At 36.2% G+C, this 288,358-nt stretch overlaps 1 pseudogene; it reads left to right on the top strand.

The window, feature by feature from the left end:
* The first annotated feature begins 276,470 nt into the window (after positions 1-276,470).
* LOC102127342 (neugrin-like) lies at positions 276,471-278,437 on the top strand (annotated as a pseudogene).
* The last annotated feature ends 9,921 nt before the right edge of the window (positions 278,438-288,358 follow it).

Here is a 288,358-nt window from a genome sequence, read left to right as displayed (position 1 = left end):
TTTAAGTGATAACTTCTAATATATAAAAATAATAGGAAAAAAGTTATGGGTTAAAACAGTTTGAACTAAGAATTCAGATATTGAAAATGACAAATTTAAATGATGCTGAGCTTCATCGTTTTTATTTTCCTCCACAAATACATACTGCTTAGAATGTTATAGGAGCAGAGAATATAGACAGGTAGAATAATCCAGAAGAGATACTTGCATGGTACACTGGAATGTGAGGGATGTAGTTTTGATTAGCTGATTTGGCAGACTATGTAATTTAAATGTGATCATGAAGAAACTAACAATTAGAAGCAGGAATATTGACCAGAACAATAGAGATGAGTTAAATGACTGAAGTGCCAATTAGATCAAAATGTGTCAGTTAGTGAGAGAACACTGTGAGCAAACTGTTGTTAAGAGACTTGAATTTTGGAGATTATGGAAAATAAGTTTCATTAGTTTAATCATAGTTCGGTTTCATGGAAGCAATAGATATGATACTTAATTCGGTTTAATGTTAGAAACAGGATTTGATCTAAGTTAATGGAAAATTAGTAAATTCCATATCACCTATTAATCAGAAGAATATAATATCAGTCACCATCTACGTTTTGAGAAATGTTGGGTGAAGTATGAATAAATTCTACATAAATGACAAAAATGATAATAAATGCATGATAATACTAAGATAAAATTAGATGCCCAAATGATAGCATATTAAAAATCAGTTTCAGATATATGCAAAACTTAAACGTGAAGAAGGTGAATTATTTACAGTAAAAAATATAAAAAATTAAAGATCATCAGCTAGAGAAGAATGTTTATATAATAGCCAAATATGCAAAACATGGGAAAAATGATTGGCAAAGTTCACTGTATCAAAATTGTCTTTCTTAATGAAAATGTCATTGAAGTTAAAAGCCACTTTTTAGAGTACATATGGCTAACAAAGGTTATTTGGGGCAGATAAAGTACCCTAATATACTTATACTGTTCAGCAATTCAAGTCCTAGCGCATGTCTTAAGACTGTTCCTCTTGAGATCCTTTTATTTATTTATTTATTTTTTGCCCAGCCTGGCATGATCTTGGGCTCACTGCAACCTCCACCTCCCGGGTTCAAGCAATTCTCTGCCTCAGCCTCCCGAATAGCTGGGATTACAAGTGCCCGCAACCACACCCGGCTAATTTTTTGTATTTTTTTAGTAGAGTTAGGGTTTCGCCATCTTGGCCAAGCTGGTCTGGAATTCCTGACCTCCTGATTTACCTGCCTTGGCCTCCTAGAGTGCTGAGATTACAAGCGTGAGCCACCGCGCCCGGCTGAGATTGCTTTTAAGTTTCCATGAGTAGTGGTATTGTTTTGAATGCCATGGCAGATGAGAGAATAGAGCTTTTCCAACTTTAAGAATGTATAACAACTATCTCCAGAACTTGTTTAAAATGTCAGTTACCAATCAAAGAGATTCTATTTTATGAATTCTGAATTGTGCTTAAAAAATTTACATTTGAGAATCAAGTGAATATCAGTGTTTGAAAATAGAATATAACCGTGATATCTAAATTCATTTTCATTATCAAAGGCAGTCAGGAAGCCTTGTATCTATCAACAACTTTTAAAAGTCATGAATACATATTCCAGATATACTAAAAATCAGTATACATATTGTGTTTGTATATATACTATACACATACACACATATAAGTGTATGTGTGTGTATGTTTATATATATATACATATATACACATATACATATATACATATATACACATATATATGCACACACATATATACACACACATACATATATATATATATGTGTATATATATATTTTTCCCCACAGGGCGTCTGTTTCATAAACATTCAGCGCAGTGGTTGCCTCTGGAGACAGGTGGGGCAAATGTGTAGGGGCACATAGAGAACACTTCATTCCCTAGAAAGTATTTTTTTAATTTTATTTGCTATTTTAAAAAAGTAATATTTTTATGCTTTTGTACATAACTAAATTAAAGGAAAACCTAACTGAATATATACACTGATCTGTATGTTTTCAAGACAGTAGTAGTCACAAGACATAGCTATCAAGACATCAAGATTAAAAAGCAACCCATCAAAATTTTTTTGGTTTAAAATCAACTGAATCCCATTTTTGCTAGTTAAAATTGTATACAGTTTTATTAAGGAATACTGGGCAACTTTCGTAATTTCTGATGGGTCATAGCACCAAGTTGTGCATCCAGGAACCACCTTCCAAATCATAATACAGCTGCCAAGCCCCAAATAGCTTGAATGGCCAACAGGATCATCCCTTATCACTGTGCCTCATCACTCCAGAAATTTGCCTTCCTGTAGTTGTTGCCAGAGGCAGATGTTAGCCATCTCACTTGTTTCATCAACTTTTAACTTAAGGAGTGGGTGGATTATTTTATTGGTGCTATTATTTCATTTTATGTACGCCGCAAAACCATGTACCAATTGCAAAAAAAAAAAAAAAAAAGTAATAATCAACATTTTTAAGCTTCAATAATTGGAAGCTATCTCTCTGAGAATCATAATGTAAGGATTTTCTCAAAAACAGAAAAGGTGTTCATTTTCTAGGCAACCAGAAAGAATAACAAATCTTTACTATAAGCTGTATTCATGACACAGACACCATCTAGATTTTCAAAAAGAAACTGTCACAGAACGTTTTTTCTTTCCACGTGCGTGTTTATAAACCTGAGTTTGTCAGTCTCAGCAATATCGATATTTTGCACCAGATAATTCGTTATTGTGAGCACTGTCTTGTTCATTTTAGAATGCTGAGAAGCATCTCTGGCCAGTAACAGTTCCCTGTCCCTCTCAGATGAGACAGCCAAAAATGTTTCTATTTATTGACAAATGTCGTTTGGGAGGCCTAAATTGTCTCAGTTAAGAACTGATGCTATAAAGTATTGTTCACCAGCTCAGCTTCACCATAACAGACATTATGGAGGATATAACATGTAATCCCAGTCCACAGTACATACATGTAAACCTATTTTAATGCTCACATCGGTTGTATAGTTTTTAACCCAATCCAATTATGTTCAAGTAGAATTTAAACTTCATCAGTTAAGGGCATCCATCATTTTATGACATGGTCATGAAATAAGTGCAAGCCAATAAATTAATAAATGTAACATCCTTCTTAAGGGTTTAGAATTATACTGCACGAGCACAAACACTGTTTCTTATTTATTATCTCTGTGACAGGGCACAGATTACTGTACCTCAATTTTTTTCTTGGTAAAATGGAGATTTAAAAAGTAAATATATCAAACACTTAGTGTGAGAATTAACTTACGTAATCTACACATGAACTAAATATATTTTTTTACTTCAGTGACAGCCGGAAAATCTTTGTCTCCAAAACCGATGCCTTTTCTGAACTGCAGAGTCATATAGCCACCTCTTTACATAATGTATCCTCAAATTTGACTTTGCCAAAAGAGAACATCTGATATTTTCCCTCCGCACTTGCTCCCTTCCAAGTTGCTCCTATCTTAAAACAGATACTGCTATACTGAGTTGCTCAAGCCAAGAATCTGAATTATCCTTGAGTCGTTTTTTGCTTTACTTCTCACCTATAATCATCACTACTTTCTATGAACTGTGATTCCAAAATATGACCTGTAGAAACCCATGTCTCTTCTTTTCTTACCACTAACTTTGCCTAAAATATCCCTTATAAACTGATGCAAATTTCTTTACCTGGCTCTGTGCTTCCATTCCTATTTCTTTATAATCCATTTTCCAGAATCAAACCAGAGTAATTTTTGAAAATGTAAATACGAATTTGTAATTTTCTTTTTTTTTTTTTTTAATTTATTTATTATTATTATACTTTAAGTTGTAGGGTACATGTGCATAACGTGCAGGTTTGTTACATATGTATACTTGTGCCATGTTGCTGTGCTGCACCCATCAACTCGTCATTTACATCAGGTATAACTCCCAATGCAATCCCTCCCCCCTCCCCCCTCCCCATGATAGGCCCCGGTGTGTGATGTTCCCCTTCCTGAGTCCGAGTGATCTCATTGTTCAGTTCCCACCTATGAGTGAGAACATGCGGTGTTTGGTTTTCTGTTCTTGTGATAGTTTGCTAAGAATGATGGATTCCAGCTGCATCCAAGTCCCTACAAAGGACTCAAACTCATCCTTTTTTATGGCTGCATAGTATTCCATGGTGTATATGTGCCACATTTTCTTAATCCAATCTGTCACTGATGGACATTTGGGTTGATTCCAAGTCTTTGCTATTGTGAATAGTGCTGCAATAAACATACGTGTGCATGTGTCTTTATAGCAGCATAATTTATAATCCTTTGGGTATATACCCAGTAATGGGATGGCTGGGTCATATGGTACATCTAGTTCTAGATCCTTGAGGAATCGCCATACTGTTTTCCATAATGGTTGAACTAGTTTACAATCCCACCAACAGTGTAAAAGTGTTCCTATTTCTCCACATCCTCTCCAGCACCTGTTGTTTCCTGACTTTTTAATGATTGCCATTCTAACTGGTGTGAGATGGTATCTCATTGTGGTTTTGATTTGCATTTCTCTGATGGCCAGTGATGATGAGCATTTTTTCATGTGTCTGTTGGCTGTATGAATGTCTTCTTTTGAGAAATGTCTGTTCATATCCTTTGCCCACTTTTTGATGGGGTTGTTTGTTTTTTTCTTGTAAATTTGTTTGAGTTCTTTGTAGGTTCTGGATATTAGCCCTTTGTCAGATGAGTAGATTGCAAAAATTTTCTCCCATTCTGTAGGTTGCCTGTTCACTCTGATGGTAGTTTCTTTTGCTGTGCAGAAGCTCTTTAATTTAATGAGATCCCATTTGTCAATTTTGGCTTTTGCTGCCGTTGCTTTTGGTGTTTTAGACATGAAGTCTTTGCCCATGCCTGTGTCCTGAATGGTACTACCTAGGTTTTCCTCTAGGATTTTTATGGTATTAGGTCTAACATTTAAGTCTCTAATCCATCTTGAATTAATTTTCGTATAAGGAGTAAGGAAAGGATCCAGTTTCAGCTTTCTACTTATGGCTAGCCAATTTTCCCAGCACCATTTATTAAATAGGGAATCCTTTCCCCATTTCTTGTTTCTGTCAGGTTTGTCAAAGATCAAATGGCTGTAGATGTGTGGTATTATTTCTGAGGACTCTGTTCTGTTCCATTGGTCTATATCTCTGTTTTGGTACCAGTACCATGCTGTTTTGGTTACTGTAGCCTTGTAGTATAGTTTGAAGTCAGGTAGCGTGATGCCTCCAGCTTTGTTCTTTTGACTTAGGATTGTCTTGGAGATGCGGGCTCTTTTTTGGTTCCATATGAACTTTAAAGCAGTTTTTTCCAATTCTGTGAAGAAACTCATTGGTAGCTTGATGGGGATGGCATTGAATCTATAAATAACCTTGGGCAGTATGGCCATTTTCACAATATTGATTCTTCCTATCCATGAGCATGGTATGTTCTTCCATTTGTTTGTGTCCTCTTTGATTTCACTGAGCAGTGGTTTGTAGTTCTCCTTGAAGAGGTCCTTTACATCCCTTGTAAGTTGGATTCCTAGGTATTTTATTCTCTTTGAAGCAATTGTGAATGGGAGTTCATTCCTGATTTGGCTCTCTGTTTGTCTGTTACTGGTGTATAAGAATGCTTGTGATTTTTGCACATTAATTTTGTATCCTGAGACTTTGCTGAAGTTGCTTATCAGCTTAAGGAGATTTTGGGCTGAGACAATGGGGTTTTCTAAAAATACAATCATGTCATCTGCAAACAGGGACAATTTGACTTCTTCTTTTCCTAACTGAATACCCTTGATTTCTTTCTCTTGCCTGATTGCCCTAGCCAGAACTTCCAACACTATGTTGAATAGGAGTGGTGAGAGAGGGCATCCCTGTCTTGTGCCAGTTTTCAAAGGGAATTTTTCCAGTTTTTGCCCATTCAGTATGATATTGGCTGTGGGTTTGTCATAAATAGCTCTTATTATTTTGAGGTACGTTCCATCAATACCGAATTTATTGAGCGTTTTTAGCATGAAGGGCTGTTGAATTTTGTCAAAAGCCTTTTCTGCATCAATTGAGATAATCATGTGGTTGTTGTCTTTGGTTCTGTTTATATGCTGGATTATGTTTATTGATTTGCGAATGTTGAACCAGCCTTGCATCCCAGGGATGAAGCCCACTTGATCATGGTGGATAAGCTTTTTGATGTGTTGCTGAATCCGGTTTGCCAGTATTTTATTGAGGATTTTTGCATCGATGTTCATCAGGGATATTGGTCTAAAATTCTCTTTTTTGGTTGTGTCTCTGCCAGGCTTTGGTATCAGGATGATGTTGGCCTCATAAAATGAGTTAGGGAGGATTCCCTCTTTTTCTATTGATTGGAATAGTTTCAGAAGGAATGGTACCAACTCCTCTTTGTACCTCTGGTAGAATTCAGCTGTGAATCCATCTGGTCCTGGACTTTTTTTGGTTGGTAGGCTATTAATTGTTGCCTCAATTTCAGAGCCTGCTATTGGTCTATTCAGGGATTCAACTTCTTCCTGGTTTAGTCTTGGAAGAGTGTAAGTGTCCAGGAAATTATCCATTTCTTCTAGATTTTCCAGTTTATTTGCGTAGAGGTGTTTATAGTATTCTCTGATGGTAGTTTGTATTTCTGTGGGGTCGGTGGTGATATCCCCTTGATCATTTTTAATTGCGTCGATTTGATTCTTCTCTCTTTTCTTCTTTATTAGTCTGGCTAGTGGTCTGTCAATTTTGTTGATCTTTTCAAAAAACCAACTCCTGGATTCATTGATTTTTTGGAGGGTTTTTTGTGTTTCTATCTCCTTCAGTTCTGCTCTGATCTTAGTTATTTCTTGCCTTCTGCTAGCTTTCGAATGTGTTTGCTCTTGCTTCTCTAGTTCTTTTAATTGCGATGTTAGAGTGTCAATTTTACATCTTTCCTGCTTTCTCTTGTGGGCATTTAGTGCTATAAATTTCCCTCTACACACTGCTTTAAATGTGTCCCAGAGATTCTGGTATGTTGTATCTTTGTTCTCATTGGTTTCAAAGAACATCTTTATTTCTGCCTTCATTTCGTTATGTACCCAGTAGTCATTCAGGAGCAGGTTGTTCAGTTTCCATGTAGTTGAGCGGTTTTGATTGAGTTTCTTAGTCCTGAGTTCTAGTTTGATTGCACTGTGGTCTGAGAGACAGTTTGTTATAATTTCTGTTCTTGTACATTTGCTGAGGAGTGCTTTACTTCCAATTACGTGGTCAATTTTGGAGTAAGTATGATGTGGTGCTGAGAAGAATGTATATTCTGTTGATTTGGGGTGGAGAGTTCTATAGATGTCTATTAGGTCTGCTTGCTGCAGAGATGAGTTCAATTCCTGGATATCCTTGTTAACTTTCTGTCTCGTTGATCTGTCTAATGTTGACAGTGGAGTGTTGAAGTCTCCCATTATTATTGTATGGGAGTCTAAGTCTCTTTGTAAGTCTCTAAGGACTTGCTTTATGAATCTGGGTGCTCCTGTATTGGGTGCATATATATTTAGGATAGTTAGCTCTTCCTGTTGAATTGATCCCTTTACCATTATGTAATGGCCTTCTTTGTCTCTTTTGATCTTTGATGGTTTAAAGTCTGTTTTATCAGAGACTAGTATTGCAACCCCTGCTTTTTTTTTTCTCCATTTGCTTGGTAAATCTTCCTCCATCCCTTTATTTTGAGCCTATGTATGTCTCTGCGTGTGAGATGGGTCTCCTGAATACAGCAGACTGATGGGTCTTGACTCTTTATCCAGTTTGCCAGTCTGTGTCTTTTAATTGGAGCATTTAGTCCATTTACATTTAAGGTTAATATTGTTATGTGTGAACTTGATCCTGCCATTATATTAACTGGTTATTTTGCTCATTAGTTGATGCAGTTTCTTCCTAGCCTCAATGGTCTTTACATTTTGGCATGTTTTTGCAATGGCTGGTACCGGTTGTTCCTTTCCATGTTTAGTGCTTCCTTCAGGATCTCTTGTAAGGCAGGCCTAGTGGTGACAAAATCTCTAAGCATTTGCTTATCTGTAAAGAATTTTATTTCTCCTTCACTTATGAAACTTAGTTTGGCTGGATATGAAATTCTGGGTTTAAAATTCTTTTCTTTAAGAATGTTGAATATTGGCCCCCACTCTCTTCTGGCTTGTAGAGTTTCTGCTGAGAGATCTGCTGTTAGTCTGATGGGCTTCCCTTTGTGGGTAACCCGACCTTTCTCTCTGGCTGCCCTTCAGATTTTTTCCTTCATTTCAACTTTGGTGAATCTGGCAATTATGTGTCTTGGAGTTGCTCTTCTTGAGGAGTATCTTTGTGGCGTTCTCTGTATTTCCTGGATTTGAATGTTGGCCTGCCCTACTAGGTTGGGGAAGTTCTCCTGGATGATATCCTGAAGAGTGTTTTCCAACTTGGTTCCATTTTCCCCCTCACTTTCAGGCACCCCAATCAGACGTAGATTTGGTCTTTTTACATAATCCCATACTTCTTGCAGGCTTTGTTCGTTTCTTTTTCTTCTTTTTTCTTTTGGTTTCTCGTCTCGCTTCATTTCATTCATTTGATCCTCAATCGCTGATACTCTTTCTTCCAGTTGATCGAGTCGGTTACTGAAGCTTGTGCATTTGTCACGTATTTCTCGTGTCATGGTTTTCATCTCTTTCATTTCGTTTAGGACCTTCTCTGCATTAATTACTCTAGCCATCAATTCTTCCACTTTTTTTTCAAGATTTTTAGTTTCTTTGCGCTGGGTACGTAATTCCTCCTTTAGCTCTGAGAAATTTGATGGACTGAAGCCTTCTTCTCTCATCTCGTCAAAGTCATTCTCCGTCCAGCTTTGATCCGTTGCTGGCGATGAGCTGCGCTCCTTTGCCGGGGGAGATGCGCTCTTATTTTTTGAATTTCCAGCTTTTCTGCCCTGCTTTTTCCCCATCTTTGTGGTTTTATCTGCCTCTGGTCTTTGATGATGGTGATGTACTGATGGGGTTTTGGTGTAGGTGTCCTTCCTGTTTGATAGTTTTCCTTCTAACAGTCAGGACCCTCAGCTGTAGGTCTGTTGGAGATTGCTTGAGGTCCACTCCAGACCCTGTTTGCCTGGGTATCAGCAGCAGAGGCTGCAGAAGATAGAATATTTCTGAACAGCGAGTGTACCTGTCTGATTCTTGCTTTGGAAGCTTCCTCTCAGGGGTGTACTCTTCCCTGTGAGGTGTGGGGTGTCAGACTGCCCCTAGTGGGGGATGTCTCCCAGTTAGGCTACTCAGGGGTCAGGGACCCGCTTGAGCAGGGAGTCTGTCCCTTCTCAGATCTCAACCTCCGTGTTGGGAGATCCACTGCTCTCTTCAAAGCTGTCAGACAGAGTCGTTTGCGTCTGTGCAGAGGTGTCTGTGTGTCTTAGTTTACTGTGCCCTGTCCCCAGAGGTGGAGTCTACAGAGACAGGCAGGTTTCCTTGAGCTGCTGTGAGCTCCACCCAGTTCGAGCTTCCCAGCAGCTTTGTTTACCTACTTAAGCCTCAGCAATGGCGGGCGCCCCTCCCCCAGCCTCGCTGCTGCCTTGCCGGTAGATCACAGACTGCTGTGCTAGCAACGAGGGAGGCTCCGTGGGTGTGGGACCCTCCCGGCCAGGTGTGGGATATGATCTCCTGGTGTGCCTGTTTCCTAAAGCGCAGTATTGGGGTGGGAGTTACCCGATTTTCCAGGTGTTGTGTGTCTCAGTTCCCCTGGCTAGGAAAAGGGACTCCCTTCCCCCTTGCGCTTCCCAGGTGAGGCAATGCCTCGCCCTGCTTCAGCTCTCGCTGGTCGGGCTGCAGCAGCTGACCAGCTCCGATCGTCCGGCACTCCCCAGTGAGATGAACCCAGTACCTCAGTTGAAAATGCAGAAATCACCGGTCTTCTGTGTCGCTGGCGCTGGGAGTTGGAGACTGGAGCTGCTCCTATTCGGCCATCTTGCTCCGCCCCCCGAATTTGTAATTTTCCTACCTAAAACATTTCAGTGTTTCTTTGTAGTATTTAAAATAAAGCTAAGCTTATCCCTTTGCTAATAAATGTGTTCACATATTTGCTATCTCTCTGGCCATTACCTACTTCTTTTTCTTAGTCTTGATCAATGTATTTCAGCAAATCATCCTTTCTGTTTACGAACAGTCCTGCTGCACTGCACAACTCCAGGGGGCATCAGTCATCCTACTTAAAATGCACCTTTGAGTCTTTTTGACAGCTGCTCTTGCATCTTCTTAAAAGAGGTTTTTGTTAAAGCTGGCTTATCCCTGTCAATCAGATCTGAGCTAAATTGTTACTATATCAGACTTTTCATGATCATCCAAATATAAATACCTTCACAGTGACAATAACATAATTGTACAGAATTTTAATTTTATGCATATACTGTATGTTTTATGTATATGTGTATATAAATGATTAAATTATTTGCTTGTCTGCATCTCTGAAGAAGAATTCAAGCTCCACTAACAAAAGAAATTTGTCTGGCTGTTTTTATATATGTCATAGGTAAGTAGCATAGTGGCTGGTATACAGTGAAACTTAATATTTGTTGAAGAAATGAACAAAGATTAAAGTCTTTTGAGGAATGGAGGAGATTTTTCATAATTATAAAATTCTATGATATATCCTATCCAAAGAAGAATTTTACCTAGAGGGCAACCAAGTAGTAATCAAGCCTTCTGATTTTTACAGACCAAGAGAATAAAAGATAGTAATAAACCTATAGTTTCCGGTATTTAATTTGCAGAATAAAGACATAAAAACAAACAAAATAAGTTCCATTTATTATTTGTTATTACCAAAAATGTAGGAAGGACATAATCTCCAACACAGGACAGTCTTTTAACTTGAATTAAATGCCATAGAAACAATTATTCACATTGTGTGTGTTTTTTCACAATGTTTTCTCTGTAAACTAGTGAAAGCTTATTTACAAACCAATGGTCCAAGTTTGGGAAGTATTGGTTGAAAGCAGAGAATATAATTCCTTAATTTATGCTGAGATTTGTCAATTCCATGTGCCTTTTACAGAGCTGGCACAGGTAGTTTTGCCATCTCTGACTCAGAGAACTGGAGTCTTTGTAAAGTCTTATATTTTCTGTCTTTGAACTTTGCCTCTCTTACTTTGAATACCTCTGGTTTATGAAGTATTCCATGTCTTGCCTGATCCAATTATGTCCTATACAAACTGCCTTTCCCAACCTGTTTTACATAATTTCAACAACCACTAGAAATACTAGCTACTGATACCTGTTTGACAGTAGTCTGGATCCAGCAATGAAAGTAGAGATGCTCTTTGATAAAAGTGACCGCGAGCCTAGCTCTTGAAGGTAATTGAGAAATAATCTGATTTTAGGAAAGAGGTAGATAGCTATATTCAGCGAGGAGACAGAAGGTAATGGTATGTGCAAGACATAGAGGTGGAACTTAATGAATCATGTATAGGAAATGATACAGAGATTTACTTGCCAGGGGAGAAAAAGACTTCAGATGACATTTCAATCTTTTCTTTTTCTTACTTATTTTCTTTGTCTTGATTTTTTTTAAGAAGATTGAGCTGGAGAAGAAATATATGGGCCTACAGTTCTGATTTGTTTTGAGACACAATACTCCAAAATCCATCTCTACATGCAGAAGCTTCTTCATGTCCTCACAAAGGAAACAGTTTTATACAATCTATATTTTATACATCACTCAAATACGGGACAATCATTTTGGTTTTTTTCTAAGCTTGCTACAGCAGGTTTCTGTATTCTTATTAAAGCAAAGAGGATTTGAATGATTCATCTCTCACCATTTAGATGGCATACACACACAGATGTGGCAGCTAGGCTCCTGCTCTCCAGGCTGAAGGTGAAATGTTGTATTTGGTTTATGATGGATATCACTTATAACTGTTGCTGCTGTAGATGTCACTGTCTCCTTAGCCTCTTATATACTCAGGAAAATGTTTTCCTGGATTGTTTATCTGAATATGATTTATAAAAGACCCAGTAAGCAAATCAAATAGTACTTTCTGATTTTTTTAATTCCAGCAATATTCTTTCAGGAAAGAATGTATCTTTTCTATAATGGTATACTTTCATTTAAACATTGAAAAAAGATAAAATAACTTTCCAGTAATTTCTCTTCCCCCAATATGCTCAGTCATGAGTTAGTTCATGAGTTAGGACTGACTTAAAATATTGTCATGATTGCCCTTTGGTTTTCTACATCATTTTAAAGTCCAAGTTTCTTGCATGTAACAGCTTTTGATTAAAACTGACATATTTGGCCAGGCGCGGTAGCTCATGCCTGTAATCCCAACACTTTGGGAGGCCGAGGCAGTTGGATCATCTGAGGTTAGGAGCTCAAGAGCAGTCTGGCCAAGATGGTAAAACCACATCTATACTAAAAATACAAAAATTAGCTGAGTGTGGTGTTAGGCGCCTGTAATCCCAGCTACTTGAGAGGCTGAGGCAGGGAATTGCTTGAACCTAGGAGGCGGAAGTTGCAGTGAGTTGAGATTGCACCACTGCACTCCAGCCTGAATGACAGAGCAAGGTTCCATCTAAAAAAAAAAAAAAAAAAAAAAAAAAAAAAAAAAAAAAAAAAAACCTGACATATTTTTTGACTTCTTTAGTAAAAATCTCTTATAAGCACAATGAGGAACATTTTTGTCAATCCCATCAATTTACTTTGTCCAGATAACACACAAATATTCTTTTTTTCATGGTTGCACTGAATTCTCTATTTTACAAAGGAGTTTGCTGTATTCATATAAATTGAATTTTACCCTTTAGGTAAATATGTTGTCATTGAAGCTAATCCTGCTTCCCACATGATTTACTCTCTTGTGCTCTTGTTATTTACTTTTGTGGCTGGCACATTTTTTCTTTATACTAATACCAAAACAAAAGTGGCAGCATATACATGTAAAAATAAAATTAAAAGAAATAAAACATAAGTAACTAGAAATGAAATTAACATCATGTCTGATGTCGTTCTTCTAACTAATGAATATTTCATGCATTCTCCCATCTCTGTCACCCACATCTGATATTATAAGCTTTACATTCTCTAAGCTTTCTTAATGTCATTTTACCTACTATATCTTTCCAATGCCTATCCAGGTTGGAGACTTCAACATCCACTTTGATTAATTTTATATAGATTAACCTCTTAGTTGTTTCATTCTTCTGAACTCATTCATTTCATTCTTCTGAACTCTGAACTTATTTCAGCAGGATGACAACCAATGTTACATAGTCCATGTTTTAAACTTCAGTCTCATTAGAAATAGACATCATCAGTATCAAATTATAATCTCTCTTAGATAACAAGTTGCTGTTTTCTACCCTTATGTCCTATACTCACTTCCTTCTCCCCTAAGCCCTAGAGTCAATCAAATGAAAAGTCCTGTCATACCCGTCTTCTAAAATCCCTCAAACAGCCTCTCTTTACAATACTCCCTGGAATTTTGATTATTCACTTCCATTCCCAGAACAGTCACATCTTGATTATAGTCTTTTCTTCTCCAAATCTTTCACCGCTTTGAGTTCAGTCATCTGTAAAATGCTAAGCTAATAGTGGCAGCTCTCTGATTAAAACCCTTGGATAGCTATCCATTATCTTTGTCTAAATTATTTTTAAATATCTTAAATAACTGTCATTTTTTAATTTTAATTTCCTTTATCAAAACATAAGATTTCCTTATTGTTTCATGATTAATATGAACTTAGCTTTCCTGTGTGAGCTTAGATGGAAAATTATATGAGAACATACTCTAGCTTACTAACGCTAGAATAAATGACACTCAGATGTTCTTATAAACCTATGTGTCTTATTTTATTATAGAAACTATAAATAATTTTTACACTAAGGTACTCTATTTTCGGTAGTTATATTTTTCTTTTAATCTTCATTTATTCACATATTAAAATATAGTTTCATTTTACTTAATGCATTATTTAGCTCTCCAGTTTAAAAACACATTTTAGAAGCCTTCTCTAATCTCCTCGGACTATACCAGATTCATTTTGTAAATACTTTTATAGATATCAGAATTTATTCTCAAAATACAATTTATGATTATGTATTAATATAAATGTGTGATTAATGTTTGCCTCCTTGATTAAACACTTAAGTTCATCAGGGTAGGAACTGAATCAGTTTTGCCAATTATTGCATACTCAATATGTAACATTGAGTCTTACAATAATAATAGGTATGTATTAACTATTTTGTTATAAATGCATACATCATTTTATTGGATTTCAAATTTAAGTATTGATGAACTGCTTAATTCACTAAAAATATGTAAAAAATCCTTTTGTGTGATGATTCTGCTTATAAATAAGATACAATAGGTCATGGCTAGCTCAAGCTCCTATGACAATTTGTTTTTGACCCTAAAAATGGCAGTTTCATATGGTTCATCTGTAAAAAAAAAAAAAAAAAAAAAAAAAAAAAAAAAAAAATTATAAAATTCTCTTTTAATGATATCAGAGAGCTGTGAATGCTATGAGGATTAGATAAGTAAATGTTCCAGACAACAGAACTTTTTCATATCAGTTATAAAATTCTATTTTAATGATATCAGAGAGCTGTGTATGCTATGAGGGTTAGATGAGTAAATGCTCCAGACAATAGAACTTTTCTAAAAGAAGTTAATGTACTTCTCTGGGTGTTCATTAATTCTCAGCATAGGCTAAACATTGGAATTTTTCAGACAGGAAATATGTGTTAGGAGAAGAAGAGATGAACCATTAACACAGAACTTAATGGTCATGTGAGCCTGATGGGAACAACTGGAAACTAGAAAGAAAGGAACTAACTCATCATAGTCAGTTTTTTCCATTGAACATTTGTTGAGCTCTGATGTTCAGGAGACTGGGGAACTAGATTGAAAGTTTGTAAAAGTACAGTAGATCTCTCACATCTTAATAGGGCTCAGGAAAGTAAGACTTGTTTTGGAGAGTATTTGTCTCAAGCACAACAATTTTCTTTCCCTTGAGATATATGCTAGATTTTGAACTTCTTGGAACAGAAGGAGATCTTGGTTTGTAACCTCTGAAGGACAGAGCTATATCTGTCATGATATTTTAGGGATAGGGAGATAGTGACTCATTTCGCTGGGAGAGTAATGCCTTAACAATAAGGGTAAAATTGAGATGGGCTGACTTTCACTAAAAGTGCAATACAGCCTAATCCAACACAGTTTCTGATTGCTTTAGATAATAAGATGAAAAAGACACTATGTCTGGTGAAAGATTAGATCTTCTGGAATTTTTTTTCACTATTTTCAACATAGAATAATTTTTAAATGATATGGCATATGAAAAAAGAAAAACAATACCTAACAACCAAAAGCAAAAGCAGAGAGTGATTGTAGAACATACAGATAGTCCAGTTACTGAAATCAGTAAATAATATATTTGAAGTAACTATGATAAATGTATTAAAGAAAGTAGAGGAAAAATTTAGGACAAAAGTAGACACCAGGATATAGACTTACAAAAGACAATAGAAATTATTTTAAAAATAAGAAAATGAACATTTCAGACAGAAAAAATGTAAAATTAAGAACTCAGTGGATTGATTTAACAACAAATGTAAGATTAGTAAGGTCTAAAACAGGACAATAAAAAAATAAAACACAAAAGTATTTTAATAAATGAAAAGAATAGACTGTAAGAGATATGTGGGTTACACCAAATGATTTAACTTGTGTTTGATTTGGAATAAGACAAGAGAAATGATTTGCCAAAAACAATATTTGAAGAGATAATGGTTGAGAATTTTTAAAACGGATGAAATGTATCAACACTCAGATTCAAGAAATTAGCAAAACCCAAACTCAACAAAAGTCACACCTAGGCACATAATAGTCAACCTGTTAGCAATCTAGGGAAAAAGTTCAAAAGATGCTGGAACAAAAAGACATACGAAGAGCCAAAAATATGATAGGTCACTGATTACTAAACAGAAACACTGGAAGCGAGGAGGCAACAGAAGTCATCTTTACAGCAGTGATAGGAAGTCTGCACAAACTTCTAATTTCCTAGTCAGTAAAAACATCTTTTAAAAGTGAAAATGAATAAAAAAAATTAGACTCAGAGGATACATTTACAGGTTCGTTATATGTGTATATTGTGTGATGTTGAGGTTTGGGTTTCTAAGGACCCCATCACCCAAGTAGCCAGATTGGTAGTTTTTCAAGCCTTTTCCCCCACTCTCTATCCCCCTTTTGGAATTGCTAGTGTTTATTTTTCCCACTTTTGTTTCTGTAGTTGTCTGTAATACAGAATGTTTAGCTATCATTTTTTAATGAGAACATACGGCATTTAGTTTTCCATTTCTGTGTCAATTCAGCTTCCAACTTGCATCCATGTAGCTACAAAGGACATAATTTCTTTTTGTTTTGTTTTATTTTATTTTAATTTATTTTAATTGAGATGGAGTTTTTTTTTTTAAATTTATTTATTATCATTATACTTTAAGTTGTAGGGTACATGTGCATGACGTGCAGGTTTGTTACATATGTATACTTGTGCCTTGTTGGTGTGCTGCACCCATCAACTCGTCATTTACATCAGGTATAACTCCCAGTGCAAGCCCTCCCCCCTCCCCCCTCCCCATGATAGGCCCCGGTGTGTGATGTTCCCCTTCCTGAGTCCAAGTGATCTCATTGTTCAGTTCCCACCTATGAATGAGAACATGCGGTGTTTGGTTTTCTGTTCTTGTGATAGTTTGCTAAGAATGATGGTTTCCAGCTGCATCCATGTCCCTACAAAGGACACAAACTCATCCTTTTTTATGGCTGCATAGTATTCCATGGTGTATATGTGCCACATTTTCTTAATCCAATCTGTTACTGATGGACATTTGGGTTGATTCCAAGTCTTTGCTATTGTGAATAGTGCCACAATAAACATACGTGTGCATGTGTCTTTATAGCAGCATAATTTATAATCCTTTGGGTATATACCCAGTAATGGGATGGCTGGGTCATATGGTACATCTAGTTCTAGATCCTTGAGGAATCGCCATACTGTTTTCCATAATGGTTGAACTAGTTTACAATCCCACCAACAGTGTAAAAGTGTTCCTATTTCTCCACATCCTCTCCAGCACCTGTTGTTTCCTGACTTTTTAATGATCGCCATTCTAACTGGTGTGAGATGGTATCTCATTGTGGTTTTGATTTGCATTTCTCTGATGGCCAGTGATGATGAGCATTTTTTCATGTGTCTGTTGGCTGTATGAATGTCTTCTTTTGAGAAATGTCTGTTCATATCCTTTGCCCACTTTTTGATGGGGTAGCTTGTTTTTTTCTTGTAAATTTGTTTGAGTTCTTTGTAGGTTCTGGATATTAGCCCTTTGTCAGAGGAGTAGATTGCAAAAATTTTCTCCCATTCTGTAGGTTGCCTGTTCACTCTGATGGTAGTTTCTTTTGCTGTGCAAAAGCTCTTTAGTTTAATGAGGTCCCATTTGTCAATTTTGGCTTTTGCTGCTGTTGCTTTTGGTGTTTTAGACATGAAGTCCTTGCCCATGCCTATGTCCTGAATGGTACTACCTAGGTTTTCCTCTAGGATTTTTATGGTATTAGGTCTAACATTTAAGTCTCTAATCCATCTTGAATTAATTTTCGTATAAGGAGTAAGGAAAGGATCCAGTTTCAGCTTTCTACTTATGGCTAGCCAATTTTCCCAGCACCATTTATTAAATAGGGAATCCTTTCCCCATTTCTTGTTTTTGTCAGGTTTGTCAAAGATCAGATGGCTGTAGATGTGTGGTATTATTTCTGAGGACTCTGTTCTGTTCCATTGGTCTATATCTCTGTTTTGGTACCAGTACCATGCTGTTGTGGTTACTGTAGCCTTGTAGTATAGTTTGAAGTCAGGTAGCGTGATGCCTCCAGCTTTGTTCTTTTGACTTAGGATTGTCTTGGAGATGCGGGCTCTTTTTTGGTTCCATATGAACTTTAAAGCAGTTTTTTCCAATTCTGTGAAGAAACTCGTTGGTAGCTTGATGGGGATGGCATTGAATCTATAAATAACCTTGGGCAGTATGGCCATTTTCACGATATTGATTCTTCCTATCCATGAGCATGGTATGTTCTTCCATTTGTTTGTGTCCTCTTTTATTTCACTGAGCAGTGGTTTGTAGTTCTCCTTGAAGAGGTCCTTTACATCCCTTGTAAGTTGGATTCCTAGGTATTTTATTCTCTTTGAAGCAATTGTGAATGGAAGTTCATTCCTGATTTGGCTCTCTGTTTGTCTGTTACTGGTGTATAAGAATGCTTGTGATTTTTGCACATTGATTTTGTATCCTGAGACTTTGCTGAAGTTGCTTATCAGCTTAAGGAGATCTTGGGCTGAGACAATGGGGTTTTCTAAATATACAATCATGTCATCTACAAACAGGGACAATTTGACTTCTTCTTTTCCTAACTGAATACCCTTGATTTCTTTCTCTTGCCTGATTGCCCTAGCCAGAACTTCCAACACTATGTTGAATAGGAGTGGTGAGAGAGGGCATCCCTGTGTTGTGCCAGTTTTCAAAGGGAATTTTTCCAGTTTTTGCCCATTCAGTATGATATTGGCTGTGGGTTTGTCATAAATAGCTCTTATTGTTTTGAGGTACGTTCCATCAATACCGAATTTATTGAGCATTTTTAGCATGAAGGGCTGTAGAATTTTGTCAAAAGCCTTTTCTGCATCTATTGAGATAATCATGTGGTTCTTGTCTTTGGTTCTGTTTATATGCTGGATTATGTTTATTGATTTGCGAATGTTGAACCAGCCTTGCATCCCAGGGATGAAGCCCACTTGATCATGGTGGATAAGCTTTTTGATGTGCTGCTGGATTTGGTTTGCCAGTATTTTATTTAGGATTTTTGCATCGATGTTCATCAGGGATATTGGTCTAAAATTCTCTTTTTTTGTTGTGTCTCTGCCAGGCTTTGGTATTAGGATGATGTTGGCCTCATAAAATGAGTTAAGGAAGATTCCCTCTTTTTCTATTGATTGGAATAGTTTCAGAAGGAATGGTACCAGCTCCTCCTTGTACCTCTGGTAGAATTCAGCTGTGAATCCATCTGGTCCTGGACTTTTTTTGGTTGGTAGGCTATTAATTATTGCCTCAATTTCAGAGCCTGCTATTGGTCTATTCAGGGATTCAACTTCTTCCTGGTTTAGTCTTGGAAGAGTGTAAGTGTCCAGGAAATTATCCATTTCTTCTAGATTTTCCAGTTTATTTGCGTAGAGGTGTTTATAGTATTCTCTGATGGTAGTTTCTATTTCTGTGGGGTCGGTGGTGATATCCCCTTTATCATTTTTAATTGCATCGATTTTATTCTTCTCTCTTTTCTTCTTTATTAGTCTTGTTAGTGGTCTGTCAATTTTGTTGATCTTTTCAAAAAACCAACTCCTGGATTCATTGATTTTTTGGAGGGTTTTTTGTGTCTCTATCTCCTTCAGTTCTGCTCTGATCTTAGTTATTTCTAGCCTTCTGCTAGCTTTCGAATGTGTTTGCTCTTGCTTCTCTAGTTCTTTTAATTGTGATGTTAGCGTGTCAATTTTAGATCTTTCCTGCTTTCTCTTGTGGGCATTTAGTGCTATAAATTTCCCTCTACACACTGCTTTAAATGTGTCCCAGAGATTCTGGTATGTTGTATCTTTGTTCTCATTGGTTTCAAAGAACATCTTTATTTCTGCCTTCATTTCGTTATGTACCCAGTAGTCATTCAGGAGCAGGTTTTTCAGTTTCCATGTAGTTGAGCGGTTTTGATTGAGTTTCTTAGTCCTGAGTTCTAGTTTGATTGCACTGTGGTCTGAGAGACAGTTTGTTATAATTTCTGTTCTTGTACATTTGCTGAGGAATGATTTACTTCCAATTACGTGGTCAATTTTGGAGTAAGTACGATGTGGTGCTGAGAAGAATGTATATTCTGTTGACTTGGTGTGGAGAGTTCTATAGATGTCTATTAGGTCTGCTTGCTGCAGAGATGAGTTCAATTCCTGGATATCCTGTTAACTTTCTGTCTCGTTGATCTGTCTAATGTTGACAGTGGAGTGTTGAAGTCTCCCATTATTATTGTATGGGAGTCTAAGTCTCTTTGTAAGTCTCTAAGGACTTGCTTGATGAATCTGGGTGCTCCTGTATTGGGTGCATATATATTTAGGATAGTTAGCTCTTCCTGTTGAATTGATCCTTTTACCATTATGTAATGGCCTTCTTTGTCTCTTTTGATCTTTGATGGTTTAAAGTCTGTTTTATCAGAGACTAGTATTGCAACCCCTACTTTTTTTTGTTCTCCATTTGCTTGGTAAATCTTCCTCCATCCCTTTATTTTGAGCCTATGTATGTCTCTGCGTGTGAGATGGGTCTCCTGAATACAGCAGACTGATGGGTCTTGACTCTATCCAGTTTGCCAGTCTGTGTCTTTTAATTGGAGCATTTAGTTCATTTACATTTAAGGTTAAGATTGTTATGTGTGAACTGGATCCTGCCATTATGATATTAACTGGTTATTTTGCTCGTTACTTGATGCAGTTTCTTCCTTGCCTCGATGGTCTTTACATTTTGGCATGTTTTTGCAATGGCTGGTACCGGTTGTTCCTTTCCATGTTTAGTGCTTCCTTCAGGGTCTCTTGTAAGGCAGCCCTAGTGGTGACAAAATCTCTAAGCATTTGCTTATCTGTAAAGGATTTTATTTCTCCTTCACTTATGAAACTTAGTTTGGCTGGATATGAAATTCTGGGTTTAAAATTCTTTTGTTTAAGAATGTTGAATATTGGCCCCCACTCTCTTCTGGCTTGTAGAGTTTCTGCCGAGAGATCTGCTGTTAGTCTGATGGGCTTCCCTTTGTGGGTAACCCAACCTTTCTCTCTGTCTGCCCTTAAGATTTTTTCCTTCATTTCAACTTTGGTGAATCTGTCAATTATGTGTCTTGGAGTTGCTCTTCTCGAGGAGTATCTTTGTGGCGTTCTCTGTATTTCCTGGATTTGAATGTTGGCCTGCCCTACTAGGTTGGGGAAGTTCTCCTGGATGATATCCTGAAGAGTGTTTTCCAACTTGGTTCCATTTTCCCCCTCACTTTCAGGCACCCCAATCAGACGTAGATTTGGTCTTTTTACATAATCCCATACTTCTTGCAGGCTTTGTTCATTTCTTTGTCTTCTTTTTTCTTTTGGTTTCTCTTCTCGCTTCATTTCATTCATTTGATCCTCAATCGCTGATACTCTTTCTTCCAGTTGATCGAGTCGGTTACTGAAGCTTGTGCATTTGTCACGTATTTCTCGTGTCATGGTTTTCATCTCTTTCATTTCGTTTATGACCTTCTCTGCATTAATTACTCTAGCCATCAATTCTTCCACTTTTTTTTTCAAGATTTTTAGTTTCTTTGCGCTGGGTACGTAATTCCTCCTTTAGCTCTGAGAAATTTGATGGACTGAAGCCTTCTTCTCTCATCTCGTCAAAGTCATTCTCCGTCCAGCTTTGATCCGTTGCTGGCGATGAGCTGCGCTCCTTTGCCGGGGGAGATGCGCTCTTATTTTTGGAATTTCCAGCTTTTCTGCCCTGCTTTTTCCCCATCTTTGTGGTTTTATCTGCCTCTGGTCTTTGATGATGGTGATGTACTGATGGGGTTTTGGTGTAGGTGTCCTTCCTGTTTGATAGTTTTCCTTCTAACAGTCAGGACCCTCAGCTGTAGGTCTGTTGGAGATTGCTTGAGGTCCACTCCAGACCCTGTTTGCCTGGGTATCAGCAGCAGAGGCTGCAGAAGATAGAATATTTCTGAACAGCGAGTGTACCTGTCTGATTCTTGCTTTGGAAGCTTCCTCTCAGGGGTGTACTCCACCCTGTGAGGTGTGGGGTGTCAGACTGTCCCTATTGGGGGATGTCTCCCAGTTAGGCTGCTCAGGGGTCAGGGACCCACTTGAGCAAGGAGTCTGTCCCTTCTCAGATCTCAGCCTCCGTGTTGGGAGATCCACTGCTCTCTTCAAAGCTGTCAGACAGAGTCGTTTGCGTCTGCAGAGTTTTCTACTGCGTTTGTTATTGTTTACTGTGCCCTGTCCCCAGAGGTGGAGTCTACAGAGACAGGCAGGTTTCCTTGAGCTGCTGTGAGCTCCACCCAGTTCGAGCTTCCCAGTGGCTTTGTTTACCTACTTAAGCCTCAGCAATGGTGGGCGCCCCTCCCCCAGCCTTGCTGCTGCCTTGCCGGTAGATCACAGACTGCTGTGCTAGCAATGAGGGAGGCTCCATGGGTATGATCTCCTGGTGTGCCTGTTTGCTTAAAGAGCAGTATTGGGGTGGGAGTTACCCGATTTTCCAGGTGTTGTGTGTCTCAGTTCCCCTGGCTAGGAAAAAGGATTCCCTTCCCCCTTGCGCTTCCCAGGTGAGGCAATGCCTCACCCTGCTTCAGCTCTCGCTGGTCGGGCTGCAGCAGCTGACCAGCACCGATCGTCTGGCACTCCCCAGAGAGATGAACCCAGTACCTCAGTTGAAAATGCAGAAATCACCGGTCTTCTGTTTCGCTCGCGCTGGGAGTTAGAGACTGGAGCTGTTCCTATTCGGCCATCTTGCTCCCGGCTGAGACGGAGTTTTGCTCTTGTTGCCCGGGCTGGAGCGCAGTGGTGCAATCTTGGCTCACTGCAACCTCCATCTCCCAGGTTCAAGTTATTATCTCGCCTCAGTCTCCTGAGTAGCTGGGATTACAGGCCTCCACCACTATGCCCAGCTAATTTGTGTATTTTTATTAGAGACAAGGTTTCACCATGTTGGCCAGGTTGGTCTTGAACTCCTGACCTCAGGTGATCCACCCACCTTGGCCTCCCAAAGTGCTGGGATTACAGGCGTGAGCCACTGCACCTGGTCAATTTCATTCTTTTTTATGGCTGTGTAGTATTCCATACTGTATATTCACCACACTTTTTTTTTTCTTTATCCCATCCACTGCTGATGGGCACCTGGGTTGATTCCATCTCTTTGCTATTGTGAACAGTGCTGTGATAAGCATATGAGTGCTTATGTCTTTTTTGAATGATTTATTTTCCTTTGGGTATATACACAGTAATAGGATTGTTGGGTCAAATGATAGTTTTGTTTTTGGTTCTTTGAGAAATCTTCCAGCTATTTTCCACAGTGACAGAACTAATTTACATATATATGCCTATGTATGTATTATAATACAACGCAAAATACCCGTTAATCCTTAACATATCTTATGGCACAATAGCACTGCTACATTGCCCAGATATTTATTTTCCGGTGTTACTCCAATATTTTAAAACCAGATGTGTAGGATAATGGGGAATCTGTATCATTATACTAAAACAAGAATGGAAAGGATGCAAAATATATGAGATTTTAAATATACAATAATTTATAGAACTACTTAACATCTTAGTATATCTTAGTATAACAGATCTATTTTTGACACTTATTTTTGTTGAAATTGAATTTTAACAGGACTGTACTTTTACAATTGTGGATACTGGTCATTGTAATTTTTAAAATAATCTCTGAAAAAAGTTATTATCCTTGAAAATTGATCTATAACTATGTTTCATAACCTCTTCGAGTCTCCTATTAGTTTGCAAATCTCATATACCAACAAAATACACTGAGCATACCACATCATGTTCTCTGAGCCCCTGCAATTTGTCTATTAGATCAAAGAACCCTATGAATTAAACTAGCCATATCATACTTAATAATTACTTGATTTTGGACTTAATTTTGCTTAATGATTCTTATTCATATAGTTAGCCATAATTAATGTCCCCTGATATGTTAAATTATTATTTAACTCATCTTTTACTTCTTTCACTAAATTTCAGTGTTATCCATGTTTTCTGCTTCTCTATCATCTATCTGCTTCTCCTTTTAAAATGATCAATTCCCTTTTGGCCTCAAAATTTCATTAGGCTACCATTCCACTGTGACTGGAACATTGGCTGACTTAATGATTCATAAAATGAATCTACTGGTTAATCGCTGGTAATGGCAATCTATATCAGAAAATATTTAGCAGACTCAAATTGTGTAAAAAATTACATTTTTGCCTTAAAGATAATTTACTAGAAGTTTTAGCAATATTGTTTTCTCTGTAAAAACAAGGCTTATATTACCTAGAAAGCATCTTTATCTTGAAATGTTCTCTTATCTTTCAATTTTGAGATGAAATTTATTTGACAAGTAATTGTTTGCCAAATATTATAGGACAATCATGTATGATAGGACAACAATGAACAGCAAAATAAAGGTTTTCCACTCATAAACCTAATAATCCAGTTGAATGTGACAGACTTTGCTGTTTTTACCTAGTTACTAGGATTCTTACTTAAGTAATGAGTAAGAATTTGTGCATTTGTATTTCAGATTAAATTGTTTACCTCCTTTCAAAATAAATCATTCCCCTTTAAAGTCTTTAATTCCATGTAATAGTCTTTTCTCCCCTTTATTAGGATTTTATACCATTTATGTCTGTTGATACAACTAATAATTTGCTTTCTAGATATTGTGATCTTTCAATGTATGTTAAAATCTGTTTTAGGGTTGAGGTCCCAGCAGACCAGATCAAACCGAAATTGTGTCACTCGTACTAAATGTGACATAATCAAACTAAGACTTTAAGGAAACATAGATCCTAAAACAGACCAGATTTTGTTTTTTTCTCCTATAAACAAGACATTCCAGTATAAGGAGGGACACTTTACTGTAACCCTTAAAATAATAATAATAAAAATAACTTAAAGTCCTTATTCCCAATTTGCAAAATGCAGTGTTCTATTGTTTGCCAATGGGTGTCAAGACCAAATAAGTACTTATGATGGTGATATGGACATCAATGACTAAAGTTTTTGTCACTCTCTCAAAATTGACAAGATGATCAAAAGTGGGGAATTTTTAAATCAAGTTTAGCTTGAAGCTGCCTTCTTAAATGTTTTAAGTTCATCCTAAAAGTTTTTTATACATCCTGAACTGTAACAAGTGGAGGTCTAAACAGACTGTAAACTATACTTGTGCCAGTCACCGAGTTTTGGCTAATCAAATGTAGCAAATGGTTTGCATACAAATAAGGCAAACATTTATCTGTAACCAATCCAGCTGTTTCTTTACCTGACTTCTGTTTTCTGTATGTCACTTTCCTTTTTCTGTCCATAAATCTTCTTCCACGACGTGACTGCCCTGGAGTCTCAGAGTCTATTCTGGCTCAGGAGGCTGCCCGATTCACAATTCATTCATTGCTCAATTCAACTTCTTTAAATTTAGTTCATCTGAAGTTTTTCTCTTTTTTTGAGATGGAGTCTCACTCTTGTCACCCAGGCTGGAGTGCAGTGGAGCTATCTCTGCTCACTGTAACCTCCACCTCACGGGTTCTAGCGATTCTCCTGCCTCAGCCTCCTGAGTGGCTGGGATTACAGGCATCTGCCACCATGCCTAGATAATTTTGTATTTTTAGTAGGTTTCACTATGTTAGCCAGGCTGGTCTTGAATTCCTGACCTCAGGTGATCTGCCAGCTTCAGCCTCCCAAAGTGCTGGGATTACAGGTGTGAGTCACCACCGTGCCTGGCCTAAAGTTTTTCTTTTATCAAATACATCCCATTCTAAAAATAAAAATAAAAATAAAAAAATAAAAAAAGCTTTACAAATTGCTTATATTTTCCCACCACTTTTTCTCAGATTATTAATGTGACATTTGTAGAGATTCCTTCTTTGTAACATAAAATATGAATATTTATTATTATAACTTCAGTTACCCCTTCCTGACAGATATTTTGTATCTTTAAAAAATAATTTTTGCAATTTAGTTTTCATCAACTCACTAAGAGCTCCATCTGCTTTCCTGGTTACATTGTGCCTATTTCAAAAAAATTATATTCTATTTGAAAATACATTTTAAAATACATTCCCTATACACTACTTTTGGTGTTGGATTGTTCAAAACGACACACAGAAACACTGGCCCTAATTATATATAGATATGACTATATGCCAATGTTATTTTAAAGGACATGCATGGTGGTTAGAGTAACATTTGTGGAAACATTTTATTGTTTTTAAGATTATAATGTGAATATGTTATTTGTCCAGTATTGTGCTAAGTATGAAGAAATATCAGATATTTCTTTCCAAAGAAATTAGATATTGTGAAACATAAGAAATATTTGGCAATATATAGACAAGGTTTATTTTTTAAAAGTTCCATAGTGGGCTTTATTTTTCTGGGTAACATGGATTCATTTACAAATCTTACAAGCATCATGGACATCTGGCATTTTGAAATGTCTTTCAGATTGATTTTTTTTAATTACCAGTATGGCTACTATTGTCTAGAACATATGAATTTTAAAGCCTATTCTATTAGTTCTCTCAAGTTCTATTATTTTCTAACTCACTGAAAAGAAATCTGTCCCCAAATATACATTCATTATGCTCTAATATTTTTGAAATAAATATTGCACCAAATATACACAAAACCCTCTGGTTTTCCTATCTATTGTTATTTAGTGCTACCGTACCACCCTACTCTCTCTATTGTCTCTGTAACATTTTTCTTCTGTTGTATCTAATTCTTAATTTTTATTCTAATTGTACTCATTATTATACTTATCTACAGTGATCATTTCTGTCTTGTCAACTAACCTCAAATGCCTACACTATTTATGAGTTCTTGCTTCTTTTTCACTATTTTACGATATATTTATGTTTCAAGGCTGAGAACACATTCTATGACAAATCATTAAAATATTAAAAGAACATATTTGACTAACGATTCAAGATAATAGAAAATACATCAACAGAAGCACACAATAACTGCCAACTCAGTAATTTCTAAATGATTCAGGACAGGGAGAGGTTACTTTCCACCTCCCCGGCCCCCCCAAAAAAGAAGGTGTCATTTTTTACAATCATGGGTGATACAGTCCTTGATTTAGCACTTCTTGGCCCAATGGGCATTTTTTTTGGGGGGGGGGCTAGTTAATCATAAGTGGGAATGAACATATGTCACTTAGTGAAGGCTTCAAGACTTTGTTCTGCTTAGGTATTTCTGTAATAAACTACCCCAAAATGTATCAGCTTAAAAGCTTTTATTATAATTCCCAATTTGCAGGTCAAGAATTCAAACAGAGATCGGGTGGGAAATCCTTCAGTAGCTTTTAGCTGGCAATAGGTATGGTTGGAGGGTGCAACATGGCTTCGTTTACATATCTGGCTACTTGGCAGAGATGGTTGAAGGGCTCAAATGTAATACATGGCAAAGCTGTTACTCAAAGCTCCTATAGATGACCTTTACAGCATAGCATTATCACAACAGCTGGAATTCTTATATGGTGTATCAGAGGTTCCTGAGGGATGGTTCTAAGACATCAAGCTTTAGGACATCTTCTAATCTGGACTTGGAACTCATACATGTTCAGTTTTGCAATATTCTGTTTATCAGGTAAGTGACTAAAGCCAACCCAAATTCAAAGAAGGGGAGCTAAACTCCATCTTTTAATTAAAGTAATAAGAAAAAGATTTCAACTATCTTTAATCTGCCACAGAGTGATTGCATGAATCATCATATTTCATTTATTCAGCTCTTGCAATAATGAAAGCACATGCTAAGAGTAAGCTTTCATTTGCCTAGGTTCCTGAGTGTCTACGTTGAGAAGATAGCTGTAGCGACTGAGATTGGAAATGTACTATGAATGAGAAACTTCCATGTTGTTAAGTCACAAATTTGAGAGGTAATTGGCAACTGCAGTATAGTTAGGTCATCGTAAATGCTTGTGAGTACTGTTAATGGATCTGGACAGCTAGACAGTAAAAAAAAACGTCAGGCTTTGAAGTCACTCAGAGCTGGGCTTAGTCACATCTTTACTGAATGACCTTTGGTGAGTGAGCACTGGAAGAAAATAATAGAGGGTGTCTTTAGGAGGAAACAGGATATTAAGTAAACCATTGACAGGAATAGAAGCTTCTGAAAGTTGATAATTAGTGATAAATATCTGGAATGCAAAATGAGGTCAGTTTTTTTTTTCAATTTGAAAACATCAAACTTTAGCTCCAAACAATAAATAATTCATTAGTCTATTCATTATAGGAATGTAAGAGGACTTGAAGTAATGTTCTAGTTGACCATCAGCTAAGTAACTTACAGGGTGAAGACTAAAGACAAGTAACTCAGTCATTTGAGTGGCAATTACACGTGCAATAGAAAATGCCTCCTTTCTCTCCTTTTGATAACCAATAAACACATAGAGAATTATTTATCATTTAATGCATGTTTGTTTCTACTCACAGTTTTGTCTTCTGTGCATATTTATATATACTTTAAAAATGTGCATTGCCTTGGACTTCTTTTTATTCTCCACAGATCTAACACAAGGTAGGCGCATACTAGGTCACCTAGAAAAACAATTTGAATAGCATAAATTACAGAATGTTATATTATTTTATCTGGAATAGATAAAATTATCTATCAAAATAGATGGTGACTAATATCTAGGATCTGTTAGAATCACTTCTCTGGAAAATCGTGAATAAACTTTTGTTCTCTTTTAAGAACAGAAATGCATGAGATATTAAAACATGAAGTTTTAGGCTAAAACAGAAAAACGTTTAGACTTTTTTTAGAAAAGAAAATACAGTATTTTAGTTTTGTTTAAATGGACTTTCAGAATATGCAGAGACATACAAAGAGAACTTAAGAATTGAGGCAATTTTGTGGTTTGAGGCTTGAATTATCTGGATAATTGCTTCAATTTTCCACCTCACTACACATGGGAACACACACTGAACACACACATCCTCACACACTGGAAAAAAATAGTTTTTCTTTTTCATTCATGGGGGAAAAATAAACTAAATGGTAAAATCTTATTATTAGCATTATGAATACAATTTAATCTGCATGTTTTATTGATAAGTTTTAGGCAGATGTTCTAAAGCTATTCAAATTCAGAATTTTGAATTCAAGGCAATATTTGCTCTTAAAAAAAACAAATGGTTTTAAGCCCTGCAATCTTCATCTCTGAATTGAAATGGAAATGGAGCACTGCAATCTGCAGGGAGGTGAAGAAATGCTCATAGTTCATTAAATAATGTGAGTAGTAATGAGGTTTACACAAATCAAACAGTGTGTTAGGTAATTGTAATGTTGCTTTGTGGTGAACCACCTGTCAGGAAGTACTTCCAGCCGAAGGCTCAATCTGCTCTTATGCCTCCAGACGATTTCTAATTAGTGTAAACTTCATCTGTGGCAGGCTACTAGAAAATAGAGAAAACGTTATTTGTACACCTCTTTCTTTCTCTGGGATGAAGGAAAATAATTGCTTTATTTCAAGTGTGTACTTTAATTTTTTAAGAAGGCATTTCATATGCAGGCTCTACAAAAGAAAATGTATGCATATACTCAGTCACTAGAAACACAGACACTCACTTAAAAAAAAAAAAGAATGTTTCAGAATCGATTGGCACCACCGAATCCTTTCTTTACTTTGACCCAGAGGGAAAAAGAAGAAGTTTTAAATCAGAGAGATAGAAGTAAAGGAGGTGGTGGAGTAGGGGGAAGGGAGAGAAGGAGAGAGGGAGGAACAGAGGAAGGTATGGGGATGGGAGAAGGAAGAAAAGGGGGAGGGAAGGAGACTAGTAAGAATAAGAATGAAGATGAGATTTCAATCTATATCTCTATTATTTCTAATATTTTGAATATCCTCAATATCAAATAGATGTATTTGATATTAATCAAATAGAAATACTTGATATTAATCAAATAGAAAAGTTCATGTAAAGCTTCCGTAAATTGACTTACATATATATATACACACACACATATATATATGTATGTGTAGAAAAAAGTGTAAATGAGGGAGTATATTCCCAAGAAACAACAAACAAAATACCCACAGTTAGAATTTACAAAATTTATATTAAATGATTTATATTACGTAAAAGAATCACCAAATTTTATATTGTATTTCCAAACTAGATACTCTTAGAAAAACCAACATCTTTTCCACCAAAAACCTTTAGGACAATAAATAGGATTAGACACTTAGGCTGATTATTCTACAGTTACTGCAGTCACATAGATCTCATAATTTGAACCTTAAAGGAAAAGAAGCTTAGTGATTAAATGCTTGGCCTTTGCTATTAAGGCTTGATTTCACATCAGAGCCCTGAAATTTATCAGTTATGGTCCTTTAGGTAAGGTCATGGAACTTTCTCAGGATAGACTTTCTAATTTGAATAGTAAGAATGATAATCACTAATTCATAGATTGTGTGGATTAAAAGAGGTTGAATAAAATGCATTATTCCATTTTTCCACCCTCAAGATGATCTTACTTTTAGTTAATCAGCATCCTCAAGTTTCCAAGGTCCTTGTTTTTAGGTTTATATATTTTATTCCACTCCATCAATATTAAAACACATTGGAATTTTCAGACTTACTTTTCTAATCAATTCAAGTTTCTTGTCTAGCTTTGTCAACAGATGTGGGACTTCAGTATGTGGTTTTTCTACACTGAAAGTAGCAGCCATTGCCCCTAGACACCCTTTCTTATATTTTCTGTTTTTCCTCTCTTCTAATTTGTCATCACCTTGTAGGCCCCAACTTACATGATTTGCCTCCTCCTTTCTCTCTCCATCATGGTTTATCATGCAAATTTGGGGTTAAGTCTATCACTAAGTGTATAATGATTATTCCATAGCACCATATGGAGTATCATTTGGACTTAGTAAGAACAGAAAGAAGATTTCAATAACTCTATAAATCTAGCCTTAGAATAAAGCATCTAGTAATTCCTTTGATCATTTTGCACTGATATTAGCCTCTTAATACAATTTCATTCAGTGAGTTAAGATGAAACACCAGTTATATTTCTTTGGAATTGGTAGGTCCTAGTATTGAGCATAAATGAATGAAATTTTTCTTAGCTGTATATGTAAGTCAATCAACTGCATGCCAACTCATATATATTCAAAATATGCTGATGTTGATGCAGAAGAGGAAGAAGTATAGGAGCAAGAGTAGGATCAGGAGGAGGAGGAGCAGGAGGAGGAAGAATATGTATGGAGAGGAGAAAATTTTTTCTCTGTAAGACACTGATGACCCTCAATTCTTTTCAACTATGAAGAGAAAAATATCTAGTAATGAGAACATAGTTTTGAGGAACACTATGATTTTCCTATTATTTGAACATAGTGATGCTCCACTTACACTTGAAAAGAGGAAGATTTGTGCAGATGAACCTTCACTTTATGCCAGACACTTTCCGCTGTTTCTCCCAACAATCACATGAAATTCCAGGTTATCAATGCTATTTGCAACCTATGGGACCCGTCCAACAGGAGCTCCCTTCCCCATGGTGATTCCACAAGATTGGCCTATAGTCATTTTTGAGTTAAGAGACTGCTTTTATACTATTCCCCTTGCAGTACAGGACAGAGAAAAGTTTGCCTTCACAATACCAGCTATCAATAATGAAAGGTCAGCTCACCAATTTCATTAGAAAGTACTTCCTCAAGGAATGCTGAACTGTTCTACCATGTGTCAGTCTCATGTAAATCAGGCTTTGCTCCCCAGTAGAAAAGAATTTCCTAATTGCAAGATTATTCATTTTATGGATGATATTTTACTAGCAACCCCAACGGAGCCAGTACTTTTAAGTTTATATGCCTCTATCATAAAGAATACACAGTTAAGAGGTTTAACCATAGTACCTGAAAAAGTACAATTGTCCTCTCTTTGTAAATATCTTGGATACATTCTAACTTCCTGGTCAGTGAGACCTCAAAAGTTTTAATTAAGTACTAGCAACTTATACACCTTAAATGATTATCATGATTATCAAAAATTACTGGGTGATATTAATTGGCTTTGCTCCATCCTTGGCATAACTACTGATAGGTTGCAAAACCAGTTTTCTATCCTAACGTGCAATACAACCCTAGACTCTCCCAGGTGTTTAACTCCTGCAGCAAAAAAAAAAAAAAAAAAAAAAAAAAAAAAAGGAAATTGAGAAAATAGAGCATGCTGTGTCTCAGAGGCAACTAAATGGCACAGACCCACAATATTCAGCACAATTATTTGTTTTTCCTACTAAACATTCCCCAACAGGATTAATAGGACAGATGGCCCCAGGGATGTGCTTTCTAGAATGGGTATTTTTCTCACACACCAGGACTAAAACACTATCTCCTTATATTCAGCTAGTTAGTAAAGTCATCTGCAGACGAAGTAATCAGTCTGCAGATGATGCAATCAGTTGCTGGGTTATGACCCTGAGGTCTTAAGAATTCCTTTGAGTAAAAAGCAATTTGAAGCAGTACTGCCCCTATCTCTAGACTTTCAGAAAACACTCTCTGATTATGCAGGCCATATAGAGCATGCCCATCCTGCTGACAAAGTACTTCAGTTCTTATCTCATATTGGTGTAGTTGTGCCTACAAAACTAGTTCACTCTCCCATACCTAATGCTTTAATGCTTTTTGCTGAGAGCTCTGGTAAAAATGGAAAAGAGGCTATTTGGTAGAGAATGCATAATTCCCTCACTCATTCTGGATTTACTAGCACTCAGAGAGCTTAATATTGGAGCCTTAATATTGGAGCCTTAATATTGGCCCTGGAGACCTTTCCCACTCAACCTATCAATATTGTTACTGACTATGCTTACTCTGTTTATTTATTGCAGAACCTTGAAACAGCCCTCATTAAATCTACTCTCGAGTCCACCCTGTGTGCGCTTTTTCTTCAACTTCAGCAATTTCTGGGTCAATGTACACATTCTATTTTTATCACACATATTCAAGCCCACAGTTCATTGCCTGTCCCATTGGCTTATGGCAATCATCAAGCAGACCTGCAAGTTATGATGTCACTGCTTTACCAAGCAACCTAACTGCATCAATTTTTCCACCAAAATTGGAGAAACTTAACAATTTAAACTAACCCAAAGACTAGCTAAACAAATTATCTGCAATGTCCAGATTGCCAGCTCACAGACACGTCCCCTCCTTCAACAGCTGTTAAACCCTAGAGGACTAGAACCTAATCAGTTATGGCAAACAGATGTTACACATGTCTGTGAATTTGGAAAACTGAGATATGTACCTGTATCCATTGATGCCAATTCTCACCTAATTAGCACACACGTTCTTTCTGGAGAGTCCAACTGGTATGTTATTAAACATCTTCTCTTTTGCGTTTATGGCGCGGCCCACAAAAATTAAAACTGATAATGATCTGGCTTATGCCAGCTCACAATTTCAACAATTTTGTCACATGTGGAACATCCAACATTCCACAGGCATCCCGGATAACCCCCAAGGACAGGCCATTGTAGAACATGTCTGTTCCTCTCTTAAAAATATGCTCAGAAACCAAAAAGGGGGGAATATGAGTAAGGACCCTGCAATATTACTAGCACAAGCCTTATTTACTATTAATTTCTTAAATTTAAATAATAAATTTCAATCAGTTATAGGAAAAGCACTTTGCTAAAATCTTTCAAGACATAAAACCCACAGTTTTATGAAAAGATGTAAATAATAATGTATGGTGAAGTCCGAATGAATTGCTAACATGGGGAAGAGGATATGTTTGTGTTCATACCACCTTAGGTCTTCTCTGGATTCCAGCATGATGCATCAAACCATACCATGGCATGACTAGGATCCAACCCGGTACCAGAAATGTAGGAAATTACCCTGGAGAACCCACAGCCCTGAACGATGCCTCTTCCTCGGACAACACAAGCCCTGCATGTTACCTGGGGGATGCTGAAGAAGACAACTCAGGAGACTGAGAGCATTCTGCTCCAGACACAGACACCATTCACTCCAGATAATTTGTTCCTTGCTATGCTCTCTGTTGTACATTGCAACTCACATAGGGTATTGATCCTTTTGATGCTGTGGTTTTGCCTGCAACACATACCTGCTACACTCTATTGGGCTCATCTGTTAGATCTGCCCTTCTTTTGCCCTGTTACTTGAGCAGACATCCCCTTCCCAGCCTATAATAACGTAACTGCTTGGTTAGGAAGGATTGACTTACCCCCAGTGGGGTCCCTCATTAATGGCACACATTCGACTAAGGTGTCAGTTAACATTATATGTCATTCCACTAATCTCCTACTGTGTATAAGTTATAAAAGTTCTAACACTTATGTGTACCTGCCTAAACAAAACTGTGGCTACATCATTAAAAAGGAAATCCCTTAACATTCTTGATTGTAGGTAGCCTCAAACCAGTCAACACAACCAACACCACTTTCCCCAACATTCCTTCCTCTGCTAAAGAGTGTAGCAGGGAAAGTAATGGATTCCACTTTGGCTGGGAGGTCTGTCATGAGGGACAAGCTCATAGCCTCCAGTTAGGCAATTATAATATCTTAGACTGGAGACCCCACTGCCATTTACAGGGCAACCATACTCATGTCTGCATCCATTGTGACATCAATCACAGTTTCATAGCCACGCCCCATTCCCTATAATTTGGGCTGATGGGGGAATGGGAATGGGATATCCCAGACCCCAAGTAGAGTCCATGCTACCCCGAGACACTTTATGGTACCTGGGACATCTTAGCACCTCCCTCAGCACCTGGCATGGGACATATCATAATTCCAGCCAGTGACAACTATACTATGACCGTTATTCATAATCACATAGTTCAGTGCCTGATTTGCACTACCCATCCATATATTTTCCTTATGGGAACCAATATTTCCAATTACACCCCACAACTCCACATTTGTGACCCGAGTGCAAGGACCAGCTTGGTTCGCCTCATGTATCCCTAGTTACAATATATCTAAGTATTGCTAGTGTCATGGTATTAAGGAGACAATCTGAGGCATTCCTATCAGTCAATTTGACATGCGATTGGCAAGGCTCCTCTGCTCTTGCACCTTAGAACATGCCCTGTTCCAGGTCAGACACAAAAGATTCATAGGCATACTAATAGCCTTAATAGTCTCAGTCATAGTCATCATAGCAACTGCTAGTGTTGCTGGGCCTCTACTACTGAATCAGTACAAACAGCTACCTTTGTAGATAACTTGGTAGAGAGGTGTCTAGTGAACTTCTCTTATAGCAGGGTATAGATAAAAAATTATTGCATGCCTACAAGTCCTTGAGGCTGCCTTAGGATATGTAGGGGAGCAGCAAGGTGCACTGGCATTCCATCAGCAATTAAACTGTGACCAGGAACATAAGCATATCTGTGTCACCTCTCTACCTTGGAATCAATCAATACGTAGTTGGGATGAGGTGAAACAACACCTTTAGGGAACCTTAATCACAGACATAAAGCAACTTAAAATTTTAAAATCCCTAAATAGATCTAATGGCCAACGAACAACCATATGGAAGAATGTGGAAGGATATCTCTCCTGGATAGACCCCTACTCCTGGGGGTCATTCCTTGATTGAAAAAGAATGTTACTGGTTATACTCATGTTTGTCTTATGTTATTTAGTAATTCTAGGATGCAAAGCCAGAACATGAGTTGTAACCGCAGTGGCTGACAAACCTGTTGCTGCACACATCTGTACTCTTCAATCAATAAGACCTGATGCAAAAAACAGAAAAGGGGGAGATTAGGAGATTGGTTAGGGTGGTGGGAAAAGTTATAAGAAAAAGTTATAGGGAAAGAGGCAAATCTTATTGGGAGGCCAGGAGGTTTGGCAAAAGCTTCGGGAGAGAATCGTGGCTGAAGGCAGCCAAATTCTCTTATCTGGAGGCTGAGGGCAAAGGTCAGATAACAAGGGAATGTAAAGGAACTTATCTAGATAAATGTGTTTACTCCTGTCTCCAGAAACCAACTTTGATCATTCCTGTGCTCTCTCTATTTGGGGGGTCGACAATGTTTATTACCCACAAGTTGTGTTTACTTCAAGCCTTTGTCATTGAATCTGTACTAAATAAATGCTAGTGGGACTCGGTTATGGGGGTGGCACTCTTGTTGGCAGTGCAAAGCCATTGTGGGACCCTAACCACGCTGTCAGGCAAAATACCTGTGTCAGCATAGTTCTTTCATACATCGCTTGGCCGAGTCTGTGGGACAGACTCAGCAGACACTTAGGTTGATTCCATAGCATGGCTATTGTGAATATTGCAACAATAAACACGGGAGTGCAAACATTCCATTGGTACACTGATTTCTTTTCTTTGAGTATATACTCAGCACTGGAATTGCTACACAACATCATAGTTCTATTTTTAGTTTTTGGGGGGAACTTTTATACTGTTTTCTGAAGTGGCTGTACTAGTTTACATTTCTATTGATAGTATACAAGAGTTCTGTTTTCTCCCCATCCTCTCCAGCATCTATTATGGTTTTTTTCTTTTTCTTTTTTTTTTTTTTGATGCTGTTGTTGTTTTGTTTGTTTGTTTGGTAATAGCCATTCTAACTGAGGTGAGGTGATATTCACCGTAGGTTTTATTTCTATTTCCCTGATGTTACTGATGGACATTTTTTTCTTCCATGCTCTGGTCATTTTTATGTCTTCTTTTGAGAAATGCCTAGATATTTTGCCCATTTTAATTGAATTTTTTTTTTTTTTGCTATATGTTGTTGGAGATTTTTATATACTCTGGTTATTAATCTTTCATTTGATGAATAGTCTGTAAGTATGTGCACTCATTATGTAGGATGACTCTACATTTTGCAGTTTTTTGTTTGTTTGTTTGTTTGGCTATGCAGACACTTTTTAACTTAATCCTATTTGTCTATTTTTACATTTGTTGCATGTAATTTACCCAAAAAATATTCACCCACCCAAGTGTCCTGAAGTATTTTCCCAGTATTTTCTTATAGTAGTTTCATATTTGCAGGTCCAATATTTAAGTCTGTAATCCATTTTGATTTGATTTTTTGTGTAAAGTAAGAAATAGGGTCTAGCTTCATTCTTCTGAAAATTAATGTCTGGTTTCCTTGGCACCATTTATTGATGAAACTATCCTTTCAATCAGTATGTTTTTGATACTTTTGTTGAAAATGAGTTGAATATGTATATGTAGATTTATTTCTGGAGTTTCCATTTTGTTCCATTGATCTATTTGTCCATTTTTATGCAAGTGCCATGCTGTTTTGGTTAGTATGGCTTTGTAACATATTTTGAAGTCACGTAATGCAATACCTCAAGCTTTGTTCTTTTTGCACATTATTCCCTTGGCCATTTGGATTCCTTTAAGGTTCCATAGAAATTTTTGGATTGTTTTTTTCTATTTCTATAAAAAATGTCACTGGTATTTTGAGAGAGATTTCATTGACTCTGTAGATTTCTTTGGACAGAATAGACTTTAATAGTATTAACTTTCCAATTCATTAGCATGGGCTATCTTTTGTGTGTGAGTGTGTGTGTTTCAATTAATCTTATCAGTGTTTTAGAGTTTCCTTGTACAAATATATTGCTTATTTGTTTAAATTTATTCATAGATCATATTTTTTTAGACATTGTAAATATGATTGTGTTTTAAATTTTTTTCAGATTATTCACAGATAGCATATACAAATGTTACTATCTTTTGTATTTTGATTTTGTATTGTAAAATTTACAAAATTCATTTATCAGTTCTAAGAGATTTTTGGTGGAGTCTAGGTTTTTCCAAATATAGTATGGTGTTATGAGTAAACAGAAATAATCTTAATTTTATCTTTATAATTTGAATGCCCTTTATTTCTTTCACTTGCCTCATTGTCCTGGCCAGGACTTCCAAGATTATGTTGAATTAAAGTGGTGAAAGTGGGAATTCATTTCATTTTTCTTTTTCTTTTTTAAGATATAGGAGGAAATGCTTTAATTTTTTTCTCCATTCAGTAAGATGGTAGCTGCAGGTATTTTGCGTTTATCATTTTGAGGTGTGTTCCTTGTATATTACAGCTCTTTTAATCATGAAGAAATGTTTAATTCTATTAAATGCTTTTACAGCATCTATTGAAATCATGTAGTTTGGTCCCTTAGTTCTATTAATGTGATGTATTACATTTATTGATTTGCATATGTTAAATCATCATTGCTTCCTTTGGGTGAATCTCAATCTTGTTAAATGGTCTTTTAATGTTTTTGAAGAGTTTGAGTAGAATTAGTATTAGTTCTTTTTAAATGTTTGATAGAATTGAGCATTGAAGCCATCAGGTTCTGTTTTATTCATGTTGTTAGGAAACTTTTATTACTGCTTCTATTTTGTAACTCATTGTTCTGTTTGACTTTTCTATTTCTCCATGGTTTTATCTTAGTATGTTTTATGTGTCTAAAACTTTATCCAGAGGGAGCAAGATGGCCGAATAGGAACAGCTCAGTCTCTAGCTCCATGCGCAAGCGACACAGAAGACAGGTGATTTCTGCATTTTCAACTGAAGTACTGTGTTCATCTCACTAGGGAGTGCTGGACAATCGGTGCTGGTCAGCTGCTGCAACCCAACCAGCGAGAGCTGAAGCAGGGCAAGGCATCGCCTCACATGGGAAGCACAAGGGGGAAGGGAATCCCTTTTCTTAGCCAGGGGAACTGAGACACACAACACCTGCAAAATCGGGTAACTCCCACCCCAATACTGTGCTTTACCAAGGGTCTTAGCAAATGGGCACACCAGGAGATTATATACCACACCTGCCTGGGAGGGTCCCACACCCACGGAGCCTCCCTCATTGCTAGCACAGCAGTCTGCAATCTAACTGCAAGGCAGCAGTGAGGCTGGGGGAGGGGCGCCCACCATTGCTGAGGCTTAAGTAGGTAAACAAAGCCACTGGGAAGCTTGAACTGGGTGGAGCTCACAGCAGCTCAAGGAGGACTGCCGGTCTCTGTAGACGCCACCTCTAAGGGCAGAGCAGAGCTAAACAACAACAACAACAACAACAAAGCAGCAGAAACCTCTGCAGACGCAAACGACTCTGACAGCTTTGAAGAGAGCAGTGGATCTCCCAACACGGAGGTTGAGATCTGAGAATGGAAAGACTGCCTGCTCAAGTGGGTCCCTGACGCCTGAGTAGCCTAACTGGGAGACATCCGCCAATAGGGGCAGACTGACACCAAACACCTCACAGGGTGGAGTACACCCCTGAGAGGAAGCTTCCAGAGCAAGAATCAAACAGGTACACTCGCTGTTCAGCAATATTCTATCTTCTGCAGCCTCTGCTGCTGATACCGAGGCAAACAGGGTCTGGAGTGGACCTCAAGCAATCTCCAACAGACCTAAAGCTGAGGTCCTGACTGTTAGAAGGAAAACTAACAAACAGGAAGGACACCCACACCAAAACCCCATCAGTATGTCACCATCATCAAAGACCAGAGGCAGATAAAACCACAAAGATGGGGAAAAAGCAGGGCAGAAAAGCTGGAAATTCAAAAAATAAGAGCACATTGCCCCCTGCAAAGGAACTCAGCTCATCGCCAGCAACGGATCAAAGCTGGATGGAGAATGACTTTGACGAGACTAGAGAAGAAGGCTTCAGTCCATCAAACTTCTCAGAGCTAAAGGAAAAATTACGTACCCAGCGCAAAGAAACTAAAAATCTAGAAAAAGGAGTGGAAGAATTGATAACTAGAATAACTAATGCAGAGAAGGCCATAAACGAACTGACAGAGATGAAAACCATGACACGAGAAATACGTGACAAATGCACAAGCTTCAGTAACCGACTCGATCAACTGGAAGAAAGAGTATCAGCGATTGAGGATCAAATGAATGAAATGAAGAGAGAAGAGAAATCTAAAGAAAAAAGAAGAAAAAGAAATGAACAAAGCCTGTAAGAAGTATGGGATTATGTAAAAAGACCAAATCTACGTCTGATTGGGGAGCCTGAAAGTAAGGGGGAAAATGGAACCAAGTTGGAAAACACTCTTCAGGATATCATCCAGGAGAACTTCCCCAACCTAGTAAGGCAGGCCAACATTCAAATTCAGGAAATACAGAGAACTTCACAAAGATACTCCTCGAGAAGAGCAACTGCAAGATATATAATTGCCAGATTCACTAAAGTTGAAATGAAGGAAAAAATCTTGAGGGCAGCCAGAGAGAAAGGTCGGGTTACCCACAAAGGGAAGCCCATCAGACTAACAGCAGATCTCTCAGTAGAAACTCTACAAGCCAGAAGAGAGTGGGGGCCAATATTCAACATTCTTAAACAAAAGAATTTTAAACCCAGAATTTCATATCCAGCCAAACTAAGTTTCATAAGTGAAGGAGAAATAAAATCCTTTACAGATAAGCAAATGCTTAGATATTTTGTTACCACCAGGCCTGCCTTACAAGAGTCCCTGAAGGAAGCACTAAACATGGAAAGGAACAACCAGTATCACCCATTGAAAAAACATGCCAAAATGTAAAGACCACCGAGTCTAGGAAGAAACTGCATCAATTAACGGGCAAAATAACCAGTTAATATCATAATGGCAGGATCAAGTTCACACATAACAATATTAACCTTCAATGTAAATGGACTAAATGGTCCAGTTAAAAGACACAGACTGGCAAACTGGATAAAGAGTCAAGATCCATCAGTCTGCTGTATTCAGGAGACCCATCTCACATGTAGAGACATACACAGGCTCAAAATAAAGGGATGGAGGAAGATCTACCAAGAAAATGGAGACCAAAAAAAAGCAGGGGTTGCAATGCTAGTCTCTGATAAAACAGACTTTAAAGCATCAAAGATCAAAAGAGACAAAGAAGGCCATTACATAATGGTAAAGGGATCAATTCAACAGGAAGAGCTAACTATCCTAAATATATATGCACCCAATACAGGAGCACCCAGATTCATAAAACAAGTCCTTAGAGACTTACAAAGAGACTTAGACTCCCATACAATAATAATGGGAGACTTCAACACCCCACTGTCAACATTAGAAAGATCAACGAGACAGAAAGTTAACAAGGATATCCAGGAATTGAACTCATCTCTGCAGCAAGCAGACCTAATAGACATCTACAGAACTCTCCACCCCAAATCAACAGAATATACATTCTTCTCAGCCCCACATCACACTTATTCCAAAATTGACCACATAATTGGAAGTAAAGCACTCCTCAGCAAATGTACAAGAACAGAAATTATAACAAACGGTCTCTCAGACCACAGTGCAATCAAACTAGAACTCAGGACTAAGAAACTCAATCAAAACAGCTCAACTACATGGAAACTGAATAACCTGCTCCTGAATGACTACTGGGTACATAACGAAATGAAGGCAGAAATAAAGATGTTCTTTGAAATCAATGAGAACAAAGATACAACATCCCAGAATCTCTGGGACACATTTAAAGCAGTGTGTAGAGGGAAATTTATAGCACTAAATGCCCACAAGAGAAAGCTGGAAAGATCTAAAATTGACACTCTAACATCACAATTAAAAGACTAGAGAAGCAAGAGCAAACACATTAAAAAACTAGCAGAAGGCAAGAAATAACTAAGATCAGAGCAGAGCTGAAGGAGATAGAGACACAAAAAACCCTCCAAAGAATCAATGAATCCAGGAGTTGGTTTTTTGAAAAGACCAACAAAATTGATAGACCGCTAGCAAGACTAATAAAGAAGAAAAGAGAAGAATCAAATAGACGCAATAAAAAATGACAAAGGGGATATCATCACCGACCCCACAGTAATACAAACTACCATCAGAGAATACTATAAACACCTCTACGCAAATAAACTGGAAAATCTAGAAGAAATGGATAATTTCCTGGACACTTACACTCTCCCAAGACTAAACCAGAAAGAAGCTGAATCCCTGAATAGACCAATAGCAGGTTCTGAAATTGAGGCAATAATTAATAGCCTACCAACCAAAAAAAATCCAGGACCAGATGGATTCAGAGCTGAATTCTACCAGATATTCAAGAAGGAGGTGGTACCATTCCTTCTGAAACTATTCCAATCAATAGAAAAAGAGGGAATCCTCCCTCACTCATTTTATGAGGCCAACATCATCCTGATACCAAAGCCTGGCAGAGACACAACAAAAAAAGAGAATTTTAGACCAATATCCCTGATGAACATTGATGCAAAAATTCTAAATAAAATACTGGCAAACCAGATCCAGCAGCACATCAAAAAGCTTATCCACCATGATCAAGTGGGCTTCATCCCTGGGATGCAAGGCTGGTTCAACATTCGCAAATCAATAAACATAATCCAGCATATAAACAGAACCAAAGACAAAAACCACATGATTATCTCAATAGATACAGAAAAGGCCTTTGACAAAATTCAACAGCCCTTCATGCTAAAAACGCTCAATAAATTCGGTATTGATGGAATATATCTCAAAACAATAAGAGCTATTGATGACAAACCCACAGCCAATATCATACTGAATGGGCAAGAACTGGAAAAATTCCCTTTGAAAACTGGCACAAGACAGGGATGCCCTCTCTCACTACTCTATTCAACATAGTGTTGGAAGTTCTGGCTAGGGCAATCAGGCAAGGTAAGGAAATCAAGAGTATTCAGTTAGGAGAAGAAGAAGTCAAATTGTCCCTATTTGCAGATGACATAATTGTATATTTAGAAAACCCCATTGTCTCAGCCCAAAATCTCCTTAAGATGATAAGAAACTGCAGCAAAATCTCAGGATACAAAATTAATGTGCAAAAATCACAAGCATTCTTATACACCAGTAACAGATAGACAGAGAGCCAAATCATGAATGAACTTCCATTCACAATTAATTCTAAGAGAATAAAATACCTAGGAATCCAACTTACAAGGGATGTAAAGGACCTCTTCAAGGAGAACTACAAACCACTGCTCAGTGAAATCAAAGAGGACACAAACAAATGGATCCATGCTCATGGATAGGAAGAATCAATATCGTGAAAATGGCCATACTGCCCAAGGGTATTTATAGATTCAATGCCATCCCCATCAAGCTACCAATAAGTTTCTTCACAGAATTGGAAAAAAAAAAAAAACCTGCTTTAAAGTTCATATGGAATCAAAAAAGAGCCCACATTGCCAAGACAATCCGAAGTCAAAAGAACAAAGCTGAAGGCATCACGCTACCTGACTTCAAACTATACTACAAGGCTACAGTAACCAAAATAGCATGGTACTGGTACCAAAACAGAGATATAGACCAATGGAACAGAACAGAGTCCTCAGAAATAATACCACATATCTACAGCCATCTGATGTTTGACAAACCTGAGAAAAACAAGAAATGGGGAAAGGATTCCCTATTTAATAAGTGGTGCTGGGAAAATTGGCTAGCCATAAGTAGAAAGCTGAAACTGGATCCTTTCCTTACTCCTTATAAGAAAATTAATTCAAGATGGATTAGAGACTTAAATGTTAGACCTAATACCATAGAATCCCTAGAAGAAAACCTAAGTAATACCATTCAGGACATAGGCATGGGCAAGGACTTCATGTCTAAAACACCAAAAGCAACGGCAACAAAAGCCAAAATTGACAATTGGGATCTAACTAAACTAAAGAGCTTCTGCACAGCAAAAGAAACTACCATCGGAGTGAACAGGCAACCTACAGAATGGGAGAAAATTTTTGCAATCTACTTATCTGACAAAGGGCTAATATCCAGAACCTACGAAGAACTCAAACAAATTTACAAGAAAAAAAGAAACAACCCCATCAAAAAGTGGGCAAAGGATATGAACAGACAGTTCTCAAAAGAAGACATTCATACAGCCAACAGACACATGAAAAAATGCTCATCACCACCAGCCATCAGAGAAATGCAAATCAAAACCACAATGAGATACCATCTCACACCAGTTAGAATGGCAATCATTAAAAAGTCAGGAAACAACAGTGCTGGAGAGGATGTGGAGAAATAGGAACACTTTTACACTGTTGGTGGGATTGTAAACTAGTTCAACCATTATGGAAAACAGTATGGCGATTCCTCAAGGATCTAGAACTAGAAGTACCATATGACCCAGCCATCCCATTACCGGGTATATACCCAAAGGATTATAAATCATTCTGCTATAAAGACACATGCACACATATGTTTATTGCTGCACTATTCACAATAGCAAAGACTTGGAATCAACCCAAATGTCCATCAGTGGCAGACTGGATTAAGAAAATATGGCACATATACAATGTGGAAGACTATGCAGCCATAAAAAAGGATGAGTTTGTGTCCTTTGTAGGGACATGGATGCAGCTGGAAACCATCATTCTCAGCAAACTCTCGCAAGAACAGAAAACCAAACACCGCATGTTCTCACTCATAGGTGGGAACTGAACAATTAGATCACTTGGATTCGGGAAGGGGAACATCACACACCAGGGCCTATCATGGCGAGGGGGGAGTGGGGAGGGATTGCCTTGGGAGTTATACCTGATGTAAATGACGAGTTGATGGGTGCTGACGAGTTGATGGGTGCAGCACACCAACATGGCATAAGTATACATATGTAACAAACCTGCATGTTATGCACATGTACCCTAGAACTTAAAGTATAATAAAAATAAATAAAAAATAAATAAATAAACTTTATCCATTTCTTCAAGATTTCACAATTTGTTGAATACATTTGTTCATAATAGTATCTGTGATTTTATTTTCTTTGTATTTCTGGGGTATCAGTTGCTATGTCTCTTTTTATCTTACTGATTTTATTAATTTGTGTCTTCTCTTTTATTCTTAGGTTTTTATTAATTTGTGTCTTTCTAATTTTGTGTCTTTTATTAAGTCTGATAATTTATTCTGATAATTAATTTGTGCTTTTACCTTTCTGATTTTATTAATTTTTGTCTTCTCTTTTATTCAAAGGTTTCTTCATTTTGTTTATCTTTCAAGCAATAAACTTTGTTTTAATGATCTTTTAATTTTTTAGTCTTGATATTATATATGTTTACTCTGATCTTTATTATTTCTTTCCTTCAATTAATTTTAGCATTATTTTGTTCTTGCTTTTATAGTTCCTTGAGGTGCACCATTAAGTTGTTTATTTGAAAGTTTTCTACTTTTATGATGGAGGCATTTATTGCTATAAATTTCCCTATTAGTACTCCTTTTGATCCCATACATTTTTGGTATGTTGTATTTCCATTTTTATTTTTTAAGACATTTTTAAGTTTCTCTCTTAATTTCTTAATTGACCCATTCATTATTCAGGTGCATGTTGTTTAATTTGCATGTGTTTGTGTAGTTTCTAAAGTTTCTCTTACTATTGATTGTTGATTTCATCCCATTGTTGTTAGATAAATTACTTCATATTACTTTGAGCTCTTTGAATTAATTGAAATTTGTTGTGTGATCTTATAGTCTATCCTGAAGGTGTTCCATGTGCTTATGAAAAGTATTTTGTATCTGTAGCAGTTTAATTAAATGTTCTATAAATCTTAGTTACATCCATTTGGTGTAGAGTGTGGTTTAACTACAATATTTGTTGCTGAATTTCTATCTAGATGAGCTTTCTATTACTGAAAGTGGGGTGTTGAAATTCCCTACTTTTATTTTATTGCAGTATATCTTTCCCTTTAGATCTATTAATGTTTGTTTTGAATATTTGAGTGTATTTGCATGTAATATCATTTTTTACCTCTTAAGTTTTAGTCTATGTGTATCTGTATAAGTGAAGTAAATTCATTACAGGCAAAATACAACTGTGTCATTGTTTTTTTTTTTTTTTTTTTTTTTTTAATGTCTCTCTCTTCTAATTGGAGAATTTAGGCCATTTCCATTTAATGTTATTATTGATATGTAAAAACTTACTACTCTCATTTTGTTGCTTGTTTTCTGGTTGTTTTGTAACTCATCTCTTTTATTTTTTTCTTATATTCCTTTGTGGTTAAGTGATTTTCTCTGTGGTATGTTTTAAGTTATTGCTTTTATTTTTTTGTGTGTATCTGTTATAATTTTTACCTTTGTTTCAACTATGAGTCTTACTAAAAGCACACATTTTGATGTTTTGTTGTCTTTTTTTTTTTAGATTTTTATATTGCCTATCTCTTAACAAGTTGATATATTTATTATTGTTTTTATTTGTCTTTTAGTCTTCATACTAGGTATGTTAGTGGATTGTATACCACATGTAATGTTATAGATTATTCTGAAGTTGTCTATGTCTTAACTTTTACTAGTACATTTTTTGTTTTTTGCATATTAGTTTTTGTTGTTGTTGTTGTTTTTCAGATTGAAGAAATCCCTTTAGCATTTCTTGTAAGATGAGTCAAGTCTACTGGTGATAAATTTCCTCAGAATTTTATTTTTTTCCGGGGTCTGGGAAAATTTTTGTTTATCATGTTTAAAGGATAGCTTTTTTTTTGTACTGTATTCTCATTTGGCAGTCACTTTTCTTTATCACTTTGAATATATTTAATTCATCCTGGCCTGTATTGTTTCTACTGAGAAGTCTGTTGCCAGAAGCATCAGCAGTCCTTTAACGTTGTTTTCCTCTTTTCTCTTGTTGACTTTAGGATCCTATTTTTGTCCTTGATCTTTGAGAGCTTGATTATTATACAACTGGGAGTAGCAGTCTTATGTGGATTGTATCTGCTTAGTGATCTCTGACCTTCCTTTTCTTGGATATTTCTATCTTTCTGTATTTTCAAAAAGCTTTTTGTTAGTATTTCTTTTAATAAACTTTGTACTTCTTACTCTTTTTCAACTCTCTCTTAAATGCCAATGACTCTTAGATTGACTTTTGTGAAGTTATTTTCTAGATTTCATAGGTGTTCCTCAACACTTTTTATTTATTTTATTTTATTTTATTTTCCTGGACTGTGTATTTTTAAAGAAACTGTTGTTGAGCTGATTATTGTTCTGCTTGATCCTTTCTGCTCTTGAGAGTATCTCATACATTTTGCAGTTTGGAAATGTATTTCTCAGTTCCAGAATTTTTTTTTTTTTTAATTTTATAACTTTAAAATAAAATGTTAAGAATTTAAAAATTCTTTTTAAAAATTATTTCCATCTCTTATACATTTTTTGATAAGCTTCTATATTTATTTCTGTGTTTTCTTGAACTTCAGTGAGTTTCCTCAGAACTGTTGTTTGCTATATTTTTCAAGTTTAAACATCTTCATCTCATTAGGGCCAGTCATTGGCTCCTTGCTTTGTCTGTTTGAGATTATGTTTCCCTGATTGCTGTTGTTTCTGGTGAGCATACATGTATGGTTTTGCATTTAAAGATTATTCCAGTCTTTGCTGATTGTCTTTGGTCTTTCCAGGGTATGTTTGCTTGGAGGTTCTTTGTAATGTGCCTGTTGAGTACACTTTATTCTAGATTGCTGCCTTCTTTCTGGTGTATTAAGATGGGATTTGTCTCAGCTTTTGCATAGGTTTAGAGCACTGCTTATATTTGATGTGACGGTCCCAAAGAGGATACCCAAACTGTGTGGCAATCATGTCTAAAAGTTTGTGTTCAAAAGATTCATGGAGTATGCCTTCTACAATGTGGTGCTAATAAATAGCTACTCAGATTTGGTATCTTCTTTGGCTGAGAAAAAGAGCAGAACTTTGCAGGCTGGGATTGCTAGCTCACCTGCTCTGTCTCTCACTCTGCCTCCCAGTAGTTTTTTCTCCTACAGGCAGTTGTGATGCTTCCCATGGGTTGTGGCAGGAATGATTTTCTGGCAAGAAAACACAACATGGTGGGAAAGCTGACTGTCTGGCTTTATGTTATTTTTTCCAGTGTGGACACCATGAGTCTGATGGAAGTTTTCCACATGTAGTGCCTGGTATATTGTTGGAGGAACTTTTTATGCATTAAAAAGTCTTACTTTCTTACTGTCTGCTCAGAGTTTTTTTTTTGTTTGTTTGTTTGTTTGTTTACTTCTCTTTGGCCATAGGGATTGTCTCAGCCTCAAATTTAACTTCTAGGATATTGCTGGTGTGTTAGCCAGGGTTTTCTAGAGGGACAGACCTAATTGAACATACACACACACACACATATATATATATGAAAAGAAGTTTATTAAATATTAACTCACATGATCACAAGGTCCCACAATAAGCCATCTGCAGGCTGAGGAGTAAGGAGAGCCAGTCTTAGTTCCAAAACTGAAGAACTTAGAGTCCAATGTTTGAAGGCAGGAAGCATCTGCATGGGAGGAGGATGTAGGCTGGGAGACTAGAACAGTCTCTCTTTTTACATTTTTCCTCCTGTTTATATTCAAGCTGTGCTGGCAGCTGATTAGATTATTCCCACCCAGATTAAGGGTGGGTCTGCCTTTCCCAGCCCACTGATTCATATGTTAATCTCCTTTGGCAACACCCTCACAGACACACCCAGGAACAATACTTTGTATCCTTCAATCTAATCAGTTTGACTCATTATTAACCATCACAGCTGATGATAATCTCAGTGCTGGATATTTGTTTCTGGTTTTCTATGGAGAGGAGTGAAATCACATTGCTTCTCCTCTGCCATTTTAGTGACATCATTTTTCTTTTGTTTAATTATTTATCAAGTGTTAGTTTATCAAATTAATACAGAGTAAAATGGTTTAAATAATTATTTTACAAAATAGTGTTACATGTGTTTATTTTCACCTAAGTGCCTAAGATTTCAAATGTCAAAAACAAAACCTCTGTTTTATTGTTTTGCAGCAAATTTAGCAGTGATTTCTCATCTCTTTTAGAAAATGACCTTTAATCAATTACTAAACAACAAATAATTGGCCTTTGAATATTATAACCATAGAAAATTGGGGGCTCAGTATTATTTTGAAAACATTGATCATATATTTGAGATAACGAGAATGTTCTTACAAAAAGACAAGAAATACTTTTACTTAAGAAAATTTTTACTGTTAGCCATTTTATTTAAAACCTATACAAAAAATAATGAATTATTAATATTACTAGAAAAAAGGTTATAATCAGATGATATAATGTATGACCCAACTGTCAAAGAAGTCACAGTGACTCATTCAGAAATGCATCCTAGATTCCAAGAATTTTTCCAATAAAAAATAAAAAATAAAGAACAACATGCTAGGTGTGGTGGCTGATGCCTGTAATCCTAGCACCTTGAGAGACCAAAGTCAGGGGGATCAGTTGAGCTCAGGAGTTCGAGACGAGCCTGAGAAACATGATGATTCCTCATCTCTACCAAAAATTTAAAAAACATTTAGCCTGGTGTGGTGATGTATGCCTGCTGTCTCAGCTACTTGGAAGGCTGAGGTAGGGGGATCACTTGAGCCTGGGAGGCTGAAGGATGCAATGAACCATATTCACACCACTGGAACACAGCCTGAGTGACAGAGACACTATCAAAAAAAAAAAAAAGCTAAAGTATTGTTTCTGAGAATTAAAATTAAATCACTAATATCTAGTGGTGAAATACTAATATGTAGTGGTGAAATAGAAATTCATAAAAGTCATCTTTTACTCTGCAGATATATTCTAATTCCTTTACTTCCTACTTATTGAATGACAAGAAAGTTTAGTTTGATGATTTGATGGTTGATTTGTCCCCAATGCATTTTTTATGTAGGTCACTTTTTAATTGGCTGAATGAAGTACTGTGTAGAGATCTTAATTGCAGAATATTTGGGAAGGCCCAGAGAGTTTTGCAAACCAAAACCTATGTTAAAATTACTTTATTCTCTGTCACCATTCTCACACCAGTGAGAGACACAGTTAAGAATTTATTGTAAGAAGAGACAAAAAGTAATGTTACCTTCTTTCTTTTTTGTGTGTGTGTGAGCAAATAGTGTCTAATGCCCACACCTCCTTTCATAGTACTAGAAGCACATGCAAAATAAGTTAATACCGCTTTCACAATGCTGTGAAGAAATATGCAACTAGATTTTAACTAAAGATTGTACTTGTAACATAGAATATGCCTTTTAGCTGGAAAGAGTTATGTAAAATATATTATTTTACTAGAACATATTTTTTCTTTCATTTTTGAAAATATGAGCTTTTGAATATGAATCAAGTAACATGCATACTGTGGATACATTTGAAATGTTCAATAGAACAGCACTGTCTTATTTTTTTTAACCAGCGAAGAATTTGAAGAATGGAACATTCCTATAGAAGTTATTAGTAGGGCAGGGAACGGTTGCTTACACCTGTAATCCTAGCACTTTGGGAAGCTGAGGTGGACAGATCACCTGAGGTTGGGAGTTCGAGACCAGCCTGACCAACATGGAGAAACCCTATCTTTACTAAAAAATACAAAATTAGCCACGTGTGATGGCACAGGCCTATAATTTCGCCTACTCGGGAGACTGAGGCAGGAGAATCACTTGAACCTGGGAGGCAGAGGTTGCCATAAGCAAAGATCATGCCATTGCACTCCATCCTGGGCAATAGGAGTGAAGCAAAACTTCATCTCAAAAAACAAAAGTTATTAGAAAGACACATATAGCAGAATAATTGAACATGAATGAATACCTAAGAAAAAAATATGGAATAAGATGGAATTGAATTTGTGATCCATTTCATAAATGTAAAGCTGACAGATTGAATCAAAGAAATATTGATAGTTCTGTGCAATATCTCCGATGTAAGTTAAAATACTAGTGGAGAAAATACCACAGCCAAATCTAAGTATATAGTTTAATACAAGTAGATAAGTCCATTCAAAAATATTTTAAAACATAGTTAGTGGTTCAGAAGAGACCATATTCTCCTGATACCATTTTCATATAGAGGAAATAAATTGCCTTTGATTTAGAAGAAGAAACATAGAGGTAGCCATTAATTCTTTCTGCTACAACACAAACAAGTTTTTCTGTAGTATTCCTAAAGTTTCATATAGTTATATCATATTTCTGATATGTCACTAGTAAGATATTTTCTCATCATAATAGAAATAAAAATAAATCTGTTTCAGAAATGTTAAGATAGCTTAATGTTTGGATGTAAACTACAATTAGTATAAATCAGCATTTTTCATTTCTCCTATGAATCTTAGCTTCTCTTCTGAAAAAATTCTAGATCAAACAAATTTTTATCTGGGATTGGTATCTTTGATATTCTTTGGATAGAGTGCATTTGCATAGACAAACCTATGGTTCAAATCTCTGTAACTTTCACCAGAACCATTATAATTCATCTCATAGTATGCCTTTTTACCTTTTGTATTTCTTTATTTTGATTAACCTTCAACAGTATTAACAGATTTTCTGAAAATAGCTCTATGTAAAATCCTTCATCAACTTAGAAAAAAGTTTTCACTATAAATCTTTTACAGTGTTACACAAGTTTTTGAAATTCATCTTTACAGACACTGTATCCCACTCAATATAGACTATACAATAATTTCTAAATATTACTGTGTATTTATTGTTCACTTTGTACCTTAAATGCAAACATCCTTTTCCTACCTCCAGCATTACATTTATTTGATTATTCTAGATGCACTTCTATTAAATGCTCCAATTCTTTCTCTCTTTGAAACTACATAACATAAACCTGTGTAATTTTTATGTATGTATTGATTAATTTAAAATTGTAGGTTTTGATATGTGCTAATGCATCTACTTTTTTATTTTAATTACACAGGATCAATACAAACAGTAGGTTCAATGATCAATAATTGAGATAAATATGTCTTTTATTTCTTCCTAAAATTGTATTTCTTACAAACCTTGCTTTCTGGTTTTAAATACATATGTCTGGGTACATATAACAACTAGTATTTTTGTTTTGTTTTAAGTATTTATATACTTTACACATAATTTAATGCATGCACATCGTCTTCTAAATCTCAGTACTTTATTTTCTAAGCTGTAATTTAATAGTTACATATGTACTAGACACTTACATAACATATTGGGCTTTAACATTTTCCAATGGGAGGACATTTCAATTATTTTTTTCCTGTTAATTATAAACAGAAATAAAGAATTGTATGTCTATTCTCAAATTTTAATTATTTATAAAATAAGAATTTCTAAGTCAGGTTTGATTAGGTTATGCTACAATAAGAAAGAAATTTGAAATTCCCTGGGTAAACCATAAGGATTACTTTGTAGCTCACACTCTTTTGTCAGCATGAAGCATTGCTTCTTATTCTCATAAATAACTTCAGTATTCCGTCAGGTATTGCAAAAGTCACCATCTGAGGCAATGATGGAAATTGATCTGAGAAACAAAGAATGTAATACATTATACCCAAGCTCTTGAAACTTCACTTATAAGTGAAATTTATTTGGTAATGTCTATCATTAAAAGGGGTGATGAAAATAAATTTTGCCATATGCCTTTAAAGGGGAGAAACAGATTATTTGTGAATAGTGAATAACAACATCAGATACACTGAAGTGGGAATTACTCAGTCAAAGTATGTGCCCATTTAAATAATGACCACCAGTTCTTCTGCAGCATATTAACAGTTAATATTATTATTTGTCATATTTTCTGCCTGTTGAGTAAAATAAATTCCCTATTGATAATTTTTATTTCAGTAGGCTACATTGAGAAGTCTGTAAGTGCATATTACAAGACTAGACTTCACTGGTTAGCACTTGTTTCTTTCTACTTGTTTTTTTATTTTTTCCAGTATTTTGAGTGGAGGAAAGGGAACAACACATTTTAGTCTACTTTTGTTAATTATCTTCACTTTGTTATTGGCATATCTCTGTACAAATACAGGTAAATTTATTTCATTTTTATCAAAAATAAAGCACATTGGCATAAAAAAGTCAAAGTATATATAAAATAAAAATAATCATCTTTGTGTCTTACCCTTTCTGCTAACCTCTCCTCATAACAAACATTCTCAAATTTCAGAAATGTTAGTATTTGTAAAATGACTTATATATTTAAGTACTGTGTAAGTTTTGGTTATGTACTGATGCTAGGTTCACCCAAACTTAGGTTTGAATAGCAACCATTGACTTGTTTTTTATAAATGTCTTGATTGAGGGTTTGGACGGGCCACATAGAAGACAGCTCTTCTCTGCTGTAGAATATCTGCTAGGGCTGAAAGTCCAATATGATGTCTTCAATCATATATATGGCACTTTAGCTAGGGTGACTCTACTTGCTGGGGGCTGGATAAGATGACTCAGTTAGGATCATATTTTGATTTTTAGTTCTCACTAGTGGTTGAATTACTCAGTTTTCTCCATATAGTATACAGATCTTTTTATTTCCAGGAAGTATCTTCACATAGTTTCTCTAACAGCTTAGCTGCTATGGTTTGAATGTGCCTCCCTGAATTTCATGTGTTAAAAACTTAATCACCAAATTCATATGCTGTTTGGATATGGCACCCTTAGGAGATAATTAGGATTGTCTATAATCATCAATGTGGAACCTTATGATGGGATTGTGGCTTTATAGGAAGAGAAAAAGGGATCTGATCTAGCACACTTGCTTTATCTTGCAATGTGATATCTCCTGCCATGTCATAATGCAGCAGGAACGCTCTAGTGCCATGCTCTTGGATTCCCTAGACTCCAGAACTGTGAGCTAAATAAACTTATTTTCTTTATAAATTGTCCAGCTTGTAGTATTCTGTTACAGCAATAGAAAATGGACCAATACAGTAGCCACATATTTTCCACAGAAGCTCAAGTTTCATAAGAAAGTTGAAATGTTTTATGCTATTACAAGCTAGACCTGAAATTGAAATATTTGATTTGTCAAAGGCAGAGTCCAGGCACACCAGATTAAAAAATGTGAATGAATAAACACCATGTCTAAATGAGTAAAATGACAATGCAATAATGACATTTTTAACTCAAACACATTCTAACCATTGGTCACAAAGTATTTTTATTTCTCTTACATGCAAAATATAATCACCCTTTCCAAAACTTCAAAGATCTCAGGATTTTATGACATGAAGCTCAAACTAAAATTCCTAGGTCTTGTTACATAAATTATGGTCAGATACAGATGAGGCTTCTCATTATTTGAAGACCTATGAATTAAAATACAAGTTATTTGGACATACTCTTCTCCTTGAATATATAATTTTTAGGCAAGGACTTGAAAATAAGTCCAATCATAAAGGGTGAAAATGAATGCACATTTCAGTCACTGGACTATTGAAGATCTAGAAATACAGTTTGAAATATATCTCCAGTTTCTGGATTAAGGCTTTCTCCTGCTTCCTAGAAATAATTCTAGGTGTTTCTTATGTTCATTCTTCTGGTATTTTGGCTACATCCTCTGAATAATCATTTCTTTCCCATTAGACATAATTTATTTTTTATGTTTGAGTAGCTTACTCAGATTTCTCAGAAACCAGGATTACTGCCCATTGGAAGTTGAGAGTTCAAAGGCCTCTTTTTTGTTTTATAAGTTACTGACATTTTTAGTCCATGCTAATGTAATTTCCTTAGAAATGTTATGGGTTCCTGTATATCAATTTACAGTTTTACATGAGAAAAAAAAATGCCACAGTCCAAATCTCTTCCAGACAGACCCTTCTTTATCTCTACTCATGAGTCAGGATGCTGTGGGACAAAATCTTTGAGACTGTAGAGGTCTCCTCTCTCTTAGAGGGTTTACAAGGCAAGACTTTAAGATTCTTAGAAGTACTGCTACTAGCTTAGAAAAATCTATGAAGCGTTCCCTTGAAAAAGGGTCTTTCATTTACACCACATATATAATCTTGACCATAAAGCTGTTTTGCTTGTATCACCTTGTAATGTGCCTTGCCCCAACTTTGTATTTCTTTTGATGATCTTTTGTTCTTTAGAAAAGTTTGCAATTACAGATATTTGTATTTCCCAACTTTGCAAATCCTGTGTTGAAAATGTTTCTTTTAGGTATGATTAAAAACTAAACAGTTCTTCTATACTTAATATCTTTCTATTTATATATTATCTTTCCTCTTATTATATTGAACTTTCAATATCCTGCTTGACAATGTCCTTGGCCAATTCCACAACTTTAGGGGTGTGTGTGTGTATGTATTATTTTCCACATTTCAGTCCCAAGTGTTGCCAAACATTATTTTACTGAATAACACATCTCATCTCTGCTCTACAGGTCTTAACTGATAGTTTTCTCAAGGAACCACTGGACATTTTCACTGAGCAATCCTAAAGCCAATGTTTATAGGCTTTTTAGTAGCAGCCACGTTGGGTACCAATTACTACCTAACAAACTCCTCCAAATTTGGTAGGTTAAAAAAATTATCTCTCATAATTCTATATGATAACTTCTCTCTCCGTTTGACATGGTATCTACTAAGGTTGGAATATCCAAGATGGTTTATTCATTCTTGTCTTTATCTTCTGATCTAGGATGGCTCTAATCAATGGAGACTAGCTGGAATGACTTAACTGGGATATATTTCTAGATTCTTAGTTTTCTTTGTTAACTAATGTATTTTCTTCTCTTTCATGTAGTCTCTGGACCTCTTCCTTTCTTCATGGCGTCTTTTTATAGTCTGTCAAGGAGGGTAGTCTAACCTCTTGTTTTACAACAATTAATCTTTGTCATACTTAGGCAACATCTGTGGTCTCCACAATATGAATAAAGAGGAATCTTGCACACTTAAACTATTCTGCTTCTATTTCCTATCTTACCATATGATTTCTTAGCTATATTATCATTTTGTATTTCAGTGGTTACAAGATTTGAATAACCAGCTCTTTTTTTATTTAGCAAATTTATACATGTTATCATTTATCATCTACCATGAAATATCAGAAAATTAGAACACATAACATTCCCACTACCTTCTTGACACCTTTGTCAACGGTATTGTTAATAACAAATTTAAGGCTGCAATGAGAGTATTGTGTAAGTCCTCTATGTTTTGATTATACAAGTATTTTTAAAGAACTAGGTTTTACTGCTTGTGCTTATGTAAATATTATTTGCTGTAGTACATTATGGAGTTACATTTAAAAACTATACTTAAACAACTCAAATTTGTTGTTAAAATAAAAATATTTCAAGTATTCAGTCTTGTAAACCCCCTTCTCATTTATTTCTGAATTTATTTTTTAAGTTAATTGTACTCTCTACTTTCCAATTTTGTCAGTAGAATATTATATCTTGAATTCTCCCCAAACCCATCTCTGTGATTATACCTAAGTGGGAAAACTTTTTGAGATTGCATACATCAAGATATCTGATATCTCTCTTTGTACTCATCCTTGAAATGTGATTGGGTCTAAAATCCTAAGGTGAATATGATTTATTTGTTCATTTATTTTATACTTTTAATGTAGAACTTGAAAAGTAGTGTTTTTTAGGATTAACAGGTAACTGAATGACGAAAGCATCCTTTTTTATTTGTTTATATGCAATGCTTTCTTCAACAGAGTAATTTTTCTTTTTTCCTTGTATATGAATATGTCAAAAGCTCTGAAAAATAATGTTGCCTTTTTATTCTTGAAACCTTTAATGCCACTTAAGCAAACAACAAAAACCCTCAGATTCTCTTACCTTAAAGCCATCTGCCCCTGTCATGACTAACTTCAATATACAGGATCAAAAAGTATATCTTGCAAATTGACAACACTCATTGTAAGTTGTGTAAGGTTGCATGCTTGACAGACATCTTCAGCGCATACATACTCCAAGGGTCCTGTAGAAAGTGTGTGTTTTGATGGGTAGCATTTCCTGCTCAGTCAGTGGATTAGAGGGGATGAGATTGGCAGGCTGGGAAATCAAGTGCTATAGCTGATGAGCATCCTATTTCTTTTTAAATTACATTTCTTTATTTTTCCTTTTTGGATCTTCCACCTACTTTTAGCTTTTATTTTTTAAAAATAGAGTTGTTTCTGTTTTCTCATGAAAGAAAATACTTATTTACTGTGTTTATCTAGAGTTGATAATTTCTTCCCCAATCACATCTATTTTCTATCTTCTGCAAACACTTGAAAATTAAATTTAAATTATACACTCTCCTTTCCACTTCCTTTAGTATTTCATTTATGGGTCACTTTTATGAGTATAGTGGATTGAGAATAAACAAACGTATGAATTCACTTGCCAGAGGGCAAATTCTTGAATTACACTTTCTTTATTCATATCTTATCTCAGCTGTTAACAACCAGTATAACACTGAACAAGTTACTTAACCTTTCTCTGCATGCCTGTTTATTCATACATTACTTCAGATAATGATAACTACTTCATAGAAAGTGTATGAAAATTGAATAAATTTATATTGACAAAGCTCTTAGATGACCACTTTTCATATATGATCAGTGAAATAAAAGTGACAAATCAAAAATTTTAAGAATAATTTAAAACGCAAAACTATATAAAGTTATTCTAACATTAGTAAGCTGTATATTTTAGTGTAAGTTAAATCATACCCTGCATAACTTTATACAGAAAGACAGCTGAGTATGGTGGCTCACACTTGTAATCCCAGCACTTTTGGAGGCAGGCAGGAGAATTGCTTAAGCCCAGGAGTTTGCGACCAACCTTGGCAATACAAGGAGACCCTGTCTCTACAAAAATCATTTCTTAAAAAAATGTTCAGACGTGGTGGCACGTGACTGTAGCTCAGCTACTCGGGAGGCAGACATGGGAGGATTGATTGAGCTAGGAGGTTGAGACTGCCATGAGCCAACAGGTTAAGACCTTTTCTCAAAAAAAAAAAAAAAAAAAAAAAAAAGAAAAGAAAAAGAAAAAGAAAGCACATTTTATTTTCTTCTAGCAATTAACCAGACTCTATTATAAGATGAAGTAAACCATTTGTATAATATATAGTGGTTTATATGAAGCCTCCACACACACGCACACTCAGACACACATACACACACACACACACAACTCTATTAATGATTTACATCAAATCAGGGTGTATGTTTGTTCACCAATATTAAACACATAACTTTGTATTCACAATTGTATATGGTCACACACACATTTAGAAATTACATGCTGGATTATAATTTGCTTTAAGAAGAACACATTGCATTCATCGTTAAGAGTATTGGAAACACACAGTAAACATTTCAAGAGCTTTTGCAGACTTATTGAGAACACTTAGACAAAGTGCTGATTCCAAAATGTCACACCCTGTAAAAACATTTCTAAAGGACTGTGAGCTTTATTTTAAACTGAAGCTCTTTAGTTTCATGCACCATTTCTATTATTCTGTCATTTTTTTCCTCTCATATAAAGTTATTATTTGGATTTGGCACAATTGGGGGAAAGATGGTTTTTACATGAAGGAGGATCCCTTATATAATATGGTTTATTGGAGATAGTTAATTAATCTTTAGGGTCCATTCAGTTGTTGCTTGTGTCAGAACAGTGAATCAAATAGTGATTTGACTGTTAATACCAAATTTACAAACATTAGATTTATTTGTTTCTCAAAGTTACATGACTGCCCCTCTGCTTTGTTAAAACTGAGCTATTCTATTCGTCTTTATTGACATTAACTTCTAATTTTTTTTTCGACTTTTATTTTGGTTTCAGAGGATAAATACGCATGTTTGTAACATTGATATATTGTGTAATGCGTAGATTTGGAGTATGGATAATCCTGTCACTCAGTTAATGAGAATACCACCCAATAGTTAGTTTCACAGTCCGTGCCTCCTTCTCTCTCACCCTCCTCCTTAGTGTCTATAGTTTCCATCTCTATATCCCTGTGCACTCAAGGTTTACCTCCCATTTGTAAGTGGGTACATGCAATATTTGTATTTCAACAGCATATAAGCATTCTTTTCTTTGTCAGCATCTGTTACTTTTGATTTTTTAACAATTCCCATTCTGACGTGAAATTGTATCTTATTCGGGTTTTCATTTGTGTTTCTCTGAAGATTAGTGATGATGAGTATTTTATCAAATATGTTTGTTGGCCACTGGTAGTTCTTTTAAGAAGTGTCTTTGCATGTTCTTTGCACACTTTTGAATAGAATTATTTTTTTTTTTACTTGTTGATTTGTTTAAGTTCCTTATTCATTTTAGATACTAGACCTTTGAAGGATGCACCGTTTGCAAATATTTTCTCCTGTCTGCTAATTGTCAGTTTACTCTGTTGATCATTTCTTTTGCTGTACAGAAGCTCTTTCATTTAATTAGGTCTCACTTCTACATTTTTGTTTTTGTTACAATTGCTTTTGGGGACTTAGCCATAAATTCTTTGCTAAAGTTAGTATCAAGAAGGGCATTTCCTAGGTTGTCTTCTAGGATTCTTATAGTTTGTGATCTTACATTTAAACTTTTAGTCCATCTGGAGTTAAGTTTTGTAGAAGACAAAAGGTAGGGTTCCAGTTTCATTCTTCTGCATATGGCTAGCTAGTCATCTCTACACTATTTATTAATTATGGTGTCCTTTCCCTGTTGTTTGTTTTTGTTGACTTTGTCAAGGATCATATCATGGTAGGTATGCAGGTTTCTTCTGCGCTCCCTATTATGTTCCATTAGCTTATATTTTTAATTTTTGTACCATGTTATTTAGTTACTGTAGCCTTATAATACAGTTTGAAGTTCAGTAATGTGATGCCTGAAGCTTGGTTTTTAGCTTATAATGCTTTGGTTATTCTGGCTATTTTTATGATTCCATATAAATTTTAGTATAGTTTTTTTTTTCCATATCTGTGAAAAATGACATTGGTATTTTTGATAGAAATAGCATTAAATCTGTAAATTGCTTTGGACAGTTATAGCAATTGTAACAATCCATGAACATCGACCGACTATTTTTTTTTTTTTTTTCATTTACATGTATTGTCTTTCAGCATGTTTTTTTTTTTTTTTTTTTTTTTTTTTTTTTTTTTTTGAGTTTTCCTTGTAGAGATCTTCCAAACCCTTGGTTAGATGTCTTATTAGATACTTCTGGGTTTTTTTTTGTGGGTATTGTAAATGGGCTTGTGTTCTTCATTTGGCTGTCACTGAGAACTTTATTGGTATATATAAATGTTACTGGGTTTTGTAGATTGATTTTGTATCCTGTAAATTTACTGAAATTATTTATCAGTTTGAGGAGCAGTTGGGCAAAGACTATGGGGCTTTCTAGGCCTATAATTATGTCAACAATTAAGAGAGATATTTTCTCTTCTTCTTTTCCTATTTAGATGCCTTTTTTTCCCACCTTTGATTGTTCTGGCTAGGACTTCTAGTACCATGTTGAATAGCAGTGGTGAGAGCAGGCATTCTTGTCCTTCTAGTTCTCAAGGGAAATGGTCTCAGCTTTTTCTTGTTTGGTATGATATTGACTGTGGATTTGTCATCGATGGCTCTTGTGATTTTGGAGGTATGTTCCTTATGGACCTAGTCTGTTGAGGGTTTCTCTTATAGGTGGACGATGAATTTTATGATTTTTTTCTGCATCTATCGTGATGATCATATGCTTTTTGGTTTTTATTCTATGTGATAAATCACATGTATTTATTTGAGTATATTAAAACCCAACTTACATTCCAGGAATAAATCTTACTTGTTTGTAGTAAATTGACTTTTTAATATGTAATTAGATTCAGCTTGCTAATATTTTCCTGAGGATTTTTACATCCATGTTCATCGAGGATACTGACTTGAAAGTTTCTTTTTTCATTGTGTCTCTGACAGATTTTTGTATCTGGATGATGCTGACTTTCAGAATGAGTTACGGAGGAGACTCTCATCATCAAGTTTTTTGAAACATTTTTCGTAGGATTGATATCAGTTCTTTTCACATCCAGTAGAATTCTGCCATGAATCCATCTGGTTCAGGGTTTTTTGTTTTTGTTTTTGTTGGTTGGTAGTTTTTTATTGCCTTTTGTTTTTCTTTGGTTTTTAATTACTGATTCGATTTTGGAACTTTTTATCAGTCTGTACAGGTTGTCACCTTCTTTCTTCTTCAATCTTGAGATGTTGTGTGTTTCCAGGAGTTTGTTTTTCTGATTTGTGTGCACAGAAGTGTTCATAAATCTGTGAGGATCTCTTACATTTCTGTGGTATCAGTTGAAATGTCACCTTTGTCATTTCTGATTGCATTTATTTGGATCTTATTGTTTATCCTTTGATAATCTAGCTGCAGTTCAATCAATCTTGTGTATTCTTTCAAATAACAAACCCTTTCCTTCATTAATATTTTGTTTGGATTTTTGTATGTAAATTTATTTCAGTTCTTCTCTGATTTTAGTTTCTTCCTCTTCTTTTCAATTCCTTCCTTCTTTCTTCCTTTCCTTTCTTTTCCTTTCCTTTCCCTTTCTTTCCTTCATTCCCCTTCCTTCCTTCCTTCCTTCCTTCCTTCCTTCCTTCCTTCCTTCCTTCCTTCCTTCTTTCCTTCCTTCCTTCTTTCCTTCCTTCCTTCCTTCCGTGCTTCCTTCCTTCCTTTTTTCCTGCTACCTTTGTAGTTAATTTGCTGTTTTAATCAAGTTCTTCCTGGTATTATGTTAAATTGTTAATCTGAGATCTTTGTAGCTTCTTGATAAAGGTGTTTAGCACTATAAGGTTTCCACTTAACACTGCTTTACCTGCATACCAAAGATTTTGAAAGTTATGTCTCTAATTTTATTAATTTCATTTTATTTTTTTCATTTCTCCCTTAATTTTGTTTTTCACCCAAGAATTATTCAGGAACAAGTTCTCTAACTTCCTCTTTTTTTTTTTTTTTTTTTTTTTTGCTAGATCTTCCTGATATCAGTTTCTATTTTTCTTGCACTTGCGCTGTGATCCAAATTGTGCTTGGTATAATTTTGATTTTTTTTTGAATTTATTGAGACTGGCTTTGTGGTTGAGCATGTGGTCAATCTTAGATTATGTTCCATATGTAGAGGAGAAGAATGTATATTCTATGATTATTGGGTGTTCTGTAGAACTTTATTAGGTCTAATTGATCAAGTGTTGAGTTTAAACACATATATATTCCCTAGTTTTAGCTTATCTATTTCATGTTGTTAGTGGAATTTTAACTTCCTTACTCCCATTACGTGGCAGTCTAAATACTGTCATAGGTTTAAAAGAACTTGTTTTATGAATCTGGATACTTCAATATTGGGTGCAATTATATTTAGGATATGTAAGTCTTCTTTTTGAATTGAACCCTTTATCATTATATAATTTCTTATTTGTTTTTTCCTGATTGTTATTGGTTTGAAGTCTGTTATATCTAGTATAAGAACAATGAATCCTGCTCTTTTGTTGTTTTTTTCTGTTTTCCATTTGCATAGTAGTTCTTTGTCCTTTTTTTTTTTTTTTTTTTTTTTTTTTTACTTTGAACCTTTGGATGTTACAAGTGAGATTCATCTCTTGAAGACAGCAGAAAGTTGTCTTTATCCTGCTGGCCTCTCTATGCCTTTTAAGTGTGGCATTAGAACATTTAAATTCAAGTTTAGTATTGATATGTAAAACTCTGATCCTTTCATCATGTTGGTAGCTGGTTGTTTTATAGACTTGATTGTGTAATTGTTTGATGTTATCTGTGGGCTATATGCTTACATGTATTTTTGTGGCAGTGTGTCTGGAATTGGTGGGTTCTTGGTCTCACTGACTTCAAGAATGAAGCTGCAAACACTTGCTGTGAATGTTATAGTTCTTAAAGATGGTGTGTCTGGAGTTTGTTCCTTCTGGTGTCGGGACATGTCCAGAGTTTCTTCCTTCTAGTGGGTTCATGGTCTTGCTAACTTCAGGAGTGAAGCTGTAGACCTTTGCACTGAGTGTTACAGCTCTTAAAGGTGACACATCTGGAGTTCTACTTTCCTTCTGTCCAGAGATGTTCGTACCTCCCGGTGGGTTCATGGTCTTGCTGGCTTCAGGAGTGAAGCTGCAGACCTTCGTGGTGAGTGTTACAGCTTATAAAGGTGGAGTGGACCCAAAGAATGAGCAGCAGCAAGATTTACTGCGAAGAGCAAAAGAACAAAGCTTCCACAGCATGGAAGGGGACCCAAGTGGGTTGCCGCTGCTGGCTCAAGCAGCCTGCTTTTATTCCCTTATCTGACCCCACCCACATCGTGCTCATTGGTCCATTTTACAGAGAGCTGATTAGCCCATTTTACAGAGAGCTGATTGGTCCATTTTGACCGCATGCTGATTGGCACATTTACAAACCTTGAGCTAAACACAGAGTGCTGATTGGTGCATTTACAATCCTTTAGCTAGACACAAAAGTTCTCCAAGTCCCCAGTAGATTAGCTAGACACAGAACACTGATTGGTACATTTACAAACCTTGAGCTAGACAGAGAGTGCTGACTGGTGCATTTACAAACCTTGAGCTACACACAGAGTGCTGATTTGTGCACTTACAATCCTTTAGCTAGATTTAAAAGTTCTCCAAGTCCCCACCCAACTCAGGAGCCCAGTTGGCTTCACCTAGTGGATCCCATGCCAGGGTCGTGGGTGGAGCTGTCCACCACTCCACGCCTTTGGGCAGTTGATGGGACCAGGCACCTCAGAGCAGGGGGTGGTGCCCATTGGGGAGGCTCAAGCCATGTGGGAGCCCACCCAGGGTGGGGGACTCAGGCTTGGCAGGCTGCAGCTCCCGAACCCTGCCCCGCAGGGAAGCAGCTGAAGCCCAGCGAGAATTTGATAATGGTGCGGGTGGGCCGACAGTACTGGGGGACTCAGCCCACCCTCTGCAGCTGCTGGCTCAGGTGCTAAGCCCCTCACTGCCCTGGGCCAGTGGTGCCAGTCGGCCACTCTGAGTGCAGGGCCCACCAAGCCTGTGACCACCCGGAACTCATGCTGGCCCATGAGCACCATGCACATCCTCTGTTTCTGCCCATGCCTCTCCCTCCACACCACCCCACAAGCAGAGGGAGCTAGCTCTGGCCTTGGCCAGCCCAGAGAGCAGCTCCCACAGTTCAAAGGTGGGCTGAAGGGCTCCTCAAGTGCAGCCAGAGTGGATGCTGAGGCTGAGGAGGCACAGAGAGTGAGCAAGAGCTGCTAACACATTGTTACCTCTCAAATCCCCCTCTAAACAGGACACCCCAACTGCTGTTGGGAATTTGGCCAATGACCACTCTAGCTACTTCCAGCTGGATAGGGGCAATGAAGGGGCCCTGCAGTTGTAGTGTCCTCCAGAGGGGAGCACTCTAGGCCAGTGAAAGTGCCAGCGGGTCGGTCCAGGGGACCTTGGTAGAAGTTGTTAGTTGAACTCATTTGAGGTTCCGTTTGTAAGACCATCTGTAGCTTGATGTCCTTGATTCTAGAGGAAACAAATTTAACAAGGAGGTTAAAAATACACAGTCCAAAGGCAAGTTAACTGTCACGGGACTTAGAAACGGGAGAAGCCATGTTACCCAACTCCAAAGGTTGGTATAAGAGTTTGAAAGATGTTGTTTGATTTCAGAAGCCTTTTCCTGTAAATGCCGTGCAGCATCTCCTACTATCCCTGACTAGTTAGTGTAAAAACAATACTCTTCCACTAAGGAGGTGCAGAGTCCTCCTTTCTCAGAAGTGAGGAGGTCTAGGCCTCAGCGGTTTTTGGGAGTCACTGCTGCCAAAGAGTCTATTTGGGATTGCAAAGTAAGAATAGATTTTGATATTTCTTGCAAATTGTCTGAGAAATCCTTTGAGAGTGTGTGGTAGTTGGATAATGCATGTTATCCAACTTTAGTTAAATTAGTAAACTTTACTAATTTAGTAAACTTTAACTTTAGTAAAATTTACTTTTGTTGAAAACCTTGTAAGTTTGGGATTTCAATTATTCTTTGCTATTAATAAGACCTTGTTTAGTCCTTATTAACTTAAAATTGGTATAGATGGCTCCTTCCTGAATCAGTAAGCACTTTAAGATTTGGCTGAGTGCAAACAACTCACACATTTGAGCAGACAAATTATTAGGCAATTTTCCTCACTCTGCGTCTATAAGAGTTTCATTATCACTTACCAAATACCTATTGTGTATTTTTCCTTAATCACCCAGGAGGAACCATCTATTGTCCTGTCCTGAAGGGAGTTCCTCCTAAGTCTGGTCAGACCTTTGCATGGTAATTGATTATGAATTAGATCTCCTGTTAGGAAACCTGCTGGGTTAAGGATTTTTGATAGGAAGGCTATGGGTTGTCAGTGACCTCAGTGCTTTTGGGCTACGATCTTGTTTACACTGACAACAAGGTGGTATGGGAGTGTAAGAGGCTCACTGGAGAACTTCAATTATCAATTAAAGGTTTTAAATTTACCCTGACTTCTAAAGGAATAGGGAACACTGTTTTTCTTTACTACTTCCATCTCTCTTTCTCTTTGACTTCTTTGTCTCTCTCTTTCTGACTCCTTCTTTGTCTCTTCCTCTCTCTGTCTCCTTCTCTTTATCTCTGTTTCTTCCTCTCTCTGACTTTTTGTCCGTTTCTCTCTTTCCTTTCTGCTGCCTCTGCCAACTGCTTATGCTGCTGTTCTCCCCTCTCCTTCCCCTTTTTGATGGCTTCAGCAGTGTAAGACTGCCACCTCTTTGGGTTTTTGCACTGGATGCAGTAACTCCATAATTTCCTTATGGTATTTAATGGGGGTTCCCCCAGAGGTTAGGAACTCCCTTTCTTTCCATATTGCAGCATGGGCATGTAGGATTAGATAAGCATACTTGATATCTGTATACACATTTATTCTTTTTCCTTTTCCCAGTTCTAAGGCTCAGGTAAGTGCCACTAGTTGTGCTAACTGGGTGCTGGTCCCTGGGGGAAGAGGCTTATTTTCAAGAATGGTTACATCACTAACTATGGCATAACCTGCCCTTTGTATCCCATTCTCCACACATGAACTTCCATCGATACATAGGTTACGGTAAGGATTAGCTAAGGGGACTTCTAAGTGATCATCTGAGGTGGTATAAGTCTGGACTATAAATTATTGGCAGTCATGCTTGAGTGGTTCCCCATCCTCTGGGAGAAAAGTGGCAGGGTTGAGGGTGACCCACATACATATTTGAAGCACCGGTCCCTCAAGGAGTAGTGCTTGGTGTCTTAGTAGGCAGTCGTCTGATAGCCATAAACTTCCTTTGGCACCTAGTATGCCATTTACATCATGAGTAGTCCAGACAGTGAGATCCTTTCTTTGTATTATCTTGATAGCCTATGACACCAAGACAGCCACCGCCACAACTACCCATAAACAATGAGGCCAGCCTTTTGCTATTACATCAGTTTCCTTAGTTAGGTATGCCACTGGCTGTGGGGTTGTCCCACGAATCTGAGTAAGGACTCCAAGAGCTATCCCTGCTCTCTCCGTGACATATAAAGAGAAGTTTTGTCCTGTCAGAAGGCTTAAAGCTGGAGCTTATCCTAGGGCCAGCTTTAAGGTTTGAAGGCTGTTTCTGCCTCTGGTTCCCATTCTACTAGAAAAGTATTTGCTCTCTGGGTCTCCTTGATTAGAGTATAGAGGTTCTTGGCTATCTTTCTGTATCCAGGGATCCCTAGTCGGCAAAAGACGGTGATTCCATGGAACACCTGCAACTGCTTTAATGTTTTATGGTGAGGATAAGCCAGTGTAGGCTGTATTTGTTCCTTGCTGAGGGCCCTGGTCCCTCCGGCTAAGATTAGGCTTAGATATTTGACCTGCTGTATGCAAAGCTGGGCCTTTGACCGAGATACCTTGTACCTTGATTAGTTAGAAAGTTCAAGAGATCTAGTTTAGCCTGCAGGCATGAGGCTTCTGAACTCGTAGCCAAAAGTAAATCATCCACATACTGAAGGACCAGTGTGTCTGGACTTGAGAAGTGGCCTACATCTTGGGCCAGTGCCTGACAAAACAGGTGAGGATTATCCCTAAACCCTTGGGGCAAGACCATCCATGTATGTTGGGATGTGTGGTCTGTGGGATCCTCAAAGGCAAAGAGAAACTGGGACTCAGAGTGCAGGGGAATACAGAAGAGGGTATCCTTGAGGTCCAGAAGTATGAACCATTCTGCTTCCTCTGGAATTTGAGAGAGCAGGGTATAGAGGTTGGGTACAACTGGATATAGAGGAATTACTACCTCATTGATGAGTCTAAGATCTTGCACTAGTCTCCACTGACAATTCGTTTTTGTACTTCTAGAATTGGAGTGTTTCAGGGACTGCTGCATTTCCTTACTAAGCCTTGAGCTTTTAAATGTTTAACGATATCCTGTAATGCTTTATGAGCTTCAGGCCTTAAGGAATGTTGCCTTTGATAAGGAAAAGTGGAGGGATCTTTTAGCCTGATTTGGACTGGGTGGGCATTTTTTGCCCTTCCAAATTGTTTTTCCAATGCCCAGACTTCACGGTTGATTCCCTCCTTGAGTAGGGGACAACAAATGGGTAACTTGTTTCCCATACTCCTGTAGATAATAGCTCCAGCTTTGGCTAATATATATCTCCCTAATAAGGGTTTGGGACTTTCAGGCATGACAAGAAAGGCATGTGAAAAGAGCAAAGTCTCCCAATTCCAACTGAGGACGTGGGAGAAATACCTGGTTATAGGTTTCCCGGGATTCCTTGGATGGTAATGGACCTTGAGGACAGTCGTTCAGGACAGTAGATTAATACTGAGAAGGCTGCGCCAGTGTCTAGGAGGAAGTCAATTTCCTGGCCCTCACTGGTTAAATGTACCCGGGGCTCAGTGAGGGTGATGACATGAGCTGGCGCTTGCCCCTGGCACCCTCAGTCCTGTTGTTGGGTCATCGGGTTGGGGGCTACTGACCCAGAAAATCTTTGTCCTCTGGGGCAGTACAACTTCCAGTGATTACCTTGGCACAATGGACATGGATGTGGATGCGGCTTGTTTCTCATTGGACAATTCTTTTTTAAAGTGTCCTAGTAAACTACACTGATAACAAGCCCTATTGGCTGATTGGCCTTTCTGTCCTCTCTGAACCACCAAAGTTTTTTTTGTTTTGTTTTGTTTTGTTTTTTGTCTGAGAGCCATGACTAAGGCTGTGGCTTTTCTCTAATCTCACTTTTCCTTTTGGGCCTGTTCCTCTTGGTCCCTATTATAGAACACTGAGGTTGCCATGTTTAGTAATGCCTCCAAATTTTGTTCAGGGCCCAGGACTGCTTTTGAAGCATTCTCCTGATATCTGCGACTGAATGGGTAATAAATTTATCTTTTTGAATCAATTGACCCTCGAGTGATTTGGATGACAGGGGAGTATATTCTCTTAAGGCCTCCCATAGCTGCTCAAGGAAGGCAGAAGGATTTTCTTTCTTTCCCTGAATTATGGTCGACATCATTGAATAATTCATGGACTTTTTCCTAATTCTTCTTACTCCTTCTAGAACACAGGTTAACAGATTTTTATGACTCCAGCCCCCATGATCTGAGTCTAGGTCCCACTGGAGATCCATACTGGGGATGGCTTAGTGACTGGTAGGGAATTTGTCCCTTTCTTTGGCTGTCATTCTATCATTTACTTGACTAAGATATCAGGTATCTCCAAACTCTTGGACTGCAGCCAAAGTTGCATTATTTTCCTTAAAGGCCAGGGTTTGATCTAACAATAGCATGACATCTCTCCAAGTGAGATCAAAGTTTTGCCCTAGACCCTGTAGGACATCTATGTACCTATCAGGATAATCTGAAAAATTCCCAAGGTCTTCCTTGATCTACTTTAAATCAGAGAGGGAAAAGGGGACACATACCCGGGTTGGGCCAAATTCCCCTCCCCCTACACTTTGAAGGGGACATAACCGATAGCCTGGGGGGTTTGTGGTCCTTTGGAGATTTCCTATTTCCTTCTGGGCAGGGAAGATTAGAGGAGGATTATCATTAATAGGAAGGGGAGCTATAGCGAGGCTAGGATATGGGTGTAAAGTGAGAGGTCCTCCTGTGGGATGTAAATTGCGAGCTTTGCTTAGTTGTGTATGGTCCTTCAGTGAAAAGAAAGCTTGGACACAAGGTATTTCACTCCATTTGCCTTCCCTCTTACAGAAATGGTCAAACTGCAGGATAGTATTGCAATTTATACTTCCCTCAGGTGGAAATTTTTCCTCATCAGAGGGAGAATATTAGGGTCAAGTCATAGTGCAGAAAAAAAGAGCCACCTCGTTTTCAGGGTTTGTGGGTCAAATTGGTCCCAATGGCTTAGGATGCATTTCAAGGGTAAGTCTCTTGATGCCTGTTTCCCACCTGAAAGACAAAACTGCCTGCAGTTTTGCTTTGTTTCTCCCCCTGCCCAAGACCCTGCAATAGTCCTTGGACCCTGCTGATCGGAATAGTTGCACTCACCGAAGCAGCAGCAGAAATGCTAGTTTTCCTCCCAGACCACAAGGAGGACCAAGTAAGTTCAGATTTAGTGGCCCCTACCAACGCATTCTTGAAAACCTACACCCTTGCCTGTCTTCCTAGACCACAAGGAGGACTGAGAAAAATCGGATTTAGTGGCCCTTACCGACACATTCTCAAAAACCTGTTAGAGTCCTGAGCATTCTCCTGTTAGTACTGGGACTTTACTCCTGCCCCATAAAGATGTTATGCCCCAAAAATGAAGTGGAGGGCCATACCCTGAGGGAGGTACGGGATCTCCAGGGTTGGATGAGTGACACCTTTTGTACTCACTTATATGAATAGGAAGGATACAATTTATGATGCCCCCCATATCCTAGCTTCAGGAATAGCTTTTGTTAGGCCTGCTTGTCTGAGGAGTGATCCTAAAATTCCAGAGAGTACCCCCTATGGGGCTTTGGGCCAAAAGTATGTGTTTCTGATTGGTTAGCCTGGGTGTCTAAAGAAGGTAACAGAGTCCTGAAGTTCATACTAGAAATCTTTCTTATAGGAGAAACTAGAAAAGCACAAGAGATAGAGAGTGGTTTTTAGAAGTGGGACTAGCCTCAGAGAAGACAGGCAAGAGGAAGTTTGTCTGACAGGCATTATAGGACATAGGATGCAAAGGTCAGGATAGATAGGATAGATGGGTGAGTCTTGCTTGGGTGACATGCCTTTGAGAGTTCCACTCAGGGCCGCAGGGTCAACCAACTTGTTTTGGGGACCCTGGAGCACAATGGCTTTCCTCTCTGTCGGCCCTCAGCTCAGCCCAGGAGTACAGGAAAAGAGGAAGCTGGTTCCAGGCAAACTAATGCTCCCAACTACGAAAGTTGGGGATTGTTAGCCATTTCCCAGAAAGCCTGACACCCGTGTCTTTAGTCCAGTGGCTACACTAGTCACTTTTAACTGGCAACAGGTGCCTGGTATTTAGCCCCAAAGTCGAAGGAAAACTAGGACAGAATAGCAAGTGGAAGGGGTCCGACGGTACTCACCACTTGGCGATAGGTGATAATCTCACTGCTTGGTGATAGGTGATGATCTCACTGCTTGGCGATAGTCTCTCCACTTGGTGATAGGCAATAGTCCCATCTGGGTCACCAAAATTTGTCCAGAATTTGTGGGTTCTTGGTCTCACTGACTTCAAGAATGAAGCCGTGGACCCTTGTGGTGAGTGTTACAGTTCTTAAAGATGATGTGTCTGGAGTCTGTTCCTTCTGATGTTCAGATGTGTCAGGAGTTTCTTCCTTCTGGTGGGCTCGTGGTCTCACTGACTTCAGGAGTGAAGCTGCAGACTTTTGTGCTGAGTGTTACAGCTCTTAAAGGCCACACGTCTGGAGTTCTTCCTTCCTCTAACCCAGAGTTGTTCGTCTCTCCCATTGGGTTCGTGGTCTTGCTGGCTTCAGGAGTGAAGCTGCAGACCTTCTCAGTGAGTGGTACAGCTCATAAAGGTGGCATGGACCCAAAGAGTGAGCAGCAGAGAGATTAATGGTGAAGAACAAAAGAATAACGCTTCCACAGTGTGGCAGCGGGCCCCAGCGGGTTGCTGCTGCTGGGTCTGGCAGCCTGCTTTTATTCCCTTATCTGACTCCACTCCCATCCTGCTGATTGGTCCATTTTACAGAAAGCTGATTGGTCCATTTTGACAGCGTGCTGATTGGTGCATTTACAAACCTTGAGCTAGACACAGAGTGCTGATTGGTGCATTTACAATCCTTTAGCTAGACATAAAAGTTCTCCAAGTCCCCACCTGACTCAGAAGCCCAGTTGGCTTCCCCAAGTGGATTCCATGCTGGGGCCAGGAGAGGAGCTGCCCGCCAGTCCCGTGCCACGCGCCGGCACTCCTCAGCCCATCGGGGGTCAATGGGACCCGTCGGCGCCTATAGGGGAGGTTTGGGTCATGCAGGAGCCCACCTGTGGCAGGAATGGGGACTCAGGCATGGAGGGGTGCAGGTCCCGAGCCCTGCCCTGTGGGGAGGCAGCTGAGGCCCTTTGAGTATTCAAGCCCTACACTCCGATCGGCCAGCCACTGCCACCAGCCCCAGGCAGTGAGGGGCGTAGTATCCAGGCCAGCAACTGCAGAAGGTGCGCTGAGTTCCCCAGCACTGCCGACTTGCCTGCCCCACATTCGAGTTCTCCTCAGGGCTCAGCCGCCTCCCCATGGGGCAACCCACTTGGGTCCCCTTCCATGCTGTGGAATTTTTTTCTTTCGCTCTTCACAATAAATCTTGCTGCTGCTCACTCTTTGGGTCTGCACTGCCTTTATGAGCTGCAACACTCACTGCCAAGTTCTGCAGCTTCACTCCTGAAGCCAGCGAGACCACTAACCCACCAGGACGGATGAACAACTCTAGATCGGAGGAAGGAAGAACTCCAGATGTGTCGCCTTTAAGAGCTGTAACACTCAGCAAGAAAGTCTGCAGCTTCACTCCTGAAATCAGCCAGACCACAAACCCATCAGAAGGAAGAAACTCCTGATATGTCCAAACTTCAGAAGGAATAAACTCCAGACACACCATCTTTAAGAACTGTAACACTCACTGTGAGGGTCTGCGGCTTCATTCTTGAAGTCAGTGAGACCAAGAACCCACCAATTCCAGACACATTAGTAGGTATTGACCTTTCATTTCCATGTTTAGCACTCTCTTGAGGATTTCTTGTAAATCTGGTCTGGTGGTAATAAATTCCCTTAGTTTCTGTGTGTGTTTGTTGGAGAAGGATTTTGTTTCTCCTTCACTTATTAAGCTTTGTTTGGCAAAATATAAAATTCTTGGTTAGAATTTCTTTTCTTTGAAAATGTTGAAAATAGGCCCTCAATTTCTTCTTGCTTGTAAGGTTTCTGCTGAGAGATCTACTGCTATTCTGATGAGATTTCCTTTAAAGTGACCCAACCTTTCTCTCTAGCTGTATTTAAGATTTTTTTTTTTCACACTGACCTTGATGAATCTGATGGCTATGCACCTTGGGTATGGTCATTTTGTACAGTATCTCAAGGAGATTATGTGTATTTCTTGAACTTGTATGTGAAGCCATCTAGTGAGATTGGGGAGGGGTTTTGTTGTGTGTGAACATCTTCCAATATGCTTTTCAAGTTGCTTGCTTCTCTCTCCTTTTCTCTAAGAAATGGCAATGAGTTATAGAATCAGTCTGCTTACATGATACCATATTTCTCAGGGTTCTTGTTTATTTTAAAAAATTATTTTTATTTTTTTTATTTTGGTCTGATTGATTTAATTTGAAGATATTAATCTATTTACTTTGAATCATTGAAATAATGAATTACCTAGAATTTACGATAAGTTATATTTGATGACTTTAGGTTAAAATTAGTTTTTAAAAATTAAATTAATATTAACTGACTTGAAGTGTATTCAACACTTTAATTATTCAATTACATGTATATTCAATTACATGTATATTCTGTTAGCTTTTCTGATTTCTGTATAGATTGCATATATATTACGTTTGCTACTTTGTCGTTGATATTTCCATTTTGTTTTCCCACAGCTTCTTTTGAAGTACTGTCAGCTGCTTTGGTGCAAATGAAGAAAAAAATCACATCATCTCTAAATTAACCACCACACTATCAAATTTTAGAAGTAAATTCTAGGTTTCCCTTATCATGGAAAAAGAGACATTGTTAAGATGTTTGCTTTTTTGCAATGACAAAGTATTTCATATATAACTATTTTATATCATACAAAATACTTGATATTAATTATTAATATTATATTTTAAATATTTTTGAAAGCTCCTTAAGAAAACATGTTTTTCTAATGGTACAAAAGGAAAACTGGATAGCAAAGTTCACAAAAATCGAAAAGGCTTATTGAGATGCTTAATCAGTACTGTTTAGATTAGTAAAACCCATAAACTACATATTATTTTTATAATATAATATTTTAAAGTGTACATCATACCTAAATCCAAGTAGAAGTCCTGGTGAAATGAACACATCTCTCCAGTATTTGCGTATAATCAGCATTTGTAGCTTTCAAATTGTATGCATTTAGTGGGCATTTAATACATTTTTTGTATCCTTTGTTGATGTGTAGAATCCATTCCTAAAACATGAAGAATCAAACTTTCCCTCGCTTAGATTGTATAATTATATATATCAAGCCAATCTGCTGGAAATAAATCCTTTGTCCTGTTTTCATGAACAAGTACAGGAAGGTTTTGTCAGAAAAGGATGCCAGACAAATTCTGTACTTCCCTGTGATTTTATCTTCCAATAAGTATAACAGAGTTCCTAATATCAGAAAATCTAAATCGGTTACTTATTTGTAATCACCCACTTGACAATCATGAGCACAAATGCAGAGTTGATTTCAAAAGTGCTGATTTTCATTGAAGTCTTTCTATAGTTATTTAATTTATTTATTTCATATAAGGAAAATGTTTCACCAATGCTCTTCACAGTTATGAACTTACTACTTTCTGTCTAAAGAAAATAAAGGATATGTAATAAATTTCTGTGATTTTTTAGTACAGCTTCAGAACTAAATAAACCTGATATCCAAACCCAGAATTATTTCTTCCATTTCTGTGACCTTAGGTATAATGAGCTATTCTCATATCACTGGTCCTCCACAGAGTTAGAATAATTGTGCCACCATTTATGGTTCTTAGGTGAAAGGATAATAAATGCAAAGCCTCTTCACTGTAAGCATTCAAATGGTAGGTATTATTTTGCTTTTGATTCAAGTACTTGCTTTCGTCTTTATCATTAGCATAAAATAAATTCATTATATAAATAATAACGTGAAAACATATCCCAAGAAATGATGAATTTAGCTTTCAAACTATTAAATCAATGTTTGAAATACAAATATTTTAAAATTATATTAATTAAAATGTGCCTCTTAAGAAAGATGTTATTTTCTGATTCTATGTTAGACCTAAGAAAACCCAAAATGAGAAACTTAAAAGACTGAGGGCAATAAAGTTATATTTAGCACTCCTAACTGATTGCACACTGATTGCAGGAACAACAAAAATAATTCCTGCAATTAAATGGGTTGCCTGACTTGATAAGTACCTGTACACATTTAGCTGGTTTCAAGGAGCTGGGATATATTTTAGAAACTTAATTGTATCAGAAAGGCTATAGATTGTGTATTTGCAATCAACATCTTTTCTAAATGATGAAGTGGAAATAAAATATATAATTTACTTTTTCCAGAATTCTAAAGCTTTATTCAATATGTTTTGCATTATTATATTTTCCACAAATTCATAGCAGGATGCAAGTTAAATCATATTTTCTTTGTGTGTTGAAAAACCAAGCAGAACTGTTTTTCCAAACAATCAATTTGCCACGCTCAGTGGCTCACACCTGTAATCCCAGCACTTTGGGAGGCTGAGGCGTGCGTATCACGAGGTCAGGAGATCAAAACTATCCTGGCTAACACGGTGAAACCTCGTCTCTACTAAAAATACAAAAAATTAGCCAGGCGTGGTGGCGGGCGCCTGTAGTCCCAGCTAATCGGGAGGTTGAGGCAGGAGAATTGTGTGAACCCCAGAGGCGGAGCTTGCAGTGAGCTGAGATTGCGCCACTGCACTCCAGCCTGGGCGACAGAGCAAGACTCCATCCCCACCCGCCACCTCCCTCAAAAAACAAACCAAATAATCAATTTTTTTATTAATACTTTCATGAAAAGTTAAAGTAAATCAAAGGACCAATTTTATTTTGTAGTCAGCAAGTGTGTGTGTGTGTCTGTATATATGTATGTATGTGTATATATATTTATATATACGTATGTATGTATGTATACACTTTTCTGAAAAATGTACCTTTTAACCAATTGCCTTGTTGGCCGTTTCTCTGTAGTAAATATGTTCTTGAAAACTGTGTGCAAATTATAATATAAATTGGTTGCATTCCTTTGTAAAGTAAATTAATTAGAGAGCTAAATAATGCTTTCAAAACTTGGCAAAGAAAAAGGCATTGCACAGAAGTACATCTCCCAGAGTACCTTTAGATGAAAAGTCTTTAGTGAATTTAGGCTTACACAGGATTTCTGAATCTACAATATTACTTAATTGTCAACACTTTTTGGTTTCTGGTTTTTCCCTAGATTTTGAAATTTATTGACTCCTTGTTAATTTCTTTGTTCATCTCTACATCTTTCATTGAACTATAATCTGATTATGGGTGCTGGGTGTTGAGGTTGTTTATCTTTCTCTTGTATATTTGTTCAAGTATTCCACAAGGAAGACGTTTCCATCTTCAGATATAATATAATAGAAAAGATGCAGCATTTCTGTGTTTTGGCACAACATCTTTTCTCCCATATCAAAAATCAAACTCTTCAAATTGGGATTCAGAATTAAAAATAAATTCTGAATATATCTCTGAAATATAAAGCCACAACATTCCTAAGTGTTAGGCAATTTATAAGCATTACTGTCTTTAGCAGCAAGCAATGGAAAGGCTGAGACAGATCCAGGCTTCTGTTTGTAGTTATTAGCCCAAATAGCACAAATGTAACCTCAGTAATTCAGGCTAGGACTGCTCGAACCCAGAAATATGTGTATTTAAGAACGTGAGGAAATACCAATGTTGTTAACAAAGATACCTCTGGAAGTAATTTTTTGACACAGAAACGTAGTCCAAAAGTTGAGGGACAGCTAGACAGAAATTAGGCAACGGCTGGACACGGCCTCATGACTATAACCCCAGCACTTTGAGAGGCCATGGGTTGATCACTTGAGTCGAGGAGTTCAAGACCAGCCTGGCCTACATGGTGAAACCCAGCCTCTACTAAAAATACAAAAAATAGTCAGGCCTGGTGGTGCATGCCTGTAATACCAGCTAGTTGGAAGGTTGAGGCATGAGAATCACTTTAACTTTGAAGGCAGAGGTTGTAGTGAGGCAAGACTGTGACACTCCAGTCCAGCCTAAGCAACAGAGGGAGACTCTGTCTTGAAAAAAAAAGAAAAAAAAAAAAAGCAATTAGGCAGATGATTGATAGATACATATAGAGACAAGAGAAGGGAGAATGAAAAGGGAAGAAGGCAAGAAGTTGGGAGGAAAGAAGAAAAGAGGAGGCTTGGTTTGTGAAGTGGGTTTCAAAGAACTTTAAACCAATGGTCACCTCTTTATTTTTGCCTCTTATTGAAAATACTTCTTCAAAATATTTTTCTCAATATTTTTGCCTCTTATTGAAATTGCTTACTTGTTCATTATCTTTTCTCCTTTAATTATGCCTATTGTGGCACTTGGCAGCAGCTTTCCTTTAGATTTCCTGCTATTGGCTATGCTGTCCTACTCACAACTTTATTCTCATGACCAAAAACTGAACATATCACAATTTTCTGAAGGCTTAAGACCTCAGCTTTATTTTTATTCACTTGCAAATATAATTATTCAAGCCAATGCCAGCCCTAACAATTTTTTTAATAATTTAAAATTTTTCTGTAATTTTTATAATTATATTTCCTATAATTTTATTAAAATGTCTGTATTTTGTACAATTCTATATTTTCTACAATTTTATATAATTTATAAATATAAATTTTCTAAATGTTTATTAATTTGAATTATAGAAATCTATTACATTTTTCTATTTCTTAAGTCTAATTTTTTTCTATAATTTTCTATAACTTTTTAATAATTTTCTCTAATGACTTCTTAGTAAAGTCAAAGTATTGACTCTGCTTTAAGAGAACATGATTATGATACACAGTACATTTTTGTTAACATACATTGTGAGAAACTAATTGAGATGCTGATTTATCCCTGTCTAATATTTTATTAAGCTCATTTAACCCTTAGTTTTAAATTGTTTGTTATTTGCTCAGAATTACACAATGGTGCAATGGAACAAAATAGAGAAAGAAAATAATTTTAAAAATCTACATATCAAAATTTGTATTAATATGACAAGGTGAAATTTCTATTTCATGAAAAAGATATAACTATTCTATAATTTGCTATACTTTTGCAATTGGCTTTAAACACTAGAATATTAATAAGCAGAAGAGTTGGTATTGGGGCTTAGGCAAGTTTGATTCTAAACTAAATGCTCTTTCCAATTTTACATACAGCCGCCTTAAGCAGAAAATTTAATGAATTTTTTTTCTCTTCTAAAATAATGTTTTGGGAAATGTATACAATTTCAAAAAATAAAATAATCTGCATATAGATATTAATATGCTGTGGTATTTCTTTCCAGTTCATTGCGTTTGTTTATACAGCTATGTGTGTGTGTGTATATCAGTACTCTTAAAATATATGTGTGTATATATATATATATATATATATTTTTTTTTTTAAGAAATAGGAATTGCAGCAGTCTTAGTTTAGGCTGATATAATGGAATACCATACACTGGGTGACTGAAACAAGAGAATTGTTTTTGCTCTTACAGTTAAGGAGACTGGGAAGTGAATGATCAATTTGTCAGCAGATTATATCTGGGCAGAGTACTCTTCCTGGTCTGCAGACGGCCCTCGCTTCCTATCCTTGCAGGGGAGTAGAGAGAAAAAACCATCCTCTTCTGTGTCTCTATAATGACACTAATAACATTCATGAGGGCTCTACCCTGGGGACCCAATCACTTCCCAAGCACTCACCAACAAATTCCATCATCTTGGGGATTTAGGATTCAACACAGAAATTTTGGAGGGACACAAACTTTCAGTACATATCAGTACCCTATGTATATGTAATTATTGCTATGTGTGTGTGTGTGTGTGTGTGTATGTGTGTATATATATGTGTGTGTATATATATGTGTGTGTGTGTGTGTGTGTGTGTGTGTGTGTGTATATGTGTGTGTGTATATATATGTGTGTGTGTGTGTGTGTGTGTATATATATATATATATATTTTTTTTTTTTTGATACGGAGTCTCTGTCACCCAGGCTGGAGTGCAGTGGCACAATCTCGGCTCATTGCAAGCTCTGCCTCCCGGGTTCACGTCATTCTCCTGCCTCAGCCTCCCGAGTAACTAGGACTACAGGCGCCGGCCACCACCTCCGGCTATTTTTTTGTATTTTTAGTAGAGACGGTTTCACCGTGTTAGCCAGGATGGTCTCAATCTTCTGACCTCGTGATCCGCACGCCTTGGCCTCCCAAATTGCTGGGATTACAGGCATGAGCTACCGCGCCTGGCCTATTGCTTTATATTTTTAACTCAACATTGTACTTTGGCCTTTTTTTTTTTTTTTTTTTTTTCCTAGAAGTGACTTTTTCTTAGTTCTTGCTTAACTTCAGCATCTGACGTAATTCATCAACCTCTTTTTCAGTATTATTATAAAACAATTATCTCTTGGTTTTTCCTGTACCATTTTGAATATCTGTTCTCATTTATCTTCCCATTCCCCTCCTCTATGCATTTCAGTACTGTAGTTCTTCAGGGTTTCACATTTGTTTTTCTGTTCTTACTCTGTAATCTTTTCTTGAGTAACTTTTTTCCAATATCATGTCTTCAATTGCATCCAACATATTACAGACTGCTCAAACTGTTTATTGAGTAGCTGTATATAGATTTTCTGTATACGGGTCTGTATTAGTCTGTTCTCATACTGTTATAAATAACTACCTGATACTGGGTAATTTACAAAGAACAGAGGTTTAATTGACTCACAGTTCCTCAGGCTTAACAGGAAGCATGACTGGGAGGCCTCAGGAAACTTACAATCATGGCAGAAAGTGAAGGGGAAGCAAGCATGTCTTTACCATGGCAGGGCAAGAGAGAGAGAATTTTTGGGGAAGTGCCACACTTTTAAACCATCAGATACCATAAGAATTCACTCACTATCATGGGGGAAATCCACCCCCATGATCCAATCACCTCCCACCAGGTCCCTCCTTCAACACGTGGAGATTACAATTTGACATGGGATTTGGGTGGGAACACGGAGCCAAACCATATCCGTGTCTAAAAGGGAATTCAGGTTGCCTAAAAAGTTACTGTCTTATTTCTCCTTAAAATTTTCCATTACCTTCTTGATGAAGTTCTAATGCTTTAGTATATCATACAAAATCCTTCAAGATCTTATTTCTGCCTGCTTTCCCAATGTTCATTCTTACCACTTTCATTCTTTTTCTATGTTTCAGGCATATTATTCTATTTTAAATAACCTTCATTTTCATACTTTTCTGTCTTTGAACATTCTTCTATCACGCCCCCAAAAATGCTCCACTTTAACAAGTTTTTGTCTGATTGGCTCATCAGTACTCTTAAAATAAGTTCTTAAATAACATGTCTCAAATCAGTAGACCCTGAACCACCTACGAAAATATTTCATAGCTGATATCCTTTGGCTCTGTGCCTCCAACCAAATCTCATCTTGAATTTTAATTTACCTGTGTTGAGGGAGGAACCTGGAAGGGAGCAGTTAAATCATGGGGGCAATTTTCTCCCTGCTGTTTTCATTATAGTGAGTGAGTTCTCATCAGAGTTGATGGTTTTAAAGTGTGACACTTCCTTATTCACTCTCTCTCTCCTGCTGCCTTGTGAGACCTGCCTTGCTTCCCCTTTACCTTCTGCTATAATTGTAAGTTTCCTGAGGTCTCCCTAGCCATGTGAAACTGTGGGTCAACTGTACATCCTTTCGTCGTATATTACCCAGTCTCAGGTATTTACAGTGCTGTGAGAATGGACTAATACAGATAATTGGTACCAACTGAGTGTGTTACTGCTATAAAGATAATTTGAAAATATGGAAGTAATTTTGGAACTGGGTAAATGGCAGAGGTTGGAACAGTTAGAAGGACTTAAAAGTAGACAAAAAAATGAGGAAAAGTTTGCAACTTCCTAGAGATTTATTGAATGGTTTTGACCAAAATGACAATAGTGATATGGACAGTGACATCAAGGCTGAGGTGGCTTCAGATGGAGATAAGGAACTTGTTGGAAAATCGAGTAAAGATCACTCACATTATGTTTTAGCAAAGAGACTAGTGATATTTTGGTCTTGTCCTAGAGATCTGGGGAATTTTGAACTTAAGAGACATGATTTAGTCCATCTGGCAGGAGAAATTTTTAAGGATTAAAGCATTCAAGAAGTGATCTGGATTTTTCTAAAAATGTATAGTTATATGTGTTCATAAAAAGATGACTTGAAATTGAAATTTGTATTTAAAAGGGAAGCAGAGCACAAAAATTTGACAAATTTGCAGCCTGACCATGTGGTAGAAAATAAAATCCCAGTTGCTGGGGAGGAATTTAAACCTGCTGCAGAAATTTGTATAAGTAATGAGGAACTAAATGTGAATAATAAAGAGAATGGGGAAAATGTCTCTAGGGCATGACAGAAACCTTTGGGGCAATCTCTCCCATCACAGGCCCAGAGACCCAGGATAAATCAATGATTTCATGGGCCAGGCCCAGGCCCCTGCAATTCTGTGTGGCCTCAGGACTTAGTGACTTGTGTCCAAGCCACTACAACTCCAGCTGTGTTTAAACCGGGCCAAGGTGCAGGTTAGGCCATGGCATCAGAGGGTGCAAGTCCCCAGCCTTGGTGACTTCCCTGAGGTGTTGGGCCTGTGGGTGTGAACAAGACAAGAGTTGAGCTTTGGAGCCTCCACCTAGATTTCAGAGTATGTATGAAAACACTTGATGTCTAGGCAGAAGTCTGCTACAGGAGTGGAACCCTCATGGAAAACCTCTACTAGGGCAATGCAGAGGGGGAAATGTGAGGTTGGAGCTCCCACACAGAATGCCAACTGTGGCACTGCCTACTGGAGCTGTGAGAAAAGCATCACCATCCTCCAAACTCCAGAATGGTAGATCCACTAACAGCTTGCACCATGCACCTGGAAAAGCTGCAGTCACTCAATGTCAGCCCGTGAAAGAAGTCGCAAGAGCTGTATCCAGCAGAGCCACAGGGAAGAGCTGCCCAAGGCCTTTTGAATCCAGCTCTTGCATCAGCATGCCATGAATGTGAGACATGGTGTCAGATGAGATAATTTTGGAGCATTCAGATTTAATGACTGTCCTGCTTGGTTTCAGGCTTGCATGGGACCTGTGGTCCCTTTGTTTTCACAAATTTATCCCAGAAGGAATGGGCACATTTACCCAATGCCTGTACCCCCATTGTATCTTGAAAGTAACAGGCTTTTTTATTTTATTTTATAGGCTTATAAGCAGAAGGGAGTTTCCTTGTCTCACATGAAAGTTTGAACTTGGATTTTTGAGTTAATGCTGGAATGAGTTAAGACTTCTGGGGACTGTTAGGAAGTAATGTGGTTTGTCTGTGTCCCCATTCAAATCTCATCTTGAATTCTGGTTCCCACAATCCCCATGTGTTGTGGGAGGAACCAGGTGGAGTTAATTGAATCATGGGGCAGTTTCTACCATGCTGTTCTCATGATAGTGAGTTTTCACAAAATCTGATGGTTTTACAAGGGGCTTCGCCTTTTATTTGGCTCTCATTGTTCTCTCTCCTGCCACCCTGTGAAGAAAGATGCTTGCTTCCCCTTTTGCCATGATTGTAAGTTTCCTGCCTCTCCAACCCTGTAGAAGAGTGAGTCAACTAAATCTCTTTCCTTTGTAAATTACCCAGTCTTGGATATGTTCTTATAACATCATGAAAAAGGACTAATACAGTAAATTGATACCAGGTAGTGAGGCACTGCTGTAAAGATACCCAAAAATGTGGAAGCAACTTTGGAACTGGTTATCAGGCATAGGTTGGAAGTTTGGAGGGATCAGAAGAAAACAGGAAGATGTGGGAAAGTATGGAACTTCCTAGAGACTTGTTGAATGGCTTTGATCAAAATGCTGATAGTGATATGAGCAATGAAGTCCAGACTGAAGTGGTCTCAGATGGGGAGAAGAAACCTGTTGGGAACTAGAATAAAGGTGACTCTTTCCAAGTTTCAGCATAGAGACTAGTGGCATTTTGCCCCTACATTAGAGATCTGTGAAACTTTGAACTTGAGAGAGATAATTTAGGTTGTCTCGCATAAGAAACTTCTAAACAGCAAAGCATTCAAGAGGGCACTTGAGTGCTGTTAAAAGCATTCAAGTTTATGTATTCACAAAGGTATGGTTGGGAATTGGAATTTATGTTTAAAAGGGAACCAGAGCATAAAAGTTTCAAAACTTTGAAGCCCAACAATGTGACATAAAATAAAAATGCATTTTCTAAGGAGAAATTCAAGTCAGCTGCAGAAATTTGCATGAGTAACGAGAAGCAAATGTTAGTCACCAAGACTGTGGGGATAATGTCTCCAGAGTACATCAGAGTTCTTCACAGCAGCCCCTCCCAACACAGGTCTGGGGGCCTAGAAGAAAAAAAGTGGTTTCATGGGCCAGGCCCAGGGCCTTGCTGTTTTTTTGCAGTCTTGGGAATTGGTGCCCTGCATCCCAGTCAGAGTTAAAAGGGGCCAATATACAGCTCAGGCAATGGTTCAGAGGTACAAGCCCCAAACTTTGGCAAGTTCCACGTGGTATTGAGCCTATGGGTACACACAAGTGAAGAACTGAGGTTTGGGAACCTCCACCTAGATTTCCAAAGGATGTGTGAAAACACCTGGGTATCCAGGCAGAAGTTAGCTGCAGGGGTGTAGCGCTCATGTAGCTCCTCTGGTAGTGCAATGTGGAAGTGAAATATAGGGTTGGAGCCCCCCTAGGATGCCCAGTGGGGCACTGCCTAGTGGAGACGTGAGAAGAGGGCCACTCCCCTCCAGACTCCAAAATGATAGACCCACTGATAGCTTGCACCATGAATCTGGAAAAACTGCAAACACTCAATGCCGGCCTGAGAACGCAGGTGGAAGGCGGCCTGTACCCTGAAAAGTCACAGGGTCAGTGCTGTGGGAACCCACCTCTTGCATCAGCATTACCTGGATTTGGGAACCCACCTTTTGCATTAGCATGGGTACCCACCTCTTGCATCAGCGTGACCTGGATGTGAGACATTGAGTCAGAGGAGATCTTTTCAGAGCTTTAATATTTGACTACCTCAGTGAATTTCAGACTTCCATGGGACCTGTAGCCCCTTCCTTTTTGGCCAATTTCTCCTATTTGGAGTGAGTGTATTTATCAAATACCTATACCCCCACTGTTTCTAGGACGTAACTAATTTGCATTTTTAACAGGCTCCTATGTAAAAGGGACTTGGACTCAGACTTTTGAGTTAATTCTGAGATGAATTAAGACTATGGGGGACTGTTGGAAGGACATGATTGTCTTTGAATTGTGAGAACATGACATTTTGCAAGGGCCAGGGTGGAATAATACAGTTTGACTGTGTCCCCACTCAAATGTTATCTTTAAATGTAAAATAGTTCCCCAAATCTTCACATGCCATGGGAGGGACAAAGTAGAGACAATTGAATTATAGGGCCAGTTTCTGCCATGCTGTTCACATGATAGTGAATGAGTTCTCACAAGATCTGATTGTTTTATAAGGGTCTTTCCCCTTCGCTCAGCATTCATTCTTTTCTCTCCTGCCACCTTCTGAAAAAGGATGGGTTTGCTTCCATTTCCACCATGATTGTAAATTTCCTGAGGCCGCCCAACCCTGTGGAATGTGAGTCAATTAAACTTCTTTCCTTTTTAAATTACTCAGTCTCAGGTATGTTCTTATAGCATTGTGAGATTGCAATAATACAGGATGACATGATTGGTTTTCAAATGTAAAAAGGACATGAGATTTGGCAGGGGCTGGGGCAGAATGATATGGTTTTGCTTTGCATTCCCACCCAAATCTCATAGTGAATTTTAATCCCTACATGTTGAGGAAGTGACATGGTGGGAGCTAGTTTTATTATGAAGGTGATCTCCTTCATGTGGTTGTCATGACAGTGAATGAGTTCTCACGAGACCCGATTGTTTTAAAGTGTGGCACTTTCTTTCCATTTTGCCACCGTGTTAATGTGCCTTGCTTCCCCTTTGCCTTCCACCATAATTGTAAATTTCCTGAGGCCTCACCAACCAAGTGGAACTGCCAATTAAACCTTCTTTCTTTATAAAAAACCTAGTGTCTGGTAGTATCTTTATAGCAGTGTGGGAATGGACTAATACAATGACCAAATTAAATTTTAATCCTTCTGCTTATGTAATAACCCTCCCATATCTTAGGGATTATAATACTTTGCTAATATCAGGTACTTATCCTATGTTATTTAATTTGGTGTTCTCATTATTTATAATTGTATTTGGCAAAGTATACAATGCTTTTTGTGGTTAAATACAGAGATCAACCAATATTGTCTTATTTTCACTAGCGAAGATAGTTTTAAACAGAAGTTAGCATAATTTTATTAAATTAGTGTCTGAAAGAAACTTTTGCTTCTTTGCCATGATGAATTACCTGTATTCATATTAAATAAATAATTCAATTGTATTTGAAATCTACTTAGCATAAATCTTCTCCTACTGTGTTGTCTTCTGACAGCATTGTTTTGCCCAGTGTTTACTCATCCTGACTATTAGAAACTTGAATTCTAGGAATATATTGCCACAGCAAATTTAAATTTTCCTTAAATCTATAAAATGAGAAATATATACTTTATTTAATCACAATGACAAATTAAGGATTATTATCTCACTTGGCAGAATAATAAAAATGCACATTATTGTTTAAAAACCTTGCTCTAAGTCAAGCAAGTGGTACAAAAATAAATCAGAATTTGAACTTGTGAAGCAAAACTGATAAATTCATTTTTCAACTTATAAAACAAAACTCAGTAATTTTCTGCTTTTTAAAATTCTGCAATTTCAATTTCTTCTAATGTTTTTCTGTCTTTATCTATTTTATTTTTATATGAATAATTTATTATTATTATCACTAACTATTGTCTCTATGAGTAATTACATGTAGTAGAACTTTCCTGTAGCTTTATGAGTAATAAAAATGTTTCTGGAAGCTACAAGATTTCTAATTATCTTATAAATTGCTCATGCTCATTACTAATCTCTGATCTATTTTTCATAAGTATATATCTTAAAAGGGCCGCAAAAGCCTTGGTGCAAACCCCATCTTTTTAAACTCCCAATACCGGAGTGTATGTCTATAAAAAGTCCTTCAATGTGCAAAACATGTTACAGGCATTTTTAGTGCACACATTTCTCCAAGGCTCTGAATAATGCTCATGGCAAAACAGTTGTTAGCTCCTGAGTCCTTTGCAGTCAACAAGTGTAACTTTTTAATTGTTCATCCAGTATACTTGAATAAAAAGCAAATTTTACTTTTCTACTGAAGAGATCAAGAATTTCCATTCATATCAGTATATTGCCTAAATTATAAAAGTCACCAAAGCAAGTGAGAAAGTTTCTCATAAACTTATGGAAGGTCTTGCCTTCTAAGTAGCCTGTTGCCTGCAAATCAATATATTACTCCCTGATATATTCTCTTCAAAAGAATATATTGGGGTCTTGTGTGTCCTGTATTTCTACTCTGTTGATTGCTCCAAATAAGAAGTAGAGTTCATTTTTTAGATGCCAGAGAACCAATGTTTCAGTTTGGGTCAGTTTGATTTAAATATGGTTCAGTTTGGTTTAAACACACACAAATATGTATGCCTTGGCCAGGCACGGTGGCTCATGCCTATTATCCAAGCACTTTGGGAGGCCGAGACAGGTGGATTACCTGAGTTCAGGAGTTCAAGACTAGCCTGGACAACATGGTGAAACCCCATCTCTACTAAAATTACAAAAAAAAAAAAAAAAAAAAGTTAGCGGGGCATGGTGACATGAGCCTATAATCCCGACTACCTAGGGATCTGAGGCAGAAGAATCACTGGAACCCAGGGGGCAGAGACTGCAGTGAGCCGAGATCACGCCACTGCACTCCAGCCTGGGTGACAGAGCAAGACTCCATCTCAAAATAAATAAATAATAATTATAATAATATGCTTTAATTAGGTAAATCTTGTACCTACAGAATCACCATATATTTGAGGTTTGCTTTTTTTATGTATTTTTAATAACTTTCTTTCTCAAAATTCAACCTGTGTTGTTGTTTTTTGTGGTGAGGAGGGGAGAAGCTACAGATAATATTTATAAAATCATATATATTGTAAAAGAAATGTATTGACAGAATATACAAATTTGTATAGATAAGATCTATAATTGCAATTGATTTAGATAATTAGCCAGATGGATATTAGCACATTTAAGTAGTGGCTTACATTATATATTTTAATATAATTACATGTATTCTAGGTAGGTCAAAAAATTCAAATAAATTAAAAAAAAAAAACTATTCAGATACTATGAAACACACGATATTTTTCCAAAGACATTTACTTTGATTGCTAGATTCCTTATTTATAAAGCTATGCCTCTAGAGAAAATAACTCTATTAAACAGCAATGTGATTTATTGAACTTATTTCTTTATTAACCATAGTTGACCATATTATTGACTATTTTAAGCTAACATGTATTCTATATCTGTAATACCTTATTAATGACTGAGAAGGTATTTAAAATTGAACCACAAATTATTGCCCTTACAAGTAAGCATACTTAGATTATCGCCCATAAACAAGGTGAACATGCATGATGTATGCATTTGGTGCAGTTGTTAGCAGACTTTCAAAATCAATATTTCTAATCTAATTTAATAGTATTTTAAGTAGTCTACCTCAAATCTTGAATAATAAATAAATCTGTGGTTTCCCATACACCACATTTTCTCTTTTGGAACACCAACAATATTGCTACACTGCTTAAAATCCTATATAGAATGTAAAGCAACAAAATACGGTAATCTCTAATTAAATAAACAAAGCCACCACATACATTTCAGAAAAACTTAGGGTTTGAATTTTACATAGATTATATTTCAAACTGCTGTTATATAATTGTGGATTCTTAAAACAACAAATATATAACATATATTTTGAGAATGAATTTTGAGTACTTTAATGACCATCAATTCCTTAGGAATTGTTGAAGATGTGCATAATTAATTATCATAATAATATTTTTTAATTATACTTTAAGTTCTGGGATACATGTGCAGAACATGCATGTTTGTTATGTAGGTATACAAGTGCCACAGTGGTTTGCTGCACCCATAAACCCGCCATCTACATTAGGTATTTCCCCTAATGCTATCCCTCCCCTTGTCCTCCACGCCCCCAACAGGACTCAGTGCATGATGTTTCTCTCCCTCTGCCCATATTGTCCTTATTGTTCAACTCCCACTTACGAGTGAGAACATGCAGTGTTTGGTTTTTTGTCCTTGCGATAGTTTACTGAGAATGATGCTTTCCAGCTTCATCCATATCCCTGCAAAGGACATGAACTCATCCTTTTTCAATGGCTGCATAGTATTCCATGGTATATATGTGCCATATTTTCTTTATCCAGTCTGTTATTGATGGACATTTGGGTTGGTTCCAAGTCATTGCTTTTCTGAATAGTGCTGCAATAAACATAGGAGTGCATATGTCTTTATAGTAGAATGATTTATAGTTTTTTAGGTATATACCCAGTAATGGAATTGCTGGGTCAAATGGTATTTCTGGTTCTAGATCCTTGAGGAATTGCCACATTTTCTTCCACAATGGTTGAAATAATTTACATTCCCACCAATAGTGTAAAAGTGTTTCTATTTCTCCACATCCTCTCCAGCATCTGTTGTTTCCTGACTTTTTAATGATAGCCATTCCAACTGGTGTGAGATGGTATCTCATTGTAGTTTTGATTTGCATTTCTCTAATGACCAATGATGATGAGCTTTTATTCATATGTTTGTTGGCTGCATAAATGTTTTCTTTTGAAAATTATCTGTTTATACCCTTCTCCCATTTTTTGAAGAGGTTGTTTGTTTTCTTCTTGTAAATTTGTTTGAGTTCTTTGTAGATTCTGGATATTAGCTCTTTGTCAGATGGATAGATTGCACAAATTTTCTCCCATTCTGTAGGTTGCCTGTTCACTCTGATGATAGTTTCTTTTGCTGTGCAGAAGTTCTTCAGTTTAATTAGATCCCATTTTGTGTTTTAGTTATGAAGTCTTTGCCCATGCCTATGTCCTGAATGGTATTGCCTAGGTTGCAAAATTAATTATTAAAATAATCTTTTAAGTTGAGAACTTTGTTTTGGTTGTAAATCACTTGGTAAGGATGTATTTTTTTCTGGAAATTCTTAAAGTTAGCACATTTTAAAAAATGTGATATTGCTGAGAATAATTTCAAAGATCTTGATAGTTTAAAAACACTGAACTTTTTTTAAAGAAAGGATATGCTAAAACTACATGAGTAAAATGAATTAATTATAAAAGTTAAATTGGAAAAATAAAGCATATTTTAATAAGTAAAAATAATGCTATCTATAAATGTGTAAGTGTTAAATGTTTATTTCAGAGTTTATTCCAGAGCAAAATAGGCTCTCTTATTTTCAGTAACATTTAAATCTTAAACCAGCAGCTCCAAGTTCTATCTGAGCTTTTATATCATTGGTCTCAATAAACATTATTCACTTTACTTGTGCCAATAGAATGTCTTACAACCCATAAAATGTATAGTTTTTAAAAGAATAGACTACATTATCTTCTTGTGGTTTCGTTTTCAAACTGCAGATAGCTGGGGGCACAGGAAACACAGGGATGACATTGGTTTGCTATATTTTACACAGTGTGAGGTTTATTTTTATTTTTGTTTTTATTTTTATTTTTATTTTTATTTTTTGAGACAGAGTTTCACTTGGTTGCCCAGGCTGGAGTGCAGTGGCGGGATCTCGGCTCACTGCAAGCTCCACCTCCCCGGTTCACGCCATTCTCCTGCCTCAGCCTCCCGACTAGCTGGGACTACAGGCTCCCGCCACCATGCCCGGCTAATTTTTTTGGATTTTTTTTTAAATAGAGACGGGGTTTCACCGTGTTAGCCAGGATGGTCTCAATCTCCTGACCTCGTGATCCACCCGCCTCAGCCTCCCAAAGTGCTGGGATTACAGGCGTGAGCCACTGCGCCCGGCCAAGATATTTTTTAAATGAGCAAATGTCAATGAAATTAAGAATGTTAAAAAAAAAGCCAGTAATAGTGACCAAATACATTATAATTAATTTTAAAATATGTATTTGAGTCAAAAATGTTTGTTTCATGGAATATAATAGAATAGAAATGTCTTTGCCTATAACATATTTATAATGTATCTCCCAGATCTCCAAATATGCATTATAAAAGAGATATTGAACTGTTTTATGCCTATGCTAAAACATGTTGAAATAATTACCTATTCTTATATTCTGAAAATTAAATCAACAATGGAGCAGCAAGCTTGGTACTATAAGAGTGAAGTGGCACTGGGAGTGAGGGCTGGCAATTTTTGGTGTACATTAGTACTTATGAGTCACTAAGGTAACATTTCCTGTGCTAGAAGAGGTCATTTACTAAATACACTGTGAACCAAGAGAGCAAATGCATATTCAGAAAGTAAGCTGTGAGTCCCTTATCACAATTAGGACCAAGCACAGTTTAAGCACATTTCAACTACTTGTAATTTACTTATAATGTTGCATTTTTTAAAAGAAGAGTCATCTTGATCATCTTAATATAACGTTTTTTATTTCAGAAAGGTATATAAAAAACAATCACATTTTGAGTTTAAGAATGCAATTGTTTTTATAGAGTATATATTTAGATAATCATTCTAACAGCGATTAATAGAGTATGAAATGTTACAAATTGGAGAAGTCTTGTAGAAATATAAATCACAAATTTCAAGATACTTCTCTTTTAGTAACAGAATATATTTTATGATATTTTCATTTTTTGTCTCTACTATGTAAAAGAAAATATCAACACTCTCTGGTAATCTTGAGATATAATATTTTATCATTATTTACTAAACAGAAAGATAATTCCTGGGTTTTGCTTTAGTTTTCGGCAGACTAAATTGACAGAAGGAATACTTTTATCTATCTATCTATCTATCTATCTATCTATCTATCTATCTATCTATCTACAGATAGATAGATAATTTTGGTTACAGCTTTACCTCTGTGGTAATCAGAGAAAGAAGAATTAATCTTGAGTATATTCTTTGGCAACCAATTATTTAAAAATAAAGAAAAAATTCTTGTGCAATAGTTTCATCTGTTACTTTGAATTGCTGTCTGCCTTAATACTTCATTTTCATGTGAACAAATTTTGAGTACATCAAAATGCTAATCAGTTGTCAGAATAATACAGTGTTCTATGCAGAATTCCCTTCTGTGGGAGCAGACAGTGGGATCACCTTATATAACCTAGAAGAACATTTTCTTCCTAATTGACAGAAAATATCTGCCATTTTGTGGTGATTCTCTGCTGGTTATAACTAACCTTTGCTGTTTCTACATTTGATCACTGTGTTTTCTATCCATATGTTTGTGTCCGTGTGTTTAGTTACATGATATAGATTATTTTTTAGTTAGATGATGTAGCTATAGAAATTATTTGGATGTGGCTCTGTTATGCCTATTTGGAAAGAATTGTAAGGTTGTTTGATGATTTCAATGGTCTTACAATTTCTTTTCAGATATACGTATATAATCTACTAGACACTAAAAGCCTGAATTCCAGGGTCTCTCAATAGTTTGATTTTCTATTTATAATATTCTGAGAGGCAAACACAAAAGTTGTTCAATGAATTAGTGTTTAGAATGTAAAGCTATTTCATAGTTCATGCTATTTACTTTTTCCTGATTTCCATACTTATCCTTTTTTATTAGGTGTTAAGCTTACTTTTTTTCTGATCATTGAATATACTTAATAGAGAAAAATATTTAAAAAATAAAAATTTAGGATTCATAATCCTTAGTATTTTGTTGACATAATTTTAAATATTCCTTATTACTTGCATGTGTTTTAATTATAATATATGCAACTTTCACAGAACATAATTTTTGAAATCATTTTTTCATGTATGTTATAATATTGGTATAATATTAATTATAGTATTATATAGTTCTGTTACACAGATATATGTATACTTTACTCAAAATTACTGTTAATATCAAACATGAAAATGGTTTCTAACTTTCTTATGATAAATAACCTTGCAATGATCATCTTTGTCTATGTATTTTGGAATGCATTCTGCCATTTTAAAAGGAATTTATTACTAAGATAAAACTGGTCCAAGATTGTTAGAAATTTAATGCTTTAGATGTATAATTATATATATATATATATATATATATATTTTTTTTTTTTTTTTTTTTTTTTTTTTTGAGACGGAGTCTCGCTCTGTAGCCCAGGCTGGAGTGCAGTGGCCCGATCTCAGCTCACTGCAAGCTCCACCTCCCGGGTTCACGCCATTCTCCGGCCTCAGCCTCCCGAGTAGCTGGGACTACAGGCACCCGCCACCTCGCCCAGCTAGTTTTTTGTATTTCTTAGTAGAGATGGGGTTTCACCGTGTTATCCAAGATGGTCTCGATCTCCTGACCTCGTGATCCACCCGTCTCGGCCTCCCAAAGTGCTGGGATTACAGGCTTGAGCCACCGCGCCCGGCCATAATTATACTATTTATACTGTAGGGAAGGAGGGTTTTCCTCTACCCTGTTAAGGTCCCAAGCTGGTTCTGAAAATAAAACTGGCAACAACAGATTAACATGAGAAAAGCATACAAATGTATTCAAGTTTTACTTGGCACACAAGCCTTATAAATGAAGACCTAAAGAAACAGGGAAACCTATATGTTTTTATACATAGGCTTGATGAAGAAGAGACAGTTGTAGAGAAGTCAGATTGGACAAAACGTGATATGATCTAATAGTAATAGCTGAGGGGAACTAAGCCAGGCCTGTTTGTTCAGATTCTTCTCTATGTCCCTGTGTCTTCCAGGATAATGACACTCCTTTTCTCTAGGTATAAGGTGGGTACCCCTCACATGAAAATCTTATGGCTTGTTCCAGGGGACAATCAGAGAATTCTTTCTCAGTTTTATGACTTGTTTGAGGATAGAAGGGCAGCAAAAGCTTAGAGGGAACTTACTGCTTCTATCACTCTCTCAAATTCCTTCAGTTACCCCAAAATATGGCACTACGGCATACTGAGTGTGTCAGTATTAAAATATTCAGTATGCCAGTATTAAAATACTCAGTGTGCCAGGGTACCATATTTTGGAGTAGCATGCTCTAAGTCCCATCAGTACCAAGTCCATTCTTATTTATAGTCCCACTATGAGTTCGTGAAAAGTTCTGCCCAGCTTGTGCATCACTGTAACAAATGCAATTGCTTAATAGTTGTTAATTGGATTAAAATTACATATCTTGATTCCTTATGTGTTGAATACTTGCATATTATTAACTAAATATTTTACTTAACCTAATTGGGAAAAGTGTCTTCATATAATTTGCTTACTTTTTATTGTCTTATAAGTCTAATTCTTATGTTTTTCCAGTAATAACATTATTCATTTACTTATACATTTGTAAAAATATTTTTGTATTTTCTGTTTAACTGCTAATATTTTATAGATGCTTTCAATGTGCATTTGCTTAAATATGTCTTTTCCAATTACTGTTGAAATATTGTTTCTAAAGTTATCAACTTACATAAATTTTCCTTTTAAGTTTCTGTTTGTTAATCTACTTATTCACTAAATACTAGTTGAGCATTTATTATATCTAGCAATGTGTCAAACACTAGAGATTAAAAACAATTTCTAAATTATAGGAACTAATCTCAGGGATTTTAAGATCTATTAATGGAGAAAGGGGAAATAAAGCAAAAGCTACAGAGTAGTGTAAAAGGACAGTGACATATGTATGAACAGAGTGGAAATAGGAGCACACAGGAGGTGACATCTATTTGAAATTCAGGAGAGTAAGAGAACACTTCTTGGAGAAAAATGACCTTTGCAATATTCCCAAAAGCTGAATGAAATTGTAAATCAAAAACAAACTTCTAAGGCCTCCACCCATCTGAATGGACCCCTCCTCTCAGTCAAGGACATTCCAGAGTTAACCTGAAATACTAGTTCAGGCCATGATGGAAGAGGAGTTCCAATATGCCTCATTAATCCCCTGCAGTATTAACATCATCACGGACCTTATGTGTGATAAGAAACGTTCTCAATATACTCTCTCTTAAGCTCAATACTTGGAGGCTTCATCTGCATGATAAAACCTTGGTCTCCACCTCGTATCATAACCCAGATATTTCTTTCTACTAATAATAACTCTTTCAACCAATTTCCATTCAGAACATTTTTAAATCCACCTATTACCTGGAACCTCCCACCTTCGAGTTATCCCACCCTGTCCTTGCAGATCAAGTCAGTGTATATCTTACATGTATTGATTGATGTATTTTACTTCCCTAAAATGTATAAAAGCAAGGTGTACCCCAAGCACCTTGGGCACATGTTGCCAGGACTTCTTGAGGCTGTGTCACAGGCATGTCCTTAATCTTGGCAAAATGAACTTTCTAAATTGACTGAGACCTGTCTCGAATACTTGGGGTTCACAGAATGTAGCCTGGTGTGAGAAAAAAGACAAGGATTCAAAGCAGAAGAAACTCTTTGCAAGTGCAAAGCTGATCAAAAGAATACAGCTCAATTTGTCAAAATCTGACACTGAGGTTTCTGTTGAAGAGAGAGGTATAGAACATTTCAGGAAATAAGTATGAGAAAGGATAAATTTTGAAGGGAATACATGATGGTATTTAGACTTTATCTTGAAGACAGTGGGAACACCAGTCAGGATTCACTATGGAAAATGACATCAGGGAGCAATGATTAATGGTAAAATCACCAGTTAGAATGCTGTTAAAACATAGGCCCTAGCCAAATTACGTGAATTACCTACCAAAGACCTCAATATAAAATTGGAATATCAGTTTTCTCATTTAAGATGGGGATAGTAATCCCTACTACTAAGTTTTATTACAATTATTACATTAGATAGTTTATTTTAAAAATTCAAATTAAAATCAGGCATAGAATAAGCACTCAATGGAATAAATGAAAATTAAGTGATTAAAGTTCATGTCCTTTGCAGGGACATGGATGAAGCTGGAAACCATCATTCTCAGCAAACTATCACAAGAACAGAAAACCAAACCCCGCATGTTCTCACTCATAAGTGGGAGTTGAACAATGAGAACATAGGGACATAGAGAGGGGAACATCACACACCAGGGCCTGTCAGGGAAGGGGGTGCTGGGGAGGGATAACGTTAGGAGAATACTTAAGGCAGGTGACAGGTTGAAGGGTGCAGCAAACCACCATGGCACATGTTTACCTATGTAACAACACTGTACGTTCTGCACACATACCCCAGAGCTTAAAGTATAATAAAAAGAAATAAAACAAATTAAAATTGTAATGTTCTAGGAAATTAATTTATCCACTCCACACAGCTTAAATAATTCTATCACTTCCTAAAACCAATTTATAATGTAACATCTAGAAATTCCAACCTAGAAGCCTCACAAAGTCATCAGAAACCACTTTAAATTATTTTGTGTTATTCTACTCACATATTCATCCTTCCGGCTTTACTTCCACTTCATTGAAGGGTGCTGGTCTATCACAGATAACCCAGAGAGATATTCTGAAAACTTTCTTCTGGAATTTACTAATTTCCGTATGCAAAATCTACACCAGGATCTAGTTCACTGTATGATAATTCCAATGCATTTAAAAAATGTATTTATTTTATATTCACTGGTAAATTATGTTTTCACATCTGCATAATTGTAGTTCATCTAAGATTTGGAAAGTGGAAACTTCAACAAAATAATATTTTCAGTGTGAGCATCTTAATATCACCAGTACTTACTGAATTCCCTCATTATAAACTATTGTGTTGATTCCGCATAGGAATCTCTCTTTGTATTACTTTGATTTTTACTTCTCTGGCTGTTCTCTTCTCTCCCAGAATTACTGTTCTATGAATATTGGATCATATATTCCGTGTCTGATTTATTTTTGGTATCTTATTATTTATCTTAAAATTCTAAAATAATTTCTAACATTGACTTGTTTTCAAATAATATGGGATATGTCATGACCTGTCTATTGCATTGCATAATCTGTATTTTGTCAAAACTCCTCATTTCTGATTCAAGATCACAGGAAAATGTATCACAAATCTTGTAATTAATATTATCTGTTTATTTAAATTTTTATTCTGTTTTATGAAGGAATTTGTTACTTTGGTTTTTTAGCATTGTACATTTCTTTGGAAGTGGGTTTTTACATCTCTACTAATGTTTCTGTATTTTCTGATCTTTAGAAAAAGTGACCTATGTTTGCACATTGTTAGATCTGGAATTGGATATTGTATAAATTTATTCAAAATATTGATCTGACAAAATAAATGTGGCAACCACAGTTTATCTAATTTCAGTTTGTTAGATCAAAGTTTGCTTGACTATAAGACATTAAGAGTGAGAAAATAGAAAACTTGCTCTGCAAAGGGCATTTCACTGATTTCCAGTGTAATGTTTTCTTTTTTTGAAAAACACTCTATGTAAAGTAACTTAAGAATCCTTCCCAAATAATTCTTGAAAATGACTTGTTCCCCTGAATTGTCCTGTGTGCTGCCTTGGCCATTAGTTTTTGGGACCTCAGGCAAAAATAGCAATTTTTCATGGAAGATGCAAAGTAGATACAAGGAAAAAGTCATTTCATGGTCAGATAAACCATTTTTTATGCCAAGATATCGGGTGCTTTGCTTGTTTTACTTGTTGGGAGGAGCCTAAAAGTAGCTGTGGTATGTCATTTCTTTGTTCTTGAATGTCTTATTTTCTTTGTCTATATTTTTCAATGTCTTATTTATTTATTTCTTAATTTGGTTTACAAAGTTTATGGGAGTGGTAACTTTTTAAAAAATAGCTTTATTTGGTTTTAACACAAAAATTCCTGCATTTTTTATGTTAATATTTGATAAGTTTTGAAACATATTCTATTATCTATATATATGCCTGTGGCATCATTTCTACATCCAAAATAATAAGAATGCCCATTACCCCCCAAAGTTTCCTCATACTCCTTTCTAATCCCTCTCATCTCTCCCCACTATTCCAGCCCTCTCCAGCCCTAGGTCACCACAAATCTGCTTTTTCTCACTATACATGAATTTACATTTTCTGGAGTTTAATATATACTTTTTAAGTATATATTATATACTTTTTAAGAAATCTTTCACTCAGCATAATTAGTTTGAGATTTATACATGTTGTTTCATGTATTGATAGCTCATTCATTTTCATTGCTGTCTGGCTTATTGTATACATGTAACACAATTTCTTTATCCATTCTCCTGTAGATCGACATTTGTTTCCAATTTTTTTGCTAGTTTCTCTGAACATTTATGAATAAATCTTTGTTTCTTTTATATACGTGACTCTATTTCTGGACTCTCTATTTTGCTCTGTTGATCTATTTGTCTATTGGCATGCCCTGCCCAGCCCACACAGTCTTGACTACTGAAGCTTCGTAATGAATCTTGAAATAAAGCAGTATTGCTCTTCAACTTTGTTCATTTTCAAAGTTGTTTTGTCCATTGCAAGTCCTTTGTATTCCCATATGAGTTTTAAAATCTGCATGTAATTTCTACAAAAGAAATCCTGCAATAATAGTAAATGAAATTGCACTAAATCTATATAACAATTTGAAAAGATTCTTATATCCTAGAACTGTAGAGTATTCCCACACACAGACACAGTATATCTCATATATTTCAGGCTTCTTTAATATATTTTTTATTAGCATTTCACATATATTACTATATTTTATTTTACTCTTATTTTGATTCAAAATACTTTCTAATTGCCTTTTCTTATTTATTCTTTGATTCATGGGTTTTTTATGTTTCCAAATATTTAGAGATTTTTCTCAGTATTTTTCTGTGATTGATTTCTAATTTCATTCTATATTATTAAGTGAATACTCTTTATATGACATGAATCCTTTGAAATTTTTTGAGATTCATTTTTGTCTCAGGTCCAGGACGGCAAATGTTTCATGTGCACATGAAAATAATATGTATTATGCTATTGTTAGGTAAAATGTTCTAAAATATCAGGTCAAGTAGTTGGATAATTTTGTTCAAGCTTCCATGTCTTTGCCGGTTTTCTACCTACATGTTCCAACTGTGAATGCAATTATTTCTTTTAGAGTGCTATAAAATTTTGTTTTATGAATTTTGAACCTCTGTTATGAGGTACAAAACTAATCATGTTGTTCCCTGCTTTTGATGAATTGACTCTATCACATTACCAATTGATCATTTTTATACCTGTTAATATTTAATTATCTGAAATCTACTTTGTCTGATATTAGTGTAGCCACTCCAAATTTCTTTTTATTAGTTTTAGCATAATAAAATCATTTCCAATGTTTTTATCTGTCTGCATCTTTATATATAAATTGCATTCTTGTAGGCTACATATGGATGGTAGTTGACAATTGGCTATTTTTTGTGTCTATGGTTTGTTTCCTTTTATTCAAGTCTAAAAATTTGCCTTTTCATTGGGGGTATTGGGTGGTTTATATTTAATGTGATTATTGATATGGATATGGTTATATTATATTTTATTCTCCCATTTTGGTATTTGTTTTCGTATTGTCCCATGTTTTAAAAAATATAACTCTCTTTTTCTCTGCCTTTTTTTTTGATTGAGTAGTTTTATGATTCTATTGTTAACTTATTAGTTATGACTTTTTTATTTTAATCATTTATTTAGCTTTTATTGTATACATCATAACTTATTATAATCTACCTTAAAAATATCTTGTACCACTTTATGTAAAGTATCAAATGTTTATAATAATTTGCTTCCATTTCTTGTGGTGTTATTGTTTACATTTAACATTAAAAACACATTATTTGTTATTATTTTTAACACTGAGTTTTTTAAAGATTTCAGTAATAAGAAAAATATTATATGTTTATCCGTAGAAATTATTTTTTGTATTCTTAATTCCTTTGTATAGATCCATATTTTCCTATGGCATTATTTTCCTTCTAACTGAAGGACTACAAATTTTACAGATCAATCTACTGTTAATAAGTTCTTTCAGATTTTATTTTTGGCTGGAAAAATTAAATTATACCTTTGGTGAATATATTGTTGCTAGTTACAAAATTATAGGTTAATACACGTTTTCTTCTTTTTTTAAATTTTTTTAATTTTTATTTTTTTCGATGGAGTTTCACTCTTGTTGCCCAGGCTGGAGTGCAATGGCATGATGTTGGCTCAATACAACCTCAGCCCCCTGGGTTCAAGCGATTTTCCTGCCTCAACCTCCCGAGTAGCTGAGATTACAGGATGCGCCACTACACCCAGCTAATTACGTATCTTTAGTAGAGACAGAGTTTCTCTATGTTGGTCAGCCTCGTCGTGAACTCCCGACCTTAGGTGATCCACACACCTGGGCCTCCCAAAGCGTTGGGATTATAGGCGTGAGCCACCGGGCCTGGCTGAAAGTTTTCTTTCAGTACTTTAAAAATATTTCTGTGTGTTTTTTTGTTTTTTTCACTTTCATTTTTGTTTTCATGAGAAATCTGGCATGCTTTATTCTCTAGCTGCCATTAATATTTTCTCTTTATAGTTTATAACAATTTTATTTTGTGGCTTAGTTCTTGGGGCTCATATTTCCTAGGTTTTGGGTGTGTTGAGGTATATAAATCTGTGTGTTTGTATTTTCCAAACTTAGAAAATTTATAGCCAGTATTTTCTCAAATATTTTTTCTTCCTTTAGTCTTTCTTCAGAAATTCCAATTATACATATATGAGGCTGCCTGCAGTTCTTTTCTTTAATTGGCAGCACCACTCTAAAGAGGAGTCCAAGCTAGACAATGCTGCCTTGCAATTAGACCTTATTGCTGAGAGAGAGAAATCTTGAGGCCGCAGGTTTTGTAAGATTTTGATTGGAAATTAAGTAAACAACAGCAGCAACAACAACTATATATTTATATAGTTTATATTATACATACATAATTTTAAAACTTCTAATGTCTTTATAATTCTGATCTTTCTCATTTGGGAACGTAGTATCTAGTAAATTATTAAAGCATTTGCTTTATTTAATCTCTGTAAAAATTATTTCTCAGCATCCAAGTTCTTGACATTCTATCTCACTGAGATAAATGAGATATTTGTATAAGAAAAGACAAGCATTTATATTTTAAAATGATTTATTTCATATTTACATCATTTTTAAATATAAATGCTTGTATTTTATTATACAAATGCCCGTCAATTTAAAATGTAATCTGTTCTGATAAACCCATTGTAAGTTGAAAATATAGTCAAAAATGTAATTAATATATCTAGCCTACAAGATATATAATAGCTTAGACTAGCTTACGTTAAACATCTCAGAACATTTATATTAGCCTACAGTTGGAAAAAATCATCTAGCAAAAACATTGTTTTATAATTAAGTGTTGAATATCTTACGTAATTTGTTGAAATATATTACATCAAATTTGCAACAGTTTTGCAGCATTATAAAGTTGAAAAATAAGGATTCCTGGGCAAGACGGCTGAATGCAAAAAGCTCCAGCCTTCACCTCCCAGCGAGACCAATGCAGAGGGCAGGTGATTTCTGGATTTCCAAATGAGGTACCTGGTTCATCTCATTGGGACTGCTTAGACTGTGGGTATAGCCCACGGAGGGTGAGCAGAAGCGGGGTGGGACATTGCCCCACCCAGGAATCACAGGGGATCAGGGAACTTCCTCCCCTAGCCAAGGGAAGCCATGAGGGACTGTGCCATGAGGGATGGCACTGTCCGGCCCAGATACTATGCTTTCCCCATAGTCTTCGCAACCCGTAGACCAGGAGATTCCCTCAGGTGCCTACACTACCAGGGCCCTGGGTTTCAAGCACAAAACTGAGTGGCTGTTTGGGCAGACAAGGAGATACCTACAGTTTTTTTTTTTTTACTTTATATTTTATTTTATTTATTTATTATTTTTTTTCATACCCCAGTGGTGCGTGGAATGCCAGTGAGACAGAATCATTCACTTCCCTGGAAAGGAGGCTGAAGCCAGGGAGCCAAGTGTTCTTACTCAGCAAATCCCACCCCCATAGAGTCCAACAAGCTAAGATCCACTGGGATGAAATTCTCAATTGCAGCACAGTAGTCTGAAGTCGACCTGGGATGTTCGAAGTTGGTGGGGAGAGAGCCGAGGCTCAAGTAGGTGGTTTTCTCCTCACAGTGTAAACAAAGCCTCCAGGAAGTTTGAACTGGGTACAGAACCCACTGCAGCATGGCAAAGCCGCTGTAGCTAAACTGCCTCTCTAGATTCCTCCTCTCTGGACAAGGCATCTCTGAAAGAAAGGCAGCAGTCCCAGACAGGGGCTTGTAGATAAAACTCCCATCTCCCTGGGACCCAGCACCTGGAGGAAGGGGCAGCAGTGGGCTCAGCTTCAGCAGACTTAAACATTCCTGCCTGTTGGCTCTGAAGACAGCAGTGGATCTCCCAGCATAGTGCTTGAGCTCTGCTAAGGGACAGACTGGCTCCTTAAGTGGGTCCCTGACCCCCGTGCCTCATGACTGGGTGACACCTGCCAGCAGGGGTCAACAGATACCTCATATGAGAGAGCTCTGGCTGGCATCTGGTGAGTGCATCTCTGGGATGAAGCTTCCAGAGGAAGAAGCAGGCAGCAATCTGTGTTGTTCTGCAGCACCTGTTGTTGATATGCAGGCAAACAGGGTCTGGAGTGGACCTCTAGCAAACTCCAGCAGACTTGCAGAAGAGCGATCAGACTGTTAGAAGCAAAACTAACAAGCAGAAAGCAATAGTGTCAACATCAACAAAAGATGCCCACGCAGAAACCCCATCCAAAGGTCACCAACATCAAAGACTAAAGATAGATAAATCTACGAAAATGAGAATAAAATAGTGCACAAAGGCTGAAAATTCCTAAAACCAGAATGCCTCTTCTCCTCCAAAAGATCAAAACTCCTCACCAGCAAGGGAACAAAACTGGACAGATAATGAATTTGATGAATTGACAGAAGTAGGCTTCAGAAGGTGGATAATTACAAACTCCTTTGAGCTAAAGGAGCATATTTAACCCAATGCAAGGAAGCTAGGAACCTTGATTAGAAGTTACAGGAATTGCTCACTAGAGTAACCAGTTTAGAGAAGAACATAAGTGACCTGTTGGAGCTGAAAATACAGCATGAGAACTTCGTGAAGCATACACAAGTATCAATAGCTGAATCAATCAAGCAGAAGAAAAGATATCGGAGATTAAAGATCAACTTAATGAAATAAAGCATGAAGACAAGATGAAAGAAAAAAGAATGTAAAGGAACAAACAAAGCCTCCAAGAAATATGAGACTATGTGAAAAGACTATGTTTGATTGGTGTATCTGAAAGTGATGGGGAGAATGGAACCAAGTTGGAAAACACATTTCAGGAGAAAGTCCCCAACCTAGCAAGACAGGCCAACATTCCAATTCAGGAAATACAGGGAATACCAGGAAGATACTGCTCGAGAAGAGACACATAATCAACAGATTCACCAAGGTTGAAATAAAGGAAAAAATGTTAAGGTCAACCAGAGAGAAATGTTGGGTTACTCACAACAAGAAGTCCATTAGACTAACAGCAGATCTTCTGGCAGAAACCCTACAAACCAGAAGAGAGAGGGGCACAATGTTCAACATTCATAAAGAAAAGAATTTTCAACCCAGAATTTTATATCCAGCCAAGCTAATAAAATTCTTTACAGAGAAGTAAATGCTAAGAGATTTTGTCACCACCAGGCCTGCCTTAAAAGAGCTCCTAAATATGGAAAGGAAAAACAAAACAAAACAAAACAAAAAACTGGGACTAATCACTGCAAAAACACCAAAATGTGAAGACCACTGAAATTATGAAGAAATTACATCAACTAATGGGAAAAATAACCAGTTAGCATCATAATGACAGGATTGAATAACACATAACAATATTAATCTTAAATGCAAATGGGCTAAATGCCCCAATTAAAAGACACAGACTGGCAAATTAGATAAGAAGTCAGGATCCATCAGTGTGCTGTATTTAGGAGACCCATCTCACGTGCAAAGACACATATAGGCTCAAAATAAAGAGGAAGGAATATTTACTAAGCAAATGGAAAGCAAAAAAAGCAGGGATTGCAATACTAATCTCTGACAAAACAGACTTTAAACCAACAAAGATTAAAAAAAGACAAAGAAAGGCATTACATAATGATAAAGGGATCAATGCAACAAGAAAATCAAGCTATCCTAAAAATATATGCACCCAATAAAGGACCCTCCAGATTCTTAAAGCAAGTTCTTAGAAACCACAAAAAAAAAAAAAAAAAAAAAGGCTTAGACTCCCAAACAATACTATTGAGAGACTTTAATATCCACTGTCAATATTAGACAGATCAATGAAAGAGAAAATTAACAAAGATTTTCAGGACTTGAAATCAGCTCTGGACCAAGCAGACCTAATAGACATCTACAGAACTCCCCAAACGGAATCAACAGAATATACATTCTTCTCAGCACCAAATAGAGCTTATTATAAAATTGACTACATATTTTGAAGTAAAACATTCCTCAGCAAATGCAAAAGAACACAAATCATAACAAACAGTCACTCAGACCACAGTGCAGTCAAATTATAACTCAGGATTAAGAAACTCACTCAAAACCACAAAACTACATAGAAACTGAACAACCTGCTCCTGAATGACTACTGGGTAAATATTGAAATTAAGGCAGAAATAAAGAAATTCTATGAAACTACTGAGAACAAAGACACAATGTACCAGAATCTCTGAAACACAGCTAAAGTAGTGTGTAGAGGGAAATTTACACCACTAAATGCCCATGTGAGAAAGTGAGAAAGATCTAAAATCGACACCCTAACATCACAATGGAAAGAACTGGAGAAGCAAGAGCAAACAAATTACAAAACTAGCAGAAGACAAAAAATAACTAAGATCAGAGCAGAACTGAAGGAGATAAAGACATGAAAACACTTCAAGTAATCAATGAATCCAGGAGCTGATTTTTTGAAAAGATTAACAAAATAGATAGATTGCTGGCCAGACTAATAAAGAAGAAATGGGAGAAGAATCAAAGATACGATAAAAATTTATAAAGGGGATATCACCACTGATTCCACAGAAATACAAACTACCATCTGAGAATACTATAAACACCTCTATGCAAATAAACTAGGAAATTTAGAAGAAATGGATAAATTCCTGGACACATACACCTTCACGAGACTAAACCAGGAAGAAGTAGAATCCATGAATAGACCAATAGCAAGTTCTGAAATTGAGGAAGTAATAGCCTACCAACCAAAAAAAGTCCAGAACAAGACGGATTCACAGCTGAATTCTACCAGAGATACAAAGAGAAGCTGGTACCATTTCTTCTGAAACTATTCCAAAATATAGAAAAAGAAGACTCCTCCCTAACTCATTTTATAAGGCCAGCATCATCCTGATACCAAAACCTGGCAGAGATACAACAAAAAGAAAATTTCAGGTCAATGTCCCTGATGAACATTGATGTGAAATTCCTCAATAAAAATCAGCAGCACATCAAAAAGCTTATCCACCACGAACAAGTCAGCTTAATCTCCAGAGTGCAAGGTTGGTTCAACATATAAAAATTAATAAATGTAATCCATCACATAAACAGAACCAATGACAAAAAACACATGATTATCTCAATAGATGCAGAAAAGGCCTTCAACAAAATTCAACAGCCCTTCATGCTAAAAACTCTCAGTAAACTAGGTATTGATGGAACTTATCTCAAAATAGTAAGAGCTATTTATGACAAACCCACAGCCAATATCATACTGAATGGACAAAAGCTGGAAGCCTTCTCTTGGAAAAACGGCACAAGACAAGGAAGCCCTCTCTCACCACTCTATTCAACATAGTATTGGAATTTCGATCCAAAGCATTCAAACAAGAGAAATAAATAAAGGGTATTCAAATAGGAAGAAAGGAAGTGAAATTGTCTCTGTTTGTAGATAACATAATTGTACATTTAGAAAACCCCATCGTCTCAACCCAGAACCTCCTTAAGCTGTTAACCAACTTCAGCATAGTCTCAGGATACAAAATAAATATGCAAAATCCACAAGCACTTCTATACACCAACAACAGACAAACAGCCAAATCATGAGTGAACTCTCATCCATAATTGTTACAAAGAGAATAAAATACCTAGGAATACAATTTTCAAGAGATGTGAAGCACCTCTTCAAGAAGAACTACCAACCACTGCTCAAGAAAAGAAAGGACACAAAAAATGGAAAAGCATATCCATTCATGCTATGGATAGAAATAATCAATATCATGAAAATGGCCATACTGCCCAAAGTAATTTATAGATTCAGTGCTATTCTCATCAAGCTACCATTGACTTTCTTCACAGAATTGGAAAACAAAACAAAACAAAACAAACAAACAAACAAACAAAAAACTACTTTAAATTTCATAGGGAAACAAAATAGAGCTCATATGGCCGAGACAATTCCAAACCAAAACAAACAAACAAACAAACAAACAAACAAAAAAGTGTGGAATGCACTACACTACCTGACTTCAAACTACACAATAAGGCTACAGTAATCAAAACAGCATGGTACTGGTACCAAAACAGATATATAGACCAATGGAACAGAACAGAGGCCTCAGAAATAACACCATACATCTACAACCATCTGATCTTTGACAAGCTAGACAAAAACAAGCAATGGCTAAAGGATTCCCTGTTTAATAAATGGTGCTGGGAAAACTGGCTAGCCATAGGCAGAAAACTGAAACTGGATCCCTTCCATACACCTTATACAAAAATTAACTCAAGATGGATTAAAGACTTAAACATAAGACCCCAAACCATAAAATCTCTAGAAGAAAACGTAGGCAATACCTTTCAGAAAATAGGCATGGGCAAGGACTTCATGACTAAAATACCAAAAACAATTGCAACAAAAGGCATAATTGACAAATGAGATCTAATTAAACTAAGGAGCTTCTGCAAAGTGAAAGAAACTATATTCAGAGTGAACAGGCAACCTACAGAATGGGAGAAAATTTTTGCAATATATCCATCCGACAGAGGGCACATATCCAGAATCTACAAGGAACCTAAACAAATTTACGAGGAAAAAAAAAAAAAAAACTAATAAAAAATGGGCAAAGAATATAAATAGACACTTTTCAAAAGAAGACATGTATGTGGCTAATAAACATAAGAAAAAACCAGCTCATTATCAATGCTCATTACAGGAATGCAAATCAAAACCACAATGAGATATCACCTCATGCCATTTATAATGGTGATCATTAGTTAGGAAAGAATAGATGCTGGAGAGAATGTGAAGAAATAAGAATGTCTTTACACTGTTGGTGGGAGTGTAAGTTAGTTCAACCATTGTGGAAGACAGTGTGGTGATTCCTCAAGGATCCAGAACCAGAAATACCGTTTGACCCAGCAATTCCATTACTGGGTATATAACCAAAGGACTGTAAATTATTCTATAAAGATACGTGCACACCTATGTTTATTGCAGCACTATTCACAATAGCAAAGTCTTGGAACCAACCCAAATGCCTGTCGATGATGAACTGGATAAGGAAATGTGGCACATATACACCATTGAATACTATGAAGCTATAAAAAAAGGATGAGTTCATGACCTTGCAAAGGACATGGATGAAACTGGAAATCATCATTCTCAGCAAACTAATACAAGAACAAAAAACCAAACACCACATGTTCTCACTCATAAGTGGGAATTGAACAATGAGAACATATGGGCACAGGGAGGGTAACACCACACAGTGAGGCCTGTTGGGGTGTGAGGTCCAAGGGGAAGGATAGTATTAGGAAAAATTCCTAATGTAGATGACAGGTTGATGGGTGCAGAAAACCACCGTGGCACATATATACCTATGTAACAAATCTGCATGTTCTATACATGTACCACATAACTTGAAGTATAATAAAAATATTTTTAAAATAAAATAAGTAAAGTTGAAAAATAATAAGCTGAACCATTGTAAATAGAAAATCATCTGTATTTTCCAAATTGTGATTGAGTTATTTTCTCTTCTAGTAAACTCTTCCCTAAAAATAGACTGAATTTTCATTTGAAAAATAGAATTGTAACTACTTTTCAAAATTTTGAGATTGCTGAGACATGTTGGCACTTAGTAAACATTTGAAAATAAACTTCTCTTTGTACTTTATTTCACTTTCTCATAGATTTGATGTTAATTTTTATGAATAACAAATCACTCATATCTTTTTCCTCTTCCAAATCTTGACATTCTTTCCAATTTCATTGGTTCCTTTCCTACTGTCTTTAAACATTAGGAGACCTATCTTGGTTTAAAAAAAATTAAGGAAAGGAAATACTGTATTTCATTCTGCCAATTTCTTTAATTTGTCATGTTTGTTTACTCTTTCCCAGAATTTAAAATGTAGGGTTTAGCTCTCTTCTTCTTACCTCTTTTGCTAAGTCACTCTACCTTTGGGAATCTCAGCAGTAAATCTTTCTCCAAGCAAAAAGTAATGCATCCTACATTGAAAGTTGATCTTTCTTACTGAATATATGCTATATTTTACTATTCACTAGTATCTATTATCTGTGTTGTTTAATTTATCTACCTCACTTTCCACTTCACTTGTATTCTTTATTCTATGTAGATTAACTATTTATGCTCTTATAATTAGAGACATACAATTTTTATGTATTTACTCTTGCTTTCTACCTTTTCTGTACCTGAGATTTCCATCCTTTCCCCTTCTAAACATACCAATACCATATCATTCTAGATCAAGTTCAAGCCCACAAATATCTTCATTCTCATGTATGTCCTTCACACTTGAATGCATTACATGCCATAGAAGTTATATATATATATATATATTCCATCTCAGGTATTCAGTTATAGCAATTCAAGAATGGCCTAATACAACATATAAGTAATAATCTCTAAGCATAAGATGATTAGTTCATTTATTTCCTTTTTAAATTTACCATTGTCAATATTTTGTACTTAAATATCAATAAGAAAATCAACATATATTTTAAATATTTAAATTAATTATATATTACATATTTTCGACCAACTTTGAAAGAGATTTGTCTATTACCATTATTATGCAGCAATGCCCTATAACAACAATTTTGACACATTGAAAAGCTATAATTGTTACAAATCTGAATAATTCAAGTCCTTTTTTCCCTATGATTTTCCATGTAGTTTCTAGATTGCCTCATACAAAATTCAAAATCTCTCATTCTTCCTGGCAGTTTCATTTGTGTTTTACTGAACACTGACTCTGTAAAAGATTTGCATTGATTTTTAAATGATTGTACTCTCATAGATGATACTTAATGGTTGTGGCCTTGTGCTTTCATGAGAGACCTTTCATCACTTTATGTATCTTGTTGTTCACTTATATCTGAATCTGCTGGTTTTTTTTTTTTTTTTTTTTTTTTTTTTTTAATGTGTTCTAATCACAACCTTCAGAAAATGTGAGCAAAAACATTTGGTAATTAGGTCTCTCAATAGGAAGTAAGTTCCATGCTGAACTTCCAAGTGACTACCCTCATAATTTTATAAAGCTAGTGTGAAATAATACCTTAGTAAGCACCGCTTTGAATTATTTTTTCTCCAAATATTTAAAATTAGTCTGAAAATACTCAATGTATTTTGAATCTCAACATGCTAAAACATTCAATTTGAACAGTTGAGACTTAAAGTTAATAATTTCATGTTGTGATATTTCACACTTATTATGGAAAATGGCTGCATAGCAATATAACAAGAATAATATATCCCCATGGAAAAACCATAAGGAAAAGAATCATTAATTTTCAATTTCTTCCATATACACATACACACAAGCATAGATAGATAGATAGATAGACAGATAGATAGATAGATAATTTTGCCTGTCCACACTTTCATTTTAGTAAAGCTGCTCATAAGTAGGAACCATTGTAAAATTCTCAGGATGTGTAATTTGTTACTGAGATTTTATTTCTTGCTGTTTTTCTCATTGCTCCTTATAATATTGTGGACATACAGTGTTATGAAAATGGACATTTCAAAAATTAAATTTAGAAACAAAGCCTCTCAAATCTTATGATTATTTATGGATATAAATGAAATTGAGTTGTTCTAAATTTGTCTATAATTTTCACTCTAGAAGCTTCAGGCTACATTAGTCTATTATAGGAAAGTAACCAAATACAAACCAGGTCTCTGAGATTGTACGTAGCTCCTGTAAGTAAGTCTAATGTGTTAGCAGAACAATATTGAAAGATAATAGTTTTCAGGTCTTCATGAAAACAATCATTTTTTTATTATATTATGTTATTGTGATCACACAATATATTGCAGTGACAAGTTAATACCTAGGCCAGAAGCAGAGGTAGGTGACGCTAGTAACACGGACATACTTTGTTTTGTGCAGAAATTTGAGAATGAGTCTAACTTAGAGCGTATACATTTATTTTATTTTCCAGCCACTATTCCATGTAGGAACAATTTTATTTTACTGCAGATACTTGTCTTTGTTTACTTGTTTTGTTTAGGTTTTCAGAGAACAAATTCCAAAGAATTTTAATTAAAATAACTTAAAACTCTTTGTTAAAGAGTTAAACCAATGATTAAAGTATATTGTTATTAATACTGTATGTTAACTGATTCTTTAGCTAAACAGCCATAAATGAAAAATGAGTCACTTTATGCAATTTAGAAAATGAGTAAAATATCTGTCACTATAATACAAAAAAAGACAAACCTTAAGAAGTATATATAGCTTTACATCAAAGTTCTCTTTTGCTACACGTTTACAATTTAAACTTACTCCTAATGGTGCTTTTTCTAAGTAATAGTAGATATGCTTATTTCCGAACCATGACAAAATGCTAGTGTACTGTTTTAAAATTTGTATTTTAATATGTTTCATTAAACTCATTTTTGTTTATTCCAGTATAGTAATAATTATCTGGAGGAGACTTAGCTTCAAATTGTATAAACTATATAATATGTATTTTGATCACATTGAATAAAATGCCTGTTTAAATTTAGAAAATGAGAAATAGAGATTTATTTGGCCTATCATTAAACCACCTCTCTTACCCTGTGCATGAATCTGCTAACTGTATAAATGGATTGTCTGTGCTTTCCTTTGGGGTTGTTATTCTTGCTTGCCTACTTTATTCTAAGGCAATAACCTGGAGCTTGATATATTACTTTAAAAAGTATAATGCAATTTCTTGACTATTTCCATAAAATTATGTTTAAATACTCCCCAGTTCTGTTCATTTTGAAACTGTTTTTTATTTGAAAGCCCAGACAAAATAATTTTAAAATTTTCTTCCATGCTTTGAAAATAACTAACAATATAATAGATTAAGAGAAAGCATGTTTGTCTAAAGAAATTTATCTTTTATCAATTTTAACACGACAAATTTTATATAGAGTTCATCCCCAAGAATACATTTTATAGTGTTTGCCAATGTAAAGAAACAAATCCTCATAAAAGAGTTCTGTATGGAATCATATAATAAAAGGCACAATATAACTATTATAGGATAATTCTAAGATGGTACTATAAATGTATATATGCTAGGCCTATAAGCCATGATGTTGGTAAATTAATAAACAATAGTACCGTGGTCATAACTAGGTAGAGTTAATTACATTTCACTGTCTTTCAGGCAGGTATTTAAAAACTTAATGAAAATGAACACAGCTTACATAACTTTCTGATTTATTCAGAATTAACTGAGAAGATACAAATCTGCCGGGTGCTGTCCAGGGTGTGGATAATGCATCATGATCAATAAGCAATTGCTGTCCTTAACTTAAAACTAAATTTAAGAATGCATTATTAAAGAGGCATAAATTGGTTGGCTCCGTCATTTATGCAAACATGCATGTCTGATGACATTTTCATTGTAATAGAAAACGCAACTCCTTAACTGGACAATTTTAGACAATATGAAGCTTGAAATATTGCATGTGGAGAATTCTTATGGTAAGAAAGAAAAGTAAATAATTTCTTAATTATTTGACTAAGTAATTACAAATCAAGCAATTTATTATCTGATCTGATTCCTTATCTTTATCAAGACCATTCAGAAGACAAATCCACAAATTAACAAACAATGAACACTTTATCTCTACTATCAGATACAATTCAGGCTGCCATAACGAAATACTATAACCAGGTGGCTGAAATAACAAACATTCACTTCTCACTTCTCGATACTAAGAAATGCAAGGTTGAAGTACCTGCAAATTCACTATATGGTGAGGGCCTGGTTTATGGTTAATAGCAGGCAGTCTTTTCAGTATCCTCACATTACAGAGAGAGAGGAACGAAGCTCTAAGGACCCTTGTGAAGACACTAATCCCATTCATGTGATTTCTACCTCATGACCTAATCTAATCCTAATCAACTACCAAAGGCCTACCTTCCAACACCATTCTATTAGAGTGTCAGGCTTCAACATTTGAATTTTGGAGTGATAAAAGCATTAAGTCTATAACATATACTAAATGAAAAGTTTGCCACCTGCTGTTATGAATTCATATGGGTATGTAGTAACCTTAATTCTTGCCTTCCCAGAAGAAAGAATTTGACTGAGGGGAGTAAGGCAGGAGGAGAGATTGAGGGAAGTTTTACAGCAGAAGTGAACATTTATTAAAACGGTTTAGAGCAGGAATGAAAAGATATACACTTGGAAAGTGCACTTGGAAGAGGGCCAAAAGGGCAACTTCAGAGATCGAGTAGAGCATTTTATTTTTGACTTGGGATCTTACACATTGGCATGTTTCTGGTGTTGCATACCTTCTCCCTTGATTTTTCCCTAGGTATGGGTTGTCCATATACACACTGATCTGCCAGCACTTGGGTGGGGACTAATGTGCAGTGTGTTTACTGGAGTTGTACACATAACCATTTAAAGTGTTTTTCTCTTACTAGTCTGAATATTTCTAGAAGGTTATATGCCAGTTTTACTCTGCCATTTTGCCTCTTCATTTGTGATATGGCTTAGATTTGTGTCCCAGCCCAAATCTCATGTCAAATTGAAGGAGGTGCCTGGTAGGGGATGATTGGATCATTGGGACAGATTTCATCCTCGCTGTTCTAGTGACAGTGAGTGAGTTCTCAGAAGATCTGATCATTTAAAACTGTGTGGCACCTTACCCTTCCATCTCTCTCTCACTTGCTGTGCCATGGTAAGACGTGTTTGCTTCCCTTTCACCTTCTGCCATGATTATAAGTTTCCTGAGGCCTCCCAGTCATGCTTCCTTTTGTACTTGAAGATCTCTGAGTCAATTAAACCTCTTTTCTTTATAAATTACCCAGTCTCAGGTAGTTCTTTATAGCAGTGTGAGAATAGACTAACACAGAAAATTGAAATTAAAATACAGTTTAAAGGTGTCAGAACAAGACAGAAAGATGTGGGAAAGTTTGCAACTTTCTGGAGACTTGTTGAATGGCTTTTACCAAAATGTTGATAGTGACATGAACAGTGTAGTCCAGACTGAGGTGGTCTCTTATAGAGATGAGGAACTTGTTGGTAACTCAAGGAAGGGTCACTCTTGCTCTGCTTTAGCAAACAGAATGGCAGCCTTTTTTACCCTGTCTTAGATATCTATGGAATGTTGAACTTGAAAGAGATGATTTAGGGTATCTGGCAAAAAAAAAAAAAAAAAAAAAAAAAAATGTCTAAACAGCAAAGCATTTGAGAAGTTACCTGGGTGTTCCTGAAAGTGTATGCTCCTATTTCGCCACATCCTCTCCAGCACCTGTTGTTTCCTGACTTTTTAATGATTGACATTCTAACTGGTGTGAGATGGTATCTCATTGTGGTTTTGATTTGCATTTCTCTGATGGCCAGTGATGATGAGCATTTTTTTCATGTGGGATTGTAAACTAGTTCAACCATTATGGAAAACAGTATGGCGATTCCTCAAGGATCTAGAACTAGAAGTACCATATGACCCAGCCATCCCATTACTGGGTATATACCCAAAGGATTATAAATCATGCTGCTATAAAGACACATGCACACGTATGTTTATTGCGGCACTATTCACAATAGCAAAGACTTGGAATCAACCCAAATGTCCATCAGTGACAGATTGGATTAAGAAAATGTGGCACATATACACCATGGAATACTTATGCAGCCATAAAAAAGGATGAGTTTGTGTCCTTTGTAGGGACATGGATGCAGCTGGAAACCATCATTCTCAGCAAACTATCGCAAGAACAGAAAACCAAACACCGCATGTTCTCACTCATAGGTGGGAACTGAACAATGAGATCACTTGGACTTGGGAAGGGGAACATCACACACCGGGGCCTATTATGGGGAGAGGGAAGGGGGGAGGGATTGCACTGGGAGTTATACCTGATGTAAATGACGAGTTGATGGGTGCTGATGAGTTGATGGGTGCAGCACACCAACATGGCACAAGTATACATATGTAACAAACCTGCACGTTGTGCACATGTACCCTAGAACTTAAAGTATTAAAAAAAAAATTTCTAAAGAAAAAAAAAAGTGTATGCTCATATGCATGAAGAAAGAGATGGTCTAAAATTGGAACTTATATATAAAAGTGAAGCAGAGCATAAAAGTTTGAAAAATTTGTAGCCTGACAATGCAGTAGAAAATAAAAAGTCGTTTTCTGGAAAGAAATTCAAGCCAGCTTCAGAAACTTGCATATGTAACAAGGAGCCAAATGTCAATCACCAAGACAATAGAAAAAAATATCTCCAGGGCATTACAGAGATCTTCATAGCAACCCCTCCCATCATAGTCCCAGAGGCATAGGAGGAAAAAAATAGTTTTATGGGCCAGGCCCAGATACCTGATGATCTGTGCAGATTCAAGACAGGGTATCCTGTATCTCAGCTTCTCCAGCTCCAGTCATGGCAAAAAGAGGCCAAGGTACAGCTCAGAGGGTAAAAATTCAAGCCATCATTTCAGAGGGTAAAAGCCCCAAGCCTTTGCAGCTTCACTGTGATTTGGGGCCTGCTAGTGGAGAGAAGGCAAGAATTGAGGTTTGGGAACCTCTGGTTAGACTTCTGAGAATGCATGAAAATGCTTGGATGTCCAAGAAGAAGTCTGATGCAGGGGGCAAAAAGAAGAGCAAAGGTCACATGATTCTGAGGAAACAGGGCAAGGGCAAAATCAGAAACTGCTGATAAGGGTCTATATTCAATAGTGCACGTATTGTCTTGATAAACATCTTAACAGAACTGTTAACTGTTCACTGCAAGAAGAAAAATATGGTTCTTTTCAACTGACCCCACAGGCAGTCAGACCTTATGGTTGTCTTCACTTATTCCCTAAAATTGCTGTTATTCTGTTCATTTTCAAGGTATACTGATTTCATATTGTTCAAACACACATGTTTTACAATGAATTTGTAAAGTTAACACAATCATCACCGTGGTCCTGAGGTGATGTACATCCTCAGTTTAAGAAGATAACAGGATTAAGAGATTAAAATAAAAATAGGCCAAAGAAATTATGAAAGTATTATTTGGGAAATGATAAAGGTCCATGAAATCTTCACAATTTAGGTTTTCTGCCATGACTCCAGCCGGTCCCTCCATTCAGGGTCCCTGACTTCCCAAAACATCCCCTGTAGAAGGATGACTCTTTAATATTGATAGAACAGTATCCCTCACTGAGGATTATCTGGAGCTTGATGGTCCATTCATTGTTTCATATAAACTGCAGCCAGAGATCATTGACTGGTTCACAGGGATAAGCAGGTTTAGTCTAAATTGCAGACAAAAACTCAAAAGCAATTGATGATGCTAGCATCTAATAACAGGTGAACCATAGTTTTTGAAACATAATTTTTCTCTCTCCAGTCCTCATTTTTATTAAAAACAAATTATGGTAGGACTGATTTATTAAATAATCTTCAGTCTTACTACACTTTGCCTGATTATTTGCATAAAGCACAGCAAGAATAATTACTTGCCATATAGGCTCCTTTTTAAATTGGTGTTGATGGAACTTTGTTCCATTGGAAATCTTAGATATGACTATTTTAAAGCCTTGTGCCCAGCAATAGGATTAAGACACTGAATACTTGTATGATTTCCATAAATTCTTCTCTCCTGAGGTCCCAAGATGACTTGGAGCTCCCAAGACTCTCAGAGAGTGAAATTATTTACTAACCATAGATGTGAAACCCTGTACAGGGATTGTGTAAATAAGGTATCAGGCAATTTTTTTCCAAGGAGCTTTTATTGTCTCAATAAGTAACACTTTATTTCTTAAAGGCAATCACAGCATTCCAATTAAAGCTTTCGTAAAATAACCAGTTTCTCCAATTGTGTCCCATTGCAAAGGTATTATTATTATTGTACTATGCGAATAACTATATTGTGCCCTAAGTTAAAAATACTCACAATTAATTTTCAAATTTTGGAGAAATCCAGTAAAGAGAAATATGCTGCAAATTTTATGAGTATATTTTACTTAATTGCTAAATGCTGTAAATAGCTCAAAAGAAAAGTTTTCTTGGCTTTGAAGAACAAATGTAAGATTAGCAATGTTTCAACCAAAAAGTCATGAAAGGATTATTTTTGTCTTTAATCAGTTCGGTCCATGCAGTTAGCTCCTGTTCTGCTCAATATTCATGAATATTTTGGCTCTCCATTAGTCTCCTGAAAGTTTTTCCTCTATTCTAATGCCATAACAAGCAAAGTTATTAGAAACCTGCATATAAGAGCACCCGTTAGAGTCCTACAGCTGATTTAAAAATATCTTTTAAAGGGGGCTAAAATAAGATGACAATTGTCTGTGGATGCTGAAATGTTTTAAGGCAGCCACAGTCAAAGACACAATTGACAAGAAAATTTGTTGCCTCTGTGGCACATAATAATTAAACAATTATAATGATTACTGATATTATATACTAAGTCACATCAGAATTATAACATTTTTGCCTACTTTTGGAACACATGTCAATAACACATTTATGCAAATACAGCCCAAAGAAGGCCCAATTTCACCTTTGCATTTATGTACTATTGAGGTCATATCCAGTTCTTAATAGAACCTCATAGACAAACCTGTTCCATCTTAATCAGTTTGACCATAAGGTAAGATTCTCATATACCTTTTATAACCCTTCACAATTTTCTCTTTAAGAGCAGAACAATGCTCTAAGAAAACTATGTTGTATTTTTGTTTTGATGTTCAACTTATGAATAAATAATACCCCTTTAACTTTAGCCAATATAATTACATAACACACAGAGTTTCTTTCACAAATTTATCTTCACACAACTCTCACAACTTAGCTAAATCTTTAACTTTATCCTATCTAACTTAAAACAATCTTTTAATCCTTTAAAGGAAAAATATTTCACATTTCCATGCCTTCTTATAATCTTTGACCAAAAGTACATTTTACTTTCCTTACATGCCTTGTAAGTAAAGCTATTTTTCCAGTAGTCTCTAACACATGTTACTTTGTTGACTCTTAGCTACATTTACTTTTGGTGAAAAAACTATTGAATAAGTGATCCTAATTATGAACTAGATGTGGAGCCTAGTACACCACACAGAAGGACAGATCAGGTCTGACTCTTTCTAACATAGGTAGGGGGCATTGCTCACTCTGTATGTCCCCACCTTACCTAGCTTTAAAGCAGGCAAATTGTACAGTCAAGAGCAGTTTATAACATTTTACCACCTTAAAGCATTTAGTAGACCTAATACCCTTTAAAACTATACATTTTTAATAAATTCTCTTTTGCAAATCTAGTCACAACTTATGCAGACTGTTTACAACATGCTTGGAGTTTCTGACTTGTCCTAAACACCCATCTTTCTAAATAACCAGTCATTTTACTTTAGGGCAAGAATTTACCATAAAAGGTATGTTCTCATAAAATATCTTTTCTTTATAACCTCCTTTACCAAAAATACCTCTTTAACTTTATAAACTTTGAATTAGACAAAAGTAATTTTCTTTCTGTTAGGAATTAAGGTTTCTACCACATGTTGCTGTATGTGTCCTTTGAAAGGGGACCAGATAAGGAGGTCATCTGTGTATTGTAGAAGTTATCCTCCCTCAAGAGATTGCTTGGTTAGATTTTTGGTAGGGTTTATCAAATAAGTGTGAGTATATCTAAACCCCTGAAGTAGGACTGTCCACATTATTGGTTAAAGATTTAGGTAGCTTTCCCAGGGGAAACACGGTTATTAGAGGAAAAGAGGTATTTAGACCTTGGGTAAATGTTAAGCAGGCACCCATCTTTGAAAGTATATTTTTGCCCCAAAGGGGGGTGAATTTTTTCTTTTGGTGGGAGGGGCTACCATTTACCCCCATTTCATAATAGGATTTGGAGGCAGTTGCTTAGAGAAGATTAGCACAGACTAGGCAGCTCTTGAAACCAAAAGGGGAATTTATAATTTTACTTGCAGCCTCCAGAGTTGTCCTTGGCTTTGTTCTGTTGATAATTATATCTGATTTAGAAGTCAGCCATAGCAGACTGCCCCTTCAGCTCAAGACCATCAGGGATTGGGAGTCTGTCCCATGGTCCCTTTGGCCCTCAGGGAAGTCCTGTTTCCAGTGGCTGAGCTTCTGGCAGAGAGGATGAGATGTGCAGGACGTTTTCCCATTTATCTCACTGGGGTAATTTGCCTTTCAGTTACCCGGAGGAGTATCACTAGACATACCTGGACAGGGCTGGTGGGCTGACAGAGCAGCCAGTAATCAAACCTGCCTCTGCTTTCTTCATTTCTCCTTTTCCTTAGCCTTGTCTTCCCTGTCATGATCTTGGCTATAAAACACCAAGGCAGTTAATTTAAGGATTTCCTACACAGGGGCACTGAGTTCCAAGATAGACTTATGTAAATTCTTCCCTGTTCAGTTCCATGCCGAATAAATATTACAAAGGAAAACTAGCTTTTTGTGTTGTTGGTGGTGGTTTTAAGGTGTGAGGCAATCAAACTTTTCCCAGTTTTGTGAGATGGATCCAAGGAGCTTGTCCTGTGGTATGGGGGCACAATTATCTATCTGTGAGGAGAGAATAGAGGAGAAAAAAAAAAGAAAAAGAAAAAAAGAAAGTATTCCTTCTTACTTTCCTATTGTCCTGAATAGGGCGTACCCCATTCATCCTAAAGTTCTGGAATGAACCAGTCTTACCATGTATCTATAACCTTGCCTTTATCTCTATTCTAATGGTCATCTGTTAGCCTGGGCAAACCTCCATCTCTGTCCTATGGGTCTCTTGCTCCTGTTACTTTGGGCTGGCCTATATGCTTGTCTCCATGACTTTACAGTGACTCTTGCTCAGAGCATATTAGCAAAAAAATGATTATCTCTTTTTTTCATATTCCCATTTCCCATGTTCTTTCAGTAGACAAGAAGCCTATTTTTCAGCTAACTGCCACAAGGCTCTGGGACTTCTGTCCCTTCCAATATAACCTTCAAGGTCTTCATGCATGTTGGGAAAGCCATGGAAGTAATTAGAGAAATGAGGCTACAGGGGGAAGTAGCAGAAATCAAGATAAATACTTATGGAAAGCCTTCATATCCTTGCAAGAAAAACAGTCCTTGAATTAGAGAGGCAAATATTTCTTTGCTCTTGACATAAACTAGTAACCTCAGGAGGACTAGGAGTTTAGGGTGAGAACTTGCAAATTGCAAAAGAGGAATTCCACTTCTTCTCAAAGGGGTGTTCTAATAACTCAAAAAAAATCCTTAAATGGCTGGAGAGTGAGGCTCTAGTCATGTGGACAAACTGCTTCAAAAGTCACAGACAAACTTGGCCCTTGGGTGTAAAAGTAATGAAAAGCATATGGTAAGTCATAAGGATCTGGCAGAGCTGGGGTTCCAATTAGTGTCTGTCCCAGCAATGTGCCAGCAGACAGGGGAAGGGTTGAAGGTCATCTGAGCCTGTAGGTTAAAAATAAGTACAAATCTCAGGGAATATTTTAAGGGAAGCTTTGTCTTTGCTGCTACACAAACGCAGCAAGAGCTGTGTGTACAAAAATAACAGGGATTGTGAGTTTACAAAGTCACATGGCATACAAAGCAAAAGGAAAGAGGCAGACTCACACCCAAGGTGGACAGTCTCGTGGGTGCATAAGGCTGTTTCAGAATACACACAGAGAAAACACGAGAATAAGCAGTGTGAGTTTTTGGGAAAGAGTCAATTTTAGTTGAAAATTCGGAGAAAAACCCAGACATTGCATAACGTTAGACTTTAGTCCTACCATTCTCGGGAGCCTCCTGTGCAGGAGGGTCATTACTGTCTCCATTCTGCTCGATGCGGACTCCAAGTTATTTCCAACCCCTGAGAAACACCCATCAGGGTGAGCTGAGAGATCAGCCAGAGGGAGCAGAGCTTCCTTGGCTGAGATAAATTTTTCTGGGGTCAGGAGAGTGACAGGGGAGAAGAAAAACACATACAGGGGTTGAACGCCTCCAGCTGAAGAAGAGGAGCATAGAGGAGTCTTACCACTCGGGAATGTATATGAGTTACACAGCACCAAAGGATGTTACTGTGGCAAATCCATACAGGTCTGTAGCAACTTCAGTTATTGCCTTCTCACAAGAAAGAATTTGACTGAGGGGCATAAGGCAGAAGGAAAGACCATGTCAAGTTTTAGAGCAGGGGTAAACATTTATTAAAAAGCTTTAGACCAGCAATTAAAAGAAGTAAAGTACGCTTGGAAGACGACAAAGTAGGTGACTTGAGAGATCAAGTGGTCAGTTTGACCTTTGACTTGGGGTTACACATTGGCATGCTTCTGGGGTTGCATTGCTTTACCCCGATCCTCCCTTGGGGTGGGCTGTTTGCCTTTGCAGTGACCTGCGAGCACTTGGGAGGGGTTGCATGTACAGTTTGTTTACTGGAGTTGCACATATCATCACTTGAGGTTTTCTTCCCTTACCAGTCCAAATGTTTCTAGAAGGTCATATACAAGTTAAATTCTACCATTTTGCCTCTTAGTGCACAAGAGTGATTCCACTCACTTAACTCTTGAGATTTTATTGGGAGGCTACTGATCACCAGTTTCAGGTGTTTCTACCTATTGGGAGACTGTCTTTCCCAGGGACTGACTGTGACAAATTAATATTTTAGAGAGACAGCTTACCAACTGCCTAACCATCACTTGATGGCTGCCTGACATTCCTGATTGTGCTGGGGGCCTTCTCTTGTCCTGCTCAAGTCTGACTAGCTACCTACTGTATCACTACCTTGACAATTTCTGTGCCTAAATTTGATTTACTTATTCCCGCTTATTAAACTTTATTGGTCATGGTCTATATTTACTGACTTAAAACTCTGAAAGGCAAATTTATTTTTGGTATTTATTCTTAAAGAGGCTGCAAAATGCTAGATTAATAAATTATGCATGCTGCATAATTTGCATCATTTTGAATATTATAAAAAGTGGATTAGAATGTGTGCATGAAAGTAGGTTGAATTTTAATTTAAAAATTTCTTAAATTTTTATTTGATATATGAGTTTTAGTGATTTCAAATATTATACTATGATTTAATAATGTTAATGAAACAATAACTTACCAACAGAAATGAATTCTTCTTCAATAAAAATTATACTACTAATGTACCCATAGAAAAATATAAAACTATCTTAGTTTCCCAGAAAGAAAATATAAGAAAAGCAAAAAGAAAAATGTATTTAATTTAAATGTAGTTAACATAAAGTTGGTGGTTACACTTATCTGCAGAGAGTCATTCCCCTTATTCTCTGAATATTTTGGGTTTTTACTTACTGTTCCTGTCTCCACACCTACTCCTATTATAATTACTGCCATTTCAATTTCTGTGCAGGTGCTCTTTCTAATAACCTAAGCTTTTCTCCTCAGATGACTTTGTCCTTCACCTTGACTTGGTCACTAGTTCTCATGGGCATACTACTGATCTGCTTATTACCACCTGAAACCCATTTGTAAACTCAAGTTTGAATCTCACTCTTTGTGCATCACCTATTATTTTTCCATCTCTGTGCCTCCAAAAACCATTGTCTTATAACCATTAAGCCGTGAAAGTATTTTAGTTCTACTCATCTCACCTACCCACTTCAGTGTACCATTGCTCACAACCTCGTTTCTCTCCTTACCTAACTTGGAGTCAGATCTTATCATTATAATCATGCACTCATATTTATACTCAAATATTTTGCCCATTTTCTCGATTTGCCTGGAAAGAAACAGATCCAATTCAGTCCAGCATTCTACTTCCTCTGAAATGTTAACACACAGATGAACACGACTGGAGAGAAACATGCAGTTGTGCTGATTACTCTTCTTTGAAATTTATAGGGCATCATATAGGTCCCTGGCTATTTTTCATGAATCATACTATGAATCATATCATTCATTAGCCATCCCACTCCTACAAAAGTTCAAAATCTTCTATTTAACAAACAATCATTCAAAAGACTGTGAAAATGAGAAAATTTTATAATTCATTTGGTTATAAAACTTGCCCTGTCCAGACCTAAATTCATTGGCAAGAAAACCTAACTGAAACTGATATTTAGCTATTTTTATCCTAATTAGTATGAATATTCATATATTCCCCACAGACCTATTAATATTTTGATTACAGCATGTTACTTATATCTATTGTGGTTTTACTTAATATATAAAGTGTATATCATAGCTATACCTACCTATGATCCAAATACGTTCTTATTTCTTAATACATCTAGCTGCAAAGGTCTTAGATAAAGGATTGTGGACCCCTTATCTGCCTTTACATTACACTATATTTCTGTGAGAAAGTTGTGCTCCTAAATAAGATTTGTATCTCTGCTTGTGTATTAAAAGGACAAATACAAATTTAAAATAAAAGGCTTAATTCTCCCCTTTGAAAATAAGAGAAGACACTTTGCCTCCCTTTTCTTAGATCATTTCCTTTAGGGCGCTTGTGAGTTCTTTTTCGGTCTTTTTAAAATGTATGTATATCTTTTTAAATGCTAAATGAGCTACTTTCCAGCTTTAAGACACAAAAATGTCTTTCTCAAGGTCCTGGAGCTATCTATTTGAAATGTAATCATTAAGGAATAGAGCACACCAGTCTGAAAGGTTCTATGGGAAGGTAAGATCCTAACTTCAAGTTCTGAAAGTACCTCCTGTAATAACAATACAAGAAGTTTATTTTGAGTTTGGACAAAGCCAATTAGCAAACACAGATGGCCAAACCAATTACTAGGTGAATCTAGGATGAATTAAGTATGATAAATGCTGCTTTCAAGTTCTCTTACTTGAGGACTAGCTATTGTTTATCTTGAGAACATGTATATCAATGGGTTTTCTGTGTGACTATATGAGAGGGTAAAATTTCTTTCTAGATGAAGGTTATTCAATAATAAAAATATTCTATTTCTCTTCTGCTTTTGTGAAGAGGTGTTCAGAGTTGGGTGAAGATTTTGTTTTCAATTCTATTTCTCCAATACCAGCCCCATTTTAACTTGTATGTTCAAAGACATTGCCCCAGCAATTTTTCTTTCTCCTTCATGCCTTTGGACGTATTTTTCTATACGTCATCTTTCGCATTAGCATCAACTTCTTTCATCTTGATCTCACCTGTTTTGCAACAAAAATCTTATGTTTTTGAGTAAATTTACTCCTTTCAAAATCAGGCATTCTTCCCCTTGTGTATCATTTTCACTAGGCCCTCTAATTAAGCTTTTGACCTTACCACTCGACAAAATTGTTTTTATTAGGATCAGGGATACTCTATAACCATAAAAACTTAGTCTTCATATTTTTTTTTTCTTTTTACTATTAGCAGTCTTTGACAGAAAGGATTACTCCCTCTAGCTTGAAAGTGTCTTCTTGATTTTAGGACACCATCTGCCTTTTTTCCTACTACTAGCCCTCCATCTAGTGCTTTTCATTCTTCTTTAAATGGTCTTTATCTCTCATACTTTAAATTCTGGAGTACCCGGAGGATCGGGCTTGAATTCCTAATCAAGTTTTCCTACTTCCACTTTCCTGATAGCTGTATTCAAGCTCATAGCTCAAGATTTCACCTCGTACTGATGCCTCCCAAATGTATTTCTCAAGTTTCAAATGTTCTCCTCAAATCCAGACACATTTCTAGATGCTTATTTGACGTCTCTTAACATCTAATAGATCTTTAACTTTATGTGTCCAAAGCAAGGTGCTATACATTCTCCCAAAACTTGCTTCTCCTGAAGATCTTCCAAAAGAAGTAAAATACAACTCATATTTAGTGTTCATTGGCTCTTCTCATTATTTCAAATTTAATCCCCAATCCATGAAGAAATCTTGTGAGAGAACTACCTAGATCTACATATTTAGCATCTAAATCTGCATACTTAGTGTATACATCTAAATATCTATGCATCTAAATTTCTGGAATCTAAAATTTAAATATATCTAAAACCACGCCACTTTTTACCTCACGTTTAGTTATCCTCTTGTACCAAGTCATCATCGTCATTGACAGATATTATTCTATTGTTTTTCTACAGTCTATTTATAAGACGTATCCTTCCATTGTGTTAATCCGTACAATAGCAAATATTCCTCACGAAGACTCGCAAGAGTTTATAATATTTTGCACTGTATTAAAAGTTTGAAATTATCAGCTATATTCCCTTCACATTTATCTTCTTTCTAAAATTTTTAACATGTCAGACATTTCATACAACCTTCTCCTTGGACATAGCATGACCTTCTTCCGAATTAATGCTTGACTAATTCCTTAGCTTTCTTCAGGGCTTTATACAAATATCACTTCATTAAAAACGACTTTCCAGAATGTTGCATACAAACTTAAACATGTTTCTTCTGATGTGTTATTTCTGTAAACCCACAAAGTGGACAGAACTTGTAAATAGTTATGCCTATTTCTCAGCCTTTACCTATATCTATATTTCTGTATCTGTCTTTACTAAAATCTACGAGTTCACCATGGTACCTCCAATTCTAAGTGTTGGGTACATTGGTATTCCTTTGTGGTATAATCCATGTGGTATTCCTTTCCTTATTTGTAACTCACTTCTCTAACAGTAAGAAATCTGTCTCCAATAATTCATTATTCATTATTCAATCTCTCTCACACACACTCTCTCTTTCTATAGATAGCTTCAGAATCGCTGACATCACGGCTAAATTTAAAACAATTAAATTTCAATATTTTATAGTGACATTTAACTTAAGTATATTTTCAGTGAAATGTACAAATTTTATGTGTTCAATTTGAGGAGTCTTGACAAATGTGTGTGCTTATGTAACCAGCCCTTATCAAAATGTAGAATATAACCACAATCTCAGAAATTCCTCCTCTTCTCTTCCAGTTAACATATCTGTACCCAAGACAAACACTTTCTAATTTCCTTAAAACTGTATGTTAGTTTGCTTCTTCTAGAACTTCGTACAAAGAGCATTGCATAATATGTCTTTTTTCATGTGTGCTTGGACTCTTTCAGCATGTTTTCTGCTAGATTCATGCATGGTGTTCCATTTTTTGGCAAATTTGTTCTTTTTTACTATTAAATAAAAATATAACCATCTTTTCACTATTCTTGATGAGGAATGTTTAAGTAGTTTCTAGTGATTGGCTATTAAAAATATAGATGCTATGAATATGTTTGAAGACATTTTTTGTGGACATGGATTTTCATTTCTCTTAGAAAACTACCTAGGCATAGAATTTCAATGCCATAGGGTAGCTTTTACTTTTTAAACACAGCATCATTTTTTTTCTTCCATTCTGCTCCTATAATTTTACTGTTCCACCACAAGTGTTTAAGAGTTTTAATTGCTCTTCCTACTTGCCAACATTTGGTGGTGTTGGAGTTTTAACATTTGGTTAAAATTGTAGTTTTGAAGTGACATTTTTACTGTGGTTTTAATTTAAATTTTCTTGATGAAAAATGATGTCTATTTTCTTAGTTTTTGTTTGTTTGCCCATTTTTTAATCTTGCTTTTGCTGATTTAAGTTTGTGGACTTGTTTGTCATTTTATTATTGTCATCCAGTTGTTTAAATATATATTATATATATGAAATTTAAGTATTTTGTGAGATACAAATTTTGCAAATAATTTTCTTATTGTTTGTGTTTTTTTAAGGTCTGCATTTCCATGTAAATCATAGATTCAGCATGTCAAGAATTTTATAAGAAAATTCTGCTGGGATTATGATTTTGATTACTTTGAATATGTAGACTAACTTTGGGAGAATTAACATTTTTAAATATGGAGTCTTCTAATCTATGGTCATGATGTATTTCCCCAATAATTTAGGTTTCTATGTTTTCCCTCAAAATAATTTTGTGCTTTTTCATTTACAAGTCTTTTACTTATTTTATTAAATACATTTCTAAATATTTAAGTAGTTTAGTTCTATTAAGATTAATTTTTAAAATATTTTTATTTTGAAGTCATTATCATCTCATGGGAAATTATAGGAGTGTGAAGTGTCCAGCATCTTCCAGTGATGACACTTTTATAGCTCCAGTAATATTGAAACCAAAAAATATTTGTACAGACAATCACTGTATTCACTTTTCATCATTTGAAACCTACATTGTGTGTGCATAGGTGTGTGTAGTTCTATTCAGTTTTATTCCAGGTATTAGTTCATGTGATCACCACAAAGATCGAGATACCGAACTGTTCCATTACCGCAAAAAAGAACTCTCCCATGTCATGCTTGTTCCATAGCCACCACTAATCTGTTTTCTATCTCTATTGTTTTGTTCTTATAAGAATGTTATAGAGATGAATCACACAATATCATGTTTTAAAATTATATTGAAATAATCTTAGGAATTGCTGGGAGTGAAAAGAGGTAAAGATAAAAAAAGTTTAAGTTGATAATTGTCAAAGCTGGGTGAGGGATTATTAAGAGTTTATTACACTATACACTTTACTTTGGAATATGTTTGATATTTCCCTTAATAATACAAATTAAAAGCTATCAAAGTAAATATACAAATGTTTAAAGTGAATAATATGCAGAATAGAAGAAGATGAGAAGAATACTTTTAAAATTCAGGAAATATATGAGAGAAAAATTATAAGTCGTGTCAAAAGCGGAGAGAAAACAACCAGAAAAATTAAACGAGCATGACTAAAACATCTGTAAAGGGTATATACTTAACTTTGTTTAGGATTTTTTAAAATGAGATAAAAATCAATTATATAAAATAATTATAATGCAAAATATTTATGAGAAATAGCTAAATACATATTAAATAAGCTTAACTGGTGATCTTGAAGAAACAAATGCAAAAATAAAACTAATTTATCATATGCACATCATAGATTCCACACTTTCCCATAATTATAATTGCAGTAAAATTTACTCCTAATACAGTATACAAAATATAATTATATATAATTATAAATCTATTATTAATGTGAATACTAGATTCTGGATGTAGAACATATGTAGGAAAAGACTGGCCAATATTGAGGTACCTTTGAAATGGAACACAGTGACTTAAAAATAACATTTTCTTTAAGGGTAGCTTCAGCCCAACTGAGATGTTATTTTTCATTTAACTGATAGTAGCTACTGTTTGTATTCATGATCCACTGGAACCAAACAGTGAAATAAATTTCCCTTAGGGTCATTATTGTAAAGCAATGTATTCCAATGAAACTTTCTGTGGTAATGAAAATGTTCTATGCCTGTGCTGTCCAATATCTTAACCACTAGGCACACGTGGTTATTGAGCATGTGAAATATTGGCTAGTCTAATTGGGGAACTGCGTTTTTATTTAGTTGAATTTAACTAATATAAATTGAAACACTGATGTGTGGTGATCTACATTATTGGACAGCACCAGCAGGTCTAGTGGAATCTAACACTACCCTCCTTTCATTAAGTCCATTTCAGCCACCTCGAATTTGGGATTGGTCATGAACCTAACTTTATTTTATTTTGCGCTTGAATTCCTTAAAATTTCATACTGTTAACTCAAGATTTTATTGCAAAAGTGTCATCCTCATTTTATTCTTCCACATGCCTAAATGCAATCCTCTGGTATTTCATATGTATATTACTGAGTTGTTGCCTCAAAACAATGCTTATGGCAAAATCTATATAGCTGTGACTGTATGTTACATATAGTCATAAGAAGAAAAAAAATTAGTCAACAAATGGAATTTCACCTAAGTCTTGTTCTGAAGGGGAAATAATGTCCATACATACTCTGAACAATTGGGAAGAAAAACAAAAAAACCTTAGACCTATGGCAATGACTCTATCCTATTTGAGTAGAGCTCTTGATATCTAAGTGGATAAATTGGCCTACATCCTTGAGTGATATATTAGAGAGGTTTTAAACCAACATGATCCAATTTGGCTGAAGGAAGACACTCAACCCATGGGAATTTTGAAAGAGTTTAAGCATGCAAAACTTACATTCTGCTATGATTGCATTTTTAAATGTGCTCATTACTTACACTCTGTGCAGATATAAGAGGCTAATTACAACACTTAAAGGCAAGCATGGTTGAGTTTCAACTTCCCAGTCTACCTGCATCATCAGGCAGAAACCTGATTAAACAGATGGGCCTCACCCCATGACTCTCAAAATCAGTACTGAGAATCTGGAGAAAGAAGAAAAGAAAGTGCTAAAATTGTTCATTCATTCTTCATGGAAAAAGCCCTAAGGCACCTAAATCAACTGCTGTTGAATCAGCATTACACTTTGAATCAAAAAGAGCAATATTGCAAAGAAGGTTTATTAGGATTCCTTAGAATCTTGAAATATAATTGTTCATTATTTATTTTTAATACAGTAATCTCATGAATTTAATAGTATTCAAACCCACATTTCCCTAAAAAGCTATTTTATAATTGAGTTGGAGTACAAACTAAGATGAAGCATAGATATGAATCACACTAAAAGTAACCATTTAAAAACTGGAAGATACCTTATTATAAAAAGCAAAGAGCAAAAATATCATGCATGGGGTCCTGGTTTCAGTTTATACATGGATTCAAATTCTTAATAGCAGCTTAATTTCATATGAATAAGTATTTCACAAGTTAAGAGCAGACTTTCTGATTCTGGTTATAATCAGTTTTTAGTACCAAACTGGAAATGATACCTTCTCAGGCTGTTTAAATTTTAAAAATCATAAGCCAAGTTACGTAAACTATTCAGAAATAACCCTTGTTAAATTTTCATTAACTTTTTCACAAAATTGCAGATTAGAGTCACAACTTTTTAACCTTCATACATAGATATCAACCTCCAGACTTATACGTACATACATACATACATACATACATAAATGTGGGTGCATTATTATATCCTTAGATTGTTTGGGGTAACAAGATCAGAGCCCACAGATGGATAAAATATCTTTAGAGATTTCAATAAGAGTTCCAAAGGCTGTTAACATATTTTTTTCTAATTTACATATTCATTTATCTGTACTTTCACTTATTTAGCATAAATTATTAAATGTTTTCTCTGTCAGATATGTGGTAGGTCCTCAGAATAGAAAAAATGAATGTTACTCTGTTTGTACTGGAGAAGCGAAGCCATCAACTCTGAATACATAATTACTATAAACAGCATGATCTGGTATATTCCCCGAAGAGTAATATAATATGTACTGTAAGAGAAATATAATATGTACTTCCTTCTTAGAAGAAAATTATATGCTAAGTAAATTGCTTATAAGAAATTTGCAGTGCTTTTCTGAACATGTGACTTTTATGAGCTTTCAAGTTATATTTGAGTCTCGTTAAAACATTGCAGTACAAAATGTGATATGTTAAAACAAAAATACCATATACAGAGTCTATAAGGAGCAAAATGAATATTTGGAAATCATTTAATTTCGTAATCCTACTTTGTTTCTTTGAGAAAAATTTCACACTCTGAATAACTCACAATTATATCTATTTGTAAAACTTATACTCAAAAACACTAGCTAATATGGTTCCTTAAGCCTTTACAAAATTTTTTCTTACAGAGAATATGGTTTATTTTTTCTGTTTCTATTTTATAATTACTTTAATTAAATGTATAAAAGTCCTGGATACACAACAGACATTTAGAAAATAACTATTTGATGCAGAATTTGATTTTTCTTCATCTTCTATCCTGCAATGGCCAGTGCATTGAGTTGTCAAATGTCAAATATTCAATAACATGACTAACACCAGTCGTACATCTTGTGGAAGCAGACAGAAAGATATGGCTAACTCATTACACTTGAATTGTTACAAACTGCTTACTATACTTGGTGCTGCATATGAAATAGATATGTGGAGTGGGGAGAACTACCAGTACATTCTTAGTCACAGCTTTTGGGCTTAGCGTCGGTGTATTCTCTTAATGATCTGAGATTAAGGATTTTGCTTCATTGTTTTAGACAAAGTCATAAATATGTTCCAGTCTAAAACAAAACTCAATGGCATAGTCTTCTTTCACTCACTGAGCTCACAATTTAACCTTAAATCTATATTTACTCTAAATGAATTCAACCAATTTTTTAAAGCATCGACTGTTGACTGACTTACCCAGGCATTGAGGTTACAGCCCAATATTCCTTGCCACTCAAAATGGCAAGAAGAAAACAGACGGAAAAATTCATCCCTTCGTGGTTGCTTCTCTCTTTTTTCCAAGCACCCTGCCTCAGGTCTGTAATCCCAGCACTTTGAGAGGTCACGGCAGGCGATTCACTTGAGGCCAGGAGTTTGAGACCAGCCTGGCCAACATAGTGAAACCATCTCTCTACTAAAAAAAAAAAAAAAAAAAAGAAAATTAGCTGAGCTTTTTGGCACAGGTCTGTAATTCCAGTTACTTGAGAGACAGAGTCATGAGAATCACTTGAACCCAGGAGGTGGAGATTGCAGTGAGCCGAGATGATGCCACTGCACTCCATCCTGGGTGACAGAGTGAGACTGTCTCCAAAAGAAAAAAAAAAAGAAACGTCACTGGAGCTTCACTAGACCCATCTTCCCAGGAGAAGAAGATTTTAAGTCTCCTTATCCCACTAACTTTACAGTGCAAACTGCAAAAGAAAAACAGCACAATAAATCAAATTAAGAGAGATTCGAATTATTTTCCAAATTCTAAAAATGCTTAAGTTGAAATTGTTTTACCTATTACATAAATAATCTTAACACCCTCTTATTTTGGGTCAGATGGAGTGGTTAATATCAGTTGCAGGAGACCTTTCTTGATCAATCAAACAAATGTTAAGAAAATACATTTATATAGAATTAAGATAGTACATGTTAATTCTAAGTATACCTTTTACAAGTTAATGTTTACCACATACATTTCTGGTTACATTTTTCAAATAATTTTACTAGATATATAAAAAGAAGTTCAACCGAAGAGAAATGTTACCAAATAACCATAATGTTAGCAAAACTATGAATATGTTTAATATTTACATTGTGTAATACAGTTGTATAATACAGTTTATTTCTATAAATAAAATTATCTTTTCTGATATTAAGTACTCCATTATGGATAGAAGTGGTATATATTATTGATGTCATTAAACACACAACACTTGTGAATTTCATGGAAACAAAAAGATAAACTAGAAGCCAAATGTTTTCCCCTGAATTCTACACTAGATGTCAGTTCAGTGTATCCTCCTTTTCACAGTTCTGACCTTTAAATATTAGTCCTTTGAATGACATAAAATCTGAATATCTGAAGGACTGATTTAAGTCTACTTTCTCAGTAGCCACTGGACTAACACAGAACATCAATCTGTTTTCAGGTTTGATTGGTAACAGTTTAAGAAAGACCTGTCTTTTTCAAGAGTGAACTCCTATTTGAATTCTCCATCATAGGTACATTAAAAGAAAGATATTGGACACATTACTTTATTAGATCTGTCACTATATTCTTTGCTGAGCCTCTAAGAATTTTCAAAGGACTAAACTGGATGTGAAAAATAAGTGCAACATATTATTAATTCAACATCTTGCCAAAATGTGGTATATAAATGTGTACAGATATATATGTGTGTATATAAATGTGTACAGATACATATGTACACACATATATACATATATAAACAGCTATAATTCAAGTTAATTAAATTAAGAGCATCATTGCTTTGTTATTTTTTAAGTATTGAAACTAACTATCATTAGCTTTTTCATACAGTCTTAGCATCCCAAGCCCTCAGGATTTGGATAATTTTGGTTTTATATATTTCTATGTTAATTTATAAGTCTCAAATTTACTTTTTCTATAGTCTCTTTTCTCAACTAAATTTCAAGTTATTTGAAAGCAGAACAATTTCTTTTCATTTTTGCTAATGTACACTTAAGGCTAACCCAAGCCCTTTCCCCTTATTGCCAGATGTGACCTGTACCACTGGCCTCATGCATTTATGCTGACCCTCATAAGCTCCCCGGAAGAAAGGCACACTCTTTCTCATAACTCACTAGTTCTGGTTCTTTAAATCCTTTATATTTATTTTATTGTTTCTTAATAAATGCTTCAGATTTCAGGGAAGCTGAGAAATAAGTTCAAAATGTATTTTCAGTACGGTCAAGTGTAGATAAATGATGGCAATACATTCTGAGAAATGTGTCCTTAGGAGTCTTTGTTATTCTGTGAGCATTATAGAGTGACTTACACAAACTTAGATGTACAGGCTAACACATACCTAGGCTATATGGTATAGCCTATTGCTCCTAGGCTACAAACCTGTACAGCATGTTACTGTACTAAAGATTGTAGGCTATGGTATTTATATTTTAAACATGCCTAAATTTATAGTAGAAAAGAGTACAGTAAAAATAGGGCATTACAATTGTATGAAACCACCATCATGTACACAGTTGGTCATTGATCAAAATGTCATCATGTGGTACATGACTATAGTTTTTAGTTGTTCTTTTAGAGCTCAGCTAGAGGAAAAAAGTTAACTAAAATAAAATTTAGAAATTAACTCAAGATTTATTTACTTCAGTATCTTATTCATTTTAAACACAGATACTTTAAAGTGGAAACATCAGGAAACAGAAGACTCCCAGACTCTCAGCATCATAAATGAGGCCCATCACGTCCATCAGAGATTAATTATGGCATTTTACAATGGTGAACCTATTTCCACTGAACCACCTACCGTCATATCTGTGGAAAGTAATATAATCTTTGTGTAAATAACAATATTTTCTCAGATACTTGGCTATTTGATCAAAATCTATTTTGACTTCTGTTCAGAAACAGTGTTACTTAAGCAATTTCAGCGTTTTCAAGGTATGCAGGATTTAAAAGTCTTTGAGTGTGAGGAGGAAAAACAACAGAATGAAATAATGGGAACAAGAAAAGAGAAGGATGGGTTACACAAGTTATTACACCCTAGAAAATATCACCAAGGTGAATTCGATGGACAAAGAGAGATGGACCGAAATCAGGGCATCAGGGTCTGTTGGCACATAGCCACACATTCTAACACTCTTTAGAAAAATTCACTTATTTTCAAACCCAGCATCTGTAGAACCGTTGTTTCTCAGCCTCAAAGCTGCTCCACTGTATGCTCTTCATTGTACCGGAGCTAGAGTTCTGCAAACAGTGCTTCTCCTTTGCCAATAGGGAGCACTAGAGCGGAGGTTGGCACACTTTTTTGAAAGAGATGGATGGTAATACATTTTTGTTTTGGTTCTGTGGCTTTATGGTCTCTGTTGCAGCCATTCAGCTGTAGCTTTGCAGCATGATACCACCCACAGATAATAGCAAATAAGTGACCATGAATGTGTTCAGTAAAAATTTAGTTATGATCACTGAAAATTGAATTATATATAACATTTACCTGTCAGGAAATAGTATTTTTTTTTCTCTTTTTCTTTTGTTCTTTCTTTTTTTAAAAGAGAGACAGAATCTTGCTCTATTTCCCAGGGTGATCTTGAACTCCTTCCTCTAACGATCTTTCTACCTCAACCTCTCGTGTAGCTGGGACTATAGGTATACATCAATTCTTAACTCACAACTTCTCCAAAAACACAAGACAGGCCACATTTGGTTCATGGGCTGCAGTTTGCCACTTTCTTCACTAGACAGATGCTACAAGGTGGGGAGAAGGGTCTTGCTTTTCTTGTTTATTTGCACTGCAGTCCACCTGACTACAGCAATCAAAGTTCACCTTTGCACTGGCAGTTGGTACTAGTCTTTAATTGTGTCTTTGCTCTTGCTCTCTAAGGACCAACTTCATTATGCTTTCTTAGATTTACCTGAATGTTTTATGATGTTCAGGCCTTAGCTTCAAGACACTCCTCCTTTGAGTTCCCGAGGACAAGTAAGAGCTAGATGCTGCTTCCTTCTCAGAATTCTGAGTCTCAACTCTGTGGTCCTCTCCTCAAAGGTCCTTAGGGGACCAGCATTCTCTAGGAAGGAGCCCTCTTCTCAAAAACTTGACATTCTAATATTTTCTTCTTTTGCAAACGCCATTGCAAAATTATAACTGAGACAGTGACAGAGATCTGACCTAACCAACTCCATCTTTCTTTTAACCTCTAAGCTGTCCTGGGCATAGGTTTAACTAACTTTGAGAGGAACTTATAGTTTAAAACAAAGATGAAAACAGGTCTTTCCCAAGGCAAATCTCCTTGCCTGGGGACTAGACTGATTTTGTAGGACTAACAAATTAGTCACAAGATTAGAAATTATAGTTTATGGGTCATGCAGCTGGAGGCTACAAGATTCTTAACCTTCCTAAACTACTCCTAAGGTCGGCACTTGAGATATTTTCCCTGCACTTGATGGATCAGCTGGCACCACCCAGATCAATAAACTGGCTCATCTGATATTATGGCCCCAACCCAGGAACTCAGAAAAAAAAGACAGCTTTGACTCCTTATAATTTCATCTGTGACCTGACAAGTCAGCACCCCCAGCTCACTGGCTTCCCTCCACCCACCAAGTTGTCCTTAAAAACTGATCCTGAGGCCAGGCGCGGTGGCTCAAGCCTGTAATCCCAGCACTTTGGGAGGCCGAGATGGGCGGATCACGAGGTCAGGAGATTGAGACCATCCTGGCTTATATGGTGAAAACCCCGTCTCCACTAAAAAATACAAAAAACTAGCTGGGCGAGGTGTCGGGCGCCTGTAGTCCCAGCTACTCGGGAGGCTGAGGCAGGAGAATGGCCTAAACCCGGGAGGCGGAGCTTGCAGTGAGCTGAGATCCGGTCACTGCACTCCAGCCTGGGCGACAGAGCGAGACTCGGTCTCAAAAAAAAAAAAAAAAAAAAAAAAAAAAAAAAAAACAAACAAAAACTCTGATCCTGAATGCACAAGGAGACTTATTTGGTTAATAATGAAACTCCAGTCTTCTGTACAGCAGGCTCTGTATGAATTACTCTTTCTCCATTGCAATTCCTGGGTCTTGATAAATCAGCTCTGTCTAGGCAGCAGGCAAGATGAACCCATTGGGTGGCTACACTTTGTTCCCCAAGCCCTTGAAGTTGGAGTTACCTCCTGAGGTTGTTACTATCTTTATGTTAACTCAGTGTTCCTTTTCTACATTTTTGTTTCTTTACTACCTGTTTAACTAATTATTTTATGAAATTCTCTCTGTTGAAGTACCAGTATGGTTTTTGTGTTTCTAACTGGATGATGACTAATACACTGATATACTTCTCCTTTGGTATGCAGCCTGTATTACTCAGGTTACCTAGTTAGTTACAATGGCATTTCAGTTCAACACCCCAGCAGCTATTGATTAGTAGTCCAGTTTATCATTATGATTATTACCTTCTAGCACTGATTTCTTACTTTCTTTTGAAAAATTTCTTCCCCCCAAAAATCAAAACAGGCTCAAATACAAACTCTTAGCCTATTCTTGGTTCTCAAGAGATGCTATAAATTAGGTATTGCAAATACACTAAGACAAGTTAAACTGTAAGTTATTCCAATCACACAATTTTCAATAATTTATTTACAAGTTCCCTGACATAATGATCCCTCTAATTATACAGCAACAACTGATATTCAATGGAGACATTATATGTCAAGCATTATTTGAATGGATAACATATTTTGTATTTTTGTATTTTTTTTTAGTGATTGGTAAGATATTTATGATATAAATTTTAAATATAAATTAATTATATATAAGTTAATATATGTTTATATATAATTAACTTATATAATATGTTTGTGTTTATATGTTTATATATAATTAACTTATATAATATGTTTATATATAATTAACTTATATATAATTATTTTATATTTAAAATTTATATCATATATATCTTACCAATCACTAAAAAAAACTAAATACAAAAATAGCATCTACAAGGAAATATAAGTTAATTATATATATAAACATATAGATATGTTATATACAGATAATGATTCTTCTGCATACATATAGTTAACAATTTGTTTAAGGTCATGCATATAATAAACGTCAGAATCATTATTTAAACCTAAATATTTTGAGACTGGATGTCTTATTTTTTTAAATTTGGTTCAGGATTACATGTACAAGGTTTGTTATATAGGTAAATTGTTTGTTATATAGGAGCTTAGTGTAAAGATTATTTTGTCACTCAGGTAATAAGTATAGTACCTGATAGGTAGTTTTTCTATTGTCTTCCTCCTCCAACCTTCTACCCTACAGTAGAATCTAGTGTCTGCTGTTCCCTTTGTGTCCATATGTACTCAAAGTTTATCTCCTGCTTATAAATGAGAACATGCAGTGTTTGGTTTTTTTGTTCCTTTGTTAGTTTTCTTAGGATAATGGCCTCCACCTTTATCCATGTTGCTGCACAGAACATGATCTCATTATTTTTTTATGGCTGCATAGTATTTCATTGTGCATATGTAATACAATTGTTTTAATCCAGTCTACCATTGATGGACATTTAGATTGATTATATGTCTTTGCTATTGTGAATAGTGCTATGATGAACATACATATTCATATGTCTTCATGGTAAAATGATTTATATTCTCTTGGGTTTGTATCCAATAATGAGATTGCTGGGTCAAATGATAATTCTGTTTTAAGTTCTTTGAGAAATCACCAAACTGCTTTCCACAATGGCTGAATTAATTTACATTCCCACCAGCAGTGTATAAGCCTTCCCTTTATTCCACAACCTTACCAGCATCTGTTAGTCTTTAACATTTATTTATTATTATTTATTTATTTATTTCGATCTGTTACCAGACTGGAGTGCAGTGGCATGATCTCGGCTCACTGCAACCTCCACCTTCTGGATTTAAGCGATTCCCCTGCCTCAGCCTCCTGAGTAGTTGGGACTACAGGTGTGCACCACCATGCTTGGCTAATTTTTTGTATTTTGGTAGAGATGGAGTTTCACCAAGTTGGCTAGGATGATCTCAACTTCCTGACCTCATGATCCAACCGCCTAGGCCTCCAAAGTACTGAGATTACAGGCATAAGCCACCACGCCCAGCCATTCTTTAACATTTTAATCATAGCCTATCTGATTGGCATTTCATTGTGGTTTTAATTTGTATTTCTCTAATGATTACTGATGCTAAACATTTTTCATATGCTTTTTGGCCACATTTATGTCTTCTTTCTAAAAGTATCTGTTTTTGTACTTTGCCCACTTTTTAATGGGGTTGTTTGTTTTTGATTTGTAAATTTGTTTAAGTACCTTGTAGATGCTAGATAGTAGACCTTTTTCAGATGTATAGTTTACAATTACCTTCTCTAATTCTGTAGGTTGTCTGTTTACTCTGTTGATAGTTCCTTTTGCTCTGTAGAGCTCTTTAGCTGTATTTGCCAATATTTGTTTTTGTTGCAGTTTCTTTTGGCATCTTCATCATTAAATCTTTGCCAGGTCTTACGTCCAGAATAGTATTACCTTCCAGAGCTTTGAAAGGTTTTTTTTAAATTTTTTTTTATTTTTATTTTTTATTATACTTTAAATTCTAGGGTACATATGGATAACGTGCAGGTTTGTTACATATGTATACTTGTGCCATGTTGGTGTGCTGCACCCATCAACTCGTCAGCACCCATCAACTCGTCATTTACATCAGGTATAACTCCCAATGCAATCCCTCCCCCCTCCCCCCTCCCCGTGATAGGCCCCGGTGTGTGATGTTCCCCTTCCCGAGTCCAACTGATCTCATTGTTCAGTTCCCACCCATGAGTGAGAACATGTGGTCTTTGGTTTTCTGTTCTTGCGATAGTTTGCTGAGAATGATGGTTTCCAGCTGCATCCATGTCCCTACAAAGGACACAAACTCATCCTTTTTTATGGCTGCATAGTATTCCATGGTGTATATGTGCCACATTTTCTTAATCCAGTCTGTCACTGATGGACATTTGGATTGATTCCAAGTCTTTGCTATTGTGAATAGTGCCACAATAAACATACGTGTGCATGTGTCTTTATAGCAGCATGATTTATAATCCTTTGGGTATATACCCAGTATTGGGATGGCTGGGTCATATGGTACTTCTAGTTCTAGATCCTTGAGGAATCACCACACTGTTTTCCATAATGATTGAACTAGTTTACAATCCCACCAACAGTGTAAAAGTGTTCCTATTTCTCCACATCCTCTCCAGCACCTGTTGTTTCCTGACTTTTTAATGATTGCCATTCTAACTGGTGTGAGATGGTATCTCATTGTGGTTTTGATTTGCATTTCTCTGATGGCCAGTGGTGATGAGCATTTTTTCATCTGTCTGTTGGCTTTATGAATGTCTTCTTTTGAGAACTGTCTGTTCATATCCTTTGCCCACTTTTCGATGGGGTTGTTTGTTTTTTTCTTGTAAATTTTTAGGTTTTATATTTCAGTATTTAATCTATCTTCAGTTGATTTCTGTAGATTTATTGAATAGAGAGTTCATCTGCTGTTGCATATTTTTGTCAATTTTGGCAAAGATGAATTGGTTGTAGGTGTGCAGCATTATTTCTGGGCTCTCTCTTCTGTTCCACTGGTCTATGTGTCTGCTTTTGTACCAGCACCATGCTCTGTTGGTTACCATAGTCTTGTTGTATAGCTTGAAGTTGGGTAATGAGATACCTTCAGGATTGTTCTTTTTTCTTAGGATTTCCTTGGCTGTTCAGGCCTTTCTTTAGTTCCATATGAATTCTACAACAGTTTGTTGTTGTTGTTGTTTTTAGTTTTGTGAAGAATATCATTGGTAGTTTGATAGGAATAGCAGTCCATGAACATGGAATGTTTTTTCATTTGTTCATGTCATCTCCAATTACTTTAAGAAGTGTTTTGTAATTCTCATTCTAGAGATATTTTACCTCTTTAATTAGCTATATACCTGGCTATTTTATTCTTTTCGTGGCTATTGTGAATGGGATTGCATTCTTGATTTGGTTCTCACCTTGAATGTTGTTGGTGTATAGGAATGCTAGTTGTTTTGTACATACATTTTGTATCCTGAAATTTTGCTGAAGATGTTTATTAGATCAAGGAGCTTTTGTTCTGAGACTATGGGGTTTAATAGATGTAGGATTGTATTTGTACAAACAGGGACACTTTGGATGTCTGATTTTTAATCACTGTGATGTACCTTTCTGTTATGCATCATCCAAGTCCCCCTTTAGGATTGTAGGATTTATTCCTCTAGTTGCTGGGAGTGTTGCCAGTTTATTACTTTTTCTGGAAGTTTCTCTAGGCTTAACATAACTGCTTCACTCAAGGTGTGCCTACATCCCAGGGGCAACTTTATCTGGTGTCATCAGACTAACTATGAAGGTCTACACTAGTTTTAGAGCTCCTCATGGGGTCAGCTGAGTTACTGAAGCTCAATTTATTCTTCTGTCCAATCCTGATTCCTTCTCTTTTTTTCAAAGTTATTAATCTGAAGAGCTTCCTAATAAATCTTATTGCATGTTAATCTCTGTCTCAAAGTCTACTTTTTTGGGAACAGAATTTTCAAAACCCAAGTAATTTAAATAAAATCAGAATGTTTAACATAGCTTCATAAAGAGAGAAAGCTCCTTGACAAAGAAATGTAAACTTTACTTTTAACTTTTAAAAACATAAATAATATTTGTTAAGTGCTCACTCTAAGTTTTTACATTTGGCACTAAACATGTATTTTCTCCATTATGACAACAGAATAGAGTATTTTCAAGTTTCAGATGAAGTAACTTGCATAAAGTTGCATACAATCAGGTATTAAGCTAGATTTGAACCAAGGTCTCTTGACTACATAATCTTTTGTATTTCATCACAGCTTCTGACTGTAAACTAGTTTGGTAAAGAATGATAACCATCTGTTTACGATAGTTAAGTTAAACCCATTCAAAACTTAAACCCAAATAGTTACGTGAATACAGGTAGGTTTTATTTGCAACAATGTAAGCATTTATATGACTACTATGAAACAACAATAAGAACAAACAAACCACAGAACCATTTAGGACATTTTTGTGTTAATTTATTTTTCAGAAGGGAGCCAAATGAGTTAAAAAATCCACTTGTTAATTTCCAATTTAGCAATTGATTCTGTGATGAATATATTGCTGTACAAATGAATTACAGGTGTGAGTAATTTCTCTAACATATTGAAATATAACAATGTAGTGTTTTCCTTAAGTAAGCTGTTAATTTTCTTCCTTCTTCTGGCTTTGTCATCACTTTTGAACTTAAGTAGTATTAGCCCTGTCTTCATTAGTAAATAGTTTCAGGTTGGAATTCTGAATACAAGGACCCCAAATTATGGAGGTTATACTAAATGAACCTAAAATTAGTGTCTGCTACCAAGCCCTGTGGCTCAACATTGACAGTATTTCCAGTGGGAAAGTTACTGTAATTGTAATAAATAGTATTCCATATTTATCCTTAGCTCTGCACATCTCCACCTTTCTCCCTTCCTATAATGCTTTATTATGTAAGGGTCTCTGGGATGTGTTTAATTCATGTTACCTACTATTTTCATCATCTCCTTCTTTCTTTGAATTATGTAAGCTGCTGAGATGTAATTAGAAATATCCTCAGCCCTACTCCATAAAAAACAAGTTTAATTGGGAAAATTTATTAATTTATCTAAGCTAGAAATAATAAGTTCTTTATTTGGTCAATGAGTAGATAGTAAAGAACTTTTTTAAAAGGATGTTTCAATTTGTATTGAAACTTATTTCTAGACTATTTGTTTGGTGTAAAAATGTACACAAAACATTTATTCAGTTTCCTTTTTTCAAATAAATGGTCCTTTTAAAAAGTAGGTATTAAAAGGATGTAAGTAAGAAAGTACATCTAAAACAGCCCATACAAGAATGTAAAACCTAGCTGAGTCGCCCTGGCTTATTCTAGATAAAATATATGTTTCTCGAAGCAACTCATCACTACCATCATTTGTCATAACCTTAAAGTAGAATGTATAGATCCATGCTACTATCCACACTGATTTATCTACGCTACTCTTCAGAATTCTGGCAAAGAATTTGACATCAGAAAGTGCCACTCCTTCATTGTACAAATATTCATGAGCAACTATATAAGATACCAAAATGAAAGCTGCAGCAAATATGAAGATAAAATGGGTACAAGCACTTCTATTATTGAATTCTGAATAAATAGTAAAACTGCACAAATGCATATGATAAGAGGTGTGACATATTGAGTGGCATAGGAAATGTTTATCTCATATGTTACAGAAGTTCCTAAAAGATCATGAATCCAACCTCCTCTTTTAGGGATTAGATAAAAGATCAGAAGAAAAAAAAAAATCTGGAGTTCCCTAAAAGCACCTAGTTAGTTGAACAAATTTCCAACTTGTTTAAACAAGACCTAAATCTAGGAATCTATATGCATTTTAATCTAGTGATATAAGTTTATAAACTACTAAAATTATGTGTACAGCATGTGACTATGAAGAAGTTTCTGTCCTCATATAAACTGAGTCTGTGCATAAGCCTCACCAATACAGTTCTTCAGTCATCTGATCTAACCTGTAAGTAGAGGGTTTTCATTGATTTCTAAAGCTTCAGCATTTAATAGGAAGTAACTATTTAATTAGTATTTCTTTGAGTTAAAAAGAAAGCTAGAAATATACATTCATATTGGGGATAAATGTAATAATAGAGAAAAGTTCATGTCAATAATAAATTTGTATTAGAGATTTTACTTTTTAAAAGTTATTACCAGCAGCATGGTGTAGTAGAATTATAAATTATTTTCTGAGGTTCTGAGTTCAGTCATGTTCTATTGTATTATTGAATATGTTATTATATTTAGGCTTTTTTATTATAAGTAAGCTAAAGAGATTTTTCTAAACAGCCTCAAATATTATAAGTTAACACAGTTTACATATATTGCTTGTTCATAGCAGTCCAAGTAGATGCAGATCTTGGGATGGGGGGGCGGGGTTGGGGTTGGCAACTGGTTGTGATGTATGTGTTCTTTTCCATGAAGTTATTCAAGTACTAGGCAATTGCAGGCTTTGTAGTCTTCAATATATGGCTTCCAAAATAACATTTAAGAATTGTCAATGCCAGTGCCACCTGAGCAGGGGGTAATGGTGGAGCACAAGTTTTAGAGGCAGGTCTGAAAGTGGCAAAAATACTTTGTTCAAGTTTCATTGGCTAGAACTCAGCCACATGGCAACACCTAAATGCAAACAGTGTGAAGATAGTCAAGTTATTTTTTCAAAGTGAAACGGAAGAATAAATTTAAAGGCTGGTTCTCACTTTCTTTAGCAATCTGATCTTCAGATATACATGTCACTCTTGTCCTCACACTTAGAATTAATTCAGTCCTTCCCAAAACATGACAGCATAAATTTCCATTTACTTATTGCATCAAACTCCAAGTTCAAAATCTATGGTCTATAGGCAGATTTCTGTAGTACAACAATTATTAATTCATAAATGAGCAAATATCTCTCATTTGTCCAAGTACACATGCACACAAAAAATGGTGTGTGTGTATGTGTGTGTGTGTATATATATATGTGTGTATATATATATATATATATCCCATTTGTAAAAAGAGAAAAGCAGTGCATTTATTGTTCTATAAGAGTTATAGAATTCTTTTTAAAAAATTATTGGTACATAATAATTATACATATTAATGGGTTACATGTGATATTTTGATGCATTCATACAAAGCACAATGATTAAATCAGTTTGTTTAGAATATCTATCACCTTGAGCATGTATTATTTCTTCTTGTGTTGAAGATATTTTAAATCTCTTACAGCTATTGAATAAGCACTATGAAGACTCCTTTGGCTCTATCCTGTGGAAAGGTCTTTCTTATCCATTATCCTCCGTGGCCGCAACTACATAGGATTATAGCAAGTATGTCCTCCATGAGAAATGTACATCTTTAACAGCACTGCTTTCTGCTGTTGTAAGTTTGTGGCTCCAGGATTTTTGCCTGTTTCACAAATTTCAAAGCTTTCTGAGACCAGACTCATTATATCTTTCATAATACAATTTCTGATAAACCATTTACACTTCTTCACTACCACATATCCTCAAATCTATAGTTTTCTTTGTAGGTTGAATCAGTATTTTATGTGCCACTCTGCCACAATTTATCAACATAAATGCTTATTTGATATGCATTAAAATAGAATAGTTTTAGGCATAGATATTTAATCCTAGCTCAGTGGTTCACAAATGTTACTGTGTATTGGAATTACCTGGAGAGCTTGCTAGAACATAGATTGCCGGGTTCCACCTTCACAATTTCTGATTCAGTAGGTCTGAGTGGAGCTTGAGGATTTGCATTTCTGGTAAGGCTTAGGTGATACTGAAATAGCGTTGTTGTCTGGGGTAAATACCCGGTCTTGTCTCACACCAGGGAAATCAAGGACGTGGAAACACAAGAAGTGAGTTTAAGAGCAAATGTTTAATAGGCAGAAGAAAGAGAAAAGAGAATAGACCTCTCTCTTGCAGAGAGAGAGGTGCTCTCAAGTGGGTCTTTCAGTTCCATGGTGAAATGATCGGGGTTTTATAGATGAACTTGAGGAGGTGGTGTCTGATTTACATAGAGCATGAGAGATTGGTTGAACTAGGTGTGATGTTTGTATAGCACGCAAAGAAGCTGGCTATCCAACCTAATATTTTATTATGCAGGTAAGTTTTCTACTTGACCGGCGCCATCTTGTGTGTTCCTTACAGTACACATGGTTGACAAAGAAAAGGGAAGATGGAGCCTCCCGGTTGGATATGCCTGGCCTTCAGGTAGCCTTTTCTATTGACACAGCTGTCAGCATTTACTTATGCAAGTATTTGCTTATCTATGCTTGCAGCTTGATTTTTTTCAGGCTACTTTATATTAGAAATGATTTTGTGGCTGTTTTTTATGAAAAGGGAACCTTGCTGAGCATTCTCTCACCCTCACTATCTGCCTAAATAATTTCTTTCTAGCTCCTGTACCAATACTTATGCAGCAGTGCACATACCAAGCTTTAAGAATCATTGTCATTGTTATTCCTGTGTACATGTAGAAAGAAAGAATATAAGCACACAAATAGGAGAAAGTTTCCAGAATCTGCCTTCAGATGCATGCAGTCCAACTTTTATACTTCTCTATTCAGTCATTAATGGCAAAATTTTCCATATAATATTATCACCTAGGTTATCAGGAACACTGAAAAAGAAATTATAAAATTATCAAAAGCCATTGGTGCTAGATTCATAAACTGATTGCATTTAATTACAGCTAGACTACTTATCTCACTTCAAAAGTATTTTTTCACCACCTTCCCTCTCTCTCAAACTAAAAAAACAAACAAATAAACCAACAAAAACTTTCAGAGAGCTTTAAAAATGTTCCATTTAACTTCCAGATTATTAAAACTCATCTTGGAATCATGAATACAATATTGGGCTCAAAAACATTTCTTATGTCAACAACCACCCAAATTCTTTGTTATGTAATTCTTAAATATGCTTTATTTCCTGCTATGTTCTGAATGTTTGTGTCCCCCTGTAATTCATATGTTGAAATGTAATCACCAATGTGATGATATTAGGAGGTTGTGCTTTTAGGCAGTGATTGGATCACAAGTGCATAGTAGTCATGAATTAGATTAGTATCCTTCTAGAAGAGGCTTTAGAGAGCTGATTAGTCTCTTCTACCATGTGAAGTATACAGGAAGAAGTCAGCATCTTAAATATGGGTCCTAAACAGAAATCAATTCTGCCTCAGTCTGGATCTTGGGAGTCCTAGCCTCTAGACCTGTGATAAAGAAATTTCTATAGTATAAAATGTATCCAGTTTATGATATTTCCTTATAGTAGACCAAATGGACTAAGAAATTCCCCTATATACTTAATTTACTATTGGCTATGTGAGGCCACCCGAAGCAATATTCTTGTTAAAAAGCAATAGTATTAATCTGTTTTTTACGTTAAGAGTGAGTCTTTCTTAATTGAGAAGTCTTGAACCTTTGTCTTTCTAAGCCTATTTTAGTTCTACCTCCCACTGTTTATAATCCAGAAGCACTTGGCTTCTCAAATACTGTGAGTCCCTTTATCTCTACTTTAAAATCAGCCATTTTTTCTGATCTCATTTTTTTTTTTTGAAAAGTTGCTAAAATCAGCAAGTAACTGTAAATAAAAATTGATACTGTAGCATTTTACAACTCCTTACCCTAGAGATACAGTAGCGAGCCCACAATCTGTTGTTCAAGTTATAACAGGTGAGAGTTCACCAAATTTTTGCCACAAGGTAACATAGATCTCCATTTTCCCAATTTGCCATATTTATTCCTTTGATTTCAACTTCTGAACTGTTAATTCAATGCCATATATTTTAGATTTGTTAAAGCATTACGTTAGTATAGGACACTAATTGTCTTACAGTGCTCTAAACTGTTTTCAGTTATCAGCTTCTCTCTGCAGGCAGGTCATCCCTGACAAATGCTCAACTCTCAGCAGAGAGGGTAGTTTCTCTCTGCTACTGGTCCTCTTGTCATCTCTCCATCTTCTCTTCTGCTCTGGCTAACACTAGAGGGGAGAGCTTTTGTGAGTCTCAGAGGGGAGGAAGTACATGCCAGTTGGTCCGTGGGTGGCCACAGGCAGCCCAAGGTAACACAAGTCCCCACTCCAGTCTGTGTGACAGACAGCCTGGTCCCAGTTTTCAGGCCCACCCTGTCCTGAAGGTGTGGCCTTACCAGGGACCTGCCCCTTCACGCAGGGGACTGTCTGCCTCCTGCTGACATTTATGGCACCCAGGCTTGACCCTGGGTGTGACTGGAGAGGGCACCAACACCAGGGAGAAGCCAGGCAGTGGGAGCAGGCACTTCCAAGCCTGCAGGGGGAGGGGGAGCATTCCTGGGCCCCCAAGAGTGCAGTGATGCCTGAGTCAGTAGCCTCAGTTTCAGTTTGGGAAGCTGCAGCTGTTCAGGGGATGGGGATGGTTCCTGCCTTCTCCATGGAGTGGGAGGCCCAGGTGTGCAGCTGTGCTGCTGCAGCAGCCATTGGGGAGTTCCTACCCCAACTAAGAAAGGGTGGGGCTCCCACTTGTCCCTTGCTTTCGCCAGCTGCACACAACATGCAGCTCCAGCTGCACATCCCTGCTACAGCCCATTTGATAGCAGCAACAGGCTGTCTGGAGTGGGCACTGCCATCATTAGCCTCTTTCTTCCTGAATGGCAGCACACACAATGCTGATTCTAAGGTCTTGAAATGAAAGACATATCTAATTTTCATAAATAAAAACATCTTCCAATCAATTATGAATGTAAGATATCTATTTGACATGACATATTTTGGTATCAGGTATTTACTTTACTCTTTAAACATATCTATCAAAGTAGAATCAATAAGCTTGATCAGAGCCCTGAATTCTTGTGATTATCTCTGTAATGGATGACTTATTCTGCCCACATTGCTTAACACAACCTCCTGAAACATCATGGCCCAAGGTCTTAGCTAAGAAGTAACAGAAAATAATTTGTTCAGCAATTTTATGAGTTGACACCAGTGAATTCCAATGAAGAAAACAATGAGTCATAGTCATGTGCAAAGATTATTTTTAATCCAAACAATAATGTTTTATTATTCCAACTGATATGGTTTGACTGTGTCCCCACCCAAATCTCAACTTGAATGTTATCTCCCAGAATTCCCACATGTTGTGGAAGGGACCCAGGGGGAGGTAATTCAATCATGATGCCTGTCTTTCCTATGCTATTTTTGTGATAGTGAATAAGTCTAAGGAGATCTGATGGGTTTATCAGGGGTTTCCGTTTTGGCTTCTCTCATTTTTTTTCTTGCCACTGACATGTAAAACGTGCATTTCACCTCCAGCCATGATTCTGAGGCTTCCCCACCCATGTGGAACTGTAAGTCCAATTAAACATCTTTTTCCTCCCAGTCTTGGACATGTCTTCATCAGCAGCATGAAAATGGACTTATACAGTAAATTGGTACCAATAGAATAGGGCGTTACTGAAAATATACCCGAGAATATGGAAACGACTTTGGAACTGGGTAACAGGAAGAGATTGGAACAGTTTGGAGGGCTCAGAAGAAGATAGAGAAACATGGGAAACTTTGCAACCTCCTAGAGACTTATTGAATGGCTTTGACAAAATTGCTGATAGCATTATGAACATAAGCTCCAGGCTGAAGTGGTCTCAGATGGAGATTAGGAACTTGTTAGGAACTGGAGCAAAGGTGACTCTTGTTATGTTTCAGCAAAGATACTGGCAGCATTTTGCCCCTGCCCTAGAGATTTGTGGAACTTTAAACTTGAGAGAGATGATTTAGGGTATCTTGTGGAAGAAATTTCTAAGCAAGGAAGCATTCAAAAAGTGACTTGAGTGTTTTTAAAGGCATTCAGTTTTAAAAGGGAAGCAGAGCATACAAGTTTGGAAAATTTGCAGTCTGACTATACGATAGAAAAAAAAAAAAACATTTTCTGGGGAGAAATTTTAGCCAGCTACAGAAACTTGCATAAGTAGGAAGGAACCTAATATCAATCCCCAAGATCATGGAGGAAAATGTCACCAGGCCATGTCAGAGACCTCCATGGTAGCCCCTCCTATGGACTGGAGGTCCATAAGGAAAATTTTGTTTCATGAACCAGGCCCAGGGTCCCCATTTTGTGTGTAGTCTAGGGACTTGGTGTCCTGTGTCCCGGCCATTCCAGCCTTAGCTGGAAGGAACCAACATACAGCTTGGGCTGTGGCTTCAGAGAGTGGATGCCCCAAGCCTCAGCATTAACCCAAAAGTCCACAGTCCAAAGTCTCAACTGAGACAAGCAAGTCCCTTCCACCTATGAGCCTGTAAAATCAAAAGTAAACTAGTTACTTAATAGATACAATGAAAGTACAGGTATTGGGTAAAAATATAGCCATTCCAAATGGGAGAGTTTCCCCAAAACAAAGGAGTTACAGTATCCATGCAAGTCTGAAATCACCCCATGTGGTGTTGAGCCTGTGTGTGCACAGTAGTCAAGAATTGAGGTTTGGGAACCTCCACCTAGATTTCAGAAGATGTATGGAAATGCCTGGACGCCCATGCAAAAGTTTGCTATAGGGGTGGGGCGCTAATGGAGAACTTCTGCTAGGGCAGTGCAGAAGGGAAATGTAGGGTCGGAGCCCGCACACAGAGTCTCTACTGGAGCACTGTGTAGTGGAGCTGTGAGAAGAGAGTCACCATCCTCTAGAGTCCAGAATCGTAGATCCACTGACAGCTTGCACCCTGGGCCTGGAAAAACCACAGACACTCAATGCCAGCCCATAAAGGGCACTGGGAGGGAGCCTGTATCCTGCAAAGCCAGAAGGGTGGATCTGCCCAAGACCATGGAAACCCACCTCTTGCATCAGTGTGGCCTGGATGTGAGGCATGGAGTCAAAGGAGATAATTTTGGAGCTTTAAAATTTAACTGCCCCACTTGATTTCAGAGTTGCTTGGATACTGTAACTCCTTTGTTTTGGCGCATCTCTCCCATTTGGAATGGCTGTATTTTTACCCAATTCCTGTACTTTCATTGTATCTATTAAGTAACTAGCTTACTTTTGATTTTACAGGCTCATAGGTGGAAGGGACTTGCCTTGTCTCAGGTGAGACTTTGGACTGTGGACTTTTGGGTTAATGCTGAAATGAGTTAAGACTTTGGGGGGTCTGTTGGGAAGGCATGATTGGTTTTCAAATGTGAGGACATGTGATTTGGAGGGGTTAGGAGTGGAATGACATGGTTTGGCTGTGTCCTCACCAAAATCTCAACTTGAACTGCAGCAACAGAATTCCCCCATATTGTGGGAGGCACCTGGAGGAGGTATAAATCAAGGGGTCTGGTCTTTTCCATGCTATTCTTCTGATAGTGAATAAGTCTCATGAGATCTGATGGGTTTATCAGTGGTTTCTGCTTTTGCTTCTCCATCATTTTCTCTTGCTGCCACCATGTAGGAAGTGCTATTTTCCTCCTGCCATGATTCTTAGGCCTCCTCAGCTATGGGAACTATAAGTCTAAACCGCTTTTTCTTCCCAGTCTCAGGTATGTTTTTATCAACAGGGTGAAAACAGACTAACACACCAACCAGTAGAGGTGCTCAACCTTTGCAGAGAATATAAAGATTTACCTTCCCACTGAAATTGTTCCAGGCATAAATATTTAACTGTTTTTAAGGCAAAAATATTCTCTAACATTTTAATAGATAGCTGTACAATTTGGATTTTCTAATGTGATTAGATGTTCTAATAACAAGCCAAAATCCAAATCTGGTTACAATGTCAAGTATCAATGGTAACATCTAGCTGTTCATTAAAGGTAATTGTAGTTGTACCTGAAACTACTTCAAACTATTCAAATGATCCATGTCTAAGTAAACCATGTCATTAATATTATTTGCCTCAATGACTCTTACTTTTCTACAATACAAAACAAATTTATGCTGTTAAAATGTGTTTTTGTCAGCTGAAGTCAATTAATATTTTCCTTTACTTGGCAATGCAGCATGTAATTTTTAAGGCACTTCTGCTGAAAGCTTTTATGTTGGTAACTAATTCAAAAAAATTTTTTAAAGCTATAACATCAACTCATGTGTTTATGATGTGCTTTTACCATTGATACAGTTTTAATATCAATATCCATTAGTTAATTTTTTTGTGTATAATAGAAATAATTTTGACACACAATATTCTTGGACATTTTGGGTGACATTAGTGTCAGTGAAGGAAATTAAACAAAGCTATAAGGTACTTTATTGTTTTCATTTTTGATATTTTTCTTTTTATCCCAGAGATTGATGTGAGAAATAGCACATATGCACAATCCCATTGAAGTACTACAATTTCTTTTATGAAAGGAAGAAGATGTATATTATTTTCTGAGCATAATATACATCTTATAACACCTAGAAACAGTTTGAAGTAAAATAACTTCACAGTCTGGCATATATGTTGAGTTATTTTAATGCAGAAGATTTTCAGAAAATAAGAGAGAAAAATTGTTTTTGAGATGATTTAATGAAGTTACAAAACTCATATGAATATAAATTGTATAATTTGTACTCCAAAAAATAAAAATCATAAACTTTGAAGACATACTTCCTAAGAGAAATTAAAATATGACATAGAATGTGAAATAATAGATGTTGGAGACTCAGAAAGGTAGGAGAATGAGAGGTGACTAAGGAATAAGATATTAATTAATGGGCATAGTATACATTACTCATGTGATTGTTACACTTTTAAAAGCCCAGACTTCACCACTACATAATATATTTATGTAACAAAACTGCACTTGTACTCCTTTAATTTTTACTAAAACAAAGATAAAATTTGGCAGAAGTCTTAACATTTTTAAAATTATATACGTATTTTTTATCTTTTATTCTAATGGATAGTTAGTGTTTCTAAAGTTTTATTTATAGACATTAATAAAAGACAACAGTCCTAGTCCTGTAGCTAGGACTACAGGCACCCGCCACCTCGCCCGGCTAGTTTTTTGTATTTTTTAGTAGAGACGGGGTTTCACCGTGTTAGCCAGGATGGTCTCGATCTCCTGACCTCGTGATCCACCGTCTCGGCCTCCCAAAGTGCAGGGATTACAGGCTTGAGCCACCGCGCCTGGCCGACTGTTATATTTTCTAAAATCATAATAATTTGGAGTTAATTTTCAAATTAAGATAAAAGATAAATATATATTTGAATATAAATTATTGTTACTTGTTCAAATTGTAGACTCAGCGTGCATATGGTAGCTACATTATAATGAAAAGAATACATGGTTTGGGGTTAGAGAAGTTAGAGCTAAATCTCATCTATTCCCCTAATAATAATTGTGGCTGTAGACAATATTATATCAGGAAAAGTAATAAACCATGATGCCAGATAGACGTGCTAAAATTCCATTTTTTTTTGCCATTTATGAGTAATAATGACTTTGGCCATTTTTATAAACCACAAAAAATTTCACTCTTTATTTCCAAAATGGGGGATAATAGCATTCACATTATAGGGAATATATATTAAGATAGATATAAATGAACTATGAAACACTGGAAACAGTGACCTTTCAATAGATGCTGCTTTCAGCATTCAATTCTGTTTTCTAGTCCCTTTTTAAACTAAAGCATAGACTATGAAAACTTTATAATTTGGAGGATTGAGTTAAGTACCATGAAACTGCTAGAATTGCAGCATGTTTTTGTAGGATCTAAAAATGTATCTTTTGTTTTAAAGGACATTTTTTCAGTACAAAAATAAGAGGCCTAATTCTTGAAAATAATTCAAGTGTTAATTTAATAGGTGTTTTTTTAAACTTTTCATGTGCCAGGCACCATATTAAACAGAGAGAAGACATTCTGCTCTGCTTCATGGATATTCTAAAGGGGTAGATATATAAAAGGCAAGTTAAAATTGAAAAAAAAAATAAACAAATAAAATCAAATTGTGAGGTACTATAAAATTAAGTTAGAAAACAGAAAATCCTGAGGAAATTAAGGAGTGTGTGGCATTATGTATAGATAGGCTTCAAAGAAATTCCTAGTAAGAAATTGTAATTAAAAAACAGATAAGGTAATGATGCAAACAATGAGTGAAAGAGCATTCCAAGCAGAAGGAATAGTATATAAAGGAGCCATGAAATAAGAAATTATTTGGAGTTTGACATGTTTAAGAAAGTGAAAGAATATAAATGTGCTTGTGGTTTAATGTGCCAAATTAGTTTGAATATATAAATAAGATTAAATAACTAGGAAATACAGATTATATTTGGACTTGTAGGGTTAAAAAAAAATTTCTAGATTTTAACTGTAAGTGCAATAGAGTGCTCTTGAAGAAATTTAAGTGTGTAAATGACATCATCTCATTTATATTTGAAGGTTTATCTTGCTGATACATGTAGAATGAACTAAAGGAGGAGGAAAAAAAAAGGAAAGAAAGAAACTAGTTAGAATGCTGTTTCTAGTCCAGTTAACAACGATAGTGGCCCAGATCAAGATTTTAACAGTGAATAAAGAATATACAGGACTTGTGTATGGATTAACAAAGGATAATATGAAAAAGGTAGGAATCAAGAACGATTCCTAGATTCTGACCGTGGGTCACTTGGATAATTGGTAATAATATTCACTTTATTCATGGAAGTGGGAAACACCTACTTGAGTGGAGACTACATTTATATAGAGAAAACTAGACATATTAAATTACTCCAAGCAGAAATTTGAAATAAGTACTTAAATATTTTCCCTTAAACATAAAGTATATATTATAATGCATTCCACAGTTTATTCATTTATCAAAACATCATGTTGTACACTTTGAACATATACAATTTTTATTTATCAATTCTACCTCAATAGAGTTGAGAAAAAACTGGCTAAGTATAAACTATGAATGCCAATAAAGAAAGATTAACTTGTTTAAGAGCAAGAAAATTCAGACTATAGGGATTACTACATTTATGATAATGGTATTTTGTCAACCAAAAATTTATATAAATGTGCCAACAAAATTTATTTACTCAAAAACTTTATAAATGCAAAAGTAAAGCATCATTAAATCACTTATGTTTTACTTTTAATTATGTTTCCATTATATGAAATAAATTTTATACTGGAAAAGATGTACCGCATATCTACCATGCCTATGACAAAGCATTGGTACTTTGTTTAGCAAAGCCATTAGCTTCCTTTTATTCATTCCTCAGAGATATTGTAGTTTCATTTACCTTATTCGTAGTTATTTTTACTTTATTTAATGTTCCTTAGAATTATTTCTCCAAATATATATATATTCTATTTTTTCCATTAGTTTCTATTATATTATAAAATATATGACACAAAGTTTCTAATCTTAGAATTTTAGACCACAGTTAATTTGGAAGTCATCTGTATTAAGCTGATTAAATAATGAGAATGACAGGAAATAGTCTCTAAAGTACTTAGAGAAAAAAATATATATATATCTGCAGTTTAATAGCACAGATAAGGTTTAAGGGCTTATCTTTGCTGTTTTTGTCCTTAAAGACATGTATTAAAGAATGACCATCTCTGTAAGAGATAAGAGTAAGTTTGGTTATCATCCTTTGTTAATTGCAACCATTGATCTTTTCTATAAAGGTTCATTTATAGCTAAGTCTATACATTTGTCTTCCAATTTATAGTTGTCAAAGCACAAAAAAGATTAACTGTTTTCTGTTTTGTCAGAAAACAAAAGTACATCTTATAATTTTTCTTAAGTTTTATGTGACATTGGTACCACAAGGAAAGGAAACATTGCCAATATTAATCGAAAGCCTACTTTGTTTAAGATACCATGCTGAGAACTTTCACAATCCTTTCCCTAACCTAGTTAAACAGGCTTAAAAGTACAAATGTCACATTAAGGAAATCTAGTATGATTTGGGAATGGGAAACTTTCCCAAGATCATAAAGGTAATCTCATAAAATGATTTTCTGTTTTCAAAGCTATAAATGCCTACAGTATCTCACTACTTATTCATGTCTTTATGACAATTTGTTTAAACAATTATTTTAAACAATGGAAAAATAGCAATAAGTTATGCATATAAAATATAGCTTGTATTAATTTACCCTCACTGGAGCCTTTGCATCTCTTTTCAATACCAAATGGTCTACAGGTGTTTCATACCAAGCTCTTGGCCTCCTGTGGATTGTGAGTAAAATCTTGAGAGCTCAATTTAAGGATACCCTATAGTGATTCTTACTTTTTAAAATAAAAACATTATTATCATTTTCAACAGAGAAGAATGTTTAGAATTAGATACCATTATTAAGTAAATTTAATAAATAAAAATTGCTTTCTGAATATTCACAATAATCATCTGTTTTTACTCTCCGAAGTGCCACAATGTGGAAGATAAGTTGTGTTACTGTGGGTACTATAGAAGTGTATTTCAGGTGTTACAGTAGCATAGAGAATAAAAGCAAAAATGGACTATGAATCAAAAAAAGCTTTCTGAAAGTCACTGCCAAATTTATTTAATAGATGAAAAAATCAAGATTAAGAAAATATCATGTGAGTCAACAAGATGGCAGAATAAAAAGTCATAGAAACACTGATTTAACCACAATATGAAAACTAAAATATCTTCATGAGTTTTCCATAATCCAGCTAAAAATATTAGTACCCCAGAAAAGCACAAAGATGAAAACAGCCACATTGAAATGGGTAGAAAGAGCAATTTTACTTTATCCACGTCAGCGCCTCTGCCTAGCCTTCACAGCTCAGTGCCAAGAAGACAGCCCTGGACTGCAACTTCCTCCTTGAGAAGAAAAGAGATATTAGAACATAGGTCCAATGGTGCAAGTTTTCAAAGCTCTACCTAAAGGGCTTGTTTTGGTATCTCCTCACTCCTCATTCACAGTACTGATGAAGCTGGAACAAATTGGAGACCTGGCAAGATGCTAAGAAAAACAGAAAAAGGCAGGTGGCTTACAGGTGCCAACATAACTTTGTTCAACTGAGGATGTAGAACTTGAAACTTCTTCCCTGGAAGGGAATAAAAGTATTGAGTATGCTTCCAACATCCTGACTTTTCAGAACGTGATCTCAGGGATTGATTTGTCTTGCCTCATCCTTCACTTACATTGAGAGAAAGAGAAACAGAGAAATAGAGTGTGTTTCTGGAGATCAGGGTTATGGGAGGGCTTCCCAAGGAAATCATATTTATTTAGCCTGATTGGGGGAGTGATGAGGAGCTGCCTGATGGCCACTGGGAAAAGAAAACATTGAGTCAGCTTGCCACTGCACCAGAGAGGTTTCAGAGCCCCAGGAAGACCCCACAATGAGTAGAAGATTACAATGCTCTCAAAAATAAAAACAGCAAATTAATCTAATTGGGACTTTCTATGCACTACTAGAGAAACCACATACACAGAAAATATTTGATAGGTGCCAGATCTTCTAGCCTGGTTGATTGGTAAAAATGTTTTTCTCTGTAAGTTAGACCCTAAAGACTTGGAGGGGTAGCTGTCTTCTCAATTGCATTAACTCAGCACAAAATTTGAAAGAACATATGAAAATAGGCAAACATCACCTAACTAAAGGAACAAAATATGTCTCCAGAAACTGACCCCAAAGAAACAGGTATATGATTTACCTGACAGAGCTCTCTAAATTACATTCATAAAGACACTTAACAAGTCAGATAAATGTTTTGTGAGAAAAAAATAAACATTTTAACAAAGAAGTAGCAAATATATAAAAAATAAAGTTTGGAGCTGAAGAATACACTAATTGAACTGAAAAATTTGCTAGAGGAATTCAACAATTGATTTGCCAAAACAGAGGAAAGAATCAGAAATTCAAAGAGAATTCAAAATTATCCATTAAGAGAAGAAAAAAATGAAAGAGTGAAGAAAACATAAACTTATTGGACAACATTACACAAACCAATATATGCATTATGAAATTTCTTTTTTTTTTTTTCTTTTTTTTTTTTTTTTTTGAGATGGAGTCTTGCTCTGCCGCCCAGGCTGGAGTGCAGTGGCCGGATCTCAGCTCACTGCAAGCTCCGCCTCCCGGGTTCACACCATTCTCCTGCCTCAGCCTCCCGAGTAGCTGGGACTACAGGCACCCGCCACCGCGCCCGGCTAGATTTTTGTATTTTTTTAGTAGAGACGGGGTTTCACCGTGTTAGCCAGGATGGCCTCGATCTCCCGACCTCGTGATCCGCCCGTCTCGGCCTCCCAAAGTGCTGGGATTACAGGCTTGAGCCACCGCGCCCGGCCAACGCATTATGAAATTTCTGAAAAGAGATAGAAAGAAGCAGAAAGATTACTTAAATAAATATATACAGATTCAAGAAGCCCAAAAGACCCCAAATGGAATAAATAAAAATAAGTTCATAGTATGATACCTTAAAATCAAACTGTCAAAAGATAAGGACTGAGAATTTTGAAAACAGCATGGTAAAGTGGTTCATGCAAGGGAGTCCCTATAAGATTCCCAGAGGATTTCTCAGTGGAAGACTTTCAGACCTGATTTAAATAATATAATTAATGTGAAAAATAACAAACAGTAAAACCTGCAGTCAATAATGTATCTGCCAAAATCGTCCTTCAAAAATAAAGTTGAGATAAACACTGTTTCAGATGAATGTTGAGAAAATTCGTTACCATTACGCTTGCTATATGTGTTAGTCCATTCTTTTACGACTAAACAGAAATATCTGAGTATTGGGGGAACCAACCCCCAATATTTCAACATAAGTTTTTTTCTATTTTCCATAAGGGTCAGCAGGCTGAGAAATAAAGAGAGACAGTACAAAGAGAGGAATTTTACAGCTGGGCCACCAGGGGTGACATCACATATCAGTAGGACTGTGATGCCCACCTGAGCCTCAAACCAGCAAGTTTTTATTTGAAAAGGGGAGGGGGTGTAAGAACAGGGAATAGGTACAAAGATAACGATCACATGCTTCAAAGAGCAAAAAGCAGAACTACTAATAAGGGTCTAACAAAAATCACATGCTTCTAAGGGAACAGAACAAAGGGCAAAAGCAGAACTACTGATAAGGGTCCAACAAAGATCACAAGGCAAAGGGCAAAAGTAGAATGACTGATAAGGGTTTATGTTCAGTGGTGCATGTATTGTCTTGATAAAAATCTTAAACAACAGAAAACAGGTTCGAGAGCAGAGAACCAGTCTGACCACAAATTTACCAAGGCGGAGTTTTTTCTCACCTTAGTAAGCCTGAGGGTACTGCAGGAGACCAGCGAGTATCTCTGTCCTTATCTCAACTGCATAAAACACACATTCCTAGAGTGGCCATTTATAGACCTCCCCCCAGGAATGCATTCCTTTCCAGGGGTATTAATGTTAATATTCCTTGCTAGGAAAATAATTTAGCCATATGTTTCCTACTTGCATGTTCATTTATAGGCTCTCTGCAAGAAGAAAAATATGGCTCTTTTTGCCCCACCTAACAGGCAGTCAGACCTTATGGTTGTCTTCCTTTGTTCCATAAAAATCGCTATTAATCCATTCTTTTTCAAGGTGCAGTGATTTCATATTGTTCAAACACACGTTTTACAATCAATTTGTACAGTTAACACAATTATCACAGTGGTCCTGAGGTGATGTACATCCTCACCTTACAAATATAATAGGATTAAGAGATTAAAGTAAAGACAGGCATAAGAAATTATAAAAGTATTATTTGAGAACTGATACATGTCCATGAAATCTTCACAATTTACATTCCTCAGCTGCAACTTCAGCCGGTCCCTCCATTTGGGGTCCCTGACTTCCCACAACACCTGAGACTAGGTAATTTATAAAGAAAAAAAGCGTAATTGGCTCACAGTTCTTAGGTGGTATAAGCATGGTGCTGGCATCTGCTCAGTTTCTGGAGAGGTCTCAGGGAGCTTTTATTCATAGTAGGAGGTAAAATGGGAGCCAGCATATAATGTGGCCAAAGAAGGAGCAATGTGAGGGGAGAAGGTGCAACTCACTTTAAACAACCAGATTTTGTGAGAACTCACTATCATGAAGACAGAACCAACACATGAGAGATCAACCCCCATGATCCAATCACCTCCCACTAGGTGCCACCTCCAACACTGGGAATTGCAATTCAACGTGGGATTTACTGGGGACATATATCCAAACTGTATCACTGTATAATAAATACTTAAGGGATACTTAAAGTTGAAATTAAAAGACACCAAATACAACATAAAAACATTTCAACCTATAAAATTGGTAAAGGTAGCTATATTGACAAATGCAGAATATTATAATAATAAATCAATATTATTTCATTATGGAAGTTAAAAATAAAAATATAAAAATAAAAATATTGCTATATAAATGTGTTGACACATAAGGAAAATATTAAAATGTGTACATCTTTATAAATTACATCAATTTATATATGTCAGTAATACGACAGTTTCATTGCTAAATTCTACCAAACATTTAAAGACGTAATAGAATTTCTTCTGAATATCTTCCAAAAAATTGAGAAAGAGGGAGTACTTTCAAATACACTTCATGAGGTCAGAATTATCCCGATACCGAAGACAGAGGAGGACACTATAAGAAAACCATTACTGGCCAATATGGCTCATGAACATACATGAAAAAATCCTTTCAAATATTAGCAAAATGCATTGAATAGCATATTAAAAGTACCATTTCCCAGGGATGAATGTAGAGTTCAACATATGCAAATCTATAAATTTACTAAAACATAAAAGCATAATAAAGTACAAAAACCTATATAACCACCTCAATAGATGCACAATTTTTTTTTTTAAATTAAACATCCTTTTATAATGAAAGTGCTTACCAAACTATGTATATAGGGAATGAAGTTCAACACAATAAATGCCATACATGACAAACCCATAGGCAGCATCATAATCATTGGTAAAGTTGAAGGCTTTTCCACTGAGATCAGGAAAAAGACAAAGATGCCTTCTCTTGTCATTTCTAATCAACGAACTACTGGAAACCCTAGCCAGAGAAATAAGGCAAGAGAAAAAAATAAAATGTATCAAAACTGAAAAGGAATAAATTGTCTCTGTTTGCAGGTGACATGATCTTACATACACTAAACCCTAAAGCCTTCACCAAAGAAATTATTAGAATTAGCAAATGAATTCAGTAAAATTACATGATGAAATAGCAACGTAGAAAAGATCAGTAGTATTTCTATGTTTTGATAACAAATTATCTGAAAAGTAAATAAATAAAGTAATTTCATTTACAATAGCTACAAAAATAAGATGCCTGAAATAAACATAACCAAAGAGGTAAAAGATGTGTATACTAAAATCTGTAAAGCAATGATGAAAGACATTAAAGAAGATACAAGCAAATTGAGAGATACCCTGTGTTCATGAATGGAAATAATGATTATTATTAAAATGGTCATACAGATTTAAAATATCGATAACCAATATGCAGATTTAATAAAATCACTGTCAAAATACTAATGACATTTTTCACAGAAATATAAAAATTTCCAAAACTCACAGAAGACTCCAAATGCACAACTTCACTCATATGTGGAATACCCCCCCCCCAAAAAAAAAGAGTTGATATGGAAGCAGGGAGTTGAACAGTAGTTACTAGAGACTTGTGAGGCGGTGGAGGAGGAAAGGATGGGGAGATGTTGGTAAACAGGTACAGAGTGACATGTTAGATAGGAGTAATAAGTTCTAGTGTTTTAGCACACAGTAGGGTGATGATGATTAACAGTAAGATACTGTATATTACAAAATTGGTAGAAGAGAAACTTTGAATATTCTTACTACTAGGAAATAGTAAATTCATGAGGTGATAAATATGAAAAATACCCTGATTTCATCAATACACAAAAGATATATGAATGAAAATGTACCATTTTACCTTATATATGTACAGTTACAATGTGTCAATTAAAAAAGCAAAGATAAGACCTTTTCTATGAGTAATTAACTTAAGTATAAATGGATTAGTTTACCAACAAAAGACAATGAGTGACTGAATAGACTAAAAGGTCTATTCAGAGGAAAGGAAAGCTTTGACTGTGTTTCCTATAAGAAACTCATTTTACACTTAATGACAAACAGGCTGAAAATGAAAGGAAAAAAACAATAGAGCATATAAATGGCACCAACAGATAGTAGCGGTGGTTATATTTATATTAGACAAAATAGACTTTAAGCCAAAAACATTTGCAAGAGCAGAAGGACATTATATAATGATAAAAGAGTCCATTCACAAGAAGATGAAACAATTATAATATAGTATCATAGCACCTAAATATGTGAGTCAAACAGTGACAGAACTGATAACACAAATAGCAACGCAGTAATGAGATTTCAATATATCAATTTTAATAATAAATGGAACATCCAGACAAAAGATCAATAACAGAAGACTTGAACAACACTTTAGACCAAATGAATCATATATATATATGATTTTATACCTAGTAGTGGCAGAATATACATTCTTCTCAAGTGCCAATGGAGCATTCTCCAGAATAGACTACAGGTTCATTGAAAAAACAACACATAACAAATCTAAGAAGATTGAAATCATACCAAATTATCTTTTCTGACCACAATGGAATGAAACACCAAATAATAGCAGAAGGAAAAATGCAACATTCACAAACACATGGAAATTATACAAAACAGTCTGGAATAACCAACGAGTCATACAATAAACTCAAAATAAATTGCAATATATATTGAGGAAAGTGAAAATGAAAATACAACATGCCAACACTTTGGGGATGCAGAAAATGCCATAAAATGAGGGAAGTTTAAAAAGTCTTTAGGTTTTTCCATATATTAGATCAAATCATCTGCAAACATGAGCAATTTGACTTCTTGCTTTTCATTTCACATGCCTTTTATTTATTTGTCTTGCCTAATTGCTCCATCCATAACTTGCAGTACTGGGTTCAATAAGAGTGGTGAGAGTGGCCATTCTTATTTTGTTCTAGGGTTCTTAGCGAAGAAGTTTTCAGTTTTTCCCCATTAAGTGTGATATTAGCTATGGGTTTGTAATGTATGGCTCTTATTGAAGGGACATTGAATTTTATCAACTGCTTTCAGTGTATCTATTGAGATGATTACACAGATTTTGTTCTTCATTCTGTTGATATGATGTATCACGTTTATCGATTTGCACGTGTTAAGCCCTGCTTCCATTCCTGGTATAAATTCTACTTGATCATGGTATATTATTTTTCTTATATGCTATTGGATTTGGATTGCTAGTGCTTTTTTAAGGAATTTGTGTCTATGTTCAACAGGATATTGGTCTATAGTTTTCATTTTAAAATATTCAAAATGATTAACATTTCAGTAAACTTGCAGGATACAAAATCAATAAACAAAAATTAGTAGCATTTCTTCTTTTTATTTTTTTATTATACTTTAAGTTCTGGTATACATGTGCAGAATGTGCAGGTTTGTTAACATAGGTATACACGTGCCATGGTGGTTTGCTGCACACATCAACCCATCATCTACATTAGGTATTCTTCCTAATGCTATCCCTCCCCTAACCCTCCACCTCCCCAACAGGCCCCGGTGTGTGATGTCCCCTTTCTACATCCATGTGTTCTCCTTGTTCAGCTCCCACTTATGAGTGAGAATATGTGGTGTTTGGTTTTCTGTTCCTGTGTTTGTTTGCTAAGAATGATGGTTTCCAGCTTCATCCATGTCCCTGCAAATGACATGAACTCATCTCTTTATTTTATTTTATTTTATTATTTATTTATTTTGAGACGGAGTCATGCTCTGTCACCCAGGCTGGAGTGCAGTGGCGTGATCTCGGCTCACTGCAACCACTGCAGCCTGGGTTCAAGTGATTTTCCTGCCTCAGCCTCCTGAGTAGCTGGGATTACAGGCACATGTCACCAAGCCTGGCTAATTTTTGTAGTTTTAGTAGATGGGGTTTCAGCATCTTGGCCATGCTGGTCTTGAACTCCATGCCCCATCACCCACCCATCTCAGCCTCCCAAAGTGCAGGGATTACAGGTATGAGCCACTGCACCTGGGAACTTATCCCTTTTTATATGGCTGCATAGTATTCCATGGTGTATGTGTGCCACATTTTCTTTATCCAGTCTATCATTGATGGGCATTTTAGTTGGTTCCAAGTCTGCTATTGTGAACAGTGCTGCAATAAACATGTGCACATGTGTCTTTATAGTAGAATGATTTATAATCATTTGGGTATATATCCAGTAATGGGATTGCAGGGCCAAATGGTATTTCTGGTTCTAGATCCTTGAGGAATAGCCACACTGTCTTCCACAGTGGTTGAACTAATTTAGTAGCATTTCTATACATGAACAAAAGACAAGTTTAAAAAGAATTCAATAAGGCAATCTCATTTACAACAGTCACACACTCACAAAAACCTACGGATGAATTTAACCAATGTAGTAAAATACCTTGTGATGGTTAATATTAGGTGTCAATTTGATTGAATTGAAGGATGCTAGATGGCTGGTAAAGTATTGTTTCTGGGTGTCTGTGAGGGTGTTGCCAGAACATTTGAGTTGGTAAACTGGGAGAAAAAGACCCACCCTCAATGTGGATACACCATTTAATTGGCTGCAGTGAAGCTAGAACAAAGCAGAAGGAGGAAGGTGGGATAACCTTCCTTGCTCGGGCTTCTGGCTGTCTTCTTTGTCTTACGCAGGATGCTTCTTCTCACTCCTCCTGCCCTTGGACATCAGACTTCAAGTTCTTTGGCCTTTGGACTCTGGGACTCACACCAGTGGCTTGCCAAGGGCTCTCATGCTTTCGGCCACTGACTGAAGACTGCACTCTTAGCTTCCTTGATATTGAGGCTTTCAGACTCAGACTGAGCCACTACCAGATTCTCTATTCCTCAGCTTTCAGAGGGCCTATTGTGGGACTTCACATTGTGATATTTTGAGCCAATTTTCCCTAGGAAATTCCATATATATATGTGTGTGTGTGTGTGTGTGTGTGTGTGTGTGTGTTTGTGTGTGTGTGTATGTGTGTGTGTATATATATGTGTGTGTGTGTGTATATATATGTATGTATGTATGTATGTATATTCTATTAGTTCTGCCTTTCTGGAGAACCCAGACTAATACAGATTTTGGTTCTAAGAGTGTTTCTAGAATAACAGAAGTTTAAGGATAAATTTCTTTAGTCAATTTTGGGGTTTCTGGAATAGGCTCATTAACATGATTAGACATAAAAATGCTAAGGACTTTACTTCTAACACTATGGAAAACACTGATAGTCCCTTGACATGAATCGTTTAGATAATCATGCAAAATAAATTCATTTGATACTCCTGAGTCACTGCTCCTAAGAGGCAAAGAGTTTATTGACTCTATACATGATGCCCTTGACCATTTGTGGAGAACCAAAAAATATAATGACATTGGTTGGTTGCTTCTAAATTCTCTGGAAAAGTGATGAAAGAAAGTGATGGGCTCTGGTATTCTATCTCCTCACTCCAGAAGCACATAATTAACATCACATCTTTTAGTGCTAATTAAAATCTTTAAAAATTTCTAAAATTGCTCTGGGTAAGAGTTTTATCTTATGCAGTTTTATTTTCTGAAATTGCAGAAAATCAGACACACAATCTTATCATGCCAGGTGACTGACTTTCCAGGAAAGGTCCTTACTACATTAGTGCATTTTCACACTGCTAATAAAGGCATAACCAAGACTGTGAAGATAAAGGGGTTTTAACAAACTTATAGTTCCATGTGGCTGGGGAGGCCTCACAATCATGACAGAAGGTGAAAGTCATGTCTCACATGGTGGCAGACAAGAGAAGAGAGCTTGTGAAGGGAAATTCCCATTTTAAACCATCAGATTTTATAGGATTTATTCACTATCACAAGAATAGCATGGGAAAGACCTGCTCTCATGATTTAATTACCTCCCACTGGGTCCCTCCCACCACACATGGGAATTCAAAGTGAGACTTTGGTGGAGACACAGCCAAACCATTTTATTCTGCCCCTGGTCACCTCAAATCTTGTGTCTTCACATTTCAAAATCAATCATACCTTCTCAACAGCCCCCAAAGTCTTAACTAATTTCAGCATTAGCTCAGAAGTCCACAGTCCAAAGTCTCATCTGAGACAAGGCAAGTCCCTTCTGCCTATGAACCTGTGAAATCAAAAGCAAGTTAGTTATTTCATAGATACAATGAGAGTATAGGCATTGTGTAAATACAGCAGTCCAAAATGGGAGAAGTTGGCCAAAATGAAGGGGCTATAGATACAATGCAAGTCCAAAATCCAACATGGCAGCCAAATCTGTAAGTTCTAAAATGATCTCTTTTGACTCCATGTCTCACATCCAGGACACGCTAATGAAAAAAACGAGTTTCCATGGTCTTAGACAGCTCCACTCCTGTGGCTTTGCAGGATACAGCCTCCCTCCTGACTTCTTTCATGGGGTGGTGTTGAGTATCTGTGGCTTTTCCAGGTGCACAGTGCAAGCTGTCAGTGGAGCTACCATTCTGCGATGTGAAAGATGGTGGCCGCCTTCTCACAGCTCCAAAACATGTTGCCACAGTAGGGACTCTGTATGGGGGTTCTAACTCCATGTTTCCCTTCTGCACTGCCCTAGCAGAGGTTCTCCATGAGAATCCCGCCTCTGCAGCAAACTTCTGCCCGGACATTTTCATCTATCCTCTGAAATCTAGGCAGAGGTTCCCAAACCCCATTTTTCGACTTCTGTGCACTGGAAGACTCAACACCACATGGAAGCTGCCAAGGCTTGAGGCATGCACCCTCTGAAGCCGTGACCTGAGCTCTATGTTGGCTCCTTTCAGTCATCACTAGTGTAGCAGGGATGCAGGGTACCAAGTCCCTAGACTACACACAGCATAGGGACCCTGGTCCCAGTCCAGGAAACCATTTTTTTTTTTCCTCCTAGCCCTCCAGGTCTGTGATGGAAAGGGCTGCCACAAAATTCTGTGACATGCCCTGGAGACATTTTCCCCATTTTCTTGGGGATTAACATTCAACTCCTTGTTACTTATGTAAATTTCTGTAGCCAGCTTGAATTTCTCTTCAGAAAATGGATTTTTTTTTTTTTTTATTGCATTGTCAGGCTGCAAATTTTCCGAACTTTTATACTCTGTTTCCCTTGTAAAACTGAATGCCTTTAAGAGCACCCAAGTTATCTCTTGAATGCTTTGCTGCTTAAGAATTTCTTCCACCAGATGCCCTAAATCATCTATCTCAAGTATAAAGTTCCACAAATCTCCAGGACAGGGGCAAAATGCTGCCAGTCTCTTTGCTAAAACACAACAAAAATCACCTTTGCTTCATTTCCCAATAAGTTCCTCATCTCCATCTGAGACCAGCCTGGATTTCATTGTCCATGTTACCATGAGAATTTTGGGAAAAGCCATTCAACAAGTCTCTAGGGAGTACCAAAGGTTTCCACATTTTCCTGTCTTCTTCTGAGTCCTGTGAACTGTTCCAACCCCTGCCTGTTGCCCAGTTCCAAAGTCACTTCTTTCACATTTTTGGGGTATCTTTTCAGCTGCAACACACTCAACAGGTACCAATTTACTGTTGTTATAGGAGTTATTAAGAAATTATTTTAAACAGATAGAGAGGATAAGGAGTTCTTGGTAAGGTTTATTTTCTGTTAAACCAGCTCCAGAAACATTTCTTGTCTAGCAGAAAAGGGGCTTGAAGGACCAGGCTGGCATGCTTTGATATGCAAATGCCAGTCATTAGAAACTGGATCCACTCAATATGGTGATTCCCATCTTCTTTTTGTCATCACATGTGCCTACCATCATGGCCAACCCAGATATCTCCACGTGTGTAGAACATCATAGCACCCTGCATTTGCAATATTAAAAGGCCAGGGTGGGAGGGTCAGGTTTTTTTGCAGTTTATGTGAATGACATACCTGGTCAACCCAACCCCCTGGGCATTAGGCAAGTCAGATACTGCCTACTCCAGCCTCCTGATATAATAAACTGTTTTCCACTGCACTCCGGGTTTCCTCTCTTGGCTTGGAGCCCCCCTCCCTCTTTCTTGCCTTTTAAACTCTCTCTGCCCCATGTGTGTCTGTGTCATTTCATTTAAATTGGTGTGAGACAAATGACCCTGGTGTTCCTCCAGTCATCACAGCCATATCACTACATTAGCCTGTTCTCACACTGCTGATAAAGACATACTTGAAACTAAGGAAAAAGAGAGGTTTTAAATAATTACAGTTTCTCATTGCTGGGGAGGCCTCACAATCATGGTGGAAGGTGAAAGGCATGTCTCACCTGGTGGCAGACAAGTGAAGAGAGTTTGTGCAGGGAAACTCCCCTTTTTAAAACCATCAGATCTTGAGACTTATTCACTATCACAAGAACAACATGAGAAAGTTCTGCCCCCACGATTCAATTACCTCCCGCTGAATCCCTCCCACGACACATAGGAATTCAAGATGAAATTTGGGTGCAGACACAACCAAACTATGTCAGATGCATGCTCAGCCTCACTAGGTTGCTACTGTTAAAGAGAGGGTATTGATTGGGAAAGAATGGGACCCTATAACCTAGGATGGGGATATGTTAGAGGACCTTGATGAAGCTGGCGCCACTAACCTAAATTCTAATAAGCTTTTTTTTTGCCAAAGGAAATGGCCTCCTTATCCCCTGTGGTGGCAGCATCCCCTTCACCACCGGGTTATCCTCAGTCTTTTCACCTTTGTCTGAGGAGATTAATCCTGCATTGCCAGAGGAAGCAGCAATGGCCTTCCCTGAGGCTGTCGCTAGGCAAGGCAATGCCGATTCTCCTCAGGCCCCACTCCCATCACCCATCTTTGCTTCTAGACCTATAACTAGACTCAAGCCCCAGAAGGCCTCAAGAAGTGAGGTGTAGAGTGTGACACATGAGGAGGTGGGTCACACTCCAAAGAAACAACTTGAGTTTTCTAATTTATATAAGCAGAAATCTGGATAACAGGTATGAGAATTCATATTAAGGGTATGGGATAATGGTGGAAGGAACATAACATTGGAACAGGCTGAATTTATTCATATAGGACCACTAGCAGAGATTCTTCATTTAGTGTTGTAACTCAGAGAGTTTTGAACTTTTTTAAATGAAAATATTCTAACAGTTTATTTGCTTGGTTAGCTGAAAAATAAATCAAAAGATGGCCCACAATGAGTGAATGAGCCGGAAATGCCTGATCTCCCTTGGTTTAATGTAGAGGAAGAAATCAAAAGGCTAAGGGAGATTGGAATGCTAGAGTGGATTTGTCACTTTAGACTTACTCATTTCAACTGGGAGGGAGGGCCCAGAAGACATATCCTTCATCAATATCTTGTGAAATACATTTGTGAGAAGAGCAACAGAATCCTTGAAGAACTCTGTAATTGTGCTTCTCTTTATTCCAGATCTTACAGCAGAAACGGCAGTCTTTTAACTGGAAAATGTAAATGTGATGGGAATAACTGGATCCTGAGGTGGCAGGGACCAAGTGGTGACACTCAACTGTCAAAGGCAAAATGGGCATAGTTACCATAATAGACAGCAAAGGCAAAGCAGCAATAGGAATAGTCTAACACATGTAGAACTCTGGCATTACCTAATTAATCACTGTGTTCCTGGAAGTGAAATCAATAGGAAGCCTACTACATTTTTGCTCAATTTGTATAAACAGAAAACTTCTAGGTTAAGTGGATCAAAATACTAATTTGAATTATAAAAGCAGAGAATCACACCCCTCAATCAATTTTCTGACTTGAACCAGTTTACAGTCAGATAATTCCTTGAATAAAGTAGAGGTCGGGTCCCCCTGAAGAAGGACCCCACTCCACTACTGACAACTTATACTGTTGATCTTTCTCCCATCCTTCCCCAAGGAGACCTCTGGCCTTTTACCAGAGTAGCTGTGCATTTGGAAAACCGGAATGATCACACTTTTGGGGGACTACTGGACACTTTCTCTGAGCTGATAATGATTTCAGGGGAACCAAAATGTCATTGTAGACCTCTGGTTAGAGTAGAGGCTAATGGATGTCAGGGAATTAATGAAGTTTTACCTCAGGTCTGACTTAGCAGTGGGTCCAGTGAGACCCTGGACTCATCCTGTAGTCATTTCCCAAGTGACAGATTGCATATTTAGAAGAGACATACTTAGCAGCTGGCAAAATCCCCACATTGGTTCCCTGACCTGTGGGTTAAGGAGCACTATAGTAGAAAAGGTCAAATGAAAGACATTAGAGCTGCATCTATAGTAAATAAAAAATAATATTATATCTCTGGAGGGACTGCAGAGATTAGTGCCACCATCAAGGACTTGAAAGATGCAGGGATGCTGATCCTTATGACATCCTTTTTCAACTCTCCTATTAGTCCAGTGAAGAAGACAGATGGATCTGGAAGGATGACAGTTAATTATTATAATCTTAACCAAATGGTGACTGCAATTACAGCTACTGTACCAGATATAGTTTTATTGCTTGAGCAAATTAACACATCTCCTGGTACCTAGCAGGCAGCTATAGATTTAGCAAATGAATCTTTCTCCATTCTTGTTCATAAGGACCACCAGAAACAATCTGCCTTCAGCTGGCAAGGTCAGCAATATACCTTTACTGATCTGTATCAGGAGTATATCAACTCTCCAGCTTTGTGTCATAATCTTGTTTTCAGAGATCTTGATTGCTTTTCCCTTCTACAACATATCACACTGGCCCATTACACTGATAACAATAGGCTGATTGGATCCAGTGAGCAAAAAGTAGCAACCACTCTGAACTTATTGATGAGACATTTGTGTGCTAGGGGATGGGAAATAAATCTGACTAAAAGTCAAGGACATTCTACCTTAGTGAAATTTCTAGGTGTTCAGTGGTATGGGGCCTGTGAAGATATTTCCTCAAAGGTCAAGGAAAAGTTGTTGCCTTTGGCCCCTTCTACAACCAAGAAAGAGGCACAATGCCTAGTGAGCCTATTTGGAATTTGTAGACAATACGTTATTTATTGGAATGTGTTACTCTGGCCCATGTATTGAGTGATCCAGAAGGCTATTAGGGGCCTAGAACAGGAGAAGGCTGTGCAACAGGTGCAGGCTGCTATGTGAGCTGTTTTGCTGCTTGAGTCATATGACCCAGAAGATTTAATGGTGTTTAAGGTGTCTTGTGCTCATGGCATTCACTGGTCTTACCATGTTCTCCATCATCCAGAAGCAGCTTTTTTAAATAAAATGGTGGAATGGTCTTTTGAAGTCACAATTACAACAACAACTAGGTGACAATATTCTGCAGGGCAGAGTTCTCCAGAAGGCTGTATATGTTCTGAATCAGTGTACAATGTATGGTACTTCGCCCCCCATCCCGCCACCCATAGCCAGGATTCATGGGTCCAGGAATCAAGGGGTGGAAGTGGAAGTGGCTCCACTCACCATTCACCACTAGAGATCCACTAGCAAAATTTTGCTCCCACTTCCAGGAAATTTATGTTCTGCTTGCCTAAAAGTCTTAGTTTCAGAGGAAGAAATGCTGCCACTAGGAGACACAACAATTATTCCAATAAGCTAAAATGTAACGCTGCCACTTGGCTACTTTGGGCTCCTCTTGCCTGTAAGCCAACAGGCTAAGAAGGAGTTACAGTGTTGGCTAGGATTATTGACCCAGACTATCAAGATGAAGTCAGATTACCACTTCACAATAGAGGTAAGGAACAGTATGTCTGGAATAAGGGAGTTCTTTTAGGTTGTCTCAAGATTACCATGCCCTGTGATTGAGGTCAATAGGAAACTACAACATTCCAACCCAGGCAAACCTACACATAACCTAGACCCTTCAGAAATGAGGGTTTGGGGCCAGGCACAGTGGCTCACACCTGTAATCCCAGCACTTTGGGAGGCCGAGGCAGGCAGATCACAAGGTCAGGAGATGGATACCATTCCGGCTAACACGGTGAAATCCCGTCTCTACTAAAAACACACAAAAAATTAGCTGGACATAGTGGTGGGCCCCTGTAGTCCCAGCTACTCAGGATGTTGAGGCAGGAGAATGGCGGGAACCCGGGAGGCAGAACTTGCAGTGAGCCCAGATCGCACCACTGCACTCCAGCATGGGCAACAGAGCCAGACTCAGTCTCAAAAAAAAAAAAAAAAAAAAAAAGAAGGAAATGAGGGTTTGGGTCACTCCACCAGGTGAAAAACAACTACGATCAACTGATGTGCTTGCTGAAGACAAAGGTAATACAGAATTGGTACAAAAGGTAGTTGTCAATACCAGCTATGACCAAGTGACCAGTTCCAGAAATGAGGACTGTAATTATCATAAGTATTTCCTCCTTACATTCTTAAGAATATGTTTATGCATATACACACATTTAAGAAAATATCTTCCTTTTATTTCCTCTTTGCCCCCATACCTTATAACATAAGATTTATTGAGTTTATGTCAGCATGTATATGTTGTTAAATTAATGGAGTAGCATTTAGGTTCAGAATTAGTGCGCTTTTGGTTATATAAAGGATAGCTGTGCTACATTAAGCATACGTACGACTTTATTCTGGTCTTTATTTGGAGATTAAGTATAATTTCAGGAGATGTGTATGGGTGCCAAATTTTCAAGGGGGTGGGATTGTGGTGGTTAATATTAACTGTCAACTTGATTGATTTGAAGGATGCTAATGGGCTGGTAAAGTGTTGTTTCTGTGTGTGTCTGTGAGGGTGTTGCCAGAGGAGATTGACATTTGAGTTGGTGAACTTAGAAAGGAAGACCCACCCTCAATGTGGATGGGCACCAACCAGTTGGTTGCCAGAGAGGCTAGAACAAAGTAGGTGGAAGAAGATGAGATAACCTTGTTCACTGAGACTTCTGGCTTCCTTCTTTTTCTTATGCTGGACACTTCCTCCCTCTCCTCTTGCCCTTGGACATCAGACATCAATTTCTTTGGTTTTGGGACTCTGGAACTTACACCAGTGGCTTGGCAGGGACTCTCAGGCCTTCAGCCACTGATGGAAGGCTGCACTGTCGACTTCTCTGATTTTGAGGTTTTCAGACTTGGACTGAACCACAAGTTGCTTCTTTCTCAGCTTGCAGACGGCCTGTTGTGGGATTTTGTATTGTGATCATGTGAACCAATTCTCACTAATGAATTTCATTGCATATATACACAAATCCTCTCCTATTAATTCTGTCCCTCTGGAGGACCCTGACTAATACAGAAGACATCTACAAGCATAACTACATAACATTGGACATAAACTGAAGAAAATTCAAACAAATTTAAAGACATCTCATGCTCTTAAATTGGAACAATCAATATTATTAAAATGACCATACTAAAAGCAGTCTACTGATAAAATAAAATTTCTATCAAAATACCAATGATATTCTTCATAGTAATAAAAAATATTAAAATTTATATGAAACCAGAAATGATCCCTGCTATAACTTCCTCTTAAGTTTCTATTCTGTGACATTTCTCACTCTATTCAACATCTCCTAAGTTTCTACTTAATTTTTTCATTATTCTGTTGACTCCCCCACCAAACTCCTTCCCTGATTGCTGGAGTATCAATTCAATGATTCTGTTAATTTTTCGCTTATGTCAGCCATTTCAATTACGTTCCCATTAATGTAATTTCTCCCTACCATACTTAGTTTAAAATCCATCATTCTTAATAATCATCCACTTGCATATACCTGGAACTCAATTCTCCAGTTAGACTGCACTTGCACCTGTACAGCAGAGCACAAAATCACACTATTAGTCTATTAGCAAAACAACAAGTAAAGCAACATAGTAAGCTGGATTGGGTATTTATCTGCTTAAAACCATTCAATAGATTTAACTTAGATGCAAAGAAAGCTGAAGTAGAATGAGCAAAGAGAAGGGTAATAGAATATGATAATACAGCGATACAGTGGTAGGTAAATTGTCAAAACATCATAGACCACCAGAAGATTGTGGTAAACCACAATGATCTCCTTGCTCATTTTACAATACATGACATATTATTCTAACTCAGAGCCTTTAAACAGGTTTTATCTATTCTTACATTGCTCTTTCCAAGGAGAAAATGCCATCACTTCTTCAATTCCTCTCTCAAAGATCACCTTCTCAATGAAGGCTATTCTCATTTAAATTTGCAGGTGAACTTTCTCCTTATCTCCAATTACCTTCAATGGCCCAACCACCTTCACTTTGACTTTTCTTTTGTATTTGTCATCATCTGATATTTTGTGGTAGGCAGCTTGTAAAATGATTTCCAATGATCTCTTCCTTCCAATGACTTTCTGGTACTTAGGCCTTTGCGTAACCTCTTGCCCTTGAAGAAGAAGCTTACATGGGCTACACCTAGTAAATTGCTTCTAATGGATACAGTACAGCTAAAGTGATGGGGACCTTATTTCTGAGCTTAGTTTACAAAAACTGTGACTTGCTTATTCTTTCTCTTGCTCTCTCTTTTCTAAATCTTCACTTTAGAGGAGGCATGCTGCTGTGTTGGGAGTAGTCCTACAGAGAAGCCCAGTGGCAAAGGACTCATGTCTTAGGCCAAGAGACAGTGAGGACCTGACACCTACTCATAGCCCTGTGAGTGAGTTTAGAAGGGCATTTCCTGTCAGTGGAGCCTTGAGATGAATACAGCCACAGCTGGCAACTTGACTGCAGCGTTGTAAAGGATCCTGAGTAAGAGAATCAAAGTAAACCACATCAAGATTCTTGACCCCTGGAACCAGCAAGACAATGCATATTTATTGTTTGAAGCTGTTAACTTTTTGGGTAGTTTTTCACTTAGGAATAAATATAATACATTTTATTATTATTGTTTTAGATATAATTTTTATTTTCTGATTCATGACAACAGAGAATCCTTTTTTTAAAATTTTCTGGTTTGATCGTACATGTATTATACTATGTTCATAGAACTGTGCCTGGCACATAGTAAGTACACAGTACTCATAAATATTTGCTGAACAAATGTGTTAATGATTATTTTTCAAATACTTGGTGATTTTCCAATGGTGAATTTTGATAAACTATTTTATACTTTCATCTTTGTGATAGTTTGTATTTATTAAATGTAATATACTATATTTCTGTAAAAATAGTAGCAAATATACGTAGGTGTTAACAATTTTTAATTTTAAATAGAAATACAAATAATTATTGATTTATACTTTTCAATGTTATTTAAATTTAAAAAAACCCCAAATGCTATGTGACTGTGTAAATGCTCAAATATGTTTTATTAATTCTAAGTCCTGAATTCTTGTCCCACAATTTTAAGGCATTCTGTATGACTAATATTATGCAGTCATTTCAATCTGTCTTGGAAATCTTTCCTCACCTTTAAAATGAGGGGATGACTCATTGCTCTTGGGTGTCCGCTAGCTCTGAGTTTAGGAGTTTGCTTGAGATTCTATACATAAATAAAAATGTAAATAGCAGTGAGTTATTCTGAAGTATGGACATTCTTATAAATAATTGAGAAAGACTTTAGATAATTATTTTAACTTACTTGGGATTTACTTAATAAGCAGTCCTGACCATTGTAAGGAATTAGTGGAAAGTAATAGAGTTACGCTTTCAAGGATCAGGACTTCAACACTTGGTCAGGAAGTGGGTGGCTAAAGAAAAATAAATAATGAATTTGTTGCATTCTTAATTTTACAAAACCAAGCCAAAAATCAAGTTTTTTCCTTCTAACTTGCAATGTGATCAGTGGACACTTTTGCTATGTACAATCTATCCAATTATAAGTGAGGACAAACCTTACATACTGAAAGTAATCAGAGTTTACTTTCTTACTTGTTTAGCTCTTTATTTAAAGATCATTAAAATAAAAATGCTTATTATTTAAAGATGCTCATTATTTTAAAATAATTCCAGAATTAGAAGTCATTTATGTTTTGTATATTGCATATTGCTAAAAATTGAGAATTTGATTTATGTATTGAATTTTGGCTTTATGCCTTTTGAAATAAAACTCACTTATTTTTAGAAAGTAATGAAGATGGTGACTTTGACACTGTCATTACCAAATAAACTATAGTTGATTCTCTTCAGTGCTCTTGTTTTCTTTCAAAAGCTGTTTATTTTTATACCAAATATTGTACAACAGGGCGAGACCAGGCAGACTGGTAATTTGCCTGCAAGAAACAGCTTTATTCTTCATTATGGCAGAAGGACCAAATTTCTTAAGAGATAAATAGATTATAAAATGAATGAATGATACCCAATCTTAAATATTAAGTATAGGTTTCCCTATATCAACAAATCATATGACTTGCTGAAATTCAGATATCTCTGTAACCTATATTATTGTCTCTTAATAAAAAGAAAACTGATCTTGTCTGGCTCACTACTCATATAGAAAAGTTGCCATTTACCTAAGTTTCTGTTAGCACTTTTATCAAACTTTGAAAATATTTTGCATAAAACTTTGACCTTTTTTTGCTGTATGACCAAGGACAATAAAATTTGTGCTGTAATTTATCATTCTAGGAATGAAAAAGTAATGTCATTTTATTCTTGTGTCATCTTACAGACACATTGCTGGTCTTCCAATTTTTCTTTTCAGAGTTAAACAAATTCTACTTTTCTTTGTTTGCATTTTCTCCTACAGTATGATGGGACAAGAGAAAAACATGGGTAAACCTTTCTGAATGTGAAATGTTCCTCATGTCTACACATATAGATGCTTTTGTAAAAAAATGTACCTGTGAAAATCAATGGTGAGTTGTGTTTAATATACTCAGGTATATTTTTTACTAGACATCATTCACTGTGATTTAACTTGCCATATTTCTTACCTTCAAATGTATTCTGAAAGTACTATTAAAATCTGTGCAGCAAATTCAAATAATCTTTAGAATAGAATAAGAAAAGGAAAGTCAATTTGAAAATGTTAGAGATTGAAAATAAAGCTATACATCCTGATTTAGGATTGAATGATAAATTTAGCATATTAGAAAGTGTTTAATGTTAATTTTACTAACATTGAGATAAATATTTGAGAAGCTTTCTTCAGTGAAAATTATTCGTTCCTGAGAACACTCACAAAAACAATTAGCTAGTGTGATTGGGAAGGATGTGTTTACTACAGATGTCATCACCTTAATGTATTGGTTGATGTACATAAATTAAAAAAATAGTGTTTGCAATTCTAAATGTGCATAATTTAGAATGAGTTCTATGGCTCATTAATTGTGTTATCAATTACATTTCCATAGTAAGAACTATAAACAAAAGCAGGCAATTAAAATGAGTTAAAGTGAATACTTTTATATAACATTTAATATCATTAGAATACAAAGAACAGATATTTCTTTATAATATACAAAATTTCAAATGTTCAATCTTTTGTGAATATTGAACACCATACATTTGCGTCATGAAAATTGGTTTCAATATAACACTATAAAACATAAATGTGTCAGCAAGTAAACTAAAACATAGTAAAGATGTATAAGATAAAGACATTCATTACCTTTCTGTATCCAACTCTCTCTATTTCCAGACTCTGACTTAACAAACTTTACAACATCTAGTGCATATTCTTTTACAACTTTGTATTTTAGTCTGCGTGTGTGAGCGTGTTAGTGTGTATATACACACATATATGATTTAGAATTTATATTTTACTTAGTAGACAACTCTCATGGACAATTAATATTTTCTCATTCGTGGATAGACCATTATCTGTAAAATAAATTCTATATTTTTAGATAAAAATAAAATATTATATAATAAAATATTTAAAAATGGAATTTGATTTAAATAGTGATAATGTAACAATAACTAGATTTTTTCAAAGTGGTTAGCCATGCCTTAGTGTTTATCTGTTTCAAGACATAGATTGACATATTGAATTCGATCAGTGAAAAATTCTGTATCATATTTTCTCTGACTGACTGTCTTGCAAAAAAAAATAGGTGAGAGGCCAGGCATGGTGGCTCACGGCTGACACAGGCAGATCACTGGAGCCCAGGAGTTCAAGACCAGCCATGGTTAACAGGGTAAAACCTCTTTTCTATAAAAAATACAAAAACATTCAGCCAGGCATGGTGGCATGCACCTGTGGTTCCAGCTACTCGGGAGGTTGATGTGGGAAGATTTGCTTGGGCAAGGCAATTCAAGGCTGCAGTGAGCTGTAATTTCACCACTGCACTCTAGCAGGGGTGATAGAATGAGATTTTGTGTCAAAAAAAAAAAAAAGTACAAAGTGAACATATAATTAATAGATATAATTATGTATATGTATTTGGATATATCTATAAATTTAAATTTTTCTAGTAAATAAAATTTAAAAGATCTACTTCAATTTTAAACACAGAGTAAAAGTTCACTAAAAATATGGTTTTATTTGCATTTGATATAAAGATCACTTTTTAAACAGATGATTTGTAATTTCAAAGTTTAATCAGACTTTCAGTAAGAATAATGTAATAGTGAAGAATCATGACATAAAACTATATGACAAACATGCAAACAAAATCATATAATGAGCCAATTTTATACACAGCGCTATTAGTAAGAGGGTTTAGGTTAATAAGTGACAAAAACAACTTGAATACCATAGTTTTTTCTACAAAAGAAAAACTTTAGGGAAAGCAATAGCCATCCTTCTAAATTTTATTTATGTATAAACCTAAATAATATGACAGTAAGCAAAAATGAATGTCTTGCTAAGTAAAAAAGCCAAGATATGGGTAGGATGGTTGGGGTATATTATATAAAATGTTAGGATTTACTTTGTGTCCAAACCAAAAGGTATAATGATAGTGAATGTACAAATAGACCTAAGGAAAAATAAATAACTGGTGAAATAAAGAACAAAAAAGGATTGTAAGGGAGACATAAGAAGATCCTGGTTACTGACCAGCTTATAAAAAAGCACATTTATAAAGAATGCTATATGGATAGAAGAAAAAAATGGAGTAAATTCAGAAGGGATGAAATAGATGGCTTTGTCACCAAAATAGGTTATTTCGCATGGCCATTGTTCAGCAGTACTAAGGATTATCTGGCAGTTCCATCCCCTAGGACAGAGCAGCGAAACTCATTTTAAAATTTCAGAAAACCTGAGGATTGTCAGATGCTCATTCCAAAATAATTAGCTGGCATTAGTGTTGGGAAAAATTCTAGTACAGAAAGCAAGATAAAGGAAGTAGAAGAAATGAAGGTACTGTCTTGGTATAAGTAAGCTGAATGATGGCTTCAGAATGATTTTTTCTATGTTTATATATTTTGCTTTCTCCATTTCTTGGTTACATGACTATGTGTGCATTTGTACATCATTATGCTAAATGTATCTGGCAGAGTTTAGAATGATCATGTCAGCTTACTGTTTATTTTTCTAGTGAATCTCCTACATAATTTTTGGTAAATATTTTTTAAATGTTCGAGATGGGGTTAGCTGAAACTTTGGATTCAGTTAAAAAACAATGTGTTAATACATTATTAATGGTCTTCAATATAGGAAAAATGGAAACAGACTCCTACTTGATATATTATCTTTAAAAGCAATCAGTTAGAACATGCAAATATTGACTGGGTGCAGTGGTTCACGCCTGTAATCATAGCACTTTGGGAGGCCGAGGTGGGTGGATCACTTGAGGTCAGGAGTTTGAGAACAGTCTGACTAATATGGTGAAACCCCTTCTCTACTAAAAATACAAAAATCAGCCAGGTGTGGTGGCACATGCCTGTAGTCCCAGCTACTCAGGAGGCCAAGGTAGGAGAATCCCTTGAACCCGTGAGGTGGAGGTTGCAGTGAGCCGAAATTGTGCCACTGCACTCTAGTCTGGGCAACAGAGCGAGACTCCATCTCAAAAAGAAAAACAAAACAAAACAAACAAAAACGCAAATATCAATTGGAAACCTATGATACTAAAAATTGGCTTTTAAATCAAACATATCAATACATAAATAAATAGTATTAGTCAAAAAAAAAAAAAATCACTGAACTAGGCTAGACCAGAAAATGTCAGAGAAAGAGTGATGATCTACACTCATTTTAAATTGAGTTAAGAATACAGATACACAACTAGTTTTCACGGAGGAAAGAAGGTAAATTGACATAATTTTGTTTACTGGAAAAGAGTGTTTAAATTTAATTTAGGCATAACTTCTGCCACGATAGTGATGAGTGAATGAAAGACATAAAAATAATATTTGTAACCCCAGAAGACCAACATTTTATGTCTCCAAATATACTTGTTCGTATGAATTTAGCATAATTATTACAATGATGGGGTGAGCTTTTAATATGTTACCGTAAAGCTTCACCCATTAATTTCCAAGCAATTCTAGTTATAGTTTGAATTAATTTTAATCACATTTCAATTAATCTTTCTAAGAGTTGTTACTATTGGTATGCTGAATTCTTATTTTAATCTAGAGTCTGAAAAATGAAGGTTATCTAGAAATATTAAAATAATAGACAATTATTGAAACTGGAGAGTTTCCTGACCGCCCTCGCAGGACTTGCAACAGGAGTGTGGCTTGTTCCGCCACTGCACCCAAACCCCTTATGGGTGGGGGAGAATGCAGATGGGTAGGTGCAGGAGCCCAGGCGGGTGCTTTCGGACTCCGGCCCCACAGTAGTGCTGAGGGGTGGGTGCCTGCAACTCCCAAAGCCCCAGTGGGCATGTTACAGTGCTCCTTTAGCTCTGCTATCCACAGATGGCTTAAGTGTTAACCAGCTTAATGCTCTTTTGGTACCTGGGTTCTTCTCCAGCCTCCAGGAAAACTCAGGTCACATGGACAAATTAAAGGATGCTAAATGCTGGGGATTTTACTGCGTGGTGGAGGTGGCTCTCAGTAGAACGGATGAGTAGTTGGAAAGGGGATGGAGTGGGAAGATGATCTTCCCCTGAATTTCGGCTGTCCTGTGGCCAGTCTCCTCTTTGACCTTCCCCAGCCGAACTCCTCTCAATGTTCAGATGCTATTTCTCTTCTCTTCTTCTCTGCCTTGCTACTCTTCTGTTCCTATGCTTTTCTGCTCATCTGCTTGTCTGCTCATGGAGCCCAGGGTTTGGGGTTTATATGGGTACAGGATAGGGGGGTGTGGCAGGCCAAAAGGCAACATTTAGGCACAAAAATAGGAATGCCTGTTCACTTTTAGGGCCACAGGTTTCCAGGCTTGAGAGTGGGGCCTTTGCCTGGAAACTACCCTCTTCTACCCAGTGTTTCCCTGCCTCCTGTCCATATCCCTCTTATGACGGGGGTACTTACTCAATATTTTACAAATAACTAGCTCTACAAATGGCAATTGTAGCTTTTTCAAACTTTGTTCATTTCCCAAGCTGTTTCTGTGGTAACTAAGTTATTTCTGATCTTATAAAAATGATATAGATTAGATAATAATTATATAAACCATGCATTAAGAGATCAGAGAGATTATGTGACAAGAAATAATAAGCAACCTATTGATATCTAATATTAATTATAATTATTCTTAGTTAATATTAATCATATTTCAAGGAACATACATATATTTGCAGATTTCATCCAAGGTACTGTGACTTGTCATTATACAATATCATAAGTTACACAATACATGAAATTTGAAGGTGGCAAAAAGGTCCTGGCATGTATTGATACTAAGTAAATTGTAGTTATTTTTCTTTTGCATGATAATATTCCTTAGTTTAGAACTTAGCAGAAAACTACTCTCCAACTATTTCTGGATATTCTTATCAGCATACTTTGTGATTATCTGCACATCAGCTTGTTTAATAAATTATTTTATGTGCTTTTGATGGTCAATCCATTTTATTCTAATGGCCTCCTATTGCTGCCTCATTAAAATATAGCATTTCAAATCCATTATATTCTATTGGTCATTCATTGATTTCCTTCTTTTGTTAAAACCACTCAGCCTCAACAGGAAGCCTAATCAGGATGAATCATCTCATCCTTTACAAAATGGATGGAATATTCCTAAATCTATTTTTTGCAACTTTGAAAATATGCTGTACCTTTTAACAGATATTAAATATAATTGCTTTTCTCTTTGTAAAAATATATGCTTGTTGGTATGAACACAGTTTTCTATAATAGTTCAGATCTATCTGTTTTGAAATTGATATTCCCATCATCAGTGAAAATGCCAATGGCTGCTTTTGTTACTCTGTGTAGAAGATATTCTATTTCCTGTTTTTGCTGAATATCTGTTACATATTTTACATGGTCAAAGCAAATACTGTGTTTTCTTAGAAACTACTCTTCCACTTAACACAAAATATAAATACATATATATATAAATTCTATTACTCTAAAAACTAATTTCTTAATCATCATGAAAAGTTTATTCATTCATGAGTACCATACAGGCTCCCAAACTCTATTTTATAAAGAAAAATTTGTGGTGTTTTTGCCTAATTTTGGAAATGATTGCTATTATATATGTATATTCAACCTCAATTGGTAAATATAAATTATTTTAAAATGAGAGTTTGGTTATCATCTTTCATTATTAGCAATGAAAATAGGTAGCTGTTTTATAGAACATTGATGTTGTAATCTTTATTTTTCTTTCATAAATGTTTTTCTATAGCACAAAATGTAAAAATATTTTTGTTTTACAATTGCTTGAAAAAATAATAGATGCCTAGACCATGTAGTCTTAAATAGACAATGACATTTATCTGATATTTGGTATTTTAATTTCAGGTTTTGCATGATTGAACATACATTAAAATATATTTAACAGTGATCATATAACAATAATAAACTTCTGTGTACTGATAGGTAGATTTTCTTCCTTTTTTTCTCCTGTGATTAATTTTGGCTAATCTTGATGTTATCTTCAAAATATTATTCAAATCCTTTTTTTGAATAGCCCTGAATCTTTTTTGGCTGGGCTGGTACAAGTCTCTGTGACTCAGCCATCTTGGGATCAAATATCTTTATGTAGCTTTTTAATGTTGAATATATGTGTAGCTCATCCTTGGAACTCATTTCTCTGCTCAATGTCTTAATTTAAGCCATTGTTGAGAGTAAATTCTATCGTCATGAAATTCCATTAAAAATAGCAATTAGCCCAGCATGAGAAATGTCAATAAAAAACATTTTAAGAAATAGGTTATATTAATTATTTACTTTAAAATGTACAATAAAGTCTGGAAAATATTTGAAGACTGAATGTCGTTAAAGACCTTGGGTTAGTGTAGATTAAATAAAAAACAACTCATAGTATTGATTGTATCCTGGTAATAAGAGGGTTTGTGGTTTTTCTTTATTTTTACTAAAAACAAAACAAAACCATAAATTTATCTTTATCTTTGAGTTTTCAAAGTTAATGATTTCCCTTTTCATCCCCAGCCTCCAAATTTGAGGATCCAAACTCCTCATGACAGTTGATAGTTCATTATTTACCTTGTTTACAAAAGAAATGGAGAAGTTATGACTTTTTTAATATCTGAGTTAAAGTGTAGGGTTCTGAGCCCCATATTTCTGTTGATAAGCACATATATAAGGGTACAACCAGAGCTTTTGAAAAAGGAAATGTTAAGGAAATATAAACACCTTTATATTGGATTTTATGAATTTTCCGTCTTGGCTGTGATTCTTTGGATTTGTCTATCTCTCCAGACTTCAGAGTGACTCTTTGCTCTCCATTTTCTAACGGGTTCAAGAAATGTCATTGCTTTACAGTTTACTCAGTACTTCTTTTCTTTTCCTACATTTTACTGTAATAAATTTTAAGACATTAAAATTGAATAATTTTCTGTCATATCAGTGGTTCATAGCATTTTTATATGAAGATATTTAAAATAATAAAAACATCTTCAGATGCCTCAGGATTCTAGTTTTTATAAAAAATTACCAAGACACTATGCAACACAAGTCTTTTATAAGTTCAGTAACACTTGTAGATAATTTTGTGTTTTATTACCCGACAACAAGTGCATACGCTAAAAATAACATCACATAAACAAGTTCACTTTATTTTTCCCTTAAGTTTAACAAGTAAAGCTTCCAATTTCTACATAAGATACAGTTGTGGACAAGTACTTGAATTTTTGACATCAATTTTTCTTTTCAATTACATGTATAACAAATATTTTATTACAGTTTTTATAAGTCAGTAACCCTGTTTAAACTTCTGAATGAATTTTTAACGCCTCATGTTACTCATAAGGGTTTTAGCATCTCAAGAGTCACTAATAATCATTCATTTTTAAAATGTTGATCAAACTCCTACTATCTGCCAAAATGTGCAAAATTCAGCAGTAAATTAACATACAAAAATCTTTATTCAGAGCTTATGTTCTAATCAAAGAGATAGAATATTATTTTAAAGAATAATAAACACTAAAAAATATATAAATTAAGCAATAGGATAAGGAAATATTTAAAAGGAATTTATCTTCTAGAGAGAATGGCCAAGAAATACTTTACTGAAGGTAACACTTGAATAAAGACCTAAAGGAAATTGGAGTGTAAGTCATGCAGCTGCTATAAAGAGGGAGTTCCTGAGGCAGAATGTTCCTGTAAAACTGTGGTTGGATAGAGAAAAGGAGAGGAGAGGGTGATGAAATAAGTGATCTGAGTTAGTAGAGAAAGCCCGAGCTACTCCAGCAGCTCCACTCAGTGTGAGGACCCTGAACAATTTGTTTCTAGTGTAAGGAAATAGATACAAAAAATTAAGAGTAAATGTTAAGCAACTTTTATAGAAATTTGATACAGTAATAGAGTAACTTTATGTCTATTAAAATTAGTATTAAAATATTTGGGTTTGTATGTCCTGTTTTTATTCATTTTATACTAATACTTTTTCTCATTTCACAAAATTGTTGAGTCATCATGGAATTAAAATTAAAAGATAGTCCTTCATTAATAGTTTGAAAAGTTCTAATCTAGGGAATTTCAGACATAATAAAAACACTGGCTTCCATTATGACTGAGATGGGGGATATTGAAGGGTTTTAGGTAGAGGGGTGACATGATCAGATCTGGATTTTTAATACAAAACTCTGCTGTGCTAAGAAAGTACTAGAGGCAGAGGTAGGAGTAAGGAAGTAAAGAAAACAGATCAAATAGTTATTGTGAGAAGTTTTAAAACTGTAGGTATCTTGAATGTACAGCCAACAAAACTTGCTGACAGATTGGAAAAAGTGTGTGATGGAAAAAGAAGAATCAAGAATAAACCACAGCTTGTGGCTTAGGAAGTCATGGAATACAGCTGACATTGATCAAGATGAAGAGCACAGGAAGAAAGTGATGAGGAACACCAGGTGCTCATTTTTGATATGTTGAGTTTGAGATGTTTGTTAGGTACTCAAGTAGAGATATTTGAATAGATAGTTTGGTTAAGAGTTTAGAGTTCAAGAGAACTTGCCTGTTTAAAAAAAAAAAAAAAAAAATCTGAGAATCCTTAGCATTTAATTGGTAATTAAACTTGTAGAATTTGAACTCACTTAAAGACTGAAGGACCTTAAAGAGAAAAGATGAAAGGGGTGAGCAGCATGTCATGCCAGTGTCTATAGCTTGGAAGACAGAAGATTGAATCAGACTGACCAGAGAAGTAAAAGAAAACAAAGATAGATATAGTGCCACATAAAAGAAAGTATTTGAAGGAGAAGAATGATTAAGTACTTTAAGTTCTATAAGGAAATGAGAAGTGAGTGATAAGGGCTATGAAAGGGTAGTATGAATAAACCAAATAAATTTTCTCCTGAGATGGAGAGATTGTTAAAGTTGGGGTACAAAAGGAAGAGTATTGATAAAATTATCGTCAGAGTTGAGATAATTGAAGTTGAGATTAGGAAAGATATGGTGTAAAAGTTTAAGACAAAGTCAAGAGTATAGTGATGCAATAAGGTAGCTAAAGTGGGAAAAAGGACAACATTATTGAAGGAAGGGTGATTATAGAACTGAGATTCTAAGAAACCAGTATATTCTACATCAATGTTGAGATTAGCAGTTACTATAACAAAAGTGATTCTAGAAAGATACATAAACTGCCCCGTAGAGTTGTCATTCTAGATAAAGGACCCAAGACTAGAGTTGCATAAAACATATCTAAGTATATGTATTCTTTTACCTTTTGCCTGGAAGTTTTAAATTTTGTGGTAGATATTTTGAGGTAGGGTTCTGAAATATACAATTATAAAGGAGGCTGGAGGTTGTAATAATACACTAACAAATAAGGAAATTACTGTCTCAAACATTGTGTTTTGTATTTATTTTTCACATCTCTAGAAAAATACCCGATTTCAACTCAATTGATCACTGCTATATCCAGCACGTTTCCAAAAAGTTAATTTTATAGGTTAACCTTAGTACAAGGTCAAGTCACATTAAGAATTGAGATAATCTGTAAATAATGTACCTTCATATAAGCAATTATGTAGATTGAACCAATGCTTATAAGTCTATTTATAATATATTTTCTTTTTCTTGAAACATTTCTATTTTCTTATGTTATATTTAAAATATATTTTGATATGTTAAGCCATCCTTGAATCCCTGGGATGAATCTCATTTAATCACGGTGAAAGATTTTTTCACAACTTCTAAAATTTTCCTTTTGTGTTTCTCAAACCCGCCCATTTTAACTTAAATATAACTATTTTAACATTTTTATTAGCTATTCTATTTCTACTACTTTTTAAAAACCAAGTAAACAATTAGTAGACACATAAAAAGTCACTTTTTCTTCTACTTCGTTTTGGTTTTTACATCATGTATTTAGAATATAACAGAATATCTGGCACCACTCAAGGCAGAAAGGAGAAATTTAAAAAATAGCATTTGAACATGGATCCTTCACTTGAGAAGTCTATAGTTTAACTGGATAAGAGGTGTGGAAACACACAATTGCAATGATGAAATGTGTTTTCGAGCCAAGGCATGGACAAGGTCATTGAGGAAACTTCAATGAAAACTTCCCGATGGCATCATGGTAGCTTCCTGGAAGAGATGGCATTTGATTTGAAATATTACAACTAAGGAAAAATTTACTTCCTGTGTATACTGATGATACACCAGAAGGAGCAAAATGGAGTATCATATGCAAAAGTAGAAAAGACAATAAGGCATGACAGTTTTCTGAGAGTTGCAAATGCTAGAACATAGCATGAAATAAGGAGTCTTATAAAGAAATGCCAGGGTAAGAAGCTAAAAGAGCAGATAGTCTTGGAATATGAAAAGCTACTAAAAGAAAATTAGATTTTTCCCTCAAGTTTATAAAGAAATATGTAATGTGTTTGGTTAAGAGAGTCTTTTGATTTTTTTTTTGTTCATATAGGATACATAACATTTCACTAAATATAATAAAAAATGTGAGATTCCACATTGTCAAGCATTAATTTTTCTAAGACAAGAGTAATCTAGTCAGCAATGCAGTTTCAGTCTTTTAAGGAAAAACAGACTATGTTTTCATAAATAGTAGATTTAAATAATTGTAACTTTTTAGATTTTTTTGGTCTGCCCTTTTTTCCCAATGACAATTTCTTGCCCAGATTTTACAAGTCTCACACAAATGAGCTAGATTGGCACAGCCTAAATGTGATAAGTATTGCAAAAGACATTCGAAAATTGATGGGACAGAATTTAATAATAAAATATCTGATTTCAATTCCCATTACATATTCAGTAACCAGAGGGCAGTATTTTTGATCTTTGATCATAGGGATGCTGGTTATTGAATTTTCAAATGTTTATTAAATTTTAGTGAAGTATTTACATTCATTACATCATTTTTATATGTAATTATTAATTAACCTTAAATTTTTTAGCATGTTACCTATTAGTTTAAGGGCAAAACTTACTTCCAAATTTATAATGTCAAAATAGAAGTTAGTAACACTAATCTATAACTAGTAATTAATGTAACTTTTTAGATCAAGTTTAGCCTAAAGCTGATTTCTTACATATTTGATGTTTGGCCTAGTGGTTTCTCTGTACATCATGAACTATAACCTAAATGAAGTTGTATACAGACTGTAGCCTGCTCTTGTGCCAATTACCAAGTTTTGGTCAATCAAAGGTAGCCAGCTGTTCAAACCATGTTCAACTAAGGTAGACACCAAGCTGAAACCAATCCAGCTGTTTCTGTACCTCACTTCCATTTTCTGTACATCATGGGAGGCTGCTCAATTCTCAAATTGTTCTTTGTTGAATTAAGCTCTGTTAAATTTAATTTGCCTAAAGCTTTTCTTTTAACAGATGGCATCAGAAATAAGATCTGAAGTAGAGCTTCTAATGAGCCCCAGAAGCGCTGAGTGCCGAAGCGAGGTACCTATCAGGCTCATTGTGTCCATTTCTCTCTTGGAGCAGCAGAGGATTGTGGTAAATTCACTCTCAGATTCTGAAGCTCCATGGATTTGCATTTTTGAGCTTTCTGACTTTCTTTGAACAAATTTCTGATCCAAACTCGGTTTGGAAGTTACAAGAGAAACTGAACTGGGTCCAGGATCAGATTGGATCTGGTAATTAACTGGCTTGAATCCAGTTTGAGGTCTCTTATATCTGACTGAGTCAGAACAAATCTGATAGTAAATGACAATATTGCTGAGGGTGTAAATTTTGGCTTTTAGAAATTTGCAGAAATTTTTGTGTCCTGCCTCTTTGTTTTATTTTTCTTTTGTGTTCGGGCAGGGAATAAAACTATTGGCTAACTTGATCAATGAAACCTCAGGGACAAAGCCAATATTTGAGGTAAAAGTGGGATCCTTAATTTATGAAGGACTAAATACCATCCAGCTTATATATGTATAAGCATTAGGCCCCAAAGGTAGCAAGTGTTACAGAAATGGTGAAATCTTACTAAAGATAAGTTACAGAGCAATGTTCCAAGTGAACAACACTACACTGAAGTACATTTGAAAATAAGGGCTCCTAAATTAATCTCATCTAGGGAAGCCTATTTATACGCAGAAGCTTCTAAAAATATTTCAATATTTTTATTTAAAGTCTTTGTAAAAGGTAAATGAAAAACTTGAGCGAGTAATTGAAGAGACTAATTAAACCTGCTAAACTTTTGGCTTAGTTACTATCCTGCCCCAAAGGTGGAAAGAAAGCTATCCTAGATAACGTGTTTATAAAAGGTAAAATAAATTTGCTTCTTTTTCAGATCTATCCATGCTGAGTTGAGGCATACAATGCTTTTTTGGTCCTGTTCCTCAGTGGACTCCACCCATTAACCTGAACTCAGGTAATTTTAGCTAAAAAAACACCCTATTCAACTAAAATAAATCTTTCTGTAAACTAATTAGCTATTATTTTTTAATTCTGAAATGTAATTGGAAATTCTTTTGTGAAATAAATATCCTTAAAAATTTGAGACTTCCTTTATAGATGTAAGTCTACCTATGTACATTAGAAACTTTTAGCATTCTTTTTAATTTACATAAGAAATCATACCTCTTCTGGCTATCTTGCCTTAAGTGAACTTTTATGTGAGCATATTTTATTTCCTTGGTTTGAGCAAATGATGATACACTATTTAGGCCTAGAATCTTAGCGCTGTGCTTATAAAAAAATAATTTGTTTTGTTCCACCTAAGGGTTGTACCTTTAGAAATGCAAATTTGTCGTCTAGTTAACAATTGCTTAAGGAAATGAAACAGGTAATTCGAAGAGTGATAGGCCAAATGGGGAAAAGAAAGTCTATTTAAAAGCCAGTAAATAAAAATCTTTTATAAGAGTCATAATGTCGATTGGGGTGGAGCAAGATGGCCGAATAGGAACAGCTCCAGTCTCCAGCTCCCAGCGTGAGCGACACAGAAGACAGGTGATTTCAATGTTTTCAACTGAGGTACTGGGTTCATCTTACCAGAGATTGCCAGACAATCGGTGCTGGTCAGCTGCTGCAGCCCGACCAGTGAGAGCTGAAGCTAGTCGAGGCATCGCCTCATCTGGGAAGCACAAGGGGGAAGGGAATCCCTTTTCCTAGCCAGGGGAACTGAGACACACAACACCTGGAAAATCGGGTAACTCCCACCCTAATACTGTGCTTTACCAAGGGTCTTAGCAAATGAGCACACCAGGAGACTATATCCCACACCTGGCTGGGAGGGTCCCATGCCGAGGGAGCCTCCCTCATTGCTAGCACAGCAGTCTGTGATCTAACTGCAAGGCAGCAGCCAGGCTGGGGGAGGGGCACCCACCATTGCTGAGGCTTAAGTAGGTAAACAAAGCCGCTGGGAAGCTTGAACTGGGTGGAGCTCACAGCAGCTCAAGGAGGCCTGCAAGTCTCTGTAGACTCCACCTCTGGGGACAGGGCACAGCTAACCAACAACAACAACAACAAAAGCATCAGAAACCTCTGCAGATGCAGACGACTCTGTCTGACAGCATTGAAGAGAGCAGTGGATCTCCCAACATGGAGGTTGAGATCTGAGAACGGATGGACTGTCTGTTCAAGTGGGTCCCTGACCCCTGAGTAGCCTAACTGGGAGATATCCCCCACTAGGGGCAGACCAACACCCCACACCTCACACAGTGGAGTACACACCTGAGAGGAAGCTTCCAAAGCAAGAATCAGACAGGTACACTGGCTGTTCAGAAATATTCTATCTTCTGCAGCCTCTGCTGCTGATACCCAGGAAAACAGGGTCTGGAGTGGACTTCAAGCAATCTCCAACAGACCTACAGCTAAGGGTCCTGACTGTTAGAAGGAAAACTAACAAACAGGAAGGACACCCACACCAAAACCCCATCAGTACATCACCATCATCAAAGACCAGAGGCAGATAAAACCACAAAGATGGGGAAAAAGCAGGGCAGAAAAGCTGGAAATTCAAAAAGTAAGAGCACATCTCCCCCTGCAAAGGAACGCAGCTCATCACCAGCAATGGATCAAAGCTGGACGAAGAATGACTTTGACGAGATGAGAGAAGAAGGCTTCAGTCCATCAAACTTCTCAGAGCTAAAGGAGAAATTACATACCCAGTGCAAAGAAACTAAAAATCTTGAAAAAAGAGTGGAAGAATTGATAACTAGAATAATTAATGCAGAGAAAGCCATAAACGAATAGAGATGAAAACCAAGACATGAGAAATACGTGACAAAAGATAAGCTTCAGTAACCGACTCGATCAACTGGAAGAAAGAGTATCAGCGATTGAGGATCAAATGAATGAAATGAAGCGAGAAGAGAAACCAAAAGAAAAAAGAAGAAAAAGAAATGAACAAAGCCTGCAAGAAGTATGGGATTATGTAAAAAGACCAAATCTACGTCTGATTGGGGTGCCGGAAAGTGAGGGGAAAAATGGAACCAAGTTGGAAAACACTCTTCAGGATATCCTCCAGGAGAACTTCCCCAACCTAGTAGGGCAGGCCAATATTCAAATTCAGGAAATACAGAGAATGCCACAAAGATACTCCTCGAGAAGAGCAACTCCAAGACACATAATTGCCAGATTCAGCAAAGTTGAAATGAAGGAAAAAATGTTAAGGGCAGACAGAGAGAAAGGCCGGGTTACACAAAAAGGGAAGCCCATGAGACTAACAGCAGATCTCTCGGCAGAAACTATACAAGCCAGAAGAGAGTAGGGGCCAATAATCAACATTCTTAAAGAAAATAATTTTAAACCCAGAATTTCATATGCAGCCAAACTAAGTTTCATAAGTGAAGGAGAAATAAAATCCTTTACAGATAAGCAAATGCTTAGAGATTTTGTCACCACCAGGCCTGCCTTACAAGAGACCCTGAAGGAAGCACTAAACATGGAAAGGAATAACCAGTACCAGCCCTTGCAAAAATATGCCAAAATGTAAAGACCACCGAGTCTAGGAAGAAACTGCAACAACTAACGAGCAAAATAACCAGTTAATATCATAATGGCAGGATCAAGTTCACACATAACAATCTTAACCTTAAATGTAAATAAACTAAATGGTCCAGTTAAAAGACACAGACTGGCAAACTGGATAAAGAGTCAAGACCCATCAGTCTGCTGTATTCAGGAGACCCATCTCACATGCAGAGACATACATAGGCTCAAAATAAAGGGATGGAGGAAGATCTACCAAGAAAATGGAGAAGAAAAAAAAGCAGGGGTTGCAATACTAGTCTCTGATAAAACAGACTTTAAACCATCAAAGATCAAAAGAGACAAAGAAGGCCATTACATAATGGTAAAGGGATCAATTCAACAGGAAGAGCTAACTATCCTAAATATATATGCACTCAATACAGGAGCACCCAGTTTCATAAAACAAGTCCTTAGAGACTTACAAAGAGACTTAGACTCCCACACAATAATAATGGGAGACTTCAACACCCCACTGTCAACATTAGACAGATCAACGAGACAGAAAGTTAACAAGGATATCCAGGAATTGAACTCATCTCTGCAGCAAGCAGACCTAATAGACATCTATAGAACTCTCCACCCCAAATCAACAGAATATACATTCTTCTCAGCACCACATCACACTTATTCCAAAATGGATCGCATAATTGGAAATAAAGCACTCCTCAGCAAATGTACAAGAACGGAAACTGTCTCTCAGACCACAGTGCAATCAAACTAGAACTCAGGACTAAGAAACTCAATCAAAACCGCTCAACTACATGGAAACTGAATAACCTGCTCCTGAATGACTACTGGGTACATAACGAAATGAAGGCAGAAATAAAGATTTTCTTTGAAACCAATAAGAACAAAAATACAACATACTAGAATCTCTGAGACACATTTAAAGCAGTGTCTAAAGGGAAATTTATAGCACTAAATGCCCACAAGAGAAAGCTGGAAAGATCTAAAATTGACACTCTGACATCACAATTAAAAGACTAGAGAAGCAAGAGGAAACACATTCAAAAACTAGCAGAAGGCAAGAAATAACTAAGATCAGAGCAGAACTGAAGGAGATAGAGACACAAAAAACCCTCCAAAAAATCAATCAATCCAGGAATTGGTTTTTTGTAAAGATCAACAAAATTGACAGGCTGCTAGCAAGACTAATAAAGAAGAAAAGAGAGAAGAATCAAATAGACGCAATAAAAAATGATAAAGGGGATATCACCACTGACCCCACAGAAATACAAACTACCATCAGAGAATACTATAAACACCTCCATGCAAATAAACTAGAAAATCTAGAAGAAATGGATAATTTCCTGGACACTTACACTCTCCCAAGACTAAACCAGGAAGAAGCTGAATCCCTGAATAGACCAATAGCAGGCTCTGAAATTGAAGCAATAATTAATAGCCTACCAACCAAAAAAAGTCCAGGACCAGATGGATTCACAGCTGAATTCTGCCAGAGGTACAAGGAGGAGTTGGTACCATTCCTTCTGAAACTATTCCAATCAATAGAAAAAGAGGGAATCCTCCCTAACTCATTTTATGAGGCCAACATCATCCTGATACCAAAACCTGGCAGAGACACAACAACAAAAAAAGAGAATTTTAGACCTATATTCCTGATGAACATTGATGCAAAAATCCTCAATAAAATACTGGCATACCAGATCCGGCAGCACATCAAAAAGCTTATCCACCATGATCAAGTGGGTTTCATCCCTGGAATGCAAGGCTAGTTCAACATACACAAATCAATAAATGTAATCCAGCATATAAACAGAATCAAAGACAAAAACCACATGATTATCTCAATAGATGCAGAAAAGGCCTTTGACAAAATTCAACAGCCCTTCATGCTAAGAGCACTCAATAAATTCAGTATTGATGGAACGTATCTCAAAATAATAAGAGCTATTAATGACAAACCCACAGCCAATATCATACTGAATGGGCAAAAACTGGAAAAATTCCCTTTGAAAACTGGCACAAGACAGGGATGCCCTCTCTCACCACTCCTATTCAACATAGTGTTGGAAATTCTGGCTAGGGCAATCAGGGAAGAGAAAGAAATCAAGTGTATTCAGTTAGGAAAAGAAGAAGTCAAATTGTCCCTCTTTGCAGATGACATGATTGTATATTTAGAAAATCCCATTGTCTCAGCCCAAAATGTCCTTAAGCTGATAAGAAACTTCAACAAAGTCTCAAGATACAAAATCAATGTGCATAAATCACAAGCATTCTTATACACCAGTGACAGACAGACAGAGAGCCAAATCAGGAATGAACTTCCATTCACAATTGCTTCTAAGAGAATAAAACACCTAGGAATCCAACTTACAAGGGATGTAAAGGACCTCTTCAAGGAGAACTACAAACCACTGCTCAGTGAAATAAAAGAGGACACGAACAAATGGAAGAACATACCATGCTCATGGATAGGAAGAATCAATATCGTGAAAATGGCCATACTGCCCAAGGTAATTTATAGATTCAATGCCATTCCTATCAAGCTACCAATGAGTTTCTTCACAGAATTGGAAAAAAAAAAAACTGCTTTAAAGTTCATATGGAACCAAAAAAGAGCCCGCATCTCCAAGACAATCCTAAGTCAAAAGAACAAAGCTGGTGGCATCACACTACCTGACTTCAAACTATACTATAAGTCTACAGTAACCAAAATAGCATGGTACTGGTACCAAAACAGAGATATAGACCAATGGAACAGAACAGAGCCCTCAGAAATAATACCACACATCTACAACCATCTGATCTTTGACAAACCTGACAAAAACAAGAAATGGGGAAAGGATTGCCTATTTAATAAATGGTGCTGGGAAAATTGGCTAGTGATAAGTAGAAAGCTGAAACTGGATCCTTTCCTTACTCCTTATAAGAAAATTAATTCAAGATGGATTAGAGACTTAAATGTTAGACCTAATACCATAAAATCCCTAGAAGAAAACCTAAGTAATACCATTCAGGACATAGGAATGGGCAAGGACTTCATGTCTAAAACACCAAAAGCAACGACAACAAAAGCCAGAATTGACAAATGGGATCTCATTAAACTAAAGAGCTTCTAAACGGCAAAAGAAACTACCATCAGAGTGAACAGGCAACCTACAGAATGGGAGAAAATTTTTGCAATCCACTCATCTGACAAAGGGCTAATATCCAGAACCTACAAAGAACCCAAGCAAATTTACAAGAAAAAAACAAACAACCCCATCAAAAAGTGGGCAAAGGATATGAACAGACATTTCTCAAAAGAAGACATTCATACAGCCAACAGACTCATCAAAAAATACTCATCATCATTGGCCATCAGAGAAATGAAAATCAAAACCACAATGAGATACCATCTCACACCAGTTAGAATGGCGATCATTAAAAAGTCAGGAAACAACAGGTGCTGGAGAGGATGTGGAGAAATAGGAACACTTTTACACTGTTGGTGGGATTGTAAACTAGTTCAACCATTATGGAAAACAGTATGGTGATTCCTCAAGGATCTAGAACTAGAAGTACCATATGACCCAGCCATCCCATTACTGGGTATATACCCAAAGGATTATAAATCATGCTGCTATAAAGACACATGCACACGTATGTTTATTGTGGCACTATTCACAATAGCAAAGACTTGGAATCAACCCAAATGTCCATCAGTGACAGACTGGATTAAGAAAATGTGGCTCATATACACCGTGAAATACTATACAGCCATAGAAAAGGATGAGTTTGTGTCCTTTGTAGGCACATGGATGCAGCTGGAAACCATCATTCTCAGCAAACTATCACAAGATCAGAAAACCAAACACCGCATGTTCTCACTCATAGGTGGGAACTGAACAATGAGATCACTTGGACTCAGGAAGGGGAACATCATACACCGGGGCCTATCATGGGGAGGGGGGAGGGTGGAGGGGGGAGGGATTGCATTGGGAGTTATACCTGATGTAAATGATGAGTGTATGGGGGCTGACGAGTTGATGGGTGCAGCACGCCAACATGGCACAAGTATACTTATGTGACAAACCTGCATGTTATGTACATGTACCCTAGCACTTAAAGCATAAAAAAAAAAAAAAAGATTCATACTGTCTGCTTCTGTGTATTTTATGTCTATAGTATTTTGTGTATGTGGTATTTGGTAAATAAAATTAGTTTTTATTGTTCATTTTTTAATTGAGGGATATTTTATTTTATTTTAACTTTTAAGTTCAGGTGTAGAAGCACAGGTATCTCACACAGGTAAACTTGTATCATGGGGGTTTCATGTACAGATTATTTCATTACAGAGGAACTAAGCCTAGTATCCATTACGTATTGTTCCTGATCCTCTCCATCCTCCCACCCTCTACCATCTGAAAATTTCAATGTGTATTGTTTCCCTCTGTACTTCCATGTGTTCTCATCATTTAGCTTCCATTTATAAGTGAGAATATGCAGTATTTGCTTTTCCGTTCCTCAGTTAGTTTGCTAAGGATAATGGCCTCCAGCTCTATCCATATGCCTGCAAAGGATATGATCTTGTTCTCTTTTATCGTTGCATAGTATTCCACAGTATATATGGACCAAATTTTGTTTATCCAGTCTATTGTTGATAACCATTTAGGTTGATTCCATGTATTTGCTGTTGTGAATAGTGCTGTGTTGAACATACTTATGCAAGTGTCTTTATAATAGATAGATTTATATTCCTTTGGGTATGTACCCAGCAATGGGATTGCTAGGTCGACTTCTATTTCTGTCTTTAAGTCTTTAAGGAATCCCCATACTATCTCCCACAATGGCTGAACTCATTTACACTCCCACCAACAGTGTATAAAAGTTCCTTATTCTCCACAATCTCATCAGAATCTGTTATTTTTTTCACTTTTTAATAATAGCCATTCTGACTGATATAATAAGGTATCTCATAGTGATTTGGGTTTGCATTGCTCTAATGATTAGTGATGCTGAGCTTTTCTTCGTATGCTCCTTGGCTGCATGTATGTCTTCTTTTGAAAAGTGTCTGTTCATGTCCTTTGCCCACTTTTTAATTTTTTTCTTGTAAATTTGTTTAAGTTCCTTATAAATGCTGGATATTAGACCTTTGTCAGAAGCAGAGTTTCAAATATTTTCTCCCCTTCTGTAGGTTGTCTGTTTGTTGATAGTTTATTTTGCTGTGCAGAAGCCCTTTAGTTTCATTAGATTCCACTTGGCAATTTTTCCTTTCCTTGCAATTGTTTTTGGCATCTTTGTCGTGAGATATATGCCTGTGCCTATGTCTTGTATGGTATTGTTTAGGTTGTCTTCCAGGGTTTTTAGAGGTTTAGGTTTTACATTTAAGTTTTAATTCATCTTAAGTTAAAGTTTATATATGGTGTAAGGAAAGGGTCTAGTTTCAATCTTTTGCATATGGCTAGCCAGTTATCCCAGCACTATTTATTGAACAGGGAATCTTTTTCTCGTTACTCGTTATCAGGTTTGTCAAAGATCAGATAGTTGTAGCAGGTGTGTGGTCTTAGTTCCTGGTTCTCTAATCTGTTCTATTGGTCTGTGTGTCTGTTTTTGAACCAGTGCCATGCTGTTTTAGTTATTATACACCTGTAGTATAGTTTGAAGTTGGGTAGCATGATGCCTTCAGTTTATTCTTTTTGCTTGGAATTGCACTGGCTATTTTGACTCTTTTTAAAGCTAGTTTTTAAAATGTTGATAAAATAGAAATTATTTCAAAATGATCAGCCAAATATAATTTGATAATTGTTTTATCTGACTATAAGCTTTTGTCTTTGATTTAGAGTCTCTGGATTCAGGGGTCTGGATAGGTGGCCATGATGAGGTCTGGACACATGTTGTCAGTGCCTATATCAGCAGCTGCTAGCCAGAATGACCCCTTCTCCCTCTGCTTTCCCTGTTTTGTCTTCTGACTATTTTTGATATTCTGAGTGTAGTCTTCACAGCTTTGTCTTTGGTCCTAATGGATTTAGGCCTTTACTTTCAAGTCGTCCTGAGTGCCATGTGACATTTTGGGACCTAGAATTACTGGGAAGAGACATTAAGGAAGCTACCAGTGTCATGGCTTCAAAATTGTTTTCTGTAATTTAAGATCTTAAAGTCATAGGCTGGGTGCAGTGGCTCACACCTATAATCTCAGCACTTTGGGAGGTCAAGGTTGTCTGATTATCTGAGGTCAAGACTCTGAGACCAGCCAGTCAACATGGTGAAATCCTGTCTCTACTGAAAATACAAAAATTAGCTGGGCACGGTGGCGCACACTTGTAATCCCAGCTACTAGGGAGGCTGAGGCAGGAGAAGTGCTTGAACCCAGTAGTCGGAGGTTGCAGTGAGCCAAGATCATGGCACTTCACTCCAACTTGGGCAACAGAGAAAGACTCCATCTCAAAAAATGAAAATAAATAAATAAAATCTTACAATCATGTTATATTAAATTAAGTAATAGATAATCACTTAAGTCTGAGTCATCAGTAAGTTAAGATATTGAAATATGAATTATTAAATATAAGTTTAGCTCTATATACCTTGAAATTTTTATTCATATGGAAAAGAAAAGCTAAACATATTTAGATCTGTTAATAAACAATAATTTGAACAATTATTTTCTAAAACAATTATAAAATGGTTTTCATCTAGAAACATAAATATAAAATAGTTAAAAATTACTTTCTAGTGTTCTCAACAGAAATTAGAGTTACTAAGAGTTTAAAACTACTAGATATAAGAGAAACAATTCTGTATACAGAGTATATAAACAGAAGTAAAATATATGTTTGATGAGGAAAGTAATGAAGTCATAAAATATGTATTTTTCTGGCTTAAATTTGTTTAAAGATTCACACTGGAGTAAAAAAATAGATAAAATAAGATGAATATAGAAAGGTGCAGAAAAATGTAAAGTGAAAGGTTTATGGAATTTTAATGTGGTTAAAGATGACAAATTCAATAAAGTTATGAGGTTTTATTGCAATTAGTTTTAGTATTCATAATACACTAATACAAAGCAAAATTTGGTTTTCTATTTTGAACAAAAATTTTATGTAGTATTAATAAGACACAGCAAAATATTTTTATTCATCTTTTGAGCAAACCACAAAAGAGAGGAAAGAAGAGAGAGATTCTGTATCATCATGATATCTTACGGCTTCTGATTATTTTGAAAACTCTATGTCCATTATAGGTTTTTGTTTTTAAAAATATTTTCATTATCACTCTTGTTAAATAAATGACTATTGTTTTACAGTGATCTGTGATCCTTTTTTGTTCAAGTGTTTTAAGCCTTTGACATAATTGATGCAGTCTTTTCAAAATCAAATTTCAGCTTCAAATCCAATTATATTTTGACCTCTAAATTTGGGATGCTGCGAGGGCCCCTGAATCATCCAAAAGAGAGATAAACAGGATTATTTGACATGTTAAGTTACATGGGAAGCATTGTCAAATAATAAATAATGTTTAACCTTCTTCAGGTTATATTTTAATGAATGTTATTAATACATGATCTAAATTTCTATGAGATTTTAAAAATGCTAATATGTCTGATTATATGTTATCAATCATAATTATATGATTAAGTTATTGTAGACCACAAAAATAACCAAATTTTCTTGTCAATTGTGTCTTTGACTGTTGAAAGTCAATCCCATGGTTTATTGCTTAATTCTGATGCAGTTTCTGAAACCTTGACAAGCATGTTAAATCCTAAAATAGGCCGGGTGTGGTGGCTCTCGCCTGTAATCCCAGCATTTTGGAAGGCTGAGGTGAGCGTATCATGAGGTCAAGAGATTGAGACCATCCTGGTCAACATGGTGAAACCACATCTCTACTAAAAATACAAAAATTAGCTGGGCGTGATTGCATGTGCCTATAGTTCCAGCCTCTTGGGAAGCTGAGCCAGGAGAATAACTTGAACCCAGGATGTGGAGGTTGCAGTGAGCTGAGATCGTGTCACTTCACTCCATCCTGGTGACAGAGCAAGACTCCATCTCAAAAAAAAAAAAAAAAAAAAAAAGAAAAAGAAAAAGAAAAAAAAATCTAAAATACCGTGTCTTTAAGGAGGTTCATGAAAGGATAAAAAGAATCCTGAAAAGCACTCTTGAATACAGGCATCTGATAACTTTAGAATCGTATCATTTGAACTGGGTAAGAGTTCCTGAAACTGTAATGAAAAGTCTGACTGGTTGATAAAACTGCTAACCCAAGCAGGAAAAAAAAAAAAAAAAAAAAAAAAAAAAAAAAGAATAACAAGAAAATACTTTCCCAGATTTTCATGGTAAATCAACCAATACTGAAATTGTTTAGATATAGAATTTGAATGAACTCCATGGTCTAAGTGAAATTACCTATGATAACCTATCAGTTATTAGTGTTACATAACTTAATTAGAGAAACAATTGGTATTCAAGAAGACATAAGTCCAATGTCAAGAATGGACTCATGAGAACCAGGATGACTGCCATGTCTTTTCTGAGTCCTTAAAGCTTTTGTTATTGAAAACTTTGAGCTATATATATAAATATAAATATGTGTAAATATATTTAATATATATAAATGTAAATATGTATATACACACACAGGTACATATATGAAAAGCTTTGTATGTATATATGAATGGTGACTTCTAAATTGCTAAAGTACTTTATGACCAATATTTGGTTTTTCAAATTCATATTCCTGAGAAGATAATGAAAACTTCAGGTACATTCCACTACCTGATGAACCATTTAAATATTTGTAGAGTATTTTCATTCAATCATCATTTTCAATGCATAATTTCTGGTTGTATAAAAGCTTTTTCATGCAAGAGGGCTGATGTTTTAACAGTAGCTCATTAAAACACAGTGTATTTTCACCAGGTAAAGAAAGCTTTTCATGTTTTACTGACTGAGGACAATCTACTCCCTTAACAACTGAGAACCTGAAGGTTGAATCTTCTGAGAACATCAGAGAAACTGCCCTTGCCATCCATACTGCAGCAAAACTTCAGGACATTGAACCTTGGATTCATACTCTAACAACTCAGAAGGGTCTCTCCACACTCTTAGAACAGTACATCCCTTAGAAACCTTAAGGTAAAGCTAACCAGGAAAGTTTTTCCACAGAACAAGTCATCCTTAATGTGAACAGCTTTTTCTCAAGATACAATCAAGATTTATCTACTATCATAATACTCTTATCTTTCCATTTTTACCCTTCCTTATGCCTCTATGAACAATAGAAATGAAAGGAGTTCCGTTGTACAGACTTATAAGATATAATTTTATTTGTAAAGATTCTTGCAGCCAGCCTTATACATGGATAACTGTATGCCTTAATAGATGCAAGATGAAGGCCTAATGTAGGTGAGACATTTTATTGGTACATACACTGTCTCATAATCAGTAAGAAACAGACATTTGTCTGTTAAAGAGACATAGGTTAAAGAGAATATTTCCAGGGTTTACTCTTCTAAAAGGGAACCATTTTTTAGGTCTTTTCTTTCTCAGAGAGTTTGGAGTAAAGGAGACAATGATTAAAAATTTAGCCTCATGATAGACCCTATAGCAGATTTTACTATAAAGGCTATGGTTGCACAACGGACTTTAAATTTTCTTGTGAAAGTTATTCTAAATAATAGAATTGGTCTAGATTACTTACTAGCTAAACAGAGAAGTATCTGTGCAGCTGTTGGCACTAGTTTTCCATGGAAAAATACATCACATTAGGTATGATAGAGATTCATTTGTAGGGGATTAACAAACAGTCTACTTAGTTAAAGCAAGCAGACTCTTTATCGAACTCATTCCTTGATCTATTTAATTTTAGGTGATTTGGTTTATGGGGACCCTGGCCAAGGAGCATAATTCAAACTCTTGATATTGTCCTCCTGATAGTCATAATAGTAGTCTCCCTGGTGCACCATGTTCTCTCAAAAGTTTTAAATGTTTGCATGCAACCACTTTTAGAATGTTAAATGGTCTCTTTAGAACGTTAAACTGAAATGACAAGAGCGGAAAAAAAAAAAAAAATGTGTGACCATCAGGGCACCATAATGTATGGATGATGTGTTGAAGCCAGAAACCCAAAATGATGGTATCTGAGAGTGGTGCTAAGGTCCTGAGTTTTGATCACTCTAAGTGAGAGTGTGACCAAATGGAGAGAAATTTTTACATAAAGTTATGGGAGGCCATTGTTTTGGACTGAGCTCATGCACTAGGCTCCAACAGTCCAGATCAAACCAAAATGGAGTCATTCATGCTAAATTTCTGCATTTGACATAATCAAGAGTAGGCTTTAAGGAAATACATAGGTCCTAGAAGAGATCATGTTCTTTTTCTCTTTTTCTCATGTAAACAGGACATTCTATCATAAAAAGGTACTCTTTCTTCTCACCTTTACAAAAAAATAACCTGAAGTCCTTATTCCCACCTTATAAAACCCACTGTTCTGCTATTTCCTACTGGATTTCAAGACCAAATAAGCACATTTACAATGGTAATAGTAACATCAATGACTACAATTTGGTTCATCCTCTCAAAATTGAGAAGGAAAGGGGGAGTTGAGAAGACCCATTTTGGATGACCAAAAGGTGTGAATTGTGAAATCAAGTTTAGCCTAAAGCTGCCTCCTTAAATATTTTAAGTTTGGCTTAAAGGTTTCTCTGTACATTGTGAACTAAAACCTAAATGAAGTTATACACAGATTGTAGTCTACTCTTGTGCCAATCACTGAGTTTTGCCCAAAGGTGGCCAACTGTTCAAACTATGTTCAAATATCCAATCCAGCTGTGTCTTTCCCTTACTTCCATTTTCATTATATCACTTTACTTTTTCTGCTCATAAATCTTTTTCTACAATGTGATTGTGCTGAAGTTTCTGAGCCTACTCTGGCTTGGGAGGCTGCCTGATTTGTGAATTGTTTCTTGTTCAATTAAACCATTTAAATTTAATTCAGCTAAAGTTTTTTCTCTTAACCATTGCCTATCTTACATACTATTTAATCTTAAAGTATGAAATAATGTTTAAATATTTCTAAGAAACTATTCTTCCTTCAGAAACTAATACTATATTTAGAGCTTATAAAGACAGTTTAATCATAGTGGCACTAATACAGCAATATCATGAACCTATGAGAAGAAAAACATCAAATTAAGGAAAATATACTTACTGAAATACAGTAATCTGACTAAAACAAACAAAAATTATTTAGATGACAGTCATTCGATGAACGACAATGTAAAGAAATTTAATTCAGCTTTCAGCTTTCTAACTATATTGCATACTCCTAGTCTATGGATTTATGTGTATGTTTGTATGTGATAACCCTTTCTTGGATTTATGTATATGTTTGTATGTAAGGAGTATCTTTTCAGGTTGTAAGAAACAGAGATGTTATTAAGTAACATCAGATGATACTAGTTCATTGTTAGTATTACCTTGAAAGTTAGGAAAATCTGATCTCAGAATTCAGACTACCAGAACTCACAGACAGGATTGTTACAATATCACAAACAATGTTGTAACTAAATCTCTGCTTTTCTCCCCTCTTTGTGGTACTTCCCTTCTGTCTTCACATAACTTTGCAATGTCCTGTGGTTTCTGCTTACAATTTGTCTTTCAATTTCTAATACATTCTGTTAATTCCTTCTTTTAGCATAATGAAGACAGATAATTTTCTACAATAAAGGGAAGCCTGTTCCAGGAAATGATTGGGCAATTCCCAGAATCAGTGTCATCCATTTTGTTGTTTTTACTAAATATATTTGATCTGAAACTGTCATGGCATCAGGTATATGATGGGAGTATGAGGTTTCCCCATGGAAATGTTATGGTAATGGGGGCATAAAGCAGTCAAGGGTCAGCAGCTAGTCAAGTTTTCAGCCATCTTGGATTTAACCATTTGTGGACTTATCCACTTGCAGTTTGTTCTTTGTTAGGATATTCTTATCTGTGCCTAAACAATATATCTATAATCTGTCTTCATTGTTATAACCTGTTGTAACAGTTCTTTGCTAGTAGGGGACATGTCCTTGTGATAATGTGTGATAATGTGTTTGGTCCTATTTGTATTGCTTTGAGTCATCTGCAAGTAACCATGCCCTGTTTCCTCGCGAAACGCCTGCCCTACTTTAACATATTTTGTTAAGGAAAGCAATGAAAATTATTGCTTTTTTCTTCATTTGAGTTTTGAAAATAATAAATAATTACCTTAACATCCACCAGGAATAATTAATTAGATGTCTGTTTGCCTGATTGTCTATTCAAAGGGAACATACACACTTCGAATGTAGATAAATTGATTCCATGTATACATTTTTAATTACTGGTATGGTTTTTTAAATGTCCCAAATAGAATTTAGCAAGTTTACTTATACATTACTGAAATGTCCATGCCTCAAATTTATATTCTTGCAGGTAAAATTGGAATTACAATTAATATATATGGTAATTTTGGCCAAGAAATAATTGTGGGCCCTTCTTTCACCTTGGCAAAATGTGAGCCTAGAGTTTAGAATTGGAGACATCTAACACAAGTACTGGGAAGACGGTGGGTACAGGGCAACTTAGTTCCTAAAGATATTTAAAACTCTGATGTAGATAGGAATTTTAATTTAGGCCTACAAGAGCCCACACAGACAGAAAAAATCTTTTTAGCTCAATTTAACTTTTAATATTTTACTATTGAATTTTATCACTTTATGTTTATAGTCATAATAAGTATTTAAATTCATGTCATCTTGAAATATGCCTTTCAATATTTTTAATTTTTCTTCTTCCTTTGTTGACCTATTGGTATTTTCACACATGCATCATGTTTTGTTGCTTACATATATTTTGTGACATTTGTAAAATAATACAATCTCTTGGAAAGCATAAGTTATTCTTTTTTCCATCTTTCAAAATACCAAATAGAGTTTTTTGCATTTAGTATTTATTTTATGATAGCTTTCAACATGTACATTTAATATAATATTTCCTATATGGTGAAATTACATTTTTTAAATTAATACTTTCAGAATATATAATAAGCTTAATTGCTGATATGGTCTGCCTAGAAAGGAGTTTCCCAAGGCAGAGCATGGTGGCTCATACCTGTAATCCCAGCACTTTGGGAGCCTGAGCTATTTGGATCACGAGGTCAGGAGTTCAAGACCAGCATGGCCAAAATAGTGAAACTCCATCTCTACTAAAAATACAAAAATTAGCTGAGTATGGTGGCAGGCGCCTGAAATCTGAGCTACTTGGGAGGCTGAGGCAAAGAATGGCTTTAACCCAGGAGGTGGAGGGTACAGTGAGCAGAGATTGCACCACTGCACTCCAGCCTGGGAGACAGAGCAAGACTCCATCTCAAAAAAAAAAAAAAATAGTTTCCCAAAATGTGTATTTTACATGTATAGACTATTTCATTCATACCTTAATTTCTTTTTAGTTTTAAATAAATATAAAAGGCATAATAAACATATAACAAACATAAATATTTACCCAAAGGAAGATAATTGCCAACTACTAAATTACCGTGATTTCTCATTTGCATTCTGTAAATCAAAAATTAGGTTATTTTTAGATCTGTATCTATGGCTCCATTTTTTTTTTTTTTTTTTCTGGTCTAATTGTATGCCTGGTAATCTTCACTACCAGACATTTTGTATAAAAAATTGCATGTTGTCAGATTATGCTTTCCTTCTCGAGTGAGAGTTCATCTTATTTTTTGATAGGTGCCCTGAGTTGGGGGACGTCAGCTTAATACAGTCCCAGACTGACCTGGCTTGAGCTTGGCTTGTCAGTTTTGTAACGATCAGTTTACTTGTTTCATTCCATGGCATTTCTGCATGTCTAATGACAGTTTTCTTCCAAACTGTATTTTTAAGTATGTTTGTGTAGAAAATAGTCCTGGAAGATAAAGTTAGTTTTTCTTGCCAGGCTAAAAATCAGTAGATGTTTTTGTTTGCTTTTTTGTTGTTTTTTCTGCTCAGAATAATATTGGCATTATTTCACTTAAAGGTACAAGTTAGGCAAGTTTGCTCTTAAGTCCCTTAGGAGACTGGCAGCATTCTAAGCTTAAGAATTCTCACTTGTGGCACAGACACACTGTTTTGTCTCTCTACACCTGATTTCATATTGCTCCTATGTGACTTAAGGGGAAATAGTAACCAAAGATAATGCACTGTCTGCTGTGCTATGAGTAATAAAAGTCATTGTCTCAAATTCAGGAGTCTCATGTATTCTGCCAGCATCTGTGAAACTATAGCAGGCTTCCTTATCAGGTAAAATCTTAGTCCCTTCACATTTCTTGATATTCTTAAGATTAAGTCTCACTAGGTCCCAAGTGGAATTTTGCATAGGTAGTAGAGGCCTTCCTCTTTGACAAGTCCTGAACTCCATTTTTTTCCTACTTTTATTTTAGATACAGGAAGTACATGTGCAGATTTGTTACATGGGAATATTACATGATGCTGAGGTTTGGAGAATGGATTCCACATCCACGTAGTGAGCATACCACCTAATGGGAGATTTATTTAACCCAGTCCCTCTCTCCACCATTTGGTAGTCCACAGCATCTATTGTTTCCACATTTATGTTCATACATGATCCATGTTTAGCTTCCCCTTATAAATGAGAACATGCAATATTTGGTTTTCTGTTCTGAAATAAATTGTTTAGAATTATGGCCTCCAGCTTCATCCATGTTGCTGGAAAGGATGTGATTTCATTTGTTTTTTATGACTGTATAGCAACCCATGGCATATACATACAACAATTTCTTTATTCAATCTACCTTTTATGGGCTCCTGGGTTGATTTCATGACTTTGCCACTGTGAATAGCGCAGCAATGAACATAGGAGAGCGTGTGTCTTTTGGTAGAATAATTTATTTTCTTTTGGTTATATACACAGGTATGGGATTGATGGATCAAATGATAGCTCTGTTTTAAGGTGTTTGAGAAATCTCCAGACTGCTTTTCACAGTGGCTGGACTAATTTACATTCCCACCAACAGTGTATAAGTGCTGAACTCCAATTTTTATTTTCTCAGCAATGTGAGACTGCAAAAATTCTGGTGTGCTTTTTATTGACTTTCTGCTAGATTCTTAATGTCTGGCTCTTAGCACATTAAGAAATCAGCTAATGCTTTGAGGGGAAAAACTTGCTGAGAAAGGTTCCTGTCTTCTCTCTGGATCATGTCGCCTCCAGTCCTGTTACCTGAAAATGTCTAAAATCCAATTTTTGACATCAGCACTATAATCTTTTCCTAAATTTTGTTGGCTTCTCCATATTTTAAATGGAATATTCTCTCTGAGTTTCTAGACATATACCTTACTCAAAATTAAGCACAATCCATGATGGGAAGGCTACTCAGAAAATTTTGATTCATACATTTATATTTCTTAATTTCCTTTGCTCTAGACTTTCAAGTCCCGGTTGCCTCAGTAGCTCTCAGGTGCCCTCAAAACAAGTGCTTGGCCGAACTGCCTTACTTCTTTTCTTTCCTTCCTTTCCCCTCCCTCCCTCCCTCCCTCCCTCACTCCCTCCCTCCTTCCCTCGCTCCCTCCTTCCCTGCCTCCCTCCCTCCTTCCCTGCCTCCCTCCCTCCCTCCCTCCCTCCCTCCCTCCCTTCCTTCCTTCCTTCCTTCCTTCCTTCCTTCCTTCCTTCCTTCCTTCCTTCCTTCCTTCCTTCCTTCCTTCCTTCCCTCCTTCCTTTCTTCTCTCCCTCTATTTCTCTCTTCTTACTTTTCTAGTTCTTAACCAGCAATAATGTTCTGCCACAATCTACTCTACTCTAGCCAGTCATATAGCATTTACTTTGTATGTTATATACATTTTAATAAAAATATAATGTTAAATTAACTTTTAAGGCATTTTAGTAAAAGTATCTCTGGAAATCTAGTTTTCTCTCTTTCAGTAGTATAGGCAGTGTTTAAAATGAACAACAGGCTGTTTCCATTTCATAAATCTTTTGCTAAACATATGAAGCAACATTCTGTAGACCATATAATTGCACAAATAGGAAATTTTATAAACTTTCACTCTAAAAATCAACCCCATTTCTAATAACAATTTGATCTTGCCAGTTCACCTCAACCAAGTAGTTTAAATATTAGATTCAGATCTAGGAATAGATGGGGGCTTAGTTAAATTCAGCATCTTCTAGTTCATTGTTCTTATGTTCTTTCAACATTGACAGGTATTGTGGCTTATATGTATTGTGGACATGATACAATATGCCACAGGGATTGTGGCAGATATGTATAGTAAGTGATGATTACTATATCTCTCCTTTTAACATAAACAATCCATGGTGATAAATCTGAAGAGTTAAATAATCTATCCCTATTTACTCAGCTTCCAGCCTCAGCTATTCCTGCCACTACTGGTCTCTGAGTCCCATACTTACCATTTATCACTCCCACTTTACCCATCAATTTCACATTCTCAAGTCTACAGCTTCTTCCCCTTTTGCTACTAACACTCCATGACAAGCATCTAACTCTCAATTCTGGGTAATATTTTATGCTTTATTTGGATATTTATTATTTTTTTTTATATTCTCACTACCCTGTAGAAGCAGAAAGAATATTTGAAGGCATAAGATGAGTTTGGGTATCTAATTCTCTGTCTTCATTACAATATTGTGGTAAGAATATTTGGTATGGGTAACTGGAAATTACCTCTTGCCAGAAACTTAAATCAATAATATGAAATAAATCTCCTCTCACACTTCCAGAATTATCAAGGGATTTGTATTAATCCTCTTTGGTTTGTTTCCTAAGAGGACGATAGGCAGCAGGGACTTACAGTAGTTCTCATTTCACAGTCATATTAAATAACAAAATAGCTTCTTGGTTGGCCACTGTAGGATGAAACAAATGTTTATGCCATTACGTTATCTTTTTTTAAAATCTTATGTACTATGATATAAGGTTATGTGTCAGTGCACTCAAGCTTTGATCATAATATACTGGGTCAAGTTTTAAAATTCTGAAGTGAATTTTCTCTTTCATAGTGTTGTGCTATGCAAATAAAAATGCCCTTGATTTAAATCTATAGTCCCTATCATGCATTTTAAAAATAATCCCAAAATGTAATTAACTTCTTTTTGAGGAACTATACCTTCCTTCTCTCAAAGAAATAAATGGTAATCTGATTTGATAGTCAACTGTGATGCAACAAAATTTATGTTCCATGAGAGGGCTCAGAAGATACACCATTAAGAAAGTTCACCAGAATTGTGTTGGTGAGATGGGTGGTAGTGTTGCTAGGAAGATTGGCAGTTTTCCTCTGCAGGTCCTGGCTGATGGTAGGTAAAGCAATGAAGAGCTAGGCTCGTTAATATTGATGGAGTTGTCACAGCTTCAAATTAATGAGTGTCAAGTGGTAATGCTTAATCATCAGAAGTCAAGATGTCATAATTACTATAACCAAATGGACAGTCAAAAAAGCTTGATCCACAGTAATTTGGGAAGTTGGTTAATAGAGCATGATGTTCTTAGGTAAAAAAGAGAAAAAGAAACAACAGGTCCTGGGAAGATGGAAGAGTAGGAAGTACAAGGAATCTGTTTAACCACATAGAAAGTAATTGCACTGGCAGTTTGTCTGATATAACTATTTTGGAACTATGGAGTCTATTGATGCTTTGCAACTTCTAGGGGAAGGTTTGGATAGAAAATTGTGGTTAATTTAGTCAATTTCAGCTCTTAGTTTACAGCACTCATTATCCTCTACACCTATACCCCATGCAAGTGACTGCACACATGTTCCTAGAGCAGCTTTCATAGCTTGCAGGAGCCACCATGGGCAATAAGGACTCTGTTCCCTCCAAATCAGGGATCTGTGTTCTGATCATTGACTGCTACCTCTCATTAAAGAGGTGTAGATATAGAGATGGATATGATATAGATATGTAGCTATAATCTGAATGCTTTTATTTCCCCAAAATTCATACATTGAAATCCTGCCTATTTGGATATGATATAGATATGTAGCTATAATCTGAATGTTTGTATTTCCCCAAAATTCATACATTGAAATCCTGCCTATTTGGATATGATATAGATATGTAGCTATAATCTGAATGTTTGTATTTCCCCAAAATTCATACATTGAAATCCTGCCTATTACTTAAAGTAATAGTACTAAGTGGTGGAAACTTTCAGTGCTGATTAAGTCATGAAGGTGGAATCCTCATGAATGGGATTAGTGTTCCTATAAAACAATGCATGAGACAGAACTCTCACCCCTTCCATCATGTGAAGACAAAGCAAGAAAACACTGTCTATGAGGAAGTGTCCCTCATCAGACACCATTCTGGTGGTGCCATGATGTTGGACTGCTCCAGAAATGTGCAAATAAATTCTTATTGTCCATAAACTACCCAGTTTTGGCATATATGGTTATAATAGCCTGAATGGACTAAAAAATTGCTACCAGGAAGTGGGTATCAAGAGCTGAAGAAGTACAACAGAGAGGAAGCTGCTGTCCAGCCCTGCTTCACATCTTGGGCTTCACTACTTACACTTTACTGCCATGTTCTTCCACTGCTCCAGGTGTGTGGCTCCAGCAGGCCACAATGCAGCAAGTGCTGTTCCCAGTGAAGCTGTGGTAGCAGGGCCACTTCCAGGACCTGAAATCTGTGGAGGTCTCAGCAAGTGATTCCAGCATGGAAAAATGGTAGGCATTTTATTCCAACCTGTGAGAGCTGTGATGTGGCCTTCACTCAGCAAAACCATGAGTCCTACTCCTACACAGAAGGTGTAGGTCCAGGTTCTCCACTGCAGTGGGTCTGAAAGTGGATCTACAGCCATTAGTGGACCAAAGGCAGAGCATCAAGCCAAAGAAGAGAGTCAAATAAGATTATTCTTAATTCTTAAGATTGAATGTTGTGTCTTAGATCTGCATGAAGCCTGTCATTTCTTTCATTTTTATTTCTCTCGTTTGGAATGGAAATGTCTGGATTTTTTTGCCCATCTTATAAAACATGTTTAATTTCAGAGTTTTACAACCCAAGATCAATTTGCATCAATACTAAAGATACCTTAAGTCTCACCCATATCTGAGTTAGAAAATATTTCGATAATACTTCAAACTTTTAAGTTGATAATCGAACAAGTTAGGACTTTTCAGCCTACTGTGGTGAAATGAATGCCTTTTGCATGTATGAAGAGCATAGAATTTGGGAGTTCAGAAGTGGAATGCTATAACAGAATATTTGTGTTGCCCCAAATGTTTATGTTGAAATCCTAATCTCTAAGGTTATAATATTTGAAGGTGGGGCCTTTGGGGAGGTTAGTTTGTCCTTAGGGAATAAGTGTCTTGTAAAAGAGGCCCAAGAAAGATCTGTCACTGCTTTCATCACATAAGGAAGAAGCCCCTCACCAGACACCAAATCTGCCAGGGCCATGATGTTAGTGTTCTCAGCTTCCAAAACTCTGAGAAATTAAGCTATATTGTTTATAAATCACCCAGTTTGTGATATTTTTGTTATAGTAGCCCAAATAGACTATATTAGTCCATTCTCACACTGCTTATAAAGATATACCTGAGACTAGGTAATTTATAAAGAAAAGAGGTTTAATTGACTCACAGTTCAGCATGGCTGGTGAGGGCTCAGAAAACTTACAATCATGGCAGAAGAGGAAGCAAACATGTCCTTCACATGGTGGCACAAGGAGAAATGCTGATCAAAAGGGGAAAAAGTCCCTTATAAAACCATCAGGTCTAGTGAAAACTCACTCACTGTCATGAGAACAGCATAAGGGTAACAGCCCCTATGATTAAATTACCTCCTACTGGGTCCCTCTCATGATATGCGGTGATTATGGGAACTACAATTCAAGATTATATTTTGGTGGGGATACAACCAAACCATATCATTCTGCCCTGGGCCCCTCTGAAATATTATAGCCTCACATTTTAAAACCCAGTCATGCCTTTCCAACAGTTACTCGAAAGACTTCATTCATTTCAGAATTAGCTCTAAGTCCAAGTCCAATGTCTCATCTGAGACAGGCAAGTCTCTTCTGCCAATGTCTGTATAAACAAGTTTGTTACTTCCTATATACAATGAGGATATAGCATTGGGTAAATACACCCATTCCAAATGGGAGAAATTGGCCAAAACAAAGGGACTACAGACCCCATGCAAGTCTGAAATCCAGTAGGGCAGTAATTAAATCTTAAAGTTCTAAAATAATCTCCTTTGACTCCAGGTCTCATATTCAAGTCATGCTGATGCAAGAGGTGGGCTCCCACAACCTTAGACAGCTCTGCCTCTGAGGCTTTGCAGGGTACAGCCCCTGTCCTGGCTGATTTCATAGGCTGACATTGTCTGTGACTTTTGCAGACACATGGTGCAAGCTGTCAGTGGATCTCCCATTCGGGGGTTTGGAGGATGGTGACCCTCTTCTCACAGTTCTACTAGGCAGCGCTTTAATGGGGAACTCTGTGTGGAGGCTCCAACCCCACAATACCCTTCTTCACTGCCTTAGCAGAGATTCTCCATGAGGGCTCTGCTATGTATATACATGCCTTTCCATACATCCTCTAAAATCTCGGCAGAGGTTCCCAAACTTCAATTCTTATATTCTTCCCACCCAAAGGACCAATGCAACATTCAAGATGTCAAGACTGGGGGCTTGTACCTTTTGAATCAACATCCTGAGTTGTACCTTGTTGCCTTTTAGCCGTAGCTGGAGTAGCTGGATGCTGTCTTGAGGCTGCACACAACAGCAGAACCCTGGACCCAGCCCAGAAAACCATTTTTCCCTCCTAGGCCTCCAGGCCTGTGATGGGATGGCCTGTCATGAAGGTCTCTGACATGCCCTGGAGACATTTTCCTTATTGTCTTGATGATTAACATTCAGCTCCTTGTTACTTATGAAAATTTATGTATCTGGCTTGAATTTTTCCCCAGGAAATGGGTTTTTCTTTTTTATCACATCACCAGGCTGCAAATTTTTCAAACTTTTATGCTCTGCTTCTTCTTGAACACTTTATCCCTTAGAAATGTTTTATGCTGGAGACCCCAAATAATCTCTCTCAGGTTCAAAGTTCTTCAGATCTCTAAGGCATGAACCAAAAGCTGTCAGTCTCTTTGCATAGCAAGAGTGAACTTTACTCCAGTTCCCAAGTTCCTCATCTCCATCTGAGACCACCTCAGCTGGACTTCATTGTTCATATCATTGTCAGCATTTTGGTCAAAGGCAATCAACAAGTCTCTAGGAAGTTCTAAACTTTCCCATACTTTCCTTTCCTCTTCTGAATCCTCTAAGCTGTTTCAGCCTCTGCCTGTTACTCAGTTCAAAAGTCACTTCCACAATTCCAGGTATCCTTATAGCAGCACTCTACCAGTACCAATTTATTGTATTAGCCCATTCTCATGCTGCTAATAAAGACATATTCAAGACTGGGTAATTTAAAAGGAAAGAAATTTAATTGGCTCACAGTTCAGCGTGGCTGGGGAGGCCTCAGGAAAGTTACATTCATGGCAGAAGGGGAAGCAAACACATCCTTTTTCACATGGTGGCAGCAAGGAGAACTACCAAGCAAAAGGGGGAAAGGGTCCTTTGTAAAACCATCAGAACTCATGAGTAGTAACTCACATTCATGAGAACAGCATGAAGTAAACTGCCCCATGATTAAATTACCCTCCCACTGGGATCCCCCCATGACACATGGAGATTATGGGAACTACAATTCAAGTTGAGATTTTGGTGGAGAGGCAGCCAAACCATATCATAAACTGAGACAGCAACCATTACCGAACACCCTCCTCCTACTTCCAGGGGAATTGTAGAGCTGGAGCCTTTCTTTCCCCTTTAATGTATCTCCTTTTCCCATGTTCTAAGCCATTATTGACTAGGACATTAAAATCAATTATGTATCTTGCGGAAATTAGAGAGTCACTGTGTATTCCCAGGGAAAGGTGCAGGCTCAAAAAAGACCTGAGAAGACCTTCAGTTTTCACCTCAGGATGAGCCTCAGGATGCAATCAGACCACAAGAAAAAAAAAAAAAAAATCCCCGGGGAATGGGGAGAATCTGATTTTCAGAGTTACCACATTGTTAGATTCAATCATCCAATTTTAACAACAAAAACAAAAATTACAAAGCAGGCTAAAACAAAAAATAAAGGATGATTATTCAAAGGAAAAAAAAAACAATAGAAACTATCTCAAAGAAACAGTAAATGGTGGACCTATTTTTAAAAAATCTAGAAGATTTTATTTTTAAATGGTATTTTGTGTATACCTATGTAACAAAACTATGTTCTGCACATGTACCCCAGAATTTAAAGTATAATAAAAAAGAAAAAAGAAAAAAGAAAAAAAAAATCTGTTGTTTAAAAGCAGTGATATGTTCTATCACAGTAGTGGAAGACATAAACCTGGGCTCCCCACAAATACTGCACCCAAAGTGAACCCCAGCAATCTCTACAAAAAAGGGTATTTTAACATTTTAAAAATATGTTGATTGGTAAATTATAGTTGGATATATTTATAGGGTAAGAAGTGAGTTTATCACCCGTTAATGCAATACTAAATCATTAAATCAAGCAAACTAACTTACCCATCACCTCAAATATTTGACATTTTTATGTGATGGTAACACTTGCTATGTGTTGTCTTAGCAATACTGCAATGTATAGTACCCAACTACTATATCACTGTGGTTTTAATTTGATCCCCTTTAATGATTAGTGATGTTGAGCATTACTGAATGTATCTGTTAATCATTTGTATACCTTTTGATATATATCTATTTAGATAGTTTGTCCATTTCTTCATTGGATTATTTGTTTTTTCTTCTGTAGAGTTGTTTAAGTTCCTTATATATTTTAGATATTAATTCCTTATCAAATGTATGGCTTTCAAATATCTTCTTCCAGTCTGTATGTTATCTCTTGATATAGTTTGAATATTTGCCCTCTCCAAATCTCAGGTTAGAGGTGGCTTCTGCTGGGAAGTATTTGGGTTGTGGAGGCAGATGTCTCATGGACTGGCTTTGGTAACCACCCCTTAGTAATGGGTGAGTTCATCCTCAATTAGTTCACATGAGATCTGATTGTTGAAAAGTCTGGGACCTCCCTCTTTTTCTTTTCTCTTTCTTGTTTTGTCACTGTGTGACACACTTTCTCCTCCTTTGCCTTTCTCTATGATTGAAAGCTTCCTAAAGTCCTCACCAGAAGCAGATGGTGGTGACATACTTCTTGTATAGCCTTCAGAACTGTGAGTCAAATAAACTTTTTTTCTTTATAAATTACCTAGCCTCAGGTATGTCTTTATAGAAATAAAAATGGACTAATGTATACTTCACTCTGTTAATAATTTCCTTTATTATGGAGAATGTTTTTATTCTAATGTAATCTTATTTGTATATTTTTGCTTTTGTTGCCTACACTGTTGATGTCAAAGCTAAAAAAAAAAATTATTGCCCAGACAAAGTTAATGTAGTTTTATTCCCTATGGTTTCCTCTAGTAGTTTTACAGTTTTAGGTTTTAGGTTTAAGTCTTTACGCTGATTGACAGGATTGTTTTATAATAAAAATAATCAGCAAATTAGATATGGAAGAAATGTACTTCAATACAATAAAGGCCATAGAAAACAAACCAACAGCTTATATAATACCCACTGATGAAAAATTTGAATTTATTTGAGATCTGAAACAGCAGAAGATGCCCATTGTCACCACTGCTATTTAGCATAGTATTATAAATCCTTGTCAGAGTAGTTAAGAGAAAGAAATTAAAAGTATGCAAACATGAAAAGAATAAGTAAAGCTATCACTGCTTCTGAAGTGTGTCCTTTCAAGGTGTTATAGAATTTGGCTTGCTAGTATTTTGTTGAGGATGTTTGCATCTGTGTTCATTGAGAATGTTGACCTATAGTTTACTTTTCTTTTGATGCCCCCATGTGACTTTAGCATCAGGATAAGTTAGTCTCATGAAAAGAGTTAGAAAATATTACTACCTCTTTGATTGTTTTGTAATTTTTTTTTTCTTTAATTGGTGTTAGTCGTGTTTTGTTTTGTTAAGTGTCTGTTAGAATTTAGCAGTGAAGCCATCAGGTTCTTGGCATTTCTTTCATGAAAAACATTTTCACTGCTGTTTGAATCTCCTTAGTTATTATTGCTCTGTTGAGACTTCACTTTTCTTCATTATTCAGTTTTGGTAGGTTGTATATGTCCAGGAATTCATTTATTCCTGTAACTTACTCCATTTTTTGGCATATAATTATTCATAATAATCTCTTAGTGGTTGAGCATCTCTAATTGAATCATCTGAAAAGAGTATGTAAAAAGAACACTATGTATGAGCAGCACAGTAGCAGCAGTGAGCAGAGGTGCAGATATGGAAGATTTTTAAAGGGAGTTTAGCATGAAGGGTGCTATCTATGCTGTTGCAAGCATTTTGAACACAGTGACTAAAGACATACTTGTGAATGTCTGATACAACCTCTGCCTGTGACTATGTTCAGTGCTGATGATGAATGCATGGTGGTGACTTTGAGCGATTCCATATGTCAAGTGAGAAGAAAAAAAAAAAAAGCACAATGTCTGTCCTTTTTACATATGCAAAAATTATACCTTCTGAGTCTGTCAGCAAATAGGAAGAAATACATGTAGAAGAAGCCTAACATGCTCCAGGTAGGATGAAATTAAATAGACTAACACATACACATTACAATCAAATTTTCAAAAGACAAAAAAAGAATCATGAAAACAGTGAGAGAGAAGTGCTTGTCATATACAAGGGCTCTGCAATAAGATTTTCAGCAGATTTCTCATCGAAACATTGGAGAGTTAAAGGCAGTAGGCTGATGTATGCAACTACTAAGAAAAAAACAAAACAAAACAAAACAAAACAAACAAACAAAAAAACCTCTGTCAAACAAGAATCCTATATGCAGCAAAACTAAAGGGAAATTCAAGACATCCTCAATCAAAAGCTGAGGGAATTCATTACCAGAAGACATGTCCTACGAGAAATTCTAAAGAAACTCCTGCTAGTTGAAACATGAAGCCATATGAAGAAATAATGGTTTCAGTAAAGGTAAATACAGAGGCAATTATCAGAGCTAGTCTTAATGTAACAATGCTTTATAATTGTGCTTTTAAAATTTTCTACATAAATTAAAGCACTAATGGATTGAAACACAAGTATTCATTTATTTTTTGGACACACAAAGTATAAAGATGCAATTTTGTGACATCTATGACTGAAAATAGTAATTAATTAAAATTAAAGTCTTATAACTGTAGAAATTTAAGTGTGATCCTCATTATAGCCACCAAAAAATCTATAGACACTAAAAAGAAATAAAAAAAGATTCAAACCACTATAAAAAATCAACCAAAACCAAAAAAAGACAGTAATACATTAAACAAGAGATAAAAAATAAACTACAAGGCATATAGAAAAAAAATAACAAAATAGCAAGTAAATTCTTCTATATCACTCTCCAAGTGAAACAAACAGATAGGATAAGTAAATTTTTTAAAGGATGCAGTTATATCCTGACTACAAGAGACTCACTTTAAATTCAAAGATATTCTAGATTGAAAGTGAAAGAATGGAAAAAGATATTCCAGGCAAATAGTAACCAAAAGAAAGGAGGGGTGAATACATTAATACTAGACAAAATAGACTTGAAGTCAAAACAGATTATAAGAGACAAAGAACACTATCTATTAATGAAAATTTCAACACAGAAAGATGATATAACAACTATAAACATTTATTCTACTAATAACAGATCAGCAAAATACATTTTAAAAATTGACACAATTGAAGGGAGAAATAGTACTGCAATAATTATTAAATAATAATAATTATTTATTATTATTATTTAATTATTAAATAATAATTATTAAATAATAATTTATTTAATTATTAAATAATAATTAGAGACTTCAATACCCCATTCTTAATAGTGCATAGAACAACCAAGCAGAAGGAAATAAAGGACTCGCACAACACAAAAGTCAAGTAGATCTAACAGATATATATCAGGACCCTCTACCAAACAGAAACAGAATGCACATACTTCTCAAGTTTATATGGAATTTCTCCAGGATAGAGTATATATTTGACCACAAATTATGGATCAATATATTTAAAAAGATTGATGTCACACAAAATATCTTCTCAAAAAATTAGTTAAAGTTAGAAATCAATAAAAAAAGAAAAACTAGTAAGCTCACTAATTTGTGAAAATTAAATAAGTTATACAACTACCACCTGATACCAAAATCTGGCAGAGAGACAACAACAAAATAAAATTTTGGGCCAGTATTCCTTATGAACATCAATGCAAAATTCCTCAATAAAATACTGGCAAACTGAATCCAGCAGCACATCAAAAAGCGTATCCACCATGATCAAGTTGACTTCATCCCTGGAATGCAAGGCTGGTTCAACATACACAAATGAGTAAATGTAATCCATCACATAAATTGAACCAATGACAAAAACTACATGATTATATCAATAGATGCAGAAAAGACCTTTGACAAAATTCAACAGCCCTTCATGCTAAAAACTCTCAATAAACTAGGTATTGATGGAACATATCCCAAGATATACAACCACTAGATCAAATAAAATAACACACATGGAATTATAAATTACGTAGAGAGTAATGAAAACAAAAACACACATACCAAAACTTATAGAAGATAGTAAAAGTAGTGCTAAAAAGAACATTTATAGCTACAAATGCTTACATTAAAAATAAGAAAAATCTGAAATCATCAACCTAAGTTTACAACTTACAAAACTGGAAAAAGAAGCACAATCTATACACCAATCTGTCGGTAGAAGGAAATAGTAAGGATTAGGGCAGAAATAAAATAAAAATACTAGAGAAGATTAGTTCAACCAAAAGTTGATTCTTCAAGAAGATAAAAAAATTGGCAAAAGTTTAGCTAGATGGACAAAGAAAAAAACCAAAAGTCTCAAATTATTAAATCACAAATGAAAGTGGGGACATTACTAAAGAATCTACAGAAATTAAGAAATCCTTTGCCCACTTTTTGATGGGATTGTTTGTTTGTTTCTTGTAAATTTGTTTAAGTTATTTGTAGATTCTGGATATTAGTCCTTTGTCAGATGGATAGATTGCAACAATTTTCTCCCATTTTGTAGGTTGCCTGTTCACTCCGATGATAGTTTATTTTGCTGTGCAGAAGCTCTTTAGTTTAATCAGATCTCATTTGCCAATTTTGGCTTTTGTTGCCATTGCTTTTGGTGTTTTAGTCATGAATTATTTGACTATGCCTATGTCCCTAATGTTATTGCTTAGGTTTTCTTCTAGGGTTTTTATGGTTTTAAGTCTTATGTTTAAGTCTTTAATCCATCTTGATTTAATTTTTGTGTAAGGTGTAAGAATGGGGTCCAGTTTCAGGTTTCTGAATATGGAAAGCCAGTTCTCCCAACACCATTTATTAAATAGGGAATCCTTTCCTCGTTGTTTGTTTTTGTCAGATTTGTCAAAGGTCAGATGGTTGTAGATGTGTGGCATTTTTTCTGAGGCCTATGTTCTGTTCCATTGGTCTATATATCTATTTTGGTACCTGCACCACGCTGTTTTGGTACCTGCACCATGCTGTTTTGGTTACTGTAGCCTTGTAGTATAGTTTGAATTCAGGTCATGTGATGCCTCCAGCTTTGTTCTTTTAGCTTAGGATGGTCTTGGCTATGTGGCTTCTTTTTGGGTTTCATATGAAATTTAAATAGTTTTTTCCAATTCTGTGAAGAAAGTCAATGGTAGCTTGATGGGGATAGCATTGAATCTATAAATTACTTTGGGCAGTATGGTCATTTTCACGATATTGATTCTTCCCATCCCTGAGCATGGAATGTTTTTCCATTTGTTTGTGTCCTCTCTTATTTCCTTCAGCAGTGGTTTGTAGTTCTCCTTGAAGAAGTCCTTCACATCCCTTGTAAGTTGCGTTCCTAGGTATTTTATTCTCTTTGTAGCAATTATGAATGGGAGTTCACTCATGATTTGGCTCTCTGTTTGTCTATTATTGGTATATAGGAATGATACAGACACTTCTCAAGAGAAGACATTTATGCAGCCAAAAAAACATGTTTTTTAAAAAAGCTCATAATCACTACTCATTAAAGGAATGCAAATCAAAACAACAATGAGATACCAAATTCATGTCAGTTAGAATGGCGATCATTAAGAAGTCAGGAAACAACAGATCCTAGAGAGGATGTGGAGAAACAGAAATGCTTTTACACTGTTGGTGGGAGTGTAAATTACTTCAACCATTATGGAAAACAGTGTAGCACTTCCTCAAAGATCTGGAACCAGAAATATCATTTGACCCAGCAATCCCATTACTGGGTATATACCCAAAGGATTATAAATCATCCTACTATGAAGACACATACACATATGCTTATTGCAGCACTATTCACAATAGTAAAGACTTGGAACCAACCCAAATGCCTATCAATGATAAACTGGATAAAGAAAATGTGGCACATATACACCATGGAATACTATGCAGCCATAAAAAATATGTGTTCATGTCCTTTGCAGGGACATGGATGAAGCTGGAAACCATCATTCTCAGCAAACTACACAGGAACAGAAAAACAAACACTGCAAGTTCTCACTCATAAGTGGGAGTTGAACAGTGAGAACACATGGACACAGGGAGGGGAACATCACACACCGGGGCTTGTTTAGGGGTGAGGGAGTAAGGAAGGGATAGCATTAGGTGAAATACCTAATGTAGATGACAGGTTGATGGGTACAGCAAACCACCATGGCACATGTATATCTATGTAACCTGCACGTTCTGCACACGTATCCCAGAACTTAAAGTATAATAATAATAATAATAATAATAATAATAATAAAGAAGTATGAGAGTACTATGAGAAGCTGTACAACAAACTGGATAGGTGAGATGAAATGGACAAGTCTCTAGAAACATAATACCTCCAAAGAATAAACCATGAAGAAATCTGCACATAACTCTAGCCAGTAAGAAGAAATTAGCAGTGAAACATGTTCCGATAAAGAAAACACTGGACCTGAATGCTTCCCTGGTAAATGTTAACAAACATTGAAAGAACCAATACCAATCCTGCTTAAACTTTTCCAAAATATTGAGGAGGAAACACTTCCTAATTCAGTATGTGAGGTTAGCCTTGCCTTGGTACGATGTGTGATGTTATTATATATATTGGTTTTAATCTATAGCTCCTGCCTCATAACTCGCATAGCCCTTGTTACAGTCTTTTGTTATAATGTTGGGTGTATCAGGCTTCAAGGACAGGCTTCTGACCTTCTCCTAGCCTCATTTTACTCTAATGTTCCCCAGCCTTTCTGATTGTGGGTCTTAAGACCCTCACGTGAGAGGGTCCCACCCTAGTTGCTGGGAGAAGGAATACTGATATCATCAAGCTTCCATAAAAACCCAAGGACAGTGAGCTTCCAGATATCTGAACACATAAAGGTTCCTAGAGAGCTGTGTGCCAAAGGAGGGCATGGAAGCTCTGCACCCCTTGCCCCATGCCTCACTCTACATATCTCCTCATCTGTATCCTTTGCAATATTCTTTATAATAAACTAGTAAATGTATTTCCCTGAGTTTCATGAGCCACTACAATAAATTAATCAAACCCAAAGAGAGAATCATGGAAACCCCAACGTGAAGCTGGTAGGTCAAGATTTCCAGAGGCCCAGACTTGTGACTGGTGTGTGTAGAAGTACAGTCTTGGGGACTGAGCCCTCAATCTATGGGATCTGACACTATCTTTGGGTAAATAGTGTTGGAATTGAATTGGAGGACATACACCTGGTGTCCACTCCTTGGTGTGTGGGGAATTCCCCCTAAAACATTTGGTCACAGAAGTCTTCTTCTGTGTTCATGATTGTTGTGGTGTGAGAGTAGAGGAAAATTGTGGTTTGAGGAGAGTTTTTCCCTACACATCATTCCACGTAAAGACATGACAAGAAAATAAAACGATATCCTTTATGAACATCGATGCAAAATCCTCAACAAAATACTAGCAAACAAAATGCAGCAGGACAATAAAAGGATTATACACCATGATCAAGTGGGATTTATTCCTGTAATGTAAGGTTGATTCAACATAAAAAATTGATCAATATGACATACCACATTAACAGGAAGAAGGAAAATAACCTACATGATCATCTCAATTGATATAATAGAAGTTTCAAAATTCAACACCCTTTATAATAAGAAGACTGAACAAACCAAGAATAAAAGGAAACTACCCCAACATAATAAAAGCCATATATGAAACATTCATAGGGAACATCATAATCAATGGTGAAATACTGAAAATCAACTATCTGATAAGAAATTAATACCCAGAATATACAGAGAATTACTAAAACTTAAGAACAATAACAGCAAAATTCTGATTCAAAAGTGGAATGGACATTTCTTCAAAGAGCTACAAATGGCCAAGAAGCTTATGAAAAGATGCCGAACACACCATTAATCACTAAAGAAATGTATATTAAAACCACAGTGAGATATCACCTCACAATCATTAGAATGGCTACTCTTGAAAACACACACCACACACACACACAAAACAGAAAATAAGTTTTGGTGAGGATGAAGAGAAACTGAAATCTTCATGCACTGTTCACTGTTGGTGAGAATGTGTTTTTATAGTGCATCCACTATGGAATACAATATAGCACTTCCTGAAAAAATTAAAAATAGAATTACCATATGATACAGCAATTCAAATTCTAGGTATATGCTCAAAAGAATTATAATCAGGGTATCAAGAAGATATGCATGCCCCTTGTTCATATCAGCATTAGTCACAACAGTGAAAGCATTGAAAAAACAGTAACCAGATACCAAAGCCTGGCAGAGACACAACAAAAAAAGAGAATTTTAGACCAATATCCCTGATGAACATCGATGCAAAAATCCTCAATAAAATATTGGCAAACCGGATTCAGCAGCACATCAAAAAGCTTATCCACCATGATCAAGTGGGCTTCATCCCTGGGATGCAAGGCTGGTTCAACATTTGCAAATCAATAAACATAATCCAGCATATAAACAGAACCAAACACAAGAACCACGTGATTATCTCAATAGATGCAGAAAAGGCCTTTGACAAAATTCAACAGCCCTTCATGCTAAAAACGCTCAATAAATTCGGTATTGATGGAATGTACCTCAAAATAATAAGAGCTATTTATGAAAAACCCACAGCCAATATCATACTGAATGGGCAAAAACTGGAAAAATTCCCTTTGAAAACTGGCACAAGACAGGGATGCCCTCTCTCACCACTCCTATTTAACATAGTGTTGGAAGTTCTGGCTAGGGCAATCAGGCAAGAGAAAGAAATCAAGGGTATTCAGTTAGGAAAAGAAGAAGTCAAATTGTCCCTGTTTGCAGATGACATGATTGTATATTTAGAAAACCCCATTGTCTCAGCCCAAAATCTCCTTAAGCTGATAAGCAACTTCAGCAAAGTCTCAGGATACAAAATTAATGTGCAAAAATCACAAGCATTCTTATACACCAGTAACAGACACACAGAGAGCCAAATCATAAATGAACTTCCATTCACAATTGCTTCAAAGAGAATAAAATACCTAAGAATGCAACTTACAAGGGATGTAAAGGACCTCTTCAAGGAGAACTACAAACCACTGCTCAGTGAAATAAAAGAGGACACAAACAAATGGAAGAACATACCATGCTCATGGATAGGAAGAACCAATATCGTGAAAATGGCCATACTGCCCAAGGTTATTTATAGATTCAATGCCATCCCCATCAAGCTACCAATGAGTTTCTTCACAGAATTGGAAAAAACTGCTTTAAAGTTCATATGGAACCAAAAAAGAGCCCGCATCTCCAAGACAATCCTAAGTCAAAAGAACAAAGCTGGAGGCATCACGCTACCTGACTTCAAACTATACTACAAGGCTACAGTAACCACAACAGCATGGTACTGGTACCAAAACAGAGATATAGACCAATGGAACAGAACAGAGTCCTCAGAAATAATACCACACATCTACAGCCATCTGATCTTTGACAAACCTGAGAGAAACAAGAAATGGGGAAAGGATTCCCTATTTAATAAATGGTGCTGGGAAAATTGGCTAGCCATAAGTAGAAAGCTGAAACTGGATCCTTTCCTTACTCCTTATACGAAAATTAATTCAAGATGGATTAGAGACTTAAATGTTAGACCTAATACCATAAAAACCCCAGAGGAAAACCTTGGTAGTACCATTCAGGACATAGACAGAGGCAAAGACTTCATGTCTAAAACACCAAAAGCAACGGCAGCGAAAGCCAAAATTGACAAATGGGATCTCATTAAACTAAAGAGCTTCTGCACAGCAAAAGAAACTACCATCAGAGTGAACAGGCAACCTACAGAATGGGAGAAAATTTTTGCAATCTACTCATCTGACAAAGGGCTAATATCCAGAACCTACAAAGAACTCAAACAAATTTACAAGAAAAAAACAAACAACCCCATCCAAAAGTGGGCAAAGGCTATGAACAGACATTTCTTAAAAGAAGACATTCATACAGCCAACAGACACATGAAACAATGCTCATCATCACTGGCCATCAGAGAAATGCAAATCAAAACCACAATGAGATACCATCTCACACCAGTTAGAATGGCAATCATTAAAAAGTCAGGAAACAACAGGTGCTGGAGAGGATGTGGAGAAATAGGAACACTTTTACACTGTTGGTGGGACTGTAAACTAGTTCAACCATTATGGAAAACAGTATGGCGATTCCTCAAGGATCTAGAACTAGATGTACCATATGGCCCAGCCATCCCATTCCTGGTTATATACCCAAAGGATTATAAAGCATGCTGCTATAAAGACACATGCACACGTATGTTTATTGTGGCACTATTCACAATAGCAAAGACTTGGAATCAACCCAAATGTCCATCAGTGACAGACTGGATTAAGAAAATGTGGCACATATACACCATGGAATACTATGCAGCCATAAAAAAGGATGAGTTTGTGTCCTTTGTAGGGACATGGATGCAGCTGGAAACATCATCCTTAGCAAACTATCACAAGAACAGAAAACCAAACACCGCATGTTCTCACTCATACGTGGGAACTGAACAATGAGATCACTTGGACTCGGGAAGGGGAACATCACACACCGGGGCCTATCATGTGGAGGGGGGAGGGGGGAGGGATTGCATTGGGAGTTATACCTGATGTAAGTGAGGAGTTGATGGGTGCTGACGAGTTGATGGGTGCAGCACAGCAACATGGCACAAGTATACATATGTAACAAACCTGCACGTTATGCACATGTACCCTAGAACTTAAAGTATAATAATAAAAAATATTTAAAAAAAAGATTAAAAAAAAACAGTGACCATTTATATCAGCAGATAAATGAATAAGGAAAATATTGTGTACAAATATGAAATATTATTATGCTTTTAAAATGAAGAAAATTCTGGCATATACTACAACATGTATGAACCTTAAGTACATTAGTCTGAGTGAAAAAGCCAGTTATAAAAACACAAATATTCTATTAGTCTACTTATATGAGGTACCTAGACTCATCATAATCATAGAGACAGAAAATAGAATTGTGGTTGCCATTCATCATTATGATTTAGTGGATATAGAGGTTTAGTTTTTCACCATAAAGAGTTCTGGAGAGGGATAATGAGAAGATGCACAACAATAGAATGTACTTAACACCACTGAAAATATACTTAAAAATGATTAAAATGATAAATGTCACATAATATACATTTTACCACAATAAAATAAAGAGAGAGTGAAGAGTGGTCAAATTGAATGGTGCTTAATATCTGAAACCTCAAAAAAGCAAGAGTTCAAAAGCAGAATATTGAGGGTGTTTGTCCCAATAAAAAGTCATCATCCCTTACTTAGTTCCCAGACTCGAGTCAATTTTTATTTCCAGGTTTGTTGATTAAAGTTGTTTTTCGGCTTTGTTAAGGAAGGACCCTACAATATCTTAATAAGTATATACCATGATAATTCCTTCAGTCCATCCCCAAAGTGACCTATAGTCACTTACCTGTAGAATGAGAGTAGCCAGACTATAGGACACCATATTTGATTTGATGTTGGCACCTCGAGAGCAATGAGCAAAACGTTATTATGTTCCCCTGCTAAATAATAATAGGAGCCAGATAAACAATGAAGTCTTGGTTAAAGGCCAGTTCACAATGGGTTTACTGAATTCATAAATCCCCATAGAGGTTATTTCTCTAATCCATGATGTATAATTGAAATTAATGTGCTTGAAAGTTATAGTAACATTCACATTAGGTTCCTTATCTGTGAAGTAGGGCTATCATAGTGGGGAACACCATGTGGGAGTCTCTAAAACACACTCCATCACACACACACACACAAGTGCACACACACACATGTACATACACATATACAACCAAATAGTATCATCAATAACAATATTGTTTTCTGGGAGAGATGACTTCTACTATTAAAGGCCTAAATAATGCAGGAGAGGTGATTCCTGTTGTATCTGAATTTAATTTGCCAGTCTAGCCCCTGCAAAAATAAGATCCTGTAGAATGACTGTGGATCACAGCAGGTTCATCTAAGTAATAATTCCATTGACAGCTGGTATCAATGATCAAGCAAATTAATAAAACCACAGATGTCAATTTTATGATGATTGGTTTGGGAAATATATTTTATTTAATCTCCATTAAAGAAGAATGGAAACAAGGAATTCACATGGAATGGAAAACATTTATAACGTTTGCTGATGGCCATTTAATTCTCTTGCCCTCTATCAAAATAGTTTACAGAGGTCTATATCATCTGGATAGCCTACATTGCACTGATTCTTTACATCTATGGTTTCGTACTGATTGCATAAGATGAGCAAGTGCTGGTTTGACACTGGATGGATGCCTTGGTAAGATATGTGTGCTCTAGAAGATGGAAAACAAATCTTATGATAATTCAAACACCTGATGCATCAGTGAAATTTTTAGCGGTCCAATGATGAGGGCTAGGACAGGATATTTTCTTCAACATAAAAGACAAATTAATGCATTTTGAAACCCCTACCACAAAATAAGACTCAGAGTAAATGGTAATCCAATTCTCTTTGCATTCTGGAGGCATCACATTCAACAATTAGTATCATTAATACTGCCCATAAACTGGGTGACACTGAAGACTGACAGCTTTAACTGGATATGGATAGGAAAGGACTCTATCACAATTCCTGATTGGCTTCTAACAACTGTCTCATCCTTCAGTATCCTCTTTCTTCATCCACCAATATTGCTAAAAATACAGATGTAATTACCTGTTTTATAAAATATTCAAAATAAATGCAAATCTTTCATACACCTTTAAGATCTGGTTCCCGTATGTCTTTTCAGGATTATCTCTTACTTATTCTCACTGTCTCTCCTGCTCATGTAAACACACCACACACACTGTTCTCTACTTATGTGCTGAGCTACACGTAGGTTTTTCAATATGACGTGTTTTCAAATGCTAGTTCTTCTTTTTGAAGTTATTTTAACCAACATCATCCAGATTCTCTCCTCTATGGACAATTCCCTATCTTGTATTTCCAGATCAGACTTAGAGGCTGTTTTCTTGGTAAATTTCTCTAACTTTCTTTCTAACTCTTCTCATTTTTCCTAACTCAAAACATGCTTAGTTAACATAGGTCTTCCTTTAGCTCTCATTAAATATGCCCACTGAGGCATTTATCATGTAGTATGTTAATTGGTCCTTGATGTCTTTACCACTTCCCCTAGATTACAAGATCCCTTGAAGGTAGAGACAATAATTTAGACACCTTTTATTTCAAGCACTTCCCTTGGTGCTTGCTACCCGGTAGAAAAAATATTATTTGTTGAATAAATGAATTATTTAATAACTTTTTGAATTATAACTAAATGATACTCTAACCTTTTCTAATATTTGCTGATAAAATTCTCTCTTTTTAGCAGTAAACTCTTTTCAGTTCTATTTTCAGTCTTTTGTTTCCACATCTTAACTGAAGTCACACTCTACATCAAGATTGCTACTCACTTAATAGGCCCCTCTACAAAGAATACATTTTTAAATATAAACCTGCATATGCCACAGAGCACTGTCACACTCTAATCTTCGCTCTTGTTGTTTCCACTGTTTGATAAGAGTTATTCTGTTTGCATAGTGCTTTGCTACTGAACCCTGTAATATTGTCTTAGTTCATTTGGTCTGCTGTAACTAAACACCATAGTCTGGGTGGCTTATAATCAACAGAAATTTATTTCTCACAGTTCTAAAGGTTGGAAAGTTCAAGATCCAGCTGCTGACAGATTCAGTATGTGCTGAGGACCCACTTCCTTATAAATGACGTCTTTACACTGTATCCTCACATGAAAGAAAGGGAGAGCTCTGGTCTCTTCAGCTGCATTTAAATTTCTATTCCTATTTATGAGGGTTCCACTCTCATGACTTCATCACTTCCCTGAGTCTACAGCTCCTAATGCCACCACATTGGGGATTAGGCTTCAACATACTAATTTTGAGGGAACATGAACATTTAGTCTATGCATTTCCCCCGGTCCACCTCAATTTATGCCATTCTTACATGCAAATACCTTTATTCCATCTTAACAACCCCCAAAATTTTAACTAATTACAGCAACAACTCAAAAGTCCAAAGTCCAAATTGCCATCTAAATATTATCTAAATCAGACATTAGCGAGGCTCAACACATAAGTTATTTTGAGGCAAAATGCTTTTGAACCTGTGAAATCCAAACATGTTATATGTTTCCAAAATACAATGATAGTTTAATCATAGGATTCCTATTATTTAAAAAAATAAAATGGAAAGAAGAAAGGGGTAGCAGGTCATATGCAAGCCTAAAGTCCAACAGGGCAAACAACATTAAATTTTAAGGCTCAAGAATAATCTTCTTTGACTCAATGCTCTGTCCTTCTGTACTGACTAGAACTGTGGTCCTGCCTTCCAGACTTCATCTGTCTGGAATTGCATGGCTTCACCCCAGGCATTTCTGTGCCTGGCCCCCCCTCTATAGTGGCTCCATGCCTGGGCCATGCACCCACAGCTCCATCTGGCTGGAATTGCATGCCAGTAGGTATTCTGATCTGGACACTCAGGGGTAGCTTCACCCCTAAGGCTCCACCTGACATTGCCCTGATGAGAGTTCTCTTTGGTGGTTATGCACTCACTGGAGCTTTTGCACTCTGAACCTTTGATGACAGTGGCAGGCATGATGATTTCTGAATTGTTGCTGAGGTCATTCTTGTATTGTCTTGACCAATAGGTTCTGGCTTCTGTTCAGATACCTGATGAGTCTCCTTACTATGTGGTCATTTGCTCATACCTTTGGTGTTCTCTCCTGAAGAGGATTTTTTATTGTTTTCAATATGGATAGGCTGAGACTTTTCAAAATTTATGTTGTTCTTTTGTTTAACAATTTTGTCTTTAAATTACGTCTGTCATCTTGCATTTCCCTATAAGCAGTAAAAAATAAAAATAAAAAAAGAAATTCAGGCCACTCCTTCAACATTTTGCTTAGATATAACCTCATGTAAATATCCAAGTTCATCATTCACAAGTCCTGCCTGATGCAAAATACTAATACAGAAACACAATTCAGTCAAGTCCTTTACCAGTTTATAATAAGCATCACCTTTGCTTCAGTTTCCAAAAACATATTCTTCATTTCTGTCTGGACCTCAGCAGACTAGTCTTTACCATCCATATTTCTACCAACATTCTATTGACAACCACATAGGTGTTCTCTAAGAAAATTAATATTGTCTCTGCAGCTGTTTTCTTTCTGGACCCTCACCCCACCCTCACCTCAATGGCCCATTCACAGCAATGTAAACTTTTCTAGCATGTGCCTCAAAACTCTTCCAGCCCTACCTATTACCCACTTCCAAAAGCTCTTCCACATTAGTTATTTGTTATAGTAGCACCTTACTTCTATAATTTTCTTAGTTTTTTCAAGCTGTTATAACAAAAATACCATAAACTGGAAGGCTTTAAAACAAAAGAAATTTATTTTTCACAGTTTTGGATGCTGGGAAGTCCAAGATCTAGCTGCTAGAAGACTCAGTGTTTGATGTGGCCCTGTGTCCTCATAGATGGCATGTTTTTATCATGTCCTCGCATGGTGGAAGGAGATAACACTGGTCTATTCAGCCTTTGTAAGGCACTAATCCCATTGATGAAGTCTCCACTCAGGTGGCTTAATCATTGCCACAGATCCATAGCACCTAATATAATCACTTTGCGAATTAAGTTTCAACATATGAATTGGGGATGAGGGGTCACAAGCATTAAGTTCATAGTAAGAATATTGCTAAATAATTTCTACTTCCATTTATCATTGACTTTTACTGTCCTCTAAATTATAAATTCATATTCAGTATGGATACATTTTCCTGTAACTATAAATATAATGGCAATTCTAATGATCATATGGATGACATATCAATCTAAGTCATATTTCATCAACTCAATTGTCCTTTTTTTGTCATCTACTTTAGCCATGTCCCTGAACATTCATTTCTCATAATTCAAGTGTGTTCCATATCATAAATATTAACTTTAAGACTAGGGCCTCACTTATTTTCCAATTCTATGATAACCCTAGTTCTAGTAACCTGTGCTCTTGAATCTCATGTTCTCAACTACTTTGCTTTTCCATTTGAACCTGGTTGATTAAAGTTCTTCTTGAATTTACTTCTTTTGATAGAAAACGTGAATTCATAAGAAATTGCTACCATAGTCAAGGATTTCCATTTGCAATAGTAGATATTAATGGCATATGGTCTAAAAAAAGGATTTATTAAATTATCTGTAGATGGCTCCCAAAATCAGCACTGGAGATGGAGAATCAATTATCACAGGTTATGTGGTCATGGCCCCAAACAACATTATCCAGAAACATGCTCCAGGAAAACTCCTTTGCCAGGACTGATGAATACCAGATGAATTGACTTATACTATAAACAGAGCTTGTATTGTACACTACATAATACTAATAGCATTTCTGTCATTATAGACTATAATTATATTAGTGCTTTTTCCCAATAGTAGCACCTCCACGAAAGTTTTTCTATTGTTCTCTAGTAAATCTTGTTACTAAAATCAAATTCAAAATTCGGAACAATACATCTGGATGAATTGGAGTACATGACTTGTTCATGCACTGTAAACAATGACATCTAGAATATTTAGAAATAACTATTTTCAACTTGCATAGCAGAATTTGTTTTCATTTCTCATCAAGTTTTATAAATTGCTCACCCAATAGGATGAGTCCCAAAAGGCCAAGTAGCAGTTGCAACTTTCAGTTCAAAGGAATCTCTCTTATGTTTTCTGGTGAAAGCATTTTCCCCTTCAGTTTAAAACTTCTAAACTCACAAAGACACCAAATATAGGGACAGGCAGCCTTTTTTTTTTTTTTTTTTTTTTTTTTTTTGCAAGTTGAAGATTTTGATGAAATAATAATATATATATTCTCCTCCATTCACTTTGATTTTCAGCAGTGAATTTAGTCTATGTTGCTTAAGCTAAGTTTAAATATCTTTGATAGAAAATTCTCTAGTCTTGTTCTTTCCACATACCTGAAATCCTGTCAAATCCCTTGTTATTCATGAATTACCATTGACCATTAGTATTGGTCAGAATATACCAGAATATGCTAAGAAAAAAAAAAATCTTACTATCTTAATTACTTAACAGTACAAAGATTTCCTTTCGGTTTTATTTTGCTTTGTTTTGTTTTTAGATGGAGTCTTGCTCAGTCACCCAGGCTGGAGCACAGTGACATAATCCCTGCCCCTGCAACCTCTGCCTTCAGGGTTCAAGCAATTCTCCTGCCTCAGACTCCCAGTAGCTAGGAGTACAGGTGCCCACCACCATGCTCAGCTAATTTTTTTGAATTTTTAGTAGAGATGGGGTTTAACCATGTTGGCCAGGCTGGACTCGAATCCCCGATCTCAAATTATTTGCCCATCTCAGCCTCTCAGCCTTCCAAAGTGCTGCGATTATAGGTGTGAGCCACCATGCCCAGCCAAAGGTTTCCTTTTTATTCCTGTTACAGATACAGAGCATACTATGGTGAGTATACAAGCAGGGGTTCTGCTACAGAAATCACTTGGAAACACACAAGGCTTTACTGCCTCGTAGCTGTACCATTTGAAACATGAGTCATGCTCAATTGCTGCAGCAGTAGAAAGAAAAGCTGAAGGGCAATGTTAACATTCCTTACTCTGTTTCATAGCCTTTGGTCAGATGTCATTACATTACATCATCATTTATCTCTAACCACAGGAGATTGAAAAATTGTAAGACAACAGATAAAGTGTGCGGAAAGCACCAAACTATTACAGGATTCATTCTCCTGGACAAAGAATAGTTCCCTTCAAATTGTAGCTGCTGACAAGATTTCCCATCTCTACGGTTCTTCAGGGAAAAATCCCTAAAGGGTGCCATAGCAGTTCACTTTCTATTGGTACCAGTATATCTTGCAAAGCCCTCTCTTATTAAGGGTTAACATTTTTCTCTGGAAAGAAATTGGTCATAGGAAACTTCTTTAGGAAACTGATAATACTGATAAAATAGGAACAAAAGGAAGTTGAACCCTCTGCTCACAAACTTCTTTGTGATATCATGACCTCTAGAGGGCATACCTTGACATTCCAAAGCACACCTTTACTATATTATTCCTTTTTATTTATGTTACTGGTTTATGTATTTAATATACTATACTTTAAAATTATTATTTTAGAGTATACTTCTATTTTAGAGTGTATTTCTTATATAACTGTATATAAGTTAACTGTAGAACATCCTCAGGCAGGTCCTTCAGAACATATTCTAGAATAAAGCATTGTTATTATAGGACATAAGAATTCCATGAATGTTATTGCCACTGAAGACCTTCCAGTGGGACAACATGTGAAGTTGGAAGACAGTGATACTAACAGTCCTGACCCTGTGTAAGCCTAGGCTAATTTGTATGTTTGTTTCTTAGTTTTTAACTAAAGAAGGTAGAAAGCAGAAAATAAAATAAGTCAAAGATAGCAAAAAGCTTACAGAATAAGGATATCGAGAAAGAAAATATTTCTGTACAGCTATACAGAGTTTTAAGCTAAGTATTATAAATCAAAAAAGTTTTTTACAATTATAAAGTAAAAATGTTACAGTAAGCTAGTTAACTTATCGTTGAAAAAAAATTTTAATGACTTTAGTGTATCCTAATTCTGCAGTGTTTATAAAGCCTATAGTAGCATAGAGTAGTGTCCTAGGTGTTCAGTTTCACCAACCTCTCACTGACTCACCCAGAGAAACTTTTAGTCTTGCAAGTTCCAGTCATGGTGAGTGCCCTAAGTGGGTGTGCCTCTTTTTTTTTTTTTTTTTTTTAACTTTTCATACCATATTTTTACTAGACATTTTCTATGCTTAGATATTTTTAGACATATGAGCCATTACTATTGCATTATAATTGCCTACAATATTCAGTACAGTAACATGCTGAAAAGGTTTGTAGACTAGCAGCAATAGGCTATACCATACAGCCTAGGTATGTAGCAGGCTACATCATCTAGATTTGTGCAGGCCTACTCTATGAGGTTTGCACAGCAGTGAAACTGCATAATGATGCATTTCTCAGAATGTATCCCATCATTAAGTGATGCATGACTGTACAACACCTATAACAGAGTTTTGAGTATACAAATAAATCAACAAAATTAAATCATAGAGATTATATTTATCATGTCACTAGTTCATGATTTATGTAACAATTGAGCAAAAATAAATCATAAAACATCAAATTGCCTAATATAGTTGTTTTAGTAACTTTTAAAAACAGAAGGCACCCTTCCATCCCCATTCACCTATAATTGGTTTGAATGTCAAGATTAATGGTTGCACATAATCACCAAAAAGCTAAAATGAGGCTAAAATTCTTGGAAAATGAGGATTTCTGCATAGAGCACAGCAAGCACCAAAGCAGGTCTAAAAACGAGTTAAGAGAGCACGGTGGCAAGTGGCTTGGGGTTTTATGTGATTGGGAAATGGGGTTGTGTTGAGGCTTGCCTCAAATGGCTAGGATTTGCATGGTTTGAATTTCCTGTTAGTGCCAAAGGAAGGAAAACCAAGCTATCCTTAGCAATTTTTAGAGATACAGGCAAAAGAGAAATTGGGAATTGTAGGTATTGAAAGCTGTCAGCAGTCAAACATCAAAACCAAAGTCAGGCTATTTATGGGATTTGTACAATGAATTCAAGATGTTGTGCAAGTACACCAACATCAATAAATTTAGACTCACATAAAATGTTCTCCAAAACTTGTTAATTATATATAGAGTAATAATTAATGCTATATACTGTTTATTAAGTAAGAAATTTGACAGAGTGGTCCATATAACAGACATTAAAATCAAAGTTTAGCAAAATAAAGTCATCTGTTTGAGATTAATAATACTAAAAAGTAGTAAATGACAGAGTAAGAATATGGAACAAGTTGGTCAAATTCCAAAATTTACAAACTTGTTATTGTGACATAACGCTTTGGTAAACAAGTTGCATATCACACAATGATGAAATTATAATCCAGAAGAAAATAATATTTTAGGTGAGATAGTAAAAACAACATTATTGAGATTAATAAGTAAATCAAAAGGTAACACTTTAAATTTAAATTTAAATAAAAACAATAATTATGAACTTAGTAATAGTACTAATAGTGATCAGTCACTTGGGGTAACACATCATACAATTTACATTTTAATCCTTAACTGTTGAATTAAAAATGTTCCTTTCATTACCAGATAAAAAGTGATGCATAAAAAAGCAAACCTTCAACATCATATCAGTTATCTTAAAGATAATTATTTTTTAAATATTTAATATATGTATCACATACTTATTAAAGATTAGTACATTTTTCTCTAACATAAGAGTTACTGTCAAAATTCTGCTTTCTGCACTCTACATAAGAAATGTAATCTGAAGTAATATACAGCAAATAAACCCATCTAAGGCCAGGCACGGTTGCTCACTCCTGTAATCCCAGCACTTTCAGAGGCCTAAGCAGGTGGATCACTTGAGGTCAGCAATTCAAGATCAGCCTGCCCAAAATGATGAAATCGCATCTCTAATAAAAATACAAAAACTAGCCAGGTGTGGTGGCGTGCACCTATAATCCCAGATACTTGGAAGGCTGAGGCAGGAGAATTGCTTGAGCCCAGGAGGCGGAGGTTGCAGTGAGCCAAGTACGCATGTGTATTTAAAAAATGGCTATTTTTATTCTGCCAGAAATGAATTTCCAATTTTTAAAAATACATAAAATAGACGTCCATATATATTTTATCCCTTGCACCTGATGGGGCTTTATTATATTTGATAAACGTAACCAATTATAACTTGGGTAAGTAGCAGGAAAATAAAGACTGAAAAATAATAATAAAATATAAGTTGGCTTCTATTCCCTAAGACAATTTATTCGTTTAATAATATAAATTAATCTGGAGGCAAATTTTTGACTAACAGTGTTTTCTACTAAGAAAAAGAAGTATTTTATTCAAATAAATTAGAATATATATTTATTTTCTTTTCACTCTGAAGCCTTTGACTGTAAAACCTTTAAGTAGATTAGAGTAGGTATTTACAAGAGCAATGATAAACTTAAGTAATAGTTAAGAAATGAAATAATTGCTTTAGGTACTATCTCATTCAGGTTAGGTCAATGTTCTTTCTCCAATGTAAGAGGAAGTAACTGAAGCAATTGTTAAATATTTAACAATATTTTCTTTTTTTTTTTTTTTTTTTTTTGAGACAGAGTCTCGCTCTGTCGCCCAGGCTGGAGTGCAGTGGCCGGATCTCGGCTCACTGCAAGCTGCGCCTCCCGGGTTCACGCCAAAAATGACTATATTAAATGCGCTAGAAGACATCCCTGAGTTAAGACTGAATCAATAAATACTTTTTCAGTTTATCATTGCTTTTATAAATAACTATTCAAATCTGCTTGGAGGTTTTAGAGTCAAAAGTAAATTCATATATATTCCTATTTATTTGAATAAAATACTTCTTTTTTGGCCAGGCGTGGTTGTTTACACCTGTAATCCCAGCACTTTGGGAGGCCAAGGTGGGCAAACCATGAGGTCAGGAGTTCAAGACCAGCCTGGTCAACATAGTGAAACCTTGTCTCTACTAAAAATTCAAAAATTAGCTGGGCATAGTGGTGCATGCCCCATAGTCCCAGCTACTCAGGAGGCTGAGGCAGGAGAATCGCTTGAACCCAGGAGGTGGAGGTTGCAGTAAGCCGAGATCGCACCACTGCACTCCAACTTGGGCAACAGTGAGACTTGTCTAAAAAAAATAATAATAATGAAAATAAAAGACTTCTTTTTCTTAGTAGAGAGTTCTGTTAGACAAAATTCTGCCTCTGAGTTAATTTATATTATTAAACTAGTAAATAAATTATTTGAGGAAATGGAAGACAACTTATATTTTATTATTATTTTTCAGTCTTTATTTACCTGATACCTACCTAAGAATTAGTCCCTGGCCTTGAAATCAAACGGAGTTTCCTTGGCTGGAATTAACAATTATTTTAAACTGGTGACTCATTTTTTCTTTCATTTTTCTACCTTTTAAAATAAAAATACTTATAATTGGTCTATGTTTTTCAAATCATTGTGCTTTAAAAGTAGATATCTTTTTTTTTGAAATTCATAATTAATAGACGGAGAGAAACTTTGACCCAACATGGTATAGACCCATAATCTCAACCATACTTTACTTAGATTATGAAATCTGGGATTTTTGAACTAATGTTAGTTATGACATGTGATTTTGGATTTTGAGTTGATGCTATAATGGAATGCGATCTTTGGGGATGTTGGAACAGGGCGGATATATTTAGTATATGGGAAAGATATGAATCTTTAGAGGCCAAGGGCAGACTGTGGTAGGCAAAATATTGTCTTCAAATCCTACTCCCCAGAATCTGTGATATATGCTAAATTACATGACCAAGGGGGATTAAGTTCACATATGGAATTAAGGTTATTGATTGATTAACCTTAAGACAGGGAAATTATCCTTGAGCCAAAAAATAAATAAATAATAAATAAAATCCTGCCAGCCTCTACATGCTAAAAAGTGCAAATAAGTAGATTGTCTCCTAGAACCTCCAGAAAGGAATGCAGCCCTGCTTTCATTAAACTTGTGCTAATTAAAATTGCAAGTAGTAATTGATATATTTATTTTAGCAGAATGAGACACATTTTATATTTCTGAACTCCAGATGTGTATTAAATCAGTAAATTTGTGGTAATTTGTTACAGCAGCCATAGAATACAACACTCTACTCCAAACAAAAATGCTTCAGAAAGTCAAAACTACAGCTCATTACTTTTTTAAAAAGTAAATTATTAAAGTAGAGTGCATTTAATTATTTATCCTTATTTGAGAAATGAAATGGGCTCATTCACCATTATATCTTTGTACTTTATTAAATGTCAGATGTCAAGTTAGCACACGTTTCTGGTTGCTTCAGACGTGAATCACAAACTATTAACCATGTAAAAATCATCTTAAATTTGAGTTATTATAATCTAGGTTATTCAACTGGTTTATCTGTGATATGAGTTTCCATATAGAAAAAGTAAAATATAAATAATCGGAGTGAACTAAATTTACTATTATTTTATGTTTAAGGAAATATCAACCAGATAAGACTAATAAAACAGAAAGGTAAATAAGGAGAACATTTTATATGTTTACTGATTTTTACACATTGCACTCATTTTTTCTTGTGCACTGTAAGTAAACATGCTGCAATTCCTATGAAAATAAACTTGTGCTTAATGAAAATTGCAAATAGTAATTGATATAATAAAAACAACAAAGTGCTTTGGTGACACAAACAAATAAGGAATAAATATTTTGAACATACAGATTTAGAAATTTATGCTAGGTTTACATAGGTTATCTACCTTCTATAATTTCATACAGATATACAGGGAATGATTTTATTTGTAAAGAATAGATAAAACATTATTTTAAAAATATATGTCTCCGGCCGGGCGCGGTGGCTCAAGCCTGTAATCCCAGCACTTTGGGAGGCCGAGACGGGCGGATCACAAGGTCAGGAGATCGAGACCATCCTGGCTAACACGGCGAAACCCCGTCTCTACTAAAAACACAAAAAATTAGCCGGGCGAGGTGGCGGCGCCTGTGGTCCCAGCTACTCGGGAGGCTGAGGCAGGAGAATGGCGGGAACCCGGGAGGCGGAGCTTGCAGTGAGCTGAGATCTGGCCACTGCACTCCAGCCTGGGCGACAGAGCGAGACTCCGTCTCAAAAAAAAAAAAAAAAAAAAAAAAAAAAAAATATATATATATATATATATATATATGTCTCCTTTGGGAGAACGAGATTATTTCACATATTTGAAAATAATATAGATAGCTAAAAGGTCCTCTTCTTTATCCTCTTCCCTAATTCCTTTGCATTGCTAAGTCATAGATATATTTAAAGCTCCTATCAATTGAGGTTTCATCTCCTTCAGAAAGCTTTCCTACAACCCTTTGTGAATAATTACTAAAATATCCAGACACTACAGATTCAACCAATGAAACATCCTTTATGGTCTCAGAACTCTATCCCAGACAACTTGGAACAAGATCAGTGGCCATCCCTAAGCCATTAATCTGTGGAGTTCAAACACAAAATATTGCTAGAACAGAACATCCAGGTATAGATTGCAGCAGTACATCCAACACACTGCTATTTACTGTAGGACACTCTGCAATACTCTATTAATGTTATGTGTCATTAATATCACCATGTAGTGGGAATCTCATTTAGGTTTTAGTTATCTTTTAGGTACCCAAGAATCAGGAGGTGGGAAAGATATCAAGAGTTACAAAGCCACATTGTAGAGAACAAGGTCCATACGATTCTCTCTCCTTTCTTTTCTGCTCTTATACTCGCATTCTCAAGTAGTCAAGAAGTCTAGACTGCATTTCATTCCAGATATAATTGTCAGTTGCTTACCACATTATGGACATGACCATATCTGTGCCTTGACTCAGCAAATTACATTTGCAATAAACTTCAAATAGAACATAAGCCTGCAGTAATGGCATGTGTTTGTAGTCCAACCTACTTGGGAGGCTGAGGTGAATCTTGAAACTATAGTTCAAGTGACCTTCAAGAGACCAACCTGGGCAATACAATGAGTATCTGTCTCTTAATAAATTTAAAAAATTGCATATATAGTGCAATATACAGATCTTAAATATAATTTGAATAAATTTGACAGATGAACATATCCTTGCATTCAAAACCCTCATCAATGCCAGAAAGCATTTTCTTTTTTTCCATAAGTTGTACTTTTTATTTAAAATTTAAGCTTTTGCAATTAAGTCTTTGGCCAATTGTGAATTACCTTTTGCAGGTGGTTTGAGGGAGGCATTAACATTATTTTCTTTCCTCACATATTTACTAAATTTGTCGTAAGACTTTCCTTTCTGAATTATGTTACCAGGACAGCTTGTTGAAATTCAATTGACCAAATAAATAGAGGTTTAGTTCTCAGCTTTCTAACTTGTTCCATTGATCTTATTATTTTTCAATAGGGCAAAACCATTCAATCTTTATTAATAAAACATTATGGAAAGACAGAAAATCAATAACATCAGTACTCCTTTTCTTTTCTTTTTTTTCAAGATTGTTTTAAGATTTTGTATATAGTTTGGACTTTTGTAATACTGACTCAACTAATGCATTTCTACAAAAAAATAGTCTGTTAAGATTATGAATGGAATTGTTTTGAATATGAAGATCAATTTGGGAAAAACTAGCATCTTAATATTGAGTCTTTGAATCTATGACTGTACTGTATTTGTTAGATATTCTTATTTATTTTATCATTGTTTTGTAGCTTATTATGTAGAAGTCTTAAACTTTTTTGTTGAATTTATTCCCAAGAACTAGAATTTTTATGCTACAATAAATGTTATTTTTAAATTTTATTATCTAATTATTGGGTTATAATATATAAAATCACAATTGATAATACATTCTGATCCTATAACCTGAAGTATTCCTGATCTCCTAATACGACTAGTTATAGTAGTCATCTTGTAGATTCCTTAGACTTTTTAATGTAAATAATCATAATCTTTTAATAATGAGAATATTACATTTCCCTTTCAAATCTTTATGCCTTTTATTTATTTTCTTGTTTTATGGCACTGGCTATGAGCTGCAGTAAATGCCTAAAAGAGTATGTGAGAGTGCACATTTTTGACATCTATCTTATTTTAGTTTAATCATTCAATATTTCCTAGGATTATAAGAAAATGTTCTAAACCTAAAATAAGGTGTTTATTGGAACAGTTGATAGTTTCAGTAAACAGCCATTAAGCTGAAGCAGTTATTTTAGTGCTTTTGAAGTAATTCCACTGACAATATTTCTCTGTCTTTTTTTTTTACCTGAAAATTCCCTTAATTCACATTCTCACTTTTATTTTTGTAATTTCTATTGTTACAATTTCTTTTTAATTTTTTTCTTCAGGTGTATCTTTCATGAGAGTGGCCATAAGCCAAGAAAGCCATTTTCTATGAGAGCCCTGATTGAAAAAGCTAGGATTGTGTGCGGTCAGGTATGAGACAATAGAAAAATAAAACCACAATAAATGAAAATGAAATGGAAGAAATATATTACTTACGTGTCCCAGATAGAATAGGAGGTTAGAGGAGGCTGAAGGGACGTTTGAAGGCAGTAAGAAGCTCAACCAGCAGGTAGTGTGTGTGTGTGTGTGTGTGTGTGTGTGTGTGTGTGTGTGTGTATGTATGTAATAAAGAGAGAAAGAGAGAGAGAAAGAAAGGTAAAAGGAAGAGAACTAGTAGGACTGCATCTTTATTAGTGTCCATGGGCATTATCCCTTAGGCTTTCTGTCTGAAGCTGTCAATTGGCTAGTTTAATGAAATCACATGTTAAGAGAGGAACTTACTTACATTGTTTTGATCAACTCTAAGTCATGGGGATATGTTGGGATTTGGGTTAGTCAGATGTGGGATAAGTTGGCTATATCACAAACAACCATGCAGAGAAGGGAAGTTTTAACAAGGGCAAAGGTGATGAGGTATGATTGAGTTTCAGACAATTTATGTAGTCCCACAAATTACTGATCAACACTGGTGATCCCTTTATTTAATAAGCTCAAAAGCTTCAATCTATATTTTGAGAATGATTTATTTGAACAGGTCTGTGTTCCCTGTGCCCATAGTTTAGTGACAGTCTTCAAAATATCTTTTGTCCTTCTTTCCTTTATTAACTTTTCTGTCTTCTAGTGTTCTCAACAGCACTGCACTGCCTAGACACCAAGCTCTTACTGACTCAAGTAGAATAGATTGCTTACTTACATTTCAAAGAGGTCACGTCTTGGGCTTGTTATGGTTGTGAATCAGTCTCTTTCACCACATTTCATGATGTGGTAAAGGCTTCAACCCAAACTTTTTAATCATAGCAGGGAAGGATAGCTGGTATTGCCCAACTATGAGTTCTGAGTTAGCAGAAAAGCATGGCCAGAGACCACAGACTGCCTGTTAACTGCTGTTGATCTTTTCAGCAGAGGAGTCAATGCAGTTTAAATGCCCTGCAATTGAAGGGTCAGGATACCTTTAATGGATTCTTATGGCTGGGCCTGCTAGACTTTTGTGCACTGAGATGATGGAACACTGCACTCATTTCTGTACTGTCTGTGATTTTTTTCCCTCATAAAATTTAGTCCAACCAGCCTTGTGTGAGGGCTGCTGGCTACTCATTGTTATTTGCTTGATATTCTCAAATTTTGGTTGTTATATTGAAATGAACTTTTATGCTATTCTCAGAAAGGTAAAGAAAACTGATGTATAGTTAAGTGTCTCATATCTCCTATCCCCAATCTAATAAAATATTGATGTTACATGATAAAATAGATGGCATCTTAGCACAGAGATATAATGTGCCTTGCAACATTTCAAACAATCTAAGTAACCAACTTACTCTTAAAAACCAAAAAGCATTCAAGAACATTCACAGGGTACCTACTCTATACATCAAGTTAATCCCCAAGGTGGCCATTGCCATTGTTTAAAAGAAAATATTTTAAACATAATAGCTTTTTCTATGAGAGAATCATTTATGATACCTGGCAGTCTGTGGTGTCCATTAAGTTTTATACTGTTGAGTATGATTTTATCACATTTTGAAAGAATATTTGTCCTGAACATAAAACACAATTTTTCCTTTTAATGGCTGTTTTTGCTTGAAGTTGGTCATCAATTTCTTTAAGGAGAATTGTTATTTCATATTCCTTTGGCACAACATAAAGCTTAATAGAAACTGAAATGTCAAGAACATTACAAAAGTACTTCATATTTGCCTCAACTGTAGAATTAGCTATTTACTTAATTATGACTTTATCAGTCATAAAAATACTCCATGTTTCTAATATAAACTCCTCAATGAATAGTAGAGTGAACAGCTTTTGCTCTTACAATGCAGAATTTTTATGTGACTGTAGAAAAACATGAGATCTTCCTACACCAAGAAATGTGATTTAATCAGCCAAATATTAGCACAGGTAGAGCTGAATTTTGCTTTTTGTGAAATGCTTACGCATCAAAAAATAATCAAGTTGTAATAATAAGTTTCTTTATTGTTTTCCTATTTAAACATGTTTTTGGCAGGAGAAGATTTAAAAATTAGTAGACAGGCAATGGAAATCAAAGTATGTGCATGTAGGACAATTTTGAATAACTAAAACAGGAAATGTGAATGTGCTCATTAAAAAAAATTCAATGACAATGTCAGTAGATTCTATATAAAAGTGTTACATACAATAATTTAGGTTATGAGAGTAAAATTTAACCTTTTGAAAATATATTTATTTTAGTATGTTCTAACTAATGAAATGAAATACTGACAGAACTGATATATTTTATGTATCTGGAATGAATTTTTATTATCTATTTTAAGAATTTTGTTCAATGAAAATTTTTTATATAGAATGCTTTGCCAGCTGTTTTGAAAAAGTATATTTATTTGTACAGAGATTATATCTCAATAAATGATTATCATAATTTTTTTTCTTTTTTCTTTTTATTTTTTTGAGATGCAGTCTCACTCTGTCTCCCAGGCTGGAATGTGGTGACACGAACTTGGCTCACTGCAACCTCCACCTCCCAGATTTAAGCGATTCTTGTGTCTAGGCCTCATGTCTGGCTAATTTTCTATTGTTGTTGTTGTTTTCAGTAGAGATGAGGTTTCGCCACGTTGGCCAGGCTGGTCTCAAACTCCTGGCCTTAAGTGACCTACCTGCCTCTGCCTCCTGAAGTGCTGGGATTATAGGCATGAGTCACCGTGACCTGCCAAAACTTTCTGAAACTGAGTATAATTTTAAAATATATATATATAATCTCTGTGTACTATTAGAGAAACAGTGCATTAAGAGACCATTGATTTTGTTTGCAGAATTTAATTTAAAATTCTGTGGTTTCACAATTTTATATTTCTAAATCATGTTTAGCTGGTGTACCATGCATTTAGAAATATATTTAATGAATAAATCACTAACATCTAACATATACTAAGATCTTGTTATGAATTTGTCATTGATTAGGGTGATTAGATTTGCATAGCTAATTTCTTTCTCATAGTCATCCTTAAAGCTATGGATCATTATTCAGATTTACTGATGTGGAAACTGACACTTGCATTGATTAAATAAGTAACCTAGAGCAAGTAATCTAGTTCCAAATAAATTCATTGAACTCCAAGCCATCTAATGCAGGGGGAGAGGAAGTAACAAGACCTCTCCTGCAGATTTTCATAAACTTGTGGTCCCTATCTAAGTCATCTCATGCCTAGGACAAAAGAATTATTTAATCCAATTTTAGTTATTGGTTTTTGATATATATTTAAATTCTGTCAATTCCCATTTTTCTTCCTAACTTTTTTTCCATTGGCTAAGAGGAACCTTATGAAGAACACAAGTAAGCAAGTTCAATCATATGACACTGCTGTGGGCAATAAGCCTCATCAACTCAATGATTTATGACAGAAATGTCCTACCTTTTTAGCGGGGCAAGCTCAGAGTTCATGGCTTTTTCATGTCTTCATTATAACCTAATCCAGATGTTTGAGTTCATTTCCTCTCAGCTGATTTTTTTTTCAGTGGATTGGGTAATTTCTAATTGAAAGTATTGCTGATCCCATCTGTGCACTTCTCTAGAATCTTATATTGGCTTACTCTCCCCACACCCCACTCCATTCCATACTATCCAGTGCACATTTTTGCAGCATTCCCAAAAGTCTACTTCTCCAGGTTAAACTCTTGGTGCCATACAGTACTGATGTGAGTCACAAGGTAGTCTGCTCATTCATCTCCTTTATAGTACTGTTTTAGGACACAGGACTTTTTTTTTTTTTTTTTTTTTTTTTTTTTTTTTAAGCAATAGGAAAGACAAACATGTTTAATATGGAATATAGTAAATGATTTAATTAAAAAGTGGCACAATTTCCACATCTCATTCTTGGGCACAAGTGTCAACTCTTACCCATTTTTTTTTTTTTTTTTTTTTTTTTTTGAGACGGAGTCTCGCTTTGTCGCCCAGGCTGGAGTGCAGTGGCGGAATCTCAGCTCACTGCAAGCTCCGCCTCCCGGGTTTACGCCATTCTCCTGCCTCAGCCTCCCGAGTAGGTGGGACTACAGGAGCCCACCACCTCGCCCGGCTAGTTTTTTTTGTATTTTTAGTAGAGACGGGGTTTCACCATATTAGCCAGGATGGTCTCGATCTCCTGACCTCGTGATCCGCCCGTCTCGGCCAACTCTTACCCATTTAAAGCCTAAATTCTACAGAGACTTGAATGGGGTTAATTTAGGACACATGCATGTATGGATGTGTGTATTTCTCAGAATATTTAAGCAGAGTACTTAGCAGCACAAAACACCTAGATTCACATATGGTACTCTCAAATAGGAAAGCTATTGCCCTTATCTGCCTCTCCCCATCTCCAGGGGGATTAATTTTAAATTAAGAATTATAATCTACTGCTCAGTTTTTATCATTCCCAAACTCTAAAGCATATGTATATATAACCAACTGCTTTTGATCATGACCTTTCTGGAAGCAAAGATGGTATTTAGTTATAGAGTGGATTTAAAAGCCTCTGGGTTAACTTGTACTATTTCCTCCACTGGATTATAGATGGTCTGGTTTATGGGACAAATTTTCTTAGAAGTTGTTTAGAGTTTTTTTTTCTCTCTCTTTTTTTTTTGCTTGATTTATTGATCAACTTACATTTCAATTTTCTTAAACTACTAAAGAACCCTGGGTAAAACCGTTAATAAAGTAAATAATCTAATTCAACGTTTTGAGTAGTTAAAAGCTCAAGTCCACATTCAGCATCTTTGAACATTGAAAGATACCAGTAAAACCATATTATATTAGTTTAACCATAGGCAATCTATTGTTTTTGTTATCTAAAATTTATGAAAAAGTTATGATATTTCCCAAACTTTTCACAAATATCAAATTATACAAAAGAAGACTTTCAATCTAAAAATATCTTCTTTCTTGTACTTTTCACTTTTCTACCAGATTTATTTATTAAAATTTTATTTTTGAAAACTCTAAATTAGATTATTCTATTGCTTCAAACCCAGTTTTGCCAATGGTATAACACGCAGACATTGTAGCATGACATGCAATGTCTTTATATACTGATGTTTCTTAATATTCTTACGTATTTTTTATCATTTGCTACAAAAAATCTGTGTCCTATTTCTCCTTTTCATAAATGTCCCTACTAGTCTCCAAATCAACAATATTGTCTCATGCCTCCATGCCTTTATTTTTTTTGTAATGTTATCTTCTTTTCATGAAATGGACTATCCTTTTTCTATAATTAAAAAATTTTACTTTGTTAAATATTCAAGTAAAAAGTCACTCCTTTGAAGCTTTCTATTTTTCTTATCTCTAAGATTATTTATCCTCTCTAGCCTCTTTATATAGATAACATTTGCATCTATATATTTATTTACAACATTTTCTGAAAAGCATAACACTATAGCACCAGCATTAGAATCATATGATTATGATAAAATTACTAATTTGGGGACCTCCCCCTTAGAAACTACCCAATCAAAAGGTGGTGGCAGATAGTAGCTGAACTGTAAATAAGCACTCCAGGTCATTCTTATGCTAATTCAAAATTGAGAACTACTGCCCTTGATGGTGAACTTCTTAAGGACAGAGTATTTACTGGTCCTTTATTTTACTTCTAGAGATAATAGGCTAGAGAAAATGGTACTTAGGTATATAAGTCTCAATATATCTTCATTAAAAGAATAGAATTACAGTACTAAAATAACAATGCTACTAAACCCTTTCAGTGCTCTGCTAATAAAAATGCATTCAGCAAAAAAAGTAGAATTTGTTCTTACTTATTAATTATAGTATTCATCCATGATTTCCAAATCTATTTTTGGTTGTGAAAAACCTTTAAATTAAACAGTAGTACATAGATTTTTTACTTGGCTAGAACTTTCTTCTTATTATTCCACCACTGAACTGGTAGAGCAGAACATCTTCGAACCCAGATTGAAAACATTATATATATACAAATATTAATTTAGAACTCTTGAACATTAGAGATTCTAATGAATCACCAAATTTATATTTAATTTACTGACACATTATATCTAATACAAACTGTGTAAAAGTTGTCCAATATTGTTAGGCCATGCATTTGGATATTTTTAAAATATATTTTAAATTTTTGTGTTGAATAGGTTGGAGTGATTGTACAACTGCAAACGACTATTCTCAGCTACTTCTTTCATCCTCCTAGTCCCGGTAGTTAACCTATATAATTGCAGCCAGACAACTTTCTAATGCCTGTAAAGGGAAGAATTTCTGCTAACACTATCTAAGCACAATTTGACAAAGAAAAGGAACAGAAAAATAAGGAAGGACATGACCAGTTGATGGCTTCTGCTGAAGTTCATTCCTGCCTCCACATAATTTTTTACTTTGCAATGATTCTTCTTTTAATGTATTGTTGTAATTGCTAAATTAAATCTTAGCTCTAAGACAGAAATATACATTATCTTCAACATATTGAGTTTTTGAAAGTTGTAGCAGTGCTTTTGTAACTTGGCTAATAGATACAAAAATATAATTAGATATAAAGATTAAGCTCTAGTATTTGTTAGTATAATAGGAAAATTATAGTTAATAATTTATCATATATTTTAAAATAGAAAAGAATAATTTTAATGTTCTCAACACAGAGAAAGGATGGATTTGAGTTAATGGAAAACCCAATTACTCTTACTTGATCATTACACATTGTATACAGTATTAAAATATCCCTTGTACCCCTAAAATAGGTACAACTTTTATAAACCCATAAAAAATGAAAATAAAAGTATCTCTAGTTTTGTTAATTAGAATGTAAACAAGTGTTAAATTAAGTTTTACCTGAATCTGCCTCCTTACATATTTTAAGTTCTGCCTAAAGTTTTTTTTTTCCCATATACAGTGAACAGCAACGTAACTGAATGTGTAAATAGACTGTAACCTACTTTTGTGACAATCACTGAGTTTTGTCAAAAAGTGCCCAACTGTTCAAACCATGTTCAAATAAGGCAAACACTAAGCAACTGTGAGCTGTAACAATAACCAATCCAGCTGTCTGTACCTCTTTATTTATTTATTTATTTATTTATTTTTATTTTATTTTTTTTTAATTGAGATGGGGTCTTGCGCTTGTTACCCAAGCTAGAGTACAATGGCATGATCTCCATCTCAGCTCACTGCAACCTATCCCTCCTGGATTCAAGTGATTCTTTTGCCTCAGTCTCCCAAAAAGCTGGTATCACAGGCACCCACCACCAGGCTCAGCTAATTTCTTTTTTTATTATTATTTTTAATAGAGATGGGGTTTCAGCATGTAGGCTAGACTGGTTTTGAACTCCTGACCTCAGGTGATCCTCCTACCTCAGCCTCCCAAAGTCCTGGGATTACAGGCTGAGCCACCACACCCAGCCCTCACTTCTGTTTTTATACTTCACTTTCCTTTTCCTGACCATAAATCTTCAACCCTGCAGTAGCACTGTAGTTTCTATGAATCTGCTGTGATTCTGGGGGTTGCCTGAGTCAGGAATTGTTCTTTAGTCAGTTAATCTCTGTTAAATTTTTGTAAAGTTTTTATTTTAAAACAAGGTAGATTTTAAAAGAAATCTTTAATGTGGATCCTAAGCTCTTGCTCATTCCATCTCAAGGACCATAGAAAATTAAGTCTAAATTTGGAAAGTATATTACAGTTTTAAGTTAGATTTTCAGGATGTTGAATATTAAGTTAGTAATTTTTAGCTAATATGTATATCTTTTTTCTGCAAAAACATTTAAACATTTTATTCTGCACGTTAGTTTATTTTAAACATATAATTTTGCTGATCATGAGCAAAGTCACATCAATTGTCATGGAACACCTCGTTCTGGACTCATAGTTTTAGTTCCCTGATTTCCAATTTCCTGAAGCTTAGAATACAAGTTTGAAATTAGGGAAATGTTTATGAAATTTTTATTCGTTTTAATGTATGCCTAAAGTGACTAAAATTGGAAAAATAATGAGGTGGATAAGAGATATTCCAAGCAAAAGGCACACAGTTGGGGAAGAATCTTTGATGATAAAGAGTAATATCAAATAGAAGAGCACAGATCTATCATGTTAATCAACACAGGGCTTATGTTGAAAATTAGTGAAACACAATGTAAGAGATATGCACAAAGCAAGGTCAGGTAGATTTTAAAATAGAAATTTAGATATGGTATGGAAAAAAAAATACAGAAGCTCTGAGGCAGATAGAATTCATTTGATGTAGGGCTGAAATTGGAAGCTCAGACTGCAAATGTTAAGTATTTGTCTAAGGTTCTGTGGTTATTTCAACTTACTTTTGTGGGGCACATCACACTCCATTGGGAAGAATAGGGATGGAGAAAAGGTATATAGACTGTATTAGACATGTAAATATTTGATCATTTCTTTCAATTGTAGGTGCTGAAAGTTGTGATACCTTTCCATACCCATCATAAGGCTCACAACCAATGCTGTCATAACAACAACAACAAAACGGTTAACAAGAGAAAAGCATAACAATTTGATTAAATCAAATTTGTACATGATGTGGGAGACTTCAGAAATAAAGACCCAAAGACTCAGGGGAAATTATCCATTTTTATGCTTAGATTCGATGAAAAATTGACAGCTGAGTAGAAATGTGATTGGACAAAAGGGTATGATCTAATGGTAGTGGACTGAGAATGAGATCTAGCCAGACTTGTTTGTTCAGATTCTTCTTGGCTTCTCTATGTGGCATTCCTTCCTCCTAGAGTGGGGCAGAACCCCTCTGAAACGATAGAGGGAAAGAAGAAAGGAGAGAGAGACACCTTTCTAAACTTATAAGTAAACTTCTTTTTCTATCTATAAGCCAGGAAGTAAGTACAAATTAAATGTTAGTCTTCATTACTACCAGTAAAGTTCCTCAAACTGCTGCTAGGAAATTATTTAACATGCCACAGAGCTTTGCACTGTGAAGAAAGATTAAACAATGAATATTTCTAAAAGACCATCTAAATGCCAAAATAATATTCAGCACAATATATCTTTTGACAATGTTTCTCAAATTGTTATCCCTATACTACCTGAATCAGGATCACCTACAGTGCTTGATAAAATATACATATCTGATCCTGCCACAAATTACTTGATGACACTTTTGAGGGGAGGGGAAAAATACCATTTTTTTTTTAAGTGAAAATATCACAGGTGATTGTTATGTTTGCAATGCTTCAGAATAGAACATTTGTTTTCAATGGTTAAGAATGGACCAATTAGGAAATGCCTATGTAGCTTATACATTATGAAACGCTGTTAATGAAAATTTGAATATTCAAACCTCTCACCAATTATTCCACAGAAGCATGGAAATGATATGAACTGATGAAAAAGATACTGGAGCTCCTTTAAAGAATGCTATCACACCATAAGTGGAAGTACTGTGGTAGAAGAGAGACTATAAAATATTAATGGACTATTGACCTGAGGTAGCAAAGGAAGATAAAAGCAAATTATCTGAGTGCATGAAGAAGCTGCCTGTCTCCACGGTGTGGAAAGAACTTCAATATAACAACAGTAGTGAGTAATCATTGTCTGAACTACATTTTTCTCGTTACCATATCAGAATTGTATTTGTTTCAGTTTCAGAGAAAAAAAAATGTATTTTTTAAAATTTCATAATTATGTTTTCTGCAGTGTAAGAACAGTTCGCATGGAGAGGTGATTTGAAATATGCATCTTATTATCATTAAAAGTCTAGTAATTGTGGCTATCTTCATAAAACAGTCCAACAGTTGAACTGTTTGGGAGTTTGTTTGGTGTCTTAATTTTAAGTTACTAAAAATTGTACCTGCCCAAATGTTGTTCATGCCTGAAAATAATGTTCATTGAACTTAAATTTTCCCATTCTAGACTCTGCACTTGGCAGCTTTGTGTTGCTCAAAAAAATCATATTGCCAAGAAAATTGGAGGCGTATATATTTATGGTTTCCAACTTAAAGTAGAATCCTAGAATGCTCAGCATTTCTTTTCATGGCATTATACCTCAAACAATAATAAAAAAAGAAATAAATAAGTTTATCAGAAAACAAACAAACAATGTGCATTTGTATTCACATTAATTCTTTTCATGGACCCCCTTTCTCTACTTCCCTAATCCACAAAAAGATTTATTTTTTTAAATTAAGCTCTAATGTTATGTGCTCAATGAAATTTATCTTGACTCTACCATTCTTCTCTGTTCCTTGAATTCATAATTAGTTGAAGTTGTGTGTGTTTATAGTATATTTTATACATTTCTATTTACACTTTAACTTGAAATATTTGGGAGCATATAAATCTTTCTCACTAGTCTTTGTGATCTAAAAATCAGGAATATTGTATGAATCATGTTTCTGTCTTCATGGCCTCGTTGGAGCTCAGAAACCAATACACCAAAATATGACACTTTGATGTGCTAAACTGAAGAAGCCTCAACATCTCTCTGATCTGAGCCTACGCTTCCTGTCTCTCAATCCTGCCTCTTCCAAAGAACAGGATGAAGTTGTTCTTGGAAGTTACCTTATCTGTTAAAGTCTAGATAGAACAAAAAAGAAAATAAGTATCTCTGGTCCCTTCTCTGTGCTGAATTCATATTGCAGGAAGACTGAAGTCTATCAACACACCTGAAGAGACTTTACTGACAAACCAGTGTTCTGCCAACCCAGCAGACTTTGTCCCAGGTGACTGTATGTTCTTCAAGCCCTTTGACTCCCTCTAAAAATTATTTACTATCCCCTAAAATCATCCACACTTTATATTTCCCTTTCCCTAAGAGAAGGGTATATAGCCATCTGTTCCCTATTGTGTGGTGTGGTAATCACTTTGTGATTCTCTTGTACACATCAATAAATTTGTATCACTTTATTGCATGAATCTATCTTTTGTCGCTTACTTTTCAGTGAAACTTGAGAGGGTGAAGGATAAAGTTTGCCCTTGGCCCGTACAGCCTTTTATTGCCAAACCTAAGAAGTCCAGTGACTGACAATGCCATCTTATTATCATTAAAAGTCTAGTAATTGTGGCTATCTTCATAAAACAGTCCAACAGTTGAACTGTTTGGGAGTTTATTTGTTTGGTGTCTTAATTTTAAGAAACAGAGATTCAGTAAACGCTGTTTTAAAAAGTACATTAAATAACTGATGTAAATAGACCAAGGCAAGTTTTAATAAAATGTTAGAATTGTGAAGAAAATTAAGTTGCATGAAATTACATAATTATAGAGACAGCCTAGATAGCTAATTATATTTATATCTTACTCTCCCATCTACCGTTTTTTTGTTTGTTTGTTTTGTTTTGTTTTTAACATTCTGGTATCTGTGGTCAGGTTTAAGTAAAGGAGTGCTATATTTTACTTTTTAATCCAAATTTCTGATATGTCTCTCAATCTAGTAATAGAAAACGATACTATTTTGTAAATAATTATATCTTAAATGTTCTATATAGTCCAAGGTGCATGCCTGGTGGATGCAAGTGTTTATATTTTTTATTTTGCAAGAAAATTTGAAATAAAATTTATAAAGTAAGTTGACCTTTATAATTAACAATTTGAATTATGTTTTGCATGTGCCTAGTTAGGGGTTAATTATGAAAATGATAAAATTGATCATATGTATTAAAATGTCATTACTAGATAATATAAATCAACAAATTTATTTCAGAACACTCTGTGTTTAAATAATCAGTTTGTAATTTGTATCATAAGCCAAATATCTAAGACCATATCATTTCTTTCAAAAAAGCAAATTTTCATTCTAGAATATTTACTAGTTCTTATTTCTGAAAGTCACATATCATAAGAACAACAAAATGACAAAAAATGAACTGACTGAGCATATTGTATCTAACTCCCTTTATATCTAATTAAATATATAAAAGACATATTTTTTTCTTAATGTGATATTTATGCAATATATTCTTTAAAATATTTGTGTGGATAAATATATAAACACATGCACAGATACACACACATAGACTGACTCTACTACATTTAATACTACATTTCATTATTTTTTTGCCATGTAAACTTCCTAATTATTGAAAAAAAGATCTTTTTCATCAGTTGCAAACATAGAAATACTTCTGTTAAGTTCCAAAAACATGTCGATTATATTTAATCTCATCTTTCGTTAGTTTAGAACAAAAATGCTACATTCTATCAGTTTAAATAATTTTATTTACCTTTTTCTGGATTTGTTTCAAAACGTAGTTAGTTCTTCAGTGTCATGCCTTTTTTGCTACCTAAAATTAGGGCATGTTGGCAACTGAGAAAAATGCAGAGGCAAAAAGATCACTGTGACCTTCTTCCACCTTTCTTCTAGTCTGAAGCATGGCTACAAAAAAATTATTTTGCCTCCGTCACATAAAAGTAGATCAGAAGACCCTCATTCCAAAAAGTACTGCCCAATGCCTGGAGGCCAAGAAGAATATGAATAAACAAGCCTTATTAATTTCCTCCCATCTCATTACTATTAGGTTATACTTTTTGTGTTCAATCATGTTTCTCTCCACAACTATCCACTTCTTTTTTCAGGCTTAGCATAAAAAAACAACTTTCCCTGGTCTTTGAGTTTTTGTTTTAAAAATCTTCTATGTCATGTAAATCTTTGTTCAAATAAATTTGTTATGTCTTTCCTTTGTTATTACTTCTTTTGTTATAGGAGTGCCAACAACCACCCTTGCAATGAGTGAGGAAAAGGTATTACTTTTTCTCTCCCACATCTTAGAAAGATAATTATTTTGTCTGGCACTTGAGTCAGTCTCAGTTTTAATAGTATATATTTAGTTGCATTACTTACTTTCTAATGTTATAAAGGAAATGAATAGTATTTTAGAAGGAAAAGTAGAAATATTAGGGAAAAGATATTTATAAATAAAATCAAATTCAGAGTAGAGTCATAATTGTCACTGGACATGAGAAATAATTATTTTGATTTTATTGATGAATAAAGGAAAACCAGATGAGAGTGACATAATCACAATATTTAGCAAGGAATAGTTTGGGAACTCTCTTCCATATGAATAATATGAAGAGGGACCAAGGAAGGGGATTTGCTTTCTTAAGAAATAAATTGAACCAGGTGTGGTTTACTTTGTGTTAGGGTCCACCCAACTGGACTGTTTCCCCATCCCATAAACCTAATTCCAAAGGCCAAAAAGTAAAACCCCCTACCCCAAACTTGCCTGTAACTGTTTGACCGGATGCCAGCTGTCCCAGGATGCGGTTAAGACATCTACCTTGCACCACAGAACTGGCAAGAAAAATATCTCCAGGAAGCGGTCAGACACCTGGTACAAAGGACTCCCCCACCTCTTCTTTTTCCTTCACCCTGACCCAGTTCCAAGTCCTATAAAACCTTGCTATAGCCTGTAAGCAGGGCTACCTCCTCTGCTTTTGTCAAGAGGTAGCCTGGAGGACTGACAATAAATCAGCTTGCCTGAACTTGGGTCTATTGGCCTCATTCCTTTCTCGGCTGTCCTTCCAATTATCCCTCACATCTTGGTGCAGAAACCCGGGAAGGTGGTAGAATTTGACCTCCCTTTCTCCCTCTCTCCTTCCCTCCCCACTTCCCCCAGCTGAACTCCCCCTTCCAGAACCATCAGGAGAGGCAGAGGATTTCCTATTCCTTTCCATTGCTGGCAGACACATCCAACACCAGGGCCATCTCAGGGGTGAGTAAAGGAGAGTTCTGCCATCTGTCCAGAACCCTTGTCCACTCCTTCCCTACTGAAAGACCCAGCACTGGGCCAAGAGTTTCTTCCTCCCAGACTCCAGGCCCTCAGTATCTTCTTTGAAGGGATGCCTGAACTGGGGATTATCGCGCCTCTCCGACTTGAACTGTGGGACAGGGAATGCCTTCTCCCATCGTTCTAGTCTCCGGTCAAGTCTCCCATCACCACCCCTCCCTCACTCATTCTACCATGGGAGCCTCTCAGTCCACTCCCTCAAAGACGTCCCCTCTCGGATGTCTCCTCTGCAACCTTAATGCCCTTGGCCTCCATTCCAAAATTCTGCCAAAAAGGCTCATCTTTTATTGTAACACAGCCTAGCCTCAGTATAAATTGGACAATGACACCCAATGGCCTGAAAATGGCACATTCGATTTTAACATCCTCAGGGACCTAGACAACTTTTGCCATCACAAAGAAAAATAGTCTGAAATCCCTTATGTTCAGGCTTTCTTTGCCCTCTGTAGCTGCCCCTCCCTTTGTCAGTCCTGTTCTGCTTTCCAAATCCTCTTCGCCGGCTCCAAGCCTGACTCATTCTCAGCTCCCCTTCCTTCTAACTATTCCTTCTCCTTTGACCCTGCTGACTTCCCTCCACCCTGTCAACATAATAATCCTCTGCCTGATCATCATGACCCTCTGCCCAATGCTTCTGCTCCTGCCCTCCCTCTTCCCCGCCCCCGCCCAACCACCCAGCTTCTGACTCTGATTCATCCCCATCTCCACCTCATACACTCTCTCTAACTCAGCATCCCCAACAACCAGCCACCAAACTTTCCCTCCAAGAGGTGGCCGGAGCCGAAGGCATCATTCGCATCCACCTTCCCTTCTCCCACTCTGACCTCTCCCAAATTGAAAAATGTCTTAGGTCCTTTTCCTCTGATCCCAACACTTAAATAAGAATTTAAATACCTTACCCAATCTTATGAACTCACTTGTCATGATCTCTACATTATCCTCTCTTCTACCCTCCTTCCAGAAGAGAAGGCAAGAGTGTGGCTTGCAGCACAGGCACATGCCTACGATCTTCATAGGCAAGACCCTACTAAGCCTGTAGGGGCTGCTGCAGTTCCCCGGGAGGAACGCCCCTGGGAGTATTAACCCACAGATATTGGCCAGGCATCTCGTAACCATATGATTACTTGCCTCATTGCAGGTCTTAACAAAGCAGCCCATAAGGTCATAAATTTTGAAAAGCTCAAAGAAATCTCCCAAAGAGCCAATGAAAACCCTGCCAAATTTCTTTCCCACTTTACAGAAACCCTCCAAAAATATATCCACATTGACCCCACCTCCCGGGAAGGAACTATTGTTCTTAATACCCATTTCATGTCTCAGTCTGCTCCTAAGATACGGTGCAAACTTAAAAAGGCTGAAGATGTCCCTCAAACCCCACTACAAAACCTCCTTAACCTGGTTTTCAAAGTCTTCAATAATAGGGATGAGCAGATTAAATTAGACAAGGACCAAAGAGATCATACTAAATACCAGCTTCTGAGATCAGCTATCTGTCAGCCTAGCCATAGTACCCAAGGTCACAAACAACCAATTGCAGAAGCCCCCCACCCCTGGCCTTGTTTTAAGTTCGGAAAATAAGGTCACTGGGCAAGGGCATGTCCTAACCCAAGGACACCAAAAACTCCTTGCCCAGCCTGCCAACAGACCAGCCACTGGACGTCTAATTGTCCTCTTAACAACCAGGCTAACAGACCAACTCCTCAAAGCCCTGGCAAGGCAGAGAGTGGAAGGTTGCTAACCCTCCTACAGCTCCTTGGCCTGGCCACTGAAGGCTGACAGAGCCCAGGGCTCCTGGCCTTATCTGCCATCAGTACATCAGAGCCCAGGGAACTCTGCTAGTAACAGGTAAGCCTATCTTTTTTTTTTTTTTTTTTTTTTTGATTGATACTGAAGCCACCTACTCAGCTTTGCCTGAATTTTCAGGACCAACTCATCCCTCCCAGGTCTCTGTTGTGGGGGTTGATTGATTCATCTCACATCCGCTTACCACTGAGTCCCTTACTTGTTCCTTGTTTAGTACTATTTTTTTCACACTCCTTCCTTATCATGCCTCGTTGTCCCTCTCTCATTCTAGGCCGAGACCTTTTAGTTAAATTCAAAGCTTCCGTCACTTTTTCCTGCCTCTCTCAACCAGAGTCCCTTCTGCTCCTCTCTGCTAGTCTAGCCCCTGACCCTTCTCCCCAGTACCTGCTTCCCTCTTCTCTCGTTAACCCAGTGGTGTGGGATACCACCACCCCTTCCGTAGCTGCACACCATAACCCCATCAAAATCCAGTTAATGGACCCCTCCAAATCTCCTAACGTTCCCCAATACCCCATCTCCCTAACCCACCCAAAGGGCCTCCAACCTATTATAAACAAGCTCTACTCATGCGGCCTTCTTAGATCAACACATTCTTCATATAACACCCTCATCCTCCCTGTTAGAAAATCTGATGGCTCATATTGACTCATTCGGGACCTCCAAGCTATCAGTCATACTGCCCTCCCTATTCACCCTGTGGTCCCTAGCCTCTATACAGTTCTCTCCCTCATCCCCTCCAACACCACCCACTATACAGCAATGCACCTAAAGGATGCTTTCTTTACCATTCCCTTTCACCCTAATTCCCAAGACCTCTTAGCCTTCACCTGGACTGAGCCTGACACACTTTGGTCACAATAACTCATATGGACTGTCCTCCCTCAAGGTTTCAGAGACAGCCCTCACTTCTTTGGACAAGCTCTAGCCCAAGACCTCACTCTTAAACCTTTCCCCCAGCTGCCTCCTCCAATACACTGATGATCTCCTTCTTTGCAGCCCCTCCCTAGAGGACTCCCAAACTGACACCCACACCCTTCTAAACTTTCTTGCTAGCAAAGGATGTAGAGTCTCCCTCTCCAAAGCCCAACTGTCTGCCCCAACAGTAACATACTTAGGAGTCCAACTCTCCCTTGGGACCCAAGCCATGACCTCAGCACAAGTGACCTTAATAAACAGCTTGCTTCCTCCTTTCTTAAAAAATGAAATTCTCTCTTTCTTAGGACTGGCAAGTTTCTTTAGAATATGGAATCCCAACTTTGTCCTCCTGGGTCGGGCCCTCTATGAAGCAGCCAAAAGTCCCCTCAATGAACCCCTAAACCCCACACATAACATACTTCCCAGTTTCCGTAAACTCCAAACCACTCTCATCAATGAACCTGCCCTGTCCTTAGCTGACATCTACCAACCCTTCGTTCTCTATACTGCCGAAAAATCGAGGAATAGCTCTCAAGGTCTTAGGGTAACAAAAAGGAAACTTTCCTTCCTTTGCCCCTGTGGCATACCTCTCTAAACAATTAGACAACAGTGTTAAAGCATGACCTGTCTTAGAGCATTAGCAGCAGTAGCTGTTTTAGCTCTGGAAAGCAAAAAACTAACATTTGGCCAAACCACCACCGTCCACAGCCCTCACAACTTAAAGAATCTCCTCTCTTCCTGGGTGCTAAGCTCACTCCTTCCAGAATTCCGTCACCCCTCTTTATAGAAAATCCTGAATTCAGCCTTACCAAAAGTGCCCCCCTCAACCCGGCATCCCTACTCCCCATATCCTCTTCCCCTTCTACTCATTCTTGCACTGACGTTCTGGATTACCTTCAGCCACACTTCCCTAACATCTCCTCTGAGCCTCTCAGTAACCAAGATGACCAACTATTCATAGATGGCTCCTCTTCTGGAGCCCCGGGGTCTCCCGAAATTGCTGGGTATGCAGTAGTTACCTTAAACCATGTAATTGAGGTTAAACCCCTACCCCCAGGAACCTCCTCCCAGAAGGCAGAACTCATAGCTCTCACCAGAGCGCTCCAAAAACAAACGGGTCAACATATACACAGACTCCAAGAATTTCTATCACCTTCTTCATTCCCATGCTGCCATCTGGCAAGAGAGAGGATTCCTTACTGCCAAGGGAACCTCTATTACTAACGGCCCCCTTATTTACCAACCCATTCAGGCCACACACCTCCCAACTGAAGCAGGAGTCATACACTGTGGAAGACATCAAACAGGATCAGATAAAATCTCAAGAGGAAATATAAAGGCTGATGGGGCAGCAAAACAAGCATCCCTTTCTTCTATCCCTGCCCCCATCCTCCTTGTCACCCCAGCAGTCTGATCCACATACCCTCCCACCGGAAAGGCTTCGCTACTACAGCAAAGAGCCTCCCTTCAAGGGGACTGGATAATCAAAAATCAAAAGCTCTTTCTTCCCCAAGAGCAAACCTAGGAAATTCTAGCATCTTTCACCAATCCTTCCATATTGGTGCATGCCCCGTGTACCTACTCCTTCACCCTTATTTCTCTTCCCCCCATCTATTCACTTCACTAAAGGACATAACCTCAAACTGTCATTTATGCTCTATTACTTCCTCCCAAGGGGCCCTCCACCCTCTCCTCATCCTTACACATAATCTCAGAGGAACACTCCCAGGGGAGGACTGGCAAGTACACTTCACCCACATGCCTCCTGTCAAAAAAACTAATTATCTTCTTACCCTCATAGACACTTTTTCAGGTTGGGTAGAAGCATTTCCTACCCCTTCAGAAAAAGCTGCAAAGTCCCTCAAATTCTCATAACAGAAATCATCCCTAGATTTGATCTTCCTCACTCCATACAATCAGATAATGACCCTATCTTCATCTCTCAAATCACAGAACAAATCTCTCAATCCCTTGGCTTTCAGTAGTGCCTCTATATCCCATACCGGCCCCAGTCATCCAGAAAAGTCGAAAGCGCAAATGGAATTCTCAAAACTCAGTTAAACAAACTCACACTTGAGATAAAAAAAACCTTGGACTTCCCTTTTACCCACAGCACAGGCTAGTATCAGAGTAAGTCCAAAGGCCTCCTCTTTCCTCAGTCCATTCAAGTTAATGTATGGACACCCTTTCCTCTTACAAAACAGACCCCCTCGTGACTCTCAATTAGGATACCTCCCCAAATTCTCCATCATCCATCATCGCTTCCATGAGCAAGCTGACCAGGGCCTCCCAAAACCCCACCAAGGCCCCACCGACCAGACACTCCTCCCAGGAGAATATGTCTTCCTAAAAACCCTTACTCCAGTGAGTCTCAAACCAAAGTGGAAAGGCCCTTTCCAAATCCTTCTCACTACCTCCACTGCAACCAAACTTTCAGGACACAACTCTTGGTGCCATTTTTCCAGGTTACAAAAGGCCCCTGCAGCTGACCCACCACTGACTAACCAACCAACTGTTCCCTGCAAATGCTCCAGCACTTCTCTAGGACCAATTCGACTCCGCCTAAAGCCCATCCCAGAAGACCCCACTCTTCCCCCATGTACCATCACAGATAAGTTATCACCCCTTACCATTAAGTATCCAAACCCATATTAATGAAAATCATCTATTACGCTGCCCTTGCAGGAATCATCCTACTTGCTCTACTCTTTGCCATAGAACTATATGCTACCTCACCTCCAGGGTGGAATTTCAGACAAAAAGTTTCAATATCCATAAGCCTCCTAATCCTCCTTATAGCAGGTTTAATAGCCACCAACAGGTAGTTGCCCCCCTAAATGTCTTGTCTTTGCCCATCCGCCGTTTCATCCTCTTCCTTCACTGCATCACAGAAAAAAATCGTGGTCCTACCCAGAACATTCCACCTTCACGTCATTCCTTGATTGGACCACTGATCTTACATCTCAAGGGGATTTACAGGAATTCACTCCAGATGAAGCCGAATTCTTTATCTTTACACTTGCTCTCTGTTTATTCCTTCTTCCCTCCTCCTTCTCACTACCGCTCTGCCTCCAGCACACCATTCAACAGTCACATACGATACTCAATCAAACTAGCCCCTCCCTGGCCAAGGCCTGCTGGTACACCCCTCAGAAACCATATCAAAGGACACCTTCCCAGTTCCCCTCAAAGACTGGATTCTCACCAATATAACTCTCCACCGCCTCTACCAAAGTTTTGGAGGAGTAAATGCACTCAAAAGTTACAAACTCAATCTTACCACACACAATTCAGAATACATGGTTATCTTAGGAGCACTTACCTCAGACTCAGTACTCAGCCAACAAGTATTCCTATGCATAAAATGTGAACTTTTCTCAGGAGTCCCCCTAGACATCCTCTCTTCTAACTTATGCACTGTACTCTAACACGCATTCCCCCGACAGGCATCCAAACAGTAACAGTAACAAACTCCACACAAATTCTCAAAATCTCCAACCCCCGTCAGACCCAAGTCATGGGAAAAACATCTGGATTCTGCAAGAACGGAGAGAGGCCCTGAATACAAATCACAGGGTGGAGCACTTGACTAAATGCCATCCCCACTTCCGAATGCATGGAAATCTCACTGCCTAACACACCCTCAAACAAACTACTTATTGACACAAAACGCTTCTTTCTACACCTAGAAAACTCAACAGTAGGAGCTAGCCAGCTCACCTCAACACACCCCCTTCAACCCCTAACCAGAGTGGCTCTAGCCTCCTCCCTCCACACCTGGTGCACGGAGAACAACATTTTACACCCCATTTTTGCCACACATTTCCAATTCTGCCTCCCTAGCCAAGGTATATTCTTTCTATGTGGCACCTACACCTACCTCTGTCTACCCACCAACTGCACAGGCACCTGTACAGTGGTCTTCCTCAGCCCTAAAACAGACATAGCTCCAGAGAAAACCTACCCCTCCAAACCCTAAATACTCAAATGCCACACTGCAGGCACTGGGCATACAGCTTATGTCACTACTCGTAGACCTAGGCATCACAGTGGCCACAGGCAGAGGAGTAACAGGAATCCCAACCTCCTCTTATTACCATAAAACCACATCAAAAGACCTTTCAGATGGTATAGACAACCTTGCAACTTCTATATCCACCTTACAAGCTCAGCTAGAATCCCAAGCAGCAGTCGTCTTACAAAATCGCAGAGGTCTCAAACTACTGACCGCTGACAAAGGAGGACTCTGCATTTTCCTAGACAAAGAATGCTACTTTTATTTTAACCAGTCAGGCTTAGTTCAAGATGAAGTTAAAAAAAAAAAAAAAAAGTCAAAGATCGAGCCCAAAAGATCAGGGAAAGCAGCTCCTCTTCCTGGCCTTCTTGGCCCTCATGGTCTCTCAGCACCTGGGCCCCTGGCTACTCCCTCACCTTGCACCCGCTATAATCCTTTTTCTTCTACTAATCTTCAGGACTTGCTTAAAATTCCTCTTCACCCAGTTTTTACAGAATCATATCTGAACCTTTGCCCTCAGAACCATACAGAACATGATGTTACTCCAGGAGTATCCACAATTTCAAAACCAAAGCCAACCCCACCTTCCAGAGTTTCCCCTGGCCACTGCCCCCTCTCAGCTTGAAGCAGTCTGATGAAATCAATGCCCCTTCTCTATCATCTATTAAAAGGCTGAGATGTTAGGGTCCACCCAACTGAACTGTTTCCCCCTCCCATAGACCTAAACCCCAAAATTCATAAAGTAAAACCCCCTAACCCAAACCTGCCTGTAGCTGTTTGACCGGAGGCCAGCTGTCCCAGAATGAGGTTAAGACGTCTACCTTTCACCACAGAACTGGCAAAAAAAACATCTCCAGGAAGCGGTCAGACACCTGGTACAAAGGACCACCTCCCCATCTAGCCCTTTTCTTTTTCCTTCACACAGACCCAGTTCTATACCCTATAAAACCTTGCTATAGCCTGTAAGTGGGGCTGCCTCCTCTGCTTTTGTCAAGAGGTAGCCTGGAGGACTGACAGTAAATCAGCTTGCCTGAACTTGGGTCTATTGGCCTCATTCCTTTCGCGGCTGTCCGTCCAGTTATCCCTTACATTTTGTATAATGTAAGGAAAAAAAATTGGCTAGATTTTCATTAAGGAAATGAGAATATAGTATTGGTAGCATGTGAATATTTAAACGTCAAGTCTTTATTTCCCTGACTTTATGTCAGTCATTCTATGATTCTGAGTCTATGCTGGGTTGGGAAATTAGAGAACTATTGATGTAGATCTCTGAGTATAACTGTGAAACATGACAATGGTAAAGGTGCTTGAAAGGACACTTTCCAAGCATGGGGCAAAAGATAAAATAGCAGCAGAATATCCTTGTGAGGTTATATTAATGGAATTTTGAACGTGTAAGTAGAGATATAGACCTGTTTTTAGAAACATAAAAAAATTTAATGCAGAATTAAAAACAAGGAACTTTTAGGCCTTAGGGAATTTATTTAGACTTTATTTTCTATATGCACAGTAGATAACAAAATGTGTCAGTTCCTAACAGACAGATTTTGTCACTTTTATGCCTCCCTGTTATCACCTCTGTCAATTTTTTTTCTTTTTTGCTATATTCCCATTATGGAGATATTTTCTTTACCAATATAATCCAAACATATAGGAAAGTGCTTGGAATATAATAGTTGCTTTATAAACGTTGCGGAATACTTGAACAGGTTTTAACAATAACTTTGCATCAGAATTATATCTGCCAGAATATGTAGCATTTCTTGTCTCTTGTCACCATAGAAAATCCTGTCATTAAAAACTGAGATTCTCACCTATCATAAAAGTTATTCTAAATTACATCTTAATGAAACAACAGAGTCAATAGAAAGCAATTGTCTCTAAATGCGTATATTTTGTATTAATAGTATTATTTTATTTCCCTTGGGACATCTTTTAGTTAATACTTAAAAAGGGAACCTCAGCCTTTTAAATTTCTTATCTCCTAGGTACCTAATGCACATTATGTTTTTTTTAAATGCCTCAACCATGTACCTGGATCTTCCAGGTAGTTGCTGCCCTCATAGAACTAGACGACCGGGAAAAATACTGCCCACAAAAGACAATGGCAAAAGACAATGTCCATAATAGCCAAGGAAACTGTAAAGAGCAATCATTGGAAATAGTGCAGTTCTTTGTCTTAAAATACTGAGATCATCAAAGATCACCAGCTTTTTGAGAAAAAAGTAAAAGAACAACAACAAAAAGGAGGATAAACAATATTCAGAGAAAAAAATAATTTAGGGGTTGCCTTAAGAGACCATGAGAGAGATAAAAAAAGGAAAGCAAAACTTCTGTGTTTAGGTAATTTTCAGAATACATGAAAAGGTGATCTAGAGTAGTTCAATGTGACTCTCCCTTTAGTATACTATTTTCCAATAGTTTTTCTAGTAGTTCTCTCTATGATTTCTAGGCTGGTTGGATCTTCTATGTCTTAAGGTTTTTTCTCTTAGTTTATCTATTTTTCAAATAATTGTGCTTTAAGTTACAGATTTTTCTTAACTTTTATCTTACAGTGCTCAATAAATTGCATTCTTGAATATTTAAGAAATCAGATTTCTTTAAACAAAGAACTGTGAAGAATTATTTTTGCTCTCTGGTTGATTTTTCTATTTTATGTAGTTATATTATTGGTTTATGCATGTACTATTTATCCTGGTTTTATTCTAGAAGTTACCTAGGTCTTCTATTTAAAAAAAAAAATTATGATTTTTCTGCCTTTAATTAATTATATATCCCTAAGCATCATTTTTAAAATTTATCTTTTTTTACTTAGCTTATTTTGTTTATTTCTCCTATTTCTAGCTACCTTTGATGTTTTGTTAATATATTAAGGGACTGCATGGACTTGCTTTGGTAGCTCTTGAAGGTTTATCCATCTACTATGGATGTTGGTGTTTTGTAAATCATTCTTTCCCCTGAGAAGGAAATCTGAATGCAAATTCTATGTACATAGGTGAGGTGGGTTGACTAGCAAGATTTGGTTTTGTATAGTCAAGAGGTAAGGTGGCTACTAGACTAAGAGGCCCCGACTGTTAAATTGAAAAGGAACTCTATTTCCTAGTACCAGACACCCTTTTTCTCTCACCAGCTTCCACCAACCACATCCCTGCCCTGGCAACCCAAATTCACTCTCTCTGGACTTTAGCCATCTCTCTTCAGTCAAGGATTTGATTTATGTAGACCTTGATCCTGGGGCCTCTAAAAGATTACACATATCACTGGACATGGTGGCTCATGCCTGCAATCCCAGCACATTGGAAGGCCAAGGCAGTTGGATCACTTAAGGTCAGGAGTTCAAGACCTGCCTGGCCAACATGGTGAAACCCCATCTCTACTAAAAATACAAAAATTAGCCAGGCATGGTGGAACCTGCCTGTAATCCCAGCTACTTGGGAGACTGAGGCAGGAGAATCACTTGACCCATGAGGCAGAGGTTGCAGTGGGTCATGATCGCACCACTGAGCTTTAGTCTGAGCAACAGAGAGAGACTCTGTCTCAAAAACAAAAAAATTATTACATCTGTCAGATTAGCCATCTCCTCAGCTGTAACTCTCCCACACATCTTTGGAATTTTAACTAACTTGACATGTTTAATTTTACAATGTTTCCACTGTTTTTCCTTCTTCAGGAAAGCATTCAATTCTCATCTGCTATGAAACCCTATGCTCTAATCGTAGTTTTTGTTTTATTGCTTTTGGACACGTCTATGGTTATTTTAATAACATAATAGGAGAAAGAGAAAACAAATATATATGCTTGGTTAAATAACATTATTATTTTGCGGACCCAGCCATAGAGATAACTGGGAGGAATCATTTTGACAATTATTTAAAAAGGATTGAATAATTTTACATTAGCACACGTAAACTAAAATGTTAATTGTTTAGTTTTTAGTAACTCTTAATAAATGTCCAAATACAAAGAAAATAATCAATGTCAGAACAGATGAAGAGAATCAAGAACACTATAAAACTGTAAAATGGAATAAAGTCAAGTAAAGCAGAAAAAAATGCAAAACAGGTATCATGATCTAACCAAAGCTGTAGATATTATATTTTATTCCTTTGGAAAAAAGAATTAGGAGTATATGTAAGAACTTCATTGGATATCAATTTAGGTTTCTTGTGTGTGAAGTTATACTAAAGTTAATTGTAGAATTAAATCTTAATTTTTCTCATTCTAGATTGATGGTATTTTTGTTTGTTTCTAAGTAAAATTTTCCATGTCTTTATAAAGTACTAACTAAAAGAATTAAGGACTAGATTTAAAATGTGTGTTTTCTTTCTGAATATTAAAGATTCTTGTGCACAGAATGAAAAAATAAGTAAGAAATTTCTTATACAATGACATATTCACAAGGTTGAATTTCATCTTTGTATATTGAACTTTAAAAAATATCTTGAAAAATTTCTTGGGGGCCGGGCGCGGTGGCTCAAGCCTGTAATCCCAGCACTTTGGGAGGCCGAGACGGGTGGATCACGAGGTCAGGAGATCGAGACCATCCTGGCTAACACGGTGAAACCCCGTCTGTACTAAGAAATGGGAACAAAAAACTAGCCGGGCGAGGTGGCGGGCGCCTGTAGTCCCAGCTACTCAGGAGGCTGAGGCCGGAGAATGGCGTGAACCCGGGAGGCGGAGCTTGCAGTGAGCGGAGATCCGGCCACTGCACTCCAGCCTGGGCGACAGAGCGAGACTCCGTCTCAAAAAAAAAAAAAAAAAAAAAAAAAGAAAAATTTCTTGGGAACATTTAATGTGTAACCACTCATCACACATTCATTCATTTTAAAACACAATAAGAAGTTAACAGTTAAGAAAATAAAATTCACCTAAACATATAACAGTAACAATATCATAATATATTTGATGTTTATTAGTCTATTTCCTATTTTAATAAAAATAACTACCTCTTTTTTATATTTTTTGGTTTGTGTTCAGACTTCAAATTATATGTGTTGTTATTTTAAGAAGATTAAGTATGAAGTGTTTGATATGGAATAAAGTATTCAGCATCAGTGTATCTAGGAGTTTACTTAGTAATCAATAAAGTGTTTAGCAGGTAAGAAATCAAGGCAATAAATAAAATAATCTTTAAAAGCAGGTATAGAGTGATGCTAATATAACAATATGGCCAAAGATAAAAGACTATGAGTACTTTTCAATAATTAAGAATAGCCATTAATTTGCTGGCAGGTTTGTAGAGGTCATAAAACTTTAATGCTTTGTACCTTATCCTTGGATTATCAAAACTGGCAACTAATTCTTTTTGGTTCTACTTCTATGACAATCAATATCCATATTTATCTTCTAGCTTACTCTCCATGATTCATAGTCCCTATGCAAGTTCAAATAATCACATATTTGTTAATCATCTACTATATGCAAATGAGAAAAAAAGAGTATAAAACTGACCTTAGAAAGTTTGGTGTCTAGTGTTTGATACAGAAATAAATCATGAAATTTTAGTGGAGCACCTGTAGTGCCTCAATGTAAGTAAATACAGAGTGCTATAAAATGTCCTAGAAATAGCCCTTCTCAGACTCAAAAAGTTACATAAAGCTTTGGAGCATAGGTGAGACCTGAGCTAATTTCTGCATAGTGATTAGATATTTCCCAGGTTGTGATGTATTTTGTGGAGGCAGGAGTGGGTATAGAGGAAGTAACTGTTAAGAAGTAGAGAGATGAGAGGAAAATGTCCCATTTAGATAAATACATTTAGGTACATTTCATGATGAACATAGACTGTTTCTGAAACTGAGATGGGAGAGAGAAAAGGAGGATCTAGAGAGGTTATATTACACCAACAAATTAATATTTGTCTTGAGAACAATTACAAGCCTAATAAACAAATTTCAAAAATGTAATGGTCATATTTAAATAATCTTTTAAAAGATATTGTGCCTCTATTATCAAGAAAAGTGAAGACAAACTATACTTGAAGGAAGAGTGTCAGCTATGAGACTCTTACTATAAGTCAAGTGAGAGATGATATTGGAATGAAAAAAGTGATGTCATGAGATGGAACAAAAAGACAGACTTGGAAATATCAAAGAAGAGTCAATAAGCCCTAATAATTAATTCAGTACAGTGTAGGAGTGGAGAAGGTCACGGGGACTAGATAAAGAAAGAAGAAAAAGTCAAGGATACCTGCACTGGCAAAGCCATTTAGCAAGGCAAACAGGAGAGAAAAGAATTCTGTTTGAACTGGTTGAATTGGAGCTGCCTCTTGGGCATTCAACTGGAGAGTTCTCCCAGAAAGTTAATTATATATGTCTGGAACATAAGCATGATCAGGGATGTAAATATAGATCTGGAAAATGGCAACACATAAATGGTAATTGAAAATAATGATAATTTTACCCTGGGAGAATGTGTACAACGAGAACAAAAATACGTTTGTGAAAGAGCCATGAAGAACACCTGCCTTTGTGGGTTAGAGGAAGAAAGAGAGTCAGAAAAGGAGATGGAACAGAGGCAGCCAGAAAGATAGGAGAAAACTCCAGAGGGTGCATGTCATAGAAACCAAAAATGAGAGTGGTAAACTAAATCTAAATTAGTAGAGGTCACCTAAGTAACAATAAATGAAATTTTTCCATGAAATTCATAACCTCCGAATCATCATGCCTTTGGAACTAAATGCTTAAAACAGGATGGTAAGAGGAGAAATCACATTAAAAAGTGTGGCAGAGTCAGGAAGGAGAATTAGAGTTGCCCAGTTTAAACATCTCTTTCAAGTTACCATTACACTGGTCTACTGCTAATTGTATAAATTCAATTACTGTATCCTTTTCTTTGTTTAGGATATTTAATACGCATTTCTTCCTTTCTTTACCCATAGATATCTTGTAAGAATCACTTAAATCCCACATCTTCCTTAGGCTTTGTGATGATTCTGCTCATATTGTGCTTTCTTTTCTGAACTGCTATAAAATTTATCTCTCAATTTGAACACTTAAAGTATCAGTCAGGGTTTGTGACTTTATGTAGCACAATGCAACCCTGTCTTATTTGACCACAAAAAGGAAATCTGTTAAAAAAATATATATAGCTAAGAAGATTGGCATATCAGGATAAGGTAAGCGGATAAAACAAAGGGATTTAAAACAAGGGAATGGAAAGAGTTGCAGCCAACTTCCATCCAGGAAAGATACATCTCACTGACGCTCATTGTCACAGCCTCTATTACCAGCACCTCTTTGCCAGGAAATTTTGATTGATGACACTGCTACAGGTGCCCCTGGAAACATTTCCCCTTCTACCAGTTCTTCAAGCACAGCTCCAAATTTAAAACCTTCTTGGTATCCCTTCCCACCTCGACCTCATATTATTGGTTGAACTCAGATCTCTCACTATATATATGTGTGTATATATACACGTGTATATATACATATATATTTATACAAATATATAAAGAGACTTTATATATACACATATATACATATATATGTATGTATGTATATGTATAAATATATTTAATTTTCTTGGGGATTGTTCTACAATTCAGTTGTAACAAATGTACCTTAGGTATTACAAATATCAAGGGTGCTATATTTCACCAATGCCAGTAATAGTCTCTAGTTCTACTATTCTAAGATTTTACAAATAACACCCATATTTAATCAATTGTTAACCAAATCGTTAATTTGGTGGTTATAATAAAGTCACAGACCACAGTTTGCATGGCAAGTTCCTGGGTGAGGGAAATGTGATCTCAATAATTTCTGACTTCTGAAGGAAAGAGCAGGATTCAATGAAAGTGGGTTATGGAATTCTGTTACACAAGCCCTGTTGGGTATCTTGAGGTTTAGACTTGTTTCTTCTAGCTTCTGTTTTTTTTTTCTTGACATTCTGGGATACATGTTCACAACATGCAGGTTTGTTGCATAGGTGTACATGTGCCATGGTGATTTGCTGCACCTATCAACCCGTCATTTAGGTTTTAAGTCCCGTATGCATTAGGTATTTGTCCTAATGTTCTACGTCCCCTTGTGCCCCAGGTGCCTACCGGTCCCAGTGGGTGATGTTCCCCTCCCTTTTCCCATGTGTTCTCATTGTTCAACTCCCATTTATGAGTGAGAATATGTGGTGTTTGGCTTTCTGTTCCTGTGTTAGTTTGCTGAGGATGATGGTTTTCAGCTTCATCCATGTCCCTGGAACGGATATGAACTCATTCCTTTTTATGGCTGCATAGTATTCCATGGTGTATATTTGCCACTTTTTATTTATCCAGTCTATCATTGATGGGCATTTAAGTAGGTTACAATTCTTTGCTATTGTAAATAGTGCTGTGATAAACATACGTGTGCACGTGTCTTTATAGTAGAATGATTATAATCCTTTGGTTATATACCCAGTGATGGGATTGAAAAAGGTCTTAGGTTCTAAGGAGCTGAGAAAGAATGTCTAGCATTTTCATCTTCTATACTGGAAGGCCTATTCTACCTCCCACATTATACATTGTTATAGAAAATTTTTGAAAGCAGGATGAGTAACCAAAACAAAAGTCACATTTTTGCCACAATGATTTTTTAATTTTTTTTTTTTTTTGAAAAGCACTTTGTTATTGACTAAAGTAGACTGCAAACTCTTTGGACATACTAAATCCTGTCTTATAGTTCTTATCTCTCACTGGACCAAGCACAACTCTTACTGTGGTTAATCACATTGTAACCTACTTCTTTACCCCTTCATGATTTTTTATTCTTCCCTGGGTGGTTTCTCAGTTTCTTCCATTAAGGAATAGGGTATATTTTCCTAATCCTTGGCTTTGGATGCTATCATGTGACTTGTTTTGTCAATAGAATCTGGCTGAAGTAAGTGTGGGCCAGTTGGAAGTCTGGGCTTTAAGAGGCCTTGTACATTCCCCCTGGTGTCTTGTGTTCCTACGCCTTCCATGAAAGTGATATATTTGGATTAAGCCTTGGTTCCAGGTTGGAGAAGAAAGGTACTTGGTGCAGAGACAAGCGGCAGCAGGTAAGCCTCACCCAGATCATCCGTTAAAAGTAAATATGAGCTAAATAAATACTTGTTGTATGCTTGTGACTTTTAGTGGAACTTGTTATGCAAAAGTAAGTAACTGATATACATGTCTGAGAAACTTTTTTATATTAAAACAAAGTCCAAATAAAAATAAAAATATTGAAGGTTTTGAGTTTCTCACAGAACTGAGAGTATACTCTCTTGTGCGTGTGTCTGTGTGTATACATACATACATATACATACATACATATATATATACACACATACATATATATACACATATATATATATATATATATATAAAACATTCCAAAGTCTGGTTTTAAAAGATATTTTGTCTATATTGAGTGTCTCTATCTAGATGTCCCTCTATATCAAAAATTTTAAAGGTTTCCTTTTTATGTGTTATCTTAATCCTACCCAGCTCAACATTCCTGTCACATACTCAGTTGTGAAGGTAACAGCTCAAAGTTATCATTGAATGAGTCAAATGAAAGTAAAAAAGTATTGCGTGTGGACTTCTAGCATTCATCCAGCTATATAAAGAAATAATATTGAATTAAATCACAAGGATCTTTTGCTCAAAGTCACATGAATAAGTCTATACACCCTGCGGAATCCTCTGGGATCCCATATCTTGAGAACTCTTGTACAAAGTGAAAGGGCCCTTTATAAGAAAAACAATGAAGACAAAGGAAGTCTAAATTTAAATCATATTTATTTTCCCTCTATTCATAAAATCTCGTATGTGGTATACCGATATGTGTTCACATGCATATTAACTGTCAACAAATTATCACTGCATTTTTGATAACAATATCAAAAAATAGGGAACAGTGACATCAAGGTAAAATGTGCTAAAATACTACATTAAATTAGAAAAATAGTAATGGAAAGATAGAAATGCCAAAGATAAAATGGAATATAGCCATTGTTATGTGTTCAGTTTATTGTAGAAAGATAATGCATTTTATACCCTACATTATATATAATTGGAATTAGGATAGTTATGTAATTAAGATGGCAGGCTGCCTTCCATTATAATCCCCGCCCACTAGAGAAATGACAGATGGGTAATTTCAAGCTTTTAACTGCAGAGAGGGAATGGGCTTATTGCTTCATCTGTCAGGTAAGTCACTTTGCAGTCATCTCCGACTTCATTAAAGCTTTTCAATCTTAGAAGAAATATATTTCAATATGGAAAATAGGTTGTTTGGGGATATTTATGCTTCACCTCTCTCATTGCTTCAGCTGTCCTATGTCAAATTTCTTCTCAGAACTCTTCTACAAAGTCAGTGATAAATTCGGCCATATTCCCGTAAAGTCTCAGAAACAAGATAATTAGATGTGGAACTTCAATCATCTCTCCATATCTAAATATTTTTCTTTCCTCTAGGATGACCCAAAACAAAGTAAAAATTAAATAAATATTTTTCAAATTATCTCTTATTTCATTAACTTACAATAAGTCTTTCCTTTCCTAATATTATAAGGTCGTTTGTACTGTAAGTTCAGGAATAACACACAGACATTCATATTTATAATGTCCTGGTCCTATTTTTACAAGAATGTCTGTTTTATTCAAATTACAATGAAACTATAATTAACTATAAAGCACTCCATCTTATTTTTAATATCCTTCACATCTAAAGCACTGGGAAAATAGCAAGTGACTTTAAGTACTTTCTTAAGGTTGAACCATACTGTATGGATATGATAATAAACAGTAGAATAATATTTAGGTAGAATAAGGAAAAGAAAACTGCAACCATCATATGCCAGAAAACCAATTTATTCCTTTAGCAAATTAAACCACATAAAGATCCTCACAATAGTTTGTTTGTTTGTTTGTTTGTTTGTTTAAGGAAAATTAATTATGGGTTATGCTTTCAGCCATCAGTTGTTATCTAAGCAGTCTAGTTAGGTGAGAGAATCTTAGCAGGAACAGTTTTATATATATGTAAATATAGCAAAGCATTATGCAAAATTTGTCAATGAGTGACCTTTATTGGAAGTTTTCAGAGGTAGGTGTGCTATTTAATGCATCACAACTTTTAAACTTACTAAATGGTATTAAAATAATCTAGAGTTTAACTCTTTTTTTTTTAATTTTATTTTATTTTACTTTATTTTATTTTTTTTAATTTATTTATTATTATTATACTTTAAGTTGTAGGGTACATGTGCATAACGTGCAGGTTTGTTACATATGTATACTTGTGCCATGTTGGTGTGCTACACCCATGAACTCGTCATTTACATCAGGTATAACTCCCAATGCAATCCCTCCCCCCTCCCCCCTCCCCATGATAGGCCCCGGTGTGTGATGTTCCCCTTCCTGAGTCCAAGTGATCTCATTGTTCAGTTCCCACCTATGAGTGAGAACATGCGGTGTTTGGTTTTCTGTTCTTGTGATAGTTTGCTAAGAATGATGGTTTCCAGCTGCATCCATGTCCCTACAAAGGACCCAAACTCATCCTTTTTTATGGCTGCATAGTATTCCATGGTGTATATGTGCCACATTTTCTTAATCCAATCTGTCACTGATGGACATTTGGGTTGATTCCAAGTCTTTGCTATTGTGAATAGTGCCGCAATAAACATACGTGTGCATGTGTCTTTATAGCAGCATAATTTATAATCCTTTGGGTATATACCCAGTAATGGGATGGCTGGGTCATATGGTACATCTAGTTCTAGATCCTTGAGGAATCGCCATACTGTTTTCCATATTGGTTGAACTAGTTTACAATCCCACCAACAGTGTAAAAGCGTTCCTATTTCTCCACATCCTCTCCAGCACCTGTTGTTTCCTGACTTTTTAATGATTGCCATTCTAACTGGTGTGAGATGGTATCTCATTGTGGTTTTGATTTGCATTTCTCTGATGGCCAGTGATGATGAGCATTTTTTCATGTGTCTGTTGGCTGTATGAATGTCTTCTTTTGAGAACTGTCTGTTCATATCCTTTGCCCACTTTTTGATGGGGTTGTTTGTTTTTTTCTTGTAAATTTGTTTGAGTTCTTTGTAGGTTCTGGATATTAGCCCTTTGTCAGATGAGTAGATTGCAAAAATGTTCTCCCATTCTGTAGGCTGCCTGTTCACTCTGATGGTAGTTTCTTTTGCTGTGCAGAAGCTCTTTAGTTTAATGAGATCCCATTTGTCAATTTTGGCTTTTGCTGCTGTTGCTTTTGGTGTTTTAGACATGAAGTCTTTGCCCATGCCTATGTCCTGAATGGTACTACCTAGGTTTTCCTCTAGGATTTTTATGGTATTATGTCTAACATTTAAGTCTCTAATCCATCTTGAATTAATTTTCGTATAAGGAGTAAGGAAAGGATCCAGTTTCAGCTTTCTATTATGGCTAGCCAATTTTCCCAGCACCATTTATTAAATAGGGAATCATTTCCCCATTTCTTGTTTCACTCAGGTTTGTCAAAGATCAGATGGCTGTAGATGTGTGGTATTATTTCTGAGGACTCTGTTCTGTTCCATTGGTCTATATCTCTGTTTTGGTACCAGTACCATGCTGTTTTGGTTACTGTAGCCTTGTAGTATAGTTTGAAGTCAGGTAGCGTGATTCCTCCAGCTTTGTTCTTTTGACTTAGGATTGTCTTGGAGATGTGGGCTCTTTTTTGGTTCCATATGAACTTTAAAGCAGTTTTTTCCAATTCTGTGAAGAAACTCATTGGTAGCTTGATGGGGATGGCATTGAATCTATAAATTACCTTGGGCAGTATGGCCATTTTCACGATATTGATTCTTCCTATCCATGAGCATGGTATGTTCTTCCATTTGTTTGTGTCCTCTTTTATTTCACTGAGCAGTGGTTTGTAGTTCTCCTTGAAGAGGTCCTTTACATCCCTTGTAAGTTGGATTCCTAGGTATTTTATTCTTTTTGAAGCAATTGTGAATGGAAGTTCATTCCTGATTTGGCTCTCTGTTTGTCTGTTACTGGTGTATATGAATGCTTGTGATTTTTGCACATTAATTTTGTATCCTGAGACTTTGCTGAAGTTGCTTATCAGCTTAAGGAGATTTTGGGCTGAGACAATGGGGTTTTCTAAATATACAATCATGTCATCTGCAAACAGGGACAATTTGACTTCTTCTTTTCCTAACTGAATACCCTTGATTTCTTTCTCTTGCCTGATTGCCCTAGCCAGAACTTCCAACACTAGGTTGAATAGGAGTGGTGAGAGAGGGCATCCCTGTCTTGTGCCAGTTTTCAAAGGGAATTTTTCCAGTTTTTGCCCATTCAGTATGATATTGGCTGTGGGTTTGTCATAAATAGCTCTTATTATTTTGAGGTACATTCCATCAATACCGAATTTATTGAGCGTTTTTAGCATGAAGGGCTGTTGAATTTTATCAAAAGCCTTTTCTGCATCTATTGAGATAATCATGTGGTTCTTGTCTTTGGTTCTGTTTATATGCTGGATTATGTTTATTGATTTGCAAATGTTGAACCAGCCTTGCATCCCAGGGATGAAGCCCACTTGATCATGGTGGATAAGCTTTTTGATGTGTTGCTGAATCCGGTTTGCCAGTATTTTATTGAGGATTTTTGCATCGATGTTCATCAGGGATATTGGTCTAAAATTCTCTTTTTTAGTTGTGTGTCTGCCAGGCTTTGGTATCAGGATGATGTTGGCCTCATAAAATGAGTTAGGGAGGATTCCCTCTTTTTCTATTGATTGGAATAGTTTCAGAAGGAATGGTACCAACTCCTCCTTGAACCTCTGGTAGAATTCAGCTGTGAATCCATCTGGTCCTGGACTTTTTTTGGTTGGTAGGCTATTAATTATTGCCTCAATTTCAGAGCCTGCTATTGGTCTATTCAGGGATTCAACTTCTTCCTGGTTTAGTCTTGGAAGAGTGTAAGTGTCCAGGAAATTATCCGTTTCTTCTAGATTTTCCAGTTTATTTGCGTAGAGGTTTTTATAGTATTCTCTGATGGTAGTTTGTATTTCTGTGGGGTCGGTGGTGATATCCCCTTTATCATTTTTAATTGCGTCGATTTGATTCTTCTCTCTTTTCTTCTTTATTAGTCTTGCTAGTGGTCTGTCAATTTTGTTGATCTTTTCAAAAAACCAACTCCTGGATTCATTGATTTTTTGGAGGGTTTTTTGTGTTTCTATCTCCTTCAGTTCTGCTCTGATCTTAGTTATTTCTTGCCTTCTGCTAGCTTTCGAATGTGTTTGCTCTTGCTTCTCTAGTTCTTTTATTTGTGATGTTAGGGTGTCAATTTTAGATCTTTCCTGCTTTCTCTTGTGGGCATTTAGTGCTATAAATTTCCCTCTACACACTGCTTTAAATGTGTCCCAGAGATTCTGGTATGTTGTATCTTTGTTCTCATTGGTTTCAAAGAACATCTTTATTTCTGCCTTCATTTCGTTATGTACCCAGTAATCATTCAAGAGCAGGTTGTTCAGTTTCCATGTAGTTGAGCGGTTTTGATTGAGTTTCTTAGTCCTGAGTTCTAGTTTGATTGCACTGTGGTCTGAGAGACAGTTTGTTATCATTTCTGTTCTTGTACATTTGCTGAGGAGTGATTTACTTCCAATTACGTGGTCAATTTTGGAGTAAGTACGATGTGGTGCTGAGAAGAATGTATATTCTGTTGACTTGGGGTGGAGAGTTCTATAGATGTCTATTAGGTCTGCTTGCTGCAGAGATGAGTTCAATTCCTGGATATCCTTGTTAACTTTCTGTCTCGTTGATCTGTCTAATGTTGACAGTGGAGTGTTGAAGTCTCCCATTATTATTGTATTGGAGTCTAAGTCTCTTTGTAAGTCTCTAAGGACTTGCTTGATGAATCTGGGTGCTCCTGTATTGAGTGCATATATATTTAGAATAGTTAGATCTTCCTGTTGAATTGATCCCTTTACCATTATGTAATGGCCTTCTTTGTCTCTTTTGATCTTTGATGGTTTAAAGTCTGTTTTATCAGAGACTAGTATTGCAACCCCCGCTTTTTTTTGTTCTCCATTTGATTGGTAAATCTTCCTCCATCCCTTTATTTTGAGCCTATGTATGTCTCTGCGTGTGAGATGGGTCTCCTGAATACAGCAGACTGATGGGTCTTGACTCTTTATCCAGTTTGCCAGTCTGTGTCTTTTAATTGGAGCATTTAGTCCATTTACATTTAAGGTTAAGATTGTTATGTGTGAACTTGATCCTGCCATTATGATATTAACTGGTTATTTTGCTCGTTACTTGATGCAGTTTCTTCCTTGCCTCGATGGTCTTTACATTTTGGCATGTTTTTGCAATGGCTGGTACCGGTTGTTCCTTTCCATGTTGAGTGCTTCCTTCAGGGTCTCTTGTAAGGCAGGCCTAGTGGTGACAAAATCTCTAAGCATTTGCTTATCTGTAAAGGATTTTATTTCTCCTTCACTTATGAAACTTAGTTTGGCTGGATATGAAATTCTGGGTTTAAAATTCTTTTCTTTAAGAATGTTGAATATTGGCCCCCACTCTCTTCTGGCTTGGAGAGTTTCTGCCGAGAGATCTGCTGTTAGTCTGATTGGCTTCCCTTTGTGGGTAACCCGACCTTTCTCTCTGGTTGCCCTTAAGATTTTTTCCTTCATTTCAACTTTGGTGAATCTGGCAATTATGTGTCTTGGAGTTGCTCTTCTCGAGGAGTATCTTTGTGGCATTCTCTGTATTTCCTGGATTTGAATGTTGGCCTGCCCTACTAGGTTGGGGAAATTCTCCTGGATGATATCCTGAAGAGTGTTTTCCAACTTGGTTCCATTTTCCCCCTCACTTTCAGGCACCCCAATCAGACGTAGATTTCGTCTTTTTACATAATCCCATACTTCTTGCAGGCTTTGTTCATTTCTTTTTCTTCTTTTTTCTTTTGGTTTCTCTTCTCGCTTCATTTCATTCATTTGATCCTAAATCGCTGATACTCTTTCTTCCAGATTATCAAGTCGGTTACTGAAACTTGTGCATTTGTCACGTATTTCTCGTGTCATGGTTTTCATCTCTGTCATTTCGTTTATGACCTTCTCTGCATTAATTACTCTAGCCATCAATTCTTCCACTTTTTTTTCAAGATTTTTAGTTTCTTTACGCTGGGTACGTAATTCCTCCTTTAGCTCTGAGAAATTTGATGGACTGAAGCCTTCTTCTCTCATCTCGTCAAAGTCATTCTCCGTCCAGCTTTGATCTGTTGCTGGCGATGAGCTGCGCTCCTTTTCCAGGGGAGATGCACTCTTATTTTTTGAATTTCCAGCTTTTCTGTCCTGCCTTTTCCCCATCTTTGTGGTTTTATCTGCCTCTGGTCTTTGATGATGGTGATGTACTGATGGGGTTTTGGTGTAGGTGTCCTTTCTGTTTGATAGTTTTCCTTCTAACCGTCAGGACCCTCAGCTGTAGGTCTGTTGGAGATTGCTTGAGGTCCACCCCAGACCCTGTTTGCCTGGGTATCAGCAGCAGAGGCTGCAGAAGATAGAATATTGCTGAACAGCGAGTGTACCTGTCTGATTCTTGCTCTGGAAGCTTCCTCTCAGGGGTGTACTCCACCCTGTGAGGTGTGGGGTGTCAGACTGCCCCTAGTGGGGGATGTCTCCCAGTTAGGCTACTCAGGGGTCAGGGACTCACTTGAGCAGGGAGTCTGTCCCTTCTCAGTTCTCAACCTCCATGTTGGGAGATCCACTGCTCTCTTCAAAGCTGTCAGACAGAGTCGTTTGCGTCTGCAGAGGCTTCTGCTGTGTTTGTTGTTGTTTACTGTGCCCTGTCCCCAGAGGTGGAGTCTACAGAGACAGGCAGGTTTCCTTGAGGTGCTGTGAGCTCCACCCAGTTCGAGCTTCTCAGAGGCTTTGTTTACCTACTTAAGCCTCAGCAATGGCGGGCGCCCCTCCCCCAGCCTCGCTGCTCCCTTGCCGGTAGATCACAGACTGCTGTGCTAGCAATGAGGGAGGCTCCGTGGGCGTGGGTCCCTCCCGGCCAGGTGTGGGATATGATCTCCTGGTGTGCCTGTTTGCTTAAAGCGCAGTATTGGGGTGGGAGTTACCTGATTTTCCAGGTGTTGTGTGTCTCAGTTCCCCTGGCTAGGAAAAGGGATTCCCTTCCCCCTTGCGCTTCCCAGGTGAGGCGATGCCTCGCCCTGCTTCAGCTCTCGCTGGTCGGGCTGCAGCAGCTGACCAGCACCGATCGTCCGGCACTCCCCAGTGAGATGAACCCAGTACCTCAGTTGAAAATGCAGAAATCACTGGTCTTCTGTGTCACTCGCGCTGGGAGTTGGAGACTGGAGCTGTTCCTATTCGGCCATCTTGTTCCGCCCAACCCGAACTGCCACCTTTTTTTTTTTTTTTTTTTTTTTCTGAGAGAGCCTCTCGTATTGCCCAGGCTGGAGTGTATTGCCCATGGCACAATCTTGGCTCACTGCAACATTCACCTCCCAAGTTCGAGTGATTCTCCTGCCTCAGCCTGCCTAGTAGCTGGGATTATGGGTGTTTGCCAAGATGCCTGGCTAATTTTTGTATTTTTAATAGAGATGGTGTTTTACCATGTTGGCCAGGCTGATGTTGAACTCCTGACTTCAGATGATCTGCCTGACATGGCCTCCCAAACTGCTGGGATTACAAGTCTGATCCATCGCGATTTAACCCTTAAATCCTAAGTATAATATGAGTTTACAAGAAATCCATGTTTTCGTTTTTGTATTTTCAGATCTCAAATATAGTATCCTTGTTAAAGTAAACTGCAAATCAAGAAGGCATCTACTCAGCAGAGAATTGTCTCATAAACGTTTACATCGTGATGATCAGAAATGATTAGCATTACTTCCCAGTTTTTATAAATCAGGTAATATTTATTTCAATATTTATTCAATAGAGCTAAACACAGTTGCTTGTTTTTAAGGGTGTGTGTGTGTGTGTGTGTGTGTGTGTAAAATTTCACCCAATAAACACTGCATTTCTAGCTTAGAAAATGTAATAACCAGTTGTTTTCTTTCTCTCAGCTAAGACAACACATTTCCTTTTAATTAAAGTCTCAAACATGGCCTGAGTTCACACTAGAATTGCGATGTTTGCTAACTAAATAAATGGATTTGCTGGCATCTAGCATCACAATAGTTTGTAGGTCGACTTCTCTTTTGGCAGAAAATCCCTGGAATTTCAAAACCGTGATTCCTATGTTTAAATGCAAAAGTGCTAGCTAAAATAAAGGGTCAAAATAAGACAGATTAACTTTTATTTCTCCTTCATATTTTAGTTAAAATGATGTAACACACGTTTCCTGTTTTCAGCTGCATTATAGCACATTAAATTTGAAAATAACAGAGCTACACAAAACCAAAGCTGGAGATTTTATATTTTATAAAAATTATTTCAAACCCATATTTTTGTTTCCAAAGTTTTTAATCTATATTCATCATAACAGCTATAATATTTGAATAACTGTTAGAAATAAAATTGTCTTAACAAAAAGAATCTATAGCTTTGTTTTCTATTCTACCCACATTTATTGGCTAATTTCCAATTAATCATAATATTGTTTATTTTTATTTTGTTTCTTCAACTTTTATTTTAAGTTCTGGTGTACATATGCAGGATGTGCAGGTTTGTTATATAGGTAAATGTGTGCCAGGGTAGTTTGCTGCACAGATTAACCCATCACCAAGCTATTAGGCCCAGCATCCATTAGCTATTCTTCTAGATGCTTTCCTTCCCCAGACTCCTCCCAACAGGCCCTAGTGTGTGTTGTTCCCCTGGATGTGTCCATGTGTTCTTATCATTCAGCTCCCACTTATAAGTGAGCACCTGTGGTGTTTGATTTTCTGTTCCTGCATTAGTTTGCTGAGAATAACAGCTTCCACCTCCATCCATGTTCCTGCAAAAGAGATGATCTTATTCCTTTCTGTGACTGCATAGTATGCTGTGGTGTATATATACCACATTTTCTTTATCCAGTTTATCACTGATGGGTATTTGGGCTGGTTCCATGTCTTTGCTATTGTGAATAGTGCTGCAATGAACATATATGTAGATATATCTTTAGAACAGAATGATTTATATTTCTTTGGGTATATACCCAGTAACGGATAGCTGAGTCAAAAGATGTTTCTGCTTCTAGATCTTTGAGGAATCACCACACTGTCTTCCACAATGGTTGAACTAATTTACATTCCCACCAACATTGTAAAAGTGTTCCTTTTTCTCCACGACCTTGCCAGCCTCTATTGTTTCTTGACATTTTAATAATGGGTATTCTGATTAGCATGTGATGGTATCTCTTCACGGTTTTGATTTGCATTTATCTGATGATCAGTAAGTTGAGCTTTTTTTGTATGTTTGTTGGCTGCATGAACATCTTCTTTTGAGAAGTGTCTGTTCAAGTCCTTGGCTTTTTAATGTTTTTTTTTTTTTCTTTTTGTTTTTCCTGTGAATGTTATAATTTAAATATGGCAAGACTAACTTTAGAAGAGAGCAAACTCTTGATTTTGAAAAGAGGGAGTACAAAGAAAAAACAGGAACAAATTTAACCATAAAACAGAATAAAAATAAAAATAAAAACTTCTTTTCTCAAATAAATTAGAAAGTGAGGATAAAACCAGAAACATGACTTCATGTTTCTGAATTTGATTTGACAAAGCTTCACCTGGATAATAATTGGTGAATAATCTTGAACATTTATGAGCAATTTAAAGAGACAGCATGTAAAGGGAGAAAATATTAATTATGTAAAATCTTTTTTAATCCTTCTGTCAAAGAATAGACCCAATTTGGCTGCTGAAGGCTGGTTTGCGTCGACATGGTGGTTACCCTAAGTATCTAGATAGGCGGGCGCGTCCACGCTGCTATCACTCGCCGTGGGTTCGCGACCCACAGGGTGGCGGGCCCAGTCCCTATCAGCTGGGAGCCGGACCCTGATTCTGACTGGGAGCCGGAGAAACGGGAGCTGCAGGAGGTGGAGAGGTACCATTTTTTCCCTGGGCCCTCAGCTTGAAGGAAGACCTTGCTCCCCCCACCGCCCTAGGCTGCGCCCCCTTGGTGCCAGGCGCCCTGCCTGGCAGCGGCCCTCGTTCCTTCTTAGGGGCGTTGTCCGGGACACAGCGTCAGGTGTTCAGCTCCCCTGGGACCGCTGGTCCCTTCACTAATGATGTATTTCATCACCCGCTTAGAGAGTTTGGCATGTTTAAGGGCAGTTATTGTTCTAGGTGTTAGCTTTCTCAGCCTACAGAGCTCTAAACCGGCAACATGGCCTGGTTGCCCTTGCCATCAAAGAGAAGTGGGCTAGGAGATCCATGATTTAGCCTGAGGCTCTTCAGACATGCATCCTACTTTCGTGCATGGCTTCTGCAATTGGTTCTCTCCCCAGCACCCTGCAACAACAGAAAAAAGGCAATCCGATTCCAGAAAATTCGGAGGCAAATGGAGGCGCCTGGTCCTGGTCAGTTCCCAGGTTGGCAGAAGGCTTTGATGTCTGCACTGATGTGATCCGAAGTTTTTCTTTTCTTTTTTTTTTTTTTTTAACGGAGTTCCGCTCTGTCACCCAGGCTGGGTGCAATGGCGGATCTCCACTCACTGAAACCTCCGCCTCCCAGGTTCAAGCGATTCTCCTACTCCAGCCTCCCGAGTAGCTGGGATTACAGGCCCGCGCTACCAAGCCTGGCTAACTTTTTTTGTGTATTTTTAGTAGAGACAGGGTTTCACCATGTTGGCCTGGCTGGTCTCAAACTCCTGACCTCAGGTGATCCACCCACCTCAGCCTCCCAAAGTGCTGGGATTAGAGGCGTGAGCCAACCCGCCCTGAAGAATTTTAAAAGGCAAATTTGTACCCACATTTGAGAAGAAGGTGAAGCCGGATCAAAAAGTCCTCAAGAAAACTGGGTTCGCATACTCGCTTCGGCAGCTCCAGGGCTCTGGAAATACCTGGAAGCTGCTCCCTGCAGGCCACTCTGTATCAGGTTCTGTGCTTATGCCAGGGCATGAAGCCTCATCCAAAGACCTGAATTACAGCACAACTTTGAAAGTGAGAGAGTCAAACACTCACAGGACAAATACACCAAGGAGACGGAAGGGAAGAAATAAAGGAATCCAGGACCTGGAGGAGAGCTTTGTGCCTGTTGCTGCAGTCCTGGGTCATCAGAGAGAGCTGTAGAGGTACTCCAGTGATTGTGAGAGCACCGGAAAAACTAGGCATGGTGGGTTGCCAAGTGATCAGGAGCTGGAGGAGTTAAAGGCAGGGGAGCCAGGTAACCAGCAGCAAAGTAGTGCAGACGGGGAGAGAGTTCTTTGATAGCAACGGGAACTTCCTGTGCAGAATCTGAGTAGGGGCTTGGCTTGTGGAGATGCCTCCTGAAAAACATCTGGGAAAGTATTAATATATATGGAGCAGCCTGGATTTCCATTTATTTGGATAAGCCAGCTTGAAATAGGAAGAAGTGATGAGCCTGGAATGTGGGAGGAAAGAGCTGCGTAGATAGATTCTAACTTCCTGTAATAGTGCTCCCAGTCTGACCTCTGTAGATCTTCAGTACTCAACCCTTCTTGCTTGGGCCCTCTGTATGTTGAAAACCAGTCTGTGCTGCATGTGTTGTTTCAATTTTCTGTGGTACTTTCAATATATGTTTGAGAGGAAGTGAAAAGTTTGCCCTCTGACCTCATTTCCTTCTTGATCAGTGAACACTAACAGTTCTGGGAAAACTTGGTCAATTGGTTTTCCTTAAAAGCAAAATAAAGTAAAATGTAGCAAAAAAAAAAAAAAAAAAAAAAAAAAAAAAAAAAAAAAAAAACCGAAAAAAAAACCCCCAAAATTAGTATGATTATTTGCTACAAAATATAAATTTTGTTGATTGTACAATAACAATTATTACACCTTATTTACTATTGTATTATTAGCATATGGCATGGCATATTGCCTAACATCAAATAAAAGCTTAATTTAAAGTATTTATGGGATTTTAAAAAGTTGTGGATACATGACAATATTTTAAAATTATTCTGTAATTCTTTATGTCACGAAACGAATCAAAACAAAATATTTTATGTGCTGAAACTAGCAAAAGATCCATTGAATCCGATAAGTATCAGAAGATAAGGGCTAAATGCAGTACAGTTTGGAAGATATTGTGAGAAGGAAATGGAAGAAGCTCACACCAGGCTTATCTGCTGTGTTTACAGTGAGGTGTGGTGAAGAAGGAATGAAGGCAATTTCAAAGGATCAAAACTCATTCATTTTGGAGGAGTGCAGGCATGCAGTCAGAATGTGATAAGAATATAGAATAAGAAAACTCTAAACCCATTTTACTCATCAGGAATATCAATTTTTAGAAATTGCAATGGTTGATGTAGGTTAAAAAAGATGAAGCATGTATAAGTGCATGTGATGCATTTAAAAATTATTTACACATAAATACAAATACATATAAATATAACTTTACAGAAAATATATACATTATATATTGTATATATTTATACATAATATAATTATAGGGTGACTATATACCTATATATATTTTGTGTGCATATATATGTATGTGTAAATACAAAATGTATTTTCTTTAATTTGGCATATGCATTGGAAAAACAGGCATCTGGAAAGTATTGAGACTCTGAAGTGAAGATAGAGAAAAAACTCACTGAATTATATGCAAATAGCCTAGGTATCAATTTAGCCATCAAGAACAGAATAAATTTACCTAGAAAAATTGTACAGTTTCATATATAAGTTTACCTTCTAATAGAGAAGATCATATATTTATAATCTAATGGGCCATTAATGGGGCAAAAATTCAAATGAATTTATAAAGTATGGAAAACATTCTTAAAATTAGATAACCATGGTTGTTCACCTATATCTGTTCTCATAGAATCAAATAAATTAACAGAAAAAGTTTCCTACAATTTTCTAGAGAACACCTGTTTCCTACAAAACAGGGAAATTTTTTCACCAGCAGTGTTTTTTAGTATATGAAAGACACAGATTGACCAAGTAAAGTAAAATCAATTCCTTATAACCCAGAAAATATTTCAAATAATCACAACATCCACAGTCCTATGTAAACATAAGAGGGTTATATTTTTAAAATATAAATTTAGATAAAATTTTAGAAGGGTAAAACTCTTGATATCATTGAACATCACACAAGGAAACTAAATAAAACAATGTATCAAATATATGGGCTAGAATTTTAAAATGACTTGAATTCAATCAAAAAATTACAAGAACAATTACAAAGAAAAATAAAGTCATTGTACAATTTAAAAACAAATGAATGACAGAAAATATTAGGCTATAACTTTTCTTACTTTAAGTAAATATGGCATATTAAAAAACAGCAGAAATTATAGATCTAGTGGCTAGCTAATTATATCTAGTGGTTAGCTAATGAAGATTCCCCAAAATAGTTAGTTTGGCCGTGACAGACAAGCAAATGAAGATGCCCAGAAATGTTTAGTTTGCCCATGACAGCGAATCTATCTTACTGAAAACAGCTATGAAATCAATATAGTATGTAGAAATAGTTGTTTAAAGGAATTCATGAGAAACCAACAGTGGAAACATTTGAGGGAGTGTTAGTGATCACTGAATGGAATCACAAGCCGGTGCACGTCATCTTTACAACAACATTTTTCTTGAGATTATTTATCAATAGATCTTGGCAGAATGTTTCAGTCACACTGTCCAGAAGGAAACAAAAGCTGAAGACTGGATTAGTCAAAGTGGCTGGAAAAGGGAGAGCATGTGAAGAAAAGAGAAAATCATGGGAATGACCACTAAAAAGCTACACGCAGTCTCCATCTCCATCAGACAATTATCTGCTACTAATTTTATCATTAGTAGAATATGACTCTAATAATGCAGTGAACTATAGAAGGAAAAAGGCCAAAGAGCTGAGATAAGATTTCCAAAGGTACTCTGCTGAGAAGAGGTTGGAATTTAATGCCAATGTGGAGTGATGAGGTAAATATCCTAGGATTTCAGTTGAGACTATAGAACTCACAAAATAGAAGGGAAACTGAAACACAGTATATTCTGACAAAGAATAAAAACTAATATTTTACAGGATTAAAATACCCTGCTTCTGTTTTATAGTCGTGACAGAAGAAAACTTAACTCTCACAGGAAAAAGAAAACATAGTCTAGTGTTTCTACAAATTGCAACTGTGATGCTGATAGCCAATTTAAACAAACAAAAAACAAAATAAAACAAAACAAAAAAACAAGGAAAAACTTCAAAACCCATCTAAAAACCAAAACCATATGATTAAAAACAAAGAAATAAAAATATACTATGGAAAAGAGGCACAGAAATGATTTGAATTTAGATATTGTAAGATTGAAAGTTTTAAAATAGATAAGTTAATTTTGTTCAAGCAAATTAAGCAAAATATGAACTAAACTAAGAGAAAATTTGGGTCTTTCTAAAGGTATTGATATGGTTTGGCTGTGACCCCACCCAAATCTCACCTTGAATTGTAATAATCCCCACGTGTCAGAGGCAGGGCCCGGTGGAGATAATTAAATCATGGGGGCAGTTTCCCTCATACTGTTCTGGTAGTAGTAAATAAGTCTCAGGAGATCTCATGGGTTTATAAATTGGAGTTCCCCGGACAAGCTGTCTTGACTGCACCATGTAAAATATGACTTTGCTTCTCATTCACCTTCTACCAGGATTATGAGGTCTCCCCAGCCATGTGGAACTGAGAGTCAATTAAACATCTTTCCTTTATAAATTCCCCAGTCTCAAGTAGGTCTTTATTAGCAGCATGAGAACAGACTAATAGAGGTATATAATAAAAATTCTAAAATAGAAAATGCTATAATTGAAATTAATAATCTAATGAATTATTAAACAAGAAGAGCAAAAAATAATAAACTAGAAAGCAGGTGAAGCATTGAAGAAAAATAGAGAATGTAAGTGTTGCGGGAAGTCAGGGACCCCGAACAGAGGGACCAACTGAAGCCGTGGCAGAAGAACATAAATTGTGAAGATTTCATGGACATTTATTAGTTCCCCAAATTAATACTTTTATAATTTCTTACACCTGTCTTTACTGTAAACTCTGAACATAAATTGTGAAGATTTCATGAACGCTTATCACTTCCCCAATGAATATCCCTGTGTTTTCCTATGCCTGTCTTTACTTTAATGTCTTAACTCCCTCATCTTCTTCGTAAGCTGAGGAGGATGAATGTCGTCTCAGGACCCTGTGATTGTGTCAACTGCACAAATTGTAGAGCATATGTGTTTGAACAATATGAAATCTGGTCATCTTAAAAAAAGAACAGGATAACAGCGATGTTCAGGGAACAAGAGAGATAACTACCAGTTTCATTTTTTTGCAGAATTAGAAAAAAACTATTCTAAAATTAACATAGAATCAAAAAGGAGACTGAATAGCCAAAACAATCCTAAGCAAACAGAATAAAGCCAGAGACATAACATTATCTGACTTCAAACTATTCTATAATGTTACAGTAACCAAAACGGCATAGCACTGGTGCAAAAACAGGCATATCAACCAATGGAATAAAATAGAGAATTATTTGATCTTCCACAAAGTCAACAAAAGTAAGCAATGTGGAAAGAGCTCCTTATTCTATAAATAATGGTACAGGTACATCTGCCTAGACATATGCCAAAGAATGAAATTGTATTTCAACCTTTCACCACATACAAAAATTAATCAAGATAAAGATTTAAATGTAAGACCTAAAACTATGAAAATCCTAGAAGAAAATCTAGGAAACACCATTCCGGATATCAATCTTGGAAATTTCTGTCTAAGTCCCCAAAACCAACTGCAACAAAAAGAAAATTTACAAGTGGGACCTAATTAAAGAGCTTCTGCACAGAAAAAGAAACTATCAAAAGAGTGAACAGACACCCCACAGACTGGGAGAAAATATTCATAAACTATGCATCTGATAAAGATCTAATATCCAGAATCTATAAGGAACTTAAATAATTGAATTAGCAAAGAACAAGTAACTTCATTAAAAAGTGGGCAAAGGACATGAACCTTTACTTCTCAAAAGAAGAGCACAATGTGTTAATTACTTCAAAGACAAAATCGCTGTCCAGTATCCAGAGGCAGTAGCTACAGTACCTATGATCAAGCAGCCCCTGAGGTAGGGCATTGGCTGTGATTCTGACTTCCTAGAACCCCTTTGTTTCTGATTTTTTGCCATGAGATTTTTGCAATACATAACATTCCGTAAATCTTTTTTTTTTTTTTTTTTTTTTTTTTTTTTTTGCTCAAGTTACTAAGAGATAGTTACTATGGTTTGTAATTAAGAACCTTAACAGGGCCAGGTGCGGTGGCTCACACCTGTAATCCCAGCACTTTGGGAGACCGAAGCCGACAGATAACGAGGTAAGGAGTTCAAGATCCGCCTGGCCAACATGGTGAAACCCCATCTCTACTAAAAATGCAAAAATTAGCTGTGCATAGTGGTGCGTGCCTTTAATCCCAGCTACTCAGGAAATTGCTTGAACAGGGACCTGGGAGGCGGAGGTGGCAGTGAGCCGAAATCGCGCCACTGCACTCCAGCCTGGGCTGCAGAGTGAGACTCTGTCTAAAAAAAAAAAAAAAAAAAAGAAAAGAAAAAAAAGAAAAACTTTAACAGCTACATCTTTTTAATTTATATATGATTCTTATACGTCAATGAGGAAGAATAAGTGATTTGACAAAACTCATTATAGAATTCATATATTACATCCTTTTGATGATGAAATTCTTATAATGGAGGACAAATAAGAAGAAATGTTGTAGGAAAATCCGGGTTCTTGTCACACAACCAAGAAAGATGAGGCTCACAGACACTTTGAAGGGTGAGAATGGCAGGGTTTACTGCGGGGAGGGGTGGGGGAGGGAAACAAGGACTCCTAGCAAAGCGAGAGAGTCCTGCTAGCAGGCTTCTCATCTCACAGACTGAATCCCCAGTTACCAGCCAGGAATAGGAGAGGCCAGACTTCTTCCCCTTGAAAATGGCATGAAGGAACTTCTGTGGTTCCACTTCGTTCTCCCAGTGCACAGACCAGTTGGAGATTCTCCAGACACCTTCCCCTTTTATACTTGGCTGTCTCAGAAACACAAAAATTATTAACTAAACATAAAATTTAAGGAAATTTTATGTCAAAGAACTCATGAAAGAAGTGAACTTCAGGGAGAAAATTATGCTCACACATGATAAAGTTACAAATACACCAAAGATAAAAATTTTTTAAATAATAATTACTTTAGAACATAACAAGAAAGCATTATTAGTAAACATCTGATTAATAGATTCTGAATCATAGCCACATATTTGGTTACAACTTAAATGAATAATCAATACATATTAGATGTCTGAAAGCCACATGTGGTGTGAATATAATGTAATAGAGAGAGTTGAAATTTAACATCCCTTTTATTTGTATAAGGTCTAATGGCAGACCGCCTTTCCATGTTTTAGATGCATGTAGAACATATTTGTTAGGAACACATTTTACTTAAAATTACATCGTTTCAAAAACCTGAGTTTGGGAACAAATCTCCTACATGCTCTATAAAAGCAAATAGTTGGGGGACAACCAGTATGCCTATTTAGGACCAGATTATTTATGGAGCAGTCCCTTGGTAAACAAATGTTCACAACTGAACACGAAAGGGGGGATAGAATGGAAGATGGGATTGGTGCAAGAAGTCAAAGCTATGACCATTCCTGTGACTGAGTGAAAATCACTACAAAAAGACTAAGAATTTTACTTTGTGAGGAGGGAGACACCTTCATTTATTCAGCAAATAGCCTCACTGCTTGCTTGGTCTCTTTTCATTCAGAGTCAGTTGAACTCTAGAAGCGAGAGATTTCAGAGAAAACTAATCTCTGTCTGACAATTTAATGTGAGAATTGTAAGCACTTCTGGGAAAGTTAATACTACGGGAGAAAATTTTTAAGAAAGCAGCTAGCCTTCCCTAGAAACACCTCACTGTCAAAAAAAAAAATTGTTTTGAGGATGGTATGAATGAAAAAGTCACTGATTAGGAATATACACTGGGCAGTATTGATAAAAAGCAGCTTAGCTCGAGGAACCACTGGCTTCTTGTAGAAAAAAATAATAATAATTATACTACTAGACACTAGTTTTTTCCAACTTCTTTGTTTCAAGGAGGACAGTAAGGACTAAGGAAGTAAAATGATATTATGAAAAATTTCTACCATGGTTGTTAAAGAATTTAAGTTTGTAATCAGGTAACATTAGATTTTATTATTTAGAGTTGTATACGTAGATAATATTGTAAAAGAAAACAAGTAAATATTATTCCAATATTATTGGAAAGGGTTTTATGTTTTAAAACAAACAAAAAACAATCCAGGACCTTCTTAGATTGTGGCAAATTTATGATCTTGACTTAGAGAGTGATCAGGTGGTTGCTTTTTTTCTAATTGTCTATTACATTAGGTACTTATGGTTCGTTTTTTAAATTTCTGTATGTTACATTGTTGGACAATACACTGAAAAAATATTTGTGACACATTATTATGATGTAATTTGGTGATCATTAAAGGTTTTTCCACAGGGAGTAATAGTATGCAATTTATATCTGGCTGTAGATTCCTCTGGCTGTACATGAAGAATGGCAGAAGTGGGGCCAAACAGGAAAAGAAAGAGAAAATGCTATAATAATAGTGGAGATAATTGCGATAATAAGAACATTTGAAAAGATTTTAGAAATGAAATCTGTTGAAGTAATGATTGATTCATCAGGTGAGTGAGGAAATGTGAAGAGTCAAGGAAATTGTAAGCAATCAGGCTTGAAGTTGTGATGCTATTCCTGAGACGAGAACAGCCTGAAAGCACCCTGGCAGGGGAAGAGAGTGATGAGTTTATTGTGATGTGAACTTGATTTGAAGTAACTGTGATATTTCTTAGATACTTGGGGAAGGGGTTGATGAACAGAATGAAGATTTTGGCTAAAAGATATTTGGGAAGCGCCTGTATGGCAAAGAGAGTCAAAGAGAATAGATGAGATTGCCAAGAAAGATAAAATAATAAAAATATAAAATAAAGGGACCAAGTATAAATTACTTTGTATTTGGAAATTTAAAGACTCTAGATGAAAATGAGATTGCAAAGTTTATTGATAAAAGGTAGACATAATTATAAGGGGAATATCAGAACAGAGTGATGACAATTAGGTATCATTTCAAAGCATTGCCTAACTAAAATACAGATGCGTGATAGCTACATGGAAGAGTGAATGGATACATAGATAGATAGATAGATAGATAGATAGATAGATAGATAAATTGATAAAACTTATAATGTTGTTAATGTTTGTTTTCAGGGTTCTGTGCATGTGCTATATCTTTAGTCTAAAATAATCTTCCTCACTTATTTTACACTATTAAATCCTAATTATATTGTAAACTCAGGCTTAATGTTACACACACCTGGAAATACTTTCTGACCCCACAAAGTGATATACCTGACTTTCTTTTTTTTTTAATTTATTTATCCATATTTGTTCTTAACTCACTATACTATATCCAACAATAGCCCCATCCATTTCCTTCAATAAGGAAGCCTGCAGTTTTAGAGGAGATATCTTCCTTATCTCACTTAATTTGATATGCAAGGCATACACTACACATTCAATTTGCATAGTTACTATTGTTTGACATTTTTAAAGAAAAGTATTGCTTTGGTGTTCATGTTTTGGTCCCCTGAAAACTTATGTGTTCATGTATTTATATTTTATCAGATCAATTTTCCATTAGAGCTCATAATGAAAACAACTTTTTTATTAGTAAAACATTGTTTTTTAGTTTTTACTCTTTCTATTTTTAGATTCTTTATATTTTAGTTTTGTGATTCATACATTTGAATTAATTCAAATTACACACACACACACGGGTAAAATTTTACTGCTTAGTTTAATCAGTCTTTTAAGTGTTTAATAAAACATCATTTTCTTAGTGATTTGAAGTGGTAACTTTGTCATGTTATCAATCTATTTGTTTCCTTATACTTCAGTCTGTTTTGATTTTTCTTTTGCCTTTCACAAATTTCACTTCTTTTTTTTTACATTTTTAAAGATTATAATGTCTTTAATATAAATCAGTTAAAGTCTCAAAATGTCTGTTTAATCTAGTTTAAATTACGTTACATGAAACATGTCAAATGATGCTCCCCTGAATAGACTTAACATTTTTGAGTGACAATTTGACACACTCTAATAAAATTATTTGAAGTTTTTATTCTTTCAATTAATTCCACTTAGAAGACTTTGTTCCATTTGTAAGACTGGCCAAACAATACTCATGTTAAGTTTAGTATTCATATCAATGTCAAGTGGATACATTTTTAAATGATCCATCATATATAAATTTTAAACACTAATGTTGCTCTGCACTGAAAAGACATGCTGAAAGTAGGATAGGTTGATAACTAAACAATTTTTAATCCAAATTGGTAAGTTTAAAGAGACAAAAAATATCTGATTTGAATATAATCGAACTATTTATTACTAATTTAAATATGGTATATCATTGTTTTTTCTGAACAACCAAGTTTCGAGCTGTCTCTAGAACTAAAAGAAAGGTAGGTAGGAATTAGTAGGATCTGAAATTATAGGTACGAATGTATGCATGTGTTTTTACTTATATGTCTATATTTCTATATTATATGCATATAAGCTAAATAATTAATATATTTTCAAATTATTTTTTTAAAATTAAAGCCCTCAGGGAATAGATATTAATTATGGAAATAATAATTTATAAATAAATATATTTGATTTGTTAAAAACAATTATTAATTTATCTTAGTTTCAGCACATTTTTGTATTGCAGAGTTATTATGTTTTTGGATTCTACATAGAGTGCATTATAATTATAAGCATCTGTTTCCTCTATTACTGTCAGAGAAATACAATGAATCTTTTGAATTAGAATCTTAATGGAGACTTTCATTTTCAATCTAAACTAGGAAATAATAATCACCTAAGAAGAATTAAAAAATTTAACAATCTTTTTCTCATCAATATATAAAACTAATCATTACTTAACATAATACAAAGCAGACTAACAGATTTTATCTGTATTGGAGAAAAACAGTCACTAAAATATGCATATGTAGTGGTAGAAATGTAGTTTTAAAACATTTAAGAATTAAATGAAAACTATTTTGTACAGTATGTTTCCCTACTACAATAATGCTAAAGTTAAAATTTGTTCTAATTTGCATCAAAAATGTTTTTCTTCCTTCCCATGCAAAATTGCAACAGTGCTCTAATGTTTGTTTGCTATGTACAAATGATCATATACTTTGATTGTTTTGCTCTTTTTTCCTGTGGCTACACATGAACCTAGACAAAAATGAGTCCTCACTTTTCTACTTTCTGCTTTTTTTTAATTGCCAAAAGCAAAACTCATCAATTTTAAGACGAGAGTTTTCTCTGAGTTTTGCAGTGATATCACATTGATGAATATTCAAGTTTCATGCATGTTATGTCCTTGATTACATCTACCATGTGGGCAGGTTCAGCAATTTCAGCTACCTGTTCGTAAGAATTATAGATCCACTGTTTATACGTTACCATTTTAAAATCAATGATGCTCCTGAACCTTTGAGGTCAGAAATCTTTTCTAAATTTATTCTAATATTTTATAATTTCTTGTATATATTATAAAGGTTTTTGTTTTCC

The sequence above is a fragment of the Macaca fascicularis genome, chromosome 2, assembly GCF_037993035.2.
Source record: "Macaca fascicularis isolate 582-1 chromosome 2, T2T-MFA8v1.1".
Lineage (NCBI taxonomy): Eukaryota > Metazoa > Chordata > Mammalia > Primates > Cercopithecidae > Macaca > Macaca fascicularis.
The sequence above is the reverse complement of the archived record's forward strand: the minus strand, read 5'-3'. Positions and strand labels throughout refer to the sequence as shown.